The sequence below is a fragment of the Hemiscyllium ocellatum genome, chromosome 15, assembly GCF_020745735.1.
Source record: "Hemiscyllium ocellatum isolate sHemOce1 chromosome 15, sHemOce1.pat.X.cur, whole genome shotgun sequence".
Lineage (NCBI taxonomy): Eukaryota > Metazoa > Chordata > Chondrichthyes > Orectolobiformes > Hemiscylliidae > Hemiscyllium > Hemiscyllium ocellatum.
Genome location: NC_083415.1, coordinates 63865993 through 64087991, shown reverse-complemented (window position 1 = coordinate 64087991; position 221999 = coordinate 63865993). Strand labels below are relative to the sequence as shown.

The 221999-nt window shown below is 40.2% G+C and overlaps 1 protein-coding gene across 1 annotated transcript; it reads left to right on the top strand.

The window, feature by feature from the left end:
• The first annotated feature begins 4267 nt into the window (after positions 1 to 4267).
• On the top strand, positions 4268 to 146696 carry LOC132823015 (death-inducer obliterator 1-like). Its single transcript, XM_060836546.1, has 17 exons — positions 4268 to 4439; positions 46596 to 46842; positions 53518 to 53673; positions 57807 to 58614; positions 61586 to 61907; positions 68090 to 68296; positions 73260 to 73482; positions 89378 to 89849; positions 98393 to 98552; positions 98832 to 98948; positions 100756 to 100866; positions 120054 to 120183; positions 121737 to 122274; positions 124901 to 125054; positions 127607 to 127696; positions 131199 to 131394; positions 144020 to 146696. Exons 2-17 carry the CDS (start codon positions 46623 to 46625, stop codon positions 146488 to 146490), a joined length of 6375 nt encoding a protein of 2124 aa, XP_060692529.1. The 5' UTR covers positions 4268 to 4439; positions 46596 to 46622; the 3' UTR covers positions 146491 to 146696.
• Positions 146697 to 221999: the final 75303 nt, after the last annotated feature.

Here is a 221999-nt window from a genome sequence, read left to right as displayed (position 1 = left end):
TAATCCCTAACTACCTGACACCTGCTACCATACGGTATCATTGTGAATTTCACCAGTTTCCTCATCTCCCCTCCTCCCACCCAAGCCTCCAACTCGGCACCGCCCTCTTGACCTGTCCATTTTTCTTCCTACCTATCTGCTCCACCCTCCTCTCCAACCTATCATCTTTCCCCCTGCATCTTCACCTACCTATCACATTCCCAGCTACCTTCCCTCAGCCCCACCCCTTTCCCATTTATCTGTCAGCCCCCTCGGCCTTCAAGCCCCATTCCTGATGGATGGCTTTTTTTTTTAGATGACTTAGTGTAGAAACAGGCCCTTCAGCCCAACAAGTCCACACGACCCTTTGAAGAGTAATCCACTGAGACCCATTCCCCTGCATTTACACCTTCACCTAACACTACGGGCAATTTAGCGTGGCCAATTCACCTAACCTGCACATTTTTAGACTGTGGGAGGAAACCCATGCAGACACAGGGAGAATGTGCAAACTCCACACAGAAAGTTGCCTGAGGCTGGAATTGAACCTGGGTCTCTGGCGCTGTGAGGTAGCAGTGCTAACCACTGTGCCACCTACTTATGCCTGAAATATCGATTTCTCCTGCTCCTCGGATGCTGCCTGAACTGTTGTGCTTTTCCACACTCTCGACTCTGATTTGCAGCATCTGCAGTCCGCAGTCCTCACTTCTCCCTTAGACAAAATAAAACCCAGCCTGCCTGTCGTACTAAATCCATTATTATCAATGTTTTTAATTAACTAGAAACTTAATTGTACTAGCTATATCAGAAGTGTGACGACAGAAGCAAGACAAAGGTTGGGAATTCTGCAATTCTGGTTTTTTGACTCAAAGTTTCTTCAGCATTTGCAAGGCTCACATCAAAGAGTGTTCGTGTGTTCCCCGTTCATATGGATGAAAACATTGGAAATGATACAAGAAATTCAACATTATTCAGCTTAGAGTAATTTGATTGACCAGTGCTTTTCTCTTAGCGTCATATGGCAAAAGGCCGAATAGCATGGCTAAAAGTATATGATTTACAGGATTTATTGCAGAATCTCATCAAGTTTACAACACCATAATCAATTACTTCAGATGCCAGAAAGACAAAGTAAAAACTGGAAATGCTCAACACGTAGGGCAGTATCTGTGGAAACAGAATTATTTTGGTTTGATGACCTTTCATCACAATTGGCAAAAGTCAGGTTTTAAGCAGGTAAAATGGGGGAGAGAGGAAAAAAAACAAAGGTCTATGATAAAAGATAGAAGACATTAAATAACAAAGGAGTCTGTTGTGCAGTTCCAAAGGGGATAGTCATGGAATAAATGAAATGACAGATGAGTCTGGAGTAGATGTGACTACTGCCCACAAAACAAAAGTAAGTAAAACAAGATTAAGATCTAACAGTTAAAGAAAAAGAACCAAATGAGGGCAAAGAATACAGTCTTAAGTTGTTCACCTCGGTGTTGAGGTGCAAAGTACCTCAATGAAAGATAATGTGCCATTCCTCTCGCTTGTGTTGAGCTATATTCTTTATGTAATGCAGTACACTGGAGTGGTCAGTATAAAAACAAAGAGGATAATTAAAATTGCAGGCCATTGGAGGTTCAGTATCATTCTTGTCGACTAAATTGAATTTTCTGCAAAATGATAATTCAATTTGCATTTGGTCTTCCTTAGGTAGATAGGGAAGATTGCACTGTAAGCAGTTAATGCAGTGTTCTATAGTAATAGAAGTACATATAAATCACAATCACCTGGAAGTAGTGCTTGGTCTGGGGTCTCAAATGGTGCAGCTGACGGCATATTTTCCCCTACTGCCTGATCTACTGAGAAAGAAAAGAACAGCAAGTTGAGAAGTCATTAGTGACTTGGCTTCAGCATATATCGTTATTTGTTACAGTATAGTATTCAATAGTTAAAATAGATCCCTTCCCTCTGGCTTCTCATGGCAGTTAGAGACAGGAATAATTTTGCTCACATCACTCAGATCTTAAGACTGAATACATTAGAATTTCATCCATTTCTCTTCCGTTGATCACTAGCTCATTTAGTAAAGTTGAGCCAATACAAAATGTGACAGCAGTATACTATTAATCTCAAACCAGCTAGACCTCCCCTATTTTAAAATTCTATAATGGAATGACCCAAACCATTAAAGTGCTTCCCTAACTCTGTCCATGCTTGCTAACATGACTCCTTACATCAATAGATGCTTCTTAGCGACCTACCAGCCAATGTGGTTGTCCCCAGTTCCTCACCAATCCCTGTTCTAAGTGGACAATTGAACTCTCTCAACACCATTACTTTTGATTAATTAGATAGCTCATTGGCCCATATCCCTCCAAACCCTACCTATTCATGTACCCATCCAGATGCTTTTTAAATGTTGCAATTGTACTAGCCTCCAGCACTTCCTGTGGCAGCTCATTCCATACACGTACCACCCTCTGTGTGAAGACGTTGTCCCTTAGGTCTCTTTTATATCTTTCCCCTGTCGCTCTAACCCTATGCCCTCTTTTGCTGGACTCCCCCACCTCAGGGATAAGGCTTTGTCTATTTATCCTATTATTGTCCTTCATGAGTTTGTAAACCTTTATAAGGTCACCCCTCAGCCTCCGATGCTCCAGGAAAAATCGCCCCAGCCTATTCAGCTTCTCCCTCTTGCTCAAATCCTACAACCCTGGCAACATCCTTGTAAATCGTTTATGAACCCTTTCAAGTTTCAAAACGTCCTTCCGATCGGATGGCAGAGTTGCATGCAATATCTCAAAAGTGGCCTAACCAATGTCCTGTACAGCCACAACAACTCCCAACTCCCATACTCTATACTCTGACCAATAAAGGAAAGCATACCAAACACCTTCACTATCCTATCTACCTGCAACTCTAAAGGAGCTATGAACTTGCACTCCACGGTCTCTTTGTTTAGCAATGCTCCCGAAGAGGAGGTGGGTACTGCAGATGCTGGAGATTAGAGTGGTGCTGGATGCCATTTTTGATGAAGGACTTTTGCCCAAAACATCTATTTTCCTGCTCTTCGGATGCTGCCTGACCTGCTGAGCTTTTCCAGCACCAGTCTAATCTCAACACTCCCTATGACCTTCCTATTAAGTGTATAAGTCCTGCTAAGATTTGTTTCCCCAAACTATTAAATTTCTGTTTTTAATACTTAAAACTGTCCTTTGAGGAAAATATATGAACGTTTATTTTCTTTGAATGCCAGAATTTGAGATAATTTGGGTGTTCTTTCATATTAATACATTACCTGATTTATTTTAAGACTTTCTATTAGTGCTTGAAGACTAAACAGGAAATGTGGATGGCAGGTAGGGTGAAGCATTTTTTCTTAATATTGCAAAAATGGGATTTACATTTAGAATTAAAGTAGGTGCTAAGTACTAATAAGTGTATAAGACATCAAAATTACAATTTTAGGAGCAGAATCCAATGCAAACTAAATATTAAATAATGCAGCTTCTGTTTTAATATATGCAGTAAAAGTAATTAAATATTGGTGGTACTTCCGAGTTAATTTATGGTGACCTCAACGTAGATCTAATCTAATTTCTTGTAATGAGGCCTGGATAGTGGCAGTGATGATATCACTAAGACTCGTAATTCAGAGGCCCAGAGATATGATGTGGAGGTGCAGTGTTGGACTGGAGTGGACAGTCAGAAGTCACACAACACCAGGTTTTAGTCCAACAGTTTTATTTGAAATCACAAGCTTTCCAAGCGCTTTTCCTGAAGGAGCACATTAAACCTAGTGACATATAACTAATGACTGTTCAGAGATAGGAATTCAATTCCATGATAGCATTCAATTAATAACTGTGGGAAATAAAACTGGCCATCAGCATTGGTGACGATGATAATTATCGATTGTTGTTACCCAATTTCTTTACTAAGATCCTTCAGGAAATGAAGCTATTCTGTTCTGTGCAATGTGGTTGAAACTCAATTTCCCCTGAAATGACATTTGAAAGCACTTAGGGCAACGGGGCATGGGTATCCCTCAAAAGAATAAAGGGGAAAATAAGTATCCAGGGTTACACGTACAATAGAATCAGGGCAACTTTCATAAGTTGTTGTCAACAATTTCTAGTATATTCCGGTGTGGTTGGTTACCGCTAGTCAGCATTGGAAATGTAAAGGGAAAAGATGTGATGTATATACGTGTGACCTTGGGTATATCGAGAGACTTCGGGAGCTTGCAGCTTTGCTCTCAGCGTGACCCCGCCCCTCCGTCACATGGGCTGGGGTCACGTGGGTAGTTCGTAATGGCGCTGTCTCTCCGGCGGAGCCTGCTCTCGGATTGAGGCAGCACTGCCAGCCGCGTGTCGGCTTTGAACCGGGATTAGGCCAACGCCGTCGTTACCCCGGAGTGTCGTCGATAAACAGAAGACACAAACCAACTAAAGCCTTTCTGTTTCCCCGTGAGTAGCGCTGCACGTATGGTGGTGGTGAAGGCGCTGGGAGTTAGGCCCCAGGGTGCACGGTAGGCCGCGATAAAGCTCGACGTTCGAACGGCTCGATCCGCTTTGTTCCTGGAGCTGGAACGCTGATTTGGGGCCACTCCTGGAACCTGGATCCGGTTGCTTCGTCTCGTTGGGAGCTTGACCCGTCTGAGGTCGCAAGTTTAGCAAGGCTAAATCGTTGGGATCAACCCTTGGCTGTTCCAGTCACCCCCCCCCACCCCATTTCCAGTCTCCGTGAGATAGTTGCTCGGATTTATAGTCCTTATGTTTTACTTATCTCGGATTAATCTGTAGCTCAGAATGCGACTGTGAATCAGATTAAATATGGCCTGTATGCAGATATGATGAGGGATGTTTAGCTTGCGCTTGGTCCTGTTGGACGTGGGTTTGGCTTAGTTTATACCAGTAGGAAGCTGTCAAGGGATATACGTACAATGTCCGGAGTTCGACTTGAACACTCAGGCAAATATTTTTAGAGATTTACATAATCAGCTGACAAAGATTGCCTCCTCCTCCTTTTCCTGAAATTGGCTAGTGGATAATGAGTCCAATGAACCAGTTTATGTGCCGATAATAGGAAAATAGTAGTCAAATTTTTAAAAAACTTCGTCAGGCAGCACTTGCGGAGAACAAAAAAAATCATGTTGACTCTTGAGATATTTGCGCACACATGCTGGTAATAGCTTGAGGAATTGCTGAAAAAAAAGGACCTTTTTCTTTATAAAAAGAGATGCATGGTAGAGAACCACAGAAATTATGATTAATTTTAACTCCATCAACTTGAATCATGTTTCCATTTCAGGGCATCACACTTCAGGAAGGGTTTGAGAGATTTTAGTTCCATGGGAAAAAATGGAGTTGCTGAGTTGTTCTCCTTTGTGAAGCTAGGTTTGAGAAGAGGGTTGATAGAGCTGTTCAAAAGTATGGATAGTGCAAATAGAATTGATAGGGAGAAAGTGTCCTTATTGATAGAATTGAGAATCAGAGAGCATAGATTTAGGCAACAAATGACGAGCAAAGTGATGTAAACACAGTGAATGGTTAAGATCTGGAATGCAGGGTTGGAAGCAGATTCAAACGTTTTTCAGAAGGGATTTGCATGAACATTTGAAAAGTAAGAAATTGTAGGGCTACAGTAAGAAAGGCTATGTGTGAGACTCTGACCTGAGAGCTGCCTTGATTGTGGTGGACTGAAGTGCCTCCTGTGTTGTAAATTCTGATTGACTCATAATTCTTACTGGACAATTTCATTGCTATCCCGTGATTAACATTTATATTCTGAAAGCAGCATGGTATGTTTATAATTATTGCAGTTGTAGGAATTAAAATAATTTGAACAGCAAAAGTATTTTCCAGGACTGGCTTGGAAGCATGCAGTAGCTCTGTGCAGTAATTCTGGATACTTGGAACATGGTTTATGCAGTTCTCTCCCCCCCCCCCCCCCCCCCCAATTTTCAATTTAGTGTTATTCAGTATGTCTGTTAAAACTGTTATGCTTCAGTGAATGTCTTGATTCAAATATACATATGCAACTAAATTATTTGCACATCTACATGTCTGTAAGCAGCTATTTAGATCAGCTGACCATATCAAGAAGAGCAGCATCTTAAGAGTTTAAATTATACTTAATTATTTCATCCATGCTACTAGATGCTGTATCCCTTTCAGGTATGTCACTTGACCTGACAACAGAAATTGTTTTAGTGTTTTAAATTTCAAGTAACTTTCACTGATCATCTATTAGTGTACTGCGGTGTGGTAAAACTGCAGCAGCATAACTCCTGTGACTAATACAGTGAGATTTGCTCCCTAGTCAAGTTTCACATGAGCAATGATGGTATCTAGCTCTTTTTCAACATCAACTCACTCAATCTCTCAACTATTTCATTTGTAATGTTTTTTATTCATTCATGGAATGTGAGCTTTGTTCGCTAAGCCTGATTAATTGCCTTTAATATAGTGGCCATAGAGTTCTACAGCACAGAAACAGTCCCTTTGACCCAAACTGGACCATGCAGACCAAAATGTCCATCCGTGCTAACGCCATTACCCTGCACTTGGCCCATATCCTGCTAATCCTTTCCTATCCATGTATTTGTCCAAATGCCTTTTTAAATATTGCTAATGTACCTGCTTCAATTACTTCTGCTGGCCGCTCATTCTATGTGTGTACCACCCTCTGTGTAAAAACAGTTGCCCTTCAGGTGAACTGCCTTCTTGAACTACTACAGTCCATTTGGGATAGGTAGACCTACAGTGCCTTTAGAGACGGAGTTTCAGGATTTTCACCCAATGGCACTGATAGAGCAGCATAATAGTTCCAAGCAGAGACGGCGAGTGCCTTGGAGTGCCAATTGCAGGTGATGGTTTTACTATGTATCTGATGCCCTTGTCCTTTTAGTTATTAGTGGTCATCAGTTTGAAAGGTGCTGTTGAAGAAGTCTTGGTGAATTTCTTCGTTGCGTCTAGTTGATAGTACACACATTGTAATGAGTGTTGATGGAGGTTGGTGAAGCAGGGATGGAGTTGATTGTTTTCGTGATGGAGTTACTTGGTCTCGGTAATGGCACTGATGATTAGAAGCTCAACTTAAGAGCAAATATAACACTGACATTGCAAATTTGTTTATGCCTCAAACTGTTACAAGAGAGGGATGTGTTCAATAGCTAGGGAACAAAGTTTATGAGGAGACTGACATCAGTGGCTTTGACCTTTCTCTATTTGGGTGGAGAAAATTCTTATTCTTCACGTTGCTGACCACTAACAGTCCTAAAGAGTATTTTTTATTTCAAAAATATACTTTATTCGTAAAATAATCATAAAATAATTTGATGGACTGTGCATTAGGTAATGCCATACTATGTCAACATTTATATACACAGCTCAGAATTATCATTGTTATATACAGGTCTGTGCATTTCTCGCTCATATGCCCATATATTGAGCTGAGGCGACAGCAGAGCCCAAGTGACTGCATGGGCCCCCTGTTCTTCTTTAGACAGGCAGATGTTAAATGGTGGTCTTTCCCCACCGCGCCTTGGCGGCAGCTGCCCCGAGCTTCAGCGCATCCCTCAACACGTAGTCCTGGACCTTGGAATGTGCCAGTCTGCAACACTCAGTCGGGGTCAACTCCTTCAGCTGGAAGATCAACAGGTTTCGGACCACCCAGAGAGCGTCCTTCACCGAGTTGATGATCCTCCACGCACAGTTGATGTTCGTCTCGGTGTGCGTCCCGGGGAACAGGCCGTAGAGCACGGAGTCCCGCGTCACGGCGCTGCTCGGGACGAACCTCAAATACCACTGCATTCCTCTCCAGACTTCCTCAGCATAGGCACATTCCAGAAGGAGGTGTGTAACAGTCTCGTTCCCCCCCGCAGCCGCTTTGAGGGCAGCGTGCGGTGCGGCAGAGAGTCCGGGCGTGCATAAATGATCTCTCAGGTAGAGCCCTTCTCACCACCAGCCAAGCCACGTCTTGGTGCTCGTTGGAAAGTTCTGGCGATGATGCATTCTGCCAAATTGCTTTGACAGTCTGCTCAGGGAACCACTCAACAGGATCCGCCCTCTCCTTTTCCCGGAGGATCTCAAGGACGCTACGTGCTGACCACTTCCTGATGGACAGTCCTAAAGTGTTTATGGTGCAACAGTTGACGAGCAGTGGGAGAAATTCAAAGAAATTTCTCATGCTCAGCAGAAGTATATTCTGGTGACTACGAAGGACTGTAAGAGGAGGTGTAATCTGCCATGGGTATTTGAGGAAATTAGGTAGGCTATCAAAGTGAAAGATAAGGTATACAAAGTGGCCAAAAACAGCAGGAATCTAGAAGATTGTGAAAACTTCTGAGGTCAATAGAAAGCCACAAAAAGAACAATAAAGTAAGATAGAGTATGAGAAAAAACAAGCACAGAATAGAAGACAGATAACAAAAGTTTCTATAAATGTATAAAACGAAGGAGAGTGGCTAAAGTAAATGTTGGTCTTTTAGAGGATGAGAAGAGGCAGTTAGTTATGGGATATGACGAAATGGCTGAGGCATTGAACAGGTTCTTTGCAATGGTCTTGAGCATGGAGGATACTAATAACATGCCAGTAAGTGATGGAGACAAAGGTAGGTGAGGACATGGAAACGATTACCATTGCAGAAGAGAGTTAAAAATCACACAACACCAGGTTATAGTCCAACAGGTTTAATTGGAAGCACACTAGCTTTCGGAGCGACGCTCCTTCAGGTGATTGTGGAGGGCTCGATTGTAACACAGAATTTATAGCAAAAATTTGCTGTGTGATGTAACTGAAATTATACATTGAAAAATTGATTGTCTGCTAAGCCTTTCATCTGTTAGAATACAGTGATAGTTTCACTTCTTTCACGTGTAAATCACAAAACCCTTCTTTTTAAAATTGCATTCTCGGGTTAGCTGCTAACAATGGTGAGAGCTAGACAATATGTTGAAGGTGTTGGCCCCCTGTGTTCTCTGTCGATGACCTGATGTTTAGATTGATTCTACTCTAATAAGTGAGATAACAGTGTTTTACATAAATTCATGCAGTTTTTGAGCTCAGCGCTCTACATGAATATATGCAGTTTTTGAGCAAAGTGCAATGTAACTCTGCAATAAAAATTCACCACACAAAGTATGTGTGTGCATGTGGGTCTTTGTCTGTGTGTCTGTCTGTCTGGGGTGGGGGTTGTGAGCGTGTGTAGCGTGTGGTGAGTGCAGAGGGTCTTAAGTCTGCAAGGGGGTGCATGTGTGAGCGTAGGAGTGTGTGTGTCTATAAGGGTGTGTGTGGGTGTCTGCGCGTCTGTGTGTACTTGTGTCCGTGTGTGTGTGTGTGTGTGTGTGTGTAGTGCAATGGTGATCACCTGTAATGTGACATGAACCCAAGGTCACGGTTGAGGCCCTCCCTAAGGGTACCGAACTTAGCTATCAGCCTCTGCTCGGCCACGTTCCTCTGCTGCCTGTCCCGAAATCCACCTTGGAGGAAGGTCACCTGAAGGTCCAAGGCTGAATGTCCTGGACCACTGAAGTGTTCCCCACCTGTTGATTGTTGTGCGTTGTCGTATCCTTTGCTCGGTTTCCCCAATGTACCATGCCTCCGAGCATCCTTGCCTGCAACATGCAAGATAGACAATGTTGGCTGAGTCACATGAGTACCTGCGATGTACAAGGTGGGAGGTGTTCCCACGCTTAATAATGGTATCTATGTCCACAATCTGACACGTCTTGCAGCGTCCACCGTGACAGGGTTGTATGTAGTTGTCCTGAGAGCTAGGCAGTTTGCTACAAACAATGATCTGTTTGAGGTTTGGCGGTTGTTTAAAGGCAAGTAGTGGAGGTGTGGGGAAGGTCTTGGTGAGGTGCAGAGTGGCTGAGCAGAGGCTGGTAGCTAAGTTCGGTACCCATAGGGAGGGCCTCAACCAGGACCTTGGGTCCATGTCACATTACAGGTGATCACCATTGCACTACACACGCACACAGATGCTCCTACACACACACGCACTCACATCCACACGGACACAGGTGCACACAGACACCCACACACGCCCTTATAGACACACACACTCCCACGCTCACACATGAACCCCTTGCAGACTTGAGACCCTCTGCACCCACCACACGCTACATACGCGCTCAACCCCCACCCCAGACAGACAAAGACCCACATGCGCACATATACTTTGTGTGGTGAATTTTTATTGCAGAGTTACATTGCACTTTGCTCAAAAACTGCATATATTCATGTAGAGCGCTGAGCTCAAAAACTGCATGAATTTATGTAAAACACTGTTATCTCACTTATTAGAGTAGAATCAATCTAAACATCAGGTCATCGACAGAGAACACAGGGGGCCAACACCTTCAACATACTGTCTAGCTCTCACCATTGTTAGCAGCTAACCTGAGAATGCAACTTTAAAAAGAAGGGTTTTGTGATTTACACGTGAAAGAAGTGAAACTATCACTGTATTCTATCAAATGAAAGGCTTAACAGGCAATCAATTTTTCAATGTATAATTTCAGTTACATCACACTGCAAATTTTTGCTATAAATTCTGTGTTATGATCGAGCCCTCCACAATCACCTGATGAAGGAGTGTCGCTCGGAAAGCTAGTGTGCTTCCAATTAAACCTGTTGGGCTATAACCTGGTGGTGTGATTTTTAACTGTGTACACCCCAGTCCAACACTGGCATCTCCCAATCATGACAGAAGAGAGAGTTTCATTAGATTAGATTACTTACAGTGTGGAAACAGGCCCTTCGGCCCAACAAGTCCACACCGACCCGCCGAAGCGCAACCCACCCATACCCCTACATTTACCCCTTACCTAACACTACGGGCAATTTAGCATGGCCAATTCACCTGATCCGCACATCTTTGGACTGTGGGAGGAAACCGGAGCACCCGGAGGAAACCCACGCAGACACGGGGAGAACGTGCAAACTCCACACAGTCAGTTGCCTGAGGCGGGAATTGAACCCAGGTCCCTGGCGCTGTGCGGCAGCAGTGCTAACCACTGTGCCACCGTGCCGCCCCCGACGGGTGCTTACCCAACACTATGGATAGATAAATCTCCTGGCCCTGATGGAATGCATCCCAGGGTACTAAAAGAAATGGCTGGATAAATAGCAGTGGACTGGCAGTAATTTTCCAAAGTTTGCTGGACTCTGAGGCAGTCCTAGTAGATTGGAAAATAGCAAATGTGATGCCACTGTTCAAAAAGGGAAGTAGACAAAAGATGGGGGGAAAATAGGCCAGTGAGCGTAACCTCTGTAGTGGGGAAGATTCTTGAGTCTTAGTAGGTTTGCTTGCTTGTTATTACCCAACAAATAGAAAGCAGGCTACACCACCAATGCTTCACCTGGAGGCTCACTGAAGATGTTACCTAGTATGGTGACAAAACATCTGAAAATGAACCTTCCAGCTCAGCAAGCAAGCCTACATCCAGAACCTCAACCTGAGCTACAAATCTTTGCAAAACTCACTAAGGATGCATGGTATTAGAAGTATAGCATTAGCGTGGATAGAGGATTGGTTGACTTACAGCAAGCAAAGAGTAAGGATAAATGAGTGCTATTCTGGCTGGCATTCAGTGATTCATGGTTCGCCTCAGGGATTGGCATTTGGACCACAATTTACATAGATTTGGATTGGGGACCACGTGTATGGTGTCAAAATTTTGCTCATGACACTAAGATGAGTGGCAGTGCAAAGTGTGCAGAGGACTGTGAAACTTTGCAGAGAGACATAGATTCATTGAGTGAGTGGGCAGAGGTCTAGCAGATAGAATACAATGTTAATAAATCTGAACTCATACATTGTGGTAGGAGTAACAGCAAAATAAATTATTACTTGAATGGTAAAACGTTGCAGCATGCTTATTTGCAGAGCGACCTGGTGTTCTTGTGGATAAATCACAGCAGGTTGGTCTGCAGGTACAACAAGTAATTAGGAAGGCAAATGGAATTTAGTCCTTCATTACTAAAGGGGTTGAGTCATAAGCAGAGAGGTAATGTGACAGTTGTGCAAGGTGTTAGTGAGACCACACCTAGAGTACTATGTGCAGATTTGGTGTCTTTGTTTGGGAAGGGATATACTGGCTTTGGAGAGGAAGTTCACTAGGTTGGTTCTGGAGTTGAGGGGCTTGGTTTACGAGGAGAGGCTGAGTAGATTGGGATTATATTCATTGGAATTCAGAAGAATGGGGAGGAATCTTTATTGAAACATATAAAATTATGAAGGGAATCTATAAAATAGAAATAGATAAGATGTTTCCACTCCGAGTGAAACTAGGATAAGAGGGCATGGCCTCAAGATTAGTGGAAGCAGGTTTAGAACTGAACTGAAAAGGCACTTCTTCACCCAGAGGGTTGTTAATCTATGAAATTCCTTGCCCAGGGAAGTAGTTGAAGCTACTTCAGTAATCACTTTTAAAGCTAAGGTAGATAATTTCTTGAAAATGAAAGGAATTAATGGGGATGGTGAAAACGCTGGTAAGTGGGGCTGAGTCCACAAAAAGACTAGCCCTGACCTTATTAAGAGATGGAGCTGGCTCAAGGATCTGGATGGCCTACTCCTCTTAATTCTTATGTTCTAAAGTTTGTTTTTAAATGCAGTATGCTTCAGAAAGCTATGTAGTGATATGCTAGAAGTACATTTGCTGAAATCTATACTTGTATAAATTCTCTGTAGTTTGGTTTAATATGGAATGAAATTGAGATTGTTTAGTGTGGCTGTGATAGTGATTTGCTGTAATATTAGTGTTGTTTTGCTTCAGCTGTTACCCAGTATGAAAATGCAATGTTACATTAGATTAAATTACATTTGGACTTTAAAACGTGGAAAAGGTGCACACTTGTCCTTATGGTGCAGTAGTTTGATTAGATTAGATTACTTAATGTGGAATCAGGCCCTTCGGCCCAACAAGTCCACACCGACCTGCCGAAGCGCAACCCACCCAGACCCACCTAACACCGCGGACAATTTAGCATGGCCAATTTGCCTAACCTGCATTTTTGTTTTGGACTGTGGGAGGAAACTGGAGCACCCGGAGGAAACCCACGCAGACACGGAGAATGTGCAAACTCCACACAGACAGTTGCCTGAGGTGGAAATTGAACCCGGATCTCTGGCGCTGTGAGGCAGCAGTGCAAACCACTGTGACAGTTGATAGGATTCTGACTGCTGTCTGTGAATCTTCAGCTTGTAGGTTATTTCTTTACTGTGTCAACATGATATTGCAGAGCAAATACAGTATTTCAAGCAGAGAAGTTCAGCTACCAGACAGTCTTTCACTTAGTGACAAATTCAAATTGGTGTAAACTGGGACTTTTACCCTCCTAATAGTTGTCTACCTGTATTGTTTGTTTTTTTTAACTTGAAGTTTTACTCCAGTATTATATCTCCCAGTGATTTCCTTTATTATATGTGGGGTGAATTTTGGATTTTAGTAGTTTCTGTTTTCGTTTTGGCAGTTAATGCGGTTTATATATAGGAAAGGCTAGACCTGTGTCTCTGGAGTTCAGATGAGTCAGAGGTGACTTAATTGAAACATACAAGGTCCCAGGGGAACTTGATTGGATGAGTGTGTAAAGGATGTTTTCTTTTGCAGAAATATCTAGAACTAGAGTTTATAGTTTAAAAATAAGGGGTTGCCAATTTGAGAAAGGTGAGGAAAACAAATATTCTCCCAGGGCATTGTGTCTTTGGAATTCCCTTTCTTAAAAAGCAGTGGATTGCAAAATCTTTGGTATTTTTAATGTTGAATTAGACAATTCTTAATAACTAAGGGAATGAAAAATTATTGGGGGTATGCAGGAATGTAAAGTTGAGGTTAAAATCATATTAGCCATGATCTTACTGAATGGCAGAACAAGCTCCAAGGTTCAAATGGCCTTGTTTGAATGTTCATATGCTGTCCAAAGTCATTTCACAGGCTGTATGGGAATTTCATGCCACTTGTTTGATCACCAACTGTCATTTTGACATTCTAGTGTCATAACTGCTCTGCTTTTATTGCTTCTGAATTCAAAATATTTTTGTCCTTTTAATTGTGTTCCTGTCTCTTCCACTTGAGACCAACAGTTGCATCATTATTCAAAACAACTTAAAATAATAAATGAGGCCAAGAGCACGTTTGTGATGCTCTTATTCTTCGGAATAGTCAAAGATTTTCTATAGTTGATTGGGCTATTCAGGCAGTTTGTGTACTTGCCCTATATTGGTCTTAGAGTCAGAGAATCATACAGCACGGGAACAAAAACAAACCTTTCGGGCCCCTTTGTCTATGTTGACTGGATTTTTCTAAACTGGACTAGTCCCATTTGCCTGTGTTTTGCCCATATTCCTCTGTCTTTCCTATCTGCATACTTGTCCAAATATCTTCCTCAGGAACTCAGTGGTCATGACATCTGAAAAGAGAACATATGATTGCCATACCCAATACCCAACAGGTAAGGGTTATCCTGCACAAAGTTCATGAGTCACACATTCCAAACTCCTGTCAATTTATTTTTAAATCTTTTAGGATTTATACTAATGGTATGTTCCAGGCAGTTAATGAAGTTAGTACTTGTTACTATACTTACACCGTTCCTTTATCTCTCCTGTCAAGTATAGAGTTCATTGGAATAAGTAAAGAAATAATAGTTGTGCTACCTATGAATTGATAAGATCAGTGACCTTTTCAGTGAAAACAGGAAGTGGTGGCAAAGCTCAAGTCTGGCAGCATCTATGGAGAGAGAAAGTAAGTTAACATTTTGAGTCCAGTATTACTCTTTGGAACTGAATGATGCGAGAAAATAGTGTGGCTGCTAATGAGAGTAAGGGAGCGATGTTGCTGAATTATACGGTACAAAGGAGGCCCATTATGTCTGTATTGCCAAAAATATATTTTGACCCATACCAATCCCATTTCCTGACTCTAGGATCGTAGTTTTGAATATGTTTTTTGATTCTTCAAGTATTCATCCAAGTATAAAGGTTATGAGGTTACCTGCCTCAACTCTTTTCCCCCCCGCCAGGCAGTGCATGTCAGACCCTCAACATCCTCAAGGGGAAAACCTTTACCTCGAATCCCCTCTAATCCTCCTACCTTTGCTTTAAAAGAGTGTCTCCTTGTTCCTGACTGTTAACTAAGAGAAAGAGCCGCTTTCCATCCACATTGTCTGTGCCTTCTATAGCCTATTGCACCTGTCAGTTCCGCACACCCCCCGCCTCCTTCTCTCTTTCCCCCCCCCCCAAACTCGCACACACACATGTACACACAAGTTTGGCAGTATCTATGGAGAGAGAAAGTAAGTTAACATTTTGAGTCCAGTATTACTCTTTGGAACTGAACGATGCGAGAAAATAGTGTGGCTGCTAATGAGAGTAAGGGAGAGAGATCACTGAATTACACGCGCGCACGCACACACAACCTTCTCTTTGAAGGAAAGTGCAGTAAATAAATGCAAAATAGTTGCTACTAGTAAGTGAAGGGTAATGTTCATTCTTTTGTGTTGAAATAAATGTTGTGGCGAGACTAAAGATCTAAGGTGGAAAGTAAGGTGATGTGTTTCCAACTTGCAGTGGACTTTGAAGAAATACTGTAGCTCATTTATGACAAGAAAAGTTAGTGTCTGAGCAAAATAATTTATTGAAATGGAAGTTTGGTGTCATTCTTGCAGGTAATGGAGGTGTTGTGCAAACTGGCCAGCCAGTCTACATTTAGTGTTAATGGAGTGGCAATAGCTTTGTGAGTAGCGAATACTGCGGATTAGATCGAATGTTATATGAGTAAACCACTGCTTCCCATGGAAAGTGTGTTTTAGGCTTTGGACAGGGAGGAGTAAAGGGTGTAGTTGTAAACCTTCTGCTGTTGTATGAGAAGGTGCACTGGGTGAGTCAGCATGTCAGGAGATGATAGCACCATGTTAATGTCTTTGGAGAAGTAATCCAGGGATCCAAATTAAGGTAATTGGGGTATAGGTTCAAATTCCACCCTGGCAGTTAGTGGAATTTAAATGGAATGAATAAAATCTGGAATTAAAACTTTGTCTTATAAACCAAAGTCAACTGTTGTAAAAACCCATCTGGTTCACTAATCCCCTTTTAGGGAATGAAATTTCCATCCTTATCTAATCTGGTTTACCTGTGACTCCTGACCTAGAGCAATGTCGTTAACTGCTATCTAAAATTGCCCTTGTGAACCACTTAGTTAAGAGAACTGAGGACAGGCAACAAATATCAACCTTGTCATCAATGTCCAAATACCTTGATAGGAGTAGATGGGAGACATTCTTGGCAGGAAGCAAGCATGGAAATTGGACAGGTGTTGACCATAGTTTTCCAATATTCTTTAGACTCAAGATGGTGCCAGAGGATTGAATTGGCAAGTTTTGAGAAGATTTGTAGCTTGTGTTGAGATTCTATAGGTAAGTTTGTTCGCTAGAAGGTTCGTTTTTAGGCGTATCATCGCCATACTAGATAACATCTTCAGTGAGCCACTGGATGAAGCGCTGGTGGTGTAGCCCGCATTCTATTTACTATGTGTTTATGTTTCTGTGGGTGGGTGATGTTATTCCCTGTAGTGATGTCATTTCTGGTTCTTTTTCTCAGGGATTGGTAAATGGGATCCAAGTCAGTGTCGTTGATCCAAACGGAACTCTATCCATATTGACTTCGATCCTGTTTACCACCCCCTGAGAAGAAGAACTGGAAATGACATCACCACCAAAGGAAAGGAAATGACATCACCAACCCAAGGAAACATAAGCACGTAAATAGAAAGTGGGCGACACCGCTAGTGCTTCATCCGGAAGCTCACCTGAAGACGTTACTTCGTGTGGCGACGAAACGTCTGAAAACAAACCTTCCAGCTCAGCAAGCAAACCTACATCCAGAGGATTGAATAATTGTAAATAATAGACCCTTCAAACAAAGGTGGAAGGATCAGACCAGCAAATACAAGCAGTTAGTTTAACATGAGTCAAACAAGAGCAGAAATTGCTGGCAAAACTCTGCAGCTCTGTGGGTAGAAAGTGGAGTTAATGTTTCAAATGTGGTGACTCCTTATCAGAACTGTTAACCTTTATTTCTTTAGATGCTTCTAGGGCTACTGAGTTACACCAACCATTTCTGATCTTATTTCAGATCTCCACATTGTTTTAGTTTAATCTTGGTGGTGGCAGAGCTTTGAGAAAAAAAGAAACAAAATTATTCGTCTCTTGGGTAGTTAAGGATAGCCAGCAAAGTTTTATGATGAGCTAAAAACGAGGGTCGATGAGCATAATGGTATTAATATGGTGTACACAGACTTGCAAAGGGCTTTTGATTAAGTGCTGGACAGCAGGTTTTTATGCAAAGGAGGAACACATGGAATAAAGAGGACAGAAGAACATGGATGCAAAATTGGCTGAAACTGAATTTTACTTAAGGTAAAATACTGTCGATACAGGAAATCTGAAACAAACAATCCTGGAGAAACTCAGAAGGTCTGGCCATATATATGGAAAGAGAAAGAGTTAAGGTTTCAAGTCCGATGTGACGACTTAAGAACGTAATTTAATCTTAATCTTCAGAGCTTGTTAATTTAACAACGTGTCTTTAACTGCAGTGTGGTGTTTGTATTTCAGTGTTGGTTTTAACAATAAAACAAGCTGATTTTGAATGAAGATGAAGTTGAATAAACTAAACTATTCACACAGTACAATTTGAAAGACTTTGAAACGCATGGTAAAATATTCCATCTCTCCTAACCACACCCATTTATAGCTCTCAAAACAGAGTGAGTTTGCTTCTCTATCAAATCTAAAGATTGGCTTGATGTTTTCTTTCGATTCCTAGTTCTGAGAGTTTGATCGCCCTCTCCTTGAGTCACACAACTGAGTTTAGACTTCATCAGCTGAGAATGACCCCTTCAGAGTTCTAACCAAACACTTCTGGTCTGAAACGTTCCAACTGAACTCCTTACGTTTTGAGTAACTTATTCCTGAACAGTTCTAAACTATCTTCTTTAGGAGTACTTGGTTTACATATCTGACGTGCATAAGGACCTCTTGAAAACTGAAACCAAAAGGTTTTCTGTGTAGGTGTTCCCGAAGCAAATAAAAACCTCTCGATCCTTCTAAGTGAAGGCACCCTAATGCTCTTCGTTGTGTAGTCAGTCCAATCATAAAAACTGTCCTGTTGCAAATAATTACCAATTTGAACTCCAGGAACACACTATCTCATTTGAAAAAACACTCCCAAAAACACAAGTTGCACAGGAATAAGGCATTCCTTCAAATAATCACAACCTCTCCTCCAGCTAGTATGGGTTTTGCATTACTCTTGAATTTTCATAATATTATATTATTTCAGATTGATTCAGAGAATTGATGTGCATGTGCCACATGCTAAATCTAAATAGAAACCCTAGCCATTTATACATTACTGAATTCTGATTGTATAGTGTGGTTAATGAAGTAAATCTGCATTGACCCATCTTGATATGACTTGGAAAACCGACACAATAATTGAATATGCCAGCCTTGGGATTTTACAATTCTGCAATTCATTTGGTCAGTGGCATCCAAACTGTCTGTGCTTAGAATTCCAGTTTTAAACAAGAAGGGGTGGGGTAATGCCATTTAGCTCCTATGTTAAACAGCAGAGAAAGCATGGTTGTAGAGCCTATATTACTTCCACTTCACTTCTCTGCATTCATTCTATTAGATTCCAACTATCCATTAATCTTGAATATATTCAACAATGGAATTCCAAAGCTGCATAATGCTTCGGGTCATTACATTTCTCCTCCTCTTGGTCAAAATGGCACGGTGTCTCTCTGGTTTCCAACTATGCCCGCTAGATCTAGAATCCTCAATGAGTGGAATAAACAGTGAAACATTGAGAGGTGTGTTGGGTGAGGCAGATTTTAAAAAAGGTTTGTACATCCAAGAGACTTAAAGCTTTGTAGAGGTGTAAAAATAAGAGATCTGAGGATAGCTTTATTGGTATTAAGGAAATTATGTAAAAGACGGAGAATTAGAACTAAAAATAATGAATAGGTAAAGACAGCAGAATGTTGTAGACGTGTTATGATGTCATGGATTGATTTTAAATGTACTAGGTTCTGTGAGTTAGTGAGCAACTGGGACTTAATTCTGCATGAAGTGGAGGCAGGTAAAATTTGAAGTTGAAGTTTGTGGAGATTGGGAGGATAGCTGCTACACACTAAAATTAAATCGCGAGGTAAAAGTATCAATTGGGCTTTTGAAGCTGTTGAAGTTGGTCGTGTTTCTAAGGCAGACGCGTGCTTTTGGTGAGAGTGGGTTTGGAGTTTCAAGTTTTGGGATGAACAAGACATTAAGGCTTCTCATGTGCTCAATAAGTGATTGGAAAGGTGGATAGGTTGCATGTAAAGGAGTGCAGCTTAACACAAGGTTGAAGATCTCTCCATTGGTAGGAGAGAGGAGACCTGAGGGCACAGCCTTAGAGTAAAGAGAAGACCTTTTTAGAACAGAGGTAAGGAGAAATTTCTTCAGCAGCGAGTGGTAAATCTATGGAATTCATTGCCACAGAAGACTGTGGCGTATATTTGAGACAAAGATAGGTTCTTGAGTATCAAGAGTTATGGGGAGAAAGCAGGAGAATGGGGTTGAGAAGTTTATCAACCATGATTGAAGGCAGATCAGACTGGATGGTCTGAATAGCCTAATTTCTGCTCCAATATCTTATGGTCCTAATGGCTCTGATTTTCTGTACTTAGTTGGAGGGTGTATTGACTCATCCACAACTAGAAATCTGAAGGGTAGCGGGGATGTTAATGAAGTGGCAGAGCAGTGTTGTATGTCATCCCTGAAATACTGAACATCATTCCAGTGGATAGATCCTTGGAGAATTTGAGAAAAGCAAAGTGCAAGAAGGTAGGGACAACCATAATTATCAAAGGATCTGTCGCTGAAAAAGAAAACTTCTAGCCACAGTGCACACCAAAAATAATGTCATGTCAGGGATAAAAAGTTTGACCAGGAATACTTCTATTTTGGCTTAGTTTGAGTATTTCCAAATAATATTACTAATTTTTTTTGGTATGCAGACATCCATGGTCTCCCCACTCTAGTGGGTTTGGAAACCAGTAGTCAATGCATCTGCATAGTAATCTTCATGCAAGGAGCTTTGGAGCAGTTGCATAACGCACTGTTTAGATGGAACATTCCTTCCAAATGGGTGAAGGATATGAAGATATGTATTATGGCTGATATATTTGTACATTCTGGAGAAGTGCTTCTCAAATCTTTTCCCATTGGCCTTTTTTCGAGATTCGTAAATTGTTCCAACTCCTTTGTTAGAAGCTGGAGAACAGGATGGGTGGATAAGACTGATGAGAGCAGGAGGAAGGGCTATCAACGATTGATGCCTCAGAGCTCATGGTCCACGGATTTCAACTCTCACCTCCACCTGGGGTCTCCACCCCAAGTTGGGAATTTATGCTATAAGGAGAAAGTGAGGTCTGCAGATGCTGGAGATCAGAGCTGAAAATGTGTTGCTGGAAAAGCGCAGCAGGTCAGGCAGCATCCAAGGAACAGGAAATTCAATGTTTCGGGCATAAGCCCTTCATCAGGAATGAGGAAAGTGTGTCCAGCAAGCTAAGATAAAAGGTAGGGAGGAGGGACTTGGGGAGGGGCGATGGAGATGTGATAGGTGGAAGGAGGTCAAGGTAAGGGTGATAGGCCGGAGTGGGGTGGGGGCAGAGAGGTCAGGAAGAAGATTGCAGGTTCGGAAGGCGATGCTGAGTTCGAGGGATTCGACTGAGACAAGGTGGGGGGAGGGGAATTGAGGAAACTGGAGAAATCGGAGTTCATCCCTTGTGGTTGGAGGGTTCCCAGGCAGAAGATGAGGCGCTCTTCCTCCAACCGTCGTGTTGTTATGGTCTGGCGATGGAGGAGCCCAAGGACCTGCATGTCCTTGGTGGAGTGGGAGGGGGAGTTAAAGTGTTGAGCCACGGGGTGGTTGGGTTGGTTGGTCCGGGTGTCCCAGAGGTGTTCTCTGAAACATTCTGCAAGTAGGCGGCCTCTCTCCCCAATATAGAGGAGGTCACATCGGGTGCAGCGGATGCAATAGATGATGTGAGTGGAGGTGCAGGTGAATTTGTGGCGGATATGGAAGGATCCCTTGGGGCCTTGGAGAGAAGTAAGGGAGGAGGTGTGGGCGCAAGTTTTAGATTAGATTAGATTACTTACAGTGTGGAAACAGGCCCAACACATTTTCAGCTCTCAATTTATGCTATAAGGCATTTAAACCAAGGATTTTGGGTAGCTGAAGTTTTTTAAAAATGTAGTCTTCATTATTCCAGTTGTTATTTCTCTCAGTTTAACTTTTATTTTCCCTTCAAAATATCACAGAGCTCACCATTCTTTTATATATCATGCTTCAGGTAGAATGGCTAGCCACTAACTCTGTTGTTTAAGATTTTTGCTCCTGAGGTTTTTACACACTTGATGCAACTGTAACATCCCAACATTTGTGAACAAGCAACCAAATTTAAGTACAATACAGTACAGTACAAGCTAGGTGACCCCCTTTGACTCTCTTCACAGGCATGCGAATTCTCGTCAAAGTGAGGCTCTGAACAAAGAAAGCACATTCCCTTTATGCAGGTCAGTTGCAATGCTTACAGACACTGGGGCCACTCTCCCACAGTAACATGACACTCAAGACAACCCCCGTTGCTCACAGTTACCCAGGTACAATGGCAAGGTGAGATCTGCCCTAATCCTGGGGAATCATTATGCAGATGATTTCTTGACTCAGTGCTTTCCCAAGACAATACGGGTGCAACATACCTCTGGCCAGAAAGCATTTCTGAATGGAAGAGATTGAATTGATAGTTTAACTTGACAGTAGCTTGGGAGTAATGTCTAAATGAAGTGTAAATTACAATGGATAGTCATCTGCATACTTTCATGGCTTTCGTCCCCACCCAAAGACAGTGCAGTTTAACCCTTTAATATCACATTAATGTCCAGAGAATCGCAGGTATTGGTTAAAATGTCGCATTCGAGTTTAATATCTTCTGATAGTGCCTGCCATTAGAAAGTTGCAAGTCCATCACTCAAGTCCAGGTTCCAAAATTGTGAACTGATCGGTCAATTTGTGTTAAATTAGTGATCCTCCTGTGTTGAAGATGACTAAGTTTTCTTCAACAATTTGTGGATTAAATATTTCAACATATGTTCAAGAATAATTCTAGATAGGAAGATTCAAGACTTGTCAGCACTAATCATTCTGAGATTCTAAGACTTAGTAGCATCTATTTTTTAAACAAAATGGGGCATTCTATCCCTCAAGTCTGCTGTGTACTCTATTAGCTCATGGCTTATCTACATCTTAACTGTTTAACATAGATATCATGATTTTTGAGGTTTCTATAAATTACTCTAAAAATGAGGTATGACGCATTGTTTGACTTATGTGCTGCGATCTATTATACCCTTCCTTTACATCTTGCTTAACAGGCTCATCAGCCTTATTTTGAATTTCTGTTAGATACTCAGTCTTAACAATGTGCAGGAGAGAGTTCCAGATTTACTCTAGTTTTGGTGAAAAAGGTGTTTCCGACATCACCTGTCAGTGAACTGCAAATAGAACATAGAACAGTACAGCACAGAACAGGCCCTTCAGGTTGAACTCCATCTGCCAGAACTCAGCCCATCTCTGCATCCTGTCAATGTCCCACTGCAGCCTACAACAGCCCTCTATACTGTCAACGACACCTCCAACCTTTGTGTCATCTGCAAACTTGCTGACCCATCCTTCAATCCCCTCATCCAAATCATCAATAAAAATTACAAACAATAGAGGCCCCACTGACTTGCAGGCAGAATATTTTCCTTCTACTACCACTCGCTGTCTTCTGTTGTCCAGCCAATTCTGTATCCAGACAGCTAAGTTCTCCTGTATCCCATTCCGCCTGACCTTCTGAATGAGCCTACCACGGAGAACCTTATCACATGCCTTGCTGAAGTCCATATACACCACATCCACAGCTCGACACTCATTAACTTTTCTAGTCACATCCTCAAAGAACTCGATAAGGTTTGTGAGGCATGACCTGTCCCTCACCAAGCCATGTTGACTGCATTTAACCAAGCCATGCTCTTCCAGATGGTCGTAAATCCTATCCCTCAGAATCCTTTCTAACACCTTGCAGACGACAGTCGTGAGACTGACTGGTCTGTAATTGCCGGGGATTTCCCTGTTTCCTTTCTTGAAGAGAGGAATTACGTTTGTCCCTCTCCAGTCCTCAGGTACGACTCCAGTGGAGAGCGAGATGCAAAGATCTTCGCAAGTGATGAAGCAATCGCATTTCTCGTTTCCCAAAGCAGCCGAGGACAAATCTGGTCCGGGCTTGGTGACTTGTCAATCTTGATGTTTGACAAAATTTTCAGCACATCAGCTTTCTCTATCTCTATCCGTTTCAGCATGCACACCTGCTCTTCAAAGGTTTCATTCACTACAAAGTTCATTTCTTTAATAAAGACAGAAGCAAAAAGCTCATTTACGGCTTCCCCTATCTCAGACTCCACACACAAGTTCCTATTCTATCCCTGATCGGCCCTACTCTTTCTTTGACCACTCTCTTATTCCTCACAAGTGTAAAATGCCTTTGTGTTCTCCCTAATCCGTTCTGCCAAGCCTTTCCCGTGTCCCCTCCTGGCTCTCTTCAGACCATTTTTGAGCTCTTTTCTCGCCAGCCTGTAATCCTCTAGAACTGAACTTGACTCTAGCTTCCTCCACCTTATAAAAGCTACCTTCTTCCTTTTGACAAGAAGCTCCACCGCTCTCGTCATCCAAGGTTCCTTTATCTAGCCCCTTGCCTGTCTCAGAGGGACATATTTATTCATCACTCTTAACAACTGTTCCTTAAACAGTCTCCACATGTCTATAGTGCCTTTACCATGGAACAATTGCTCTCAGTCCATGCTTCCTAACTCATGTCTAATCGTATCATAGTTTCCTCTTCCCCAATTAAATATCCTCCCATTTTTGCCTAATGCACTCCTTCTCCATAGCTATGTAGAATGTGAGGCAGTTGTGGTGACTATAACCATAATGCTTTCCAACCACAAGATCTGATACCTGCCCCGGCTCATTTCCGAGCACAAAGTCTAGAGTGGCCTCTCCCCTCGTCAGCCTGTCAACGTACTGAGTTAGGAAACCCTCCTGAACACACCTTACAAAAACAGCTCCATTCAAATCTTCTGCATGAAGGAGGTTCCAATCAATATTGGGAAAGTTAAAGTCACCCATTACAACAAACCTACTACGTCCACACTTTTCCAAAATCTACCAACCTATACTTTCTTCAATCTCCCTGCTGCGATTGGGGGGCCTGTAGTAAACCCCTAACGAGGTGACTGCTCCCTTGCTATTCCTAATTTCCACCCATACTGACTCGGTAGGCAGATCTTCCTCGACAGCGGCAGCTTCTGTAGCAGTGATACACACACTCTCTCTGATTAGTAGTGCTACACCCCCTCCATTTTTTTTCCCCCCCCCCATCTATTCTTTTTAAATGCTCTAAACTTTGGAACATCCTCTGAGAAACCCATGTGTCTGTTATGGCCACAACATCATAGCATCAGATACTGATCCATGCTCTTAAGTTCATCACTTTTATTCCTGATTCTCCTTGCGTTAAAGCAAACACACTTTAACTGATCCCTTGGTTCCTTCCCAGGAAAATCCTTCCCACTAGCTGGTCTACCTCTTGCTATTGCCTCATCTGCATCAACTCTCACCTCTGGTATACAGCTCAGGTTCCCACCCCCCTGCCATACTAGTTCAAACCCTTTCGAACTACTCGAGCAAACCTTCCATCCAGGACATTGGACCCCTTCCAGTTCTGATGCAACCCGTCCTTCTTGTACAGGTCCCACCTTCCCCAAAGGCATCCCAATTATCTACATATCTGAAACCCTCCCTACACCAGCTGCACAGCTACCTGTTCAGCTGCACCCGCTCCCTGTTCCTTGCCTCGCTATCTTGTGGCACAGGTAGTAAATTAGAGAACGCTATTCTGTTTGTCTTGCTTTGCAGCTTCCATCCTAACTCCCTGAAATCACTCTTTATATCCTCAATCTTTTTTCTGGCTATATCAGAAGTGCAAATATGTAACACGATTTCTGGCCGTTTGCCCTCCCCTTTTAGAACCTTATACAGCCGATCGGAGACGTCTCGAACCTGGCACCAGGGAGGCAACATACCTTCCGGGAATCCCGATCCTGACCACAAAATCTCCTATCGATCTCTGCATTGTCTGTCTGTCCCCTTTCCTTCCCCTAACTATAACCCATCTATCCTTGTCCTGAGCCTGAGGAGTGACCAACTCCCGGTAACTCCTTTCAATTACCTCCTCAGCCTCCCGAATGATCCGTAGTTCATCCAGCTCCAGCTCCAATTCCCTAACACGGTTTTCAAGAGCTGGAGCTGGAAATGTTACGACCTTGTGGCGTAAAGTTGACAGAGTCACAGAAGACCATAGTGTTGCGCTTTCATTTGAAAGAGACAACCGGTGGAGTTTAACCCGAGAGTCATCGTGCCTTAGGCGAGGGGCAAAGTTGAAAAGGAGACTGTTTAATGGTGACCTCAGCTGCTGAGGGCATTGAACTAGTGCTGTTGGCATCACTCTATGTAGTAAACAAGCCATCTAGCCAACTGAGCTAACCGACCTACTGGGCATGTGTGCTGTAAATTGTCCCCCGCTGTTCCTGGAGTTGTATGAAATGTTAGTTATTTTTAAGGTATGCGCAGTACCTCAGTTTACCTGACTTGGAAACCAAAGGTAACAGAAAGCACAGAGTAGATTTCTGCATTAAACAAGAATTAGTTAGTATAAGTATTTAGACTGTAGCTACAGTAAACAAATATAAAACATTGATCTTTTTAACATTACTGCCAAAAATTCTAAATCTTTATAGAATTTCCTTACAGACAAATAAATCGGGGAAATAGATTATTGATAGGTAGAACAGACTGGAATTTCACTGGTTTGCAAGAAGTTCAGACTTACTGATTCACTTGGAAAATGTCTGCATAAATTCAAAAGATGTAGCTTACAACAACAATAGAAAGATTTGTTGCAAGTTTACACTGAGTTTTTTTTACTGCAGAGAACAGCCAGCTTCTGCTGGGGAGAACAAGTGCACATTCTTCTGCATCTTTCACTATTTGTAATTTGTTTCCCATTCCAAAGTGCTGATTTACATGAGGACCTATCAGCCTTACCTGTAAACCATTTCTCAGCACTCGATTGTCTGCACTTCATAAGAATCCACAGTCACAAAAGCATAATACTGTGCCTAACTCTATTGCAAGCCCATGGATACCTCACAATGCTGCACCTCTCTAGATTCCACCCTAAACATGTTAAAGAAGCCCTTGCCTACAGACAAGCCCTGTGTATACATAGGTTCTGCTCAGATGAGGAGTAACGCAACACACACTGAAAGATGCTGGAAGAAGCTCATAAGAACGGGACACAATGTTTAACTCATTGCCAGTTCTGATGTTTCACAATGAAAAACCACAACAATCTCCTCAGAAGACAGACGCAAGACACAACTGATAAAGTATCCTTTGTCATCTAGTACTTCCCTGGATTGGAGAAACTATGCCATGTTCTTAGCAGCCTTCAGTGTATCGTTGATGACGACCATCTCGTCAAGATCATCCCTATGCCTCCACTTTCTCACCTTCAAACAACTGCCAACTTTTAACGGGTCATGTTTGCAGCTAACTGCCCAATCTTCAGGATAGCATCGACCACAACACCCCACAACCCTTCCATGGATGCCTCTGCAAGATATGTCAGATTTTTTGACCTGGATATTACTATCATATCTGAGAACATCTCCCATGTACATGGCAGATACTCATGTGACTTGGCCAGTGTTGTCTGCCTCATACGCTGCAGGCATGAATGCCCTGAGGAACTGTAATTTGATGAGACCGTGAAACACTATGACAATGGATGAATTTACTCTGTGCAAAAATTGCCAGACAGGAATATTCCCTCCCAGTTGGGAAACACTTCAGCCTTCAATCTTCAGGCAAAGCAGCCTTTGCAATACACAACAATGCAGAATAGCCGATCAGAAACTGATAGCCAAGTTCTACACGTGAAGATGGACTCAGTCTTGATATTAGATTCATGTCGTGCTAAATGCAATCTCACCATATTGCTCTGTATCTGTAAAGTCTTCCTCACTGTCCTATTCTGGCTATTGAGGGAGTGCAGCGTAGGTTCACGAGGTCAATTCCTGGAATGGCGGGACTACCTCACACTGAAAGACTGGTGCGACTGGGCTTGTATACCCTTGAGTTTAGAAGACTGAGGGGGGGATCTGATTGAGACATATGAGATTATTAAAGGATTGGACGCTCTGGAGGCAGGAAACATGTTTCCGCAGATGGGTGAGTGCCGAACCAGAGGACACAGCTTAAAAATACGGGTAGACCATTTAGGACAGAGCTGAGGAGAAACCTGTCCACCCAGAGAGTGGTGGCTGTGTGGAATGCTCTGCCCCAGAGGGTAGTGGAGGCCCAGTCTCTGGATTCATTTAAGAACGAGTTGGATAGAGCTCTCCAGGATAGTGGAATCAAGGGTTGTGGAGATAAGGCAGGAACAGGCTCCTGATTGAGAATGATCAGTCATGATCATATTGAATGGTGGTGCAGGCTTGAAGGGCAGAATGGCCTACTCCTGCACCTATTGTCTATTTTGATACCATCACCTTGACAAGGTTGTGGTCAAAGTGAGTACATTTCACCATGAAAGAAAGACATAGACAGATGGAATGAAGGGATATGGACCAATGGCAGGCATATGGGACAAGTTTTAAATAGTAAAAACTGGGTGGCATGGGTAAGTTGGGTTGATGGGCCTGTTTACATTCTGTGATTCTGTAATCCACCTGAAATAGAAGGTTCAGTTATATAATCAGAAGTTTGAGTACAGAAGGATGGATTCATAAATGCAACAGAGGTTTAACAAAGTTACATGACTGGGTAGTTTTCTTTTCAAAAAAGCTGGTTTGTCTATCTGTATAATGCTAAAAGATATGTACTTTTTTCATTATTTTGAAATGAGGGTTGTACAGGCTGACTGAAATTATTGTAAAGAATATAAACTAAGCATCTGATGAATCAAACTTCTGTGAACAGAACTATCAATTGTGATTAGTTGTTAATTTGGAGGAATTGCAGTTTTTTGATAGCCTTTAGTGTTTTTGGTATGCTGTAAGCATCAGCAATTCATTAAGATCGGTCTTGCTGAGACTGAGGAACAGGCTGAAAAATGAAAACTAAAAAATGAAAATAGAATGAAAATTTCTATTTTGAAATGTTCTCCTTTAGTTTCTGCATCAAGGTTTTGTACTTTATAAATTTGTTCATTGCTCTTCTATAATGCAGGTTGGGAGTGTCTGATCCAATGGAAACATTTACATTAAAGTTTTCACACAGCAGCTTACGATTACTCCGTGCTTAAAAAAGTGTTCTTTACCTGAATCTATCTATCTGTCTGACTTACCAACTTAGAATATAGTAATCACAACGAATCAGTTAACAGATGTCTTTTTAATCAACAATTTTATTTCATTATGCTTCGACTGTACAAAACTTTGGTGTGGCCGCTCTTGGGAATATTGTGTACATTTCTGGTCACTGCATTGTAGGAAGGATGTGAAAGCTTTGGAAAGGGTTTGAAGAAGATGTACTCGGGTGTTGCCTGGTATGGAGGGCATGGCTGAGGTACTTAAGGCTGTTTACGTTAGAAGAGGTCGAGAGGTGACTTAACTGAGACATGTAAGATAATCGAGGGCTAGATAGGATGGAGCCTTTTTCCTCGGATGGAGATGGCTAGCATGGTGGGGGGCGGGGGGGAACATCGCTTTAAATTGAGGGGTGCTACATGTAAGGACAGATGTCAGAGGTAGTTTCTTTACTCAGAGTAATAGGGGTTTGGAAAGCACTGCCTGCAACATTAGTAGACTCACCAACTTTTAAGGGCATTTAAATGGTCATTAGGTAGGCGTATGGATGAAAATGGGATAGTGTAGGATAGATGGGCTTCTGATTGGTTTAACAAGTCGGCACAGCATTGAGGGCTGAAAGGCCTGTAATGCGCTGTAATGTTCTATTTTCTATTAATACCTATTTGCTTTTTCATGTCCTAACGAGAGTTTAGCTTTCTGCTTCACATTCTCCATTATCTTCAGGATTTACTAGGCACTCTTTCTATGTCACAATTTTAAGTGGCTTTCTTACCATTTTGAATGAAACTGTGCATGCAGTTATTTGTATCAGGAATTCTGTTGTAAACATTTTGCTATCAACACTGCTTGATGAAGTGAACCAGTTGACTCACTTAGTCCTTTTTTTAAAACTTGTGCTTCCATAACCAAGGTTAAGAATTTAAAGAAAACTTTCAAGTTTAGTTGCACATTTGCTGTGTACTTTGGATATTTTTTTTATTAAAATTTTATTTGAAGGCATTATCCTCTCCCAAAAGTATGGGCTCAGATTGTATATTTTGTTGGAACTATGGAAGTCAGTTGACACCGATTGCTTCAGCTTTCTAACAGTTATTTCAAAATCCAGAAGGCACAATTTTCAAACCTATGCAGATAATGATTAAACTGAAAATAAGAATACCAACAGTGTTGGAAACTTATAAAAACAGAAAATGCTAGAAATAATCACAGGCCGAGCAGCATTTGTAGAGAAAAAAACACAGTTAACGTTTCTAGTTAATGACTTTTTCATCAGAATTGAAAGATTATCAATGTGAAATAGTAATTCTGTTTCTTCCAGTGATTATATTGAGTTTTGGGTGTGCATCTGTTGTAATAAATACTGGGTATAACTTGTGTCTTCTGAAAAATTTCAGGAAGTGTATCAACACAAGAGTAATCAGAGCCTTTCTCCTAATTGAAGTTCCATTTAAGAAAAAGACAAATAACTTCACTTTTGAAAGCACGCAAGCTCAATCTTTTGATGGTTTAGAAATGTGCATATTTCATTTAGTAATGCAGCTGGCAGAAATTGCTGAATTCAAATTTGTTTTTTGTGTTATTGCTGTCAGATTCAGTACTTCTCTCTTTTGGTACCTGCTTGCCTTTCCCATTTACTGGGCATAGACTTCATGCTTCTTTTCCTCTAACATCAAATATCAAATTGTTTTTGATTTACGTCTGCAATTCTTTCAGTTTTTATCAGACATCCTGCAGTGAGTTAAAGCATTGCATCCAGCCCGAAATCCTGGCAGCAAATCCATCATACTAAAGTTTTCTCTGTGAAATACCAGACCAAAGGTGGTGGCTACTGCCATGTTGTCAAGCACTGGCAATATCAGTACAGTTTTATCCCCCACATGGTACAGTTCCCTTTTGTTTTCTCTGTTCATTTACAGGATGTTGTTTTCATTGACTGGGCCAGCATTTATTGGCCATCCTGAGTTGGCCTTAAAAGGTGATGTTGATTTGACTTCTTGAACTTGTATAGACCGTTTGTTATCGGTGTGCCTGAAGTGTTGGGGGTGAATTCCAGGTTTTTTGACAAACAAAAGAGAAGGTTAAATGAACATTGCTATGCTAGCTATACCATACAAGCCAGTGGTTAGCATACCTTGAGATAACAAAATAGTTTTCATCTACTGCAAATTGATTTTGTGTGGAATTTGAGTATTTACTGACCTGCATTTCCAGCATTATAGTGACTAAATTCAGAAGTAATTCATTGCTTTGGGCAGTTTTGAGGTCATAAATGGTATTATATAGATCTCTACAAACTATAACTAAGTAAAATAAGGCTATATTTTTGACAGAGCAGTAGTCTGCAGAGGTTAAAAGGTGCCTGTCAAGGATTTCACATGGTATGAGCTATACATTTAGACAATTTTAGCTCCTTCCTTGTAGTTTGGGAAGCTAAAGCTTGGAAAGACACTGGTACATAGAAAGACAAGGCATAATATGTATCTTATGGCTTGATGGCAGATACTAAAGACGCAATACAAGCGTAGCATGAGGGATGTAAAAAGTGCAGGGAGGTCATTAAAATGAACTTAAGAAAACAAAGGAAGTACTGGCAGTGGAAAAAAAAGGAAAAACCTAAATTTGTTTCTGTAAATGCATGAAGAGCAAAAGAATAATTAGAGAATGCGTAGGGTCAATTAGGGACCATAAAGGTGATCTAGGTGATGACCTGCAAGATACGGGCAAAGTTCTCAAAGAATACTTTCAGTTTTTGCAGTAGAAAGACATTGTGCAAGTATAGATATCAATGTATCAAATATTACTGGAGAGTAACACAGAGAAAGGAGGAGCTACCAGGTTTAAATGTTAAAAGTGGATAAATCCACTAGCCTGGATGAGATTTATTCCAGGCTGCTGAGGGAGGCAAAGGAAGACGTATCAGAAACCCTGGAAGTAATTTTCAAATCTCTTTCTCCACGGGTAAGGCATCAGAGGACTAAAGAACAACTAATGACCTCTCATTAATTTTCAAAAGAGGAGGAAAGGTTAGGTGAGGAAGTCACAGGCAGTCAGTCTAATGTCTGTGTTAGGAAAGTAGTTTTAAAGAATTGAGGGGTAGAAAATGTCGTCATTTTAAGAGATATGGATTAATTGGGGATAGCGTGGATTTGTTAAGGGAAAATAGTGTTTGATGAATTTAATTAAATTTTTTGAAGTAATCAAACATTGATGGCGCTAATGCATTTAATCATGTCTACATGACCTGCAGCAAGGCTTTCAGTATGTCTCTTGTGACCGAATGCTCAAGAAAATAAGAGCCATAGAATCCAAGACACAATGACATTTTGAAACCAGATTTGGCTGAGACATTTAGCAGGGGGTGGTAATAGAAAGATATGTGACTGGAAGTCTGTTTCCAGTAGAGTTCTGCAGGCTCGAGTGATAGGGGCCCATGCTGTTGGGTTTAGACTTGAGCGTTAGCAGTGTGATCGAGAAGTTTGTGGGTGACATGAAAATTGGCAGGGTGGTAAATGGTGAGGAAGAAAGCTATAAACTGCTTGAGGACATCAATGTTACTGATCAAATGGGCAGAACAGTGATGAATGGAAGTATGAGGTAATACAAATTAAGGTGGACTAACAAGGCTTGGGATCATGACATGTACAAGACCCTAGAAAGCATTAAGATCCGGGGACCTTCATGTGCATATTCAGGGATCCCTGAAGGTAGCAGGGCATGTAGAAAAGGTGGTTTATATTACAAGAGCAGGAAAGATGTGCTGGAACTGTATAAAATGCTAGGCGAAAGTGAGGACTGCAGATGTTGGAGATTAGAGTTGAGATTAGCATGGTGCTGGAAAAGCACAGCAGGTCAGGCAACATCTGAGGAGCAGGAAAATCAACGTTTTGGGCAGGAGCCTTTTGTCAAGAATGAGGCTGGAAGCCTTTGGGGTGGAGGGATAACTGGGAGGGGGTGGGGGGCTGGGGAGAAAGTAATTGAGTGCAGTAGGTGGATGGAGGAAGGGGTAAAGGTGATAGGGTGGAGCAGATTGGGGGGAAGGAAGATTGACAGGTGGGACAGGTCATGAGATTGGTGCTGAGCTGAAAGTTTGGAACTGGAGTAAGGTGGGGGGGAAGGGGAAATGAGGAAACTGGTGAAGTCCACATTGAGGGCTTCCCATCTATCCGCTCCACCCTTCCCACCTATCCCAGATGGACCAATGGGCTGAGAAATGGCAGATGGAGTTTAATTTAGATAAATGAGGTGCTGCATTTTGGGAAAGTAAATCTTAGCAGGGCTTCTATACTAAATGGTAAGGTCCCAGGGAGTGTTGCTGCACAAAGACCTTGGAGTGCAGATTCATAGCTCCTTGAAAGTAGAGTCGCAAGTAGATAGGATAGTAAAGAAGGCATTTGGTATGCTTTCCTTTATTCGCCAGTGTATTGAGTACAGGAGTTGAGGTCATGTTGCGGCTGTACAGGACATTGGTTAGGCCACTTTAGGAATATTGCGTGCAATTCTGGTCTCCTTCCTATCGGAAAGATATTGTGAAACTTGAAAGGGTTCAGAAAAGATTTACAAGGATGTTGCCAGGGTTGGAGGATCTGAGCGACAGGGAGAGATTGAATAGGCTAGGGCTGTTTTCCCTAGAGTGTCGGGGACTGAGGGGTGACCTTTATAGAGGTTTATAAAATCATGAGAAGCATTGGGTAAATAGACAAAATCTTTTCCCTGGGGTCGGGGAGTCCGGAACTAGAGGGCATAGGTTTAGAGTGAGAGGAGAAAGATATAAAAGAGACCTAAGGGGCTACGTTTTTACACAGAGGGTGGGATGTGTATGGAATGAGCTGCGAGAAGAAGTGGTGAAGGCTAGTACAATTGCAGCATTTAAAAGGCATCTGAATGGGTATGGGCCAGGTGCTGGCAGGTGGGACTATGTTGGGTTGGGATATCTGGTTGGCATGAACGAGTTAGACCGGAAGGTCTGTTTCCATGCTGTACATCTCAATGACTCTACGTGTGAATGGATTAAAACACTGAAACATAATTAACTAAAGGTTGGGATTTTGTTGTGATGCATTTAATTTAGATCTGTCCCACTGCCAAGAGGCAGCATTTGCTCTGAACTGGATTAGTTTCTCAAATGCTTCTGTGTGCTAAACATTATTGGAATTTTAAGTCTGTGTAATTTTACCAGATGCCACATGTATCAACAATCATGGGATCAAGCTCTCCCGCAAATTATGTACACTTTGTAGTGACACTTCAACACAGCATTGTTAGACAGATGTGTTGTCTCTTGGATGATTTGTTGAATATAGGTTTGTGTTTTGGTCAATCCCTGCCATTGAAAAGCATTAACGAACCACTTGTTTCATTTCTATTCAGAAATTGAAAGATCACAGTTTAAAGTTTCAAATTTGTTTGAGTGGTGTTGGTGGCAGTGATTCTCAGGAGGATAACTTGATGCATTAACAATAATAATTGGCATTAACTGTAATTGCAGTGAATAAGCTAGTGTGTTTAAGTTTCTATTTATCTTGCACTTCCTGTTGACTTACCTCTATTGATTTTCAAAAGAGAAGTTTTGAGTCATTTAAGAAACAGCACATTCTAAGAAAATCTGTAACAAGCCTCTTCCAAATTCTTTCTTTCAGTAGGAATATACATCACTGCAAACTGCCTTCCCCTTCACAAATAATGTAACTGTAGACTCATCGTAAGCATGTCCACGAGAAATTGAATTATAGGAATTAACAGTATAGAAAGAGGCCACTCAACGTGCAGCTACCTAAACCTTGTGTTGAAGCTGCTCATTCATTTCTGTTTCCATAACAGTTCCCTGTGCCTTTAGTGTGTCACCTTTCAGTTGCTATTCATTTCCCTTCATATTTATGCTGCTGCTTAAATGGCTACTTGTGCTGAAGTAAGTTAAATTCCTGTTGGAGTGCTAACAATTTTTTTTTAGATTAGATTAGATTACTTAGTGTGGAAACAGGCCCTTCGGCCCAACAAGTCCACACCGACCTGCCAAAGCGCAACCCACCCATACCCTACGTTTACCCCTTACCTAACACTGCGGGCAATTTAGCTTGGCCAATTCACCTGACCCGCACATCTTTGGACTGTGGGAGGAAACCAGAGCACACGGGGAGAAAGTGCAAACTCCACACAGTCAGTCGCCTGAGGTGGGAATTGAACCCGGGTCTCAGGCGCTGTGAGGCAGCAGTGCTAACCACTGTGCCACCATGCCGCCCATGTAATATACTTGAGTGTTTGTTTGTGGATATACCAATGAATCTGAACAGTTTTTGCTCTTTGTCATTTTTGAGTTCTTCCTTTTGTTTCAGAATCAAAAATTAACCTTTTAAACTTGTCACAATGCATTTCTAAACTTGAACACCATTACTCCCAGGGTCATCATAAAACTCTAAAGACTTGATCAGATTATTCAAAGTCCCAAGTTTACCCCTCAGATGAACTTGGGTTTGCAGAAAACACTGACCAGGTTTCTCTATTTAATAAGAAGCTACCACTGGTTGTAAAGAAATCAGTTCTAACCACAGGCAAACAAAACTATTAGTAACACAAAACCCTACTAGCTAAAACTCTAACCCCCTCTTAAAGCCGTTAGACGCGTAGACAGACACAGGCAAACGTTCATATTTCCCTCCACTCATAGCATACATAGTTCAGTCACTCCAGTGCACCGTATTCGTTGAGGTATCCCTTTCATTATCAAGATCTTCAGATCTGATCACCTTATGCTTTTCAAGTTCTTTACTGTAGACCCAGGGCAATTGAAACTGATTAAGTTTCATAATCACTGATTAGTGGTAACAGCTTGTGGCAAATGATGGAAGAGAACAGCTAGATATAAGAGGATGAGAATGCAAGAAGTAGGAGCAGGAATAGGCCATCCAGCCCATCGAGCCTGCTCCGCCATTCGGTAATATCATGACTGGGCATTTCGTGGACTTGGCTCCACTTACAACACACAATAACCTTTACTTCCTTCACTGTTCAGAAATCTATCTTTGCCTTAAAAGTATTCAATGATGTAACTTCACCTGCTTCACTGGGCAAGGAATCCCACAGATTCACAACCTTTGAATCCTCCTCAACTTAGAACTAAGTCTGCTCCCCCTTATTTTGAGGCTTTCCCCCCTAGTGTTAGTTTCACCCACCAGCGGAAACAACCTTCGTGCTTCTGTCTTATCTATTCTCTTCATAGAACATTACAGCGCAATATAGGCCCTTAGGCCTTCAATGTTGCATTGACCTACAGAACCAATCTGAAGCCATTTTCACTATTCCAATTCCATCCAATGACCATTTAAATGCCCTTTATGCTGGTGTGTCTACTATGATGCAGTGCATTCCCAGCTCCTACAACTTCGAGTAAAGTAATTAACTCTGACATCTGTCCTATATCTATCACACCTCAATTTAAAGCTATGTCCCCTCATGCTTTCCATCAACATCTGAGAAAAAAGGCTCTCGCTGTCCATAATTTTATGTTTCCACAAGATCCTCCATCCCACTCCATTCTTTTTAATTCCTATGCACAGTCACAGGCTAATCAATGTCGCCTCATAAGCCAACCATCTCCATTTCAGAATCAACCGAGTGAACCTCCTCTGCACCCCTTTCAGTGCCAGTATGTCTTTTCTCAAGCAAGGAGACCAAAACCCCACACACTACTCTAGGTGTGGCCTCGCCAGCACCCTATACAGCTGTAACATAACCCTGCTATTTCTAAACTTCACCTCAGCACTTCCAGATTTTAGTATGTTTTTTTAAACAACAAAGAGACCCTTTCCCTTCTAATCTGGAAGTCTCTTAACACCTGTCTTGTTTGTACACACTTGCCACCTACCAAGGTACCAATCAGAGTTGTCATCCTAATGACCCCTGCCCTCCTCCACCTTGGTCCTGATTGCATAAACAGATTAGCAACCCATCTTGGGCCAAGCTTGCTCTGCACGCACTCATGGAGCTGTTGGTGTCTGAGCATTATCCCTCGTCACTTGAACAAAGCAACAGTCAAAATGCAGCTCACAATGAATTCCAGTAAATTATTTTTAAAAGTGCAGCAATTCCTTGCACAGTCCTTAGTTTAAGTAATCTATTCCCTATTTTGATCCACAGTCCAAAATAAAAATGAAAGATGTGGTCTTTATAATTAGACTCCTTCCTCGAGCACAAAAGCAGAATATTGCTGATGGTGGAAATCTGAGATACCATTATCCCTTTCATCCCATAATCTACAGCTTTTCTCACAAGCCTGTTGTATGTGACACTGTATCAAATGCCTTTTGAAAATCCAAATCAACCACATCAACATATCCACTTCAATTCTTTGTCTCCACATCAAAAAAAAGTCCAGCCAGTTAATCAAACACAATTTCTCTTTTAGAAATCTATGCTGGCTCTTTGTAAACAGCCACCTTTTATCATGTAACTATCAATTCTATCCTGAATAATTGGACCACTGAAGTTAAATTGTTATTGCTGGATTCATCCTTAGACTTTATTGGACAGGCGTATAATGTCTGCAATTCTTGATCCTTTTGTGCCTTCCCGGAGTCTAGGAAAGATTCAAGGATGATGGCTAATGCCCCTCCAACCTCCACTCTCGCTTCATAATGTTTGGATACTTCCTTCTCTGTCACTATGGCCTGGGTAGCAGCTGCTCCTTGGTAAAGATAGATTTAAAGTATTCATTTAATGTCCCAATTATGCCTCTTGCCTCCATATGTGAAACCACGTCTTGGTCTCCAATCTGCCTTACTCAAGGTTGATCAAGTTTGTGCACAAGGAAGGTTGATGTAGTTTATATAGATTTTAGCTTTTGACAAGGTACCACATAGGAGACTGACTGAAAAGTTTAAAGCATGAGGAATTCCGGGAAACACGATGAAATGGGTCAGAAACTGGCTTAGTAATAGAGCACACAAGGTAGTGATAAGAGGCTGCCCTTGTGACTGGAAGCCAGCCAGTGGTGTACCACAGGGATTAGTACTGGGACCCTTACTGTTTGTTATATACATAAATGATATAGAAGAAAAATATGGGGGAAATGTTAACCACGTTTACAGGCAACTACTCTACCAATGTTGGTGTCAGTAATGAAGACGATGGCTTTAGGTTACTGGAAGATATAAATAAGTTGATCAGATGGGCAGTGGCAGATAATATTTAACCTTGATTGAAGTAATGTGCTCAATTCTGGTCTCACTGTTCTCGGGAGAGATGTTGTGAAACTTGAAAGAGTTCAGAAAAGGTTGACAACGATATTGCCAGGATTTGAGCAATGGGGAGCGCTGAATAGACTGGGACTATTCTCTCTGGATGATCAGAGACTGAAGAGTGACCTTGTAGAGGTGAATAAAATCATGACTGGCATCGATAGGGTAAATAGCCATGATCTTCTCCCCATGGTGGGGGAGTCCACGATGAGAGAGTGTAAGTTTAAGCTGAGAGAGGAAAGATTTAAAAGGGACTTGAAGGGGAACTTTTTCATATGTATGGATTGAGCTGCCAGAGATCATGGTGAAGGCTAATACAATTACAGCATTCAGAAGACATCTGGATGGGTATATGAATAGGAAGGATTTAGAGGATGTGGGCCAAATGATGGCAAATGGGACTAGATTAATTCAGAATATCTGGTCAGTGTGGATGGTGTCTTTCCGAGCTGTCCATCTCTATTGATTCTAGAAAATAATGTGGTGTGATGCACTTCAGAAGAAGAAACAAAATGAGGGAGTGTTTAATGAATGACAGGACACTGGATCACCCAATGGAACAGAGAGATCTTAGGTCCCTGAAGCCAACACAGCAATGAATAGGTTAAGAAGGTATATAGGACATTTGCTTTCATCAGTCATGGCATAGAGTACAAGAGCAAAGAGGTAATATGAGAGTTGTCCAGAACATTGATTAGGTCACAGCTGGAGTAATGTATGCAGATCTGGTCACCTCACTGCAAAAGGATGTGATAGTGTTAGAGGGAATACAGAGGAGGTTTACCAGGATGCTGCCTGGGTTGGAGCAACTGAACTACAGGGAAAGACTTAAGTTTGAATTGCTTTCTTCAAAGAAGAGAAGGCTGAGTGGGGGACATGATTTCACATTATGGGGGATGGATAGGGTGTGTAGGGAACAGCTGTTGTATTCTAGTTTTTTTGCAGTTTTTCTCCATTTAAATAATTCTTGGTTCTTTTGTTCTCCAAAAATGAAGAACTTCACTTTTTCCCACATTACTATTTACCAACTTTTTGCCCATTTACTTCAACTTTCAGTATCTCTCTGTAAATTGTTTGTGTCCCTCTCGCATCTTGCCTTTCTACCTATTTTTGTGTAGTCTGCAAGTATTTACATTGTATTGGCTTCCTACCTCCAAGTTATTAATACATGTTGTGGAACCTCACTGGTCACAGGTCACTAACCTGATAACTAATCCCTTATTCTCATTTGCTGTTTCCTTCTCATTAACCAATTCTCTATCTATGTCAATATACTTCCACCAATAGTGTGGGTTCTTACCTTATGACTTAACCTTTTATTGTGGTACAGTTGGTTCTGCTATAACACTCATTTCTTCAATGCAAATTGGCTTTAATGCAATCAAAGAATTTAGACAGTTATTTGTAGAATGCAAACTTTCCTTACCTGTTATTGGCTATAATGTAGTTTAAATGGAGCGGCAATTGCATGATTTTCTTAGAACGCGAGATTGCACAAAGCAAAACTATTTGCATGTAGCAGAACTGACTGTACCTCGTCAAAATGCCTTCCGGTAGTCCAGATAAAATATATCTACTGATTCCCCTCTATCCACTTTGGTTCAGGCTTCTTCAAAAAATAAACTTTAACAAATTAGTCAGACACTATTTCCCTTTCTTTGAGCCATGCTAACTCTGCTTGACTAGATTATGATTTCCCAAATATTCTGCTGTTGCTCCCTTAACAATTGATGTGTTTCTCCAGAAATAGATGCTAAGCTAATTGTCCTATTGTTGGCTAATTTTTGCCTCCCTTCCTGTTGATGTGCTTGTAGAATTCATTGGGGTTCCTCCTTACATTATCTGTCGTCTTTTCTCATGATTCCTTTTTGCTACTGCAATCTTTTCGTGATCTCTTCTGAATCTTCAGTATTCCTTTTCATTATTGGGGTTTTATTTTCTACCAGATACCTGTGTTGAGCACAATTTCTTCTTTGATTTAATTTCTGTCACCCCAGTCATCCATGGCACTCTGGATTTGTTGCCCTTCTGTTTTGTTTTGAGGGAGAACCTTAAGTGTACTTGAACCATATCCTCTTTGAAGTATCCATTCTTCATGATTTATTTCTCATGTCAGTCAGTTTATTCCAGTTTGGCCTGGTTCCATTCTTGCCCCATTGACGTTAATCCTCTAGAAATTAATTATTCATATTGTCCTTTTATATCATCCTCCTAAACCTTGAGGTACAATGATCACTGTTTCCTAAATATTCTTCCACTTGACCTATTTCACCCACATCATTTCCAAGCCATAGTGTTTGCTTTTTAGTTCGACAGGGTGCATACTGCTGGAGGAGATCTTTCTGAGCACAATCTTGGAATGTTTGCCCCTCCCTTCCCTTAGCGCTATCATTGTTCCAGTCTACATTTGAAGAATTAAAATCCTTAGTAATTTCTCTACAATGTTGCCGTCTTGATAAGTTCCTTGTATGTTTGTCCCTCTATGTCCTTTGACTAGTTGGTGGACTAGAGAATGTGAACAAGCAATATAATTGCACTCTTTTTGTTCCTTCACTGTAGCCAGATTGGTTCCTTACTTGAACCCCCCTGGGGCATCCTCTGGCACTGCAGTGGTTTCCTCAACCAATACTGCCACTGGTCTTCCTTTCCTGTTTTTTCTGAATGCTTAGTGCTCAGGAATATTTAACATGTGCTTTTCCTTTAGCCAGATCTTTATTGCCATCACATCATATTTCCATATGATAATCGGTGCTTTGAACTCCCCGATTTTATTTACTGTACTTTATGCATTCACATTCACTTGATGCTGATTTAGACTTCATTACTTTTTCCCTTACTCAGACTTCGTCTATTAACATTCTATTTTATATATTAGTATTATCTATCTGTTCAATATTTTTCTCTCTGGTATTTTAAAACAATTAGACAGCTCAGTAGTTAATTTCACTGAGCCAAGTTTATTACATAGAACATAGAAAAATACAGCGCAGTACAGGCCCTTTGGCCCTCGATGTTGCACCAACCCAAGCCCACCTAACCTACACTAGCCCACTATCCTCCATATGCCTATCCAATGCCTGTTTAAATGCTCATAAAGAGGGAGAGTCCACCACTGCTACTGGCAGGGCATTCCATGAACTCGTGATTCGCTGAGTAAAGAATCTACCCCTAACATCTGTCCGATACCTACCTCCCCTTAATTTAAAGCTATGCCCCCTCGTAATAGCTGACTCCATACGTGGAAAAAGGTTCTCACTGTCAACCCTATCTAAACCCCTAATCATCTTGTACACCTCTATCAAGTCACCCCTAAACCACCTTTTCTCCAATGAAAACAACCCCAATTGCCTCAGCCTTTCCTCATACGATTCTCCTACCATACCAGGCAGCATCCTGGTAAACCACCTCTGCACCTGTTCCAATGCCTCCACATCCTACCTATAGTGTCGCGACCAAAACTGCACACAATACTCCAGATGCGGCCGCATCAGAGTCATATACAACTGCAAACTTTTTAAAAAACTGAACTGAAACGTTTAAACTGTTGGGCCTGTCCTTGGGAATATTTGCCAAGGCTTCTGGATTATCAATCATGTAAGAATTAGGTAACAGACCTAGAGGATACTGACGACATGGGTGGGAAGGGAAAGTGCTGCGTGGGATCTCTCAAGCTTAATGCTAGAATGAACTGAGAAAGGAATAGAGATCAGAAGCAGCTTTACTGAATGATTTTAAACTATTAGTGCAATTGAGCAGGAAAATGGCAAAATAAATTAATGTTTTCATTACATATAACAATCATTTGTCAAAGGATATACAATGAATAGAATTAAGTTGCATGTTGGAGAGGAATCTGGCAATAATAGTTTATGATAAGCTACGAATCTCTAACTTGCATACGTATCCTGTTTGTTTTTTGAACCTGGGTTGCTAGGTTGGACAGTAAGTGATTTTTTCCTTGGATGATGATGGCTAGCATGAGGGATGTAGCTGTAAATTGAGGGGTGATAGATATAAGACAGACGTCAGAGATAGTTTCTCTACTCGGATTAATAGGGGTGTGAAATGCACTGCCTGCAGCAGTAGTAGACTTGCCAACTTTAAGGGCATTTAAATGGTCATTGGATAGGCATATGGACGAGAATAGAATAGTGTAGGTTAGGTGAGCTTTAGATTGTTGTGCTGACCTGTAGAACCATCGAGGGCCGAAGGGCCTGTCCTGCACTGTAATGTTTTATGTTCTATTGATGTCCTGGAGCAATGTTATTGAATAGAAATCACTTATGGGTCATAGGTGTGGCTTTTGTGAAACAGTCACATGTCCCAATGTTGAAGAAAACGCCTAGCATGTAATACAGGTCAAAGATTTTCATGCAAATGTTTGCTTAACCATCAGTGCAGAACTTTGCAGAACGATTCTTTACAACAAAGCTTGTATTTCTGCCATAAGTTTACCAGATGATGCACATGTCAGTTTAGCATTGAAATTTTTTGTCTGTAGTTGCAGACAGTATGTTAACATCAAGTGTGCAAGTCCTATGTAAGTCAGCATTCTCAGCAATCAATCCAGTGATGTATAATAGATTAGTGCCCTGCTCTCTCCCAAACACTGAATGCTGCTTCTGCATGCTTTGGTGTTACTTGTTAGCTTATTTGACTGGAAATGCACCAAATTGACACTGTATTTTATCTCCATACAAAATTGCTATTTCTCTAGGATTGAAGTCCATCCTTTTCACCTGTATTATAGACCATTGTTAAAAGATAACCAATAAGCACACACTTTCTTTTTTCAGTTTACCATCAAGTGTAGAGAAAGTTGAAACTACACCTGAATTTGCATTTTACTAATTGTAGAATTTCCACAGTGCAGAAAGAGGCCATTTGACCCTTTTTGAGTCTGCACCAACCCTCCAAAGACCATCCAATCCAAACCCAGCTCCCACCCTATCCCCAAATTCCCACTCTTACAATGGCTAATCAATTTATCCTGCACAACCCAAGACACTATGGACAATTTAGCCAAGCCAGTCCACCTAACTTTCACATATTTGGACTGTGGAAGAAAAGTTTAGCAGAAACCCACACAGACATGGGAAGACTATGTAAACTCCAACTACAGTCTCCAAGCTGGAATCGAACCCAGGTCGCTCGTACGGAGCCAGCAGTGCTAACCGTTGAGCCACAGTGCTGCCCATTTGTTCAGATCACATTGTACCTTTAATAAAGTAAGACATTCCAAGGTGCTTCACAGGCAGTTTATAAAGAGTTAGACAACTGATCCTCCGAAAAGGACATATTAGGTCAGAGACCTAAAGCTTGGTCAAAAAGGTTGTTTTTAAATAGTGCTTTAAAGGAGGTAAGCCAGACAGTGTTGCTGAGAAATGTAGGGAGAGTATTTCAGAGCTTTGATCCAAGTCATCTGTAAGCTTGGCAACCATAGTGGAACAGTTCAAATTGGGGATATATAAGGGAAAAGAACTGAGTAGCGTAGATATTTCTGCAGATTTATAGTGCTGATGGAGATTACAGGAATAGGGAAAGGTAAGGCCATAGAGATGCTGAGAACTTCAAACACTGTAGGCTAGTAAGCAGAGGCCTAATAGCTGAACAGAGCTTATTGCAAGGAAAGATCCTGATGACAGAGTTTTGAAGTTTAGGTGCAATGCATCCTCCTTGTACAACTCCCATCTGCCCAGAAAGACATCCCAATAGTCCACATACCTGAAGGCCTTCCAACTCTTCAGCCACATATTTAACTGTACTCTCTTCCTGTTTCCTCACATCACTTGCACGTGGTACACCAAATAATCCTGGGATTATAACCACCGAGCTCCTGCTTTTCCTACCTGAACTTCCTTAGCAGGATCTCATTTCCCTTTTTTGCTTATATCGTTGGTACCAATATGGACCACAACCTCTGGCTACTCAACCTCCCACTTCAGAACATCCTATACTCCGCTATTCTTGACCCTGGCACCAAGGAAGCAAAACGCAATCCTGGAGTCTCCCTTGCAGCCACAGAAATGCCTATCTGTATCCCTGACTATAGGGTCCTTATCATTGTTTACTACTCATCCACATTTGATAGAATCCCTACAGTGTGGAAGTAGGCTATTTGGCCCATTGAGTCCACGTTGGTCCTCTGAAGAGCATCCCACCCAGAACCCTACCCTATCCTTGTAACCCTGCATTTCCAGCCTGCACATCCCTGGATACTATGGGCAACTTAGCATGGCCAATCCACCTAACCTGTACATCTTTGGGCTAAGAGAGGAAACACAAGCAGGCACAAGGAAAATGTGCAAACTCTACACAGTCACCCGAGGATGGAATCTCAGCTGGGACCCTGGTGCTGTGAGGCAGCAGTGCTCAGCATTGAGCACCATTCGACCCTCCCTGTTGTGGAACAGTGGCAGTTGTGGCTGCTGCCTGAGACCCTATATTAGGATATTCCTGTTTGAGAAAGGAATGATCACATTTTCTGTCTGTGCCCAGCTTGCTAAATGCCCTATCTATGACATCCTCAGACTCATGGATGTTCCACAGTGAGTCTGTCCGCATTCCTGGTGCTCCATTCAAAATATCAGGAGCTGCAGCTGAATATACTTTCTGCACACTCAGTCCCCATGGAGACTGGATGTCTGTCTGATTTCCCACATATTGCAGGAGGCAGATTCCGTGGAACTGAGCTCTTCTGCCATTGTGAATCCTATCGACTAATTCAACCTTATCCACTGTAGACAATAATCCAGGAACTGATCACACACCTAAACCACTAGTCACCAAACTCAGATCTAGTGTCAGGCATAGACTGGACTGGTAAGAATGGCAGATTTCCTGTCCTGAAAGGTATTAGTGAGTCAAATGGGTTTTTTTTCTTAAATCTGGCAGATCATAGTTACTGAAAGTAGCTTTTTATTCCAGATGTTAATTGACTATGAATGTTTCTAGCTGCCATTGTAGAATTTGAACTTGTACTCTTGATAAGGTACTTTAAAATTAGCCAGGACACCACAGTATCTCTCCTGCTCTTCAGAATAATTGTAAAATAGTTTTGATCCTACTGAGAAGGCAGGTAGTGTTTGGTTTAACACCTCATTCTAAAAAATCAACATCTCTGTCAGCACATCTCTTGGTACTGCACTGAAGTGGAGCCTAGATTTTTCTGTTTCCCACTGAAGTGGGACTTGAACCCACAACTTCTGACTCAGTATGACTGCACTATCCACTGAAACACAGCCGACACTGTTTGGGATCAGGCCAAAGAATATTCGTGTTATTTTTGAACCACTTGAAACCTTTTGATCTGAATGACATTCGGGTCCTCTTGTGAAGTGGCAACTTTTTTGTCACACCTGAAATGCCACACCAGAGGGCATTTCAGGTTTTCTTTATCTCTCCTGGGATCTGACTGTGACTGAAATGAGCTACTTGCTTGATTGTAACTGAATAGCTAGGCCATCTGAGGGCAATTAAGAGTTAACAATCAAATTAGTAATAAACTTTCCATCTATTAATTTCTGGAGCTCTGACTGGTGGTTATCAAGGCTAGTTTGTGAATTGTGAACAGTAATGAAATGTTGGAGGTTCGGTTTTACTTTTTCAGTGGATTGTTTTAGATATTAAAACCTTGGTGATTTGTGTAATTCCGTGGTTGGTATTTTGTATGAAGCAATGAAATTCCCAATTGATGCAGAAGTGAACTAGATTAATCCTATTTTCTGGCCTTGAATAGGTTGGAAAGGTTCAGATGCCCTTAGCTTCATAAATGTAGCAGCGTACCAAAAGTGAGAATTGTGGCACTGTGCAGTACATGAAATCTGAGTCAAATCAGGAACACAGAACCTTTTGCTGAAGCCAATGGAGTGTTGAAATTGATACATTGTATCTTCCAAGGATATAAAGGTACTCTTGATAATCCTCTTGGGTGAATCTAAAAGATATCCAGTATTTGCAGAAGATCTGGGACCATAGCATCCTGGGCCAATTCCTCAACCAAATTACTAAAGATCAGATATCGTGTTTTAATAATACTGTGTAGAGCTTATGGAACTTTGCTTAGTGCAACCAAGTTGCTTAAGCTGCAGCAGCCCTACATTAAAGCAGTGACTAAGTTACAAAAGCATGCTGCTGTCTGTAAGCGCTTTGAGGTTTCCTGAAATTACGAAAGACTAGATATGAATACAAGTTACTACTTTTACATGACTATTTAATGCTTGTATTGATTGGGCGATCTTTATTTCCTGGTATACAGTTGGCAAAAGTTGAGAATAAGCAATTAACTTTTGTAATTAATACCGTCATGAGTGAAGGAACAAGTTACTGACTTGCAGAAGTTTTTGAAATTTTAGGTTTGGAAAACTAGTAAAGTATATTGGCAACACGGAGGCTCAGTGGTTAACAGTGCTGCCTTGCAGCACCAGAGACCCAGGTTCAATTCCACCCTTGGGTGACTGTCTTTGTGGGATTTCTACATTCTCCCTGTGTCTGCATAGGTTTCTTTTCTCAGTTCAAAGATGAGGTTAAACGTATTGTCCATGCTAGGTTGCCCATCATGTTGAGGGATATACAGGCTAGGTGCATTAGCCATGGGAAATGCAGGGTTACTAGGGGGAATGGGTCTGGGTTGGATGCTCTTTGGAGGGTTGGTGTGGACTTGTTGGGCCAAATGACCTGCTTCCACACTGTAGGGATTCTGTGATAATGCAGTTTTAGGATGTTTTGATAATTATGGAGTGAAACTTGGAAACAATGCATGTACTTAGAGCAACGCTATTCTGTGCTGTTTATACTTGTGCTTCCTAATATACATGGCTTAGCATTTGTCATAATCATACCCTGTTTTCTTATTCTTCACAGCAACCAGAACACATTGTGGATCTTTTTATGGACATCTCGGATTCTGTAGGTCAGTCTCTGCCTCAGAATCATTTAAACCTCCCCGAAGAAAGTTCTTTAATCAGTAATCTGGACTTGTCTCAAGGTATTGACACCGCATTGAAAATGCTGAGCGATAAGGATCCGTTGTTGCCATCCTCCAGTGAACCGTTCAGATTGGAGCTGCAAGCAGATGGTAGCGAGCAGTGCCAGCTAGACACAGCAGAAGGTATTTTAAATTTGTGTTACATATTGACAAAAGACCATAAGACATAGGAGTGGAGGTAAGGCCGTTCAGACCATCGAGTCCGCTCTGCCATTCAGTAATGGCTGATGGACATTTCAACACCACTTACCCGCACTCTCCCCGTATCCCTTAGTTCCTTGCGAGATTAAGAATTTATCACTGTCTGCCTTGAAGACATTTAACATTCTGGTCTCTGCTGCATTCCGTGGCAGTGAATTCCACAGGCTCACCATCAGGCTGAAGAAATGTTTCATTTCCATTTTAAATTGATCCCCTTAATTCGAAGGCTGTGTCCACGGGTCCTAATATCCCTGCCTGACGGAAGCAAATTCCCTGCGTCCACCTTTTCTAAGCCATGCATTATCTTGTAATGGATGCAATATTCCTAAAGTGGCCTAACCTGTACAGCCGCAATATGATCTCCCAACTCCTGTACTCCATACTCTGACCAATAAAGGAAAACATACCAGATGCCACCTTCACTATCCTATCTACCTGCGACACAACTTTCAAGAAGCTATGAACCTGCACTCCAAGGTTCTTTGTTCAGCAACACTCCCGAGGACCTTACCATTAAGTGTAAAGATCCTGCTAAGATTTGCTTTCCCAAAATGTAGAACCTGAATTAAACTCCATCTGCCACTTCTCAGCCCATTGGCCTATCTGGTCCAGATCCTGTTGTAATCTGAGATAACCTCCTTCACTGTCCACTATTCCTCCAATTATGGTGTCATCTTCAAACTTACTAACTAATGACAAAAATAGTGGACCCAGCCCAAGTGGAGTACAGAATGTGCAGGGAGGTCCTTAAAAAAAAGTGATGAAAGAGAAGAATGAAAAACACTGGCAGGTGAGCATACAGAGAATCCCAAGGTAATTCTATAAGTCTTATGAGCAAAAGCTAAACAGTTTGGGATTCTACTCGGGTTTAGGAGAATGAGAGTATATAATGTTAAGGCCTTTGATAGGGCAAATGCTGTGAGGATATTTCCCCTCATGGGTGAGTTTAGGACCAGAGGCACCAATTTAAGGCTGAGATGAGGAGGAATCTCTTTGGAGGGTTGAGAGGTTTTGTCACACAGCTGTGGGGGCAGAATCCTTGTCTGTATTTAAGGCTGAGAAAGATAGATTCTTGATCAGTAGGAGAATCAAAGCTATGAGGAAAGGGCAGGAAAGTGGACATGAGGAATGTTGGCTGAGCTATGATCGTATTTAATGGTGAAGCAGGCTTGAGGGGCTGAATGGCTTACTACTGTTCCTATTTGCTATGGTCTAAGCAGATAACCAGGTAAAAAGTAGGTTCCATTTGAAACCCAGGAGTCAATCTGTGTGTAGCAAGAGGCTTTGCTTGGGTGTTAAATGGGTAATTCACATTTATCTTGAGAGGGAGGACATATGTCCAGAATTCAGAACGTGTGACTGTGAGGTTCTTGAGCACTGGAGGAGGTCCAGAGCAAATTAACAGGATGTCACCTGGGATGAAACAGTTTAGCTGTGAAGAGGCTGATAGCTTTGATTGCTTTCTTTAAAGCAGAGATGGCTGAGAGCGGACCTGAGGTGTCTAAAGTTAAGGGGGCATGAACAGGGTGGATGGAGGATCACTAACAAGGGAGTATAATTTTAAGGTGAAAAAGGAAGTTTAAAGATCTCACGCAAAGGCTGGTGAAAATCTGGATTGCACTATTTGGGAGGGTAGTTCAGGTGGGAACCCTCACAATCTTTAACAAGGGCTTGGGTGAGCTCTTTAAATGTCGTAACATTCAAGGCTTGGGCCAAGTGCCAGAATGTGGGGCTAGTGTAGGTTGAGTAATTTAAAGGCTGTCTTCTGTACTACATGATTCCAAGTTTAATCACCTGCTTGATTTTCACCAGAATTCATCAGATACATTTTGGCCTTAAAAATATATCTAATGATGTCCCACAGCCTCTGGTGTACATGATTGTAAAAAATTCACAACATTCTGAATGAAAGATTTGCCACTTGCCTCATTCTTAAATGAGTGATCCCTCATTCTGAGAATGTATCCTCTAGTTCTAGCCTTTCTGATTATATGAAATAACCTTTCAATGTTTACCCTATCAAGTCTCCACAAAATTCTGCATGTTTCAATCAGATCATCTCTCATTTTCCTGAACTCCAGAGAGTATTGGGTTAATCTGCTCAATGTCTCACCATCTAACAACCCCCTCATCCCAGGAATCAATGCAGTAAACCTTTGCTGAACCTTCTCCAACGCAAGTAGTTCATTTCTTCGGTGAATAATTAAAACTGCACACTAGCGTGAACTAATCAAAGTCCTGTATAATTAAAAGACCTCCTTCCCCTTATACTTCACTAAGGGCTAACATGCCATTTGTCTTCCTAATTGCTTTCTGTACCTCTACTCTAATCTTGTGCTGCTTGTCTGAGGAGAACCCAAACTTTGACCATTATACATGAATATTTCACACCATTTTAAAAGAAAAGTTTTTCTATTTATCCTACCAAAGTGAAAAACATAACCTTTCCTCATTCACTTTTTAAAATCTATAATACAGGTAGACGATCCTTTATCCGAAATTGTTGGACCAGCTATTTTGGAGCTCGGAATTTTTTGAATTTCAGAATAAGTGACTGTTTGTATGGTGAAATTTTTAAAAATCCTAGTGGAGGAGCAGACTAACTAAGTAAAAACAGGCCTTGGAGAGAATCCCCCCCCCAATGTCGCATCTGAGTGACACGCATCAAGTGGTAATGAGGAAAAAAAACCATCACAAAAAAAAATGGACTATGGAGCTTTTTGGATTTTGGAACTATGAATAAAGGATCGTCTGCATGTATTCACCTCAACTTTACTATTCATGCATTCTACAATGTATACTGTTGAAACATCTTAATTTTTGTGCTGAGGTCCATGTAGGTGCATTCAAGTATTTGCACTCATCTTCCTCAATCCACAAGGCTCCCAGTGTCCATTTATTAAATACAGAATGCTCTGTTTGTACGCAACGATCTGAGGTGTGTTTGAAGTAAGCAAAATTGGAGACAAAGAAATGTTTCTTACTGTGAATGTATTCTGACCTGGCTGAATGTAGTATTACAAAATAGCTGACAAGTGGGACAGTTTTCTATCCTGTATACCCCAGATCCACTGGAAATAATTGGATCTTCTGAACTGTTCCCTGGCTGCCCTTTACTTGGAGTATTAGGGGCGTGGAACGTACTGCATGCGTACGTGGAACGTAGTAGACTTGCCAACTTTAAGGGCATATAAATGGTCATTGGATAGACATTTGGACGAGCATGGAATAATATAGATTAGCTGGGCTTCAGATTGTTTTCACAACTTGGCACAATATCAAGGGCCGAAAGGCTTGTACTGTGCTGTAATGTTCTATGTTCTGAAGTTTAGAAAAGCAAAATACCCAACCCATGACACGTTTCCTCTGCACATTTAAATCAATTGACCTTTTAATTGCATTGTAAACATGGAAGAAACAACTTCGGCAGGAAAGTCTTTATCAGTATTCAAGGTGTTTAGTCGTACAACTACAGATTGTATGTGGAAGCCAAAGTTTTAAACCAGGGTTCCTAAATTCTGCAAAGTTTAATGACAATTTCAGGTACCCAAGGACATATATAGTTTATGTATTATCACATCTTGAAATGAACCACAAAAGAAAACATTACCATTTTTTATGCTGTGTAGTAATTATTTACACACTCTTCAATCATCACTCTCCTTTAAAGTGAAACTATGGGTCTTGTAATCTGCTACACAGTAAACTCTGTTCATGACGATGTGAGATTAACTTGTTTTATCTATCTGAAGTGGGAAATGAAAAGGCTTCAGTTTTCCAACAGCAATTGGAAAAACATTTGGCAGTCTTTGAGCATACCTCTGCTTTTCTTATTCATCTTGTCTAGACCTTCCAATCTTATTACACAGAAGTAGGTACTGCAGATGTTGGAGTTGAGAGTCCAGATTTGAGTGGCGCTGGAAAAGCACAGCAGGTCAGGCAGCATCTGAGGAGCAGGAAAATCAGCGTTTCGGGCAAAAGCTCATCATCAGGAATGCCTGATGAAGGGCTTTTGCCTGAAACGTTGATTTTCATGTTTCCAATCTTATTGTCCCATCTATCTGCAACTTGACACCAGAATCAACACCAAAGCAGATTCGTTTGCTAGTGAAATGTACAAATATACAAGTTCAAAATTATTTTTAAACTTTTATCAAGAAAACTTTTTATTAAATTGAAGTTGGAGAATAAAGTGAAGAATGCAAGAAACAGAAGTTGGCGAAGACCACATATCTCATTGAACCTGTCTTCTGTATGATCATGGATCATCTTCAACTTCAGTTCCACTTGTCTTGACAATCCCTGTAATATTTGGTTTCCTGAAGTCGCCAGAAGTCAGTTTACCTCAATTTATAAGGTTGTGATTTCCCTTATAAAGATAAAGAATTCCAAGGATACACATCCTTTGAGCAAAGAAGTTTCTTTTAACCTCAGTCCTAAATTACCAGTCCCTTACTCTGTGACTGTTCCTCATGTTCTAACTTCTCCAGATGTGGTAAGTGATCTGTGTCTGCCTTGCCAAGGCCCTGCTGTATATTTTTAAATTCCAGTCAAATCATAACAGGAATAGACCATTCACCCGAACAAGCTTCTCAGTTAGGTTTGGCTGACTATCTGCCTCAATACAATGTTATTTTATATTCCTTAGTATTATTGTATCACAAAATTTTTTTTGTCTTGAATATGCTTCATAATCGAACATGCACAACTCTCTGGCAGTAAGAATTCCAAAGATTCACCAGTTATGGCGTGATAAAATTCCTCCTTATCTCTTAAATTGTCTACCTATTTCTGGACTCATCACACAACATACGACCTGAAATCCAAATTGTGGTGTTTTGGAAGAATTTTGAGTTTCAATGAAATCACCTTGTTCTTCAAAATTCACTCTCTTGTCATAAGACATTTCCACCATCTCAAAGATTAATTTGGTGAATCTCCATTGTACTACCTCTGCGCCAACTATATCATTTCTTGGATAAGGAGACTAAAGCAGTACACAATACACTAGGCACAGTTTCACCCAGGTTCTGCAGCATTTCTGCTAGATATCTTTAACCCTGTACTCAAATCACTTTGCAATGTAAGCTGCCATACTGTTTCTCTTCCTAAATGTTTGCTGCACCACGCTAACTTTTAGTAACTTATGAACAAGTGCATCTAGGTCTTTTGAGTGTCAACATTTCCCAACCCCGGCCATTTAGAAATACTTTATCTTTCTGTTTAACTTGCTTACAGTTCAGAAAATGTAGACTTAATTTGTTTAGTCTTTCATCATAGGGTAACTGTCATCCCAGTGACCCGGTGTTTTCACTGGTTGACAATGGAGAACAGATTTATTGGGAGAAAGTCAGCAATTGCAATACATACTCAGGTTGGATTTAATTCACTTAGAAAAACAAACTGAATTATCATACAACTTTTTCAGTGATAAAGTAGATTTTCTTTCAATGCCATTAAACAATAGGCATGGTACTTGTTAAATGAGGGTGTTAAATGGGAGGTAAGTGTAATTAGTTTGTTGCGAAATAAAATCTTTACCACTTGCACTCAAATTTAGTTTGAAATGTTTACCAAATTCTGATGAGGGAAGGTGATGTATAGTGTTTCAAGCAAGCAGGAAGTTATGCTGGGAAGTTCTGCAGTCTACACCTCTAGATTATTCGGTCTCACCTGGTTTTCTACACACTCTGAACTCAGCAAAACAAACTCTTGTTTCTTGACTTTTATCCAATACCAGCTGTATTCTTCTAACGTGGCAAATTTTAAAATGCTCAATTTTAAGTTCTTTGGTGTTCCGTCCTTCTTTGGACTCTGTCACAAAATCAACCCTAAATTGCGTTCCTCTGCCTCTAAATCCTTGTCCGTCCTCTCTTTGCATTGCCCTGCATAAGCTGGCTGTGCAATTAGCCCTTTCCATTATGAAAGCTTACAAAGTTAAGAAATGAAATAAAAATTGAGATCAAAATGTAAACAGTTGTTGACAGGAAATATTTAAGATCAATGTATACTAAATGGAAAAATATAATTTTCTTACTAACATTTTGTAATGATAATTGAAAGATTGTTCAGGTTAGGTATTGACATAAATAGATTTTCATGATCTTTCACTTTGGTTTAATAACCATAGAGCTAATGTATACATGTTGCCATCTTATTAAATATGTATCTGTTGGTTCATAAATAACTTTACCAATTTGAACTTCAGGATGTAAAGAAACTGTCGAGCTCATATTCACTGATAAATTGTTAAGCATTTGTCCCAAATCCTGGATATGCTAGTAATCTTTGTTGAGTCAATTAATTGTAGCTAACATTTTTTTCTCTCCATGAGCTGAAGTAAGACATTGTTGAAATAGCTGGTAAGTAACTCGACCTAAAATGCGTTTAGTGTTTACCTGAAATAGCTCTTTTTAAATTGGCTGTTACACAGATATCACAGCACCTAAACATAACTTTGTCAAGAGGATGAATGTCTTGGTGTCTTTGATAGTGATACAATTATAAATTATTAATTTGTATTTGTATAAACAAGAGAATTGTTTGTTAAATATATTTTGAGATTTTAGTTAATACAAAGAGTATTACTAATTTCAGCCCTAAGGTTAGGAGATGTAGGTGCTGTCATCACTGCGGTGGAGGAAGATGAACATGACCGAGCATCTGGGCTTCAAGAATCTTCTCAGAATAGCAGTAACTCAGAGCCCAATCCAGTTCAACCTAATAGAAAGTCCCCCCGACTCCATACACCAGGTTAGTGAATGTAACTGAGAGAAAGTGTGGCTTTAAGAACTGGATCAACTGTCTATGCTTTTTGTCTAGGCAAGAATTCAATTGGAAATGCATTATTTTCAATCTTTTTATATGAATGTATTGCTCATGTGTATTTAGCTCCGCTTTAATTTTGCATATCTACTGTTCTCTAGCACAGTTGCTTCCTGATCGTTGACAGATTCATGTCTCAATCTTTTTTGAATAACTTTCTAATATAAGAAAGGTATTGTCCTGTTGCCGAGATTCCTGTCGGTCCAAACTATGGTGCTAAAAATTTAGTGGACACTGGTGTTGGAGTAAATAATAGTACAGGCTCAGATTTGATTGTTGGATTGTATGGCGCATAAAAAATAGAAATAGGCCGCATGACTCCTCCCTTTTTAACCTTCAATAAATTTGACTGAACTCCTGTGTGAATGTATGTATATCCTGTGTAATATGCATTTTCTTGTCTTACTTCTTTATACCTTTCTTGGTGCCCAAGAACCTATGGATCTTGGTGTTGAATATACTCAAAAAAGAACATCTATAGACATCTGGGATAAAAAAAATTCCAAAAACACTCAACCTTTTGACAAGCTTGTCCTCATCTCACCCTTAAATGGTCAACCTCCAATCCTGAGACATTGATCCTTAGTTCTGGATCGTGCACCTCAATGAGGTCACTTCTTTATTCATCCTCTGATCTACAGAGGATGTAGGCCTATTCTAGTTGTTCTTTCCGTAAATTGGTTCTCTTGTCACAGGAACTAATATGAATCGTAATTTACCTTTTCAAAAGCAAGTTTATCTTTCCATTGGGGAAGGAGTGTGTTAGGCCCAATCATTTTGAATTGTTTTATCAATGACTTTCCCTCCATCATGAAGCAAGAAGTAGGGATGTTTCACATGTTTTCAGAAATGCTGAAGCAGTACACATTCATATGTAGCAAGACCTGGACAATATCCATGCATGGGTGGATCTGTGGTAAAAGCATTATGCTAGGCAATGACTATCTCCAAGAAGAGAATCTAACCCTTGCCAAAGGATTCTCAGTGGTGTTCCAATTGTTGAATTGCCCACAATCAATATCCCAAGAGTTGCTACTGACCAGAAACCAATCTGGACCAACCATTATAAATACTACAAGAGCAGGCCAGAGGTTAGGACTTCTGCAGCAAGTAACTCACCACCTGTTTCCTCAATATCAGCAAGGTATAAGTTATGCGGTGATGGAATTCTCTCCACGTTTTTGGGTGATTGCAACTCCAACAATATTCAAAGCTCAACATTATCCAGGACAAAGCGACCATTTGGTTGGCACCCAGTCCACTACTTAGAATGTATACACCAACTATTAACCATCGCAAAGTGGCAACAGTGAGGCAATAAGATATAACCCAGTAATTACTCAGGCTCTTTTAATGGCACCTTCTGAATATGACATCTGCAACCTAGAGGATCAAGGGCAGCAGGTGAATGGGATCTCAACTGCTTGCAAATCCCTCTCCGTGTTGCACACCATCCTGGCATGGCACTGAATCACAATTCTTTCACTTTTGCTCGGTCAAAATTCTGACATAAAGCACGAATAAATTCCATTGCTTGCATTTTTTAAACCCATTTCACCAACTTATCAATATTACTCTGAAGCTGCGTTTAGTCATCAGATTTATTTGTAATTTCTTTTGTCGTTTAGTTTGCACATTGCTACCTTCTCGCCATTATGAACAAATTGATGTACATGTTAAACAGAAGTAGTTACAGAGCAAGCATTATAGGACATTGGTTGGAAGTGAGTGGCAATGTGAAATACACCTCCATACATTTTGCTCTCTTCTAACCTGTTTTTAATTGATCCAGTTCCAAATCATATAATCTTCTTCAGTGGCTTGCTGTGTAATATTGTCAGATATTTTCTCACAATTCATTAGCATCTAATTCACTAAGTTTGTTCCATTATGTCAGTCATTGCCTCAAAGAAGGCTGCCGCGTTTGTGGAGCACAATGTTCCTTCTGAAATCTGTTTATTGCTGTTAATTCTTATTCTTCACATTTACCTTTAAGAAAATCTGTCATCTTTTGATGATTTCAGAGATTTTCCCAAAAGCCATAGGGCAGGAACAGAATTAGTCCATTCGGCCCATCAAGTTTACTCCGCATTTTAATTATGGCTGATATGTTTCTCAGCCTCATTTTCCTGCTTTCTCCACCTAACCCTCGATCCCTTAACTAATCAAGAACCTATCTATCTGTCTTAAATACATTGAATGGCTTGGTCTACACAACCCTCTGCGGCAATGATCTCCTTAGGCTAACCACCCGCTAGCTGAAGAAATCCCTCCTCATCTCAGTTTTAAAGAGTTGTCCCTTCACTCTGAGGCTGTGCCCTCAGGTCCTGGTGTCTCCTAGTGGAAGCATCTTATCCATTCCATTCTCAGTATTCTATTAGTTTCAATCAGATCTCCCCTCCTAAACTCGTGCATAGACCCAGAGTCCTTAACTGCTCCTCATTTGGCAAGCTCTTTATTCTCAAGATCATTCTTGTAAACTTCCTCTGCTCCCCCTCCAGTGCCAGCACGTCCTTGCTTAAATCGCAGCCCAAAACTGCTGGCAATATTCCAAATGTGTTCTTACCAGAGCCTTATACAGCCTCAGTAGTACATTTCTCCTGTTGTATTCTAACTCACTTGAAATTAACGCAAACAGATAATTACAGTTTAATATCTATGTTAATTCTTGAAATAGTTGTTTGTCCTCTTGCAGGTGTCCATAATCAATAGAATCCAGACATATTTCTCAATCCTCCATTACTTATTCCTGTTAACTCTCTGAATCCTTAGATGGATCCTGACAGTGTTTTCCCATTTCTTTGGTATTATCTTATCTCGCCTTGCTTTAAATAAATTCTAAGTTAACTTCATTATTAATAACCTGTGTTCTATATAATAGTGTCCCTGCCATTGTATGTTGTTAGGCGTTACTGAATAAAATGCTACATTAAAGGTGACAGTAGGAGCTCATAGTATGAGGGATAATGGATTAGCATGGACTGAGGATCATTTAACACTGAAGACAGAAAGCAATAGAAAAAGCTTTTTATGCATGAGTGGTTTGGATCTTGAATGAACTGCCTGAGAACGTGGTCAGGCTGGGTTCAGTCATGGCTTTCATAAAGATGTTCCATATATACCTAAAATGAGAAGAATTCAGTGGTGATACAGTAAGGGCTCAGAGTGAAACTGGCTCAGTTGCTCATGAAGAGGACTCGCAAAAACATGGTAGGCCAAATGGCTGCCATTCAATTCTGATTTTGCTCCAGATGCAGTAATTCGGATTTCTGGTGGGGCATTGGTCTAGATAACTAGTCCAGTAACAAAATCATTATGCTGTTGTCAGTTTGTTCCCAGCCATATTTACTAACTACAGCATAAATCTTGGAAGTCAGATTATATTTTTATATATAAATATGTACATATATAATGCACCTTCTCAACTTTCTACTATTTAAAAACACTGATTTACAGTTATGTTACTGGGCTAGTAGTACTACAGTAATAGAGGCTGGACCAACCTCCCTAAAAATGACCAAGGAACCATTGAGTTGTCTGAAAAATTCCCGAACTGCTTTGTTAATGCTTTAATGGAGTTAACTTCAAGTCCTTATTGATCAGCCATCTTATGACTTCAATCTGTGTCATCATTGTGGTTGATTCTTAACTGTCTCCTCAACCAATCAGTCAACCAGACACCTAGGAATGGAGAAGCAACTGTTTACCTTAGCAGTGATGCTTATAATTCAGAATTAAATTTTCAAAGAAAAACATGCTGCAGTTGTTCTCTCTAAAAAGGTATTTCAGTTCTCTTGTACTTTGCCCTTCAGACACCATAGATTTATCCTTGAGTGTAATCTTGCAAAGCTCCATTGTTCACCATCTCTCACTGTATGCTATTCATTTACAGGCTTCTGAAGATTCTTACTCCCCATCGTCATGTTACTTGTCCTGAGAGAAGCAAATGAGATCCATTTCTATTTTGAAGTTTAAGGATGATACTGTATAATTTGGTTTGTAAAGTCATATTTGATTAGCTATAATGTGATTTCTTCCTGTGTTTATTTGCGTTTTTACAGTAGCTGTGCTGGAGAGTAAAGATGAGAACAAAGACCAACCTGCAAGAATCATCCACCCAAGCAGTAAGGAATTTAAAAAGACTTGGGGATTCCGTCAGACAACTATTGCAAAACGTGAGAATGCTATGGATGCAGAGAACTCTGACACAGCTCTGAGTGAGAACTCGGACCATTTAACGCCCTTATTGAGAAGGAGCAGGCGACAGACTCAGAGATCTGCCAGAGTTCAGGAATTTATTTCAGCAGCTCAGAAGCGCTATCGCAAAATGTCAGGCCTTGATGATGGTGAATGTGGACCCAATGCAACTTCTGAGGCAGGAACTGGCTCTGATGGTAGTGCAGATGTAGATGAAAAGGGCGTTGGATCTCTAGACATGGCCTTGGACAAGGGCTCTGCCAGTGTATTTGGAAGAACAAATGAGATGGCTAACTCTGAAGATAGCAGCACCAACAGTGACAGTGATGAACTTACACTGAAGGAACTACAGAATCAGTTGAGAAAGCAACGTGGTCAAGAGCAGCCTGATTCACCACAGAATGTACTCAAAGGACAGGAAATGTGCACTGAAGAAAATCAATCCAGAAAAGAATCAAAGTCTACAGTCACTGCAAAAGCTAAAAAGAAAATAATAACTCCTGTAAAGAAAAGTACTAAAAGTGGTCCTCCTTCAAAGGACAAAGAATCAAAATCACCATTAGATGTTAAGTCGGAGTCAGAAGATGATGAAAGTTCAACCAATCAATCAGACAATGAGTACAATGATCCAGATAAATTATATTGTATATGTAGGCAACCACATAACAACAGGTAGGTTCCTGGATTTGGAAAGTTGCACATATTCAAAACGTAAGATTATAATCAACATTGAAGCAGCAGCCTAGTTTATACCCATTAATAAATTGCTGCTTCATTTATCTTTTCAATTCAATTCTATACAGTGTACGTATTACTTTGTCTCATTGCAGTTGATGCATATACTGTTGTTAAGCAACTTAAACGCTTAACTCAAACTTTGAACACCAGTCTGATGTCTAATGTTTATTGTCATTTTGTGACTACATAGGAAGATGATGCACATTCCCAGTTGCAGTAGTGATATAAATAATCAGATAATTTGAGGAAAGGAGCAGAAATAAGTCATTTGACTCAAAGCCTTTCCACTATTCACCTGTGTCATGACTGATCATCTGTTTTTTGTGCACTGTCCTTTATTCCTTGCTATCTTTTAATCCAGAAATCTACTGATCTCTGCCTTGAATATATCCAGTGACTGAGCTTCCATGGCCTTTTGGGCTAGATAAGTTCAAAGATTTGTTGTCCACTGAGTAAAAAAATTAAGAAATTTCTCTACAATTCATGCTAAATAACTTGAGTCTTGCTCTGAGCCTGCGTCCCCTGGTTTAGAAACCCCCTTCTGGGGAAATATGCTTCCCGCACCCACCCAGGTGAGCCCTGAAAGAATTTCCAGTGAATATTTCAATGGGATTGTCTCATTATTCTGAACTGTGCAGAGAATGTAGCTCAGGTTTGTTTGTTGCACTCCCTCAATTCTAAGTAAATTTCGTTGGGTAAGGAGACCGGAATTGGACAGAGTTTTCCAAATATTGTCACCAAGACACGATTTGATTGGAGCCAAACTTCTTTCGTCCTGCATGTCATGACTGTTGAGATTAAATGTTGAGCAGGACATTGTGAGAACCTAGAATAGTGTTATAAGACTTTTTAATATCCACCTGATTGACTTGATATTCCAGTTTAACACCGAAAGGTTATGCCTCACAGTTGTAGCAGTCCTCTGTTATGCTTGAGCACCCTATTTAAGAAAAAGATACTTAAAATTGCGTGTAGGACTGTTTATCAGTTGAAGTTTAAAACCAAGGTTGCAATGGGCGCTTCACCATGCCACATTATTTCAATTCAAGGCTCAATTCCACAATTTTCAAGCATGTGTTGTCTGTGGGCATGATATTGCAAAAAAAATTGTCTCTTCATTGAACGGAGATTTCCTCATGATTTTAGGACACAATACTCTCTTCACAGATATTGAAATATTTTCACCAAGTAATCACTTAAGTCAAGACTTGATGCTTGGGAAGGATAATTTGAGACGTGGGCCAGTAGTTTGGAATGGGATGCTGTGGTGCAATTATAGAGTCATAGAAATGTACAGCATGGAAACGGACACTTTTGGTCCAACTCGTCCATGCCAACCAGATATGCTAACGTAGTCCAATCCCGCCTCCCAGCACTTGGCCCATTTCCCTCCGAACCTTCCTATTCATATAACCACCCAGATGCCTTTTAAATGTTGCAATTGGTCATGAATGGTGCTGAACCTTAACTGATGCCCAACCATACTGCCTCCGAAGGAGATTGGGCAGAATTAGATACTTGGAGGAAATAGGAGAGGTGTTTGGGACCCACTCAGGATTTTGGCCAAGGGCTGGGAACCCAAGTGCTTTTCTACTGCAATAACCATTGGAGACTTAATTCACAAAGGCCATTTACGTAAACTGATCAGCTTCAAATTTTCTGTTACCCACGAAAGCCCATAGGAAGGTATTTTCATTGTAGGAAGTGGAATGCTGCAAAAAAAAGTTTAGATCAGTTAAATGTACCATTATCTAGGTTTGAAGGGATTCTGTGCCTGTTTTTGTCTCTTACTAACTCTTTGTGACATAAAAATAATCTGAACAAAGCTTTTGAAATCTATTATTTCCTTTCTTTAAATTTTGTTTGAAATTATTTATCAGTCAGTTTAAAAATTAACAAAAGCATGCCATGTGCTGGTGAACGTTGAACTTGTTTTCAGATTTGTGTAACAGTTCCTTTTGTACATTGAGTTGAAGGAATCACACTGCAGCTCAGAATGAAATAGTAAGTCAGTCAAAGAGAAAATGTTTTGTCTAAAATGCAATTTCTTTAAGCAATATAGTTTAGTCAACTAGGAACCTAGCTAAAGATACACTAATTATTGACACTGTAGTAGTTTACATGACAAATAATATAGGTTGTTTTAGATCTTCAGTTTTCCAGTCTTTTTTGGTTCTAAAGAGCTGGCCTGATTCAGATCTTTCTGCTCACACATTGTATCTAGGCAGAAGAGATGAGTTGAGAATTGACTACTGAGGATGCTTTATTGGAACTGGGGGAATATTTAAATGTTGGTTTTAAAGTAAAAGATCAATTACTGCATGATTTGTTTTTGGCAATAAAGCTGCAAGAAGGCTTCACTGATTTGATAACCCCCTGATGAAGGAGCGGCGCTCCGAAAGCTAATGCTTCCAATTAACCTGGTGTCGTGTAATTTTTAACTTTGTACACCCCTGTCCAACACTGGCATCTCCGAATTTTGTCTATAAGAAATATCTATTCAAACCTATCTGAAGTATTCTTATTAATAGTTCCATTTTAGTTGGTGAGAAGTTGTCAGTCCAGCAAATCGTATAAACTTGTAGAGAGTTAGTTCTGCAAAGAAATCCGTTCAGGTCTTTTTACTTTTTTCTCAGTAGGCTTTACAGGTTGAAAAGTTTTTTTTTAGACTATGTACTGTTGCTTTAACATTTCCCAAAGCATGCTAGCATTTTTAAACAATTCATTTTGGTAATGCTGTTCAAAGTTTCTCACAGTGGAATGCTGTAGAATTTAAATTACAAGTAATTTATCATATTTGCAAAATTAGTTTATTTACTTGGTATGTTTTATCCATGCCTGAAATGGTTTCTCATTCATGCAGTATTGTGGATGTGTAGTGTGCTTATTTTGAATTTCTTGGCAGATTTATGATTTGCTGCGATCGCTGTGAAGAATGGTTCCATGGTGACTGTGTGGGAATTACAATGGCAAGAGGACGCTTACTGGAACGCAATGGGGAAGATTACATCTGCCCTGATTGTAGTCCATCTTCAGGCAAAGGTTCAGGAACCACAGTAATGAAATCTGGTCAACAGGAAAGTAAACCAGTGCTGGCGAGCAATGATGACCCCAGCTCAACAGTCGAGAAGCGAGAGGGAAACGCTCCTACTGATCAAGGAATAAAAGGCAGGATTGAGAAAGCAGTCAATCCAAGTGGCAAGAAGAAAATTAAAATATTTAAGCCGGTATGCTGTTTTAAAATTGTTTATATGCATTTATGTGTTTTACAATCTGGACATTTTATTCTGCAAATATTGCTTCACCTCTAATGAAGTGTACACCTCGTTCCATTGCAACAGGAGTTTGTATGTTGTTTTACTTACTTCACAAAGGCCCGTCCACCTATCATTTTTCAAGAATTTTGACTTCCAGTTGATACTGCATCACTTTTTCGGCTTTCTCCTCTTCTTTTGTGGGACTTAGGTTTGTTGACAGTTGTCACCCTCCCTAGTTGCCCTTGAACTGAGTGGCTTGCTAGGCCATTTCAGAGCACAGTTAAGAGACAAACACATTGCTGTGGGTTTGGAGTCTCATTTCGGTACACATAAGGATGGCATATTTCTTTCCGTAAAAGACACAAGTGCACAGTTGGGTCTTCCCAATTATCATTGACCATTTGATGGATTTATATTCTAGATGTATTGTATTTCAACTTAACCAGCTGCTGTGGTGAGATTTAACCCAAGATCCCATTGCATTAGCCTCTGCTTCTGGATTGCCAATCTGGTGACATCCCAATGTCAGTGTCGCCTGTTTCTTGACATAAATGTAACTGGGAAAAAAAAATGCTATCCTTAAACACACTTTTTGTAGACAATTTGAGAAACATTTAGCTTTTATATTTGTCAAATATTGCACACTACTTGAAATTACAGTTCTTACCTGTTGCTTCCATTAGGTTCCTGAAGCCCTGTTTTGTTGCATAGTACCTTAGTGTGACCATCTCTTGGCACTTGCCTCAATTTTTGCAGAGTTTTACAAATCCTTTACCAGTAGTCAGTCTGATCCAGTGATTCCAGGACAGATCTGCATGAATTGCTAAAAGGATGCACGGTGCACATCTTTGAATGGAGATTCTTCATTATTTCTTTACCCCCTGAGAGAAGAAATTTCTGGTCATCTCTGTTTTAATGGGTGACCTCCTTTTCTCCGATTGTTATGGACCAGGCCAGACCCCCATAAAATATTTTAAGAAGGTAGCCTAGACCCTAGCCTTTTCTTATTTTAAAGAAATTGGGTGTTCCAGGTGTGATTCAACTGGTCAAACCACTTGGCTTTAAGCAAAACACAATTTATTTAAATACTGTCAATATAAGGAGAGGTTGAGTGAGTTGAGATTGTATTGTTGGAATGTAGAAGAATGTGACAAATTTTACTGAAACAAACAGATTTCTTAAGTGGGTTGATAGGGTAGTTGAAACACAAACAAAAGAAAACGGAATTTAGAATAACTTAAGTATTGGAAAACTTAACTAACCTGATATGGCAACTTAACTAATTAATTGTGTCAATACAGTAACATCCCTTAAACACTCCCTTGGCAAAAAAGGTAAATTCAAACACAGATTCTTACAGATAGGACGGAATAACTTCCAAAAAGATTTCAGAAGAATTTCATAGGAATTCTTGACTGAAGCTTGCAACTTGCCTGGAATCTCTCATCTTGTGACTGCTCCAGTTAAAACAAACTAGAAGAACCTGACCTTGGAGAACTGGCCAGTCCCCTTCCATTGTTAAACTAGCTTCTTCAGTACCTCTACCTTTATGAACTCTCTTCAAAAACGAAACCAAGGACAAAATAACCTTTTTAAAGTGACAGCCATGTCCCATCTGTTTGTAGACTCTCCCACAAGGCGGATCTGCCTCTGTGTCTACTTTATCAACCCATTTAAGAAATTGTTTCAATAAAGTTGTGTCTCATTCTTCGAAACACCAAAGAGTACAAGCCCAACCTACTCATCCTCTCCGTTTATTAACAGGACTTCCATATCTAGGATCATTGAACCTTTTGTTGACTGGCTTCAATGCCTGTATATCTTTGCTTAAATAAGGGGCTCAAAATTGTTCATAGTATTTCAGTATAGTCTGATTAAGTCTTTGTATGGTCTCAGCACAAATTCCTTATTTTTGTACTTATTCCCATTGAAATAAAGGCCATCATTCCATTTGCTTTCCCTTTTACCTGCTGATTTGTATGCAACTTTTTGTGACTTATGCAGGAGGACTCCCAAATTCCTGTGTTGTAGTTTTCTACAGTTCCTATCCATATCGATAGTTTTTGACTTCTCTGTTCTTCCTGTCAGTGTGTAAAATTAGATTTTTCCACGTTATATTCCATCTGGCATTTTCTGTTCACTTAACCTGTCTGTATCCCTCTTCAGATTCTTTACGTCACCCTCACCACTTGCCTGCCCACCTATTAGTGCATCATTCATGATACTACATTCATTTTCTTCATTTCTGTGACCCTCTAGTTTTATTTGCTATCACTCTGAAAATGCCCCCAGATCCAAAGTTGTCTTCTATTAGTTAACCACTCATCTATCCATGCTAATATACTACCTTCAACACAATTGTCTGTTATTATGTAGTCTAATATGTGATATATTATCAAACGTCTTCTGGAAGCTCAAATATATTACATCTGCTGCTTGTCATTTGTGTCTTGCTTGCCACCTCAAGGAATTCAAATAAATCTGTCAGATGTGGTTTCCTTTCTGTGAAGTCATGTTGTCTCTGCTTGATCATATGTATTTCTAAATGTCCTTAATAATGCATTAACATTTTCTTGATGAGTAATATTAGGTTGACTGTACTATAGTTACCTGTGGATTTTTTTTTGTTTCCCTTTTTTAAGTAGTGTTACGTTGACCGTCTCCCAATCCTCTATAACTTTTCCAAATCCTAGGGGCTCTTGGAAATTTGCTACCACTATCTTTGTAACTGCTACTTTTAATATCCCAGGATGTATCCCATCAGATCCAGGGAATGAATCGGACTTTAGCCCCATTATTTTCCTTAGAATGTTTTTCTCATGATAGCAATTGTGTTTATTTGTCTTCTGTTGCCCCTTGATTATTGAGTACAGTTGGAATTAACTCTTCTCCTTTACACAGATTCTGTCAGACCTGATGAGTTTCTCCAGCATCTCATTATTATTTAATTGACCTGATTCTGGGTTTGACACTAACTTTGACAGATAGTAGAGCTGAGAGAGATATTTACTCAAACATATAGGTGCCGGAAGACTGGAGGTTGGCAAACGTGGTGCCACTGTTTAAGAAGGGTGGTAAGGACAAGCCAGGAATCTATAGACCAGTGAGCCTGACCTCGGTGCTGGGCAAGTTGTTGGAGGGAATCCTGAGGGACAGGATATACTTGTATTTGGAAAGACAAGGACTGATTCGGGATAGTCGTCGTGGCTTTCTGCGTGGGAAATCATATCTCACAAACTTGGAGTTTTTTGATGAAATAACAAAGAAGGTTGATGAGGGCAGAGCAGCAGATGTGATCTATATGGACTTCAGTAAGGCGTTCGACAAGGTTCCCCATGGGAGACTGATTAGCAAGCTTAGATCTCATAGAATACAGGGAGAACTAGCCATTTGGATATAGAACTGGCTCAAAGGTAGAAGACAGAGGGTGGTGGTAGAGGGTTGTTTTTCAGACTGGAGGCCTGTGACTAGTGGAGTGCCACAAGGATCGGTGCTGGGCCCTCTACTTTTCATCATTTACATAAATGATTTGGATGCGAGCATAAGAGGTACAGTTAGTAAGTTTGCAGAGTGACACCAAAATTGGAGGTATAATGCACAGCGAAGAAGGTTACCTCAGATTACAACAGGATCTTGACCAGATGGGCCAATGGGCTGAGAAGTGGCAGATGGAGTTTAATTCCGATAAATGCGAGGTGCTGCATTTTGGGAAAGCAAATCTTAGCAGGACTTATACACTTAATAGTAAGGTCCTAGGGAGTGTTGCAGAACAAAGAGATCTTGGAGTGCAGGTTCATAGCTCCTTGAAAGTGGAGTCTCAGGTAGATAGGAGAGTGAAGAAGGCATTTGCGGAACGCTTCAGAGAACACCTCTGGGACACCCGGACCAACCAACCCAACCACCCCGTGGCTCAACACTTTAACTCTCCCTCCCACTCCACCGAGGACATGCAGGTCCTTGGACTCCTCCACCGGCAGAACATAACAACACGACAGCTGGAGGAGGAGCGCCTCATCTTCTGCCTGGGAACCCTCCAACCACAAGGAATGAACTCCGATTTCTCCAGTTTCCTCATTTCCCCTCCCCCCACCTTGTCTCAGTCGGTTCCCTCAACTCAGCACCGCCTTCCTAACCTGCAATCTTCTTCCTGACCTCTCCGCCCCCACCCCACTCTGGCCTATCACCCTCACCTTGACCTCCTTCCACCTATCACATCTCCATCGCCCCTCCCCCAAGTCCCTCCTCCCTACCTTTTATCTTAGCCTGCTTGGCACACTCTCCTCATTCCTGATGAAGGGCTTATGCCCGAAACGTCAAATTTCCTATTCCTTGGATGCTGCCTAACCTGCTGTGCTTTAACCAGCAACACATTTTCAGCTGTGATCTCCAGCATCTGCAGACCTCATTTTTTACCATTTGGTATGCTTTCCTTTATTGGTCAGAGTATTGAGTGCAGGAGTTGGGAGGTCATGTTGCGATTGGTTAGGCCGCTGTTGGAATATTGCTTGCAATTCTGGTCTCCTTCCTGTCAGAAAGATGTTGTGAAACTTGAAAGGGTTCAGAAAAGATTTACAAGGGCGTTGCCAGGATTGGAGGATCTGAGGTACAGGGAGAAGCTGAACAGGCTGTGGCTGTTTTCCCTGGAGCGTCAGAGGCTGAGGGGTGACCTTATAGAGGTTTACAAAATTGAGGGGCATGGATAGGATAAATAGACAAAGTCTTTTCCCTGAGGTTAGCGAGTCCAGAACTAGAGGGCATAGGTTTAGGGTGAGAGGGGAAAGATATAAAACAGACCCAAGGGGCAACTTTTTCATGCAGAGTGTGGTACGTGTACAGAATGAGCTGCCAGAGGATGTGGTGGAGGCTGGTACAATTGCAACATTTAAGAGGCATTTGGATGGGTATATGAATAGGAAGGGTTTGGTGGGATATGGGCCGGGTGCTGGCAGGTGGGACTAGATTGGGTTGGGATATCTGGTTGGCATGGACGGGTTGGACCGAAGGATCTGTTTCCATGCTGTACATCTCTGACTCTATATAATGCTTTTTTTGGATTAGTGGTGCTGGAAGAGCACAGCAGTTCAGGCAGCATCCGAGGAGCAGCTATTTAATGCTATTTACATTACTTGAACTGTTTAGCTTCAATTGGAATTGAAGGTTTTATATTACACTTTAATCCCTTTGAAAAAACATACCATCGATGGACCAAGCTGGTATGAGCAGGCTTTCAAAAAAATAACGAAAGTCGCTAAGTCAAGCAGGGAGTCCCTTCATCACAGCCACTGGCCCAACTCCATTGCCACTAATGTATGTCCGATTGAAAGCAGGAAAGTGTGACATGGGGTGATTTTCAAGTTTACATTGCACTAAGTGCTAATAACTTTGGTTTCACTTTTCATAAGTTCATCAGTGTCATTTGGAGAGACTGTTTAAATAGGCTATATGTGTTGGCACTCCTCAAGATTGCATTTGGTTTTTTTCAAGGGAGTTAGGGGCATTTCCTTTATAGTGGAAGAAAGTGTTATGTTTTTCTTTGCCCAGTGTTCTCACCACTCTGAGACATGCTGAACTTGATCACTCAGCTGGTCCTTCCTTCTGTGCTGTCCAAAAATAAATCATGTGGCATCGGGGATTATTAAAATGTTGTAAGTGAAATCAAAACCGTGTAAGAACTTGGCCAGCCAACACTTTGGGCCTACAGGGGCAGCATCTCATTGTTTTCTTATCCTAACTATTCCCAACCTACTGTTGCCACGCCCTTCCTACTTGTTCAGGCCCCCTGACTGCTCTCCATATTCCCATCCTCATTACTAACTCCCCTTGTCCTGTACCTCCTGTAAAGCTGCCATTTTCCTGTCTGTTGTCACAGAATTTGCCAAAGAACACCCACTAATCTCAGACACAATTTATCCTCCAACCACCTGTCTATACCCTAAACTCCTCCTATCTTTTTCTCCACCTGCTCTGTCCTCTTTCTCTGTCTTTCTCCTTCCACTTTCCCCCATACGCCCAACTCCCCACAGGTGTCAGTTATTTTTCTAATGTTTCCTGAGATTACAGTCTTTGTAGCACTATGTCATTGTGTCTGCTTGTTGTTTGGAATATGTTGTAATATACAAACACATGATTGATATGTGGGTTGTTTTTGTTAGGCAGTGGAAATTCCTGCAGTACCAAAATGTATTGGGCCTGGCTGTTCCAACCTGGCCTCTACTGACTCTGTGTACTGTAGCAGTGACTGCATACTGAAACACGCTGCAGCCACTATGAAATCACTCAACCAAGCAAAGGATCAGAAACAAAAGCCAAAAGGAAAATCAAAGACTGAGAAGGTGACTTCATCCAAGTCCCTTGCAGAGGTAAAGTGAAACTTAAAACTATTAGTGAAGTATAACACTAAAACGTAAATTATTGGCTCCAAGGATGTTTGGTGAGAAGTTTGATTCAGTTTTAATTATATTGCACATAGCTAGTTTTTGAGGTAATAGTTATCATACAATGCAGTTCGTTTGTGTTGCAGCATGGATTTCACAGCCAAGCGTAACTCCTTGTGTATGCCTATTTGAATTTTGTGCTTCAAGGTTCTTGTGATTTGTGTGTACTTCATCTTGTAATCAACAAATCTGGAATAGGAAGCCATTGCAAAAGGATGATAGTCATGCTTGCTAAAGTAATATTGGTGCTTCTGCATCTTCTGGACACTTGTTTGAATTAATATATTTTCTTTCTTGGAGAAAATCTTATGTTCACAAGTAAACCAGTTGGATATATTAACATCAAATTTTGTTTTTTTAAGACAAAATTACATTTTGTGAACAGTCTTGATGAAATAAATTAAACTGTCCTGATGGGTTCAAGATGAAAACCTTTGACCAATTGTATGAATACCGATTTAAGGAGAAAACCAACATTATACATTATGAAAAGAGAATGCTGACTTGTTGGCAAGTGGTCTCTGGTAAAGCCATTCCCATGGAGAATATGCCAGTTAAGGATGAATGTCAGCTAACTACCGGGCTTGTTTAAATTTTAAAGCAGGCAGGTTGCTGGTCAAGCATTGTCCTGAGCATTAAACCAACAAGTGAATGTCATCAGTTGTATTAAAATAGGTGCAGTTTATGTAAATGTTCTTTCTGCCCGCAAAGAACAGGGCCCAGTGTATTAATATATTTTCTAGCCTGCTGTGCTGCAAACTCAACTGAAAATCTTAATTGATTGTCAACATAATTACTCTCACTCAGGATCATTCAACATGTCCAGTTGTAGAATCACACCTCGAGTTGGGCACTTGCCAGGTTTGCTGCCTGGATATCGTTAGTACCTTGCTTCAAACAGCTGAAGGAATTTACTGTATGATATCTACCAGATAGATACGTGGCATTGTACCAGCATTGAAATTCATGTCAGGCATTACACATTAGTGTGATCGGCAGAGTATCTTCTTAGCTTGCGAGCAGCATCCACTTAGTGACAAATTGTTGTACCCTGGTAAAAGCTTGAGCACTTTTTAATATCAAAATTACAGATTGAGGACCCTTCATAAGTGTACCTGTTACATGGTGATACCTGTAAATGTTCTGATCAGGATAACCTTTATCCCATAGGTTGGCTCAGCACTACTTTCAGCATTAACCTCCCATAGTGAACAAATGGCTTGGGCCCAGTTTAAGGTTGTTGACAATTTTAATTTACAAAGCATTGTCTGGAACACTTGTAATATGTAGACTGATCAGATAAGGTAGTTCTGCGGTCAACAGTGTTAAAGAACATCCTGTCTGATTCTCACCTTGAACATCTGGCTGAGTCACTTTTGATTGAAACGTGCAGCTGTGGATTCAAACATAGCAAGTGTATCATCTACATCGCAGGAATATGCAGAGTATGAGATTATTTGACACTTCATTGAGTTCTCATGAATTCCTGCAAAGGTGTTTGTGAGAGCTGGGCCTTATTGGGGATCCGCTGGCAATATGCATCTATTTTGGCGTACATGATGTCCAAACTGAGCACAAATACTCCCTACTGAATTTATAAATTCAATGAATACTGATTCTCTCAATGGTGATGAGCAACACAATTGGCACCTTCCCTCAGCTGTGCAACCACATAGTTCAAAGGGAACGTTGGTGGTAAGTCTACGTATACCGTGATATGTGCTGCACTGCAGACATCTATGGCTACCTTGAATGGTGCATTGATGAATAAGCTAGTGATTTCAAATGAGCACATGAACACTCCATTGCTATCAATTTACAACTTTTGTGTGAATCCTTCACTGTACGAGGAAAACTTGCTCCAAACTGGTTGTAGCAATTCACTCAACCATTTGGTCATTTCTTGTTTTGCAGATTGGTTCATAGATGCACTAGGGTGTAAAAGAACATCTTCTCTCCACCCTCAAGTTTCCCAACCTCTTTTCTGATGAAGGGCTCTGACCCAAAACGTCGATTTTCCTGCTCCTCTGATGCTGCCTGACCTGCTGTGCTTTTCCAGCAACACACACTCAACTCTAAACTCCAGCAAGTGCAGTCCTCTCCCTGTAAAAGAACATTACTTTTGTGTGCCTTGAGCCATCCATCCATATGTGGATGCAGTGAGCTGTGAGGATGAACCCTATCGTTTATATTATTCAGCAGCTAGTTGCTGTTAAACAATCCTAGCAAATTTTTTTTTAGCTTCCTTTTGAGTAAGGTTGTCCAGTCATGCTGAGTGGCAAATACAGTGAATACAACTCATCAGCAATGACACCAAGTTTAGGATTGTCAGTTGAGCTTGCAGATTGTATATCTTCTAATAAAAGCCAAAGGGCCTTGTTTGTTGCAATGAGAAAAAGTGTGTGTACACTGTGCCTGTATAGGTGATGGTCATTCACTGCCTATTTCTCAGTGCAGTGAAGGACCAATAAGGGATACATGCATGGTATAAACAAGCCTGACATTAACTGATGTATTCTCCTTGGCAATGACTTTACTAATCAGAGTCCACTTTCCAAACAGTGCGCTCCTCTCAAAGAGTTTAAATTTAAGGGAAAACTTAAGCTTTATGTTTTTGTGAATTTCCCTGATGAGTGCAAGATGAAAATCTCCAACAGAAGATTTGTTTTTCAGCATTACTATAGTGCTGTGACCTAGGAAGTCAGCATTCAACTAAATAAGCTACATTTACCATGTCATAAATATTACAAAAGCACTTGCGGTTTTAAGTGGGGTAGCCATTAAGAATTTAAAAATGACAAAGTGCATAATATATATTAAAGCAAACTTCAGTTTTATATCAGTTTTGTTTTAGAATTTGGATAGCAAGAGTTCGAATAATGTGGAAAATATATTCAAAGTGCAAATAATGCAGCTATGCAAGTGTATGAAAGTAACTTGCCAATATACTTAAGTTTTTTTTAAGTTCTAGTATTCTAATTTAACTTATTTTTTTCCCCCTCTTTGATTTGTTTTTCGTGCTGTATAAGGGAATACACTTTGCATAGTCTTATCTTCCATACATTTTCAATTTCCTTATGGCCATTCTTACAATTATGCCACTGAGGAAAACAAATACCAAATTCCTCTGAGTACCTGATCTTAGGTACTCAGTATATCTGGAAATATTGGACATGATAAATTTACTTCCACGTGCTCCTGTGGAGAATATCCCTTAAATATTGAAAGCTTTATGGTACAAAGAGGAAAGAATGAACAATTGCCACCAAAGTCTGTAGTCAACAACTCCAGCTAAAACTTATTTCCATCCAAGCAAGCTGTTCCTTGCTGCGTTCTATCTTAATTATGCAAAATTGCTGACGTCTCCTTCTAAAATCAGTTGGTTCATGCACTAGTCCCATAGTCTGAAAATTTACCTTCATATAATGCAAATAGTGGTTTTGTAATGAAAACACACTGCGCTGAGAAAGCCTAGTCCATCCATAATCAAACATTTTTGGGTTTTGGGTCTTGACAAAGAACAAAGTTATAAGTTAAACTAGAAATCCTAGAAGTATGTATACAGTCGATCAACAGCGAGGATGTAGCTGATGCCTGTATGATGGGCATTTCAGCTTTGGTTTGTTCAAGAAAATGTTCAAAATTGAGATGATCAGACCTGAAGGGTCAGTTGACTTTCAACATGTTTCCTCGGCTGATGGATGATATAAGACTTTCTGTGAAATGGTGCAGAACTGTACAAAGGACAAAACGATCTCAGCAATAGAGGGTGAGGAGACCAGTGAAAGAGTTTCTTTATTAATTCACATATGGAGTTTGGACATTGGCTGAGCCAACATTTATTACCCAGCCCTGGTTGTCCTTGAGAAGATGGTGGTCAGCTGTCGTCTTGAGCCACTGTATCTCTGTGCTGTTCATCGTACCACAAGCTAACTCCATGCATAATGCAAAAATAAACAATTGAGGATAGAGAAAGGACCTTTAAGCAAAGCAAACTTGAAAATAATTTTCAACAAGGTTGAAGGTTCACTTGGTTAATGCTGGGAATGCAGATATTTTCTTATGAGGATATGTTAAGTAAGCTGGGCTTGTAAACATTGGAATTTAGGGGAATGGGGTGAGATTTTATTGAAACATGTAATGTTCTTTGAGGGCTTGACAGGATAGATGCAGAAAGGTTGTTTTTCCTTATGGGAGAGTCAGGATCAGCGGGCATAACCTCAGAGTATGGTGCCACCTATTTAAGACAGGTGAGGAAGATTTTTCTGAGGGTAGTGAAATGGAATTCTTTATCTTCGGCTGTTGAGTTCTGGGTCATTAAGTATATTCAAAGCTGGGGTAGGGTTTTAATCAATAAGGGAATCAAGAGTTGTGGGAAAAAGACATGAAAATAGAGTTGAGAGTTCTTAGATTAGCTATGATCTTGTTGAACGATAGAGCATACTTAAGAGGCTGACTGGTCTACTTCTGCTCCAGCATTTTATGGTTGATGTCTTTTATAGATTTATTGGTTGTAAAATGAGAAAAACATAGATCAACACCAGAGGCTTGAGTTTTCTGCCTGAACATTGAATAAGTCTTTAAAACTGAAATGAAGTTTCTTTTTTGTCCCATGGTGTAGACTAGTTGTTGGACATACAAGTGAGAGAGTGATACTAAACACTAAATTTGCAATCTTGATGTTGCACTTCTCAGATATTCCCAGAGTTTGGACTGTGTACTTGTGTTAAAAATTATCATGACATTAAAATACTTGGAAACAATGAGAAAGAAAAAGATTTCATGATTGATATTTAATTAAGAGGGCAAGAAGAGTCATAAAATGAATAATAGTGTGACAAGAATTTGTGCTGTGACTTATTTTCTGTCTTAAAATATTTTGTTACAGGCAAGTTCGAAACCTCTAACATTGGGTCCAATCAAAGCTGAAGAATTTAATGCGAAAGAATTTCCGAATAAAAAATTGGTGGTATTGGTCCATAAGAGCCCCGTGCCGCCACAAAAAGAAACTGTGTCAAGCAATATTGCAGGGACTTGGACGATTGATCATAATTACAACGCTGTAAAACCTGAAAAGACTCTGATGTCCACTTCAGTTTTTTACAGATCGTGTATGTATCATCCAGTAATTTTCAACATTTGGTTTATTTTCCATTATTTCATTTCCCCCAACAAAAACAAACTGTCCAATTAGAACACAAGCAAAGTAATATGGATGCAGGAAATCTAAAATGATAGAAAATGTTGGAAATATTTGGTGAATGAAGCATCACCTGTGGAAAGAAACAGTTAACATTTCAAATATGTGCCCTTTTGTTACAACTGATCGATTATGATGTAAAGTTATTGACCTGAAACATTAATTCTGTTTCTGCCACCACACACAATACCTGATCTGTTTAACATTTCCAGCATTTTCTGTTGTTATTTCAATCTAACATGACTTAGTTGTTTCTATAGCTTTGAAGAATTGACAAATTTGGGTGATCTGAATGCATTCCTTATTTCTTATTATGGGCTTGTTGCCTTCATTTTATATTGATCTGTTCTTTCCCTAACTTGAGCATTGCTCCTCTTCACTAACTGAAACTGCAAAATGTGCTAATACCTAATTAAAAGACATGAATATGATGGGTTAGGAGTAGGCTGTTTGAGCTAACCCTGCCATTTGGAAAGATCATTACTGATCTGACTACTCCAACTTCCCACATCCCCTCAGTTGCCTTTTACCCATTTGCTGATCGGAATCTGTCTGCCTCTGCCTTAAAGGTATTCAAAGACTCTGTGTCCACTGCATTTTGATGAAAGTGTGCCAAAGAACCGTAACCCTCTGAGGAAAACCTTCTCTTCAGCTGTCTTAATGTGTGACCCTTTTTTTTTAAAAGACAATACCCTGTGGTTCTAGATTTACACATTGGGAACCACATGAAGCATCCTTTCATTGTACTCCTTGTAAGGTTTCCTGTAAGATCTTGTACATTTCAAAAATCTCTTGACTCTTGTAAGCTCCAGATATAAGTCTAGCTTGTCCAGTCTTCCTTCAGAAGACAACCTATCAATTTCAAGTTAATTTCATAAATTTTCTCTGAGCTGTCTCTGATGAATTACATTCTTCCTTTAAAAAGGAGACTAGTACTATTCACAGTCTGCCTGATTTGATCTCACAATTACCATGTATAATTGAAAAATAAACTCTACTTTTATATTCAATTCTCCTCGCAACCACTGAAACAATACAACAGGAAGTAGGAAATCAGCCAACTGATCCCTATGAAAGTGCCACTCCTAGCAGATGGCAGGAGTTATATGAAGGCAACATTGTTTAATACCATCTGATTTATTTTTTTTCACCTCATTTTAAAGGAGTAAAAGATCTATAATTAGTATCTTCTCAGAAATCTTAGAAATCAGAGTAGAGTTTCAAATATGTAAATTTTGTGGAGAATTTTATTCTGTTTCTTTGGTGTTTTGGTTAACCAACACATTAGATGCAGTCTGATACTTAGCCTTCAAGAACTTTTGGACCAGGCCAGATGGTTTTGCACTTAAAGTTCTAGTGTATTGAAATACATTTTAAGTTTTAAAAACTTGACAAAGTGATTGCAGCAGTACTTTCAGTAGTTTTTCTTTAATAGTCATATGTTCATCAAATAGCAATAATAATTGTTGAATGCAGAGAATGAACAGAAGCTGAGCTGAGCACAACTTCTCATCGCCCAAGCAAGTCATTTGCAGAGTTTTTTTCAGGATGATGCAAGGGAATAGACATAGTTAACAGCTGGCTTCAGATTTATCATAAGATGAAATTGCCAACCAGCAGGTTAGTATGAAGCCTGGTGCATGGTCAATGCAAATTACATCAAGTGGAAATTAATTTTTAGGTGGTAGTGAAATGATTTATTAAATTTTTAAATATAGAAACGAAAATGTTGTTACACATTTTATGTAGGGAGGATAAATATTCACCTAAAGAGCATTAGAACTCCACTGACAACTGAAATTGATCTGGCTACTAGAAACAACTTTGGCTGCTGAAGAGGATTTCTGGTTACCAAGGCACCACTGCACCATGCCCTAAAGAAATTTATTGGTCTGACCTTTGTGGGATTGATGGAACAAATTTTCATGGTATGGTAACTGGGGAAAACAAGATATGTAAACATACACACAGCAATTCTAACTGCAAACTCCCCTGGCCCACCAAAGATGGTCTTCTGTCCATGGTGTGGTATGAGGGGTCTAGTTTGTGTAACATACAGCATGATGAGGCCGTGGGTTATAACTAAGTGTAGAAATTTATAATAGGATAAAGTGTGCACAGATGTATTATTTCAAATGCACGTGTGCGTGGTTAGTTTTTGTATGTATATTTAAATGTTATTTAGTACTAGTAACATAATAGATGGGTTTGGCGCCTGAAAATCAATGGGATGATATAATGCAACATCAGAAAGAGTTAAAGGAATTTTTAGTTTCATTCTTCTGTTGTAATGATTAGCTATCTGTTATTGGAAAAACTACAGTAGTCATATGCTGCGCTGCACACAAATGGATGTTATTCATCTTTTTAAAAAATGAAGCAGCAATCCTGCTCTTGTCAACAGTTCGTACTGATCTTCACAAAGCTGCAGACGAATGAGCACAGCCTGACTTCAGAAGCCTAAGGCTGAATTTCGTTATAACAATTTTATTGCATAATGCATTTTGACCTTGAGTCGTCAGACACAGGTAAGGTGATATATGGTATCCATGTTCAGTTCAATTAATTAATTAAGAGTCATAGTCATACAACACAGAAATAGACCGTTATGTCCAATCAATCCATGCTGAACGTAATCCCAAAGTAAACTAGGTCCACCTGCCTGCTCCTGGCTCATATTCCCCCAAACCTTTCCTCTTCATCCAAATATCTTGTAAATGTTGTAATTGTGCCCACATTCACCACTTCCTCAAGAAATTCATTATCTTTTTTAAATCTCTTCCCTCTCACTTTAAAAATGTGTCCGCTTGTCTCGAAATCCTCTATCCTAGGGAAAAGACACCTACCAGTAAACCTGTCTACAAGAGGTGGTGGAAATGTCATTACATTTATGCATCCACTACAGTGTCGTGGAAACTTTGGATGTTTGTCACAGGAAGCTGCACACTTGTATATTGATTTTAACTTTATCAGAAAAATAGATGATATTACAGTACTCGTGTTAGCAACTAAGTAATTTTTTTTAATGCACTCACTAAAAACCTCAAAATGATCGGTGAGAGCACTCTAAAATGTAACATGCAACTGGGAATCTTTTCATGTGATTCCTAATTGCCATTTGACAATTCAAAGCACAAGGATGGTTCCGAACAGAATTCCCTCCTTTATTTTCTTATCATGTAGCCAACTTATTTAAAAACACAATCCCTTGAAATTGTTATGCACATGTGGTTGAGCATATTAGGGTCTTTTCCCAAGGATGGGAAGTTCAAAACTAGAGGGCATATTTTTAAGGTGTGAGGAGAAAGTTTGAGATGGTCATGAGGGGCAGTTTGTTTATACAATATGGTTAATGTGTGGAATGCCGGAAGAAATGGATGCAGGTACAATTACAACATGTAAAAGACATTTGGATAAACACATGTATACGAAAGGTTTGGAGGGATATGGGCCAAATGCATGCAAGTGGGACTGTTTAGTTTGGGAACATGGTGGACGTGGGCTAGTTGGACAGAAGAGCCTATTTCCATGCCCTATGATTCTATGACTTAGCTAGCACACCTTTAGACCGTGGGAGGAAACTAGAGCGCCCAGAGGAAACCCAGGGAGAATGTGCAAACTCCCCACAGATCATCAACCGAGGCTGGAATCGATCCCAGGTGCTATGAGGCGGCAATGCTAACCATTATGCCACCCTAACCTCTACAAAAATGTCTCGCACCTGTATATTCCTAGTGAGCTTTGCACATTAGTGAAGGCTATGTCTTTGAGGATTGTGGGATTAGCTGCAGGACAGTGGGATAAGTTCTACACAGCATGACAGCCAATTGAAGAACAACGTTGGGCATCTCTTGAAGAGCAGTGAATGTCCTAGGTGGTCCAGAGATCGGAAGACAACAACAGGAGCACCTGGGGTAAGCAGTCTGTCACGGTTGGGAATAAAACTGAGAATTATTCACACACTTAAAATTAGCAGAATTTGTGTATTTAACTCTTATGAATATCATAATTTGATCTGTTAAAATTGCTGCTAAACTAAGGAGAGTGAGTGAAAAATGAGACTGGAGGTGGAATAGCTGCGAGCAGTAGTTAGCAAAAGAATGGTGTCATAAATTATGACTTGAAAGGCTCATGAATCTATATCAGAGTGTCAAAAATCAATGATTATATTAGCATTATAAATTGCATATTATACTCAGTTGAAAAATAGTAAAGGAAGTTACTTTTCAAATGAAGTGTTGTAGAGAAAAGCAGTTTCAAATTTTCTGGAGACCAGGAGAATTTTAGAGATTGCATTAGCAAATTTCCTTTGCAGTATATCACTGGTATCCACATCTGTAACGTTATTTAATTGTGTAACTCCATAGCATTTTGATTTTTGTAAATTAACTAGATTGCAAGTTTTCCGTGCCCTACTGGAATTCAAAGCAGTTGCATTCTCCCAGAGGAAGAACAAAACAATGATGCAGGATTTCTCAACTCCACTTCTGCCTTATTTGGATCACTTGGCCAAGAATTATTTTCAAATACATTTGTATTTCCCAATAGCTACATGCAGTCAAAATTTTGGATTTAGTTTGATATGGTGACATAGTTAGCTATTAAAAGTCACAACTACTTTTTAACCCTGCTTTCATTCCAATTGAACCTTTTTTGGTATGTATATTTAGGAATTGAATAAAATGTAGTGAACCAGACAGACCTAAAGTTTTTGAACCTATTTATTTGAGATTAAAATTTTGTTTTTAAGCGAGTGGATAAACATAATCAAATTGAAGTATTTTTTACAGAATTCAAACATGAAGACTGTTCTTTTTAACCATTTCCACATAATTAATTTCTCACTGTTCTTCTCTGAAACTTGTACATGTTCTGAGGAAAAACGTATAAAATTTAGAATTTTAAAATGCTTTCTGTTAATCTTCGGTAAATAATTCTAGGAATAATAACCAATTGTACAGTTCTGTAATCAATCCAGCAAGTAATTTGACAGACATAAGTTCGAACTGAATATGCTTAGGTCTCCTCTTGGCTAAATCCAAGTGAAGCTAGTTTTATTTGCACCTTGCAGTCTTGTATTTACCTTTTCATATTTGTGCTTCTCCAATTCTGGTTTCAATTTTAATCATTCAATTATTAGTAACTGCACTTATGACTGTAAACTGGAAATATGGAATTGCTTCCATAACCCCTTCACATTTCTGTCTCTCTCGTCCTTTAACTTGCTGCTCGATGTCTACATTTTTGAAGACTTTTGTTGTTTGCCCTGTTATCTCCTTAAGTGATTCACAGTCAAACTGTTTGATACTGTTCCCAAGTGCCTTGGGATGCTTTACAATGCTAACAATCCAATGTAAATGCAAGTTGTTGATTCAGATATTTATCTGTTATTCCCATTGTATCTGCCTCAACCATTCTGGTAAAACATTCTACCTTCCACCAATTTTCCTCACCATATCTGATTTCATTTTCTTGGTGGCAGTGGATGTCCTCTCAGCACTAATTTTTCTTGATGAAAATAGTCTTTCCATAGTAAACCTTTCCAAAGCCATAATCTGAAGGAAACTAGATTAAACCACCTGTAGCGGTATCACTGTATTTTTTTTCTCTCTCATTTCAAGTCTGTCGATAGCTTCTCAACCCTTGTATAATTCTGGTGAACCAATGTAGAATGAACTCTGACTTCAATGTATTTTCTAAAATTGAGCAACCAAATGATGACCTCCATATTCTTTGATTTTGTCTAACTATTGATTTAGAACAAAATTATCATATGCCCTCGATAATATGTTATGGAACTGTAAACAAACCAAAAGGCTGTTAACATTTTAATGCTTTATCTACCTGAACACAGATGTGTCGAAGCACCTGCTTGCTCTTCTGCATCATTCCTTTGTGTTTATATTTCCATTTCTTGTCTTCTCAAATTTCACTGCTGGTAGTGAGAGTTTGATAGTGTATTGATTTATGTTACTGAATTTGTAATCTTGAGGCCTGGAGTAATAATTCTGAGAACATTCCTATCCTTCCATGGCTGATTAAGGACTTCACTCCGGTTTACAAAATTCTAAAAATTTGAATCAATAAAAGCAAGTATAAGGTGTGAAATTACCATAAAGGCATAACTGGCACATAGAATCGATTAAGAAATTAAAATAGCCATCCTATTCTTAGTTCCAGTTGCACACCAAAATGATTGCTTTTTAATTGCCCTCTGAAGTGGCCTTCCAAGTTACTCAGGTATAACAACCTGTGCGTGATTTTGTTTCTAAATTCACAGTTCTGAAAATTGAATCGTTTCTGTCACCTTTCAACCAATTCTGTTAAAACTATTTGCCACTGAAGTCTTGTGATCCACATGCTATTGGTGAAGTTCTCTTTGTTATTAGCAAATTACAGTGATCAATTGGGAAACTTTAGAGATCAAAATTTGAACTTATGGGAGCCTATTCATAAAAGCCAGTTAAATCTGTTCAATTAAACTTCATGTAAACGCATACTGTCGCGTTGCAGAAAACTGCTCAAACTATCAAGGTATGTCTTTTAAAGGGGGAGGTATTGGAGTTGTGGTAATGTCACCGCGCTAGTAATCTAAAACTTAAGGTTAATGTTCTGGGGATATGTGTTTGAATCTGGCCACGACAGATGATGAGAATTCCAATAAAATTGTAGTAGAATTTGAATTGCGATAAAAATCTAGACTAAAAATTAGCCTAATGGCAACCATGTAAGCACTGTTGATTTCTGTTAAAAACTCCTCTAATTCATTTAAGAAAGGAAATTTGTCCTTCTTGCCTGGCCTACACGTATTTCTTAACTGTTTCTCCGGGCAGAAAGTAAGGACTGCAAATGCTGGAGAAATCAGAGCTGAAAATGTGTCGCTGGAAAAGCGCAGCAGGTCAGGCAGCATCCAAGGAACAGGAGATTTGACGTTTCGGGCATAAGCCCTTCTTCAGGAAGGCTTGGAAAGATAGGAATGTTCTCAGAATTATTACTCCAGGCCTCAAGATTACAAATTCAGTAACATTAATCAATACACTATCAAACTCTCACTACCAGCAATGAAATTTGAGAAGTCAAGAAATGGAAATATAAACGCAAAGGAATGATGCAGAAGAGCAAGCAGGTGCTTCGACACATCTGTGTTCAGGAGACTGTATCTCTGGGCAGTTAGGATGGGCAATAATTTGCAGGCTGAACCACCAATGTCCACATCCTGCTACTAAAATTAAGAATATTTTTAAAAAGTGGAACAACTGCATGGAAAGAGCACTTTGTTAAACTTTGTTAAATGTCCTACCCCTAATACATTTATCATTGAGTTAGAATTGACATAACACAAAACTTTGTCCAATATTCAGAAAGTTTCATTTTTGTAATATATTTAACAGAAAGAGTAGCATATTGAAATTGATTAAGTACTGACCAGGTAAATCATCTTATTGAGAGGGATAACCAAAAGCTTGATTGAAAAGAGGGATTTTCACCTTGGGGGATTACAACTCGAGACTGAGAGCTTTACTTTAAAGTACTGTGAGAGTGCACTGTACTGAATTAGGATGTGCACAGATCATTTGCTTCCTGGTTTTGGCCAATATTCTTCATATGGGCTCAGCACACTTGAAATTGGAGTTAATCACTTGGGGATTGTACCATGAAATCATAGGTATTAATATTGGAAAAGCAAGTTCTGCCACAAAACTTTAAACCTAATCTATTTATTCAAGATTGCCCAGCAGTATCTATTTGATTTTTTGATAGCATATCTGCAATATATCACAATCAGCTACTGCTTAAAAATAAACATTAATTTATTTAACTCTTTTTTGAGTACTGCAAGTACAGCATAACAAACGTATTTCACCCACCATGCAGAATATTTCATTGCATCTCCTGAATCGTAAGTGGTATCTTTCATAACCGCTTTTGTTTTAATAAGGAGGATTCATTCACGAGTATTCATTAAAACAAGTCAGCATACCATCTGAATTGGAATTAAAGCAGACTTGATGGGGATAAAAACACTTCCATTTGAGTTGTGGGTTACTTATAACAGGAGAGTAACCACCGATCTGCCTGTTTGCACAACAGTGTATTTATGTTGTCTTAAATATTTCTAAGACTGAAATACACACGAATGGAAGGGGTTTGATATCTTGCTGATAGTATTTGTATCTGTATTGGAGAATTAAATGAATTTCAAATTTACAAGCAATTTCTGGAAAACCTTTGGGAATGAGAAAGTATGCAGGAGGCCTCCTGAATGTGTGCCGATAGGTTAAGGTTTAATAAAATTATTGGAAGATTTTCTGATAAAAAGACTTCTCTCTTTTGAGAGGATGGTGCATTATTTACCTTAATGTTGCCAAACATCTTGAGCTGCTTTAGTGAGCGATTCTGTTTTCAACATAATAGTACTGTCCGTAATAAAATGAGTGTAGTCTAACTTCATGGTTTCTCTGTTGGGCTGGGCTGCTCTTGTTAGCATTTATTGGCAAAAATTATTAGTTTTTAAATTGATTTGTGAGACTTGGACGTCATTGGCTGGCCAGCATTGATTGCCTCCTTATTTGCTGCTGTGAGCTGCTGCCTTGAATCACTGCAGTCCACTTGCTGTGGGTTGACCCACAATGCTGGTTAGAAAGGGATTCCAGGACTTTGACCCAACAGTTGTTAAAGAACAGTGGTATAATTCCACCTCAGGGTGTTCAATGGCTTGGAGGTGAGCTTGCAGGTGATGGTATTTCCAAATACCTGCTGCCCTTGTCCTTCTAGGTGGGAGTAGGGATTTTTGGTGAATTTCTGCAATGCATCTTGTAGATAGCACATACGGCTCCTACTGAGCACTGGTGGTGGAGTGATTGAAGTTTTGTAGATGTGCCATTCAAGTGGGAGCTTTGGCCTGGATGATGTCAAGCTGCTTGAGTGTTGCTGATGCTGCACCCATCCAGGCAAGTGGAGAATATTCCATCACACTCCTAACTTAATCTTTGTAGTTGATGGAGAGACTTTGGAGTGTAGGGACGTCAGTTACTCTTCGCAGTATCCCTAGTCTCTGACTTACTCTTGTAGCCACTGTTTTTGTCATGAGTCCAGTTGAATTTTTGGTCAATGGTAACCCCAAAGATATTGATAGTGGTGGATTTAGTGATGATAATGCAGTTGAATGTCATGGGGAGGTGGTTAAAGTGTCTCTTATTGGTAGGAAAGAGTGAGGACTGCAGATGCTGGAGATCAGAGTCAAAGGATCCCTGATGAAGGGCTGTTGCCCACATTGTCGATTCTCCTGGTTGGATGTTGCCTGACCTGCTGTGCTTTTCCAGCACCCCATTGTGCAAATGTTACTTGCCATTTGTCAGCCCAGGCCTGGATATTGTCCAGATCATGTTACATTTGAGCATGGACTGCTTCAGTATCTGAGTCATCGCAAATGGTGCTGAATACTGCAATCATCAGCGGATATCCCCACTTCTGACATTATGACAGAAGGAAGGTCGTTGATGAAGCAGCTGACGATTGTTAGGCTTAGGCTATTACCCTGAGATATCCTGGAGCTGAGATGACTGACCCTCCATCTTCCTTTGTGCCAGGTATGACTCTAACCAGCGGTGTGTTTGCCCCCAATACCCATTGATACCAGTTTTGCCAGGGCTCCTTGATGCCATACTCACTTAAAGGCAGCCTTGACGTCAAGGCCTGTTACTCTCACCTCACCTCTGGAATTCAGCTGTCTTGTCCATGTTTGAACCAAGACTGTACTGAAATCAGGAGCTGAGTGACCCTGGTGAAACTCTCACTGGGCATCACTGAGCAGGTTCTTGCTGAATATTTGATGTTTGTCACTTCAGCATTCAATCCTTGTCACTTCAGTCTCAAACTTCTTAAAAAGTAATGCCTTGGTATCAAATCTTTTAATACAATCAGACTATTAGTTGTATGCTATTAGAAAACGTAAACCACTAGACAGTTAACATTAGATTTGTGCTGTGAGCTAGCTTGGGATAAACCAAATTGTTTGCTAGCATTTAGACTTTGAAATCCGAGAACTTCACTCTTGTCTGCCAGTGAGGATTGAGTTCAAACCTAGGTCATAGGATGGCAAACTCTACTAACTTGCACCACTTCAATTTCTGAAGTGTCATAGTCTGCCTGAAATGTCCTGAATGGTGAAAGTCTGAATTAATTGTTTTTTTTTGTCATGGATGGTAGCCTAACCTGGTTCACTTGCAGGTTCAATTATTTGTGACAACTCTGATCATCTATTGTTTTGTTTCCTTGCTATTTACAATTGGTATGCTCTGGACTGCAGGTAGCACTCATCTTTGAACCCCACAGCATAGACAGAAGCACATAATCTAGGTTGAAATCTCATTGCAGTACTGAGTTTCAGAATCCATCTTTTGGGTGAGATATTAAAGTAAAGGCCCCTTCAGTCTTCTCCATTGGACCTCTAATGTGTTTTGAAGAGGAGGAGAGAAATTGTCCTGATCTCCCATCCAAAAGCCCCTCTATCATCATAATTAAAATGATCTGGCCACTATTTCAGTGAAATATAAGGGGCTACAGCAGCAAATGTACTTCATTGAAAGTGATCAGCTTGGGATATCCTGAAGTCGTGAAAGGCATTGCATAAATGGAACTTCTTTTACTGACATAAAGTCATAGAGATGTACAGCGCGGAAACAGTCCCTTCGGTCCAACTCGTCCATGCTGACCAGATATCCCAAATTAATCCACCTTTGCCAGCACTTGCACCCTATCCCTCAACTCATCCTATTCATATAACCATCCAGGTGCCTTTTAAATGTTATATTTGTATTAGCCTCTACTACTTCCTCCGGCAGCTCATTCCATACATGCACCACCCTTTGTGTGAAAGAGTTGCCCCTTAGATCCCTTTTAAATCTTTCCCCCCTCACCCTAAACCTATGTCCTGTAGTTCCGGACGACTCCAATCCAGGGAAAATGCCTTGTCAATTTACTCTATCCATGTTCCTCATGATTTTATAAACCTCTGTAAGGTCATCCCTCAGCCTCTGACACTAGAGAAAACCTCTCCAGCCTGTTCAGCCTCTCCTTATAGCTTAAATCCTCCAATCCTGACAACATTCCTGCACATCTTTTCTGAACTCTTTCAAGTTTAACTCCATCCTTCCTATAGGAGGAAGACCAGAATTGTGCACAATATTCCAAAAGTGGCCTAACCAATGTCCTATACAGCTGCAACATGACTTCACTTCCATTTTTGTGATCAATCAACTGATTTACATCCAATCAGAACATCATAATGTACTATCTTGATCTGTCACATCAGTGATTTGTAATGAAAGTAAAATGTTTATGAAGCACAACTGTATACAAGCGAACAAAATGCCCATATTTTTACAGTTTAAGAGTTATTACGTATGACGCACAGTTTAGTTGACTTGTTAATTCTACATCAGAGGGCTATGAAAATAGTATCCATGAAATTGGTCATGTCAGCAAGTCACTTTTTATTGGCTAGTGTTTGGATTTCATTTATATCAAAGTAAATAAATACCATCTCACTTCATGTACATGTAAAAATTCAAATCAAGTATTCCTATGTCTTTACACTAATATAGTTTCTCCTAACTTTCTAGCACTGTTGCCATTCTGAAGTTGTTTTTGAATTTGATGCAAGAATTACTCGGGGAAGGAACTTTGCATTTTTAATCCTTGGTTGAGTTTTACATGTTCCAACTTATGCTGGGCACACCCATGGAAGGCATTCCTTCACACCTCTATATTTAAGATACCTGCTGATGTTCAATTGAACAACATTGTTACTTTGACCAGCAGATGAAGAAAATTGTATCAAAGGAACTGAAGTCTGTAAATGAAGACAGGAACACAAAAGTCACAGTCATGTTCAAGAAGAAAGATGGTCATAAATTGGGCAAAGAAGAGAAACTACATTCACCATTATGCTACTTTACTTTCAAGGCTTAGTAGTGTCAGATTGTGAAATAGAGACCAAAGATCTTAGGCTTGTTAACGTGCAGTCAACAGGCTTGTATTCATAACTGAATTGGAAATAGAACAAAATTCATATAATATAGAAGGTATACTGAATTTTATATCTGCAAATATCTAAGTGATTATCAGTGCTCAATCTTTTCTGCTAACTCAGCCCTTGCATATCTTAGTGTATATTTCCTTTTTAGATTAGGGGAGTGGTTTATATTGCAGCATTTAATGATGCAGAATTGGCTGATTGGATGGAGGCCAGGGTTTGCTCTTCAGGGAGAACATTGCAAACAAATTGACAAATATAAATTGTTTGAAACACACAGCTGGGCTAGTTTCACTTGGGGAGAGAGAGACCGTTAACATTTCAGGTTAATGATCTTTCATCCAAATTAGAATAGGATTTATTCTGAACCTGTGTTTCGTTAATGTAGAAATTTTGGCTCTTTCACTCTATACAATAATTTCATTTACATTGGATATTTCACTCCAGTTCAGTATACTTTTGAGTTGATGTTTAGTTAAGTGCAATTCTGAAGCAGCAAAACCCAAGAACATTAAATGGGATAAACCATCAGCTACGTGTATTTTTTTTGTTGATAATGGGTGAAAGAGCAACAGTGTACCCAAGGCATTGGATGAATTCTGCACCTCTTCAAAATGGGTGGGGAAATCTTAAGATCTGCCTGAGCATTCAGAACAGGCAATCTTAGCTTGCCATTTGAAATATGGTGGCATCTTCATTACTGAATCAGTCTTTATGCAAAGAGAAAAGAAAAATAAATTAGATGCTTGAGATATTCTAAAAGGTTGCTAAAATGAGACTTGATATTGTGGCTTTTTCATCTGCAGCTCATCAGAACTGAAACCCAAGAAAATCAACATTAGAAAAGCAACATTTTATACAGCTTGGGAAGCAGGTGCTGATTGGTTGGGCTGTGATCGCATGGAGATGCAGTCGGAACTGCTAACTGCCTTAATTAACTGACTAAATTCAACCCAGTCAGATGGTTCCTAATTGGTTAGGGACTGGGGTGCAGCAGGGACTGGAAATCTCCATATCCCTTTAACGCTAGAGAACATTCAATGGTGTGGACATATGCTTTTTACCTACAAAGAACAAGACAGTATTTGAATAAAAATGTAGGTTTCAGCGCACACGTGAACCATGCTGCAAACCTAATTGATTGGTGTAATTCTTAGCCCACTCTAGATTATTTAATAAAGGTCCAAGAATCAAATGCAAAAAAATTAAAAAACAAATGTATTATGCAGGACACTTGATCATGTAGCAGATGTGTATCTTAAGGATCACTAACAATACTAAATAAAGTTATCTGCATTTTGTTGAGGGGTGGGTGTTGGCAATCAGGAAATCTGTCTTCGGCTCTTGATCGGCTAATGGTCTGCATGCATTCACATGAATGGACAGGCAGGACATGGGTACGACATCTTAATTAAAAGTTCCACTCTGATGCAAAACAATGCTTTCACTCTGTCCTATTGTATTCACCTACGTTGTATCTGTGCCCTGATATGGGACTTATAACAACTCCTGACGCTTGTGGACACTACAGTTGAGAATTATAGTTGCATGACAGTTTGAAAACCCCAAAATGTGGAGCCAACATTATTGACCGAAAGCAATAATTCATAGACAAATGGCACTAAATAAGTCTGTCTTCCTTTCTTTATGCCAATTATTGGTATTTCAATCCCTACCCTGACAACAATTCTCAAGAACCCTGCATGTGTAATTAAGTTCCATCTATTAGAGTAATTTCTATTATGTAAAGTGTTGTTAATCAATAGATTGAACCATTATAGAGAAATTTTGAATAGTCTGGAGGTTCAGTTAGTATTATTAATTCCAGTCCTCGGTTTGACCAATTTTCCAGTAAAATGTAGTTGAATTTCATTTCAACTTGCCCAAAAGGTCGTCTTTTGACACGCATTGAAGTGGTATTAGATTCACTTATGAGGACAGTTAAAGATCTTTGAAATCTATTTATATTCATTTAAAATCTTCAGGCAGCTGTGTTGACTATAAGAAGAGGGGATACTGGTGATATGTTCTTGCTCTGCAGAATTGTTTAAAACTTTATTGCATGTTTATTTTCAGGAGGTAAAAATGTAAATATTAGAATGAATTGTAATGGGAAAAGTACGATACTTAGCTGTTGTAGTTGTGCGATTCGCTTCAGCTACAATTGACAGTACAGTACTCAACTACTTCACTCAGGTTTGACGTTCTTAGTTCATTGAGTACTGAGCAGTGCAAATTGATTTAAGAAACGTAATGACTTCACAGTCATTGCTCAAGCTTGTGTTGATATGTTGTTCACACCCTCTGGGTGTCACTGAAAGCTTTGCAGCTGCTGAATTAGTTATGAAATATAGGCAATATATTTCAACAGACTAGAGCAAAAGCAAATTTTACACAGATCCTGCAATTTTGTCTAGATAGTGTCATAAGTGTCTCTTACATCCAGCTAAAAGTGTAGTCAGGGCCTCAGTTAAAAGACAATGCCTCGCACAATGTAGTACATCCATGGTGATGAACTGAAATGTCAGCTTATGTGTGGATGTCTTTAAAAATTAAGCCTTTTTATTCCTAGAGATGCTACGGTGGATTCAGCCTGACTGGTTAGAAAAAGTATGAGTTGTCACTACACTTTACAGTGCAACAAATCCCTGAGTTTAAAATGAGAAAAAATATTAATGAACAGTTAGTTCAGTACATAATACATGGCTTGAAGCAGGTGGTGGAGACTGAGGGATGGATGAACACAGCATTGGGTGAAATAATATTTGCACCAAGCCTTGAGTTTTTTATTAAATTAAAAATTAAATGCAGTTGAGCTGATCTTAATTAAAAAGCAAATTAAGCACCTCATTTACAAGTAAAAGGTTTATCGACCAAGTGCTTTGTTTAGTTTTGTTTGTGTAGGAATTGAGGATTTTGGTAAACAAATCAGATTGTAATTTGAAAATTTGTACAGCAGGACTTATTAGTTTTAAGTGATTAGTCTTATATTCAAGTTTGAGCTGTTTTGAAGACTGGTATTTCGATAATTAGTGAATAATTGCAAATTTTAATCAATTGTTCCTGAACTGAAATTTACAATGATTTGAGATTTTTGTTGCTTTGAGCAGTACTTTATTGTACACTGATACAGATAGATTAGATCATCTAAGTATATCTTTTTGTGCTGTTGAAATATGTTATAACTTGTAGAAATTACAATGTGCAAATATTCCAGTTGGAAAAATTAGCACTCTGTTGCACTATATTGCAGAAAGTACTAGCAGTACTTCTGAAACTGACGGAGTTTCTTTTCTGCACTCTTGGAAAATGTATGACAACTTTTTTTACCCTCTCCAGTGATAGGTATAGGTGGTAAAATTCAAAGCCAGTTTTGAGAGGCTTTGATTTGGCCTGCTAGGCTTTACACCAGCGAGTTACATGCAATGGGACCCACTCAGGTTCTGTGGTAACTTGATGAAACTACTTTTGAATGTAAATTCTAATTAGTTACAAGATTGGACTGAACAAATCAAATTTGTATTTGTACAGTGCATGCCTTAGTTCATAATTTACAAATCATTTTCCCAACTGAATCAGTACATCTGCAGCTTTTGATTCTCAGACTTCAGTATTCTAATCAATAATGTATGTGATCGTGAATCTTTTGTCCACTAGTAGGAATTGAAGCATGTTTTTATTACAGCATTTCCTATCGTTTTGCATCCAGTGATGTCAGTAATTTAATAGCATCTACTGCATTATTTTCACTGGAAATGTTTATTTTCAGTGACTCCAAAGGACAAGGCAGCTGACTCCAAGCAGACTGATTCTGAATCTCTCGATGAACAAACTCCTGCAACTTTGCGATCTGCTTCCTCAAAGCTATCAGCTACAGCAACAAAGCAACCTGCTGGTTCAGTGGAACAGCGTGTTGTACCTAAACGATCTACTCCACAAACTTCATCAAAACATCAAACTGCATCTAAACATCAAACCTCATCAAAACATTTAATTTCAACTAAGCAACAGACTTCAACCAAACAAAGCAGCACTGGGTCAGAATACCGAATACCATCCAAGCATTCTTCTTCTGCAGCCAAACACACTGTGCATTCATCTGAGCAACCTCCAGCTAGAAAATCAGCTGATAAACAACCAGTTCAACCTTCAGCTCCAGCTCCAAAAAACACCAGCCAACTGTCTAACCCTCAGATTCGACATAACATCCGTCGGTCACTTAAGGAGATCCTCTGTAAAAGGTGAGGCACAGTTGATGTAAACTTTTTTGTGCAAAGGTGCTGATAGGAAAGAACCAGATGAAATGTGTTGAATGTAGACGTGTGATTATATTAATGAAGCCAACAGCCATCTAAAAATTGCTCTGCTTTTCAATATGTAAACGATACATTTGGAAGATGCAATTTTGATAAGTTCATCTTTTTAAGACCATAAGACATAGGAGTGGAAGGAAGGCCATTCGGCCCATCGAGTCCACTCCACCATTCAATCATGGCTGATGGGCATTTCAACTCCACTTACCCGCATTCTCCCCGTAGCCCTTAATTCCTCGAGACATCAAGAATCTATCAATCTCTGCCTTGAAGACATTTAGCGTCCCGCCTCCACCGCACTCTGCGGCAATGAATTCCACAGGCCCACCACTCCCTGGCTGAAGAAATGTCTCCGCATTTCTGTTCTGAATTGACCCCCTCTAATTTTAAGGCTGTGTCCACGGGTCCTAGTCTCCTCGCCTAACGGAAAAAATTTCCGAGCGTCCACCCTTTCCAAGCCATGTATTATCTTGTAAGTTTCTATTAAGTCTCCCCTTAATCTTCTAAACTCCAATGAATACAATCCCAGGATCCTCAGCCATTCCTCACAACAAAACGAGAGCGCCACATAACATGTTGATCACTTGCTCTAAAATAATTTTACATCTTGTATGTAAAGGTTCAAAAAGTGATGGGGAAATTTAAAAGGCAAGAAACCTGTAACTGACCAGTGAGTTTTTGACTTTGTTTCTGGCAAAAGAAATGGTTATGCAAGAAATTGTGAATTTACAATCTGCAGTATTTTTGTCTAACGTGCTTTAGTGTTGGGTGGTCAAATTAAGAACAGTGCTTTTGTCTCTACAGTTTTGCTTACTTGGGCACCTAAGTAAAGGAAGTGCTAATTTTGATGTTTGTTTGCTATTTAAACCTAAGATACAATTGAACTTAATACAATTTATGCATGATTTGGAGATCCTGGTGTTGGACTGAGGTGTACAAAGTTAAAAATCACACAACACCAGGTTATAGTCCAACAGGTTTAATTGGAAGCACACTAGCTTTTGGAGCGCTGCTCCTTCAGGTGGTTGTGGATTTATGCAGTCAGAGTTTTGCCAGAATAACTTTCGTTACGCGTGTCAGTCTTGTCAGACATGTTGGTTACTTGCAATATCCTGTTTCCCATGTTTTTCTGATCAGTTCATTTTTAATACGTTTCAGTCTCTGAATGAATTTCAGCATCCCAAGGTCACAGAACAAACACTTCAAATAATACAATGTAGGAGGACACTATTGTGACCCATCATGTTTCTGTTGGCTCTTTGAGGGAGTTTTCATTCTCCTATTCTTTTTTCATAGCCCTACACATTTTCATTTCAAATGCATATCCAATTTTATTTTAAAACTTACCACATCTGCTTCTAGCATCCTTTTAAGCAATATCATCTTCTGTTACAGTATAGAAGAGGTCCTTGGGTGGCATGTTGGCTCAGTGGTTAGTCCTGCTGCCTCACAGCACCAGGAGCTCTGGTTCCATTCCACCCTGAGGTGACTGTATGGAGTTTGCAAGTTCTCTCCGAGTTTATATGGGTTTCCTCTGGGTGCTCCGGTTTCCTCTGGGTGCTCCAATTTCCTCCCACAGTCCAAAGGTATGCAGGTTAAATGGATTAGCCATGCTAAATTGCCTATAGTGTCAGGAAATATGCAGGTTAGATAGGTTAGCCATGGGAAATGCAGGGATAGGATGTGTTGTTGCGGAAGGGGTATTTGAATGGGATGCTCTTTGGAGAGTTGGTATGGATTGAATGGGCCAAATGGCCTGCATCCACACTATAGGGCTTTCGTGATTCGTCGGCCCATCACGTTTTGTACTGCCAAAAATATATTACTTGCGCTAGTCCCACGTTCACGCTTTAGGCTGAATACTTTTTGAAGATTGAGGTGACACACTGCAACAGCCCTTCTCGGCAGTGCAGTCAGATCACACTTTCCTCAGGGCGGCACAGTGGCTAGCACTGCTGTCTCTCAGCGCCAGGGTCCCAGGTTCGATTCCAGCCTCTGGTGACTGTCTCTGTGGAGTTTGCACATTCTCCCTCTGTCTATGTGGGTTTCCTCTGGGTGCAGTCCACAGATGTGCAGGTTAGGTGAATTGGCCATGCTAAATTGCCCCATAGTGTTAGGTGCATTAGTCAGAGGGAAATGGGTCTGGGTGGGTTACTCTTCGGAGGGTTGTTGTGGACTTGTTGGGCCGAAGGGCCAGTTTCCACACTGTAGGGAATCTAATTGAATAAAAAATTGCCCCTAAATCTCCTGCCTTTCACGTTAAAATTATGCCCCTTGCTCTTGATCATTGTTAAGGGAAACAGCTGCTTTCTATTTCTCCTATCCATGCCCCTCTTATATGCACCAGTCCGGTCCCCCTCAATCATCTCTGTTTTAAAGAAAACAACAAGCATATCCCATCTCTCTCTCTGTAGCTGGAATGTACCGTCACAGACAACACCTTGTTAAATCTCAGTTGGACTCTCTCCAGTGCAATCATATTCATTCTATAGTGTGGTGACCAGAGCTGCATATAGTACTGCAGCTGTGGTCTAATCACCAAGTTCTGTACAGCTCCAACATGACCTCCCTGCTCTTACAATTTATGCCACAACTGATAAAGGCAAGCATCCAGTCTGCTGTCTTTTCTACCTTATTAACCTGCCCTGAAACCTTCAGGGATCTGTGGGCCAATACACCCAAGATCCTTCTGTTCCTCTGAGCTTCCTAGTGTTTTGCTATTCATTAAGTACTCCCTTGTGTTGTTCCTTCTTCCAAAATGCATCACCTCACATTTCAGGGTTAAGTTCCATCTGTCACTGATCTGACCAATCTGATCAATTCATTTATATCTTCTGTAGAATAGATCTTTCTCCTCTGTTAGCCACCCAGCCAATCATTGTGTTGTCTGCAGACTTATCATCTCTCCCCCATTCTCATCCACCTCATTCTCGAATCTCTCAAGCAATTCAGGATCCAGCACTGATTCCTGTTGTATACATTGCACGCCAGGCTACAGTTTCACAAACCGTCTTCTGCCACCACCCTCTGCCTGCTATTACTGAGCCCGTTTTGAATCAATCTTACCAGTTACTCTGAATCATATTTGCTTATATTTTTTCAGTTTCCCACATGGCGCTTGTCAAAGCTGAAATCTGTATAAACTGCATCAGTTGCCTTACCCTCCTCTAAATACATCCTAAAAAATTTCCTTCAGTTTTCTCCCAATGCATTGTAATTCATAACTGACTCTTTTTTTTTATCGTTTTCTTGCAAAATCACCCTTTTACCTGGTCCTCTGCCCCCAAGGACAATTTCATATATTTGAAAATCTCCATCCAATCTCTCTCTGACTTAAAACAAAGCACCAAATAAAATAAATTACTGTGGATGCAGGTGCTAAGAGTCATACAGCTTGGAACCAGACCCTTTGGTCCAACTAGTCCACACAAACCATGTTGCCAAACTAAACTAGTCCCACTTGCCTGCATTTGGACAATTTCCCTCCAAACCTTTGTTCATGAACTTATCCTAATGTCCTTTAAATGTTGTAACTATACCTGCATTCACCATTTTCTCTGGCAGTTCATTCCACACACAAACCACTCTCTAAAATAGTTGCCTGTCATCTCCTTTTTAAATCTTTTTCCTCTCACCTTAAAATATATCCCCTAGTTTTGAATTCACCCCCAATCCTCCTGGGGTGGGGGGGAAGGGGAAGAAGCCCTTCTCTAGGTCCCTCATTATTTTATAAACCCCTAATGTCACCCCTCAACCATCAATGCTCCAGTGGGGGGAAAAAAGTCCCAGCCTATTTTTCTAACTCAAACCCTTCATTCCCAGCAACAACCTGGTAATTTTTTTCTGAACCATCTTCAATTTAATAGTATCCTTCCTATAATGGGGCAACCAGAATTGCACACAGTACTCCAAAAGAAGCCTCACCAATGCCCTGTACAACCTCAACATCTGAAACAAAACCAGAAATAGCTGGCAAAATTCTGCAGATCTAGCTGTATCTGGGGGAAGAAAGCAGAGTCAAGTTAGAGTCTGGTGACTTTCAGTCCTGAAATGTTAATTGTACTCCTCCCCACAAGTGTTGTTAGACCTGCAGAGTTTCTGTTCTGTTTTTTTTCTCCCTGTTGACCTTCTCTGTTTTATGGAGAGATCACCTGTTCGCATCATCTGTGTAACTGAAGTCTTTCGTCCATTCCTGGTAAATCTCAAAGACATTGGCACCCTCTCCAAGACTGTGACAATCTGCATAAAGTCCAGAGTATGCCAGATGTAGCCAACTAGTGTTATAAAATGGTTTAGCATATGTTGTCTGTTTTTGTACTCTTGTGTCTGTTTTTATAAACCAAAGGTCTTGTGACTTTTTTTAAGTTATCCTTGGCCAATCAACTTGAAAGACTTTCATGTGCACACTCCTAGTCTTCCTATTTCTTCAGTTCTTTTAAAAGCTTTGCCATATATTTATGTTGCAGCTCATTCCTCCTATTAACATACGTACCTTTATTATGACAAATTTCATCTGCTGACCCTCTCTTCATTTCACTAGTCCATATCTTCCTAAAGTCCATGATTATTCTCAATTTATTGTATTTCAGAGTTTTGTGGCATCTGCAAACTAATTAAATGTGTATGTGATTAAAGATCACAAAGTAATTACATATGTTGAAGTGCATTATCCTTGCAAAGTCATTTGGAAGGATAAGCAATACAAAGCTTGAGTATCTTGGAATGATCAAGTTGGAAATAGCCCCATGGTTGTGGTACAAACTTGCTGGTGGAACCCAGGTCTGGCAGTATCTGTGGAAAGAAATCAGAGATAACATTTTGGCTCCAGTGACCCTTCTTCAGAACTGACAATAGTTTGGAAAAAGTTGTCTTATATGCAGAAGTTGGGGGCAAGGAAGGGAAGCGATGTTAAGGAGTAAACAGTAGGTGGCAATAGAACCCAAAGAGAACAACAGTTGAACAAAAGAATGGGTAAGTCAATCTGGGAAAATGAATAGCTGCTAATGGGGACTATTAGTGCCGAATAATAGGCTTTGTGTTCTGGCAGACCATGTCAAGACAAGGCCTGGTATGTGGGGTGGGGAAAGTGGGAAGGTGCTCAAACTCTAAAATTGTTGAACTTGATAGAGTCCAGAAGGTGATAGTGTCCCCAAGAAGAAAATGAGGTGTCTTTCTTCCAGCGAGCACTGCAGCAAGCCTGTGACAGACACCACCCACGCCTTCCACCTCCTCCAAGACTTCAGTTTTCCCATCCCCCAGCGCTTCATCTTCACCAGGGATATCCAATCCCTCTACACTTCCATCCGCCATGACCAGGGCCTCCAAGCCCTCTGTTTCTTTCTCTCCTGACGTCCCCAACGGTACCCTTCCACCACCACCACACATTCGTTTGACTGAACTGGTCCTCACCCTTAACAATTTCTCCTTCGAATCCTCTCATTTCCTCCAGACCACCCGTATGGGCCCCAGCAATGCAAATCTCTTTGTCAGCTACGTAGAACAGTCCATCTTCCGTAGTTACACAGGCACCACTCCACCTCCCCCCCCCCCCCCGCTACATTGATGACTACATTGGTGCCACCTCGTGCTCCTGCGAGGAGGTTGAGCAATTCCTCAACTTCAACACATTCCACCCTGACCTTAAATTTACCTGGACCATCTCTGACACCTCCCTCCCCTTCCTGGACCTCTCCATCTCCATTAATGACAACTGACTTGACACTGACATTTTTTACAAAACCGCAGACTCCCACAGCTACCTGGATTACACCTCTTCCCACCCTATCTCCTGCAAAAATGCCATCCTGTATTTCCAATTCCTCCGCCTCCGCCATATCTGCTCCCAGGAGGACCAGTTCCACCACAGAACACACCAGATGGCCTGTTTCTTTAGAGACCGCAATTTCCCTTCCCACGTCGTTAAAGATGCCCTCCAACGCATCTTGTCCACATCCTGCCCCTCCGCCCTCAAACCCCCACCCCTCCAATCGTAACAACGACAGAATGCCCCTGGTGCTCACCTTCCACCCTACCAACTTGCGCATGAACCATGACATTTCCGCCACCTCCGAAAAGACTCCACCACCAGGGATATATTTCCCTCCCCATCCATTTCTGCTTTTTGCAATACCGTTCCCTCCGTGACTACATGGTCAGGTCCATGCCCCCCAAAAACCCGCCTTCCCTTCCTTGCACCTTCCCCTGCCACCGCAGGAATTGCAAAACCTGCGCACATACTACCTCCCTCACCTCCATCCAAGGGCCCAAAGGAGTCTTCCACATCCATACAAGTTTTACCTGCACATCCACCAATATCATTTATGGTCTCCTTTGCTCCCGATACGGTCTCCTCTACATTGAGGAGACTGGACGCCTCCTAGCAGAGCACTTAGGGAACATCTCCGGGACATCTCCAATCAATCACACCGCCCCGTGGCCCAACATTTCAACTACCCCTCCCACTCTGCCAAGGACATGCAGGTCCTGGGCCTCCTCCACATCCGCTCCGTCACCACCTGACGCCTGGAGGAAGAACGCTTCATCTCCTACCTTTGATCACTTCAACCCCATGGCATCTCATTTCCCCTTCCCCCACCTCACCCCAGTTCCAACCTTCTAGCTCAGCACCATCCCCATGACCTGTCCTACCTGCCAATCTTCCTTCCCACCCTCCTCTCTGACCTGTCACCTCCATCCACCTATTGTACTCTATGCTACTTTCTCCCCACCCCCTTCCCCCTCTGTTATCTCTCCACTCTGCAGGCACCCTGCCTTTATTCCTGATGAAGTGCTTTTGCCTGAAACATCGATTTTCCAGTTCCTTGGATGCTGCCTGACCTGCTGTGCATTTCTAGCACCATTCTAATCTAGACTGTGAAAGATGTTGGCCAGGGAACAAGATGGTGGTGTTGAAGTGCAGGCACCAAAAAGCTTAGCATCTTTTTGTGAACAGAACGTGGATGTTCTGTGAAGCAGTCACCCAGTCTACGCTTTGTTTCCCATGTCGAGGAGACTACATTGTGAGTAGCGAATGTAGTATACTAGATTGAATGAAGTGCTGCTTCACCTGGAAGGTGTGTTTGGGCCCTTGGATACTGAAGAGGGAAGAAGTAAACGAGCAGTTGTTAAGTATTTCGAGTCCACTGACTCTTCATTAGAACTGATGTGGTGTTCTCAGAAGTGCATTTGGTGGAGGCAACGTTGAGTTCACTTGTATCAAGAACGTGCAGGAAATAAAATCTATTCATTAAAATGCTGAAGTACAATGGGTGCCAAACAGTCATACTTCAAAAAGAGCTAAAGAGCAGTTAAGAGGAACAATTAGAGTCATAGAGACGTACAGCATAAAAACAGACACTTTGGTGCAACTTGTCCATGCTGACCAGATATCCCAACCCAATCCATTCCCACCTGCCAGCACCTGGCCCGTATCTCTCCAAACCCTTCCTATTCGTATACCCAGATGCCTTTTAAATATTGCAATTGTATAGCCGCCTCCGTTTCCTCTGGCAGTTACTTCCATACACGTACCATCCTCTGTGTGAAAACCTTACCCATTAGGCCTCTTTTTATATCTTTCCCCTCTCGCCCTAAACCTATGCCCTCTAGTTCTGGACTCCCCCACCCCAGGGAAAAGACTTTGTCTATTTATTCTATCCATGCTCCTCATAATTTTGTAAACCTCTACATGGTCACCCCTCAGCCTCCAATGCTCCAGGGAAAACAGCTCCAGCCTATTCATCCTCTCCCTATAGCTCAAATCCTCCAACCCTGGCAACATCCTTGTAAATCTTTTCTGAACCCTTTCAAGTTCCACAACATCCTCCTGATAGGAAGGAGACCAGAATTGCACGCAATATTCCAACAATGACTGAACCAGTGTCCTGTACAGCCGCAACATGATCTCCCAACTCCTGTACTCAATACTCTGACCAATAAAGGAAAGCATACCAAACGCTGCTTTTGCTATCCTATCTACTTGTGACTCTACTTTCAAGGAACTATGAACCTGCACTGCAAAGTCTTTGTTCAGCAACACTCCCTAGAACCTTACCATTAAGTGTATAAGTCCTGCTAAAACTTGCTTTTCCAAAATGCAGCATCTCACATTTCTCTAAATTCAACTCCATCTGCCACTTCTCAGCCCATTGGCCCATCTGATTAAGAGAATTGTTAATTCAACATTTTGATAATTACTGAACAGCATTGATCAGATAAACACGAGCTAAATTCAGCTATTTATCATGAAGGCATGGGTAGTTGACAAGAGGATGCAGCTTATCACTTTTCAGGAGTTGCGTCTGGTTTACTGAATTATCACATGTAGTTCTTCATCTTTTTATTCTGTCCAGTATGTTGAGACTTAGCAGTAATTTCCAAACATCTCATGGTTATAGTTTTTCTCTTTCCTTAGAGAGGGGTATATACTTTTGTTAGGGCAATGGTCATGTGTGTTTGTGCTTCCATGACAGGGTGAATGACTGTGATGACCTTGATGTAACTGAAGATGCAATTGGAAAAATAGCAGTGAACATTGAGAAGGAGCTCTTCACCCTATTTCAAGATACTCACAGCAAGTACAAGAGCAGATACCGCAGTATTATGTTTAATTTGAAGAACCCCAGGAACCAGGTATCTCGTTATGCTTCTACATTTTAATATTCAAACCTTTATCGGCATCCTTTGATATTAGGCAGTATGTTTTTGCTATGTCGGCATGGAAAGGTGTGACCGAAGGGTCTGGTTCCATGCTGTATATCTCTGTAACTCTGACTCTATAACATGTGGTGTTGCTGGTTTTCTTCGAAACTGTATGTTTACATACCAAATCATCGACCATAGCCATTTGTTTTTAACTTGTTTGCTTTTCTCTCATTCTGTTTAATAAAGTGGAATGAATTTGTTTTGTAGGGTCTCTTCCGCCGTGTTGTACGAGAAGAGATTGTTCCATTCCACCTGGTACGTATGAGTCCTGAAGAAATAGAATCGAAGGAACTCGCAGTTTGGGAAGAGAGAGAGAGCAGATCTGTAAGTATCGTATGTAAGCTAACGTTTAGGTTAAATTTCCTGTCCAAGGATATTCTTGATTTATTCGGAATGTTTAAAGGGCGATCATAATGCTAGGGTAAGTACAATTAAAAGTATGTGGTTGTATATCTTGCTGCATTTGTGAATTTGTTTTTAGTGTAATTTCATTTAAAGAATTCCAGTGCAGCCATGCTTTGGTTTATCCATTCTAGTTGGCAAGTCGGTCTGTTCCTTTCCTACGATACTGCCTTATTTTGCTGTTTGTCACCAGCATCATTTTGCACAGGAAAACTATTCTCCATTCCCTGCACAATGTTGAGATCAGGTAGCATAAATGTTTGATGTGCACCCTTGAGTTTGGAAGGTTGAGGGTTGTTCCATCTGAGGTTTCTATAATAACACAAGGATCCAGTAGGTCAAGAGGAAACCCTTCCCCTGCAGTAAAATGCAGTAAAAAGATGGGGTGACAAAGAAAACCTGTTTTATTTAGGAAACATATCCAGAAACACACTTAACAAAGAGAAATGGAATAGGAAATTTTCTCACATTTACCATTTCTATGATATGTCATAACAAAAGTAGACTAAAATAAAAAAAAATTCTTTTTCTAATGAAAGTAAGATCGACAATAAAAAATACAATTCTGATTTTAAAAAATGTGGGATAAAAGTAAAAATTCAAAAATGATGAGGATAAAGGATTTTTTTGAAAGAAGTGTGTGATGGGCAACTTCTTTTACAGTTGAATAGCTAGGCTGGAGTTTGATAGTCAATGAAGTATTGAAACTGTCAAGTACACAATACCAATTTCAATATTTGTTTATGCTTAAGCAGTGACAATAAATTCATCATAACAACATGTTACTGAATGACTGGATTGGATGGAATTTGATGTAGTTGATCTTGCATTTGTGACACTTGAGTGAAGCTGATATATAGTGTAGAACAATTTGAATACAGATGTAATTCATTTCCTATTTTAAAGTCACATGCAATGTAAATCTTGGCATATTAAGATGTTATGTTCTTTATTGTGGAAATACAAAATTACTGCATTTGGGAAACAAATACATAGCTGGATGGATCACTGGAACTTCTCTGCAGAACAGGTTGAGGAGCTAGAGCAGTAAAACCAAAGTGCCAATACTCCTCCACTGATGAAGTGTAATCATATTTGTGTCCAGTTTGTGTAATCAGTCAGCATTGTGAATGTGGGCAGGAACGTAAAATTGGATATTTTGATAATGGGCGGGAAGGTTTTGTAGCTAATGTTGCCACAGAAGAGGTTTTCAAGATGCAGACAGAATTTTATTCTTGTTTTGATGAACTATTAGGAAAAAGGATCATGAATGATGTAATGGAAGTTTTGCACAAAACTAGCATTAAAAGGGAAAGAAATTGAAGAAAAGCCAAAGGAGAACCCTGAATTGAAACCAAGTGTCATAAATCAATTTTGGGTCCAGCAACAACTCAAGTCATTGGCTAATAAAGTGAAGTAGGACCCACAAGAGGCTAGAGTGAATCTTAACACTCCATTCATCATGTTTTTGTTGACAAAGTACATGCCTGCTCATTTTGACACAGCTGTGCATTGACTACATCACTTAGCATTAGAAATCTGAATTAGCATTTCTTTTTTAAACTGGGCAGTTTAATACAAAACAGTGGTTCCAAATTAGTTTCTGTTAAATTAAATATCTTCAGTGTAAGTATTTGCCATGATGAATAAATATCCCAAACCACGTTCAGCTTGGTATTGAGCTGAGTGTTGAGTGAGGTATGACACAGTTGATGTTTTGCTTCCACAGGCACAAGATCAAAGTGAAAGATTGCAGCATGAAAGCAAAGGTTCAGTCTTGCTGGCAGCCGACAAACATGAAATAGATATGGAGGAGGCACCGCCTATGTCAGATGCTGATGTACGTATAAAACTTGAAATGAACCTAAAAAAAGCCCTCCTCATTTCCTACTCTTCAGTGGATGCTTTGCCTGCTTTGTTATTCCTAATCAGCAGTACCCATTGCAGGTTAAAGCAGCTCTTTCAGTATTTTGAAGTGTTGCAAACTGATATGTTGCAATCGTCAATTCCTGTGTATAAAATGCACATTTTCAGTCCTGCATTTCATAATTTCACCATGTCTTTCTGTTTGTCTTCCCTCTCTGTGTGATTGATTGACACAATTATTCACTATTTGTCAAGTTAGCCACTTAAGAATTGTTGTGCTTCTGAAGAAAGCATTTCAAATTCCTATCCTTGTACCCAGGAACCACAGAGGAGGATTCTGTTTGAACGAATAACCACCGAACCTGTGATCTTTGAACTTATTTTTCAGAGGGGTGAAGCGCTTTTGAGCCCTGGTGTGTCTCTTTTGGGAATTGGAAGCTTGTGCCCAGACTAATAACCCATAGATTTCTCAAGGCATCGAGCTCCAAACTCCTATTTTGATAAATAATGAACTCCTGATTTGGATGTAGCAGCTTGAGAGAAAAGTTCTATTTAAAATCAGAATATGGCAAAGCTGTCCATTCTCCTGTCCTCTACCTATCAAAAGCCTCAGCTTTGTTCTAGTTTATTCAGATATCTGTCTGTCTCTTTCTGCCTTATATTTGTAACTAGATCACTGCTGTGCAAGTGCAAACTCTCTGGCTATAAACAGCAGTTAGTCTGCCAAGTAGGGTACATGCTTGATTTGTTATAGTGTCAACTTTGTTTATTGCCTAAATCTGTAACATCAAGGCTAGTGGTCCCAACCTCTAGTGACCACATAGGGGAACGGCACAGAATTTGACCCCAACCTTGAATAGAAGTGGGAAATCCAGGTTCAGACTAACAGTAACAATGACCTCTTTAAATGTAGATCGAGTTGTAATGGAGCAAGAAATTGTTAATCAACCAGTGTATTTCTATGTAAGAATTATGCAAGCAGAAGAAATGATCAAGTTCATGTAATGAGGTGACATCGGTTTGTACCTGGCTCGTTCTCTGTTTAAGGTACTAGGTTCCAAGCTAATTCTGAGGAATCGATCAGGTGTTTAGTAATAATCAGAAACAGGGTAGCCATTTGCTTTCTTATCTAAAGGTAAGACTTAGATTTCCAAGCATGCAAATACATGTCCGGCTGTGTCATCCGAATATAGTGTGAGTATTGTAATCAATCTTGAATTTGACCCAACCTTGGATTCCTGATGAAGGGCTGCCACCCGAAACGTCCATTACTACGCTCCCTGGATGCTGCCTGACCTGTGCTTTTCCAGCAACACACTCTCAACCTTGAATTATGCCTGAGTTTCTAACTAAAATCTTGACATTTTTACATAATAGTTTAGTAATAATTTAAGTGAACACCTCTTAACAGTCATTTATGCAGACATCAACAAGACATCCTCAGATTTGGTAAATGAAGAATCTCTGGAATTTGCTGTACGACAACTACTTACATTTGTGCATAATCTTTAACATAGTAAAACGACTCAAGACATTTTGACGTATAATCAAACATATATGGACACCGAGCCAGAGGAGGAGCCAATAGCGCAGGCAACCAATATTTAATCAAGGAGATGGATTTTAAGTAGCTTTTTTAAAAGAGCAGACAGAGGGTTGGGATAAGAATTCTAGTAGCTGCATTCTAATCCACTTATTGGGTCATAGAGATGTACAGTATGCAAACACACTCTTCGGTACAACTCGTCCATGCTGACCAGATATCCCAATCTAGTGTCATCTGCTGTTTAATCTAGTTTCATATATGTTCAGTTATAGAATCCTAGAACTGTACAGCGTGTCATCTCATCCTCTCCCAGGAAGGTTGATCGCTTCATCAGTATCTTTAGCTTATTCTGCATTCTCCATTTGTGGTCTGCCCTCTTTCCCTTTTCTCTGATTATTTGCTGCAATTGTTTCCAGTAATTTGTGTGTGGATTACACGGACTTAGTTCCTTAATTTCAAAATCATATTTATGACAATTGCTGGTCAATTTACTTGATTAATATAACCATTTATATCTAACTTTTTTGATCCTTTGTACAAAGATAAATCGATGAATAAAATATAAAAGATAATTGAAAAATTATGTGCTGCATATTACACAGGATGTGCATATAAGGAGTTTGCTTCCAATGTGTATCATCAAAATTTGGATCCCAAGTTTCTTAAATAATTTGGGAGCTTTGCCAGCCAATGATGGTTTTTGTCCTTTTTGAAAGGTTGGAATAGTAAAATTGGACCTTAAGGAATGATTATTGGAAATTCTGTGCAGTAATATTCCTAACATATTGCCTAATTCATTAGTGCATTATTGGAGCCATTGCTGGTTAATATAGAGGCACAACAGAGAAAGGGCATTAAAAAGGAAAGACCAGACACTATTATTTTGGTTGCAATAAATGTAAACTGTTACTGATTTGAGCTGTAGAACATCACCCCAACCTCATTACTTCAAATAAGATGAAAGCCCTGAAACTATGGGACAAAATAGGGGGATGTAGGAGTCATCAAGTTGGAGATTTCAACTTGCTAGAAAATAACTGTCTCTGATAATAGTGAGACTTCAATATCTGGAATCAATGAAAAAAAGTTTTATATATTTTACATTGTAAGGTTTTAAAGTAATTATAAAAACTCATGCTAGGTTACTACATTTTAAGAGAACCAACTTTGTGCTTTGGCTGCCTCATTGGTGTGGGCTGGCAGGCTTGAATATGACTTGGACATTGGAGGGACTGTGAAGTTCCTTTAAGGTGGCACTGGACCAGTGTGTACCCTGCAGAATAAAGGCACCAAGTTTAAATGTGCTTCTGACTGAACAACTTTGGCAAGCAACACACAAAGGAGGAAAGAAAGCGTGGAAGGCCAGGAAGGAAGATTGCACCAAACTGAAACTGATTCAAACATGATAAGTTGATGACAAACAAATTTTGCATTTAATATAACAACAGGAGTGAGATTTTTTTTTTAAAGAAGTCCAGAAAGAAAAAGATAAACAGGTACTGGAGTAGGACCCCTAAACACAGAATTGGGCATTACAACAAATGTTATACAGGCTCCCAAAGTATTTTGCTTTAATTTTTACTAAGCAGGACATAACAAATCCAAAAGAGAATCAGAGGGTGTTGTTGAGGTGAGTTGTGACGCTAGTCCCATAGCTGTGGAAATTTAGAATGATCAATCTGTCTGAACAATAAAATCCACACAAGAATACTCGTAGGAACTCTGGCACAGATCTTCCAGAAATGACTTCCTGAAAGATGCTTGGGGATGAAACAGAAAGCAAGTGTCAATTTTCTTTTCGGAAAAGGGGCAATATGACCCAGGAATGCACAGACACTTGCACTTGCCTACCTTGGAAATTCATTAAAGATAAGACTGTGTAGCATCAGGATGGAAGTAGTACACTGAAATCTCAACCAAAACTGGTCATGAAAGGGAGGACAAAGTGAATATGTTTACTGTTTTTTTTGAGGATCATGGGTGCTTGATGGGTATGCACCAATAAATGTGGTGCACCTGAATTTGATCTGTTTGTATGGAAAGGCTGGCATTAATAATAAAGCAATGGAAATATTTTGTGCTAAAAACATGAAGGATAGTTAGAACACAAAGTAAGTAGACCAGGGATTGCTGTCAAAATTCCAGAACTGTAATTTTTGTTTGGTAAAATTTTTTGATAAAATGAAGACTGGGTGCATTGCCATATCTAGGAAAAAGGAGTATTCCAAAACACAAACTGGAAAAAGATATTGTTCCCATAGATGGGATGCGATTAGTGCAGCCAAACAAAATCAAATGTTTGTTTTCAACAGTTTGCTTTCTTGTTGGTTGGATAATGGTCTTTGCAATAGCATTATAGTTCTGTCAGCAGTGAAGTGCAGATAATAACTGTCTAATAAACAGTTATTTTTAACTTCATTCCATTTTGAAGTTTTATTTTATCCCCTGGACAGTTTGTGTGAATATTAGTTTAAAGTGGACAATCAGCATTTATGCCACATGAGAAGATAATGCTAATCAGTTGGCAGTTAGACTCGGCCATAGAGAATATACCAGTTCATGATGGCACTTAATGACCAGGCATTGTTTAAACTTTGCACAAGGCAGATGTACTCTAATCAAGGCATTGGCAGAGAACTGAACCAGCAGATAGTGGTCACCTGTTTCATTGAATTGAAAGTGCATGTGCATGTTCTTCCAGTCTGCAAAGAGTAGGGTCCCATGCTGGTTGCTTCCAGTACATGCAAATGTGCCACATTGCAAACTAGATTGACACTCCTCAATTGATTATCAGATAAAACTTTACATACTCTAGAATATCCAGCAAATATTATCTAAATATAGTATCACATTAACGTTGGACATTGTAATTTGATTTTTGCAAGTGGGCTGGCTAAGTACAGTCATCAGCTATTGCAAACAGCCAATGGGACATATTTTTTGATAGTCTGCTAATCCTTGGAATGTACAACTTACATACCAGGCATTGACATTGAAATTCATATATCATGTGACTCATTCGTGTGATAGACCGAAAGTCCTTTGGCTGTTATATATCAGTCATTATTAACTGTTGCATTCTCCATGACTACAGCTCTACCAATCTCGGACCACTTAGCAACTAATCCACGTTCTCTTCCCATACAGTATATGTGTCCTCCCCTTAAAATTGTATTCTTGCAAATTGTCCTGATGAGTGCAAGATGAAAACATCCAACAATACTCAAGCTCATCCCTTCATGCTATTCATCTTTATTTGGGAGCTTTGGAACATTAGCAAGGAGCAGATGCTATCATCAGCATTGTTTGCCATTTCTTTGCATCATAAACTTACTAATGTGCAGCTGCTGTTGGTGCTATTGCCTAACAAAAATCTTAACATCTCAATTCTGAAATTTTCAATTTACATCCAACCTCTCTGGCTATTTAGGGAGAGTTTCAAATTTCCACATTCCTTACTGTGAGGGGATTCTACCTAGCATCATCCATGGCTGACTTGATAATTGGCCACGGCTTAGAGTCAAGCTGAGATCTACAATTCAAGGACCTTATCTTGTGGATAAAGGTCAACTCTTTCCTTTGATGGGGTGAAATCTAAGAATTTTAAAACAACTCTTCTTATTGACTTTTCTAAGCCGTGGCCAATTATCTAGCTGATTGTCTAAATGCAGCTGTGCAGGTAAATCTCCTCAACTTGAAGTTCTGCTGCATGTTTTAATTAGGATCTTTTGACCCCAACTTTTACAGACGCAGACAGTGCACCATCTGTGGGAGAATGCAGTCAGGGTTGAATAGACAGGGGAAGATGGGTACATCCTTTTGTTTTAAAGAATTGCTGTCTTATTCTAGTAGATCCAGTTTGAGTGTTAGTGAATTGGTGAGATGGCAGGGAATTGGTGTGCAATTTATTTTGGGTCAAGTGTGATGCTGGAAAAGCAAAGTAGGTCAGGCAGTATCTGAGGAGCAGGAGAATCGATGTTTTGGGCAAAAAGCTCTTCAGGGATTTATTTGACTACTTTGCTTCATAAGCAAAGTGAATAATGGGACAGTGAATGGAGTACTCTGACTTCAAAAAGATATGTGCAGATCTAAGTTCTACAGTCTTGCCACCTTCAGTCGTGAATGCTGGTGGAAGATTAAATAACTCATTAGAGGAGAAGGTTCCACAGATATCCTCAGCCTCAGTGATAGAAGAGCCCAGTACCTCAGTGCAAAAGATAAGGCTAAAGCTTTCATTGCAATCTTCAACAAGAAGTGCTGAGTGAATAAACCATCTCAGGTTCCTGATGAAGGGCTTATGCTCGAAACGTCGAATTCTCTATTCCTGAGATGCTGCCTGGCCTGCTGTGCTTTGACCAGCAACACATTTTCAGCTGTGATCTCCAGCATCTGCAGACCTCATTTTTTACTCCTGCAGTGGTCCCCAGCATTACAACCAATTCATTTCAATCCACATGATGTCATGAAATGGCTGGAGGTACAGGATATGCACCCCTGACAATATTCATCTAATTGAACTGAAGGCTTGTGCTCCAGAATTTGCTGCATCCCTAGCCAAGCTCTACCAGTACATTCACAAAACTGGCATCTACCTGACAATGTGGAAAATTGCCCAGGTACGTCCTGTATTTAAAATGCAGGATGGCATCAATGAACATTAGATAGCAAACTCGCAGTAGTTGGAGATCTTTCTGACATATAGGAAAGTGGTTATTGTTGTTGAAGGTCAGTCATTTCAGCTGCAGGAGTTCCTCAGGGTAGTGTCCTAGGTCCAAATATCTCTAGCTGCTTCATCAATGACCTTTCCTTCTCCATAAGAGAAGGGGGGGTGATTGCACAATGTTCAGCACCATTCACAACTCCTCAGATACTGAAGCAGTTCATGTTCAAATGCAGCAGGATCTGGACAAGATCCACACTTGGGCAAATAAGTGGCAAGTAATATTTGTGCCCACAAATGCCAGGTTATGATCATCAATAAGAAACAATCTAATCAACACATTCAGTGGTGTTACTATAACTGCATCCCCCACTATCAACATCCTGGGGGTGATCATTAACCAGAACCTTAACTGGACTCAGCACCTAAACACTGGTGACAGGAGTAGGTCAGAGGCTAGGAATACTGTGGCGAGTAAGTCGCCTCCTGACTCCCCAGAACCTGTCCACCATCTACTACGCACAAAGCAGGAGTGTGATGGAATACTCCCCACTTGCCTCACTGAGTACAGCTTCAGTGACACAAAAAAAACTTCACATCACCTTGGACAAAGCAGACTGCTTTGGCACCACATCCACAAGAATCTGCTCCCACCACCACCACCAATGCTCAGTAGCAGCAGTGTGTACTATCTACCAAGATGTACTGCAGAAATTATCAAAGATCTTCAGACACCACTTTCCAAATCCACAGCCACTTCCATCTAGAACGACAAGGGTAGCAGGTAGATGGAAACACCAACACCTTCAAGTTCCCCTCCAAGCCACTCCCCATTCTGACTTGGAAATACATCATTGTCGCTGAGTCAAAATCCTGGACTTCCCTCCCTTAGGGCATTGTGGGTCAATCCACAGCAGAGAGCCTGCAGCAGTTCAAGGCAACTCATCCCCACCTTCACAAGGTCAGCCAGGAATGGGCAATAAATGCTGGCCAGCTAGCAATGTCCACATCCCCCAAATGAATATTGAAGTTGACTCTAAAGTGCCACATTAAAGGTTACTCCAAAACAAAAGGACACATGGTGTAGGATAACATTTTAGAATTGATAAAGGCTTAGTTGGCTAACAGGAAGCAGAGGGCAGGCCACAATGAGCTTTTCTAGTGTGCAGGAGACCATTGTTAAAAAGTAAGATCTTCCTTTTAAGCTATACATGAAGAGGTTTTTTCTGTCTCATAACTTGGTAAACCATGGAGTTTTTTCTTTAGAAGGCAATAGAAACTGAGTCATTGAATTTATTAAAGGCTGGATTGGATAGATTTTTGGTCAAGAGTATTGAGGATTATTGGAGGGGTGTGGATACCAATAAGGAAAGAAGAGTTGATACCAAGCCAGAATCAGCAGATTGGGCTCAAGGGGTTGAATAGTCTTCTGCTGTTATGCGGGTTAGACGTTTATAGTCAGGTCAGGTCCAAGGGGTTAAATTGGCATTGGAGGCTTCAGTTATGTTGTTAGATTTGATTAGATTACTTACAGTGTGGAAATAGGCCCTGGCCCAACAAGTCCACACCGACCCACCGAAGCACAACCCACCCATACCCCTCCATTTACCCCTTATCTAACACTGTGGGCAATTTAGCATGGCCAATTCACCTGACCCACACATCTTTGGAATGTGGGAGGAAACCAGAGCACCCGGAGGAAACCCACGCAGACACGGGGAGAACGTGCAAACTCCACACAGTCTATCGCCTGAGTCGGAAATTGAACCCGGGTCTCGGGCGCTGTGGGGCAGCAGTGCTAACCACTGTGCCACCGTGCCGCCCAATAGCTAGTTGTTAAACTGGGTTTTAATCTGTTTAAAATTCCTAGATTTAAATTTTAATACAGATGTGTCATGGAGAGCCCCAGGGAGCATGAAAGTTACTCCTCATTAGTTCCTGTGCAAATTGTACATAAGATTTCCCTAAAACACACGTGCATCTTCAGTCACATCAGACTCCTCAATTATGTCACCCCTTGACCTTAAAGGACTATAAGCCTAACCAATGCCTGGAAAGTCTCAGGTGTGGCAGCATCTGTAGAGAAAAAAAAACGGAGTTAAAGTTTTGAGTCCAGTGTGACTCTTGTCTCTGTGACATAACCTCATATTTGAACTCCATTGAACCATGGTACAGTATAAATGTGGTGAATCTAGGTACAGAAACAAAGACTTAAGATTTCTACCTTGTCTAGTTGTCATGCACAATAACCAGTTTATGAGAAAGTGAGGACTACAGATGCTGGAGACCAGAGTTGAAAAATGTGGTGCTGGAAAAACACAGCAGGCCAGGAAGCATCCGAGGAGCAGGAGAATCGACGTTTCGGGCATAAGCCCTTCTTCAGGAATTCCTGAAGAAGGGCTTATGCCCGAAACGTCGATTCTCCTCCTCCTCAGATGCTGCCTGGCCTGCTGTGTTTTTCCAGCACCACATTTTTCAACAATAACCAGTTTACCTTTGTACATGAGAGGAATCTCAGGTCTAACTATGCAAACATTTCAATAAAGCAGCCTTATGACTAATACAATCTCTTCTTCCACTCTCTCCACCAACCTGGCCTAACCCCATTCACATGAATATGAACAATACTTACATTACATTTCAGACCTTCTCCTAACATATTGTTCAAGCGTAAAAGGCAGCTGCCAAGAAGTACAGGTAAATTCCTCATGGGTAAGTAGGTAAAAACAGCATGCAGGTTTGAGAAACTAAATCTTAGGTTCAGGTATTAATTGTGAAAGGTGAGAAAGCCATATCAGCGAATTAAGATGCTACTATATTGCCTTGTTCAAGTATCCTATCTCTTCTGATATGAAAATAACTGTGGTTTTGGAGTCCTATCTATTGCACTGAATTGAATACAGTTAGATTCAATGAACTGACAATGACCTGCAGTCATCAGGATTTTATCCACAATTACGGGTGTTAATTTGAAATCTCCATGGTTTTTCTGAATAGTAGGGCAATTTGCAATAACAGGAATGTATCCTCTTGTTACTATAAATATATATATTGAACAAATCAAATTAATTAATCATTTTGATCTGAGTATAAATTGGGATGAACCATAACTGGTAATACCTGTGTTCTCGAGCTGGTACATCTTTTATGAACACTATTCATACTTCGGGTATGTGCATCACTGGCAATTTTGTTGCCCACCTCTAAATGCTCAAAGAACTTGTTAGTGATGTATTGAAATCTGCATGGTAATGATGCTTGTACAATGCTTCTAGGTGGGATGTTCCAGAATTTTGATGGATAAATATAGGAACTGAGGATATATGTTAAAGTTAAGTTGGAGTGTGAGCCTTGGAGAAAGCTGTGTCTCTATGCACCTGTTGTCCTTTGTTTTGTAAGTGATATGAGTTAGAAGTTTAGGAAGTGTTAAGGAAGATGTCTTTTGAGTTCTTCAGTGCAATCTGTGGCTAGCACACTTTGCAGACTCAGTATGTTTGTGATCGAGGGTTGGATGCTTAGGATACTGCATCCTCATCTTCTAAAAATTAATTGCATTGTTATTAGATGTAAGATACTATTTGGGTTACGTCTTTGCTTTGCCAACAGGCTTGCAAGTTAACATCTGTAGTTTCACTGCAACTTAAATGAAGTTAGTAATGTGGAAAGTTGACAGTTGTCCACATGTTTTTCAACCAGAGGGGCATAAGGGAGAACAATGACGTGTGTAAATTTGCAAGCACACCCATCGGAGCAAGAGTTTTTTTTAGACAAAATGCTCCAAAAAAGGCAATCTTTCTCTATTGCAGGTTTTTGTCCATACTGTAGACTCTGACCAAGTAACCTCCAGGTAGTATATCATGATCAGAGATCGAAGTGAGGCCTTGCAGGGACTTTTTTAAAAATTCATGCATGTGATACAGGTGATCCTGCCTAAGTCAATATTCATTTCCCATCCGAAACTACTCTTGAAGGTGGTGAACAGTTTTGAATGTTGCATTTATAAGGGAGAAAGGTAAAGTATACCTATGGTGCTGTTAAGGGCTCCAGGATTTTTGACCCAAGGTAATTCCAGGATTTTGCTCTAACTTTGTGACCGACCTGCATCATAATTTGTCCATGATGTTATAATGCATGACCCAGTGCTAACATTTCTACTTTGGAGCATGGTAGGGATCCCAGTAAATGTTTAAATATCTGGAAATTAGGTTATTGTCTGACTCTGGAAAAACCACAGAACATGTGGGAAACTGTGTATTCTTATTCACCCCTCCTACGTTTACAAGAAGTGAGACCAGAAGTACCAATTCCAATGGTTTCTTTTCCCATCCATAGTTGCTTCACCTTTGACATTTTTCCAAATGAGGTGTGCTTGTATGGGCATTAAAGGGCTCTCTGTCATTCAGTGCTGCTGCTCTTTCTCAAGTAAACAGATCTCCGCTGATTGTGTTAACAGAAATGTAGAAGGGACTATTGATTTTCATTCAGAGTTCGACATTTTTTATTTAACATTCCCCTCCAGTGTAACTTTGTGCTGCCTTAAGAATTCAAGACAAACAGCAGTGAATAGTATCGAAATAAAGTTAAGAAATGGCAACACATCTTCAACAAAAACATGTAAGATCTTGAGAGGACCCTATGCTGCACTGTGACCATTTATCGTGGAAGGAAAACGGATATGGCGTTGCATAGAAGGAAGCCACGAGCAAATAGTAGAAGGAAATTCTCAATTTAGCTGTCAACTCTTCTGGACCCAAGAACCATGATTATGATTTTTAGCATTGCTCCCTTTTGAAGTACCATTTCAAGTATTCCATTCAATTGTTGCCCCTTTACAAACACATTTTAATTGTGATCAATTTGCAGCATCAAGGATCAGAAGCTGAATGCACAAGCAACTAGGCCAAAGTGTTCCTCCACTTAGTTTCTGGGTGACGTGGAAATGGTATCTCTGTTTTAAATCATTCTCCATTTTTTGTAATGGTGAACACATGATAGTGGACTGCAATATGGTGAATGCACATTGGTTTCTCTCTGGAAACGCAATTACTGATGTGCTGTTGACATTTGCATTGTCAGATACTACCTATACTTTAATTGTCCTCTGGATGTTTATAGTACTCAGAGGACAATGGGAGGCCCACTGTCAAATTGAGTTCAAAAAACATATCTTGGAGCCTTTTTAGCTACCACCTACCAACCTTGTGTTGCGCAAATGATAGCTGGAGGGTTGACTTGGTCCAGTTTTCGCTTTTGCCCCTTTCATGCCCTGCCCTGCAAAAGACATGCACTTTGGAAGAGTAGTTGAGGTCCAGTTTTATTCTGATGAGCAATTTGGAGCAAAGTGCAGGTAAGTTCATATTTTGAAATATGTTTTAAACAATGAAAATTTCTTTTTTTAGGTTGATATTTAAATTTTTGTAAGTTGAAGTCTTCCAACTGATTTTGTGCACTGTACTTCAGGTACCAGTGCTATGTCTTACGTCTTTTGCTGCTTTGAGAACAGTCTCTGCAAAGATGCCAGGCTGAATGCCTATTATGGGTATCCTTCTATCCATCTGTCCATATTCTGATCGAATTACAGGTATTGCACCGTGACACCTTTAATGACCCCTTTAGAAAGCTATGTCTCCCTCTCAAAATGGTTATGATTATTGACTTCTAACTGAAATGCTGCTGTCTTCCACAACTGTCAAATGTGCATTTGGAGTTGAATCTTTTATTCAGTCACAGGTAATCTTCCTCCTCGACCCAGATCTTTTCAGCATATATTCCATAAGGGGCAAAAGAGACATGACTGAAAATAAATACAATAATCTGCCGATGTTGTGGTGTTCCTTGATTCTTATTATTTTATGCACTTTTGACCTAGCTACCTACTTCCACAGGTGTCTATCAAACAGCTGGCATATTTTCAGCAAAAGTCTTCTATTCGGCTGGAGCTTCCTTGTATTTGGCTCATGGCTGTCGTCCTCATCAGGGGAGTGGAATGAATACATGATGTAACCCATTGTTCAGGATACACCCAAATTTTCTGAAGTTTGTAGCTGATGATGAAAAATCCAGCATCTGGGCACTTCCACTATTTCACTACATGTCTAGCTGAAAGTAGAAAAAAAACATTGCTGGGCAGAAAAGGGCTTTTAAAATTATCTGCTAGTGATAATGAGATGGTGGGAATAGCGCTCATTGCCATCACACCTTGCCCCATTGACCCTAAAGTTGATGCTGCTTTGCTGTAGGACAGACGGTAGCTGTTCTGATAGGGTCCAGAGATTTCTGCGCACTCATATCTTGAAGAAGAAACAGAACCTTCCAGTGTTTAACTAAGCTACATTGGTAGACACAGCATAACTACTCTGCAGCTTTGGAGTAAAATGCAGGCAAACCGCTTACATGGGATCCTATTATTATGAAAAATCCACAATATCTAATGAAGATGCCTGGAGGGAAATTGAGCTGATTCTGAACAGAGATTAATTAATAGGTGTAAATATGACTTCAGCACTATATTGACATGTAATCCATTTCTCAGAAAATTTAATCCTACCTCTTTTTCTGCATCAAGGCCATGATGATGAAGATTTTGTTCCATTAATCTTAGCTGCTCGCTCTTTCCTAATATTTTGTGTGCAGTGTAGACTATGTGTTGTTTCAGATATCTCCTACGATAACATGGAGGAATAATAAGACACGAAAGCTTCATGATGTGGTAATCTTCACTTCTACAGCTTCTACAGGAAGATTCATTCTTGATATAGATGTGTGTGGATCATTGAGCAACATATGGCACAACTTTGGGGCAGCCTATAATGTAAAATGTAGACTATAAGGACTGAAAATGCTTCACATACAGTTGTTTCTTCAGGGTCATGTCAGATATGAACAAAATGCTTCTGCAGTTAGTGCCTGTCATGACCTTACAGTATGTTTGGAAAAACTGATTAGAATCCCTGCCAGTGTTTCCAGTGTTACATCAAAATGAAGTAAAAAAGCATATTCAAAAATAAATATTTTCTAAAAAGGAATCTTATCTAGTAAAATGAGCTCTTTTGTGGATAAAAGTGAAAGAAGCAACCAAACACAACTTTTGATTTTAAGACCACCTGGAACTGACAGTAACAACCAACATTAAGTTCCCAGCTTTTAAGGGGCAAGCTTTAATTCTGGTTTGACTCACATAACCAACTCGTAAATTGGGGCTAAGATCATTCATGGACCCCTGAACACGTTAAATGAGATTTTTACATGCTAGGGATCCAGTTGAACACAATAAAGAATAGTTAGGAGCAGGGGTTATAGCACTGCAGAGTAACAGCGTGGATTTAAGTCCTGAACTGCCTGAGATTACCATGAGGACTTCATCTCAACCTACTGTCCTGGAGGTCTGTTAAATCTCCACCAGTTTCTGGTCCAATGGGTTTGTGGCAACTTTACCTTTTTACTAGTGGACAATTAAATTGAGTTTGTCAGCATAATTAAAAGGGCAATATTTGTGAGCCTAATAAAAATTCTTCAACACAGTTCAGGAGATAGCTTAACTTTGTCAATAACTACAAAATAGCTAGTTACCTTATCAAATTCAATGCACAGTTTGAAATATCATTTTGTTTATTATAGGGCTGGGAAGAACTCAGACACATGCTATCTCAAAAGTAACAAGCTGAAAAGAATAATTATCCTTTCAAAAGTTTTAACTATTCACTTAGCAATGATGTCACACTGTGCAGACTGCAAAATGTGTATTCCATAGACAGAGCCCCTTCACAGTAGGGACAACAAGGTAATTTTCAATTAGAATATTGAATGCTATGAATTTCGAACATAATGCAGTTTAGATTATTATTATCCGAAACAGAGGGGAACAGCAAACTAGAGAGTTTAGTGTTTCTATTCCATCATTGTAAAATGGAATTCTGTATGTTTGATGAGGAAAAGAATGACACGAAAGTGACAGCTGTGCAATGTTTTTTTTTAACAATAGAAAGTAGCTAGCAGTTTATTCTTGATGGAGGGGAATTTACCAGATCTACGTGACTTGGGCTACACATTACTTCAGTCCACTCTAAATGGTTAACTTTGTAATGCCCCACTAGTGAAATAGACTAGTCAAATGTCTGCTACAAATAACTTTGGTCATTTACAGCAATTACAGATGAATAATCTAGTCTTGCTCAGGTCATCGATGCGCTGAGAACATTTATTTGCAATTGAAATGTTTTAAAGTTAAACCAGTTTAGAAGTTGTCTAATATGAACATCCTGCTGCAAATGTGTTGCTGGTCAAAGCACAGCAGGTTAGGCAGCATCTCAGGAATAGAGAATTCGACGTTTCGAGCATAAGCCCGATGAAGGGCTTATGCTCGAAACGTCGAATTCTCTATTCCTGAGATGCTGCCTAACCTGCTGTGCTTTGACCAGCAACACATTTGCAGCTGTGATCTCCAGCATCTGCAGACCTCATTTTTTAATATGAACATCCTTCTAGAAGTAGATTCCAATAACTTGCACAAAGTATATCACTTTTAATCTGTGAACATTTAATAAAATTTTGAAGCAGCTAGCAGATTGAAGAATGACTGCAAGTATTCCAGAATGCAAGATGGATGAATAGTTTCATCACGACCTGTCCTGCCAACTTACACTCCATTCATGATGAATGTAATTGCAAGCAAAGCAACTGTTAATACAGAACAAGACCAATCTAAAATTAGATTAGAGCAGATTATTTGTGAGCTGGATTTCAAAATGACTTTTTTTTTAAACCTGCGATGGGCAAAAAATTGGACCAAAGTATCCTAAAAGAAACCAAAAGCTCTGAATTGTTCTGACTACAGGACAATAAGTCTTGCGAACTGTATAGTGAAAATTAGTTTGAAAAGAAATAGCAAATGTAGTTGGTCAGATTCCCAAAGAAAGGACAAAAACTGAGTATCTTTCATCTGAGAATAGTAATTGAAAGATATCTGGAAGTGCAAGAATGTATAGATGTATGCTTTGTAGGCTGCGAATAGGAATTTGATAATCCACTACCAGGAAATAAGAAATATTTAAACAAATTAGAAATTGAGAAGTGATGAAAGGATGACTCTGAATCTGTACTGGATCTTTTGAGCAGTGATAAAATTTGTTAGTGACTTGTCAGACTGCTTTTCAATTGAAAGAGGAGGGCAACAGAGAGATTTTTAATATCCCTAAATCTTTTCAATTTGCATACTTAAGTAATCTTAAGAGACATAGTCAATCTATCAGGTTGCAACATTGGGTTTAATGTCAACTATTGGAGAAACACAAATGACACAACTGATTGCAGGTCAAAAAGGGTGCTACAGAAAATTGTAAACAATGTGTAAGCAGAAATGTAGGATATAGATTAAGGACGAATGTGAAGACCACCAAGATAGTTGTGAAAAGATGCAACCTAATCCTGGAAGTAAATATTGATGTAGATGAATAAGTAATGGAACAAGTGAAAACATTCACACAATTTAAACAGATTATCACAAGTGATGGGAGATGTGATTGTGAGATTTAAGAGAATTAAAATTGCCACGATCAGCTTTTTCAGAACAAAGGATGTTTTAACATCAAAGAAGCAGAATCGAGATTTTTGGAGAGGGAAAGCGGATGCATAGGGATTACTGATATGCACATTGTGTTATGTTCCTCGCAGCCATTAAAAATACACAAGGTATTAATGAGGTTTGGACACATGGGAGGTAGGGTGTTCTGTATACCTCTGTAGAAAAACTAACGAGGAAATGTTTGTGGCAAATAGGAAGTTAATGCATAATATCAAGGAGATCAAGAAACAATATTTTGGTGTCATTTGAGTAGGTGACAGACAATCATTGAAATGGAAGATCAAAGGAAAATGTAGAAGAGGGAAGTAAAGAAAATGGATGACCTATGTAATGGATTGGATAAAATTGATCTTTGCAAAATGCAAAAGGATAAAACTTGGAAATTCAGGCTGGTCAAGTTTCTCAGATGGATTTGACAAACTACAAATGACTTCTTGCATTTCATGGAACTTTCAAGATAACTGCAAGAGTATGCTAACTTCTAATGTAGTTATTGCCACTTCAGTAGATACTTACTCAAAGTGGACAAATTAGATACAAAACTGGCTTGATGGTAGGAGACAGAGGGTGATGGTGAAGGATTCTTTTTCAGATTGAAGGCCTTTGACTAATAGTGTTCCACCAGGGTTAGTATTGGATTAACTTTTGTCATTTATATCAATGATTTGGATGAGAATATCGGAGGCATGGTTAGTAAGTTATAGTCGTACAGCATGAAAGCAGACCCTTTGGTCCAACTAGTCCATGCTGACTAACATCCCTAACTAATTTTCAAAAATTAATGTGGATTCACCTCGATATTGGTGGTATAGTGGGCAATGAAGAAGATTTGTAATCTTAAGATTACAAAGGGATCTTGATGAAATGAGTCAACAGGCTGAAAACTGGGTGGAGTTCAATCTGGATTAGTATGAGGTATTACATTTTGGTAAACAAACAAGGGCAGGACTTTGTATTTATGGCAGAGCCCTGGCTAGTGGTGTTGAACAGAGAGACCCAGAGGTTCCCAGGTACATTATTCTTTGAAATTCGTATCACTGGTAGACGTCGTTAAGGCATTTAACATGCATGCCTTCATATCTCATCTTTGACTACATGAGTGGAGATGTCACATTGAGGTTGTACACGATACTGGTGGGTCCTCTTCTGGGGTAATGTGTGCAGTTCTGGTTGTCCTGCTTAAAGAAAAAATGATATTATTAATCTCGGGAGGGTTCAGAAGAGATTTACTAGGGTATTGCTGAAAAAGAAGGGTTTGAGTTAGATGGTGAGGCTGGATAGACTGGGGCTACTTTCACTGCAGCATAGGAAGTTGAGGGGTGACCCTCTTGGAGGTTTATAAAATTGTGAGGAATTTTGATAAGATTAATAGCAAACATGTTTTCCCTTGTGTGATGATGTTCAAGACTAGGGAACATATTTTTGAGGTGAGAGGAGCAAGAGTTTAAAAAAAAAGACACAACTTTGTTTTTTACAGTGGTTTGTATGTGGAATGAACTGCCAGGGGAAATGGTGAATGCAGGTACAGTTACAACATTTAAAAGACATTTGAATAAATACATGAATAGAAAAGGTTTGGAGGGATATGGGCCAAATGCAGGCAAATGGGACTATTTTAGTTTGGAAACAGGGTTGCTATGAACTAGTTGGACAAGGGGTCTGTTTCCATGGACACACTTGCTCTATAAAGAATAAATCCAATCATAAGAGTGACAGTTCTTCAGTTTACTTTTAGACGCTTACCCTGGCACACTAAAATGCACATTGTTCATACAGTGGCAAAGCATTCCTATGTAAAGGATCTTCATTCTTCAGTATTTTGTGACAACTGAGAAAACAATTTAATAATTTTGAACAAAACTGGCTGCTGTGGAAACACAAAATTGAGGGAAATTTACATGGAGAGTGCAACTGTGGGTCATTGTTTTAAGCAAGATCTAGCCAGCAAAGTAAAAGATTTGCATGACAAGTTTGAAAGATATTTGGTAAAGATCTCTACAACATCATCAGAAATAACTATTAAAGAATTACAATGATATTGTGCCTTCACTTTCAATCTAGTTTCTGTCCTGTCATCTCAGTAAAAGAGACGTAGACCTAGGTCGCTAAAATATTTCATATGTATTTTGGTTTTAGAGGTTTGCAAATTTCTAAATCCTTATACATTCTAGAAGAACTTCCTGTGGGGTTTACCTTGCCATTTCCTTGCTGTTAAGATTTTTGTTCAATTTAAACTATTCCATCTTGTTCTCTAACTGAACTTCAATCTAACCCTTTTTGTCTTTATTTCCATTTACGTTTGCAACTGTCTTTCCACTTTTTTCACACCTTCCAGTTTTTTATCTCGCTAATTTCTCTCACTGCTTTAAAATTGTTCAGTAAATAGGTGCAGAGTTTTTTGGTTGGGGCAGTGATACTGACTCTTGTAACAAATTGTCTACTGAAGTTTACATTATTTTAGATATATTTGAAAATAAATTGAGTTCAGTTTATATAAAATCTGTATTTGGAAAATAACTGGAGGAGGTTTCAAGATCAGTGGTATATGCTGATTGACTTAATTCAGCCAGAACTACAGGTGTTTAGTACAAGACAAAATTTGATAGTTAGCAATGAACCCTCTAAAATTAAAAAGTTTGGGTGTTCGTTTATCGTTTCACCCTTGAGATTTGTGGTTCAAAGAATTGTTTTCTGTAATTGTTCCTCAGGATATGCGGTCACTTGCAAAGCAAGCATTTATACCCATTTGTAAGTCATTACATTGCAACTGGTCAGATTGGGATGTGTTCTCGTTCACAGTAATTCATGATTGTAGAAAAAAAGTAGGTGAATTTGATTAGAAATATTAAAAATGTTAAATACTGCATCCTATTGTGCTTTATTCCCGAAATATATATTTTTTGCACAGGAGGTGGACCATAGTTCCCAATGCTGGTTCTTAAATAAACCCATTGCCTTGCTTCTTTCCCTCATCCTGTAAATGTGTCCTATTCAAGTAGGAATTGATGTAGAGTTATAGATTTAGGTATAATTCTTATACTAAATGGATCAAAGGGAATAGGGAGAAAGTCAGAACAGAATATAGAGTTGGATGATCAGCTCTGATCATATTTGATGTAGAGCTGGTCTCTAACCTGTTCCTCCTGTTCTCTGTGATTCTGTTAAGTTAAATTTTGGAAGTTAGCTTTGAATCTGCTTTCACCATGGTATGTTCAAGAACATTGTGTTTAAAAACATTGCAGCATAAACTGTTCAAATGTTCTATGTTCTGCTGTCTGCTGTGCTTATTTGCTAGATATTGTAGTTGCAAGTGTTTCATTGTATTTTTACCATTGCCCAGCTTTCATCCAGTTGAAGTTTGTTTATTTTGCTCAGGAGCAGGAAGATATCCGTCCTGCCCAGAAGACTAACCATCCGCTACCTGACATCTTCAGCAGCATGCTTAAAGACACAACGGATGAACACCGAGCTCACCTATTTGACCTGAACTGCAGAATCTGCACAGGTATACAGCACAAAAAACATTTTCAAGATTTGTCATGAACGTTTTTATCAATGTAATACTATGTAACAGTTGTGTTGAGAGCAAAACCAGAATTAAGTAATCACTACTCTGATTAAAATGCAAATAACTATACACAATAGACATAACCAGAGTATCTGCTGATGTTAGGAAGTGCTACCCAATTAGTCCTGCTCCCCTCTGCTCTTCCATGTAGACTTGCAGGTTTTTCTTTTTCAAATACCTATCCAGTTTCCTCTTGAAAGTCACTATTGAATCAGCTTCCAGCACTGCTTTTTAGGCATTATGTTCCACATCATAACTTGAAGTCCCAATATTGGCCACCCATGGAGGGACTAATGCAACCATATTCGATGTTTCACACAGTGTCTACCACATAACAGAGCAGTCTTACACTTCTGGTTGGATTGTAGGCTCATATTTTGTATAAATCTATTTTGGTTCATGGAGTATGATGGACAATAATGCATAAATAACAATAGTCTGTAACATTGTAAAAGTAATTTGTGATAAATGTATGACTGAATCTTCTGGGTTAACATTTCTGGAAAAACCTCTCGTAGCAAACAGATTATCAGAAAGTTGGTATTTTGCCTCAAGTATTCCATTCATGACATTGAATGAACTGAAATTGAGAGAGCAATACACACTGAAATTAGAGACCAGCTGCCATTGTGCATGTCCTTGGTAAGGTGCACCCATAGTATCCAATATTGGTTTATAGTTGATGCTCGCTGTATAGTTTTAGGGCTTGCATGGTTAGTAGGATTCAGTTAAATCCAACTATCCCATTTCACAGCAAAGCAAGATGTAGCCACTACATCTGTACCTTTTATTGAATGTTTAATTCATCTCACAATCCCTACAGAGTGGAAGCAGGCCATTTGTCCATCGAGTCCACACTGTCACTCCAAAGAGCATCCCAACTAGACACACCCACCTACTCTATCCCTACAACCCAGCATTTCCCATGCCTAATCCACCTAGCCTGCACATCCTGGTACACTGAGCATTTAGCACAGCCAATCCACCTAATCCCCACATCTTTGAACAATGGTAGGAAACCAGAGCACCTGGAGGAAACGCACACAAACACAGACAATGTGCAAAATTCCACACAGACATTTGCATGAGGGTGAATTGAACCTTTGTCCCTGCCACTGTGCAAGAGCAGTGCTAACCACTGAGCCAGTGTTCTGCCCGCTACTGTGATGTCCAATGTGTTTGAGTTTTAGAAGCTTCACAGCGTTGAAACTTGTATCTACCCAACTAAATGGCTCCCAACGAATATGAAACTTTAATTAATAAATCTTGTTGATAACTAATTCCACTTTTTTCCCCTTTTTGCCTCTGTTCAATGTGACTAAAAGCTAACCAGCATGCATGTGAACTTTAGTGAATTACGGAAATAATAAAATGGGTATAAATTCAGCTTATTCATTTTAGGGCTAATGCCAGTTAGCTGGAGCTTAAGTCCTATCTGTAGTAAGATTAATCCCAAACCTTTAACTCATTTGCTACTTTGCTCCCGTCAGGAAAAGTTCAAGTCTCAGAAGATGAACCAATGCCTAAGAAGCCGAAAGTGGTAACCAAAAAAGCAGAACCAAAAATGAAATCGAAGACTGATGTGAGGCGTCAGCAAGAACAAGGCAAAGCAACAGTGACTGTTTCAACACCAGAAGAGAACTCTGGTTCAATCCAAGGAATTACCTCTTTTCCCTCTCCATCAATAGTTACTACAGCTACAAATGTAGTTACTTCACAGCCTACTTCAGAATCTGTCAGCAACTCATTCATATCACCAGCCACTAATCCAACTGGAGTTATCAGGACAGAGAGAACATCTGTCACTATAGCTTCTTTGCTTACCACCTCCATTATCTCTAAGTCTACATTATCAGTGTCTTCAGTTGGTACCACAGGTTCTGAGAGAGTGATGGGGAGAACTTTTGCTGGTGGAAAGGAGGAAGAGGAAGCACCAAAATCCATTTTGGCATCTGCAGCTCCTAAATCTATACTTACAAAAACATCAACAGCACCTGAGCAAAACTATACAGTATCAACAACATTAAGGTGTGTAAGGCCCATAAGGAGGAAACATCTTTAACTGTCCACAGTACCAATCAGAACAACATTCCAGTTAGATTTACATGCAAAATAATCCCCAAGATGGGATGAAAGTTGGTCTGAGTGCCTTGTTAAACAGCAGTTCATCTGACAGTTTGTAAACATTGTTGTGGATCTTAAATCCATTTCAGCAACTTTATTATTTTTTAAGTGCCAACTCATTACAGCATCAAGCTGATGCACATGCACACTCCGATTCACAACAAAGACTAGCAATAATCTTTGTCCCAAAAGGAAAGCGAGAATTGAACTTGACATGAGCAAAACATCATAATTGATTTTGTATAATATTTCAAAACTCCATTTTGTCTCTTTCACTGGAACTATCAAAAACAGTTTCTTATCCTTATTCTTTCTCCCATCCTAAATTCCCATTATGACTAAAACATAACGTGAGATTTGGAGTAGTTGCTGTGAGCAGTTGTTAAAATATTTCTGGACTTGCACATTTTTGTTTTATTACTTTTTCCAAGATATCCAACATTGGAATGGGAAGAGGCTTTTTAATCTTTGACCTTATTTATTGAGATCATAGCTGATATATAACCTCTCTGCCGACTCATTTGCTCATATCCTTTAATACCGTTGGATATCTGATCACTGTAAGATTAAAAATTTAATTTTATTTGAGGAAAAATGTTAGAAACCTACAATTTCTGCGTACAAGTGTTTCTTACTCCCTGTCCTGAAAAGTCCAGCTCTTGTTTTTGGACTGGATCTCATCTGTCACTTTTCAAACCACAGAAGTAATCTCTTTCTGTAGCCCATCTGACCTTTAATGAAGTGAAAAGTTAATTAGTTCACCCCTTAATCTCCTACCTTCTTGGGAATACAGCCATAGTTTGTATAATCTCCTCCTGTAATTTACCTTTTGGAGCTTAGGCATGATACTGATGAACTAAGCTGTGCTCCCACCAAAGTGACGCATCTTTAGATGTCATGTTTAGAACAACACTCGTTACCCTCAGTCAAAATGTTGGACAATGTTGGCCACAATTGTTCTGACAGAGATATAGGCTTTATTGATTAGAAAGCGCAATAAGCGTAATAAACCATAACTGCCTTTGAGAAAAAGGGAATTTTGCATTGGTGAATCAAACTGAAAATGCTCCCTCACAATCAGAGTACGCTCCTGCACAGTTAGGAAGATTGAAGTACATTTTGGATGTTGTAATTCCACATTGAAACAAATGTATCAATGCCTTGTGACCCTTCCCAAGTTAAACTTGACCTCAACAATTTTTACTTTTTATCTTGATGTTGGGTAACTACCAACTGGACAAATGACTATCCAATTTTGTTCCAACAACAGCATTACTGTATTGTGCTAAATCAAAGAAAAGGAAATTTGAGTATAATCAAAAATCAGTTCAAAATGATGAATTTTAGCAGGCTCTTAAGAATGGAGAGGCACAGTAGTTTATGGAGGGAATAGCAGATTAGGGTCATCACTGCAAATGTAAAACACTGGGTGTAGAGATAAAATGCCACAAAAATGAAAGGTTGGGATAACTGGAAGGCTGGAAACAATTTGGGATGGGGTGAAGCAAAACTATGCCAGATTTAAATTTAATATTTATGAAACTGGAGGACCAGGACTGGTAGGGGTACAGACAGAGTTTTGTTGTGCAGAGAATCCCAAAACTACTGTAATTCTTTCTCATGTTGGGTCTAGTGAGATCCAATCTATGCTTTCAATTTAAAAAAAAATTCAAAGTGTTGGAAATCTGGACCTCCCTCTTCCAAAAGGCTATGGCTCCTCGGCTCATTAGGGTTGTTCTGACAGGCAATTGTTAGCTCAGTTCAAATACAGTATCAGCTGAGGTCACTATGATGGTGTTTCAACCATGCCTCTTGCCTGGGAGGTGGTGACACTCGGGTTAAACTGACTACAAGTCAACTCTAATAATAGAGTAGCCTGTGGTCCCCTGGGACTGTGGCAGTTCTCGCTGCATTTTCATAGATTTTGTTAGCTTGACTATTAATGTAGCAAAGAAATATGTGGAATTATAAGAGGCTTGAAGGGTAAATGCTAAGAGGATGTTTCACCTCATGGGAGAGTCTAGGATCAGAGGCATAGTCTCAGATTAAAGGAGTGCCAATTTATGATTGAGGTAAGAAGTTTCTGCTGAGTATTGAGAATCTTCTGAATTCCTTGCCTCAGAGCGCTGTGCAGGCAGAATCTTTCTATATATTTAAGAGTGAGATTCTTGATCAGACAGTGAATTGAGTGTTACAGGGAACAGGTTGAAACGTGGAAGGAAGGCAGAAACGATTTTGGATCAGCCATAATCCTATTGAATGGTGGAGCAGGCTCGAGGGGCTAAATGGCCTACTCTTCCTATTTCTTATAGGAAAATGCATTAAGAGGGCTCAAATGGACTCAAATAAATATATGTAGGTATTGTTAATGTTGAGCATGTAACTTGAATGCTCCAACAAAGACTGAATGAATGTCAGTCTTAAAGTTATGAGGAAATGGATTCTGGGTAAATGTTATATCAAAGGCATTTTGTGATGATGTCACTGTTGTACCACCAGGTTTACCTAACTAATACCATTCCTGTTCCAGGGTTTCAGAGGCGAAGACCCCAGCTGAATTGGACACTTCACTGTTCCTGTCTCACCTGGATGCTATTTGGAAGGGATTTATCAACATGCATGGTGTAGCAAAGTTTGTCACTAAAGCTTATCCAGTCTCTGGGTCGATTGACTATCTCGTAGAGGTATGAAACTCTTCTTATTCCCCCCTCTCTTATCAAATCTAATAAATGTTCTCCCCCATTGCAGATGGCATTGACTGATTGCTGATGTAAAATTCAACAAACAGCACATCATTGAATTGACCAACCTTTCTGTCTTGGGCCTAGATGGTGAATATCCTTTAGACAAACACCATGAAATACATCATTTTCAAGCTCCATCTTATATGAGCCTGTGCTGAAAGCTCAATAGTTGAGCTTAGTTGCTTACTTAGTCTTGACAGTAAGCCTGAATATCGCAAAGTTCCCGTTTGCTGACTGAGGAAAATCCTGCAACAGTTTGGTGACGGCTAGACTAGAGGAACCTTCAGTCTGTGCACATGGCCATGTTAAAACTATTTAATTATCCTGATCTATTCTGCCATGAAAGATGGGAAGGTATGGGCTGGAGAGGGAATCTAATCTTACGTTAAGGTTTTAGGACCAATAAACAATTGGATATACTTTATTTGCATCTCAGAAAATTAAGATAAACAAACGAGCTGCTGATGTTTTCTGAATCAGTGGAGCAAAAGAATGTTTTCTATTCTGTGCATGAGAATAGTGATGAATAATAATTGAATTCTGAACTATTTACCTTAGAAGGCTTTGGAAGCTTGGTCTTCGAGCATGCCTAATGTAGAGATTGATACGTTTTTGATTACTAGCAGCTTACTCGGTCATGGTGTTGGAGTCAGTGAAAGGCATTGAAGTGTTTGATCAGCCATGATTGTAGTGAATGGCAGGACATCCTCAACTGATTGAATGGTCGACTTCTGTTTCTGTATAAATAATTATGGAAACTGGAAGCTAAATTTGAATTTATTCACATTTTTAGGATCATAGAATCCTTACAGTGTGGAAACAGGCCCCTTTGGCTCAACAAATCCACGCCGACCCTCCAAAGAGTAACCCACTCAGATCCATTCCTCTACCCTATTATCACCACTGACTAATGCACCTAATCTACACTTCCCTGAACATTAGGGGCAATTTGGCATGGTCAATTCAGCTAACCTGCACTTTTGGATTGTGGGAGGAAACCGGAGCATTCAGAGGAGACCCACGCAGATGGTCACCTGAGGCTGGAATCGAACCCGGGTCTCTGGCGCTGTAAGGCAGCAGTGCTAACCATCTCGAGCAAGGCAGTGTTTAGTACACCTCAGTTATGTTTAGGATGATATAGAGTTCAAGGTCTATTAAGGTAGTTGGGGTGGTGAAAGTATGTCTTCATTGTGTCATTCAGCACCAACTTAAACTGTATTCAGCCAAGTAACTTCATGAAGTTGATATTTTCCTAGGTCCTTTCAAGTCTGCGATTAAATAATTTGTTTGGATTTCTCCAGAAAGGGCCTCCGTAGCTTAAGATTTTGATGTGTCTCTTTTGTTCTAAGTTTAAAACCAACTGGTTATAAAATGACCCCCAAAGTTGAAAGGAGAAAAGACATGGCTAGTGATACTTTTTTTAAAAAATGGTTGCGAGGTTATTACTTTTCAGCTTGATTGGTTTCACCTTTTTCATTGCCCTCATTGCAGTAATTTATTTAAATACATGTAGCTATAAAGGCAAGTCAGAGTGGGGGAATTCTGCAGTAAGTAACTTGCCTTCTGCTTCCCCATTCCTTGTCCACTGTCTGCAAGGCACAAGTCAACAATTTAATGGAATGCTCCCCTCTTACCTGGATGAGTGCAGTTCCAACAGCACTCGAGAAGCTCAACACCATCTCAGACAAAGTCGCTTTCTTGGTTTAACCCTATCCACTGCCTTTAAGTATACATTCCTTTCACTACCAACACACAGTGGAAATACTCTGTAATGTCTACAGGATGCACTGCAATAATTCACCAAGGCTTTCTCAGTTGCACATTTCAAACTTTAGCTTCAACCATCTCAAAGTACACGGGTAGCAAACCCATGTATCACCTGCATGTTATCTTCCAAACCACTTGTCACCCTGACTAGGAATTATATTGCAGTTCTTTCACTGCCACTAGGTCAAAATCTTGGAACTCCCTTCCTAACAGTGATATGGATGTCTCTGCACCCCCGAGACCGTAGTCCATCAAGGTGATAGCTCAGAACCACCACCCATAAGCAATTAGGTATAAGCAATAAAAGCTGCCTGAGTCAACGATGCCCACATCCCATGAACTGTCTGCTGTAACCTACCTTTTTAGATTAGATTCCTTACAGTATGGAACCAGGCCCTTCATAGAGTAACCCACCCAGATCCATTCTTCATATTTACCCTTGACTAATCTACCTAACACTATAGGCAATTTAACATGGCCAATCCACTGAACCTGCACGTCTTTGGACTGTGGAAGGAAATCTGAGCACCCGGAGGAAACCAACACAGACACTGGTAGAATGTGCAAACTCCACACAGACAGTCACACAAGGCAGGAATCGAACCCAGGTCCCTGGCGCTGTGAGGGAGCAATGCTAATCACTGAGCTACTGTGTCACCCCTATTTGCAGAATTTATTTATTTTTTCTATGTTTAAAATATATAACTGTTTGCATGTATTTTTAGGATTTGCCAGATACAATTCACATCGGTGGTAGAATTTCACCCCACACAGTCTGGGATTACGTAGGAAAACTGAAGTCATCTCTTTCCAAGGTATAGTACTATAGTTTTGTCAACATCATTGTTATAATGTTATTAATGTTTTTGTATTGTTGTACAAAATTTATTATGTTCCATTACCTTTGTTCCATCTATAAAGGAATTGGAGATTTCCAACTGTTCACAATGAGTATATGAATAGGAAGGGTTTGGAGGGATATGGGCGGATGCTGGCAGGTGGGACTAGATTGGGTTGGGATCTCTGGTCGGCATGGATAGGTCAGACCGAAGGATCTGTTTCCATGCTGTACATCTCTATGACTCTATCTGTCTTGCAAAAATGTAATTGTTTTACTTTTTCTATTGTAAGTAACAGTTATTCACACTTTTCAGCTAAAAACATCTATTCAACAATTTCTGGACCATTCTCTTCTGACCAGCACAGTAAGACAGAAGCATTCTGTATGCATTATCTCTTCCACTGTTAGTAGCTTTGGAAAACTGGTACAGAGATTTGAGATTGTGATAATGTTGTTGCCTTTGTAATTGGAGATCACCAAAAGCCGATTTCTTGAATAAATTCATCAAAATGACCCAGTGTTCGGACTGTAAATCTACAGAAAAATTGTGGTTTCTGAAAATCCTGATTTTAAGTGAAGTCCCACAAATTTTCCTGATCATCTCATAAACTTTCAGGACATGTGAGATTGGTGTGGCGGGCCTAACTCTGGAGATCATTGGTTGGGGAGGGGGGTGAACGGGGAACGGGATAGTGGAGTTGATTGTAAAAGACCTAACACTTCTGAACTAATGAGAGTCACACTTCTAAGACATCAGAGCTGTATCTTTGGATTTTACCTGGATCTTGAATGAGAACACAGGTCCAGGAGAGGGAAACAGCACACAGGTGAATCGGGGAGGTGGGCCCAGAGAAGAGGCCACAACTTCAAGGTCAGGAAGGAGGAAGTGGCTACAGCTCCACAATTAGGAAGCTACACATTAGATTGTGCAGGAAACAAGGTTGACAAAAATATTGTGATGCCCAACAAGGTTACAAGCCTAATTAGATTACCAACATTACAGTGGAATAGTATTAAATAGAGTGACTTTAAACAAACATCCTTTCAACCTTCCTGGATAATCGCATGCAATAGCATGCTGGTTGGATTTGAAACTCCACTTTACAGCAGAATTTCTATTCTTGTGAACATTTAATCTCGGCCTTGCAGCTAAGATGGCATTTTGTAGCCCACTTGGTGTCTGTCATGATGTATAGGTGTCTCAAAGTAGTGAGTCTATGAAACTTTATGTAGCCAAATGGTGTAAAGTGAAGAAGCAATTACTATTAATTTATATGGGAAAAAATTGTGTTCCCATACCCATAAAAGCCTACCAAATAATATCAAATAACACAGACAACCTGAAATGACACTAACATATAGTAAAAGCAAGAATGATATGATAAATACACAACCTTTATAAAGTAGAAATAATGTACGTACAGTGTAGTTTCACTCACCAGAATAGGGAAGATAGTGAGCACACTGGAAGGCTTGAGGGATGGTGAGTGATAACTGTATGTTAGGCTGAGTCGGCGGAGGTTGGGTGGTGAGTGGTATAGGAGAAGAGGGTCAACTATTAACACTTCCAGGGAAGGCGCTTGGTGGAGCCACTCTTGCTGCACGTACTTTTTCGTAAAAGCAAAAACCCTCTTTTGGTAAGCGAAAACAAGTACTAATGTTGGTCTTTTAGATAAGCGAATTGGCATAAAGTGAACATTTAAAAAGCAGGGAATGCCGATATCAGCTTTTATTTTTTGCTTAGAGTTGGAGAGTGTTAAGAACACTCTTAATAACAACATTTTCTGAATGTCCAAAATTCTAACCAGTTAAAGGAAAAAGCTCAAACTGTTGATTTTGGTTCCACTGCAAGCTCCTGTCTGCGAACTTGTCTACGTGTGTTGCAGCAAACATTTCCCCCCCCCCTCCGCCCCCCCCATCAGCAGTTACTGGTTCCTGAAGGATAGTAATTTTTGATATGTTATGCTTGCAGTGTTTGACTGTTTATGATGATGCCATTGTGAATCTAAAATTAGGTGATTTTAGGAATTGATATCAAAGGAAATCTGGTAAAAATGCACACGAGTTCTTTAAGGGCTAAACTGTCATTCTCAAGTACTGATTAATAAGTGTGTATTTAGCTAATTAAGCTATTTGGTGATTTCATGATACATTATTTTAAATGGACCAGAAGATTTTTGTTTTATTTGTTGAAACTTATTTTAAGTTTGGTGATTTTTAAATACAAAATGTGCATTCTTATGACATGTTTTGATATAAAATATCCCAAACCACTTTGGGCATTGCTATACAAATTGTATCGATTCTTAGAAATTTCTTTTTCCATTCAGTCCATTCCTTAAACAATTTGAAGTGCTTTAAGCTTTTAGAAGCTGCATCAAACCATGCTGAACTAATTCAGCTATTCTGGCTGTCATCCTCCTTGGCCAATTGTGTGAGGTTATTGAGGGCCAGTCCAGGAACTGACCACATCAAAACCAGTTCATGAGTACTATTTAAGCTCTAATCACAGTCACTTGTGGCTGGTTCACAGAATGCATTTTGCATAGAAAGCTACTGAAATTCATGAACCTTCAGCTATTAAAATTTGCATCTCACATCTGCAGAGATGCACTCATTCAAAGGTAAGTGACTACATATGGGGACAAACTTTGCTGAGGCCTTTGAATTGCTTTATATTTGTAAGCCCAAAGTTTAAATGCAGAGGTGAAAGAAAATGTTGTTAGAGTACTGCAGATTGTAACGGGATGCCGTGTTGAGTGGACGCTAAGGTGAGAAATAGGATAGAGCTATTGATGCAGAACCATATTAATTATTTTAGTCAGTCAGATCAGTGGAGAACCAATTTCTGGCTGCAAGTTGCATGCATCTAAATTTTGCCTTACCACTTAAATCTGGAAGTGTCAATAGGATTTTACTTGGAAATTACTGCTTGCTATGAATGAAATAAACAACTGACTAACATCAGAGAGGAGGTAATGCAGAATGGCTTTAAATTAATTCCTGTGGTTATTCAATTCAGCTTAGATGAGAGTCTTAAAAGTTTTGTTCCTGGACGTTCTGCATTGCATATTTTATGTAGGCAAATATTGCTAGTAAAAAGCTTGGACAGATTTGTATGTAATTGAAAAATATGTTCAAGGATTTGACTTTACAAGGCACACTCATGCAGGCAGTGCAGCCTGATAAGAACATTGCGCAGCATGGCACATTTCTGTGTGTGCACCCAAGCAGAGTTTGCCAGGCCAAAATATTTGAGGTACAGCTCAATCATGATTTCATTAAATGGTGGAACAGACTTGAAGGGTAGGATGGTGGTCTCCTGCTGCTCTGGTTCTAAACTCTTGTGATTGTTGAAATTGGGGGGACAAGGGATTCCTTGAGGCTATGGGGCTACTTGTTACAGTTCCAGTCTGGCTCTTATTTAAAGTTTTTTTTTCCTTTTTTTTTTCTGTTCCTTACCTTGGTGAATGCAGGAAGTCTGTCTAATTCGGTTTCACCCAGCCACCGAGGAAGAGGAAGTCACCTACATCTCGCTGTACTCCTACTTCAATAGCCGGGGACGCTTCGGCGTGGTGGCAAATAACGCCAGACACATCAAGGACCTCTATCTAATTCCGCTTGCTGCTAATGACCCGATTCACTCCAAATTATTACCTTTTGAGGGCCCAGGTAAGAGCAGATTATTTAGACACACGAATAGCAAAATGCAAGTTGAACAATAACAAAAACAGCCATAGTGACCTGCGAACACAACCACATATAGAACACACCCACACTGTACTGACACAAACTACATGGTATACCCATATGTCACTTTATAGCAGCAACATTTTTTCAGGTGAAATTTTCCATTTAAAGGCATTTTCTCCTGTTTTCCATTGATGAGTTTTTTTCCAACATTTGTGAGAACTCCGTTCCTTCCTTTCGATGATTTGAGGGACCCGTTATACTCTATACTCCTCTGCCCAGCAGTTGAGGGAAGCTAGGTTGAATGCCATGAAACCTAACTGAGAATGAGTATTTTGTCAATCAGATTTGAAGGTTGGGAGCGGGTGTGTCACATGCTGAAGTGATGTGGCCTCAACTCTTCATAATCTCCGATGGATTATCTTATGAAATGTCTAGAGTGCACAGATGCAGTTCCCAACGTTTTGTGACATTTAAAAGACTAATATTCAAGCCATTAACATGTAAATAACATCTTCCCAGTTCCACGCAGTTATGTGCAGAATCTATAAATCATGTGCTTGCACAATTGTCTGATCACAATCGGTAGTACAGCAGTTAAAGGATTAAATAATGTAGAAGTCACCATTTGGTATTGTGACTTCCTAGATCCACTCACCTAACTGAATTCTGAAAACAGTAAATTATCATTCGAAACTGTCATGTGGTTTTATAAAATGGAAGTTTTCAGTTCCAGCTGATGCTTTCATAAGCAGTTTGCTGTGGGATCTGCGGAAGTGTTTGGTATTGTCAGTCCAGAAGAGAGTGCAATTAACCTCCAGATATCTCTGCACCTTAGAGTGAGTACTGTTTACAGTTCTTAAGAACGTAAGAAATAGAGCAGAATGAGCAGCCTTAATTTCAAGATGTTGGGTTTTTTTTGGCTCATACGAAAACAACTGGAGCAGCTTCATGACATAAAGGTGAGTCCATTCAATTTGAAATATCTGCCATGAGTGTGGCAGCCAACATCCCTGGAAGAGGTGAGCACAGGTGTAATTTAAGCACAGTTGCCTTGTGTTTCTGTTTATACTTCTATTAACTTTGAAACTTCTATTAACTTTATATTTACACAAGAAAAGAGAGATTTTTTTCAGAAATTCTATCATTTTATAAGCTTTCCCAGTACAGGACTTGTGACTTGTCACTGTGCCATAAACCTTTTTCAGATCTTTTGACACCAAGACTTTTCTGTGGGATTTCTTTTTAAATGATAAATTACCTGATTCTAGTACAGTGCAAATTCTGTAGAACTGGACTCAGTTATGACAGATTCATTGATATTATTTGCACTTTGCATTGAGGTAGTAGAATATTCAAGTCCGCTCAGAACAACAGTTAGAATTCTCGACTACATGCCTCTTGCATTTATTTTAAAACCTGAAATTTTCTAAGATTTTTATTCGTTTCCTGTCTATGCATACTATTTTGTGTCTCAAGTATGACCTTGAAAAATAGACAAAAGTATAATTTTGGTGTTATTTGGAGGTGAAAAGTTCTCTGGTAATTTTAACTCTTTCTGCATCAGGGAATACTTATTCAGCTTCACTGTGCATGTTTAGGGTTTGATTTTTTAGTGTCTGTGGAGCTGATTTTTTTTACATCTGATAGTTTAATACCTTCATCTGTATATTTTGTGTACACTGATTTTTTTTTTGTTTTCAGTATTGTAACTTCGTTTTTATCATTATTATTAATAAAGTTATTTCCAGAACATTGCAATTGGGATTCTTGAGTTTGAAGTGTTCAGTGAGGTTGAGTACCTGGCTCTATTTGGCATTCAATGGGTTTGAATCCCAGACTTTTGACAGCATTTAAGGTTCAGTGCCTTATAACATGGGCATGCGATTCAGTAACTAGCACCAAGTTAGGATCTGATGCAGTTTGGAGACTGCATATTTTTTCTTTGCAGCATTTGATTGGAGTGGGGGGGGATGTGGAGACTGCTCTGTGCTTCACTTCTGCATTGCTGGATGCCGAATTTAGATCCTGGTCATAGTGAATGTGGATTCAGTGTTTGGAGGTAACATTTTCACGAACTGTGCTTAACACCAGGGAGGTTTTCTCCTGACTAATATTCATTTCACTTGTAATATGTTTCTAAAATGAAATTCCAGAAAATTGCCGTTAATACCACTTTCGAATGTTAACTTACACAAATGTATAAATTACAACAAAATGATATATTAACAAGGTATCCTTTTTGTTTTTCCTTGTATTCTGTTCTATTTTCTACCTTTTTGTTTTAATTTCCTCTACAGCTATGGAAGTATTATTTCATGATCCTCAATGGCTGCCAGTTTTCCCTTTCTCTTCTGATGTTCACTGATACTGCATTATTCACTAACTTCTGAGTCTAAATCAAAACTGATAACACTTGTCCCTTCAGGTTAGTTCATTAAATTGTGTTCATCTGAAACTGAGACTCTGAGGCTGGTGCTGTGCAATTGAAACTGGCACTCTGTCATTGAGTGCTGTAACAATTTTTAATATCCCGTTGGCAGTGATCAATTCCATTATCTATTTCATATGAGTGAAACTAGACTACATATAATAGCTTTGAGAATTGCTTTACTCCTTTCCTTGTTGATATAACACATTAATATTTGGAAAATGACCTAAACCCATTCTGCTTGGACCTACCAACCTCCTCAGTATGCAGTGTCTGTGGTACCAATTCAGACTGTCGATTTGCTGTTACTTTAAACTTTGTTATTACTGTAATAGACCAGCAATGGTTTATTTTATACGATAATTAGTGATTTTTATTGTGTTCCTGGGTTAAGAGTACCACTTGCAATGCAATATTGCACCATAGATATTCAGAGTTGACCAATGTAGTATGGGATAGAAGTCACATATAGCAATAGTGCCCTTTTAAAAGGTAATTGGAATCTGAACTATCATCCTTTGTCTTCCAGCATCCCTGACCCCCATCCTCCACCCTCCACTACTGCATAAATGCTGCCCGCTCCACACCATGTCAGCTTTGATGAAGTGTTCTTTAGACTCGATGTGAACTTGCTTACTCTCCATGGATGCTGCCTGACCTGCTGTGATTGCCAGCATTTTTCAGTTGGAAATTTATAACCTATCACAGCTTTCATGATCATATTAGGTTTCAACAAAATTCAGTTTTGCAGTTTAAAATGTTAGAACTTAGCACATCAATTTAGGGTTTACAGTCCAGAACCAAAATCACCAGCTTATCATCTATACTTTATAAAAAATGTCATGACAATTAAATCACCCTGTACAGTACTAAAGCATCCGAAATAATTACAGTGAGAATCTTTGTTTCCATGTCTTTAACTTTGTGCTTCTCAGGAGAATTAGCAGTAAAATACAGAATTGAATTTATATGGCAATCTTAGGTAAAGATCTTAAGCTTTGCTTTAACTTATGTCCTTATTTAAAATTGAGGATCCTCTTGTAGTCCCAAGCAGGGAATTACTTTTAATGTGAGGTTGGTGTTATGTAGATAAATACAATAGTTAGTCTGCATAAAGTATAATCCTTCAAATTGAAAAGGTAGATGACTACTTAATCTGTTGGTTTCATGAGAATTCTGAATGGAACATGAGAACACATTGCTCTTCAAATATATTCACCTGAACCAATAGAACACCTGTAGAGAGAGTGGGATTTCAGTATTGACACATCTACCAAAATCAATGCTATGTTGCCTCAATGCACTGGAACGTCAACCTAGATTAGTGCTCAGAGCCTGCAGTAGGATTTGAAGCAGCAAATCTTGTCGACAAGGGTGCTGCTGACTAAGATTAGCTAACATGCACAGGATCAGATGTTTTTGACCTCTTTGAGTCTCAGCATCAGAGGCAGATCTGTCAGTTTTCTTTTATCACTGTGGGTTTTTTCATTATAATTCACACATTTTTAAAGATGTAGTTTTTAAAGTAGCATTTTCTGCAGCTGGCTTTAAGTTTCAAAAGCATTTTTCAAAACTAATATCTTAATTTATAATCTGTAGATCTCATTGAGCTTACAAATCAGCGATAAAGCAGCAAAGTAACTCTGGGTAGCTATCATTAATGAGTTTGTTGTAACTTTGAAAACAGGACGGACTTCATTTTGATTCATTTGAATTAACTCTCCAAGCCTAGACAGAAAATAGAAACCACCAAACTGATGAATTCTTGCTGCAAGACAAACTTTGCAGAGTACTTCCAAATAACCACACATTCAATTGGAAGATTGGGTACCATGGATTTTCAAACTCAGTCAGTGATCTTTAGATGTGAAGGATTCAAAAACAGGGCATGAGTCCAAAATGACTTGAGTTGAAGATATCAGACAGGACTTAGTTTTCATCCATGATTGAGAGACGTGGTTGTGAAACACCTTACAAAATTGGTTAGTGAAGCAGACTTCAAACAGTTTCCGGAAATATGTACAGACTGAGTTATTGAAAAATATTTTTCCACTTGAGTAAAACTTTGTGTCAGAACCCATAGTTCTAAATTAATATTATTCAGGGTTTATAAAACCAAATTTAGTCAGCTGAACAAAATAGATTTAAAAGGTAAGTGTTTAGAAATTAATCCTACCACTTCACCCCCATTTCCATCAAAATTTGAATCCTTTGTTCATCACATCAAGGCTCGGCTTCTGTGAATAGTTGTTTGCTTCAGCCCACCACAACAATAAATTGATGCAAGGTAGCTGCAGACTGGACCCCCCCCCCCCCCACCTCCACTTTCCCACCCACATGTTCACGAGATTGTCGACTTTGGGAGAGGAAATTATCTTATGTGATTGCAGAGTAGACCTATATTCTTTGGGGTTTAGAATAATTTGGAAATGTTAGAAATTCTTAGAGTAGATGGAAAGTCTCGTATTAGAAGAGATGTTGGCATGGTCTCAGAATAATGGTTTATTCTCAATTCAATTTAACATGAAATTTTTCACCCAGAGAGCTGCAAATGCTTGGTAGTTGGGTTCTCAAACAGACATGTTTTGAATTTAAATGGATATGGGGATTGGGTGGGAAAGTGGAATTAAAGTTGATGATCATTATAAAGACCATAAAACGTAGGAAAAAATGTAGTCACTCAGCTATCAAGTCTGCTGCACCAGTGAGAAAATGGCTGATCAGATCATCCTGAACTCCACTTTCCTACTGTTTCCCTGTAATCCTTAATTCTCTCACTAATTAAAAATCATCCTAGCTCAGCCTTGAATGTATTTAACAGCCCAGACCCTAGAGCCGTCTGCAGTAAAGAGTTCGAAAGATTCACTATTCTCAGAAATTCCTCATCTCTGTATTAAATGGATGACCCCTTATTATATGATTATGCCGTCTGGTCCTGGACTATCCCACAAAAAGAAACAATCTTTGCACATCAATTCCCCAAGAAACTTGTACATTTCAATAAGGTCCCGTCTCATTCTTCTAAACTCCAATGAATATAGGCCCAATTTACTGAACTGAACCTCCATTTAAATGAAAAATTCTCCATACCCAAGATTAACCCCGTGAGCCTTTTCTGGACTGACTCCAATACTCCAATATATCTTTCATGAGATAAGGGGTCCAATCTTCTTTGCAATATTCTAAAGGCAATAGACCATTTGGCCCATCATGTCTGCTCCACTCCCCAGTTAAATTGTGGTCAACAAGATTATTCTAAGCTAGCTTTTTGAGATTCATGCACAAGGATCCACAAATCTTTCTGTTGCAGCATTCTGTAGCGTTTCTCAAGTTAAATAACATCCAGCTCCTGCATTTTCAAGTGGATAACCTCACATTCCCCCACATTATATTCCATCTGCTATATCTTTGCCCACTCAGTTAACTTGTCTCTGTCCCTCTGTACACTTTGTGTTATCCTGACCACTTACCCACCAGCCTATGTTTGTATCATGTACAAACTTGGTAATAGAACATTTATTTACCTCAACAAGTCATTGATATTTGTTTAAATAATTATGTCCTCAGCACTAATCCCTGTGGCACTCCATTATAATCTTATTAAATGTCAGTGGTATGAAGAAACCTTACTGCCATGGCTGCTGATGTTCCTTATTATTCCCTGCTTACAGGTTGACCTATCCTTGCCTATCACCTCCCCCCTGCATTCAGTCGGGCTGTCTGCATGTTCCCTTGCTGGTTGCTGGAACATTTTGGCATCTGCTTCTGTTCCCGGAGTTCTTTACCGCCCTCCTTCCATCTTCCCCATCTACTTACGGAAACCAGCTCTTCAATCATTGCATTCTTGGATTTCCTTCTCCATGGTATTCTTCTGTAAAATCACTGGAGGGTCTCCTTATATTTGTGAGACACTAGAACAGTGCAGGCTGGAGTTGTATATTCGTCTTGTGTGGGATTTTGTTTGAATTGGAGACTGGCTATTTATGACCTGGAATGTACGACCTGAAGGGGAGGAAAGAAGATCATAGAATCATAGACCAATAACAACTTTCCCATGACTATGGATAAAGTCTGGAGCTTTAGGAAAAGAGAGGAGTGAGCCTAATAGAATAGTATCTCTTTCCTATGCCCCAATAAAAGAGCCTGTGCCTAGGGTCCAATGAGCTGCGTTCTATCGGTCTGAGATAAGCGTAACCTGCTCCGAGTTGTCAGCTTTGGTCGTGTGCATCCACCCGAACAGCGGATGCGATGGCCTCCCAGCCACAGGAAAGGAGCTCTTGTCAGCAGATGCATGGTAGCAGTTCACCCAGGGATCAGGCAGTGGTCACCGCGGGTGGGCGGAGGGAGCCGAAGCTGCCTACTGCTCTCGCCGAGAATCGAAGCCCGGGGGAAATGGTGCCAAGATTCGGCTGTGGAGAGCTCAGTTTCCGCCCCAATTGGTCAGTGTGAGTAAGAGGGTTGGGACTAAGCGGCTATTAAAGAAGGTGATAACACTGGACTCGGGGTTAGAGGTGGAGAAAATTAGCGAATATGAGTGAATCCCTCTGGCTGTTTTTATCGTTACCTGTCAGACTCGGAGCTGCAGGACAAGCGGCGGATTTTAAGCAGTTTTTGTGTACAATGTTTAATGAGAGGAGCTGTTTGTGCTGGTACTTTCACTTCGTCTCACTAAGAATCACTGCCGCTTTCACGTCCCTGAATTTTATTTCTCCATGTCCTGCAAATTATGCTCTCCCCACAAGTACTTGTCCGGTCATTGCTTATAACGGAATCTGCCTGCTTTATTAATGTATTCATGGGTCCTGGGCGCCGCTGGCTCGGCCAGTGTTGATGACCCAGCCATAGTGCTCTCTGAGGGCATACTCCAGGACTGACACCCAGCATCCTTTCCCTTCAGGCACTGCTGTCCTAATCGCATTCAAGTGGATGAAAATACTCCACCCTCCCAAAGGTTTTGTTTTTGTCATTCGGTTTCTCAAAAACAGCGGAGAGCAGTTTAATTCTAACGGTCTTCCATAAATGTCGCTCTTTTCAGCTGATTGGTTTCTGTTCCCCATGAGCTGGTGTCCTGTCCCAAACACTTCCGTCTTTACCGTCAATTAAAACTGGTAAATCATGAATGTAATCGGATTCTCTGGTAACTAGCTTCAGTTATACAGCAACTTGAGATTGGAGGGAGTTGCCAGGAAAAAGGTGTTCCGTTTTGGTGTTGGTCCTCTTCAGAGTACATCTGTACCAGTCACAGCCTCGCCTTCCAGCGGCCAGAAAAGCACCTTTCCAGCAGGCAGTCTGACCAGGTATTCTCTCGCTTTTCATCTTTTATAAAGCATCATGACGGGAGCAGCGGTTTCACCGGCAGCTCTCAGACCTTGGTCTGTGCGTTTCCTAGTTTGTAAAAGCACAACCTGCTGTAAAATATTAACTGACAGGAATCCTTGGCCGGGGACGGAGGCGAGTATCTGGTGGGAAGGCTGTGACTGGGGGCAGGGGTGACTTCAGATAATTTCTCTTGCAGCTTCCTTTGCTTGTTATTAGGAACCCGGTCCATGAGCCATGGGTATTGATTATACCCATCGCTTCCCTGATATTCCATTTCGAGGAGGGAGGGAGGAAAACAGGGTCTCATGGGCGTAGGCTAGGATCCCTATTTAATTCTCTTCCTCCTTGTGCAGTTTCTTCCAATCTGTTCCCTGCTGGCATCAGTGAGCTCGATCTAGCATCCGGTCGGTTTTGTCACGGGAGTTTTTAGTTGGGTGTTTGGATTTGACAGTTGGCCTTGCTGTAACTGCGGAAATGGACTCGGCGCGATGTACCTTCTTGTAAAAATCTTCGGGTAAAAAATGAGGTCTGCAGATGCTGGAGATCACAGTTGAAAATGTGTTGCTGGTTAAAGCACAGCAGGTCAGGCAGCATCCAAGGAATAGGAAATTCGACGTTTCGGGCATAAGCCCTTCATCAGGAATGGGCTTATGCCCGAAACGTCGAATTTCCTGTTCCTTGGATGCTGCCTGACCTGCTGTGCTTTAACCAGCAACACATTTTCAGCTATGTACCTTCTGTCTTTCCTGGCGATTGCAGGTGGCAGTTTCCCAGGAGAAACTTGTCTGAGGAAGAGGTGGTGATGTTGGTATCTGTGCGAGTGAAGTCAGAGCTCCCTCACAGACACTATCCAGGGTGATGCTCAGGGGTATAAAGCAGGAAGTACTGAAACAGCTCATTAAAATACATGTGAAGAACTGTACCAATATTTGAAATCCGGCCTGCTGTCAGCCAGGAGACTTGTTACCGCGGTTTGTGGGCGCTTGCTGTGCTCAGGTGAGCTTGCCACGTTTGCCTACTTTACAACAAATCTGCCCCCCCCCCCCCCCCCCCCGGCATCATCTTGAAAAACAAAGATTGTGAAATATCTTGAGGCGATGAGTAAGTGGGCGTTCAGTCTCCCCGTTAAACCCTTCATCCTGCACAGGCTCTGCGTTGTTGATGTGAACTCACTCACTCAGCCGTGTGGTCTGAACACTTGCGATTGAAGCTCCTCGGTGCACCCACCAGCTGTGAAGACCGGTTTGAATCCACTCGATTCCGGATTGAAGTTTCCTTGCACTCGGATTGGCCCGGGCTTGAAACGGGAGGCAGCGACTGAAGAGCGTTCGTGTGCCTTCTATTTATCTGCTGTTTCCATTCACACACCTGACCGTCACTGATTCCCACCTGAGTTTAAGGAGATTCTCAAGTCAAGCTTTCTGTTTAAATATGGTTATTTATCTCGGTTATTAATTCAGTTTGAAAGGTGTAAGCCTCTAACAGGTTGATATCCCAGCTGCAGAGTGTGGCTCCTGCGCTGGGACTTGGAGCTTTGTGTAAACGGTGTACAGATGAGGAATGGAAACCGCTCCGATTGCAGTAGTTGGGAATACTGTATAATCCCCGTTTTTCAGGGATGATCCGCAACTCCGCCTTTCACAGGAAAAAAAACACCCCTCCCCTTCACTACTCACACTCTGTCCAACATTTCACACTCTACAGTCCCCCCGCCCCCGCCATCAACACAACCGTCACATTACACTTTGACCATCACTGTTTCCATCACCAATCTCTCACCTCCATCATTCCCCACACTTCTCCAATCGCTCTCCCCAGTCATTCTTTCTTCCCCCCACCTTCCCCAGTCACACTCCCCCCCCACCCACCCACCCCACCTACCCCCAGTCTCTCACCACCACCACCTTCCCCAGTCTCACACCCCCCCACCTTCCCCAGTCACACTCCCCCCCCCACCCACCCACCCCACCTACCCCCAGTCTCTCACCACCACCACCTTCCCCAGTCTCACACCCCCCCACCTTCCCCAGTCACACTCCCCCCCCCACCCACCCACCCCACCTACCCCCAGTCTCTCACCACCACCACCTTCCCCAGTCTCACACCCCCCCACCTTCCCCAGTCACACTCCCCCCCCCCACCCACCCACCCCACCTACCCCCAGTCTCTCACCACCACCACCTTCCCCAGTCTCACACCCCCCCACCTTCCCCAGTCACACTCCCCCCCCACCCACCCACCCACCCCACCTACCCCCAGTCTCTCACCACCACCACCTTCCCCAGTCACACACCCCCCCCCTTTCCCCAGTCACTCTTCCCCCTTGCCCCAGTCACTCTTTCTTTCTCCCCACTTTCCTCAGTCACTCTCCCCCCCCCACCATACACCACCTTCCCTAGTCACTTTCCCCCCACCCCATCCCCAGTCACACTCCCAACCCCCAACTTCCCCAGTCACACTCCCCCCCCCACCTTCCCTCGCCACTCTTTCCCCCCACCTTCCCCAGTCTCACATACCCCCCACCTTCCCCAGTCTCACATACCCCCCACCTTCCCCAGTCTCACATACCCCCCACCTTCCCCAGTTACACATTCCCCACTCCACCTTCCCCAACCACACTTCCCCCCCCTTTCCCCAGTGACTCTTTCTCCCCACCTTCCTCAGTCACTTTTCCCCCACCCCATCCCCAGCCACACTCCCACCCCCCCACCTTCCCCAGTCACTCCCCCCACCACCTTCCCCAGTCACTCTTCTCCCCCCACCTCCCCCAGTCACACTCCCCACTCCACGTTCCCCAACCACACTTCCCCCCCTTTCCCCAATCACTCCCCCCACCTTCCCCAGTCACTCTTCTCCCCTCCCCACCTCCCCCAGTCACTCTTCTCCCCTCCCCACCTCCCCCAGTCACTCTTCTCCCCTCCCCACCTCCCCCAGTCACTCTTCTCCCCTCCCCACCTCCCCCAGTCACTCTTCTCCCCTCCCCACCTCCCCCAGTCACTCTTCTCCCCTCCCCACCTTCCCCAGTCACTCTTCCTACCCCACCTTCCCCAGTCACTCCCCCCCCACCTTCCCCAGTCACTCCCCCCCCACCTTCCCCAGTCACTCCCCCCCCACCTTCCCCAGTCACTCCCCCCCCACCTTCCCCAGTCACTCTTCCTACCCCACTTTCCCCGTCACCTTTCTCCCCCCACCTTCCCCAGTCACACTCCCCACCCCTCCGCCCACCTTCCCCAGTCACTCTTTCCCTCCCCCCACCTTCCTCAATCACACTTCCCCTCCACCTTCCCCAGTCACACTTTCCCTCCCCCACCTCCCCCAGTCACTCTTCTCCCCTCCCCACCTCCCCCAGTCACTCTTCTCCCCTCCCCACCTCCCCCAGTCACTCTTCTCCCCTCCCCACCTCCCCCAGTCACTCTTCTCCCCTCCCCACCTCCCCCAGTCACTCTTTCCCTCCTCACCTCCCCCAGTCACACTTTCCCTCGCCCACCTCCCCCACCTGCCCCAGTCACTCTTCCTCCTCCTCCTCCACCTTCCCCAGTCACTCTTCCTCCTCCTCCTCCACCTTCCCCAGTCACTCTTCCTCCTCCTCCTCCACCTTCCCCAGTCACTCTTCCTCCTCCTCCTTCTCCTTCCCCAGTCACTCTTCCTCCTCCTCCTCCTTCTCCTTCCCCAGTCACTCCTCCTCCTCCTCCTCCTCCTCCTCCTCCTCCTCCTCCTCCTCCCCTTCCCGTCACACTTCCTCCTCCTTCTCCTTCCCCAGTCACTCTTCCCTCCCTCCCCACTCTTCCCCCCCCAGTCCCTCTTCTCTCCTCCCCACTCTTCCCCTAGTCCCTCCTCCTCCCCCTCCTCCCCCTCCTCCCCCTCCTCCCCCTCCCCCCCCTCCCCCCCCCCCCCCCCTCCTCCCCCTCCCCCCCTCCCCCTCCCCAATCACTCTTCCTCCTCCCCCCTTAAACCCCCCACACACACCCACTTTTCCCATTCACCCAGTGCTTCCTATCATCCTCTCTCACTTCTCCCTATCCCATGTCATCTCCACTTGACTCACCCCCCCAATTTTCTCCACCATGTCCCCTCCTTTGTTGCTCATCTCCTTTCCCCCTCACTCTCAAACTGTTTCCTCTCCCTATTTCTCACCCTTGAACCCCTTTTTCCACTCCCTTCCCTATTACTTGCACTCCACTCCACCCTTACACTTCTTTCTATCCCCTTGTCCCTCTTCTCCAGTTTCACTTTCCTGACCCCTTGCCCCACCCTAACTTTCTAGTTCCCTCTTTTCTACTGTCCCTTAAAGCCAAGTTGCATCTGCACTCTGGATTTCTGCACCCATTCTGTATGAGGGAGGTTGGGAAATTGCTCTGTTCCCTGAGGCAGGGATTAACCCCTAGCTCTGACTGGGGCTTCATCCATACTTTACTATCACCCCCTTAACCCACTCAATGCTTTGCTAGCCTTCCCACCATCTTCATCTATCTCTCCCTTACCCCTCAGCTGCCTACATCTTCCTCTGTACTCCTATGCTACAGCCTCTGTTCCCTCTCCACCCCTTACTCCCCCAGCCTCCTATTTTAGCCCCTTCCCCACTCCTCTGTCTGTCTTCAGTGTTTACATCCCAGCCTCCTACCTGTAGTTCCCCTCGCTACCGCTCACTCCCCTATCCCTTAGTCCCTATCTCTCAGCCCTTTATTCCTCCCACCAACATACCCACCCACCCACACACACACCCACTACCAGGAGTTATTGTTTTCACAGCGCGGGCCGCTCTCGGAGTAGAGCTGCCGCCGGGTGTGTGGGTATTGGTGAAGTTTTGTGTGGTCCCTTCACTAATCGGTTCTCTCCCTTTCTGTCTGTGTGTGTCAGGGTTGGAGAAGAGCCGCCCGAACCTCATCCTGGGCTTGGTGATCCGGCAGAAAGGGAAACGCCGTCCGCTGGAACCGGAGCCCGAGCCCGAGCGAGGGGACACTGCCCCAGCCGAGGACAAGAGGAGCCGGCTCGTTCCTCGGGAGGAGTCCCCCGTGCCGCCGGTGCCAGCCAGCAAGGAGGGCAAGCCTGGCCGGGCTCCCTATGCAGAGGGGGCAGTGGCTGGCACTCCCCCGGGCTCCCCTCCGTCTGAAGCCGAGGCAGAAGCGCCGCCGGCCGCCTCCAAAGCCGCCGCCGCGCCCCCGGCTCCGGGGAAGGTGGCCAACCCTCTGCAGCACATCCTCCAGACCCTCTTCGGGGGCAAGAAGAGTTTCGAGAAGGTGCAGGAGCCGAGCCCGGAGCCCGATGCCCAGGCGGCAGGAGCAGCGCCCCTCCTGGACCCCATCGTGCAGCAGTTCGGCCAGCTCCAGGAAGACAAGCCCCCGGAGCCCGAGGATGATGACAACCGGCCGTACGACCCGGAGGAGGAGTACAAGCCCGAGGCGGACACCCCGTACGACCCGGCGGACGAGACCATCCTGGAGGAGGCGATGGTGCCCATGGGCGGGGAGGCGGGCACTGGTGAAGCCAAGGCCAAGGGCATGGAGCTGGGGCCCGAGCTGTACCTGAGCTCCTCGCTGCAGGAGCAGCAGAAGATGCTGGAGAGCCTGAACCAGCAGATTGAGGAGCAGACCCGGCAGGTGGAGGAGCAGGAGGAAGCTCTCCGCCAGCAGAGAGCGGCGGTCGGAGTCTCCATGGCCTGTTTCTCGGTCTCCGATGCCCTGATGTCCCCTCCGGCCAAACCCGCCCCTTTCAAAGCCGAGATCTTCGAGGTGCCCGAGCCCGGCGTGGGGCAGTTGCCAGGCCTGGAGTCCACTGGCCTCTCCCAGATGATCGACCAGAGCAGGGACCCCCGCCAGGCTGCCGTCAGGAGGCTGGCTCCTGGCCGAGCGGCCGCGGAAGCTGTAGCCCTCCCGGTCGATCAGACCGCCGCCACTGCACCTTACAACAGCCCCAGGCTCCAGGAGGTCGCTCCCCAGGAGCTTCCTGCCCCAAGCCAGCAACACGGAGAGGGGCCCAGCCCCAACCCGCCAACCCTTTGGGCCAATGAGGAGCCCAGGGCAACGGTGGAGGCCCTTCAGCCCCCCTTGTCCCAGGAAGCATCCCCTGGGCCGGGCGGCCTCTCCCAGCCTTTCCCCCTGGTGGAACAGGCTCCTTTCCCAGCTCTTCAGCCTGCTCCCAAAGTTCTGTTACCCACCCCCACCCTGCCCCCGCTCCTAGGCCCCTCTTACCCTGGGGATCGGCCCGCCTTCCCCTCACCTCCACGTGGCTCCCAATCTTTTGGCAACTCTCAGGAGAATTTCCACCCCGGGAACATGCAGCAACCCCTGGGCCCTTTCCCAAATTTCCAACATCCCAACAACAGCCAACACCTCCCTCGGAAAGGATCGGATTTTATCCGGGAACCGGGACCCGCTTTCCAGAGCCACAAACCCATGCCCCTGTTCCCCAGAGGGGCTCCTGTTCCTCGATACCGCTTCTCAGGCCAGGGCTTCAACCAGTCTCCCCATCCCATGGGAAACCAGTCTCCCCATCCCATGGGAAACCAGCCCCTACACCAAATGGGAAACCAGTCTCCCCATCCCATGGGAAACCAGCCCCTACACCAAATGGGAAACCAGTCTCCCCATCCCCTGGGAAACCAGCCCCCCCACCCCATGGGACACCAGTCACCCCACCCCATGGGACACCAGTCACCCCACCCCCTGGGAAACCAGTCGCCCCACCCCATGGGAAACCAGCCCCCACACCCAATGGGAAACCAGTCCCCAGCGCAGCAAGAATTGCACTCTGCTCCTGGCTCGGGCCTGAAGGACTCTGAGAGATTGGGCGGTCCTGGCCCAGATTCCCGGGACAGAGAGAGATCACGGCCATACCCCGGCAGGGGGCGGGACGGCCGGAGGGAACGGCCTGAGAACCGTTATCCGGCCGACCGGTTCCGCAGGGGAGAGGAGAGGAGGAGAGATCGGGAATATGGACGGCCCTGGGAGCGAGAACGTGGCCGAGCGTGGAACCGGGACTGGGAGCGGAACAGGGAGAGGGACAGGAACAGAAGCAGGAGCAAGGAGAGAGAGCACGACCGGGACAGGTACCGGAGGAGGGAACGGGAGCGGGGCCGAGACAGAGAGCGGAGCAGAGACAAGGAGAGAGAGCGCGGAAGAGAGAAGGACCATGATAGAACTAAAGAGAGGGAGCGGCGAGAGGGCAGCGGGAAAGCCAGCGAACAGGACAAGGAGAGGGAGCGGCGAGAGGGCAGCAGCAAGAACAACGAGCAGGAGAAGGGGCGAGAGGGCAGGAGCAGCGAGCAGGAGAAGGAGAGTGAGGACAGTAAGAAAGCGGTGGCGGCAGACAGCACAAAGGCAGCATCGTGAGGCTGTGTGCTGGGGTCCGGCCACTCCGAGCCTGCCCGGAGAGGGACAGACACTGGGCACTACCCTCCGCCCTCAACCACTTGGCCCAGTGCACGGTTCCACAGTGTCTGCGGCTCACTACAAAAACAAAACCAGTCGCGATGTTCTCATCGGGGCGAGTTCTCTTTAATGTTTCTGAAAATGAGAACCTCCCCCCCCCCCCCCCCCCCCCCAAAAAAACCCCTGAGCAGGGGCTGGTTAAGCTGCATTTTAACATTGATCACAGCAATGAAGCCCAGCCGCTGGGTGCTCTCTCAACGTGCGTGTGTGGTCTCTGAATGTCGCCCATTGCCCCTGTCCGGCATGGAGGATATCAGTCTTTGTTGACCAAGGTCTGCACGGAACCTGTCATCAGTTCCATCCGAACCCAGCTCGGCTGTCTCATCGCGGCTGGCTGAGCGGACGCCGGAACCCTGGAAGGTGGTGGGAGTCAGCAGCCGCTGTGTGGAGAAGCGCGGGTTCAATGTTTCACACCAATGGCTTGGCCATCCAACCTGTCCCTCTCCCCACAGGAGCTGCTCACACTCTTCACCAGGCTGTGATTTTTGAAACAAAATTTAAACTCCGTTTTTCTAGCCGCACATTGGGTTGAAACGTGCGTTTTTCATAAACCTCGGAACGAATAATTCTGCGCGGATTCTGAATGAAATGTTGACGCTGTTAAAGTGATGGAAAATTGGTGGGGTGGGGATTGTAATCGAGTTTTCCAGATCCACTCACGGGACGGGGAAATCTGGGGGAGAGCCAGCTTCTCATTGGTTTGTAATATAGTTTCTTTTCTAATTCACTGATCAATTTTTGTAAGGACTTCACAGTGTAACCATGAACTCCATGTGGTGTCCCTCTGTCCTGTTGTAGGGCAGTCAATTCCTGAAGCAAGAGATTCCCCTTCCTGTCCCGGACGATCATCTTTGTTTCTGTTTTGTATTTCTGTCTATATTTAAAATAAAATAGACTGCGCCTAAAAGGGAAGCTCAGGTAAAGACAGAAAGTTGTGTGTGTGTGTGGCGACACTGCACCAAGTGTAGTTCGCTACTTTTATTAACAGGTTTGTAAAAAGTCTGCGAAGACATGCAAATTTCCGCAGTTTATCTGCCGACAGGGATCTCCGAGACCCCGGGATCTGTGGTGGGAATGTGGGTCCAATTTCCTTCCACTGTCACTTGGACTTCTACATTCTCCAGACCATTATCCGATATTCTACACCGAGGGCGAGTTATCATCAGTGTGCAAAAAGATTTCTCCCCAACTTTAATATTTACTGAATATTTCTGTCTTACCAATAGCTTTTCTAATCTTGTACAACTCGGGGTGAGTCACTGATTCAGTCGCGGAGCTCAAAGTGCATTTGCCCGCATTGTTTTGTTTTTGTAATAGTATGTGTTACCGAAAACAACAAACTATCACTGAATATAAACCGGATTTGATTTGTTTAAAGGGGCTAAACAAAAATGTACAGTACAATTAAAAGAAAAAAACAAACAAAATTTTTAAAGTACGGCTGGAGTGTGATTTTACCCGGAGGCGGAATTGGGAGCTGGTTGGGTTAATTTTGGGGCCTTACCTGGAGTACTTGCGTGGCCATCTGCCCAAGAGACAGGTCTGGTTGGTCCAATCCAGTGTCAAGTTCATGAAGGGAGGAGATTCTGGACGCTCACAGAGGTAAACAGATTAAAGCAGGTGGCCTTTACTCTGCACCGAGACACTGGAGGAGATGTTGAAGGAAAGAATTCCAAAGGACAGTTAACTCCTCACCGCTGCAGATCCCCATTGCTGACCTTAAAGGTGATAAACTTACAATTGTCCAAATAATGCCTTTCTAATGATCTTCGCCTCCCTAAATCTCTTTGCTGTCGTTTTGCATCCTCCTCACAGCTCAAATTTCCCCCTCCTTTCTGTCACCCTCAAAATTGGACATATTATACGTGGTTGCCAAATCCATAATTTAGATTGTGAATTGCTGGGGACCAAGCACCTACCCTGTAGCAGCGCACTGGTCACAGCCTGCCAACCTGAGAGTATCCATTCAATTCCATTCAATGTGTTTTCTTAACCTCATCACCAATATCCCACATGTTCTATTTTGTGTTTACTAAACTCCTACCTGGGATCTATCTGACAATCTAAATACACATTTACTGGTTCTCATTTAACTTGCTGGGTTAAAACCATCTCAAAGCGAAAATCTCAGGTTTGTCAACATTTATGTCACTTTCATAAATCAAGTTGACTGTCCAATCATTGTTATTTATTAAGTGTCCAGAGTCATACAGCATGGAAGCAGGTTATTCAGTCCAACTTGTCCACGCCAATCAGGCATCCCAATCTGACTTAGTCTCATTTGCTAACATTCACCCCATACCTTCTAAACCTTTCCTGTCCAGATGTCATAATCACACTGCCTCTACTTCCTCTGGCAGCCTGTTCCATACTTGCATGATCCTCTATGTGAAAAAGTTACCCCTCAGGTCCTTTTTAAATCTTGCCCCTCACCTTAAACCTATGCCCTCTAGTTTTGGAATCCCCTACCCCAGGGGGAAAAAAGACCTTGGTTATTCATCCTGTCCATGCCCCTCATGATTTTATACTCTTTCATAAGGTCTCCCCTCGTCATCTGACACTCCAGGCAAAAAAAACACCCCAGTTTATCCAGCCTCTCTCTATAAGTCAAACCATCCAGTATTTTTATAATAGATCTTGTATTTTAGGAGGGTCTTGTGGCACAGTGATAATATCCCCTATTTCTGGGCCAGAAAGCCTAGGTTCAAATCCCACCAGTTCCAGAGGTGCATTATAACATCTTTGAACAGGCTGATGAAAAGGATAACTGGATCTAGTATTTTCCATAGTACTGATGTCAGGCTAACAGATTTATTGCTTTGTCCTTCCTTTCTTAAGTAGTATAGTTATGTTTGCAGCCTTCCAATCTACTGGCATTATTTTAGAATCTATAGAATTTTGAAAGATGGTCAGCAGCACATTTACTATTTCTGAAACCACCTCTCTGTGCTCGGATGCAGATCAGAGTCCTAAGATGCATTAATTTCCAGTCCCATTCATTTCTCCAGTATTACTTTCTTCCTAATACTCTATTCGCTTTCCTCATTCTTATTAGTCTCTTGGACTTCTATTATTTCTGGTAGATTTCTTGTATCTTTCTCTGAAAATAGACACAAAATAACTTTTTCTTTGCCATTTTCCATTATAATACTCCTGTCTCTGCCTATAATAAACCTACATTTGTCTTTGGTAATTGTATCCCTATTACATACCTATTGAAACTTTTACAGTTCATTTCTATGATTCTTGTATCATATTCTTATCTCCCTTTTTCAATTTATTTCCCCTCTACAACCATAAAATGGCAGAGCAGAAGTATACCATCGGGACTATTAAGTCTGTTGTGCCATTCAATGAGATCATGGGGATCTGATAATCCTCAACTCCACTTTTTTCATAACCCTTGATTCCCTTACAGGCTTATCTCAGCCTTGAACACACGTAATAAACCAGCTTCAAAAGTCCTCTGCAGTGAAGAATTCCACAGGTATAGCACAATCGGCCATTACGGAGACCTGGATAGAGCAGGGACAGGAATGGCTGTTGCAGGATCCAGGATTCAGATGTTTCAGTAAGAACAGAGAAGATGGTAAAAAAGAGGGAGGTGTGGCATTGTTGATCAGGGACAATATTACAGTCGTAGAAAGGATGTTTGGGGCCTTGTTAACTGAGATAATATGGGCTGAGGTTAGGAACAGGAAAGGAGAAGTCACCATGCTGGGAGTTTTCTATAGGCCTCTGAATAGTCCCAGAGATGTAGAGGAAAGGATAGCAAAGATGATTCTCGATAGCAGTGAGAGAGGCAGGGTAGTTGTCATGGGGGACTTCAACTATCCAAATATTGACTGGGATCACTACAGTACGAGTACTATAGATGGGTCAGTTTTTGTCCAGTGTGTGCAGGAGGGCTTCCTGACACAGTATGTAGACAGGCCTACAAGGGGCGAAGCCACTTTAGATTTAGTACTGGGTAACGAGCCTGGCCAGGTGTTAGATTTGGAAGTAGGTGACCATTTTGGAGACAGCAATCACAATTCTGTCAGGTTTACTTCAGTGATGAAAAGCGGTAGGTGTACTCCACTGAGCAAGAGTTACAGCCGGGGGAAGGGAAATTACAATGCAATTAGGAAAGACTTAGGAAGTGTAGGATGGGGAAAGAAACTGCAGGGGATGAGCACATTAAAAGTGTAGAGCTTATTCAAGGAAAAGCTCCTGTGTGTCCTAGCTAAGTATGTACCTGTCAGACAGGGAGGAAGACATAGAATGCGTGAGCTGTGGTTTACTAAAGAAGTGGAACCCCTGGTCAAGAAGAAGAAGAAGGCTTATGTTAGGACAAAATGTGAAAACTCAGGGCGCTTGAGGGTTACAAGGAAGTTAGGAAAGACCTAAAAAGAGAGCTCAGAAGAGCCATGAGAAGTCGTTGGCGGATAGGATCAGGGTAAATCCTAAGATTTTCCATAGATATGTCAGGAATGAACGAGAGTTAAATTAGGGCCAATCAAGGATAATAGTAGGAAGTTGTGTGTGGAGTCAGAGGAGAGAGGGGAAGCACTAAATAAATATTTTTCGACAGTGTTCTCTATAGAAAATGAAAATGTTGGCAAGGAAGATACAGAGATATTTGCATCTAGACTAGAAGAGATTGAGGTTCACAAGGAAGCGATATTAGAAATATTGCAGAGTGTGAAAATAGACAAGTCCCCTGGGCTGGATGGGATCTATCCTAGGATCCTCTGGGAAGCCAGGGAATAGATTGCTGAGCCTTTGGCATTGATCTTCAAATCATCATTGTCTACAGAAATAGTGCCTGAGGACTTGAGGATAGCAAATGTCGTTCCCTTGTTCAAAAAGGGTAGTAGAGGCAATCCTGGTAATTACAGACCAGTGAGTCTCACTTCAGTTGTTGGTAAAGTGTTGGAACAGGTTATAAGAGATAGGATTTATAACCATCTAGAAAAGAATAATCTGATCAGGGACAGTCAGCACGGTTTTGTGAAGGGTAGGTCGTGCCTAATGAATCTTATTGACTTTTTTCACAAAGTGACCAAACAGGTAGATGAGAGTAAACCAGTTGATGTGGCGTATATGGATTTCAGCAAGGCATTTGATAAGGTTCTCCACAATAGGCTATTATACAAAATGCGGAGGAATGGGATTGTGGGAGATATAGCAATTTGGATCAGTAATTGGCTTGCTGAAAGAAAACAGTGTGTTGTAGTTGATGGATCATGTTCATCTTGGTGTCCAGTTACTAGCGGCGTACTGCAAGGTCGGTGTTGGGTCCACTGCTGTTCGTCATTTACATAAATGACCTGGATGAGGGCTTAGCAGGGTGGGTTAGTAAATTTGTGGATGACACTAAGGTCGGTGGAGTTGTGGATAGTGATGAAGGCTGTAGTAGGTTGCAGAGAGACGTAGACAGGATGCAGAGCTGGGCTGAGAGGTGGCAAATGGAGTTTAATGTGGACAAGTGTGAGGTGATACACTTTGGACGGAGTAACTGGAATGCAAAGTACTGAGCTAATGGTAAGATTCTTGGGAGTGCAGATGAGCAGAGAGATCTCTGTGTCCATGTACACAAATCCCTGAAAGTTGCCACCCAGATTGACAGGGTTGTTAAGAAGGCATACAGTGTTTTGGCCTTTATTAATAGAGGGATTGGGTTCCAGAACAAGGAGGTTATGATGCATCTGTACAAAGCTCTGGTACGGCCACACTTGGAGTATTGTGTACAGTTCTGGTCACCGCATTATAAGAAGGATGTGGAAGCTTTGGAAAGGGTGCAGAGGAGATTTACTAGGATGTTGCCTGGTATGGAAGGAATGTCTTACGAGGAAAGGCTGAGGGCCTTGAGGCTGTTCTCGTTAGAGAGAAGAAGGTTGAGAGGTGACTTAATAGAGACATATTAGATAATCAGAGGGTTAGATAGGGTGGACAGGGAGAGCCTTTTTCCAAGTATGGGAACGGCAAACATGAGGGGACGCAACTTTAAAGTGAGGGGAGATAGGTATAAGACAGATGTCAGAGGTAGTAAAGGTATGGAATGCTTTGCCTGCAATGGAAGTAGATTCGCCAAGTATAAGTGCATTTAAGTCGTCAGTGGACAGGCATATGGACGTACATGGAATAGTGTAGGTGGGATGGGCTTCAGATTAGTATGACAGGGCGGGGCAACATCGAGGGCCAAAAGGCCTGTACTGCGCTGTAATGTTCTATGTTCTACCTCTGACAAAAGAAAATCCCCCTCATCCACATCTTAAATGTTTGATTCCTTACTTTGCAGTTTTGACTGGATCTCCTAGCCACAAGGGGAAGCAATCCTCTGTGCACAGCCAAGCCTCTAAAGAATCTGATTTGTTTCAATGAGCATTTACATTTTTCTGAATTTCAATGAGTACAAACCCAACCTGTTCAACTTCTCATAAGAAAATTCCTTCATAACCAGGGTCCACATAGTGAACCTTTTGTGTACTGCTGTTAATCCCAATACATCTTTCTTTAGATAAGGGGACCAAAATCATTCATACTCTTCCAGGTGTGGTCTGACTATTGTTTAATTTTTTTTGCAAGACCTCTCCATTTTTCTGCTGCATTCCCTTTGACCTAAAGGCAACTAGTTAATTTGATTTCCCTTTTATCTGCTGGACTTCTTGTGATTCATGTGTAAAGATCCTCAAACTCTTCGACGCTGTAGCTGGTAGCTGTCTTAACTTCCTTGGTTAACCATGGTCAGTTTATACCCTTCATAGAATCCTCCTCCTACACTCGGATATATCTTTACCATGAATCATGAACTGCTTTCTTAAATATCTGCAATTGTTTCTCAATTATCTGCTAAATTCCTTACCCTGTCCACTCCAAACAACTCTGCTCTCATCCAATGTAATTAACATATTTAACACAGTTGCTTCCAATCAAATCTTCTCACTCTGAATCAATAATAAATTCTGTTACGTTATGGTCACTGTTCCCGCGGGGAATGTTTACTTGGGAGATTGCTTCATTGCACTTTACCAAATCCAAGGTCCCAAGTACACATTCTAAATACTTCCTCATGGTTACTTTTACGAATCTGATTTTCCTAGTGTGCATGAAAATTAAAGTCACCCACATTAATGTATTGCCATTTTTACATGCCCTCATAATCTGCTGATTTCAATCTGTCCTCCAGAACAGCTGTTGCTGTAGTGAATAAAGACTCCTACTACCACCACTGACTGCTTCCCTCCACCAATATGGATTCTACATAATGCAATCTGAGATTAATCCTTGTTTTCATACTTGTTCAACCTTGTGCTAACAAAGCTTACCCCACAACCTTTCTCTTTCTGTTTGACCTTCTACATCCCCTGAATCTCCAAAATGCCAAAACATCAGACTCATTAACTTCTATGTGTGTTGTGAATTCATTTATCTGGTTTCAAATACCACACATATTTAAATAAAGAGTATTAAGATTGTCCTTTATTGAATTAAACAAATTCTCCCAATCTTTGGGTTTACTTTGGCAACTTTGTATGCATCCTTTCACCTCTGCAATATTTAACTTCCTTTTTTTATTGTAAAGGAATATATGTTTGTTCAAAACCACATGTTACTAGCTATTGCCTGTCTACATCCATGCCTTTTTATCTATCTTCTCAGTCAGTCATAACCAACCTACTCCTCAAAGCTCCCTCTGTTTAGATTTCATTCCTTAGTTTCAGATTGAAGTATATGGAAAATCCTATCATATGGCCACTTTCATGAAATGAGGCCCATTATAAACCGGAAAGCTGGTTTATTTTGAATGTAATTAAATGATGAACCATTTATCACTTTAACTTTGAATCCAATTAATTTCCATAGCTCCTTCTAAAAGAGACACTGCAGAAACTTTCACATTTATTGAGATGAATTCTGTTTTTAAAATAGTATCTGGATACTCATGCCTGCAGATTGACCATTTCACGTAGGCTTAGGAAGATAAGCCCATTTGAAATAGTAACAGGAGGAGACCATTCAGTCTCTCTGCTATTCTATAGAATCCTGGCTTATCCCATTGTCCTCATATCCACTTTTCTGCTCTTTCTCCCATAATCCTTGATTCATCAAAAATCTATCAAAATCAGCCTTAAACATAGGAACAGGATAAGGTCATTCTGTTCCTTGAGCCTGATCCACCATTCACTAAGATTATGATTAGATTCCCTACAGTATGGAAACAGGCCCTTCGGCCCAACAAGTCCATATCGACCCTCCGAAGAGTAACCCACCCACATCCACTTCCCTCTGACGAATGCACCTAAAACTATGGGCAATTTAGCATGGCCAATTCACCTGACCTGCACATCTTTGGATCGTGGGAGGAAACCAGAGCACCCAGAGGAAACTCATGCAGACACAGGGAGAATGTGTAAACTCTACACAGAAAGTTACCCAGGGCAGGAATTGAGCCCTGGTCCCTGGTGCTGTGAGGCAACAGTGCTAACCACTGAGCCACCGTGCCGTCGCTCTGATTATGTCTGATCTGTGGCCTAACTCAGCATGCCTGTCTTAGGCCCATATTCCTTTATACCCTTGTTTAATAAAAAAAACTATCTCAGATTTAAAATTAATAATTGCATTTGCATTGACTGATATTTAAAAGTACAGAAGAACTCTGCTCCAAGATGTGCAGGTTCAGTGAATTGGCCATGCTAAATTGCCCATAGTGTTAGGTGTAGGGGTAAATGTAGGGGAATGGGTCTGGGTGGGTGTTCTTCGGAGGGTCAGTGTGGACTTGTTGGGCTGAAAGGCCTGCTTCCACACTGTAAGTAATCTAATCTAATATCCACAGCTCTTCGTGGTAAGGAGTTCCAAAGATACTTAACCTTGTGAGAGAAGATATCCCCCCCCATCTCACTATTAAATTGGCACCCCTTAATTCTAAGACTATGCCTTCTGATCTTCGACTCCCATGAGGGGAAATACCTTGTTTGCATTTACCTGTCAAGACCCTTAAGAATCTTATATGATTTAATGAGATCACCTCTCATTCTTCTAACCTAGAAAAACTATTTTCTCATCAACCATTTCAGAGATGTTATTACACACCTCTGGAGCAGGTGAGATTTGAACCTGGGCACAGTCCCATGCTGTTTAGTCTTTGCTCATAAAACAATCCCATCACACCAGGAATGACTCCAGTGAACTTCCTCCAAACTGCCTCCAATGAAATAATATCTTAAATAAGTGGACCAAAACTGCTCACAGAACTCCAGATGTGGTCTAACTTGTACAGTTAGCCTTTCCTATATGTATACTCTTAAACCCCTTGAAATAAGGGCCAATATTCCATTAACCTTCCGATTACCTTCTGCAAGAAAATGAGAACTGCAGATGCTGGAGATCAGAGTCAAGAGTGTGGTGCTGGAAAAGCACAGCAGGTCAGGCAGCATCTGAGGAGCAGGAGAATCACCAGCTGTTCCAGCACCACACTCTCAACAATTCTCCTGCTGCTTGGATACTGCTTGACCTGCTGTGATTTTCTAGCACCATACTCTAGACTCCCGATGAAGGGATTATACCCGAAACATCAATTCTCCTGCTCCTCGGATGCTGCCTAACCTGTTGTGCTTACTCTCGATGCTGATTACCTGCTGCACATATGCTGGCTTTCTGTATTTCCTCCACAAGTATTCGCAAATCACTTTGTGTTGCTGATTTCTGGAGTATTTCTCCATTTAAATAATACTCTGTTCTTTTGTTCTTCCTTCCAAAATGAATAACTTCACATTATTGATGCTGAAAATGTGTTGCTGGAAAAGCGCAGCAGGTCAGGCAGCATCCAAGGAACAGGAGAATCGACGTTTCGGGCATTAGCCCTTCTTCAGGAATCCTTTTCCTGAAGAAGGGCTTATGCCCGAAACATCGATTCTCCTGCTCCTTGGATGCTGCCTGACCTGCTGCGCTTTTCCAGCAACACATTTTCAGCTCTGATCTCCAGCATCTGCAGTCCTCACTTTCTCCTCCAACTTCACATTATTCCATATTGTACTCTATTTGCCAATTTTTGACCCTTACTTAACCTCTCAATATCTCTCTGTAAACTCACTAAACTCTTAAAGCTGATTACTGACTATTCTAGCTGAGCTGCCAATCAAATAGGCCACCGTTTATGACTTTCTTACTTTTTGCATTGCTACATTACTTTCTGAGTGCAAACACAATGCATCTGCATTGCTCCATTCAGGCTCTTTGGTCACCTCCTAAAGGGTTTTCTCCATCTCAGGCTTCAATCTGAATCATGAGAGTGTATCTTAAATAACTTGACAGGTAGTTTGGGAGATCTGGGACTGATTCTTGCATAATACAAATTAATCCAAAGTCTGTTCCAGGTGAAAGAGAATGAAAGAAGACACACACAATCTAATTTAGCTTAATGTGTTAATCATGACACTTGGTGCTACACTTGTCTTTGACTCAGAAAGTCATGCATCCAAGTCCCAATCCTTGAGCTTCAAAACCAAGGCTGAAACTTAAGAGCGCTGCTGTGTCAAAGACGCACTGTCTTTCAAATGAGACATTAAGAGGAATCCCTGTCTGTCCCCTCAGGTGAATGTCAAAGTTCTCAAGCACTATTTTGAAGGAGAGTAAGGTATTATCCTTAGAATCTTGACCAATATTTATCCCCAAACTAACCACCAAGAGATTCTTGTGCTATTGTTACATTATTGTTTGTGGGAGCATCCTGTGCGTTATTTAGCTGCTGTGGTACTGATGTCACAATAGCACTTCCTGTCGAGTTTTACTGGCTGCAGAACAGTTTGAGATATTCAGCAGTCATGGAAGGTATAATATAGAGGACAAAGAAAAAAAATTTACAGCCCAGGAACAGGCCGTTCGGCCCCCTAAGCCTGAGCCAATCCAAATCCACTGACTAAACCTATCACCCAATTCCTAAGCATTTGTATCCCTCTGCTCCCCCCACCTACATCTGTCCAGACTCACCTTAAATGAATCTACTGTGCCTAGCTCTACTACCTCTACTGGCAATGTGTTATAGACACCCACCAGCCTCTGAGTAAAGTACTTGATGCATACATCCCTCTTAAACTTTTCACCTCTCACCTTGGAAGCATGACCTCTCGTTATTGAATCCCTCACCCTGGAAAAAAGCTTATCTCTATCTACCCTGTCTATACCCTTCATGATTTTGTAAACCTCAATTAGGCTCCCCCCATAATCTCCTTTTTTTAAATGAAAACAATCCTAACCTACTCAACCTCTCTTCATAGCTAGCACCTTCCATACCAGGCAACATCCTTATAAACCTTCTCTGCACCCTCTCCAAAGCATCCACATCCTTTTGGTAATGTGGCGACCAGAACTGTACACAGTATTCCAAATGCGGCTGTACCAAAGTCTTGCACAATTTTAACATGACCTGCCAGCTCTTATACTTAATACCCCGTCCAATGAAGACAAGCATACTATATGCCTTGTTGACCACTCTATCCAACTGTGCAGCAACCTTCAGGGTACAATGGACCTGAACTCCCAGATCACTTTGTTCATCAACTTTTCCCAAGGCTCTTCCATTTACTGTATAGTTTGCTCTAGAATTAGACTTCCAAAAATGCATCTACTCACATTTGCCTGGATTGAACTCCATCTGCCACTTCTCCACCCAACTCTCCAGTCTATCTATATTATCCTGTATTCTTTGACAGTCCCCTAGGCTTTCTGCTACTCCACCAAACTTCGTGTCACCTGCAAACTTACTGATCAGACCACCAATGCCCTCTTCCAGATCATTTGTGTATTTCACAAACAACAGTGACCCTAGCACTGATCCCTGTGGAACACCATTAGTCACCTTTCTCCATTTCGAGAAACTCCCTTCAACTACTACTCTGTCTCCTGTTGCTCAACCAGTTCTGAGAGATAAATAGGAGTGTGGGGCTGGGGACAAGGGAGCAGGAAAGGCAATAGGTAGATGGAGGTGTGGGGGTGATGGTGATAGGTCGGAGGGGAGGGTGGAACAGATAGATGGGAAGGAAGATGGACAGGTAGTACAATTGAAGAGGGCGGTGCTGATTGGAGGGTTGGATGAGGTGGGGGGAGGGGAGATGAGGAAAATGGTGAAATCAACATTGTTGCTGTGTGGTTTCAGGGTCCTAAGGTAAAAGATGAGGCGCCCTTCCTCCAGGCATTGGGTAGTTTGGACTTAGTGATGGAGGAGGCCCAGGACGTCTTTGTCCTTGGGGAAGTTGAAGTGGTCAGCCACAGGGTGGTGTGGTTGTTTGGCTCATGTGTCCCAGAGATGTTCCCAGAAACGTTCCATTTGTTGGCGTCCTTTGAGAAGGTAATAAGAACAATGGGAGAAAACTTAATCTAAAGAAGTTTGCAATCACAGGAAATCCCAAAGCTCTTTACAACTGATGAAGCATTTTGATGTAAAGGCAGATATTTGTGGTGAATTTCAACTGCAGCATCTACCATTCTTAGCATGATTTTTAAAATTGAATCTGACCCCACAGAAGTAGGACACCAAACCCATTGTGCCTGTCCCAACTATAGAAAGAGCTATCTAATTTTATCCACTCATCATTTCTCTACACCTTGGAGTGTTACTAACTCAAATATTATTCCAATTGTCTTTTGAAATATACTATTGCATCTGCTCCCACTGTTTTTTTGAGCAGCATATTGCATATCAGCAGTTCTCTCATGGTTGTCTCTGGGTGTCCCTGAGAGAACTAGGTCATCACCACAATCTGCAGCTCTCCCAAAAACTCAATCTTGCCCCAAGATTGGCTGAGCTCTTACCAAGTGTTAATTGGCAGTCAATGCGGTCAACATCATGCCAGTAATATGTCCTGTCTGGTCAACAATTCATTTACAAGATACAACATAAAAACTCAACTGCTAAGAATATTATTGCATTTACACTTATTAGATTGAATAATTAAGTATTATCTCATGACTGCACGGTGTTTGATTTATCATTTCCTCCCAATTCACCTCAGTATTCTTATAGATATTAGAGCCCACCTTTCTGTTTAACTTCTTAGTGCAGATAGGCATGGAAGTTTCAATAGATTGAAAACAGTGATGATATGGGAGATGTGGTCTCAGCTTGTAGGAAATGGTGGGAGTTTGGGGTATGGGAAATGAGAGGATCTGGCATATAGAGATGGTGAGGGTCCTGAATATGGGAGTTAGTGGGCTATGTATCTGTGAATTCTCTGATGAACACTGCTGTGTTCTTGTGTGAAACGTTGCTCTCGTTTAAGATAATCTGTTTGTGTCATAGTCATAGATGAACAGCATGAAACTTCGGTCCATGCTGACCAGATATCCCAACCCAATCTAGTCCCACCTGCCAGCACCCGGCCCATATCCCTCCAAGCCCTGCCTATTCATATACCCATCCAAATGCCTTTTAAATGTTGCAATTGTACCTGCCTCCACCACTTCCTCTGGCAGCTCATTCCATACACGTACCACCCTCTGTGTGAAAAAATTGCCACTTAGGTCTCTTTTATATCTTTCCCCTCTCACCCTAAACCCATGCCCTCTAGTTCTGGACAACCCCACCCCAGGGAAAAGAACGTCCATTTATCCTATCCATGACCCTCATGATTTTAAAAGCCTCTATAAGGTCACCCCTCAGCCTCCAACGCTCCACGGAAAACAGCCCGAGCCAATTCAACCTCTCCCTTTAGCTCAAATCCTCCAAACCTGGCAACATGCTTGGGGTCTTTACCATTATACCTGCGAAGATTTGCTTTCCCAAAATGCAGCACCTCACATTCTCTAAGTGTGCAAATCTGGTGTTTGATTATTTCAGTGTTGGCTAATCAAATAAGAGGAAATTCATTGTGAATGATCTACATCTCTGTCTACCTCACTTGTTTTGTCTTTGTCACTCTCCACTATTTTTACCATCTGACAGACATGCATACTTAGAGTCATAGAGTCATAGAGATGTACAGCAGGGAAACAGACCCTTTAGTCTAACCCGTCTATGCCGACCAGATATCCCAACCCAATCTAGTCCCACCTGCCAGCATCCAGCCCATATCCCTCCAAACCCTTCCTATTCATATACCCATCCAAATGCCTCTTAAATGTTGCAATTGTACCAGCCTCCACCACTTCCTCTGGCAGCTCATTCCATACATGTACCACCCTCTGTGTGAAAAAGTTGCCCCTTAGGTCTCTTTTATATCTTTACCCTCTCACCCTAAATCTATGCCCTCTAGTTCTGGACTCCCCCAACCCCAGGGAAAAGACTTTGCCTATTTACCCTATCCATGCCCGTCATGATTTTTTAAACCTCTATAAGGTCACCTCTCAGCCTCCGACGCTCCGGAGAAAACAGCCCCAGCCTATTCAACCTCTCCCTGTAGCTCAGATCCTCCAACCCTGGCAACATCCTTGTAAATCTTTTCTGAACCCTTTCAAGTTTCACAACATCCTTCCAATAGGAAGGAGACCAGAATTGCATGCAATATTCCAACAGTGGCCTAACCAATGTCCTGTACAGCCGCAACATGACCTCCCAACTCCTGTACTCAATATTCTGACCAATAAAAGAAAGCATACCAAACACCTTCTTCACTATCCTATCTACCTGGGACTCCACTTTAAAGGAGCTATGAACCTGCACACCAAGGTCTCTTTGTTCAGTAACACTCCCTAGGACCTTACCATTAAGTGTATAGATCCTGCTAAGATTTGCTTTCCCAAAATGCAGCACCTTACATTTATCTGAATTAAACTCCATCTACCACTTCTCAGCCCATTGGCCCATCTGATCAAGATCCTGTTGAAATCTGAGTTAACCTTCTTCACCTACAATGTTCACTACACCTCCAATTTTGGTGTCATCTGCAAACCTACTAACTGTACCTCTTAAGAACGCATCCAAATCATTTGTGTAAATGACAAAAAGTAGAGGACCCAGCACCGATCCTTGTGGCACTCCACTGGTCACAGGCCTCCAGTCTGAAAAACAACCCTCCACCCACCACCCTCTGTCTTCTACTTTTGAGCCAGTTCTGTATCCAAATGGCTAGTTCTCCCTGTATTCCGTGAGATCTAACCTTGCTAACCAGTCTCCCATGTGGGACCTTGTTGAACATCTTACTGAAGTCCATATAAATCACATCTACCACTCTGCCCTCATCAATTCTATTTGTTACTTCCTCAAAAAACTCAATCAAGTTTGTGAGACATGATTTACCGAACGCAAAGTCATGTTGACTATCCCTAATAAGTCCTTGCCTTTTCAACTATATTGACTCTATGACTCTACGTACATCCTGTCCCTCAGGATTCCCTCACTGGTCTATTGTTTCCTGGCTTGCCCTTGCCACCTTTCTTAAACAGTGGTACCACATTAGCCAACCCCCTGTCTTCTGGCACCCCACCTGTGACTATAGATGATATAAATATCTCAGCAACAGGCCCAGCAATCACTTCTCTAGCTTCCCACTGAGTTCTAGGGTACACCTAGAATTTGTAAAATCCCTTTGGATTCTCCTTAATTCCATTTGCCAAATCTATCTCATGTCCCCATTTTGCCCTCCTAATTTCCCTCTTAAGTATACTCCTACTGCCTTTATACTCTTCTAAGGATTCACTCTATCTCTCCTGTCTATACCTGACATATGCTTCCTTTTTTTTCTTAACCAAACCCTCAATTTCTTTAGTCATCCAGCATTCCCTACACCTACCAGCCTTTCCTTTCATCCTTACAGGAATATACTTTCACTGGATTCTCTCGTTTCTGAAGGCTTCCCATTTTCCAGCCGTCCCTTTACCTGCGAACATCTGCCTCCAATCAGCTTTCGAAAGTTCTTGCCTCATACTGTCAAAATTGGCTTTTCTCTAATTTAGAACTTCAACTTTTAATCTGGTTTATCCTTTTCCATCACTATTTTAAATCTAATAGAATTATGGTCACTGACCCCAAAGTGCTCCCCCACTGACACCTCAGTCACCTGCCCTGCCTTATTTCCCAAGAGTAGGTCAAGTTTTGCATCTTCTCTAGTAGGTACATCCACGTACTGAATGAGAGAATTTTCTTGTACACTCTTAACAAATTCCTCTCCATCTAAACCTTTAAGAGTATGGCAGTCCCAGTCTATGTTTGGAAAGTTAAAATCCTCAACCATAACCACCCTATTATTCTTACAGATAGCTGGGTTCTCCTTACAAGTTTGTTTCTCAATTTCCCTCTGACTATTAGGAGGTCTATAATACAATCCCGATGAGGTGATCATCCCTTTCTTATTTCTCAGTTCCATCCAAATTATGTCCCTGGATGTATTTCCAGGAATATTCTCCCTCAGCACAGCTATCCCTTATCAAAAATGCAACTCCCCCTCCTCTCTTGCCTCCCTTTCTATCCTTCCTGTAGCAATTGTATCCTGGAACACTTGTATCCAGTCCTGCCCATCCCTGAGCCATGTTTCTGTAATTGCTATGATATCCCAGTCCCATGTTCCTAACCATGCCCTGAGTTCATCTGCCTTCCCTGTTAGGCCCCTGTGCATTGAAATAAATGCAGTTTAACTTATTAGTCCTAGCTTGGGAGAAGATTTGTAGCTCGGGTGCTCGTTGTTGTGGTTCTGTTCGCCGAGCTGGGAATTTGTGTTGCAGACATTCGTCCCCTGTCAGACAGAGAATTCCTAGAGGCATGGCACTCATCCACAGATTCAATTAATAAGCACATCGACCTGGACCCAATATACCGGCCACTGCAGCGGACAGCTGGAACTGACAACCGGAAGCGGCAGATTCAAACCACTATAAATGCCTGAGGAAAGATCACAGAAGCGCTTCACAGGAGGCTCCCAAGCACTGAGGATGTCACCTAGACAGGGGACGAAACGTCTGCAACACAAATTCCCAGCGCGGCGAACAGAACCACAGCAGTCCTAGCTTGTCAGTACCTCCCCTGACTTTTAACTCTGTGATAATTTCAATTTAACATGTTGATGTGACATGCTCAAATCCTCGTCCTGACACCTGCGGTATCTATCAGAACTTCATTTCACAAATCCTGTTCAACACCTTGTATGGACCATGGAATCTCCCTTTCAGGGTTAGTCTCACGAAGTCAGTAACAGTGCGATCTCACCACTTCCCTCCTCACCATTCCCCACACCCACCTCACCAACTCCACCCTCCCACACCAACCCTCAACTCAACCTCACCAACCCAAATTCTCCACAACCATCGCCCACCTCACGAAACCCCCACCTCACCTCCCACAAGTCCCACCTCACCACCACCAAGACAACCCCCGCAGTCCCACAACAAGTTTTCATATGCATCATTGTAAGAATATATGCATGCTACATTTTCATTTTCAGTACTGGTCTAATAACACAGTACCAAATGTTTTTCAACAGATGTTGAAGTGTCGGTTTGATTATATTTGAAGTTTTCCCACTATGTGTTTGATAGATCTGTTACATGTGTTTGACAGGTCTGTTCTATGTGTTTGACTGAACTGTTACATGCGTTTGACAGAACTGTGCTATGTGTTTGAAAGAACTGTTCTATGTGTTTGACAGAACCATTACTTGTGTTTGACAGAAATGTTACATGTGTTTGACAGAACTGTTACATGTGTTTGACAGAATTGTTCTATGTCTTTGACAGATCAGTTCTATGTGTTTGACAGATCTGTTCTATGTCTTTGACAGATCTATTCTATGTCTTTGACAGAACTCTTCTATGTGTTTGACAGATTTGTTCTATGTGTTTGACAGAACTGATCTATGTGTTTGACAGAACTGTTCAAATGTGTTTAACAGAACTGTTCTTTGTGTTTGACAGAACAGTTCTAAGTGTTTGACAGAACTGTTCAATGTGTTTGACAGATCTGTTCTATGTGTTTAACAGAACTGTTCTTTGTGTTTGACAGAACAGTTCTAAGTGTTTGACAGAATTGTTACATGTGTTTGACAAATCTGTTCTATGTGTTTGACTGATCTGTTCATTGTGTTTGACAGAAATGTTCTATGTGTTTGACGGATCTGTTCATTGTGTTTGACAGAAATGTTCTATGTGTTTGACGGATCTGTTCTATGTGTTTGACAGATCTGTTCAATGTCTTTGACAGAATAGTTCGATGTGTTGGACAGAACTGTTCAATGTGTTTGACAGATCTGTTCGATGTCTTTGACAGAAGTGTTCTGTGTGTTTGACAGAACTGTTCAATGTCTTTGACAGATCTGCTCTATGTGTTTGACAGAAATGTTCTGTGTTTGACAGAACTGTCCTATGTGTTTGACAGATCTGTTCTATGTGTTTGACAGAACTGTTCAATGTCTTTGACAGAATAGTTCTATGTGTTTGACAGAACTGTTCAATGTCTTTGACAGAATAGTTCTATGTGTTTGACAGAACTGTTCAATGTCTTTGACAGAATAGTTCTATGTGTTTGACAGAACTGTTCAATGTGTTTGACAGAACTGTTCAATGTGTTTGACAGATCAGTTCTATGTCTTTGACTGATCTGCTCCATGTGTTTGACAGAACTGTTGCATGTTTTTGATGGAACTGTTCAGTGTGTTTGACAAAACTGTGCTATGTGTTTGACAGTTCTATTCTATGTGTTTGACATAACTGTTACATGTTTTTGACAGAACTGTTACATGTTTTTGACAGAACTGTTCAGTGTGTTTGACAGAAAGTTTCTGTGTTTGACAGAACTGTTCTTTGTGTTTGACAGATCTGTTCTATGTTTCTGACAGATCTGTTCTATGTATTTGAGAGAACTGTTCTATGTGTTTGACAGAACTGTTACGTGTTTGAGACTGGACTGTTCTATGAGTTTGACAGAACTGTTACATGCTTGAGACTGGGCCATTCTATGTGTTTGACAAAACTGTTCTATGTGTTTGACAGAACTGTTCTATGTGTTTGACAAAAATGTTCTATGTGTTTGACAGAACAGTTCAATGTTTTTGACAGAACTGTTCCATGTGTTTGACAGAAAGTTTCTGTGTTTGACAGAACTGTTCTTTGTGTTTGACAGATCTTTTCTATGTATTTGACAGATCTGTTCTATGTGTTTCACAGAACTGTTCTATGTGTTTGACAAAAATGTTCTGTGTTTGACAGAACTGTTCAATGTTTTTGAGAGATCTGTTCTATGTGTTTGGTCGATCTGTTCTATGTGTTTGAAAGAACTGTTCTATGTGTTTGGCGGAACTGATCTATGTGTTTGACAAAAATGTTCTATGTGTTTCACAGAACTATTCAATGTTTTTGACAGAAGTGTTCTATGTGTTTGATAGAAATGTTCTGTGTTTGACAGATCTGTTCTATGTGTTTGACAGATCTGTTCTATGTTTTTGACAAATCTGTTCTATGTGTTTGACAGAACTGTTCTATGTGTTTGACAAATCTGTTCAATGTGTTTGACGTATCTGTTTCATGTTTTTGACAGCACTGTTACACGTGTTTAACAGATCTGTTCTATGTTTCTGACAGACCTGTTCTATGTGTTTGACAAAAATGTTCTATGTGTTTGACAGAACTGTTCAATAGTTTTGACAGAACTGTTCCATGTGTTTGACAGAAATTTTCTGTGTTTGACAGAACTGTTCTATGTGTTTGACAGATCTGTTCTATGTGTTTGACAGTTCTGTTCTATGTGTTTGACAGAAGTTTTCTATGTGTTTGACAGAAGTGTTCTATGTGTTTGACAGAACTGTTCAATGTCTTTGACAGAATAGTTCTATGTGTTTGACAGAACTGTTCAATGTCTTTGACAGATCTGATCTATGTGTTTGACAGAAATGTTCTGTGTTTGACAGATCTGTTCTATGTGTTTGACAGAAATGTTCTGTATTTGACAGAACTGTTCTATGTGTTTGACAGATCTGTTCTTTGTGTTTGACAGATCTGCTCCATGTGTTTGACAGAACAATGCATTTTTTAGACAAAACTGTTCTATGTGTTTGACAGATCTGTTCTATGTGTTTGACAGAACTGTTCTATGTGTTTGACAGTTCTGTTCTATGTGTTTGACAGAGGTTTTCTATGTGTTTGACAGAAGTGTTCTATGTGTTTGACAGAACTGCTCTATGTGTTTGACGGATCTGTTCTATGTTTCTGACAGATCTGTTCAATGTGTTTGACAAAAATGTTCTATGTGTTTGACAGATCTGTTCTATGTGTTTGACAGAACTGTTCTATGTGTTTGACAGTTCTGTTCTATGTGTTTGACAGAAGTTTTCTATGTGTTTGACAGAACTGTTCAATGTCTTTGACAGAATAGTTCTATGTGTTTGACAGAAATGTTCTGTGTTTGACAGAACTGTCCTATGTGTTTGACAGATCTGTTCTATGTGTTTGACTGAACTGTTCAATGTCTTTGACAGATCTGTTCGATGTGTTTGACAGAAGTGTTCTATGTGTTTGACAGAACTGTTCAATGTCTTTGACAGAACTGTTGTATGTCTTTGACAGACTGTTCTAAGTGTTTCACAGATCGGTTCTGTGTTTAACAGAAATGTTCTGTGTTTGACAGAAATGTTCTATGTGTTTGACAGATCTGTTCTTCGTGTTTGACAGAACTGTTCCATGTGTTTGAAAGAAATGTTCTGTGTTTGACAGAACTGTTCAATGTGTTTGACAGTTCTATTCTGTCTGTTTGACAGAACTGTTACATGTGTTTAACAGATCTGTTCTATATTTCTGACAGATCTGTTCTATGTATTTGACAGAACCTTTCTCTGTGTTTGGCAGATCTGTTACATGTTTGAGACTGGACTGTTCTATGAGTTTGACAGAAGTGTTACATGCTTCAATGTTTTTGAGAGATCTGTTCTATGTGTTTGACAGATCTGTTCTATGTGTTTGACAAAAATGTTCTATGTGTTTGACAGAACTGTTGTATGTTTTTGACAGAACTGTTCAATGTGTTTGACAGAAATGTTCTATGTGTTTCACAGAACTGTTCAATGTTTTTGACAGAACTGTTCTATGTGTTTGATGGAAATGTTCTGTGTTTGACAGATCTGTTCTATGTGTTTGACAGATCTTTTCTATGTGTTTGACAGATCATTTCTATGTGTTTGACAGAACTGTTCAATGTGTTTGACAGAACTGTTCCATGTGTTTGACAGATCTGTTCTATGTGTTTGACAAAACTGTTCTATGTGTTTGACAGAACTGTTCAATGTGTTTGACAGAACTGTTCCATGTGTTTGACAGATCTGTTCTATGTGTTTGACAGAACTGTTCTATGTGTTTGACAAATCTGTTCTATGTGTGTTTTTCAGAACTCTTCTATGTGTTTGACAGATCTGTTCTTTGTGTTTGACAGAACTGTTCAATGTGTTTGACAAAAATGTTCAATGTGTTTGACAGAACTGTTGTATGTCTTTGACAGACTGTTCTAAGTGTTTCACAGATCTGTTCTGTGTTTAACAGAAATGTTCTGTGTTTGACAGAAATGTTCAATGTGTTTGACAGATCTGTACTATGTGTTTGACAGATCTGCTCCATGTGTTTGACAGAACAGTTGCATTTTTTTGACAGAACTGTTCTATGTGTTTGACAGATCTGTTCTATGTGTTTGACAGATCTGTTCTATGTGTTTGACAGAACTGTTCTATGTGTTTGACAAATCTGTTCTATGTGTGTTTTTCAGAACTCTTCTATGTGTTTGACAGATCTGTTCTATGTGTTTGACAGATCTGTTCTATGTGTTTGACCGATCTGTTCTATGTGTTTGCAAGAACTGTTCTATGTGTTTGGCGGAACTGATCTATGTGTTTGACAAAAATGTTCTATGTGTTTGACAGAACTGTTCAATGTGTTTGACAGAACTGTTGTATGTCTTTGACAGACTGTTCTAAGTGTTTCACACATCGGTTCTGTGTTTAACAGAAATGTTCTGTGTTTGACAGAAATGTTCTATGTGTTTGACAGATCTGTTCTATGTTTTTGACAAATCTGTTCTATGTGTTTGACAGATCTGTTCTATGTGTTTGACAGAACTGTTCAATGTGTTTGACAGATCTGTTCAATGTGTTTGACAGAACTGTTCTATGTGTTTGACAAATCTGTTCAATGTGTTTGACGTATCTGTTTCATGTTTTTGACAGCACTGTTACACGTGTTTAACAGATCTGTTCTATGTTTCTGACAGATCTGTTCTATGTGTTTGACAAAAATGTTCTATGTGTTTGACAGAACTGTTCAATATTTTTGACAGAACTGTTCCATGTGTTTGACAGAACTGTTCTATGTGTTTGACAGATCTGTTCTATGTGTTTGACAGAACTGTTCTATGTGTTTGACAGTTCTGTTCTATGTGTTTGACAGAAGTTTTCTATGTGGTTGACAGAACTGTTCAATGTCTTTGACAGAATAGTTCTATGTGTTTGACAGAACTGTTCAATGTCTTTGACAGATCTGTTCTATGTGTTTGACAGAACTGTTCAATGTCTTTGACAGATCTGTTCGATGTGTTTGACAGAAGTGTTCTATGTGTTTGACAGAACTGTTCAATGTCTTTGACAGATCTGATCTATGTGTTTGAGAGAAATGTTCTGTGTTTGACAGAAATGTTCTGTGTTTGACAGATCTGTTCTATGTGTTTGACAGAAATGTTCTTTGTGTTTGACAGATCTGCTCCATGTGTTTGACAGAACAATGCATTTTTTAGACAAAACTGTTCTATGTGTTTGACAGATCTGTTCTATGTGTTTGACAGAACTGTTCAATGTGTTTGACGGATCTGTTCTATGTGTTTGACAGAACTGCTCTATGTGTTTGACAGATCTGTTCTATGTGTTTGACAGAACTGTTCAATGCGTTTGATGGATCTGTTCTATGTGTTTGACAGAACTGCTCTATGTGTTTGACGGATCTGTTCTATGTTTCTGACAGATCTGTTCAATGTGTTTGACAAAAATGTTCTATGTGTTTGACAGATCTGTTCTATGTGTTTGACAGAACTGTTCTATGTGTTTGACAGAAGTTTTCTATGTGTTTGACAGAAGTGTTCTATGTGTTTGACAGAACTGTTCAATGTCTTTGACAGAATAGTTCTATGTGTTTGACAGAACTGTTCAATGTCTTTGACAGATCTGATCTATGTGTTTGACAGAAATGTTCTGTGTTTGACAGAACTGTTCAATGTGTTTGACAGATCTGTTCTATGTGTTTGACAGAACTGTTCAATGTCTTTGACAGATCTGTTCGATGTGTTTGACAGAAGTGTTCTATGTGTTTGACAGAACTGTTCAATGTCTTTGACAGAACTGTTGTATGTCTTTGACAGACTGTTCTAAGTGTTTCACAGATCGGTTCTGTGTTTAACAGAAATGTTCTGTGTTTGACAGAAATGTTCTATGTGTTTGACAGATCTGTTCTATGTGTTTGACAGATCTGTTCTATGTTTTTGACAAATCTGTTCCATGTGTTTGACAGATCTGTTCTATGTGTTTGACAGAACTGTTCAATGTGTTCGACAGATCTGTTCAATGTGTTTGACAGAACTGTTCTATGTGTTTGACAAATCTGTTCAATGTGTTTGACAGATCTGTTCAATGTGTTTGACAGAACTGTTCTATGTGTTTGACGTATCTGTTTCATGTTTTTGACAGCACTGTTACACGTGTTTAACAGATCTGTTCTATGTTTCTGACAGATCTGTTCTATGTGTTTGACAAAAATGTTCTATGTGTTTCACAGAACTTTCAATGTTTTTGACAGAAGTGTTCTATGTGTTTGACAGATCTGTTCTATGTTTTTGACAAATCTGTTCTATGTGTTTGACAGATCTGTTCTATGTGTTTCACAAAACTGTTCTATGTGTTTGACAAATCTGTTCTATGTGTGTTTTTCAGAACTCTTCTATGTGTTTGACAGATCTGTTCTTTGTGTTTGACAGAACTGTTCTTTGTGTTTGGCGGAACTGATCTATGTGTTTGACAAAAATGTTCTATGTGTTTCACAGAACTTTCAATGTTTTTGACAGAAGTGTTCTATGTGTTTGATAGAAATGTTCTGTGTTTGACAGATCTGTTCTATGTGTTTGACAGATCTTTTCTATGTGTTTGACAGAACTATTCTATGTGTTTGACAGAACTGTTTTATGTGTTTGACAGATCTGTTCTATGTGTTTGACAGAACTGTTCTATGTGTTTGACAGGTCTGTTCTATGTGTTTGACATAACTGTTACATGTTTTTGACAGAACTGTTATATGTGTTTGACAGATCTGTTCTATGTTTCTGACAGATCTGTTCTATGTATTTGGGAGAACTGTTCTGTGTGTTTGACAGAACCTTTCTCTGTGTTTGACAGATCTGTTACATGTTTGAGACTGGACTGTTCTATGAGTTTGACAGAACTATTACATACTTGAGACTGGGTCGTTCTATGTGTTTGACAGAACTGTTCTATGTGTTTCAAAGAAGTCTTACGCGTGTTTGACAGAACTTTGCTATGTGTTTGAAAGAACTGCACTATGTGTTTGGCGGAACTGTTCTATGTGTTTGACAAAAATGTTCTATGTGTTTGACAGAACTGTTCAATGTGTTTGACAGAACTGTTGTATGTCTTTGACAGACTGTTCTAAGTGTTTCACAGATCGGTTCTGTGTTTAACAGAAATGTTCTGTGTTTGACAGAAACGTTCTATGTGTTTGACAGATCTGTTCTTTGTGTTTGACAGATCTGCTCCATATGTTTGACAGAACTGTTCAATGTTTTTGACAGAACTGTTCCATGTGTTTGACAGAACTGTTCCATGTGTTTGACAGAAAGTTTCTGTGTTTGACAGAACTGTTCTATGTGTTTGACAGATGTGTTCTTTGTTTTTGACAGATCTGTTCTATGTGTTTGACAGAACTGGTCAATGTGTTTGACAGATCTGTTCAATGTGTTTGACAGAACTGTTCTATGTGTTTGACAAAACTGTTCTATGTGTTTGACAGATCTGTTCTTTGTTTTTGACAGATCTGTTCTATGTGTTTGACAGAACTGTTCTATGTGTTTGACAAATCTGTTCTATGTGTTTGACAAATCTGTTTCATGTTTTTAACAGAACTGGTACACGTGTTTGACAGATCTGTTCTATGTTTCTGACAGATATGTTCTATGTATTTGAGAGAACTGTTCTGTGTGCTTGACAGATCTGTTACATGTTTGAGACTGGACTGTTCTATGAGTTTGACAGAAGTGTTACATGCTTGAAACTGGGCCATTCTATGTGTTTGACAAAACAGTTCCATGTGTTTGAAAGAAACCTTACGTGTGTTTGACAGAACTGTTCCATGTGTTTGACAGAAATTTTCTGTGTTTGACAGAACTGTTCTATGTGTTTGACCGATCTGTTCTATGTGTTTGACAGAATTTTCCTATGTGTTTGACTGATCTGTTCATTGTGTTTGACAGAAATGTTCTATGTATTTGACGGATCTGATCTATTTGTTTGACAGAAATGTTCTGTGTTTGACAGAAATGTTCTATGTGTTTGACAGATCTGTTCTATGTGTTTGACAGAAATGTTCTGTATTTGACAGAACTGTTCTATGTGTTTGACAGATCTGTTCTTTGTGTTTGACAGATCCGTTCTATGTCTTTGACAGATCTGCTCCATGTGTTTGACAGAACTGTTGCATGTTTTTGATGGAACTGTTCAGTGTGTTTGACAAATCTGTCCTATGTGTTTGACGGAACTGTGCTCTGTGTTTGACAAAACTGTGCTATGTGTTTGACAGTTCTATTCTATGTGTTTGACATAACTGTTACATGTTTTTGACAGAACTGTTACATGCGTTTAACAGATCTGTTCTATGTTTCTGACAGATCTGTTCTATGTATTTGAGTGAACTGTTCTGTGTGTTTGACAGAGCTGTTACATGTTTGAGATTGGACTGTTCTATGAGTTTGACAGAACAGTTACATGCTTGAGACTGGGCTGTTCTATGTGCTTGACAAAACTGTTCTATGTGTTTGACAGAATGGTTCTATGTGTTTGACAAAAATGTTCTATGTGTTTGACAGAACAGTTCAATGTTTTTGACAGAACTGTTCCATGTGTTTGACAGAAAGTTTCTGTGTTTGACAGAACTGTTCTTTGTGTTTGACAGATCTTTTCTATGTGTTTGACAGATCTGTTCTATGTGTTTCACAAAACTGTTCTATGTGTTTGACAGAAATGTTCTGTGTTTGACAGAACTGTTCAATGTTTTTGAGAGATCTGTTCTATGTGTTTGACAGATCTGTTACATGTTTTTGACCGATCTGTTCTATGTGTTTGACAAAAATGTTCTATGTGTTTCACAGAACTTTCAATGTTTTTGACAGAAGTGTTCTATGTGTTTGATAGAAATGTTCTGTGTTTGACAGATCTGTTCTATGTGTTTGACAGATCTTTTCTATGTGTTTGACAGAACTATTCTATGTGTTTGACAGAACTGTTTTATGTGTTTGACAGATCTGTTCTATGTGTTTGACAGATCTGTTCTATGTGTTTGACAGATCTGTTCTATGTGTTTGACAAAAATGTTCTATGTGTTTGACAGAACTGTTCAATATTTTTGACAGAACTGTTCAATGTGTTTGACAGATCTGTTCAATGTGTTTGACAGAACTGTTGTATGTTTTTGACAGATCTGTTCTATGTTTTTGACAGATCTGTTCTATGTGTTTGACAAATCTGTTTCATGTTTTTGACAGAACTGTTACACATGTTTAACAGATCTGTTCTATGTTTCTGACAGATCTGTTCTGTGTGTTTGACAAAAATATTCTATGTGTTTGACAGATCTGTTCTTTGTGTTTGACAGATCTGTTCTATGTATTTGACAGAACTGTTCAATCTGTTTGACAGATCTGTTCTATGTGTTTCACAGAACTGCTCAATGTTTTTGACAGAACTGTTCTATGTGTTTGATAGAAATGTTCTGTGTTTGACAGATCTGTTCTATGTGTTTGACAGATCTTTTCTATGTGTTTGACAGATCATTTCTATGTGTTTGACAGAACTGTTCAATGTGTTTGACAGAACTGTTCTATGTGTTTGACAAAAATGTTCTATGTGTTTGACAGAACTGTTCAATGTGTTTGACCGAACTGTTCAATGTGTTTGACAGTTCTATTCTCTCTGTTTGACAGAACTGTTACATGTTTTTGACAGAACTGTTACATGTGTTTAACAGATCTGTTCTATATTTCTGACAGATCTCTTCTATGTATTTGACAGAACTTTTCTCTGTGTTTGACAGATCTGTTACATGTTTGAGACTGGACTGTTCTATGAGTTTGACAGAAGTGTTACATGCTTCAATGTTTTTGAGAGATCTGTTCTATGTGTTTGACCGATTTGTTCTATGGGTTTGAAAGAACTGTTCTATGTGTTTGACAGAACTGTTCAATGTGTTTGACAGAAATGTTCTATGTGTTTCACAGAGCTGTTCAATGTTTTTGACAGAAGTGTTCTATGTGTTTGATAGAAATGTTCTGTGTTTGACAGATCTGTTCTATGTGTTTGACAGATCTTTTCTATGTGTTTGACAGAACTATTCTATGTGTTTGACAGATCTGTTCTATGTGTTTGACAAATCTGTTTCATGTTTTTGACAGAACTGTTACACGTGTTTAACAGATCTGTTCTATGTTTCTGACAGATCTGTTCTATGTGTTTGACAAAAATGTTCAATGTGTTTGACAGATCTGTTCAATGTGTTTGACAGATCTGCTCTATGTGTTTGACAAATCTGTTTCATGTTTTTAACAGAACTGTTACACGTGTTTAACAGATCTGTTCTATGTTTCTGACAGATCTGTTCTGTGTGTTTGACAAAAATATTCTATGTGTTTGACAGATCTGTTCTTTGTGTTTGACAGATCTGTTCTATGTATTTGACAGAACTGTTCAATCTGTTTGACAGATCTGTTCTATGTGTTTCACAGAACTGCTCAATGTTTTTGACAGAACTGTTCTATGTGTTTGATAGAAATGTTCTGTGTTTGACAGAACTGTTCAATATGTTTGACAGAAATGTTCTATGTGTTTCACAGAACTGTTCAATGTTTTTGACAGAACTGTTCTGTGTTTGATAGAAATGTTCTGTGTTTGACAGATCTGTTCTATGTGTTTGACAGATCTTTTATATGTGTTTGACAGATCATTTCTATGTGTTTGACAGAACTGTTCTATGTGTTTGACAGATCTGTTCTATGTGTTTGACAGATCTGTTCTATGTGTTTGACAGAACTGTTCTATGTGTTTGACAAAACTGTTCTACGTGTTTGACAAAACTGTTCTATGTGTTTGACAGATCTGTTCTTTCTTTTTGACAGATCTGTTCTATGTATTTGACAGTACTTTTCTCTGTGTTTGACAGATCTGTTACATGTTTGAGACTGGACTGTTCTATGAGTTTGACAGAACTGTTACATGCTTGAGACTGGGCCGTTCTATGTGTTTGACAAAACAGTTCTATGTGTTTGAAAGAACTGTTCTGTGTGTTTGACAGAACTGTTCTATGTGTTTGACAGATCTGTTCTATGTGTTTGACAGAAATGTTCCTTTTGTTTGACAGAACTGTTCAATGTGTTTGACAGATCTGTTGTATGTCTTTGACAGAACTGTTCTAAGTGTTTCACAGATCTGTTGTCTGTTTAACAGAAATGTTCTGTGTTTGCAAGAAATGTTCTATGTGTTTGACAGATCTGTTCTTTGTTTTTGACAGATCTGCTCCATGTGTTTGACAGAACAGTTGCATGTTTTTGACAGACCTGTTCTAAGTGTTTGACAGATCTGTTCTATGTGTTTGACAGATCTGTTCTATGTGTTTGACAGTTCTGTTCTATGAGACTGGACTGTTCTATGAGTTTGACAGAACTGTTACATGCTTGAGACTGGGTCGTTCTATGCGTTTGACAAAACCGTTCTATGTGTTTGACAGAACTGTTCTATGTGTTTGACAGAACTGTTCAATGTGTTTGACAGAAATGTTCTATGTGTTTCACCGAACTGTTCAATGTTTTTGACAGATCTGTTCTATGTGTTTGATAGAAATGTTCTGTGTTTGACAGATCTGTTCTATGTGTTTGACAGATCTTTTCTATGTGTTTGACAGATCTGTTCTTTGTGTTTGACAGATCATTTCTATGTGTTTGACAGAACTGTTCAATGTGTTTGACAGAACTGTTCCATGTGTTTGACAGATCTGTTCTATGTGTTTGACAGAACTGTTGTATGTTTTTGACAGAACTGTTCTATGTGTTTGACAGAAATGTTCTATGTGTTTCACAGAACTGTTCAATGTTTTTGACAGAACTGTTCGATGTGTTTGATAGAAATGTTCTGTGTTTGACAGAACTGTTCTATGTGTTTGACAGATCTGTTCTATGTGTTTGACAGAAATGTTCTATGTGTTTGACAGAACTGTTCAATGTGTTTGACAGATCTGTTGTATGTCTTTGACAGAACTGTTCTAAGTGTTTCACAGATCTGTTGTCTGTTTAACAGAAATGTTCTGTGTTTGACAGAAATGTTCTATGTGTTTGACAGATCTGTTCTTTGTTTTTGACAGATCTGCTCCATGTGTTTGACAGAACAGTTGCATGTTTTTGACAGACCTGTTCTAAGTGTTTGACAGATCTGTTCTATGTGTTTGACAGATCTGTTCTATGTGTTTGACAGTTCTGTTCTATGAGACTGGACTGTTCTATGAGTTTGACAGAACTGTTACATGCTTGAGACTGGGTCGTTCTATGCGTTTGACAAAACCGTTCTATGTGTTTGACAGAACTGTTCTATGTGTTTGCAAGAACTGTTCTATGTGTTTGGCGGAACTGTTCTATGTGTTTGACAAAACTGTTCTATGTGTTTGACAGATCTGTTCTTTCTTTTTGACAGATCTGTTCTATGTATTTGACAGTACTTTTCTCTGTGTTTGACAGATCTGTTACATGTTTGAGACTGGACTGTTCTATGAGTTTGACAGAACTGTTACATGCTTGAGACTGGGCCGTTCTATGTGTTTGACAAAACAGTTCTATGTGTTTGAAAGAACTGTTCTGTGTGTTTGACAGAACTGTTCTATGTGTTTGACAGATCTGTTCTATGTGTTTGACAGAAATGTTCCTTTTGTTTGACAGAACTGTTCAATGTGTTTGACAGATCTGTTGTATGTCTTTGACAGAACTGTTCTAAGTGTTTCACAGATCTGTTGTCTGTTTAACAGAAATGTTCTGTGTTTGCAAGAAATGTTCTATGTGTTTGACAGATCTGTTCTTTGTTTTTGACAGATCTGCTCCATGTGTTTGACAGAACAGTTGCATGTTTTTGACAGACCTGTTCTAAGTGTTTGACAGATCTGTTCTATGTGTTTGACAGATCTGTTCTATGTGTTTGACAGTTCTGTTCTATGAGACTGGACTGTTCTATGAGTTTGACAGAACTGTTACATGCTTGAGACTGGGTCGTTCTATGCGTTTGACAAAACCGTTCTATGTGTTTGACAGAACTGTTCTATGTGTTTGACAGAACTGTTCAATGTGTTTGACAGAAATGTTCTATGTGTTTCACCGAACTGTTCAATGTTTTTGACAGATCTGTTCTATGTGTTTGATAGAAATGTTCTGTGTTTGACAGATCTGTTCTATGTGTTTGACAGATCTTTTCTATGTGTTTGACAGATCTGTTCTTTGTGTTTGACAGATCATTTCTATGTGTTTGACAGAACTGTTCAATGTGTTTGACAGAACTGTTCCATGTGTTTGACAGATCTGTTCTATGTGTTTGACAGAACTGTTGTATGTTTTTGACAGAACTGTTCTATGTGTTTGACAGAAATGTTCTATGTGTTTCACAGAACTGTTCAATGTTTTTGACAGAACTGTTCGATGTGTTTGATAGAAATGTTCTGTGTTTGACAGAACTGTTCTATGTGTTTGACAGATCTGTTCTATGTGTTTGACAGAAATGTTCTATGTGTTTGACAGAACTGTTCAATGTGTTTGACAGATCTGTTGTATGTCTTTGACAGAACTGTTCTAAGTGTTTCACAGATCTGTTGTCTGTTTAACAGAAATGTTCTGTGTTTGACAGAAATGTTCTATGTGTTTGACAGATCTGTTCTTTGTTTTTGACAGATCTGCTCCATGTGTTTGACAGAACAGTTGCATGTTTTTGACAGACCTGTTCTAAGTGTTTGACAGATCTGTTCTATGTGTTTGACAGATCTGTTCTATGTGTTTGACAGTTCTGTTCTATGAGACTGGACTGTTCTATGAGTTTGACAGAACTGTTACATGCTTGAGACTGGGTCGTTCTATGCGTTTGACAAAACCGTTCTATGTGTTTGACAGAACTGTTCTATGTGTTTGCAAGAACTGTTCTATGTGTTTGGCGGAACTGTTCTATGTGTTTGACAAAACTGTTCTATGTGTTTGACAGATCTGTTCTTTCTTTTTGACAGATCTGTTCTATGTATTTGACAGTACTTTTCTCTGTGTTTGACAGATCTGTTACATGTTTGAGACTGGACTGTTCTATGAGTTTGACAGAACTGTTACATGCTTGAGACTGGGCCGTTCTATGTGTTTGACAAAACAGTTCTATGTGTTTGAAAGAACTGTTCTGTGTGTTTGACAGAACTGTTCTATGTGTTTGACAGATCTGTTCTATGTGTTTGACAGAAATGTTCCTTTTGTTTGACAGAACTGTTCAATGTGTTTGACAGATCTGTTGTATGTCTTTGACAGAACTGTTCTAAGTGTTTCACAGATCTGTTGTCTGTTTAACAGAAATGTTCTGTGTTTGCAAGAAATGTTCTATGTGTTTGACAGATCTGTTCTTTGTTTTTGACAGATCTGCTCCATGTGTTTGACAGAACAGTTGCATGTTTTTGACAGACCTGTTCTAAGTGTTTGACAGATCTGTTCTATGTGTTTGACAGATCTGTTCTATGTGTTTGACAGTTCTGTTCTATGAGACTGGACTGTTCTATGAGTTTGACAGAACTGTTACATGCTTGAGACTGGGTCGTTCTATGCGTTTGACAAAACCGTTCTATGTGTTTGACAGAACTGTTCTATGTGTTTGACAGAACTGTTCAATGTGTTTGACAGAAATGTTCTATGTGTTTCACCGAACTGTTCAATGTTTTTGACAGATCTGTTCTATGTGTTTGATAGAAATGTTCTGTGTTTGACAGATCTGTTCTATGTGTTTGACAGATCTTTTCTATGTGTTTGACAGATCTGTTCTTTGTGTTTGACAGATCATTTCTATGTGTTTGACAGAACTGTTCAATGTGTTTGACAGAACTGTTCCATGTGTTTGACAGATCTGTTCTATGTGTTTGACAGAACTGTTGTATGTTTTTGACAGAACTGTTCTATGTGTTTGACAGAAATGTTCTATGTGTTTCACAGAACTGTTCAATGTTTTTGACAGAACTGTTCGATGTGTTTGATAGAAATGTTCTGTGTTTGACAGAACTGTTCTATGTGTTTGACAGATCTGTTCTATGTGTTTGACAGAAATGTTCTATGTGTTTGACAGAACTGTTCAATGTGTTTGACAGATCTGTTGTATGTCTTTGACAGAACTGTTCTAAGTGTTTCACAGATCTGTTGTCTGTTTAACAGAAATGTTCTGTGTTTGACAGAAATGTTCTATGTGTTTGACAGATCTGTTCTTTGTTTTTGACAGATCTGCTCCATGTGTTTGACAGAACAGTTGCATGTTTTTGACAGACCTGTTCTAAGTGTTTGACAGATCTGTTCTATGTGTTTGACAGATCTGTTCTATGTGTTTGACAGTTCTGTTCTATGAGACTGGACTGTTCTATGAGTTTGACAGAACTGTTACATGCTTGAGACTGGGTCGTTCTATGCGTTTGACAAAACCGTTCTATGTGTTTGACAGAACTGTTCTATGTGTTTGCAAGAACTGTTCTATGTGTTTGGCGGAACTGTTCTATGTGTTTGACAAAAATGTTCTATGTGTTTGACAGACCTGTTCTTTCTTTTTGACAGATCTGTTCTATGTATTTGACAGTACTTTTCTCTGTGTTTGACAGATCTGTTACATGTTTGAGACTGGACTGTTCTATGAGTTTGACAGAACTGTTACATGCTTGAGACTGGGCCGTTCTATGTGTTTGACAAAACAGTTCTATGTGTTTGAAAGAACTGTTCTGTGTGTTTGACAGAACTGTTCTATGTGTTTGACAGATCTGTTCTATGTGTTTGACAGAAATGTTCCTTTTGTTTGACAGAACTGTTCAATGTGTTTGACAGATCTGTTGTATGTCTTTGACAGAACTGTTCTAAGTGTTTCACAGATCTGTTGTCTGTTTAACAGAAATGTTCTGTGTTTGCAAGAAATGTTCTATGTGTTTGACAGATCTGTTCTTTGTTTTTGACAGATCTGCTCCATGTGTTTGACAGAACAGTTGCATGTTTTTGACAGACCTGTTCTAAGTGTTTGACAGATCTGTTCTATGTGTTTGACAGTTCTGTTCTATGAGACTGGACTGTTCTATGAGTTTGACAGAACTGTTACATGCTTGAGACTGGGTCGTTCTATGCGTTTGACAAAACCGTTCTATGTGTTTGACAGAACTGTTCTATGTGTTTGACAGAACTGTTCAATGTGTTTGACAGAAATGTTCTATGTGTTTCACCGAACTGTTCAATGTTTTTGACAGATCTGTTCTATGTGTTTGATAGAAATGTTCTGTGTTTGACAGATCTGTTCTATGTGTTTGACAGATCTTTTCTATGTGTTTGACAGATCTGTTCTTTGTGTTTGACAGATCATTTCTATGTGTTTGACAGAACTGTTCAATGTGTTTGACAGAACTGTTCCATGTGTTTGACAGATCTGTTCTATGTGTTTGACAGAACTGTTGTATGTTTTTGACAGAACTGTTCTATGTGTTTGACAGAAATGTTCTATGTGTTTCACAGAACTGTTCAATGTTTTTGACAGAACTGTTCGATGTGTTTGATAGAAATGTTCTGTGTTTGACAGAACTGTTCTATGTGTTTGACAGATCTGTTCTATGTGTTTGACAGAAATGTTCTATGTGTTTGACAGAACTGTTCAATGTGTTTGACAGATCTGTTGTATGTCTTTGACAGAACTGTTCTAAGTGTTTCACAGATCTGTTGTCTGTTTAACAGAAATGTTCTGTGTTTGACAGAAATGTTCTATGTGTTTGACAGATCTGTTCTTTGTTTTTGACAGATCTGCTCCATGTGTTTGACAGAACAGTTGCATGTTTTTGACAGACCTGTTCTAAGTGTTTGACAGATCTGTTCTATGTGTTTGACAGATCTGTTCTATGTGTTTGACAGTTCTGTTCTATGAGACTGGACTGTTCTATGAGTTTGACAGAACTGTTACATGCTTGAGACTGGGTCGTTCTATGCGTTTGACAAAAACCGTTCTATGTGTTTGACAGAACTGTTCTATGTGTTTGCAAGAACTGTTCTATGTGTTTGGCGGAACTGTTCTATGTGTTTGACAAAACTGTTCTATGTGTTTGACAGATCTGTTCTTTCTTTTTGACAGATCTGTTCTATGTATTTGACAGTACTTTTCTCTGTGTTTGACAGATCTGTTACATGTTTGAGACTGGACTGTTCTATGAGTTTGACAGAACTGTTACATGCTTGAGACTGGGCCGTTCTATGTGTTTGACAAAACAGTTCTATGTGTTTGAAAGAACTGTTCTGTGTGTTTGACAGAACTGTTCTATGTGTTTGACAGATCTGTTCTATGTGTTTGACAGAAATGTTCCTTTTGTTTGACAGAACTGTTCAATGTGTTTGACAGATCTGTTGTATGTCTTTGACAGAACTGTTCTAAGTGTTTCACAGATCTGTTGTCTGTTTAACAGAAATGTTCTGTGTTTGCAAGAAATGTTCTATGTGTTTGACAGATCTGTTCTTTGTTTTTGACAGATCTGCTCCATGTGTTTGACAGAACAGTTGCATGTTTTTTGACAGACCTGTTCTAAGTGTTTGACAGATCTGTTCTATGTGTTTGACAGATCTGTTCTATGTGTTTGACAGTTCTGTTCTATGAGACTGGACTGTTCTATGAGTTTGACAGAACTGTTACATGCTTGAGACTGGGTCGTTCTATGCGTTTGACAAAACCGTTCTATGTGTTTGACAGAACTGTTCTATGTGTTTGACAGAACTGTTCAATGTGTTTGACAGAAATGTTCTATGTGTTTCACCGAACTGTTCAATGTTTTTGACAGATCTGTTCTATGTGTTTGATAGAAATGTTCTGTGTTTGACAGATCTGTTCTATGTGTTTGACAGATCTTTTCTATGTGTTTGACAGATCTGTTCTTTGTGTTTGACAGATCATTTCTATGTGTTTGACAGAACTGTTCAATGTGTTTGACAGAACTGTTCCATGTGTTTGACAGATCTGTTCTATGTGTTTGACAGAACTGTTGTATGTTTTTGACAGAACTGTTCTATGTGTTTGACAGAAATGTTCTATGTGTTTCACAGAACTGTTCAATGTTTTTGACAGAACTGTTCGATGTGTTTGATAGAAATGTTCTGTGTTTGACAGAACTGTTCTATGTGTTTGACAGATCTGTTCTATGTGTTTGACAGAAATGTTCTATGTGTTTGACAGAACTGTTCAATGTGTTTGACAGATCTGTTGTATGTCTTTGACAGAACTGTTCTAAGTGTTTCACAGATCTGTTGTCTGTTTAACAGAAATGTTCTGTGTTTGACAGAAATGTTCTATGTGTTTGACAGATCTGTTCTTTGTTTTTGACAGATCTGCTCCATGTGTTTGACAGAACAGTTGCATGTTTTTGACAGACCTGTTCTAAGTGTTTGACAGATCTGTTCTATGTGTTTGACAGATCTGTTCTATGTGTTTGACAGTTCTGTTCTATGAGACTGGACTGTTCTATGAGTTTGACAGAACTGTTACATGCTTGAGACTGGGTCGTTCTATGCGTTTGACAAAACCGTTCTATGTGTTTGACAGAACTGTTCTATGTGTTTGCAAGAACTGTTCTATGTGTTTGGCGGAACTGTTCTATGTGTTTGACAAAAATGTTCTATGTGTTTGACAGACCTGTTCAATGTGTTTGACAGAACTTTTGTATGTCTTTGACAGAATGTTCTAAGTGTTTCACTGATCTGTTCTATATTTCTGACAGATCTGTTCTATGTATTTGACAGAACTTTTCTCTGTGTTTGAGACTGGACTGTTCTATGAGTTGGACAGAAGTGTTACATGCTTCAATGTTTTTGAGAGATCTGTTCTATGTGTTTGAGAGAACTGTTGTATGTTTTTGACAGAACTGTTCAATGTGTTTGACAGAAATGTTCTATGTGTTTGATAGAAATGTTCTGTGTTTGACAGATCTGTTCTATGTGTTTGACAGATCTTTTCCAAGTGTTTGACAGATCTGTTCTTTGTGTTTGACAGATCATTTCTATGTGTTTGACAGAACTGTTCAATGTGTTTGACAGAACTGTTCCATGTGTTTGACAGATCTGTTCTATGTGTTTGTCAGAACTGTTCTATGTGTTTGACAAATCTGTTCTACGTGTGTTTTACAGAACTCTTCTATGTGTTTGACAGAACTGTTCTATGTGTTTGACAGATCTGTTCTATGTGTTTGTCAGAACTGTTCTACGTGTTTGACAGTACTATTCTCTGTGTTTGACATAACTGTTCAATGTGTTTAACAGAACTGTTCAATGTGTTTGACAGTTCTATTCTCTGTGTTTGACAGAACTGTTACATGTTTTTGACAGAACTGTTACATGTGTTTAACAGATCTGTTCTATATTTCTGACAGATCTGTTCTGTGTATTTGACAGAACTTTTCTCTGTATTTGACAGATCTGTTACATGTTTGAGACTGGACTGTTCTATGAGTTTGACAGAAGTGTTACATGCTTCAATGTTTTTGAGAGATCTGTTCTATGTGTTTGACCGATTTGTTCTATGGGTTTGTAAGAACTGTTATATAAGTTTGGCGGAACTGTTCTATGTGTTTGACAAAAATGTTCTATGTGTTTGACAGAACTGTTGTATGTTTTTGACAGAACTGTTCTATGTGTTTGACAGAAATGTTCTACGTGTTTCACAGAACTGTTCAATGTTTTTGACAGAACTGTTCTATGTGTTTGATAGAAATGTTCTGTGTTTGACAGATCTGTTCTATGTGTTTGACAGATCTTTTCTATGTGTTTGACAGATCATTTCTATGTGTTTGACAGAACTGTTCCATGTGTTTGACAGAACTGTTCCATGTGTTTGACAGAACTGTTCCATGTGTTTGACAGATGCGTTCTATGTGTGTTTTACAGAACTCTTCTATGTTTTTGGCAGAACTGTTACATGTGTTTGACTGAACTGTGCTCTGTGTTTGACAGATTTGTTCTATGATTTTGACAGTTCTATTCTCTGTGTTTGACATAACTGTTACATGTTTTTGACAGAACTGTTACATGTGTTTAACAGATCTGTTCTATGTTTCTGACAGATCTGTTCTATGTATTTGAGAGAACTGTTCTGTGTGTTTGACAGAACTTTTCTTTGTGTTTGACAGATCTGTTACATGTTTGAGACTGGGCCGTTCTATGTGTTTGACAAAACTGTTCTATGTGTTTGGCGAAACTGTTCTAACGTTTTGACAGAAATGTTTGATGTGTTTGACAGACCTGTTACATGCGTTTGACAGAACTGTTCTATGTATTTGACGGCAGTGTCACATGTGTTTGACAGATCTGTTCCATGTGTTTGCCAGATCTGTTCTATGTGTTTGACAGATCTGTTCTACGTGTTTGACAGATCTGTTTTATATATTTGTCAGAACTGTTCTATGTTTTGACACAACAGTTACATGTGTTTGACAGAACTGTTCTATGTATTAGACGGAATTGTTCCATGTGTTTGACAGAACTGTTCTATGTGTGTGACAGATTTGTTCTATGTGTTTGACAAAAATATTCTATGTGTGTGACAGATCTGTTCTATGTGTTTGACTGAACTGTTCTATGTGTTTAACTGATCTGTTCTATGTGTTTGACAGAAATGTTCCATGTGTTTGACAGAACTGTTCAATGTGTTTGACAGATCTGTTCTATGTGTTTGACAGAAATGTTCTATGTGTTTGACAGATCTGCTCCATGTCTTTTGACAGAACAGTTGCATGTTTTTGACAGAAGTGTTCTGTGTTTGACAGATCTGTTCTATGCGATTGACAGATCTGTTCTATGTGTTTGACAGAAATGTTCTGTGTTTGACAGAACTGTTCTATGTGTTTGACCTATCTTTTCTATTTATTTGACAGAACTGTTCTGTGTGTTTGACAGTTCTATTCTATGTGTTTGACAGAACTGTTCTGTGTGTTTGACAGTTCTATTCTATGTGTTTCATAGATCTGTTACATGTTTGAGACTGGACTGTTCTATGTGTTTGACAGAGCTGTTACATGCTTGAGACTGGGCCATTCTATGTGTTTGACAAAACTGTGCTATGTGTTTGACAGTTCTATTCTGTGTTTGACATAACTGTTCCATGTTTTTGACTGAACTGTTACATGTGTTTAACAGATCTGTTCTATGTTTCTGACAGATCTGTTCTATGTATTTGAGAGAAATATTCTGTGTGTTTGACAGAACTTTTCTCTGTGTTTGACAGATCTGTTACATGTTTGAGACTGGGCCGTTCAATGTGTTTGACAAAACTGTTCAATGTGTTTGACAGATCTGTTCTATGTGTTTGACAAATCTGTTCTATGTGTTTGACAGATCTTTTCTCTGTGTTTGCCAGATCTGTTACATGTTTGAGACTGGACTGTTCTATGAGTTTGCCAGAACTGATACATGCTTGAGACTGGGTCGTTCTATGTGTTTGACGAACTGTTCTATGTGTTTGGCAGAACTGTTCTAAGTGTTTGACAAAAATGTTCGATGTGTTTGACAGAACTGTTCTATGTATTTGACGGCAGTGTTCCATGTGTTTGACAGATCTGTTCTACGTGTTTGACAAAAATATTCTATGTGTGTGACAGATCTGTTCTATGTGTTTGACGGAACTGTTCTTTGTGTTTGACTGAATTGTTCTAAGTGTTTGACAGATCTGTTCTATGTGTTTGACAGAACTGTTCTATGTGTTTTACAGAACTGTTCAATGTGTTTGACAGAACTGTTGTATGTCTTTGACAGACTGTTCTAAGTGTTTCACAGCTCTGTTCTGTGTTTAACAGAAATGTTCTGTGTTTGACAGAAATGTTCTATGTGTTTGACAGATCTGTTCTTTGTGTTTGACAGATCTGCTCCATGTGTTTTGACAGAACAGTTGCATGTTTTTGACAGAAGTATTCTGTGTTTGACAGATCTGTTCTATGTGATTGACAGATCTGTTCTATGAGTTTGACAGAACAGTTACATACTTGAGACTGGGCTGTTCTATGTGCTTGACAAAACTGTTCTATGTGTTTGACAGAACGGTTCTATGTGTTTGACAAAAATGTTCTATGTGTTTGACAGAACAGTTCAATGTTTTTGACAGAACTGTTCCATGTGTTTGACAGAAAGTTTCTGTGTTTGACAGAACTGTTCTTTGTGTTTGACAGATCTTTTCTATGTGTTTGACAGATCTGTTCTATGTGTTTCACAAAACTGTTCTATGTGTTTGACAGAACTGTTCAATGTTTTTGAGAGATCTGTTCTATGTGTTTAGACAGATCTGTTACATGTGTTTGACCGATCTGTTCTATGTGTTTGAAAGAACTGATCTATGTGTTTGACAAAAATGTTCTATGTGTTTCACAGAACTTTCAATGTTGTTGACAGAAGTGTTCTATGTGTTTGATAGAAATGTTCTGTGTTTGAACAGATCTGTTCTATGTGTTTGACAGATCTTTTCTATGTGTTTGACAGAACTATTCTATGTGTTTGACAGAACTGTTTTATGTGTTTGACAGATCTGTTCTATGTGTTTGACAGATCTGTTCAATGTGTTTGACAGATCTGTTCTATGTGTTTGACAAATCTGTTCTATGTGTTTGACAAATCTGTTTCATGTTTTTGACAGAACTGTTACACGTGTTTAACAGATCTGTTCTATGTTTCTGACAGATCTGTTCTGTGTGTTTGACAAAAATATTCTATGTGTTTGACAGATCTGTTCTTTGTGTTTGACAGATCTGTTCTATGTGTTTCACAGAACTGTTCAATGTTTTTGACAGAACTGTTCTATGTGTTTGATAGAAATGTTCTGTGTTTGACAGAGCTGTTCTATGTGTTTGACAGATCTTTTCTATGTGTTTGACAGAACTGTTCAATGTGTTTGACAGAACTGTTCTATGTGTTTGACAGAACTGTTCTATGTGTTTGACAGAAATGTTCTATATGTTTGACAGAACTGTTCAATGTGTTTGACAGAACTGTTGTATGTCTTTGACAGACTGTTCTAAGTGTTTCACAGATCGATTCTGTGTTTAACAGAAATGTTTTTGTGTTTGACAGAAATGTTCTATGTGTTTGACAGATCTGTTCTTTGTTTTTGACAGAACTGTTCCATGTGTTTGACAGAAATTTTCTGTGTTTGACAGAACTGTTCAATGTGTTTGACAGAACTGTTCAATGTGTTTGACAGAAATGTTCTATATGTTTGACAGAACTGTTCAATGTGTTTGACAGAACTGTTGTATGTCTTTGACAGACTGTTCTAAGTGTTTCACAGATCGATTCTGTGTTTAACAGAAATGTTTTTGTGTTTGACAGAAATGTTCTATGTGTTTGACAGATCTGTTCTTTGTTTTTGACAGAAACTGTTCCATGTGTTTGACAGAAATTTTCTGTGTTTGACAGAACTGTTCAATGTGTTTGACAGAACTGTTCAATGTGTTTGACAGTTCTATTCTCTCTGTTTGACAGAACTGTTACATGTTTTTGACAGAACTGTTACATGTGTTTAACAGATCTGTTCTATATTTCTGACAGATCTCTTCTATGTATTTGACAGAACTTTTCTCTGTGTTTGACAGATCTGTTACATGTTTGAGACTGGACTGTTCTATGAGTTTGACAGAAGTGTTACATGCTTCAATGTTTTTGAGAGATCTATGTGTTTGACCGATTTGTTCTATAGGTTTGAAAGAACTGTTCTATGTGTTTGGCGGAACTGTTCTATGTGTTTGACAAAATGTTCTATGTGTTTGACAGAACTGTTGTATGTGTTTGACAGAACTGTTCAATGTGTTTGACAGAAATGTTCTATGTGTTTCACAGAACTGTTCAATGTTTTTGACAGAACTGTTCTATGTGTTTGACAGATCTTTTCTATGTGTTTGACAGATCTGTTCTTTGTGTTTGACAGATCATTTCTATGTGTTTGACAGAACTGTTCAATGTGTTTGACAGAACTGTTCCATGTGTTTGACAGATCTGTTCTATGTGTTTGACAGAACTGTTGTATGTTTTTGACAGAACTGTTCTATGTGTTTGACAGAAATGTTCTATGTGTTTCACAGAACTGTTCAATGTTTTTGACAGAACTGTTCGATGTGTTTGATAGAAATGTTCTGTGTTTGACAGAACTGTTCTATGTGTTTGACAGATCTGTTCTATGTGTTTGACAGAAATGTTCTATGTGTTTGACAGAACTGTTCAATGTGTTTGACAGATCTGTTGTATGTCTTTGACAGAACTGTTCTAAGTGTTTCACAGATCTGTTGTCTGTTTAACAGAAATGTTCTGTGTTTGACAGAAATGTTCTATGTGTTTGACAGATCTGTTCTTTGTTTTTGACAGATCTGCTCCATGTGTTTGACAGAACAGTTGCATGTTTTTGACAGACCTGTTCTAAGTGTTTGACAGATCTGTTCTATGTGTTTGACAGATCTGTTCTATGTGTTTGACAGTTCTGTTCTATGAGACTGGACTGTTCTATGAGTTTGACAGAACTGTTACATGCTTGAGACTGGGTCGTTCTATGCGTTTGACAAAAACCGTTCTATGTGTTTGACAGAACTGTTCTATGTGTTTGCAAGAACTGTTCTATGTGTTTGGCGGAACTGTTCTATGTGTTTGACAGATCTGTTCTATGTGTTTGACAGAACTGTTCTATGTGTTTGACAGAACTGTTCTATGTGTTTGACAGAAATGTTCTATATGTTTGACAGAACTGTTCAATGTGTTTGACAGAACTGTTGTATGTCTTTGACAGACTGTTCTAAGTGTTTCACAGATCGATTCTGTGTTTAACAGAAATGTTTTTGTGTTTGACAGAAATGTTCTATGTGTTTGACAGATCTGTTCTTTGTTTTTGACAGAACTGTTCCATGTGTTTGACAGAAATTTTCTGTGTTTGACAGAACTGTTCAATGTGTTTGACAGAACTGTTCAATGTGTTTGACAGAAATGTTCTATATGTTTGACAGAACTGTTCAATGTGTTTGACAGAACTGTTGTATGTCTTTGACAGACTGTTCTAAGTGTTTCACAGATCGATTCTGTGTTTAACAGAAATGTTTTTGTGTTTGACAGAAATGTTCTATGTGTTTGACAGATCTGTTCTTTGTTTTTGACAGAACTGTTCCATGTGTTTGACAGAAATTTTCTGTGTTTGACAGAACTGTTCAATGTGTTTGACAGAACTGTTCAATGTGTTTGACAGTTCTATTCTCTCTGTTTGACAGAACTGTTACATGTTTTTGACAGAACTGTTACATGTGTTTAACAGATCTGTTCTATATTTCTGACAGATCTCTTCTATGTATTTGACAGAACTTTTCTCTGTGTTTGACAGATCTGTTACATGTTTGAGACTGGACTGTTCTATGAGTTTGACAGAAGTGTTACATGCTTCAATGTTTTTGAGAGATCTATGTGTTTGACCGATTTGTTCTATAGGTTTGAAAGAACTGTTCTATGTGTTTGGCGGAACTGTTCTATGTGTTTGACAAAAATGTTCTATGTGTTTGACAGAACTGTTGTATGTGTTTGACAGAACTGTTCAATGTGTTTGACAGAAATGTTCTATGTGTTTCACAGAACTGTTCAATGTTTTTGACAGAACTGTTCTATGTGTTTGATAGAAATGTTCTGTGTTTGACAGATCTGTTCTATGTGTTTGACAGATCTTTTCTATGTGTTTGACAGAATTATTCTATGTGTTTGACAGAACTGTTTTATGTGTTTGAAAGATCAGTTCTATGTGTTTGACAGAACTGTTCAAAGTGTTTGACAGATCTGTTCAATGTGTTTGACAGAACTGTTTTATGTGTTTGACAAATCTGTTCTATGTGTTTGACAAATCTGTTTCATGCTTTTGACAGAACTGTTACACGTGTTTAACAGATCTGTTCTATGTTTCTGACAGATCTGTTCTGTGTGTTTGATAGAACTGTTGTATGTCTTTGACAGACTGTTCTAAGTGTTTCACAGATCGATTCTGTGTTTAACAGAAATGTTTTTGTGTTTGACAGAAATGTTCTATGTGTTTGACAGATCTGTTCTTTGTTTTTGACAGAACTGTTCTTTGTGTTTGACAGTTCTATTCTCTGTGTTTGACATAACTGTTCAATGTGTTTAACAGAACTGTTCAATGTGTTTGACAGTTCTATTCTCTGTGTTTGACAGAACTGTTACATGTTTTTGACAGAACTGTTACATGTGTTTAACAGATCTGTTCTATATTTCTGACAGATCTGTTCTATGTATTTGACTGAACTTTTCTCTGTATTTGACAGATCTGTTACATGTTTGAGACTGGACTGTTCTATGAGTTTGACAGAAGTGTTACATGCTTCAATGTTTTTGAGAGATCTGTTCTATGTGTTTGACCGATTTGTTCTATGGGTTTGTAAGAACTGTTATATAAGTTTGGCGGAACTGTTCTATGTGTTTGACAAAAATGTTCTATGTGTTTGACAGAACTGTTCAATGTTTTTGACAGAACTGTTCTATGTGTTTGACAGAAATGTTCTAAGTGTTTCACAGAACTGTTCAATGTTTTTGACAGAACTGTTCTATGTGTTTGATAGAAATGTTCTGTGTTTGACAGATCTGTTCTATGTGTTTGACAGATCTTTTCTATGTGTTTGACAGATCATTTCTATGTATTTGACAGAACTGTTCAATGTGTTTGACAGAACTGTTCCATGTGTTTGACAGAACTGTTCCATGTGTTTGACAGATGCGTTCTATGTGTGTTTTACAGAACTCTTCTATGTTTTTGGCAGAACTGTTACATGTGTTTGACTGAACTGTGCTCTGTGTTTGACAGATTTGTTCTATGATTTTGACAGTTCTATTTTCTGTGTTTGACATAACTGTTACATGTTTTTGACAGAACTGTTACATGTGTTTAACAGATCTGTTCTATGTTTCTGACAGATCTCTTCTATGTATTTGAGAGAACTGTTCTGTGTGTTTGACAGAACTTTTCTTTGTGTTTGACAGATCTGTTACATGTTTGAGACTGGGCCGTTCTATGTGTTTGACAAAACTGTTCTATGTGTTTGGCGAAACTGTTCTAACGTTTTGACAGAAATGTTTGATGTGTTTGACAGACCTGTTACATGCGTTTGACAGAACTGTTCTATGTATTTGACGGCAGTGTTACATGTGTTTGACAGATCTGTTCCATGTGTTTGACAGATCTGTTCTACGTGTTTGACAGATCTGTTTTATATATTTGTCAGAACTGTTCTATGTTTTGACACAACAGTTACATGTGTTTGACAGAACTGTTCTATGTATTAGACGGAATTGTTCCATGTGTTTGACAGAACTGTTCTATGTGTGTGACAGATTTGTTCTATGTGTGTGACAGATTCGTTCTATGTGTTTGACAAAAATGTTCTATGTGTGTGACAGATCTGTTCTATGTGTTTGACTGAACTGTTCTATGTGTTTGACAGATCTGTTCTATGTGTTTGACAGAAATGTTCCATGTGTTTGACAGAACTGTTCAATGTGTTTGACAGATCTGTTCTATGTGTTTGACAGAAATGTTCTATGTGTTTGACAGATCTGCTCCATGTCTTTTGACAGAACAGTTGCATGTTTTTGACAGAAGTGTTCTGTGTTTGACAGATCTGTTCTATGCGATTGACAGATCTGTTCTATGTGTTTGACAGAAATGTTCTATGTGTTTGACAGATCTGCTCCATGTCTTTTGACAGAACAGTTGCATGTTTTTGACAGAAGTGTTCTGTGTTTGACAGATCTGTTCTATGCGATTGACAGATCTGTTCTATGTGTTTGACAGAAATGTTCTGTGTGTTTGACAGTTCTATTCTATGTGTTTGACAGAACTGTTCTGTGTGTTTGACAGTTCTATTCTATGTGTTTCACAGATCTGTTACATGTTTGAGACTGGACTGTTCTATGTGTTTGACAGAACTGTTACATGCTTGAGACTGGGCCATTCTATGTGTTTGACAAAACTGTGCTATGTGTTTGACAGTTCTATTCTGTGTTTGACATAACTGTTCCATGTTTTTGACTGAACTGTTACATGTGTTTAACAGATCTGTTCTATGTTTCTGACAGATCTGTTCTATGTATTTGAGAGAAATATTCTGTGTGTTTGACAGAACTTTTCTCTGTGTTTGACAGATCTGTTACATGTTTGAGACTGGGCCGTTCTATGTGTTTGACAAAACTGTTCAATGTGTTTGACAGATCTGTTCTATGTGTTTGACAAATCTGTTCTATGTGTTTGACAGATCTGTTCTTTGTGTTTGACAGATCTTTTCTCTGTGTTTGCCAGATCTGTTACATGTTTGAGACTGGACTGTTCTATGAGTTTGCCAGAACTGATACATGCTTGAGACTGGGTCGTTCTATGTGTTTGACGAAACTGTTCTATGTGTTTGGCAGAACTGTTCTAAGTGTTTGACAAAAATGTTCAATGTGTTTGACAGAACTGTTACGTGCGTTTGACAAAACTGTTCTATGTATTTGACGGCAGTGTTCCATGTGTTTGACAGATCTGTTCTACGTGTTTGACAAAAATATTCTATGTGTGTGACAGATCTGTTCTATGTGTTTGACAGAACTGTTCTATGTGTTTTACAGAACTGTTCTTTGTGTTTGGCAGAACTGTTGTATGTCTTTGACAGACTGTTCTAAGTGTTTCACAGCTCTGTTCTGTGTTTAACAGAAATGTTCTGTGTTTGACAGAAATGTTCTATGTGTTTGACAGATCTGTTCTTTGTGTTTGACAGATCTGCTCCATGTGTTTTGACAGAACAGTTGCATGTTTTTGACAGAAGTATTCTGTGTTTGACAGATCTGTTCTATGTGATTGACAGATCTGTTCTATGAGTTTGACAGAAATGTTCTGTGTTTGACAGAACTGTTAAATGTGTTTTGACCGAACTCTTCAATGTGTTTGACAGAAATGTTCTATGTGTTTCACAGAACTGTTCAATGTTTTTGACAGAACTGTTCTACATGTTTGACAGAAATGTTCTGTGTTTGACAGAACTGTTCTATGTGTTTGAGAGAACTGTTCCATGTGTTTGACAAAACTGTTCTATGTGTTTGACAAAAATGTTCTATGTGTTTGACAGAACTGTTCAATGTGTTTGACAAATCTGTTGTTTGTGTTTGACAAAACTGTTCTATGTGTTTCACAGAACTGTTCAATGTTTTTGACAGAACTGTTCTATGTGTTTGACAGAACTGTTCAATGTTTTTGACAAAACTGTTCTATGTGTTTGATAGATCTGTTCAATGTGTTTGACAGAACTGTTCAATGTGTTTGACAAATCTGTTCTATGTGTTTGACAAATCTGTTCTTTGTGTTACAAAACATGTAACAGTTCTGTCAAAAACATGTGACCGTTCCGTCAAACACGTAGAATAGAAATGTCAAACACATAGAACAGTTCGGTCAAACACATAGAACCGATCTGTAAAACACATAATACAGATCTGTAAAACACTTAGAACAATTCTGTCAAAAACATGCAACTGATCTGTCAAACACAAAGAACAGATCTGTCAAAAACATGTAACAGTTCTGTCAAAAACATGTAACAGAACTGTGAAACACATAGAACATTTCTGTCAAACACAGAACAGTTCTGTCAAACACTTAGAACAGTTCTGTCAAACACATAGAGCAGATCTGTCAAACACATAGAACAGATCTGTCACACACATAGAACAGATCTGTCACACACATAGAACATTTTTGCCAAACACATGGAACAAATATGTCACACACATCAAACAGTTCTGTCAAACACGTAGAACAGATCTGTCAAACACATGGAACAATTCCGTCAAATACATAGAACTGTTCTGTCAAACACATGTAACTGCACTGTCAAACACATAGAACAGTTCTGACAAATTTACAAAACAGATCTGTCAAACACGTAGAACAGATCTGTCAAACACATAGAACAGATCGGTCAAACACATAGAACAGTTCAGTCAAACACAGAACATTTCTGTGAAACACATAGAACATTTCTGTCAAACACATAGAACAGATCTGTCAAACACATAGAAAAGATCTGTCAAACACATAGAACATTTCTGTCAAACACAGAACATTTCTATTAAACACAGAACAGATCTGTGAAACACTTAGAACTGTCTGTCAAAGACATACAACAGTTCTGTTAAACACATAGAACAGTTTTGTCAAACACATTGAACAGTTCTGTCAAACACATTGAACAGTTCTGTCAAAAACATTGAACTGATCTGTCAAACACAAAGAACAGATCTGTCAAACACATGTAACAGTGCTGTCAAAAACATGTAACAGATCTGTGAAACACATAGAACATTTCTGTCAAACACATAGAACATTTCTGTCAAACACAGAACATTTCTGTTAAACACTGAACCGATCTGTGAAACACTTAGAACAGTCTGTCAAAGACATACAACAGTTCTGTCAAACACATTGAACAGTTCTGCCAAACACATAGAACAGATCTGTCAAACACATGGAACAATTCCGTCAAATACATAGAACAGTGCAGTCAAACACATGTTACTGTTCTGTCAAACACATAGAAGAGTTCTGACAATTATATAAAACACATCTGCCAAACACATAGAACAGATCTGTAAAACATATAGAACAGATCTGTAAAACACATGGAACAGTTCTGTCAAAAACATTGAACAGATCTGTGAAACACATAGAACATTTCTGTCAAACACAGAACATTTCTGTCAAACACTTAGAACAGTTCTGTCAAACACATAGAACAGTTCTGTCAATCACAAAGAACAGTTCTGTCAAACACAAAGAACAGTTCTGTCAAACACAAAGAGCAGTCCTGTCAAACACATAGAACAGATCTATCAAACACATGGAACAATTCCGTCAAAAACATAGAGTAGTCCAGTCAAACACATGTAACTGTTCTGTCAAACACATAGAAGAGTTCTGACAATTATATAAAACAGATCAGTCAAACACGTAGAACAGATCTGGCAAACACATAGAACAGATCTGTCAAACACATGTAACAGTACCGTCAAATACATAGAACAGTTTTGTCAAACGCATGGAACAGTTCTGTTAAACACGGAACATTTTTGTCAAACACATAGAACAGTTCTTTCAAACACAGCACAGTTCTGTCAAACACATGTAACACTTCTTTGAAACACATAGAACAGTTCTGTTAAACACATAGAACAGTTTTGTCAAACACATAGAAAGGCCCAGTCTCAAGCATGTAACAGTTCTGTCAAACTCATAGAACAGTCCAGTTTCAAAAATGTAACAGATCTGTCAAACACAGAGAAAAGTTCTGTCAAACACAAAAAACAGTTCTGTCAAACACACAGAACAGTTTTCTCAAATACATAGAACAGATCTGTCAGAAACATAGAACAGTTCTGTCAAACACTTAGAACAGTTCTGTCAAACACTTAGAACAGTTCTGTCAAAAACATTGAACAGTTCTGTCAAACACATAGAACATTTCTATCAAACACATAGAACAGATCTGTCAAACACATAGAACTTTTCTGTCAAACGCATTGAACAGTTCTGTCAAAAACATTGAACAGTTCTGTCAAACACATAGAACATTTCTGTCAAACACAGAACATTTCTATTAAACACAGAACAGATCTGTGAATCATTTAGAACAGTAAAAACTGAGGTCTGCAGATGCTTCAGATCAGAGCTGAAAATGTGTTGCTGGTTAAGGCACAGCAGGTTAGGCAGCATCCAAGGAACAGGAAATTCGAAGTTTCGGGCCAGAGCCCTTCATCAGGAATTCCTGATGAAGGGATCTGGCCCGAAACGTCGAATTTCTGTTCCTTGGATGCTGCCTAACCTGATGAGCTTTAACCAGCAACATATTTTCAACATTTAGAACAGATCTGTCAAACACATAGAACAGATGTGTCAGACCTGTCAAACACATGTAACAGTACTATCAAACACATAGAACACATCTGTCAAACATATGTAAAACTTCTGTCATACACGACAAACAGTTCTGTCAAACACATAGAACGGCCCAGTCTCAAACATGAAACAGATCTGTCAAACACAGAGAAAAGTTCTGTCAAACACACAGAACAGTTCTCTCAAATACATAGAACAGATCTGTCAGAAACATAGAACAGATCTGTTAAACACATGTGACAGTTCTGTCAAAAACATGTAACAGTTATGTCAAACGCATAGAATAGAACTGTCAAATAAATAGCACAGTTTTGTCAAACACATAGAACGGCCCAGTCTCAAGCATGTAACAGTTCTGTCAAACACATAGAACAGTCCAGTCTCAAACATGCAACAGATCTGTCAAACACAGAGAAAAGTTCTGTCAAACACACAGAGCAGTTCTGTAAAACACATAGAATAGAACTGTCAAACACACAGAACAGTTCTTTCAAATACATAGAACAGATCTGTCAGAAACATAGAACAGATCTGTTAAACACATGTGACAGTTCAGTCAAAAACATGTAACAGTTATGTCAAACACATAGAATAGAACTGTCAAATAAATAGCACAGTTTTGTCAAACACATAGAACGGCCCAGTCTCAAGCATGTAACAGTTCTGTCAAACACATAGAACAGTCCAGTCTCAAACATGTAACAGATCTGTCAAACACAGAGAAAAGTTCTGTCAAACACATAGAACAGATCTGTCAAACGCATAGAACAGATCTGTCAAACACATAGAACAGTTCTGTCAAACACAGAACATTTCTGTCAAACACATAGAACAGTTCGGTCAAAAACATTGAACAATTCTGTGAAACACATACAACAGTTCTTTCAAACACATAGCACAGTTCTGTCAAACACATAGCACATATTTGTCAAACACATAGGACAGATCTGTCAAACACATAGAACAGTTCTGACAAATATATAAAACAGATCTGTCAAACAAGTAGAACAGATCTGTCAAACACATGTAACAGTGCCGTCAAATGCATAGAACAGTTTTGTCAAACGCATGTAACAGTTGTGTCAAACACAAAGAAAAGTTCTGCCAATTTCATAGAACAGTTCAGTCAAGCACATGTAACAGTTGTGTCAAACGCATAGAACAGATCTTATCAATCACTTAGAAAAGATCTGCCAAACAGATGTAACAGATCTGTCAAACACATAGAACAGAGGTGTCAGACCTGTAAAACACATGTAACAGTACTATCAAACACATAGAACAGATTGGTCAAACACATGTAACAGTACTGTCAAACACAGAACAGTTCTGTCATACACATAGAACAGATCTGTCAAACACTTAGAACAGATCTGTCAAACACATTGAACAGTTCCATCAATCACATAGAACAGATCTGTCACACACACAGAACATTTTTGTCAAACACATCGAACAAATCTGTCACACACATAGAACCGTTCTGTCAAACACATAGAACAGATCTGTCAAACACATGGAACAATTCCGTCAAATACATAGAACAGTTCTGTCAAACACATGTAACTGTTCTGACAAATATATAAAACAGATCTGTCAAACACGTAGAACAGATCTGTCAAACACATGGAACAGATCTGTCAAACACATAGAACAGTTCTGTCAAACACATAGAATAGATTTGTCAAACACATAGAACAGTTCTGTCAAACACATAGAAAAGATTTGTCAAACACAAAGAACAGATCTGTCAAACACATAGAAGAGTTCTGTAAAACACGCGTAGAACAGATTTGTCAAACACATAGAACAGATCTGTCAAACACGTAGAACAGATCTGTCAAACACATAGAACAGTTCTGTCAAACACGTAGAACAGATCTGTCAAACACATAGAACAGTTCTGTCAAACACGTAGAACAGATCTGTCAAACACATAGAACAGTTCCGTCAAAAACATAGAACAGATCTGTCACACACACGGAACATTTTTGTCAAACACATCGAACAAATCTGTCACACACATAGAACAGTTCTGTCAAACACATAGAACAGATCTGTCAAACACATGGAACAATTCCGTCAAATACATAGAACAGTTCTGTCAAACACATGTAACTGTTCTGTCAAACACATAGAACAGTTCTGACAAATATATAAAACTGATCTGTCAAACACGTAGAACAGATCTGTCAAACACATGGAACAGATCTGTCATACACATAGAACAGTTCTGTCAAACACATAGAAAAGATCTGTCAAACACAAAGAACAGATCAGTCAAACACATAGAACAGTTCTGTAAAACACACGTAGAACAGATTTGTCAAACACGTAGAACAGTTCTGTCAAACACATAGAACAGATCTGTCAAACACATGGAACAGTTCTGTCAAACACATTGAACAGTTCTGTCAAACACAGAGCTGTTCTGTGTGTTTGACAGAACTGTTCCATGTGTTTGACAGATCTGTTCTATGTGTTTGACAGATCTGTTACATGTTTGAAACTGGACTGTTCCATGAGTTTGACAGAACTGTTACATGCTTGAGACTGGGCCTTTCTATGTGTTTGACAAAACTGTTCTATGTGTTTAACAGAACTGTTCTATGTGTTTCAAAGAAGTGTTACATGTGTTTGACAGATCTGTGTTATATAATTGTCAGAACTCTTCTATGTGTTTGACAGAACAGTTACATGTGTTTGACTGAATTGTTCTATGTATTTGGCGGAATTGTTCCATGTGTTTGACAGATCTGTTCTATGTGTTTGACAGGACTGTTCTTTGTGTTTGACAGAACTGTTCTATGTGTTTGACAGAAATGTTCTATGTGTTTGACAGAACTGTTCTATGTGTTTGACAGAACTGTTCTAAGTGTTTGACAGAAGTGTTCTGTGTTTGACAGAAATGTTCTATGTGTTTCACAGATCTGTTACATGTTTTTGACAGAACTGTTACATGTGTTTGACAGATCTGTTCTTTATGTTTGACAGATCAGTTCAATGTTTTTGACAGAACTATTCCATGTGTTTTACAGATCTGTTCTATATGTTTTACAAATCTTTTCTATGTGTTTGGCAGAACTGTTCAATGTGTTTGACAGATCTGTTCTATGTGATTGACCAAACTGTTCTATGTGTTTGACAGAACTGTTGTATGTCTTTGACAGACTGTTCTAAGTGTTTCACAGATCGGTTCTGTGTTTAACAGAAATGTTCTGTGTTTAACAGAAATGTTCTGTGTTTGACAGAACTGTTCTATGTGTTTGACAGATTTGTTCTATGTTTTTGACAGAACTGTTCTATGTGTTTGACAGTTCTATTCTCTGTGTTTGACATAACTGTTACATGTTTTTGACAGAACTGTTACATGTGTTTTACAGATGTGTTCTATGTTTCTGACAAATCTGTTCTATGTATTTGAGAGAACTGTTCTGTGTATATGACAGAACTGTTCTAAGTGTTTGACCGATCTGTTCTATGTGTTTGACAGAACTGTTTTATGTGTTTGACAGTTCTGTTCTATGTGTTTGACAGAACTGTTACATGTGTTTGACAGAACAGTTCTTTGTGTTTGACAGAACTGTTCTGTGTGTTTAACAGAACTGTTCTATGTGTTTCAAAGAAGTGTTACATGTGTTTGACAGAACTGTGCTATGTCTTTGACAAAACTGTTCTATGTATTTGACGGCACTGTTACATGTGTTTGACCAATTTGTTCTATGTGTTTTACAGAACTGCTCTATGTTTTTGGCAGAACTGTTACATGTGTTTGACTTAACTGTGCTATGTGTTTGACAGATTTGTTCTATGTGTTTTACGGAACATTTACATGTTTTTGACAGAACTGTTACATGTGTTTGACAGATTTGTTCTATGTGTTTGACAGATCTGTTTTATATAATTGTCAGAACTCTTCTATGTGTTTGACAGAACAGTTACATGTGTTTGACTGAACTGTTCTATGTGTTTGACTGAACTGTTCTATGTGTTTGACTGAACTGTTCTATGTTCTTGACAGAACTGTTCTACGTGTTTAACAGATCTGTCCTATGTGTTTGACAGATCTGTTCTATGTGGTTGACAGAACTGTAATTTTTGTTTGACAGAACTGTTCTTTGTGTTTGACAGAACTGTTTTATGTGTTTGACAGAAATGTTCTATGTGTTTGAGAGAACTGTTCTAAGTGTTTGACAGAAATGTTCTATGTGTTTCACAGAAATGTTCTATGTGTTTCACAGATCTATTACATGTTTTTGACAGAACTGTTACATGTGTTTGACAGATCTGTTCTTTGTATTTGACAGATCAGTTGCATGTTTTTGACAGGACTGTTCTAAGTGTTTTACAGATCTGTTCTATATGTTTTACAGATCGGTTCTATGTGTTTGACAGAAATCTTCTATGTGTTTGACAGAACTGTTCAATGTGTTTGGCAGAACTGTTCTAAGTGTTTGACAGATCTGTTCTATGTGTTTGACAGATCTGTTCGATGTGTTTGCCAGAAATGTTCTATGTGTTTGACAGATCTTTTCTATGTGTTTGACAGATCTGTTCTTTGTGCTTGACAGATCTGTTCTATGTCTTTGACAGACCTGCTCCATGTGTTTGACAGTACAATTGCATGTTTTTGATAGAACTGTTCTAAGTGTTTGACAGATTTTTTCTATGCGTTTGACAAATCTGTTCTATGTGGTTTACAGAACTGTGCTATATGTTTGACTGAACTGTGCTATGTGTTTGACAGAACTGTTACATGTTTTTGACAGAACTGTTGCATATGTTTGACAGATCTGTTCTATGTTTCTGACAGATCTGTTCTGTGTGATTGACAGAACTCTTCTTTGTGTTTGACAGAACTTTTCTCTGTGTTTGACAGATCTGTTACATGCTTGAGACTGGGCCGTTCTATGTGTGTGACAGATCTGTTTTTTGTTTTTGAGAGATCTGTTCGATGTGTTTGCCAGAAATGTTCTATGTGTTCAACAGAACGGTTCTATGTGTTTGACAGATCTGTTCTCCGTGTTTGACAGACCATTTCTGTGTTTGACAGAACTGTTCTAGGTGTTTGACAAATCTGTTCTGTGTTTTTGACAATTTGTTCTACGTGTTTGTCAGATTTGTTCTATGTTTTTGACACAAACTGTTGCATATTTTTGACAGAACTGTCCAATGTGTTTGACAGAAATGTTTTATGTGTTTGGCAGATCTGACACATTTGTTCTCTGTGTTTGACACATCTGTTCCATGTGTTTGACAGATCTTTTCTACGTGTTTGACAGATCTGTTCTTTGTATTTGACAGATTTGTTCTATGTAGTTGACAGTACGGTTCTATGTGTTTGACAGATCTGACACATCTGTTACATGTGTTTGACAGGTCTGTTCTATGTGTTTGACAGAAATGTTCTATGTGTTTGACAGATCTTTTCTATGTGTTTGACAGAACTGTCCAATGTATTTGACAGAAATGTTCTATGTGTTTGACAGAACTGTTCAATGTGTTGACAGATCTGTTCTATGTGTTTGACAGATCTGTTCTTTGTGTTTGACAGAAATGTTCTATGTGTTTGACAGATTTGTTCTATGTGTTTTACGGACCATTTACATGTTTTTGACAGAACTGTTACATGTGTTTGACAGATCTGCTCCATGTGTTTGACAGATCTGTTCTATGTGTTTGACAGATCTGTTCTTTGTGTTTGACAGAACTGTTCTTTGTGTTTGACAGAAATGTTCTATGTGTTTGACAGAAATGTTCTATGTGTTTGACAGATTTTTTCTGTGTGTTTGACAGAACTGTTCTATGTGTTTGACATTTCTGTTCTATGTGTTTGACGGAACGGTCACATGTTTTTGACAGGACTGTTACATGTGTTTGACAGATCTGTTCTATGTTTCTGACAGATCTGTTCTATGTATTTGAGAGAACTGTTCTTAGTGTTTGACAGAACCTTTATCTGTGTTTGACAGATCTGTTACATGTTTGAAACTGGACTGTTCTATGAGTTTGACAGAACTGTTACATGCTTGACACTGGGCCGTTCTATGTGTTTGACAAAACTGTTCTATGTGTTTAACAGAACTGTTCTATGTTTTTCAAAGAAGTGTTACATGTGTTTGACAGAACTGTGCTATGTGTTTGAAAGAACTGTTGTATGTGTTTGGCAGAACTATTATATATGTTTGACAAAAATGTTCTGTGTTTGACAGAACTGTTACATGCGTTTGACAAAACTGTTCTATGTATTTGACGGTACTGTTACATGTGTTTGACAGATCTGTTCTATGTGTTTGCCAGATCTGTTCTACGTGTTTGACTGATCTGTTTTATATAATTGTCAGAACTCTTCTATGTGTTTGACAGAACAGTTACATGTGTTTGATTGAACTGTTCTATGTATTTGACAGAATTGTTCCATGTGTTTGACAGATCTGTTCTATGTCGTTGACAAAAATGTTCTATGTGTTTGACAGAACTGTTCTATGTGTTTCACAGAACTGTTATATGTGCTTGACAGAACTGTACTACGTGTTTGAAAGATCTGTTCTATGATTTTGCCAGAAATGTTCTATGTGTATGACAGAACCGTTCATGTCTTTGACAGAACTGTTCTATGTGTTTGACAGATCTGTTCAATGTGTTTGACAGATCTGCTCCATGTATTTGACAGAACAGTTGCATGTTTTTGACAGAAATGTTCTAAGTGTTTGACAGATCTGTTCTATGTGTTTGACAGAATCTGTTCTATTTGTTTGACAGAAATGTTCTATGTGTCTGACAGAAATGTTCTATGTGTTTGACAGAACTGTTCAATGTGTTTGACAGAACTGTTCTGTGTTTTTGACAGGTCTGTTCTATGTGTTTGACAGAACTGTTCTATGTTTTTGACAGATCTGTTCTTTGTGCTTGACAGATCTGTTCTATGTCTTTGACAGAACTGTTCAATGCCTTAGACAGAACTGTTCTATGTGTTTGACAGAACTGTTCAATGTTTTTAACAGATCTGTTCTATGTGTTTGACAGAACTGTTGTATGTGTTTGACAGAAATGTTCTATGTGTTTGACAGAACTGTTCAACTTGTTTGACAGATCTGTTCGATTTGTTTGCCAGAAATGTTCTATGTGTTCAACAGAATTGTTCTATGTGTTTGACAGATCTGTTCTTTCTGCTTGACAGATCTGTTGTATGTCTTTGATAGAACTGTTCTATGTGTTTGACAGAACTGTTCAATGTTTTTAACAGATCTGTTCTATGTCTTTGACAGACCTGCTCCATGTGTTTGACAGTACAATTGCATGTTTTTGATAGAACTGTTCTAAGTGTTTGACAGATTTTTTCTATGCGTTTGACAAATCTGTTCTATGTGGTTTACAGAACTGTGCTATATGTTTGACTGAACTGTGCTATGTGTTTGACAGAACTGTTACATGTTTTTGACAGAACTGTTGCATATGTTTGACAGATCTGTTCTATGTTTCTGACAGATCTGTTCTGTGTGATTGACAGAACTCTTCTTTGTGTTTGACAGAACTTTTCTCTGTGTTTGACAGATCTGTTACATGCTTGAGACTGGGCCGTTCTATGTGTTTGACAGAACTGTTCTATGTGTGTGACAGATCTGTTTTTTGTTTTTGAGAGATCTGTTCGATGTTTTTGCCAGAAATGTTGTATGTGTTTGACAGATCTGTTCAATGTGCTTGACAGATCTGTTCGATGTGTTTGACAGATCTGTTCTACGTGTTTGACAGACCTTTTCTGTGTTTGACAGAACTGTCCTGTATGTTTGACAAATCTGTTCTGTGTTTTTGACAATTTGTTCTACGTGTTTGTCAGATTTGTTCTATGTTTTTGACACAAACTGTTGCATATTTTTGACAGAACTGTCCTATGTGTTTGACAGAAATGTTTTATGTGTTTGGCAGATCTGACACATTTGTTCCATGTGTTTGACAGATCTGTTCTTTGTATTTGACAGATTTGTTCTATGTAGTTGACAGATCTGACACATCTGTTACATGTGTTTGACAGATCTGTTCTATGTGTTTGACAGAGCTGTTCTAAGTTTTGACAGAAGTTTTACATGTATGTCAGATCTGTTCTATGTGTTTGACAGAACAATTCTTTGTGTTTGACAGATCTGTTCTATGTGTTTGACAGATCTGTTCTATGTGTTTGACAGATATGTTCTATGTGTTTGACAGAACTGTTCTATGTGTTTGACAGAACTGTTCTGTGTTTGACTGAAGCGTTACATGTGTTTGACAGATCTGTTCTATGTGCTTGACCATACTGTTACATGTGTTTGACAGATCTGACGCATCTGTTCTATGTGTTTGTCAGATTTGTTACATGTGTTTGTCAGATCTGTTCTTTGTGTTTGACAGATCTGTTCTCTGTATTTGACAGTACTGTTACATGTGTTTGACAGATCTGACAAATCTGTTACATGTGTTTGACAGATCTGTTCTATGCGTTTGACGGAACTGTTACATGTTTTTGACAGATTTGTTCTATGTGGTTTTCAGATGTGTTCTATGTGTTTGACAGATCTGTTCTGTGTTTGACAGAACAGTTCAACTTTTATGACAGAACTGTTCTATTTGTTTGACAGATCTGTTCTGTGTTTTTGACAGATGTGTTCGATGTGTTTGACAGATCTGTTCTATGAGTTTGACAGAGCTGTTCTATGTTTTGACAGAACTGTTGCATGTTTTTGACAGAACTGTTCTATGTGTTAGAAATGTTTTATGTGTTTGACAGATCTGACACATCTGTTCTCTGTGTTTGACAGATCTGTTCCATGTGTTTGACAAATCTTTTCTACGTGTTCAACAGATCTGTTCTTTGTGTTTGACAGATCTGTTCTAAGTATTTGATAGTACTGTTCGATGTGTTTGACAGATCTGACACATCTGTTACATGTGTTTGACAAATCTGTTCTACGTGTTTGACAGAACTGTTCTATGTGTTTGAAAGATCTGTTCTATGTGTTTGATAGTACTGTTACATATGTTTGGTAGATCTGACACATCTGTTGTATGTGTATGACAGATCTGTTATATGTGTTTGACACAGCTGTTCTACGTATTTGACAGAACAATTCTTTGTGTTTGACAGGACTGTTACATGTGTTTGACAGATCTGTTCTATGTGTTTGACAGTACTGTTACATGTGTTTGTCAGATCTGACACATCTGTTCTATGTGTTTGACAGATCTGTTACCTGTGTTTGGCACAGCTGTTCTATGTATTTGACAGAACTGTTCTATGTATTTGACAGGATTGTTCTATGCGGTTGACAGATCTGACACATCTGTTACATTAGTTTGACAGATCTGCTCAATGTGTTTGTCAGATCTTTACATGTGTTTGACAGATCTGTTCTATGTGTTTGACAGGACTGTTATATATGTTTGACAGATCTGACACATCTGTTGTATGTGTTTGACAGATCTGTTACATGTGTTTGACACAGCCGTTCTATGTTTTTGACAGAACTGTTCTATGTATTTGACAGATCTGTTCTGTGTTTTTGACAGATCTGTTCTATGTGTTTGACAGATCTGTTCTATGTGTTTGACAGATATGATCTGTGTTTTTGACAGATTTCTTCTATGTATTTGTCAGATCTGTTCTACGAGTTTTATAGAGCTGTTCTATATTTTTGACAGAAGTGTTGCATGTTTTTGACAGTACAGTTCTATGTGTTTGACAGAAATGTTTTACGTGTTTGACAGATCTGAAACATTTGTTACATTTGTTTGACAGATCTGTTCTATGTGTTTGACAGAAGTGTTCTATGTATTTGACAGGACTGTTCTATGTGTTTGACAGATCTGACACATCTGTTACATGTGTTTGACAGATCTGTTCTATGTGTTTGACAGAACTGTTCTATGTGTTTGACAGATATGATCTGTGTTTTTGACAGATTTCTTCTATGTATTTGTCAGATCTGTTCTACGAGTTTTATAGAGCTGTTCTATATTTTTGACAGAAGTGTTGTATGTTTTTGACAGTACAGTTCTATGTGTTTGACAGAAATGTTTTACGTGTTTGACAGATCTGAAACATTTGTTACATTTGTTTGACAGGTCTGTTCTATGTGTTTGACAGAAGTGTTCTATGTATTTGACAGGACTGTTCTATGTGTTTGACAGATCTGACACATCTGTTACATGTGTTTGACAGATCTGTTCTATGTGTTTGACTGATCTTTTCTACGTGTTTGACAGAACTGATGTATGTTTTTGACAGAACAGTTCTATGTGTTTGACTGATCTGTTCTATGTATTTGACAGTACTGTTCTATGTGTTTGACAGATCTGAAACATCTGTTACATATGTTTGACAGGTCTGTTCTATGTGTTTGAACTTTTCTATGTGTTTGACTGATCTGTTGTATGTATTTGACAGAACTGTTCTCTGAGTTTGACAGAACTGTTCTATGTGTTTTCTGAAGAGACTTACTCAGTAAAAATGCTGGTTTGTCAAAGCTAGATTTTTAAATTGTCCTCCATGCCCCACTGTTGGACGTGTATCTGCTAACCGCAACCTATCCTTATAATATCTGGGCAGTAGCACTGTTTGATGAACAACCGTCCATTCCTCATCTGTAGGACTGTGATGATGTTTCCAACTGCTCATCAGAATTCTCTTTTTTCCATAATAAATATCCAGAACTCCCTCAGGCTCAGCTTGAGTGCGGGGGGATTGCATTGATTTGCTTCACTTCAGTTCTGCTTGTTGAGGACGTATTACTGAACCCTTTTTCTGATTTATCCATGTTCTCAAAAAGGTTTCAGCAACTCTAACATCTTCCTGTGGTATTACTTTGACCTCGGGTGATAGACTTTGTTTAGCCGTTGAGCTGGTCACCACACAATTGGAAGAATAACTGGAACCTGCTCCTGTTAACTCTTCCATCTGTTTAACCTCATTCGAGATTTCTGTGATTGTAAGTGAAGCTGTAACCTTTATACCTGCTGTACCCAGGAGTAAGTCAATTCCACACACGGGTAATTGCTAAACCATTCCACTGAAACTTCTATTGTAAGTGTACTTTATACAAGATAAAGGGTATATGTTCTCCATGTATTATTTGACCTTCAGTGTACTTACTGGAGGAAAATAATGTATTCTTTCAATAAATGTGTCTATTTAGCTCCTAGAACCCTAAATAGAGTGATGGATTATTGGTATCATTCAAAGAATCAGGAATTACTTTTCCTTTTGGCAAAACTCCTTTATATCTCTGATTTCCCTTGTTCACTTCTGCTGTTCATACAGTCATGTTTAACTTCCTTCTCTTTGTTCTCGTTACAGTATAGCCATAGAGATGTACAGCATGGAAACAGACCCTTCAGTCCAACTCAACCATGCCGACCAGATATCCCAACCCAATCTAATCCCACCTGCCAACACTTGGCCCATATCTCTCCAAACCCCTCCCATCAATATACCCATCCAGATGCCTTTTAAATGTTGCAATTGTACCAGCCTCCACCACTTCCTCTGGCAGCTTATTCCATGCATGTACCCCACTCTGTGTGAAAAATTTGCCCCATATGTCTCTTTTATATTTTTTCCCTCACCTTAAACCTATGTCCTCTACTTCTGGACTCCCCCACTCCAGGGAAAAGACTTTGTCTCTTTATCCTATCCATGCCCCTCATTATTTTGTAAACCTCTATAAGTCTCCAACATTTCAGGGAAAACAGCCCCAGCCTGTTCCGCTTCTCCCTATAGCTCAAATCCTGCAACCCTGGCAACATCCTTGTAAATCTTTTCTGAACCCTTTCAAGTTTCACAACATCTTTCCGATAGGAAGGTGACCAGAATTGCACGCAAACAGTAGCCTAGCCAACATCCTGTACAGCCGCAACATGACCTCCCAACTTCTGTACTCATGAATGTATTTCTGGGAATATCCTGCCTCAGCATGGCTATAATGCTATCCCTTATCAAAAATGCCACTGCCCCTCCTCTCTTGCCTCCCTTTCTATTCTTCCTTTAGCATTTGTATCCTGGAAAAATAAGCTGCCAGTCCTGCCTATCCCTGAGCCATGTTTCTGTAATTGGTGTGATATCCCAGTCCCATGTTCCTAACCATGCTCTGAGTTAATCTGCCTTCCCTGTTAGGCTCCTTGCAATGAAATAAATGCAGTTTAATTTATCAGTCCAACTTGTTCTCTGCTTTGTCCCTACCTGCCCTGACTGTTGGACTCACTTCTGTTCTCAACTGTACCAGCCTCAGATTGATAGTTACCATTTGATCCATGGAGTTTTCCTTTTGTGTTCAATGTCAAACTCATCCAACATCCCAATGAGTCCCACAGGTTTCCCTTGCAACTTCCAATATTCTGATTGACAGTGTCCCACCTTATTACAGTGGAAATAATATGCCTTTGATTCTCAGCTCCACCCTCAACACAGTCTTTCCTAGTTTGCGAAACACATTTTTGGAACATTCCCTGCTGCTGGTCCCTTCTTTTCCCTGACTAACTGCCTTACTTCCATTCTCCCATCATCTACCCTTCTTTGACTTCGGGTGAATAGAGGAAAGTTTAATTTATAGAGGTGACAGAGGAAAGTTTAATTTAATGTATCAGCACATAATCATCACCCATCTCTGCTGCCTATTGAGCATTTACATCCCTCTGCTCTTCAATGTGAGCTCTAATTTCAGGAGGTAGTGAATTTTTAAACTATTTCAAGAGAATAAATTCCTTCTCAGTTTTCTACTTGGTATTTCTTCCTCATGCCATTATCCAATGGTCAACATTATTTTGCCTCATTCTGTCAAATTCAATGCAGGTCTTCCCAGATTCTTTCTTTGTAAGTTTCAAACTGTTTGCATGTATATTTCAGGAACGTTTGCATGTATATTTCAGGAACGTTTGCATGTATACTTCATATTTCAATACACGAGTGCATGATTAATACTTTATAATTGGTAGAAATTTCTTCCACAATGATGCATAAATCTCATTTTCTCTACCTGTCAGCTTGCTCTGCATGCAATTGTCCAATTTTCCTTTGACCATTTCATTAATTTTGTTATGTTTCCAAATGACATAAAGACAATCTCCATGTCTGTCTCTTTAGATTTTGGTAAGGTGTGCAAATTTAAGCATTTCCTTACTAGATTTTAAGTTATGGAGAGGTTTTCCTCATCAGAATCTTCTTCTGAAGCCTCCTTTTTAAATGCAACCCTCTAAGCCAATAACCCCTTTCTCTCTCTCCTCTTTTTCCCTTTGTAATTCTGGTTCCAGATTTATAAGTGCTCTCTTTTACTTTCTCCTCTAGTTCATGTCTTTCACTTTTGATTTTCATTTCCATCTTCTTTGATTCCAATGTTCTTTCTTTTTTCTCTGTACTTTGAAATTCTCTGTCTACCTGCTTTATTTCTAAACGGCTTTAACTGTAACTCAATCATATTCACTCTGATGGCCCACTACTTGGGTACCTGGTCTCTCTTGTATTTCCACCAGTCATAAATGCTGTGCTTGTCAGAGTGAAAGAGATGCACAGGACAGAAACAGGCTCTCCATTCCAACTCATCCACACTGACCAGATATTCAAAGTTGATCTAGTCCTATTTGCCAGCATTTGGACCATATTTGGACCCTCTAAATACTTCCAATCCATGTACCCATCAAGATGCTTTTTAAATGATGTAATTGTACCAGCCTCCACCACTTTCTCTGGCAGCTTATTCCATACACGCACCACCCTCTACATGAAAGAATTGCCCCTTAGCTCCCTTTTCAATCTTTCCCCTCTCACCTTAAACATATTCCCTGTGGTTCTGAACTCCCCCACCCTGGGACTCAACTATTTGTCTTCGTAGCTTTTGCAGGAAATGCCACCCTTAACCCTTTCTGCCTACTTTTTTTTAAGCTTGTCCTTAATTAAATCTTGTAAGCCAGTCTGTGATACTTCCTCCATGTACATTAAATTATGCTTGCTTCCAGTGCTATCTTATTTCATTTTATAAGGAACTTGATATCCATCTTTTTAACCTTTACAAATTAATATTACTCACATCCAATTTCATATGGTCTGCATCCAAAGATCTGACACCAACTCCTCAAAATTTGTTAAACTCCGATGGGAGGGCTGCACTGTTAATCAAACCCAATTGAACCATGCCAGAAATGCACACACTTTATGGAACTATCAAAGTGGTCAATTTATCTTCCTTCTGTTCTACTGTTCAGAATAAAAGAAATGTCGACTGGGCTTCCTTTAATAAACTTCAAAATAACTCATTTTATTATAACTGAGATTAGTTCTTTAAGCTAGTTGTGAAAATGACAAGTAAGCTACTATTTAGAATTAAACTATTTTGTGTTAATCCGAAACACACACATTCATACTATCAAGACATTTCAGCAATACTATAGGTCTGAAAAGCAAAAGATAAAGCAAAGATACGAAAATAGGATAGATTGAAGTCTCACAATCTCTTCAATTTCCTGTTAATGAGATCTGATTACTGACCTTCACAGAATGATGGAAGATTTTCAGATCCGATTTGGTTGGGAAACAGTTGTGAGTTCTTATATTTGAGACATGGTTGGGTTTTCAAACTACTTCACGAAAATATCTTTTCAGCTAGTTTTCTTTTGTCTCTTACTCAGATATAAAGAGACGAAGAGAGATATATAGCTCTGCTTACCCCTGAACGCCATTCCAACAACTGTTTCCAGTCAAGTCTATGAAGACATCCAGCAACCTCAGATCAGAGGCTGTTGCTAGGCAATGTACAGCATAGATCTTATGGTTAATTCACTCAGTTTGTCCAGTAATTAAAGGCCATGAAAAATCAAACTTTCATTATGCTTAAAAACCTTTTCTGGATTCTTTCTTACAAAATCACTTGCTTTTCAGATAATCCGCTGTTCTCTTTGACTTTTTAACTTGATGTTTCTGAGAAAGCCTCTTCCACTCAGAAATTTCCATATTCTAGTTTCCTATAGTTCATAATTAAGTATGTATTCCAAACAGAAGAAATAATATAATTCAGTACAAGACTGAGTGTAAAAATGCAATGCCTATTACTGGTTGTACATTTCAGCCTAAGGTCATTCCCATTGAAGCAAAGGCAATCAGGGAAAACCTGATAGAAATGGATAAGATTGTAATGGGTTCAGAAAAGGTAGACATGGAGAAGCTTTTTCTATTAACAAGAATGGTCACTGGATCTGAAACATTAATACAGCTTTCTCCCCACAGATGCTGCCAGACCTGCTGAGTTTTTACAGAAATTCCTGTTTTTGTTTCTGATTTCAATTGTCTGTAGTTCTTTGAGATTATTTTATGGGTGAGGGGATACAGATTCAAGGCTTCCAGCAAAAGGTAATGGAGATGATGTGAGGAAAGCTGTTTTGCTGTGCAGTGATTGGTAAAGCCCTATAACTCATTGCTTACAATGATGGTGAAAACAGACAATTACTAATTTCAAAAGGAAATTGGAAAGGCCTTAGAAGAGCATAAAGGCAATAGGAATGTACTCAAGAGAAAAATCAGGAGGGCAAAAAGAGGATGTGAGATAGCTTTGGCAAATAGGGTTAAGGAGTATCTAAAGGGACTTTATAAATACATTGAGGAAAAATGGGTAACAAGGGGGAGAATAAGACCCCTCAAGGTTCCTGCTGAATGGCCTTTGCCAAGAACATCGATTTTCCTGCTCCTCGGATGCTGCCTGACCTGCTGTGCTTTTCTAGCACCACTCTAATCTAAACCCTCAAGATCAGCAAGGCGGCCTATGTGTGGAACTGCATGGAATGGGGGAGATTCTAAACGAGTATTATGTATTAGTGATTACTGTGGAGAAGGACTTGGAAGATACAGAATGTAGGGAAGTAGATGGTGACATCTTGAAAAATGTTCATTTTACAGAGAAGGAAGTGCTGGATGTCTTGAAACACATAAAGGTGGATAAATCTAGGTGTGCGCTAACTCTGTGGGAGCTAGGGAAGTGATTGCTGGGTCCCTTGCTGAGATCGATAGTCACAGGTGAGGTGCTGGAAAACTGGAGGTTGGCTAATGTGGTCCCACTGTTTAAGAAAAGCGCAGCAGGTCAGGCAGCATCCAAGGAGCAAGACATTCGACATTTCGGGCATGAGCCCTTCTTCAGGAAAGGGCTTCCTGAAGAAGGGCTTATGCCCGAAACATCGATTCTCCTGCTCCTTGGATGGTGCCTGACCTGCTGTGCTTTTCCAGCAACACATTTTCAGCTCTGATCTCCAGCATCTGCAGTCCTCACTTTCTCCATTGTTTAAGAAGGGTAGTAATGGAACTATGGACCGGTGAGCACGACGTTGCTGGTGGGCAAGTTGTTGAAGGGAATCCTGAAGGACAGGATTTACATGTATTTGGAAAGGAAAGGACTGATTAGGGATAGTCAACATGGCTTTGTGTGTGGGAAATCATGCTTAACTAACTTGATAAAGTATTTCTAAGCAGTAGAAAAAAGGATTGATGAGGGCAGAGTGGTTAACATGATTTATATGGACTTCAGTAAGGTGTTCGACAAGGTTCCCCAAGGGAGACTGGTTAACAAGTTTAGATCGCTTGGAATACGGGGAGAACTAGCCATTTGTATACAGAACTGGCTCAAAGGTAGAAGACAGAGGGTGGTGGTGAAGGGTTGTTTTTCAGACTGGAGGCCTGTGACCCATGGAGTGCCACAAGGATCGGTCCTGGGTCCACTGTTTTTTGTCATTTATATAAATGATTTAGATGTGAATATAGGAGGTATAGTTAGTAAGTTTTGCAGATGAGACCAAAATTGGATGTGTAGTGGACAGTGAAGAAGTTTGCCTCAGAATACAATGGGACCTTGATCAGATGGACCAAGGAGTGACAGATGGAGTTTAATTTAGATAAGTGTGAGGTGCTGCATTTTGGGAAAGCAAATCTTGGCAGGACTTATACACTTAACGGTAAGATCTTGGGGGGAGTTGCTGAACAAAGAGACCTTGGAGTGCAGGTACATAGCACCTTGAAAGTGTAGTCGCAGGTAGATAGGATAGTGAAGAAGGCATTCGGTATGATTTCCTTTATTGGTCGGAGCATTGAGTATAGGAGTTGGGAGGTCATGTTGCAGCCGTACAGGACATTGGTTAGGCCACTGTTGGAATATTGTGTGCAATTCTGGTCTTTTTCCTACAGGCAGGATGTTGTGAAATGTGAAAGGGTTCAGAAAAGATTTGCAAGGGTTGCGGGGTTTGAGCTACAGGGAGATGTTGAATAGGCTGGGGCTGTTTTCCATGGAGTATCAGTGGTTTACAAAATCATGAGGGGCATGGATAGGATAAATAGACAAGATCTTTTCCCTGGGGTGGGGGAATTCATAGAGGGCATAGGTTTAGGGTGAGAGGGGAAAGTTTAAAAAGGACCTAAGGGGCAACTTTTTCATGCAGAGTGGTGCATGTATTGAATGAGCTGCCAGAGGAAGTGGTGGACGCTAGCGTAATTGCAACATTTAAAAGACATCTGGATGGGGACATGAATAGGAAGGGTTTGGAGAGATATGGGTCAAGTTGGATTGAAGGCTCTGCTTCTGTTCTCTATATCTCTATGACTCTATGGAAATCATGGTTAAAATTTGGATCTTTCTTCTGTAAAAGGCAATTGCTCACAAACAACTGTTAATTCTGAAGATGAGATTGTACCTAGTAAGGAATACAGGGCAGAGATAGGTAGATAGATCCAAAAACAGAGCTGCATCAGGACATTATTTAAATGAGCCACGTCACATTGCAGGGTCCCGGAGCTACGAGAAGCCGAGGAGAAACCTACACAATGTATTCAGGAACAATGGTTACCCGATAAATGCAGTCCGCTGATTCCTGCACAACAGAACTAAACAGTAAGGCACAACATGCTCACAGACATTTCTGAAATGATCACCAGACTACTCCGGCCCTGAGGCATCATGGTAACCCACAAACCCAGTACCACACTGCAGCAACTATTAATGAAATTAAAGGACCCCATACCCACAGACAACAGAAGGAACATGATATACAAAATACCCTGCAAGGACTGGAACAAACATCACATTGGACAGACAGGCCAGAAACTAGCCACCAGGATACATGAGCATCTACTAGCCACCAAAAGACATGACCAATAATCATTGGTATCCTTACACACAGACGAAGAGGGACACCAGTTAAACTGGAACAATACATCTATCCTGGGACAGGCTAAACCTACCACCACACTGAAACAGCTCCTGATGAATTTAAAGGACCCCTTGCCAACAGCCAGCAGAGCATCTTATTCAAAATACCCTGCAAGGACTGCAATAAACATTACAGTGGACAGATGGACAGGGAACTAGCTACCAGGATATATGGGCACCAACGAGCCACCAAGAGACAATGACCAACTATCACTAGTATGCATACACACAGACAAAGAGGGACCCCCATTCGACTGGGACAATACATCCATCCTGGGACAGGCTAATCGAAGACATGCACGGGAATTCCTAGAGGCCTGGAATTCAAACTGGAACTCCATCAACAAACATATCGATTTGGACCCCATTTACCAACCTCTCAGAAAAAGAGCCAGTAGTGATATCACCCACCACAACAGACCAAGACTCACAAATAGCAAGCAAGACAGAACCCCAGTGCTTCATTCGAGGCTCACTGATGATGTTACCTCACAAGGTGATGAAATCAGAGAGCAAACTGACAACCCAATCCACAACCTAAGCTACAACTCTTCTCCAAACTGTCAATGGGTAGATAGAGTTAGATTACAGAACAGTCACAGTCTTACCAAAAGGTAGTGGAATGAGTGAATGGGCTAAATGGCCCAATCCTGTTTCTAAGTTACGGATAGGGTGGAAACCACATCTGAACCAGTGAATATGGCGTATTAAATTGAAAGAAGTACAAGTAAGCAAGATAATATCTGTGTTTGTGCAATAACTCAAGAAATTGTGAAGATGCCATGCACTGAGAAAAATACCCCTGCACACCATAAGGAACATTGGATACAATACATTGATCAATAATTGTGGAACTCAACAGATTGTATATAAACTAATGAAGTAGGAGAAAGGGAGGACTGCAGATGCTGGCGATTAGAGTCCAGAGTGTGGTGCTGGAAAGGCACAGCAGGTCAGGCAGCATCCGAAAAACAGGAGAATTGACATTTCGGGCATAAGCCCTTCATCAGGAATCATTCCTGATGAAGAGCTTATACCCGAAACGTTGATTCTCCTGTTTCTCGGATGCTGCCTGACCTGCTGTGCTTTTCCAGCACCACACTCTCAACTATAAATTAATGAACCTCAGCAAATTTACAGATTCCAATAAATGATTCTCACAATTTTGAAATACAATCCTGAAGGGGAAAAAAATCAGTGTTTCGTGTTTGTAATTTCGTACCTTAAGAATACAAAATTTTATAAGATGGTTATGTTTTACACTGTCTTTTCAAAATAAAACATAATGTCCCTGGAAAGGGGGTTGGTGATCATATGGAGCAGGGCAGCAAGGCAGCCCCACGTGACTTGATTCTTATGGAAACAATAAAATATGAAATCTTGTCCTATGATTATTTTGGTCAGTTGTTGGGAAATTCAAAGAAGTTTTTAATAGTTATCAGTTTCCAGATGGATCATAATGCTCAGAAATGGATGGGCATGAACTGATGTGTGAATCATCAGGATAAAGATGATCAGGTGCAACACACAATATGAGGAAAGGAAATGGTAATGTTTGAATGAAGTTTGATACAACTTTTGAGTTGGATTCCTGAGGAGTTGCTGGATCAGCAGAGGAGTTCAGATGAATCTGTTTTGAGATCTCTGAGCAGTGAGCTCCTTAGGATGTTAAATAGGTTTGATAGCATGCATGATGCACAACAAGTTGCTTGTGCCCAGTAGAAACTGAGGATTATCCATTCTTTTCATTGAATCCCTACAGTCAAAGAGTGTGGTGCTGGAAAAGCATAGCCGGTCAGGCAGCATCCAAGGAGCAGGAGAGGTGATGTTTTTGGTATAAGCCCTTAATCAGGAATGCCTGAAACATTGACTCTCCTGCTCCTTGGCTGCTGCCTGACCTGCTGTGCTTTTCCAGCACCACACTCTCCAACTCTGATCGCCAGCATCTGCAGTCCTTACTTTTTCACATAAAATCCTGTGGAAACAGACCATTTGGCCCAGCAATTCCACACCAATCCTCCGAACAGTGTCCCACCCAAACCCATTCCCCTAACCTATCACTTTCCATTACCCCTGACTAAAACAAATAAACTACACATCCCTGAACAATATGGGCAATTTAGCATGGCCAGTTTGGATATCTTTTGAAACTTCTAAAAGGTGCTAGGATAATTTAGAACAATAGTGTGGGTGATATCTTCACTTAAAGGTTCAGACAGTGATCCGGATTTGCCGAGTGTACTCGTCATTGAATGTTGTGTTGTGATGATGCTATGGCTGTCAAGAGGTTATTTTATTCTTTTTTTAAGAAAGATTGTAATGCGAAGGTACAAAGCAAGCCACTGACGACTGCTTGAGTAAATAGCTTGTGAGCCCTTGGGGTTGTTTTTAATAGCTGCAACAACAGAAGCAGCCTGGACATGGCCAGCTCTCAAAGAACAGGCTTCCTATTTTTTTTTAGTTTTTAGGTTTAGCATTAAACAGAAGCCTTTGGGCTTCTCAAAAGATTTGGAGGCTTCAGTGAATGTCTCCTGGCTGCTACACTCTGAATTTTCTCTTGATGATTTTTCCCTCCTGGATTGAAGAACTGAATGTGAGAATCTGTGTCTAAATTTGCCTTTTTTGCCAAGGGTTGTGTTTATAGGACGTTACCAAATTGAAACAGTTAATTAGTAATAGGTACTGTATCTATTATTCTGTTAAGTTTCCCAATGAAGTTGTTAGTCTAAATTCCTTTCTTTGGTTGTATTTTATTCCAATGTTTATATATAAATTGTGTTTTGCTTAACGTCAAGTCGTTTGACCAATCACATCACATTGGGAACAGAGACTTTACATATGCCTTTAGAATAAGAGAAAGTTCAGATCTAGGCTACCTTCTTATATTTTGAGAGGGTCCAATCTGGTCCATGACAGTATTCAATCCTCATTTGGAACTTGTAATCCTCAGTAACCTCAGTGATAAACTCAAAATCAGCATAATAACATAAGTAATAGGAGCAGGTTGTTAGATTTTGGGGTTCACATTAACTTTATTTGTAAGGCCTGTCAATTACAATTATAAATCGAACTTTGAATAAAAGCCATTCTAAAGGTTTGCTAATCTTGATTAGTTAAAAGAACCGTTCTAGCTCCTAAAACGTTCATAGGTTTTATAGAAATGATTACATTTGTCAGACCAAGTTTAAAAGCTATACTTAATGAATACAGTGGTTTCCGGTCGATCCACTTGGGGACACAAACTAGTGATATTGTTTGACTGAACACATGTCTCTTGTTCTCTACTGTTGACTGAAGTGCCCTATCTCTCTTTGACCCTTCTTCTGCACTGAATCACCTGTTATTGTCCCTTGTTGGCCACTGCCTCCTATACATGAGCAGAGAGATCCTGAATTCTGATCGACAAAAACAGAAATTTCTGGAAAAACTCATCAGATCAGACAGCAAAAATTCAGTTCTGAAGAACAGTTATTGGATTTGGAACATTAACTTTGTTTTCTGACAACAAGCCTGATGAATTTCTCCAGCAGTTAATGCTCCAAATCCAGTGATTGTTCTTCAGAACTGAATTTGCTGTCAGACCTTCTGACTTTCTCCAGCAATTTCTATTCTTGTTTGTTTCAGATCTCCAGCATCTGCGATTCTTTGTTTTATTTTACTGACTTGTTATTGATTTACCATTTATGGATAGCACATGATCAATCTCAGAATGGTTAAACAATGAACATTGTGTGAGTTAATATATTTTAATATCATGTAGCTCAGAACTTAGATTTTGAACTAGTACCATATGGGTTTGAACTGTGAATATGATGGAACTTAAGAATAATTTTGTAAGTATTTCTGTTGCCTTAGTGATTTCTTTTAAAGCATAATAGGACAGAGATACTTGCCAGAGAGTGAGTTTGTTTTTCATTATTTATTTGTAAAACTCAACTAATATAAACTGCGTGTGCACCAGGTTTCAGTTATAGAAGGTTCCAGTTGATACAATTCTGGTTTGTCCAACGTTACCTCATAAAGCAATCTGCCCATTCCAGGTATTAGTTTACAAGAAGGATCCCAGAAGTGAAGGGCTTGTCATATGATGAGAGGTTGAGGATTCTGGGTCTGTACTCAATGGAGTTTAGAAGGATGAGGGAGACGCTCATGTAAACTTACACAGTATTGTCAGGGTGGAGGTGGAGATGTTTTCACTTGTAGGAGAGACTAGGACCTGAGGGCACAGCCTCAGAGTGATGGGACGACACTTGAGAGGAGGAGGAATTTTTTCAACCACAGGGTGGTGAATCTGTGGAACTCATTGCTTCAAGTTATTGAGTGTATTTAAGACAGAAATATATGGGTGCTTGATCGGTAAGTGAATTAAGAATTACAAGGAGAAGGCAGGATGGTGGGATTGTAAAAAATATCAGCCATGATTAAATGGGCTGACTGGCCTAATTCTGCTCCTATATTATTTGGTCTTATAGCTAGTATCCTTTCTCTGAACTGCTTCCAACACATTTAACTCGTCCTTAAGTAGGGTAATTAACACTGTTCACAGTACTCCTGATGTGGTCTCATAGTTGTCCTGAATGAATGAATCACCCTACTCATATATTCAATTTCCATTATAATAAACAATAATATCTTTTTAATTTTCTCAGTTACCTGCTGGACCTACAGGCCAACCTTTCACAAGTCATTCACTAGGCCACGCAGATCCTTCTGTATCTCAAAGCTCTGGAGTTTTACACCATTCAGTGAAAAGCTCCTGCCAAAAATGGCCAACTTCCCATTTTCCCACATAATGTGCCATTTGCCAGAGTTTTACCCACTCACTGAACCTATCTAAGTTCCTTTATGTCCTCTTTAAGTCTTCTTCACAGCTTACATTTTTAGTTTCATGTATCATCAGCAAATTCAGCAACCAGACCTTTGGTCCCTTCATCCAAGTCATTTCTATAAATTGTAAATTGCTCAGGCTCCAGCTCTGATCCCCATGGCATACCAGTTGTTATATCTCACCACCCTTGACATTTTGCAACCATTTGCCTGGTTGGTCCAGTTCAGTTTCTGATCGATGATAACTCCAGGATATTGACATTGGGGAATTTATGGTAATACCATTGTAAGTAAAGGCAAGATGGTTAGACTGTCTCTTGTTGAAGATAGCCATTGTCTTGCAGATGGGTGGCATAAATATTACTTCCCACTTATCAGCACAAACTTGGGTATTGTCCAGCTCTTGCTGTAAATAGACACTGGCTGCTTCAGTATCTCAGGCTTGGTGACTGGTGTTGAACATTGTGTAATAATCACAAGAGCCACATCTCTGACATTATGATAGAGCAAAAGTGACCACTGAAACAATTGAAGATGGTTGGACCGAGAACATTGCCCTGAGGTACTCCTGCAGATATGTTCCTTTGTGCCGAGTATGATTCTAACTAGTAGAGAATTTCCCTGAATCCCTCCGACTCCAGTTTTGATAGGGCTCCTTGAAGCCACATTGAGTCAAATACAGCCTTTCTTTTATTCACACATGGAACATGGGTGTTACTACCTGGCCTGGATGTCAAGGGCTGTCACTCTCCCCTACCCCCTGGAATTCAGCTCTTTTCTCCATGTTTGAACCAAGGCTATAATGAGATCAGGAGCTGAGTGGCCCTGGCAGAACCCAAACTGGGCTTCACTAAGCAGGTTATTGCTGAGCAGGTGCTGCTTGATATGTTGATGACACCTTCCTTCACTTTACTGATAATCGAGAGTAGATTGATGGGGCAGTAATTCGCCGGATTGGATTTGTCCTGCTTTCTGTGGTCAGAGAAATTTTCCACATTGCTGGCAGCTGTCAGTGTTGTAACTGAATTGGAATACCTTGGCTAGACATATGACATGTTCTGGAGCGTGGGTTTACTGTACTATTGCCAGAATGTTGTCAGACTCCTTTTCAATATTCAATGCTTTCATCCAATTCTTGAAATTATGTGGATGAATTGAAATAGGCTGAACACTAGCCTCTGTGATGCTGGGGACCTTCAAAGGAGGCTGAGGTAGATCATCCATTTCATACTTCTGGCTGAAGATTGCTGCAAATGTGCTTCCCCATCATTGAGGAGGGGGATATTTGTGGAGCCTCCTCCTCCAGTGAGTTGTTTAATTGTCCAATTATCCATCTGATTGGATGTGGCAGGACTGGAGAGTTTGGCATGCAGTTACTTTTACATTACAATTCCCCAGGTAGACACCGCATTTTCAGGTATGCTTGGTGCTGCTTCTGACATGCCCTCCTGTACTCTCCATTGAACCAGGGTTGATCCCCGGATCAATGGGAACAGTAGACTGGTGGAATTTGCCAGGCCATGAGGTTACAGGTTGTGGTTGAATTCAATTCTTCTGCTACTGATAACTCACAGTACCTTGTGGTAATGTCACACCTTATAATCCAGAAATGCCGAACTGATGTGGGGATGTTTGTTCAAATCCCACCATTTACAGGTGTTGATGTTTGAATTCAATGAACATTTGTAATTTTTTTTTAAGAAGCTAGTATAATTGCAACCACTGTTAATTGTTGCAGAAATATATCTATCAATTCCCTTTGAAGAAAGAAATCTGAAATGGATCTTTTTTGTTAAAGAAAGGGATTAAGGAATATGGACCAAACACAGAAATGTCGAGTTAACATAGATCAGCTTAATCGCACTGAATGATTGGACAGACTGAAGGGGCTGAATGACTCCTACTCTTTTAATCTGATATTACTTAAAGCATTTCTTCTAACATTTAAATCATCCTTCTCCAACCCTAAATTTTAGTTTTCATCTATCCACAGATGTAGTTTAAAAATTTTCCAAGTTTGTTTTCAATGAAGCATATCCCAATGAAATTGTTGCTAGTGTGTTTGTGGTGCATGGTCATGTCCCTACCTCTGAGCTAGGTGGTAGGTTAGTTCACATTCCACCTGCTTTGGTGTCAGAAGAACCCTAAACAGGTTGATTAGTAAAAACATGGAACCATTAACCTTTCCACAGTACTGAAGCCTGTGCCCCAAGCAAAACCTCTTTCTCCCCACCAGTCTTTAGAGGGTTTACAAAGGATTTCAGAACTGAGGGCCCAAGTAACTGGAGACATGGCCACTAATGATGGAGGAATCAAAATTGGTGACAGACAAGACACTACAAAATCTGACGCCCAAGGGCAGCATGGTGGTTAGCACCGCTGCCTCACAGTGCCAGAGACCTGGGTTCAATTCCCATCTTGGGCAACTGTCTGTGTGGAGTTTGTACATTCTCTGTGTCTCTGCTTGGTGTCCTCCCACAATCGGCTATGCTAAATTGCCCATAGTGATAGGCGCATTAGTCAGGGGTAAATATAAGGTAGGGGATTGGATCTGGGTGGGCTACTCTTTGGAGTGTTTGTGTGGACTTTTTGAGCAGAGGGGCCTGTTTCCACACTGTAGGGAATCTAATCTAATCATGGTTTACAGAGCTATGGGGGTTTCTGCCATCCTAACTGGCCCTAAGACGTGGACAGCCTAGAGCTGACACCACCAGTCATTGAAACAGAACCATCAACGCTGCTGTGCAACATTCTGCAAATCCACTGGGAAAACAAACCCTCCAACACCAATGTCCTTGACCAAGCTAACATCAAGGCACTGTCTATCCTTGATCGCCATGGCAGGCTGGGCATGTTGTCTGCATGACTGACATGAGACTCCCCAAGCGGGTGCTCTGCTCCCCACTCTGAAACTGCAGGCAAGTCCCAAGTGGACAGAGGAAGCAATTCGGGGATACTTTCAAGACCTCACTGGGGAAGTCAGACG

Excerpts from the sequence above, each read along its gene's own strand:
- LOC132823015 (XM_060836546.1), top strand. The coding sequence starts at position 46,623 with ATGGACATCTCGGATTCTGTAGGTCAGTCTCTGCCTCAGAATCATTTA. Across the intron at positions 89,850-98,392 it reads AAGGAGATCCTCTGTAAAAG|GGTGAATGACTGTGATGACC; the intron begins GTGAGGCACAGT and ends CTTCCATGACAG. Across the intron at positions 120,184-121,736 it reads GAACTGCAGAATCTGCACAG|GAAAAGTTCAAGTCTCAGAA; the intron begins GTATACAGCACA and ends TGCTCCCGTCAG.